This window comes from Indicator indicator, chromosome 38 (genome assembly GCF_027791375.1).
Source record: "Indicator indicator isolate 239-I01 chromosome 38, UM_Iind_1.1, whole genome shotgun sequence".
In the NCBI taxonomy this organism is placed as follows: domain Eukaryota; kingdom Metazoa; phylum Chordata; class Aves; order Piciformes; family Indicatoridae; genus Indicator; species Indicator indicator.
This window is the reverse complement of record NC_072047.1, coordinates 2,813,247-3,037,276: the sequence shown is the minus strand read 5'-3', so window position 1 is coordinate 3,037,276 and position 224,030 is coordinate 2,813,247. Positions and strand designations below refer to the sequence as shown.

Sequence of the window (224,030 nt, the reverse complement as noted above, 5' to 3'; positions counted from 1 at the left end):
CGTATGGCTTTCTCTTTGCTGTTCTCCCCCCCATCCACTTTCCCCACCCACAGTCTTTCCTCTTGGACCCACACCCTGCTCTAAGCTAACCATCAAGCCCTAGCTCCATGTTCCTCCCTTTGCATCTTTCGTCTCCTATATTGAGGAGGCTCCCAGAACCAGGACAAGACAGTAACTCCAGGTGAGGTCCTCACCTAGTGTCCACCCATAGCAAAGTGGATGGTCAGAATCCACGCTATATATCTCTAAGTGATCTGCTCTGCTTGGGCAGTGCATATTTTTGTTTTGTATTGAGAATTGATCCCCATTAGTACGTGCAGTACACACTCAGCAGTTTTTAGGGTGTGCTACACTTGAAGACTGCCAAACTGTAGTCCCCCTCTCCATCTCCGCTGACTTTCTTCAGTTCTCTTCAGCCCTGAGTGTCATCTAGGAATCCTGGATCGATAAATAGCGCTTCTGCGGAGTCGTCTGCTAGTGGCAAGTGTTGCCTTTTTTAAATTGACCAGATTTCTTTCTTTTCTCCCCAGCCCTTCCCTGGGGAATAACAAAAGCGAAGCAGAGCATGGAAGCTTGGTAGAGGCAGTTTGGGTGCCTTGACATGCAGAATGACAGAAAGAGGGGACTCCGTCTGCCGAGCGAGCAGAGAAAAAGCTGCTGATCGCGAGGTGTGACGGAAAAGCTGAGCGTGGAGATAGGGGGGAGGCCAATTGCTGGTCTCTGGTTCTCTTTCTGGGTCAGCAGCCACTAATGAACACTAACGCGCGACCAAAAAAGACCTTGCACTATTTTACAATATTTAACATGTTGCTATCTTGTGGGAAAAAATTAAGAGTAAAAATTTTGTCCATGTTCTGTCTCTGCCTCTGTGGGTTGATTAAGTTAAACCTGTGTGTAGTATCCAAGGAGTGTGGTGGAAGAGGGGGCTGTTCTTTCTCCCTACTTTCCCAGCTCTTTGAGCCCCTGCCTGTGGCTGGAAATTCCTGTGGTCCCCTGGTCTCTGGGCAGGGGCTTGGACTGGAAGGGCTCTATCTCAGAGGGTACGCTCTTCGCAAACGTCCCTACACAGTTCGCTGTGAGGCGGCGCTGTGATCGCCCCGTTGTCCCCAAAGTGGACAATCCTCTCTGGCTCCTCTCTGGCATCTCCCCACGCACCCCTGAGCCATGAAAGGTCAAAGGCGGCCCAGACGCCTTAAGCATTATTTATATATTAGTAGTTTTGGTTAGGGGTTCTTATTTAGCTATGGGAGGGCCTCCCAGGTCCGTGGAGCTTTTGCAGCCATTTGCAAGCCCCCCCTTCCCTGACCAATGGGGTTTTGGGTTGGCACGGTGTACCGGCCTACCCCGCTCAATCGGGCGCGCTTCTCCTCAACATCCATGGCTTGTATTGTGGCAAGGGTGACCCCCTCCGCCACGCGAGGCCCCAGGTTTGCTTGCCCATAGGGGCCGCTTCCAACGCAACCGCTTTGTGAAGGCTTTTTTTCCAGGGTTCAGGAAGTCCATACCAACAGCTTCTCATACTCAGAGCAAGGAGCGCTGCCTGCTGGGCCGGCCATTTGGCTGTGGGTGAGGTTTCAATTAGGGGGGGGGGGGGGGGGCTTTTTTTAATATGGGGAGCTTCTGGGGGTGAACTCTGTGGGGCCGGGCTGGGATGGGGGCTTCTGGGGGGCTGTGTTTTTTTTTCCCCCTCCCTCCCCTCTCCCCTGACCTACCCTGGTTGGGTTTTTGCCTCAAGGCCAGCTCAGGGAGAGCAAAGCTGGCACAGAAAATGGAATCAAATCCCTGATTTCTTCAGGTCTATGAATCTTTGAAATAAAAGGAAAAAGAGGGGGGGAATAAAAAAAAAAAAAACAGGAGAAGGCAAAGCTGCCAACTGTGAGTTACAGCTTCACCTTGGTTCTGCAATTAGAACTTCCCTGCTGGCAGAACCTGGTTGCCTGTGGCTATGAGCTTGGGCATCTCCAAATACAAGGTCCTGCAGCTGGGTCAGGGCAATCCCAAGCACTGCTATAGGCTGGGCAGGGACTGGCTGGAGAGCAGCCCTGAAGAAAAGGCCTTGGGGGTGCTGGGAGAGGAGAAGCTCAGCAGGAGCCAACAGTGAGCACTTGCAGCCTGGAAAGCAAATCACAGCCTGGGCTGCAGCAAGAGAAGTGTGGCCAGCAGGGCCAGGGAGGGGATTCTCCCCCTCTGCTCCACTCTGCTGAGACCACACCTGGAGTACTGCATCCAGTTCTGGAGCCTCTGTTCCAGGAAGGATCTGGAGGTGCTGGAAGGTGTCCAGAGAAGGGCCATGAGGATGAGCAGAGGGCTGGAGCTGCTCTGCTCTGGAGGCAGCCTGAGAGAGTTGGGGTTGTGCAGTCTGGAGAGGAGAAGGCTCAAGGCTTGGCCAGTCCCAACCCCCCTGCCATGGGCAGGGACACCTCACACCACAGCAGGTTGCTCACAGCCACCTCCAACCTGGCTGCAAAAACCTCCAGGGATGAGGCTTCCACCACCTCCCTGGGCAACCTCTGCCAGTCTCTCACCACCCTCATGGGGAACAATTTCTTCCTCACATCCAATCTGAATCTCCCCACTTCTAGTTTTGTTCCATTCACCCCAGTCCTGTCCCTCCCTGACACCCTCAAAAGTCCCTCCCCAGCTTTCTTGTAGCCCCCTTCAGATCCTGGAAGGCCACAAGAAGGTCTGCTGGGAGCCTTCTCCTCTCCAGCCTGCACAACCCCAACTCTCTCAGGCTGCCTCCAGAGCAGAGCAGCTCCAGCCCTCTGCTCATCCTCCTGGCCCTTCTCTGGACACCTTCCAGCCCCTCCAGATCCTTCCCGGAACAGAGGCTCCAGACCTGGACCCAGAGCTCCAGGTGTGGTCTCAGCAGAGTGGAGCAGAGGGACAGAATCCCCTCCCTGGCCCTGCTGGCCACACTTCTCCTGCTGCAGCCCAGGCTCTGCTTGGCTCTCTGGGCTGCAAGTGCTCACTGCTGGCTCCTGTTGAGCTTCTCCTCCCCCAGCACCTCCAAGGCTTTTTCTTCGGGGCTTCCAGACACCACAGCCTGGCACCTCCACTCCCCTCCCTTCCTTCTCCTGCTCCTGTAATCAGGAGTGGTTTACAAATCAGCAAACTGCCCAGGGACAGCCCTTTGGGTTTCTTCCTGCTCATCATCCCCCAGCCTTGCTTGCTTCTTACCCTAACTCCTTGGAGCAGTTTCTCCTCCTCCCACCCCCTCTGCTGCCCACTTTGCTCTCTGGGAACCAGCTTTGCCGAGGAGCAGCTGAGCATTCCCCACTTCCATCACTGCCTGGGGAGAGTAAAACCCAGGCCAAGCTGCCAGTCACGTTGGAAGCTCTTCCCCTTTGCTGCTGTGGTTAGGGGAGGGGTCGGTGCCCTCCAGCTGCTGCAGGAGCTGAGGGGAGCAGGCACGGTGGGACCTTAGAACATGGACTTGGTCTGCAGAACCTGGGGCTGGGTGGGATCATGGAGTGCCAGGTTGGAAGGATCCTCAAGGAAATGGATGGAAGCTTGAGAAAGGCAAATCGAGCTGGAGTCCTGGGGCTGGTTCTGGGCTCCTCAGTTCCAGAGAGGCAGATAACTGCTGGAGAAGAATCAAAGTCATCAGGAAGCTTGGGGAGGGCAGATTGAGGCTGGAGATGAGGAAGAAATTCTTCACAGTGAGGATCCAACTGGAATCTTGCTTAAGGATCTACCTGGATTCCTCCTAAAGGATCCAACTGAAATCCTGCTTAAGGCTCCAACTTAAATCCTGGCTTGAGGATCCAACTGGAATCCAGCTTAAGGATCCAACTGGAATCCTGCTTAAGGATCCAGTTGGAATCCTGCTTAAGGATCCAATTGGATTCCTCCTAAAGGATCCAATTGAAATCCTGCTTAAGGCTCCAACTGAAATCCTGGCTTGAGGATCGAACTGGAATCCTACTTAAGAATCCAGCTGAAATCCTGGGTTAAGGATGCAACTGAAATCCTGGCTTGAGGATCCAACTGGAATCCTCCTTAAGGATCCAACTGGAATCCATCTTAAGGATCCAACTGGAATCCTACTTAAGGATCCAACTGGAATCCTGGCTTAGGGATCCAACTGGAATACTGCTTAAGGATCCAACTGAAATCCTGCTTAAGGATCCAACTGAAATCCTGGCTTGAGGATCCAACTGGAATCCAGCTTAAGGATCCAACTGGAATCCTGCTTAAGGATTCAACTGGAATCCAGCTTAACGATCCAACTGGATTCCTCCTTAAGGATCCAACTGAAATCCTGCTTAAGGCTCCAACTGAAATCCTGGCTTGAGGATCCAACTGGAATCCTACTTAAGGATCCAACTGAAATCCTGGTTTAGGGATCCAACTGGAATCCTGCTTAAGGATCCAACTGAAATCCTGGGTTAAGGATCCAACTGAGATCCAACTTAAGGATCCAACTGGAGTCTTGCTTAAGGATCCAACTGAAATCCTGTTTAAGGATTCAACTGAAATCCTGCTTAAGGCTCCAACTGGAATCCTGGGTTAAGGATCCAACTGGAATCCTGCTTAAGGATCCAACTGGAATCTTGCTTAAGGATCCAACTGGAATCCTCCTTAAGGATCCAACTGGAGCCTTGCTTAAGGATCCAAGTGGATTCCTCCTTAAGGATCCAACTGAAATCCAGCTTAAGGATCCTACTGGAATCCTGCTTAAGGATCCAAATGAAATCCTGGCTTAGGGATCCAACTGGAATCCTGCTTAAGGATCCAACTGGAATCCTGGCTTAGGGATCCAACTGAAAACCTGCTTAAGGATCCAACTGGAATCCTGGTTTAAGGATCCAATTGGAATCCATCTTAAGGATCAAACTGGAATCCTGGGTTAAGTATTCAACTGGAATTCTGGCTTAGGGATACAACGGGAATACTGGGTTAAGGATCCAACTGAAATCCTGCTTAAGGATTCAACTGAAATCCTGTTTAAGGATCCAACTGGAATCCTGCTAAAGGCTCCAACTGCAATCCTGCTTAAGGATTCAGCTGGAATCCTACTTAAGGATCCAACTGAAATCCTGGCTTAAGGATCCAACTGAAATCCTGGCTTAAGGCTCCAACTGGAATCCTGCTTTCAGGATCCTCTCCATGCTCCTGAGGAGACAACATTCCAGCTGAAAGGCTCAAGCTGGCCAAGCCAAGCAGCAGTTTGGTGCCCAGCATCAGCCAGCCCTGCCAGGGACTTCCAGTTACTGTGCCAAGGAGCTTGACTCAGGGGAAGGAGCTGCAGCTTCCTGGCTGGCATTTGGCATTCCAGCTGCATGTGGAGCCAGCCCAGCCCCCACCCAGGGCACAGCCTGGCCCTTCACAGGGTGTCAGATCCTTCCCTGCAGCCTCAGCTTTTGGATTCCCTGGATGATTGTTAGGAAACTTTCTGCCTGTAGAGCCTGGGGGCAGGGGGGACTGAGGAAGAAGTTCTTCCCCATGGGAGAGGTGAGAGCCTGGAATGGGTTGTCCAGGGAGGAGGTTGAGGCTCCATCCCTGAGGTGTTTGCAGCCAGGCTGGATGAGGCTCTGGCCAGCCTAATCTGGTGTGAGGTGTCCCTGCCCATGGCAGGGGGGTTGGGACTGGCTGAGCCTTGTGGTCCCTTCCAACCCTGACTGATTCTATGATTCTAGGATTCTAGGATTTTAGGATTCTATGACTTGTGGGGTGGGAAGGGAATCATAGGATGATAGAATGGGTTGGATTGGAAGGGACCTCAAAGCTCATCCAGTTCCAACCCCCTGCCATGGGCAGGGACACCTCCCACCAGCCCAGCTTGCTCAAGGTCTCATCCAGCCTGGCCTTGAACACCTCCAGGGAGGGGACAGCCACAGTCTCCCTGGGCAACCTGTGCCAGTCTCTCCCCAGCCTCACTGCAAAGAATTTCTTTCCTATTTCCAGTCTCAGTCTCCTCTCTCCCAGCTCAAAGCCATTCTCCCTCATCCTGGCACTCCCAGCCCTTGTCCAAAGTCCCTCTCCAGCTCTCCTGGAGCCCTTCAGGTACTGCAAGGCTGCTCTGAGCTCTCCCTGGAGCCTTCTCTTCTCCAGCCTGAGCAGCCCCAACTCTCCAGCCTGTCCCATAGAGGTTCTCCAGCCCTCTGCTCATCTTGGTGGCTCCTCTGGACCCTCTCCAGCAGCTCCAGGTCCTTCTTGCCATGGTGGCTGCAGAGCTGGCCACAGTGCTCCTTGAGGCAGTGAAGAGAGAAGAGGCTCTGCAGGTGGAACATCTCCTTCCAGCAGCAGTTTCATCCCTCCAGACCCCCAGATGTTGGCCAGTGGTTGATGACCAATGGTTTGGAAGGGTCCCTTCTGGTGCTGAGTGCTGAGCACTGGCTGAGTCATTTCTTCCTGCAGTTAATGATTGCCTGGGCCTGAGGCTGCCAGGAGCAAAGTTGTGTTAATGATTAAATCACAGAGTCATGGAACTGTTAAGGTGGGAAAAGTTCTCCGAGATCAGCAACCCAACCTTCTCCCCAACACCTCCATGGCCACCAGACCACCTCCTGATATTCCACACCTGCTTGCTCCTGCAACACCTCCAGGGGCGGTGACTCCACCACTTCCTGGGCAGCCTGTTCCAACCCCTGACCACTCTCATTCTCCACACCCCACAACCTTCCCCCAGCTCCAGCACCACTGCCAGGGGGGGCTAGAGATGTGGGGAGGCACTGGAACAGGTTGTCCAGAGAAGCTGTGGATGCCTCAGCCCTGTAAGTGCTTAAGACCAGGCTGGATGAGGCTTTGTACAACCTGGGCTGGTGGGAGGGGTCCCTGCCCATGGCAGGGGGGTTGGAACTGGATGAGGAGGACATGGAACTGTTGAAGTGAGGCCAGAGGAGGTCACAAAGATGATCCAAGGGCTGGAGCAGCTCTGCTGTGAGCACAGGCTGAGGGAGCTGGGGGTGTGCAGCCTGGGGAGGAGAAGGCTCCAGGGGCACCTCAGAGCTGCCTGCCAGGACCTGAAGGGATCCTGCAGGAAGGCTGCAGAGAGACTTTAGCTGAGGGTGTCCAGAGCCAGGCCAAGGGGGAATGGTTTGAAGCTGAGGCAGAGCAGGGTTAGAGTGGAGCTGAGGAAGAAGTTGTTGAGAGTGAGGGTGGTGAGAGTGTGGCACAGGCTGCCCAGAGAGGCTTTGAGGTCCCTTCCAACCCAAACGCATTCTGTGATTCTATGAAAATGTACTCAGGTAAAATCCCTCCCAGTTCCCACCACCCTTCTGCATCCCAGGTAAAAGGTCTCTCAGTTCCCATCACCCTTCTGGATCCCAGGGAAAAGCTCTCCCAGTTCCTATCACCCTTCTAGATCCCAGGGAAAAGCTCTCCCAGTTCCCATCACCGTTCTGGATCCCAGGGAAAAGCTCTCCCAGTTCCTATCACCCTTCTGGATCCCAGGGAAAAGCTCTCCCAGTTCCTATCACCCTTCTGGATCCCAGGGAAAAGCCCTCCCAGTTCCCATCACCCTTCTGGATCCCAGGGAAAAGCTCTCCCAGTTCCTATCACCCTTCTGGATCCCAGGGAAAAGCCCTCCCAGTTCCCATCACCCTTCTGGATCCCAGGGAAAAGCTCTCCCAGTTCCCATCACCCTTGGAGCTGCCTCAGAGTGAGTTTGTGTGGCTGGAGGAGCACTGATCCCTCATCAGCTCAGTAGCAGAAGGGAAAGTTGGCTGTGGGGGAAAAAGCACAAACCACAAATAGTGAAGATCTTTGGAGATCTAGTGGAGGAAAAGAAGATTATGAGGAGCAGTCAGCATGGATCCAACCATGCTTGAGCAATCTGATGGCCTTCCATGGTGGTGGGACTGGTTGGGTAGATGAGGGGAGAGCAGTGGTGGCCACCTTGACTCCAGCCAGGCTTTGGGCACTGGCTGCCATGGCATCCTCACAGGGAATCACAGAGTCACAGCTCAGAGGATGTCAGGGGTTGGAAGGGACCTCTGGAGAGCTTCCATCCAAGCCCCTGCCAGAGCAGGACCACAGAATCCAGCACAGGGCACACAGGAACACATCCAGACAGGGCTGCAAAGGCTCCAGACAAGGAGACTCCACAACCTCTCTGGGCAGCCTGCTCCAGGCCTCTGGGAGCCTCCCAGTGCAGAAGTTCCTCCTGCTGCTGAGCTGCAACCTCCTGTGCTGCAGTTTCCATCCTTGGCCTAGCCCAGGGTGCAAGTGAGCAGAGCCTGGCCCCTGCCTCCTGCCACCCAGCCCTCAGCTCTTGAGAGACATTGAGCAGATCCCTCTCAGCCTTCTCCTCTCCACACTCACCACCCCAGGGCTCTCAGCCTCTCCTCCCCAGGCACTGCTCCAGGCCCTTCAGCATCCTTGGAGCCCTCCCTTGGACTCTCTCCAGCAGATCCCTGTCCTTCCTGAACTGGGGAGACCAGAGCTGGATGCAATATTCCAGCTGTGGCCTCAGCAGGGCAGAGCAGAAGCTCAGGCAGTGTGGGTTAGATGAGTGGACAGTGAGGGGGGTGGGGAACTGGCTGAGGGACAGAGCTCAGAGGGTTGTGGTCAGTGAGGGGTTGGAGTGGATGATCTCCAGAGCTCCCTTCCAGACCCCACCATGCTGGGGTTCTGTGTGGAGAAGTGGTTTGGGTGCTAAGCTGCTCTGGCTTTGCTTGCTGCTGGCCCTGAATTCCAATAGGAAGCTCCTGGCTCTGTCCCAACTCTCTCTGGTGTGATTTTGGGGGTGGGTTGTGGTTTTTCTGGCACACCAACCCCCATGATTCTGTGACTATCTGTCCTTCCTCTTGATAGATTTTGAGCTGCCTCATCACCCTGGGGGTGGCTGCAGGATTGCAAGGGACTCTTCCAGCATGGTGGCAAGGACAGGACCACCCCAGCTGCTGGTGGTGCAGCCATGGCCTGAGATTTGGATGGATTGGTGGAGCAACCAGACTTGTAGAGAGCTTTGCTGGTGCTCCTGGTGGCAGATCCAGATGGATTGGTGGAGTAAATCCACTTCAAGAGAACATTGCTGGTGCCCTTGCAACAGATCCAGATGGACTGTTGGAGCAGAGAACTTTGCTCGAGCCCCTGGCAGCACAACTGGATGGACTGTGGGAGTAACTCTACTTCAAGAGAGCTTTGCTGGTGCTCCTGGTAGCAGATCCAGATGGATTGGTGAAGCAATCCCACACAGAGAGAGCATTGCTGGTGCCCAGGCACCAGATCCAGATGACTTGGTGGAGCAACCACACTTAAAAGAGCTTTGCTGGTGCCCCTGGCAGCAGATCTGGGTGGACTGGGGGAGTAACTCTACTTCAAGAGAGCTTTGCTGGTGCTCCTGGTGGCAGATCCATATGGATTGGTGGAGCAAAGAGAGCCTTGCACATGCTCCTGGCAGGTGATCCAGATGGATTGGTGGAGCAGAGAGCTTTGCAGATGCTCCTGGCAGCAGATCCAGATGGATTGGTGGAGCAAAGAGAGCTTTACAGGTGCTCCTGGCAGCAGATCCAGATGGATTGCTAGAGCAAAGAGAGCTTTGCAGATGCTCCTGGCAGGAGATCCAGATGGATCGCTGGAGCAAAGAGAGCCTTGCAGATGCTCCTGGCAGGAGATCCAGATGGATTGGTGGAGCAAAGAGAGCCTTGCAGATGCTCCTGGCAGCAGATCCCAGGCACGACCTCAGCAAAGGGTTAAACCTCGGCCGCTCGCCGCCGCCTCCCCCTGCGCTGCTCTCTGCTCCTGCCAGCCGGAAGCTGGAGCCGGCAGCTGAAGTTCAAGGCTCCTCTGTTGTCTGCATGTGGAGGCTGTTTGGGCTCGCTGGAGGAGGGCAGAAGCTGGCTGGCGAGGGGAGGGTCCGGCAGGCCGCCCACAGCCCCCTCGCAGCACAGCTCCAGGGATGGCTGCGGGCTCCGAGTGCAGGAATTCCCTCCTCTATTACTACAGCATCAAATTCGCCCTGTCCGCCTACGCCACCCTCTTCTCGGTAGGTGCTCTCCTCGTTTTTCTGTCCTTCCCGGGGTCTTCCCTCCACCATCCCACCCCCCACACGCCGTGGGCTGGATTTCACTCGGCAGCGTTCACTTCTCCCCTTCCGAGCCGTCGAATTCTTGCAGCGAAGCCTCCTGGCGCTTGGGGCTCCCCAGGACCAAAATGGGCAATTTGGGGGTGAAACCAGGGGGGGTTTGGTGGCTTTGAGAGCAGCTCCCTTGGGGTTGTCCTTCGCTGGAGATGCTTTGCAAATCTTTCGGGGCTGCAGGTTGGGATTTGGGGAGTTTGGAGCCTCGAGGTGGAGTTAATGTTGTTTTGTTTTATCACCACAGCGCTGCCAGCTGAGTGCCCTCCACCCACCTGGGGCTGAAAGCAGACATTGAGTGGTGCGGATTGCAGCCAGGCTGCTCCTTAAAAGAGGTTAAAAAACAAAGAGAGAGAGAAAAATCTCCTTTTTAAGCAGTTTGGAATCGTTGAGCTACAAGTTGGATCGAGGCAGCCCTGGCAGTGGGGAGGGATGGAGCAGGGAAGGAGGGGAAGCAGGAAATTCCTCATCCCTTTGGGGTCTGTGTGCCCTCAGCTCTGTGTGGCCTGGGGGTAAGGCAGGAGATGGGAGGTTGGCACCTCCCTGGGGTTGGTCTTGCATAACCCTGGCAGGTATTTGCAGGTGTTTCCTCCTGAGGGGGCAGGAAGCCTCCTTGCCCCGTGGGCAGTGTGTGTCACCTCCTGGCTGTGCCATGGCAGAGACACCCAGGCTGGGGTGGGAGAGGGGAAGGAGGTGAGAAGCAGAGCCTGAAAAATGCTTTTCATGTCCTTATTTATTTGTTTGGGTTTTTTTTTATTTCATGCCTGAGCTCGTTGGCAGGACTCAGCTTGCCTTCACAGGCTGGGGACAGCAGGAGCTGTTGTCTCACTCTGCCAAACAAGTGCCCAGCCCAGGGCAGGAGGGAGAATGAGAAAACCAGGAGGCTTCTGGCTCATTATCTCTGATTTCCTCATGGTCTGCTGGGTAGGAAGCCTCTGGAGGGGAGAGGAGACTTTGAGCATCTCACAGAGTGCTTTTGGTTGGTAAAGACCTTTCAGGTCATCCACTCCAACCATTCTCTGACTCTGCCAAGGCTGGGGCTGAGCCATGGCCCTCAGCACCACAGCTCTGAAACACCTCCAGGGATGGGGATTCAACCACCTCCCTGGGCAACTTGTTCCAGTCTTTGAGAACCTTTCCAGTGAAGAATTTTCTTCTAATATCCAACCTAAAACTCCCCTGGTGACACCTGAGGCCATTGCCTCTTGTTCCTTGGCACAAGAGCCCAACCCCCACCTGGCTCCAGCCTCCTCTCAGGGAGCTGGACAGAGCCAGAAGGTCTCCCCTCAGCCTCCTCCTCCCCAGCTCCCTCAGCTGCTCCTCCCCAGACCTCTTCTCCAGATCCTTCCCTTTCTTGCCCTTCTCTGGCCCTGCTCCAGCCCTCAAGGTCCTTCTTGGAGCCAGGAGCCCAACCCTGCCCCCAGCACTCAAGCTGTGGCCTCCCCAGTGCCCAGCCCAGGGGCACAATCCCTGCCCTGCTCCTGCTGCCCACAGCATTGTTGCTCCAGGCCAGGCTGCTGGTGGCCTCTAAACATTTCCCACAGAGTGTCCAGGACCTTCCTGCTGCCAGTGAGACCAAAACAACCACCAAATCCAGATGTCTTAACCCATTTGTGGGGTTTGAAGGTTTGTGCAGTAGCTTTGCTTTTAAAATGAAGCTGCTGGAAGACCTTTCCCCAGGGGTTTGGTTTCTCTCAGGAGCTGAGTTCTGCTCAGTTTGAGGTTTCCCTCCCTCAAAAGTCTTGAGGCAGCTGCAGGGATGGGTGGAAGGAGGTTCAGGCTTTGCTCCTAATGAATCTGAATGTTTAGCAGAGGTAGATGAAGGCTGGGCTGAAGCAGAGGCAGATGAAGGCTGGGCTGAAGCAGAGGCAGAGGAAGGCTGGGCTGAAGCAGAGGCAGAGGAAGGCTGGGCTGAAGCAGAGGCAGAGGAAGGCTGGGCTGAAGCAGAGGCAGAGGAAGGCTGGGCTGAAGCAGAGGCAGAGGAAGGCTGGGCTGAAGCAGAGGCAGAGGAAGGCTGGGCTGAAGCAGAGGCAGAGGAAGGCTGGGCTGAAGCAGAGGAAGATGAAGGTTGGGCTGAAGCAGCACAACCACACTGCCAGGTGCTTGTGGATTCCTGGGGTCTTCTGAGGGCTCCTTGAAGCATCCTCCAGCAAGAAGAGTCCTAAGAATTTCCCAGTGAGTGGAAAGGAGCTGCAAAAGGGGGGAAATGAAAATAAACTAAGTAAAAGAGCCACTTTGCCTCCCTCTGAGCCAGCCTGCCTTCCCCCCTGGCTGGTCCTCACACAGCTCCATAGGGATTGCTCAGCTCCTGAGAGCTTCCCAGCTGCCTGACCTACTTCTGGCCTCATTTGCACATCGCCGCTGTGGGAATTCATCGGTGCTGAGGAGCCCTGCAAGGCCTCGGGAAGCAGAGGGAGGCTTTGGCTTTCCCCACGGCCAAATGCACTCAGTAAAGACCCCAACTGGGCAGGAGACCCCCAGGTGTGCAGGAGAAGACCCCCAACTGTGCAGGAGGAGACCCTCATTGTGCAGGAGGTAAACCCCCACTTGTGTAGGAGGAGACCCCCATTGTGCAGGAGATCTCCACTGGGCAGGAGACCCCCAGTTGTGCAGCAGGAGACCCCCAGTTGTGCAGGAGGAGACCCCCAAATGTGCAGGAGACCCCCAAATGTGCAGGAGACCCCCAAATGTGCAGGAGAAGACCCTCATTGTGCAGGAGACCCCCACTGGGCAGGAGGAGGCCCTCATTGTGCATGAGGTGAACCCCCAGTTGTGCAGGAGGAGACCCCAATTGTGCAGGAGAAGACCCTCCTTGTGCAGGAGGAGACCTTCCTTGTTCAGGAGACCCCCAAATCTGCAGGAGGAGACCCTCATTGTGCAGGAGGAGACCTTTCTTGTTCAGAAGACACCCAAATGTGCAGGAGGAGACTCTCATTGTGCAGGAGGTGAGCTCCCAGTTGTGCAGGAGGAGGCCCTCACTGTGCAGGACAAGGACACCATCCTTGTGCAGGAGGAGACCCCAGTTGTGCAGGAGAAGCCCCTCATTGTGCAGGAGACCCCCAGTTGTGCAGGAGAAGCCCCTCATTGTGCAGGAGACCCCCAGTTGTGCAGAAGGAGACCTCCAATTGTGCAAGAGGGGACCCTCCTTGTGCAGGAGACCCCCAACTGTGCAGGAGGAGACCCCCAGTTGTGCAAGAGGGGACCCTCCTTATGCAGAAGACACCCAGTTGTGCAGGAGGAGACCCTCCTTGTGCAGGAGCTTCTTGCTTGCATGGAAGGCTTTGGACATTTAACCTTCCCTGAGTGGGAATTCAGGAGATGAATCAGACAATGACAGAATGGTTGGGTTGGAAGAGACCTCAAAGCTCCTCCAGTCCCAACCCCCTGCCATGGGCAGGGACACCTCCCACCAGCCCAGCTTGCTCAAGGTCTCATCCACCCTGGTTTTAAGCACTTCCAGGGAGGAGGCAGCCACAGCCTCCCTGGGCAGCCTGTGCCAGTCTCTCCCCACCCTCACTGCAAAGAATTTCTTCCTCATCTCCAGTCTCAATCTCCCCTCTCCCAGCTCAAAGCCATTGTCCCTCATCCTGGCACTCCCAGCCCTTCTCCAAAGTCCCTTTCCAGCTCTCCTGGAGCCCCTTCAGGTACTGGAAGGTTGCTCTGAGGTCTCCCTGGAGCCTTCTCTTCCCCAGGCTGAACTCTCCTAGTGTCTCACCACATCTCTTGCCCCCTCTGAAGCTTTCCCATCATCATCATCATGGCACCAGCCCAGGTTGCTCAAGGCCTCATCCAGCCTGGTTTTAAGCACCTCCAAGGAGGAAGCATCCACAGCCTCCCTGGGTAACCTGTGCCAGTCTCTCCCCACCCTCACTCTAAAGGATTTCTTCCTAATCTTCAGCCTAAAGCTGCTTCTCCCCAGCCCTCTTCTCCAGACCCTTCCCCAGCTTTGTTACCCTTCTCTGGCCCTGCTCCAGCCCCCAGTGTCCTTCTTGGAGTGAGGAGCCCAACCCTGAGCCCAGCACTCAAGCTGTGCCCCCCCAGTGCCCAGTGCCTGCATACCACCAGCAGTTGTTATTTTGTGCTTTTTAACCACCCTGATTCTATCTTTTAATGACTGAAAGCTTCCAGCACTTTCCACAGCCCAGTTGCTCCCTTGCACCTTACAATGAACCCCCCTGAGCAGGAACAGGAACAGGAGAAGGAGAAGAAGGAGGAGCAGGAGAAAAAGGAGGAGCAGGAGCAGAAGGAGGAGCAGGAACAGGAGCCAGAGCAAGAACAGAAGCAGGGGAAGGAGGATGAGTAGGAGCAGGAGCAAGAGTAGGAGCAGGAGTAGGAGAAGGAGCAGGAATAGGACCAGGACCAGGAGCAGGAGAAGAAGGTGGAGCAGGAGAAAAAGAAGGAGAAGGAGAAGCAGGAACAGGAGCAGGGGAAGGAGGATGAGCAGGAGTAGGAGCAGGAACAGGAGCAAGAGTAGGAGCAGGAGTAGGAGAAGGAGCAGGAATAGGACCAGGAGCAAGAGCAGGAGGAGCAGGAGTGAGAGAAGGAACAGGAGTAGGAGTAGGGACAGGAGCAGGAATAGGATCAGGAGGAGGAACAAGAGCAGGAGCAAGAGTAGGAGCAGGAGAAGGAGCAGGAGGATGAGCAGGAGATGGAATGGGAGAAGGAGCAGAAGCAGGAACAGGAGAAGGAGCAGAAGCAGGAACAGGAGAAGGAGCAGAAGCAGGAGCAGGAGGATGAGCAGGAGAAGGAGAAGGAGCAGGAGCAGGAGGATGAGCAGGAGAAGGAATGGGAGCAGGAGAAGGAGAAGGAGCAGGAGGATGAGCAGGAGCAGGAGAAGGAGCAGGAGCAGGACGATGAGCAGGAGAAGGAATGGGAGCAGGAGCAGGAGGATGAGCAGGAGAAGGAGCAGGAGCAGGAACAGGAACAGGAGAAGGAGCAGAAGCAGGAGCAGGAGGATGTGCTGGTTTGAGGCCAGCCAGAACATCTCTTGCCCCGAAAGGGGCAAAAAAAGAGTGACACACAAACGGATTGGAGAGTGATGGAAAAGTTTAAATGGAAAAGCAATTGGTGAAGCTACAGAAAACCACAAACTACAAAGCATAGTGGAAAAGAACATCCTAAGGCATACAGAACCCCCTCACAGAATTCCCAAAAAGCTTCCCAATCCTCCCTCCCTCCCACCTGAGGGTCTACCCAACACCTCAGGGCTCTTTTTTCCCCCCCCACCCCTCCCACTGCTAGGCAAGTCTCAGGCTGGCCAGGTCTGAGACTGCCCCCCCCCTCCATTCTCCTCCTGGCATTAGGCCTAGCCAGGCCTAAGAGGCCTGAGATACCCCCCCAGCATTACCCGATAAGAGAGGACATCTCCCATGGGAGCAGAGGGAAGAAAGAGGAAGAGAATGACTCTGCAGATGGCTTTATAGGGTGCAGGATTTATGGGTAGAAATACGTCGTTTCCTGTGTCCACCCCTGTGGGTGGGCACCCAGGACACCAGAGGTGTATCTCATGCAGCAGTGGCAGGGGGCATCCAGCCTAAACTGCCACAGAGGATGAGCAGGAGAAGGAACAGGAGCAGGACCAGGAGGATGAGCAGGAACAGGAGAAGGAGCAGGAGCAGGAGGATGAGCAGGAACAGGAGAAGGACCAGGACCAGGAGAAGGAGCAGGAGCAGGAGCAGGACCATGACCAGGATCAGGAGGATGAGCAGAAAAGGAGCAGGGCCAGGAGGATGAGCAGGAGCAGGAGTGCCTCATGTGCTACTCCCAAGCCAGGCAGGCCATCAGGAGCTGAGCAGAACACTTCTGCTCTGAGCCAGAGCTATCAAACCCCAGAGGATTGCCTTTAGTTCTACACCACTGGTCAGTGTGGGTGGAGAAGGAGGTGATGCCCTTTCCTTCTGCTCCTCCCCACACCAGTGCTCTGCCACATCCCCCAGCTGCCAGGGGCTCTGTGGGCTTGAAGCCATCCTCAGGATGACTTTTGTGATGTTCCCAAATAAGGAGAGCTTGCAGCCTTGCCTTGGCTTGGCTGGGGTTGACTCATCCCTTTGGTGTCCTTCACCCTGGCAGGAGCCACATCTGCTGCTGGGCCCTTGGCAGCCTTCCAGGTCGTGCTGCTGTCCCCATGGATTTGTGGCACCACTCCTGGCACTGGGGTCCTGTGGGTCTGGAGTTGAGGTGATACCAGATCTATGATCCTGTGGATTGGGTTGGAAGGGACCTTGGAGGTCATCCAGTTCCAACCCTCCTGCCATGGGCAGGGACACTTCCTGCTAACCCAGGCTGCTCAAGGCCCATGGGGGATCATTGGGTCAAGGTTCAACACAGAGTCCTGCAGCTGGGCAGGAAGAATCAACTGCAGCAGGACAGCTTGGGAGGGGATCTGCTGGAGAGCAGCCCCAAGGAGAAGGAGCTGGCAGTGCTGGTGGGCAGCAAGTTCTGCATGGCACAGCAATGAGCCCTGGGGGCCAGGAAGGCCAAGGGGGTCCTGGGGGGCATTCAGCAGAGCCAGGGAGGTTCTCCTCCCCCTCTGCTCTGCCCTGCTGAGGCCACAGCTGGAATATTGCATCCAGCTCTGGTCTCCCCAGTTCAGGAAGGACAGGGATCTGCTGGAGAGAGTCCAAGGGAGGGCTCCAAGGATGCTGAAGGGCCTGGAGCAGTGCCTGTGGAGGAGAGGCTGAGAGCTCTGGGGGTGGTGAGTGTGGAGAGGAGAAGGCTGAGAGGGATCTGCTCAATGTCTCTCAAGAGCTGAGGGCTGGGGGGCAGGAGGCAGGGGCCAGGCTCTGCTCACTTGCACCCTGGGCTAGGCCAAGGGGCACTGGATGGAAACTGCAGCACAGGAGGTTGCAGCTCAGCAGGAGGAGGAACTTCTGCACTGGGAGGCTCCCAGAGGCCTGGAGCAGGCTGCCCAGAGAGGTTGTGGAGTCTCCTTGTCTGGAGCCTTTGCAGCCCTGTCTGGATGTGTTCCTGTGTGCCCTGTGCTGGATTCTCTGCTCCTGCTCTGGCAGAGGCTTGGACTGGAAGCTCTCCAGAGGTCCCTTCCAACCCCTGACATCCTCTGAGCTGTGATCTCTTTGGTGTTTAGTGGGGTTGGGGTTGATGGTTGGACTCAGAGGTCTCTTCCAACCAAAACAATTCCATGAGTCCATGGCTGGTTAGAGGTCAAGCAGAGGTTGGTTAGGCACAGATCAGTTAAGCACAGATTGGTTAGGCACAGATTGGTTAAGCACAGATTGGTTAGGCACAGATAAATTAAGCTCAGATCTGTTAAACACAGATCAGTTAAACACAGACTGGTTAAGCACAGCTTGGCTTCTCTGCAGAGCTCTTGCAGAGCAGTTGTGGTTGTTGTCTCTCTGGTGCTTGCACTGTTATTAAGATGATCACTGAGTAATTAATGAGTAAGTACAGAGGAGGCAGCAGCAACCTTCATTAGGAGGCTCCCCACAGCAGCAGGGGTGGGTGGTGGAAGGGCTGTGATGCAAGGAATCTGGAATATCTCTCTGGAATAGATCCAGATCCAGCTGCGTCAATTTAGAGGGTCAAAAAAAAAAGCCTTCCAGGAGTCCCCAGAGATGGAAACCCAAGCAGCTGGAGTGTGCAAGGGCTGGGCAAAGTTTTCCTCCTCATCCCTGCCCAAAGTGGGATGAGCTGAGCCAGTGTTGGATGGAGAAGTGCAAGCTCCTGCGGCTGGGTTGGGCCAACCCCAGGCACAGCTCCAGGCTGGGTGCAGAGTGTGTTGAGAGCAGCCCTGAAGAAAGAGCCTTGGGGGTGCTGGGTGCTGAGCAGCTCCCCAGGAGCCAGCAGTGCCCTCCTGCAGCCCAAAGGCAGCTGTGAGCTGGGCTGCAGCCAGAGGAGTGTGGGCAGCAGGGCAGGAGAGGAGATTCTGCCCCTGGGCTCTGCTCTGCTCAGACCTCAGCTCCAATCCTGCCTCCAGCTCTGCTGTCCCCAGCAGGAGAAGGACACAGAGCTGTGGAGTGAGGCCAGAGGAGGCCACAAAGATGATGCAAGGGCTGGAGCAGCTCTGCTGTGAGCACAGGCTGAGGGAGCTGGGGGTGTGCAGCCTGGAGAGGAGAAGGCTCCAGGGGCACCTCAGAGCTGCCTGCCAGGACCTGAAGGGATCCTGCAGGAAGGCTGCAGAGAGACTTTTGCTGAGGGTGTCCAGAGCCAGGCCAAGGGGGAATGGTTTGAAGCTGAGGCAGAGCAGGGTTAGAGTGGAGCTGAGGAAGAAGTTGTTGATTGTGAGGGTGGTGAGAGTCTGGCACAGGCTGCCCAGAGAGGCTGTGGCTGCCTCCTGCCTGGGGGTGTTCAAGGCCAGGCTGGATGAGGTTTGGGCAACCTGAGTCTGGCTGAGAGGTGTCCCTGCCCATGGTGGGGAGGTTGGGGGAGATGATCTCTGAGGTCCCTTCCAGCCTGAGCCATTCCTGGATTCTCTGAAATCTGTGGTTCTTCCCCCTTTGGTGGTGCTCCATAGGTCCTGGTTTGCTCCAAACCCACAAGCAGCACTTCTTAGGGCATGCTGAGCTCTCTGACCAACTCTTTTCCACTCACATCCCTCTTCCAGCATCACTCCTTGATTGTCCTTCCAAGACTCATTATCTCCCAGCAGGTCTTCCTTTGCAATCTGCCTTTGCTGGGAGATGTGCCAGGACCTCCCTCCCCTTCCTCGAGGTGTGTGATGTTTTCTTGTGCCTTCAGCTGCTTGGAATAGAAGAACAACTTGGGTGGAGCTGAGGTGCAGGGATGGGCTGGGGTCCAGCCTGAATCATAGAATGCTTTGGGCTGGAAGGGAACTTAAAGCTCATCCAGTCCCAACCCCTTGCCAGTGGCAGGGACAGCTCCCACCTGCCCAGCTTGCTCAAAATCCTTCCCCAGAGCTCCTGGCGCTCCTTCAGGTACTGCAAGGCCACCAGAAGGTCTCCCTGGAGCCTCCTCCAGGCTGACCAAGCCCAACTGTCCCAGCCTGACCTCACAGCAGAGCCCTTCCAGCCCTGCCAGCATTGCTGTGTCCTTCTCTGGCCCCTCTCCACCAGGTCCCTGTCTGTGCTGAGGGCTCCAGAGCTGCCCCAGCACTGCAGGGAGGTCTCAGCAGAGCACAGCAGAGGGGCAGAATCCCCTCCCTGCCCCTGCTGCCCACACTGCTGGGGATCAGCCCAGGCCAGGCTGGGGCTGTGCTGGCAGTGCTCAGTGCCAGCTCCTGTCCAGCTCTGCACCTCCAGCACCCCCAAGTCCTTCTCCTCAGGGCTGCCCTGCAGCCATTCCCCACCCAGCCTGGATCTGTGCCTGGCAGTGCCCTGAGCCAGCTGCAGGACCTTGGCAAAGCCTTAGCAGATCTCTTCACACTCACAGTTCCCTTTGCATTTCCATTTCCCCTTTGCATTTCCATTCCCTCTTTGCACTTCCATTTCCTTTTTGCACTTCCATTTCCTTTTTGCACTTCCATTTCCCCTTTGCACTTCCATTCCCTCTTTCCACTCTATTTCCCCTTTGCATTTCCATTCCCTCTTTGCACTTCCATTCCCTCTTTGCACTTCCATTTCCCCTTTGCATTTCCATTCCCTCTTTGCACTTCCATTTCCCCTTTGCATTTCCATTTCCCCTTTGCACTTCCATTTCCCCTTTGCACTTCCATTCCCTCTTTCCACTCCATTTCCCCTTTGCATTTCCATTTCCCCTTTGCACTTCCATTCCCTCTTTGTACTTCCATTTCCCCTTTGCACTTCCATTTCCCCTTTGCACTTCCATTCCCTCTTTGCACTTCCATTTCCCCTTTGCACTTCCACTCCCTCTTTGCACTTCCACTCCCTCTTTGCACTTCCACTCCCTCTTTGCACTTCCATTCCCCTTTGCACTTCCATTTCCCCTTTGCACTTCCATTTCCCCTTTGCACTTCCATTTCCCCTTTGCACTTCCATTTCCTCTTTGCACTTCCATTTCCTCTTTGCACTTCCATTTCCTCTTTGCACTTCCATTCCCTCTTTGCACTTCCATTCCCTCTTTGCACTTCCATTCTCTCTTTGCTCTTCCATTTCCCCTTTGCACTTCCATTTCCTCACCTCAGTCACATTTTCCCCATGCCAACTGCTGTGTTCCCCTCTCTAAACCCCTGCAAGGCACCACCTGGGCTCCTCCCTGCCCCATGGTGACACTGGGAGGAAGTTCTGAGCCTGCTCTGCAGCAGCCTCAGCCACACCACATCCTTTAAACTTCCCAGGGATACTTTTTCAGCCCTGGAAAAGTTGTTTTTTTTATCCTGAAGCTTATCAAGGATTCTTTTCAGCCCTGCAGAAAGCTGTTTGGAAGCAGCTCACGTGCCCATCCTGCCAACCCTCCTTGCTTTCTAGCAGCTGAAGCCCATCCCATGCATGCTGCCTCCTCAGCTCCTCCAGCATCCAGCCCTTGAACCCCCTCCTGGGTTTGCTCTCTGCACTCCCTGTGATCCCTTTCCTCACTCTCATCACAGATGGATTAGTTCAAAGGGGGGAGAGTGGCTCTGATTAGCCCAGGGAAGTGCATTAATGCCTGCCCCCCACCCTCACAGCCAAGTGACAATCCTGGGACCCCCTCTAAGAGATAAACATCAAATCAAACCTCATCCCCAGCACCAACCTGGGGCTCAGAACAAAGGGGAAAGATGAAACTGGGATTAAAAGGCTGTGAGCAGCAACTGGGCTGCATCTCTGCTTCCCTGTAACTGAAGTGCTGGAGCAGGGCCAGAGAAGGCCAAGAAAGGTGGGGAAGGGTCTGGAGAAGAGGGGCTGGGGAGGAGCAGCTGAGGGAGCTGGGGAGAAGGAGGCTGAGGGGAGACCTTCTGGCTCTGTCCAGCTCCCTGAGAGGAGGCTGGAGCCAGGTGGGGGTTGGTCTGTTCAGGTAACAAGTGACAGAACACTGCTTGAGAGCAGCCTGCAGGAGAAGGTCTTGGGGGTGTCAGGTGGTGACAAACTGCCCAGGAGCCAGCAATGGTCCCTGGCAGCCCAGAGCCAGCTGAGTGCTGAGCTGCATCCAGAGCAGGGAGAGCAGCAGCACAGGGAGGGGATTCTGCCCTCTGCTCTGCTCTGCTCAGACCCCACCTGCAGCACTGCCTCCAGCTCTGGGGCCCCCAGCACAAGAAGGCTCTGGAGCTGCTGGAGAGGGTCCAGAGGAGGCCACCAAGATGAGCAGAGGCTGCAGAACCTCCCCTGTGGGGCCAGGCTGGGAGAGTTGGGGCTGTTCAGGCTGGAGAAGAGAAGGCTCCAGGGAGACCTCAGAGCAGCCTTGCAGTACCTGAAGGGCTCCAGGAGAGCTGGGAAGAGACTTTGGACAAGGGCTGGGAGTGATAGGATGAGGAACAATGGCTTTGAGCTGGGAGAGGAGAGACTGAGAGTGGAGATGAGGAAGAAATTCTTTGCAGTGAGGCTGGGGAGAGACTGGCACAGGTTGCCCAGGGAGGCTGTGGCTGTCCCCTCCCTGGAGGTGTTCAAGGCCAGGCTGGATGAGGCCATGAGCAACCTGGGCTGGTGGGAGGTGTCCCTGCCCATGGCAGGGGGCTGGAACTGGATGAGCTTTGAGGTCCCTTCTAACCCAACCCATTCCATGACAAGAGGAAATGGCTTCAAGCTGCACCAAGGGAAGTTCAGGTGGATATGAGGAAGAATTTCTTCCCAGAAAGGGTTCTCAGGCCCTGGACAGGCTGCCCAGGGACAGGGTGGTGGAGTCCCCATCCCTGGAGGTGCTTAAGAGCTGTGTAGACATAGTGCTTGGGGACAAGATTTAATCAAGGACTGCTTGGTGTTAAGCTAATCATTGGCCTCAGTGCTCCTGAAGGTCTTTACCAAGGTTGGCAACTCTCTGGTCCTGTGAAGGAGTCCAAATTTCCCTGCCTGAGAGATTTCAGTGCCCTCAGAGATGGAAGCCTGGCAGCTGACAGTGACTGATGGACATGAACTGGCTACAAAAATGCACCAGAAATTGTGTCCAGAGAGGAGCAGAGAAGAAAACAATCAACCTCCTAAAAAAAAAAGCAAAGGCTGGGAGCAAAGCTTAAGAATTGAATCACAGAATGGGTTGGGTGGGAAGGGACCTCAAAGCTCATCCAGTTCCAACCCCTTGCCATGGGCAGGGACACCTCCCCGCAGCCCAGGTTGCTCAAGGATTCATCCAGCCTGGCCCTGAACACCTCCAGGGGGAGGACATCCACAGCCTCCCTGGGCAACCTGTGCCAGTGTCTCTTGTTTTTCCCAACCAGGCAGTTCTGTGAAGTAGCAGGAATCAGGGAATCATGGAGTGGTCTGGGTTGGAAAGGACCTCCAGAGGTCATCCAATCCAACTGCCAAGAAGAGCTTCCCCCAAGAAGAGTTTGAGTGAAGTCCTTAGGAGCAGTGAAGCCTCTTGGAAAAGTCCATGGGAGGGCTCCAAGGATGCTGAAGGGCCTGGAGCAGTGCCTGGGGAGGAGAGGCTGAGAGCCCTGGGGGTGGTGAGTGTGGAGAGGAGAAGGCTGAGAGGGATCTGCTCAATGTCTCTCAAGAGCTGAGGGCTGGGGGGCAGGAGGCAGGGGCCAGGCTCTGCTCACTTGCACCCTGGGCTAGGCCAAGGATGGAAACTGCAGCACAGGAGGTTGCAGCTCAGCAGCAGGAGGAACTTCTGCACTGGGAGGCTCCCAGAGGCCTGGAGCAGGCTGCCCAGAGAGGTTGTGGAGTCTCCTTGTCTGGAGCCTTTGCAGCCCTGTCTGGATGTGTTCCTGTGTGCCCTGTGCTGGATTCTGTGGTCCTGCTCTGGCAGGGGCTTGGATGGAAGCTCTCCAGAGGTCCCTTCCAACCCCTGACATCCTCTGAGCTGTGACTCTGTGATTCCCTGTGAGGATGCCATGGCAGCCAGTGCCCAAAGCCTGGCTGGAGTCAAGGTGGCCACCACTGCTCTCCCCTCATCTACCCAACCAGTCCCACCACCATGGAAGGCCATCAGATTGCTCAAGCATGGTTGGATCCATGCTGACTGCTCCTCATAATCTTCTTTTCCTCCACTAGACCTCTAGAGATCTTCATTATTTGTGTCTTTTACCTGGGATCCAGAAGGGTGATGGGAACTGGGAGGGCTTTTCCCTGGGATCCAGAAGGGTGATGGGAACTGGGAGGACTTTTACCTGGGATCCTCTGTGATCCTGTGAGCCTGCAAAAAGAGTGTCAAAAAGGCTTTTTCCTTCTCTTTGCAGCTGTAGGGTTTTGCATGCAGGTGCCTGCAGCCCAGGGCTTTCCCCCTGGAGCCTGCAGCTGTGATTTAGAATGGGGAAGGCTGCAAAAAGCAGCATGAAATGGCTCCAGCTGCTCCTCAGGTTCCTCTCTGACCTTTACAGGTGCCAGCTTGGCACCAGCCTAAGAAGCCTTTGGCTGTGCCACGGGGCCAGCAGCCACAGGGAGAATGAGACCCTTGGGAAGAAGCTTTGGGCTTTGATGTGGAAGGAGCTGCTGGATGCAACCAGCCCTTCTGGAAGCCCTGCTTTAGCCCAGAGGCCTCAGGCTCTCTGCTGCAGTTAGAGCTGTTCCCAGGGAGGGAGAAGGGAGGGGAGGAAGGTTGGCATCAATCCTTGGTGGCTTTTCATTCCTGGTGCTTTTTCATCCCAGGATCAAAAGTGGTTGTGGTGGTTTGAAACTGTCTTTTTAATTTTTCCTTGCAAAGTTCAAAACAGAGAAAGTGAAAGAATGTAAATAAGTCACTATTGGGTGTAAGAAAGCAAAATAACGATTGTTCTAAACACTTCCATTGGATAGATAGAAATGTTTAAGAACTATTACCCAAAACAAAGTAGGCATTCGGCACATTCTGCGTTCGGCAGTGGGGGCAGTTGCTGGGCTGTCTGGCTGCTGTTTCTTCTTCTCTTCTGGCTGAAGATAACACACTGACCTTGGCAGCTAAGTTTCTGCTTAACTAACTCTGCTTCTCTGTCCAGGGGGGTCTGGGGGGGAAGCTCCTGGGAGAGGGAGGCCCCTTTGGAAGGGTCCCCTTGGGGGGAAGCAAAGGGAGATCGGTTGTGCTTTTTCTGTTGATTGTATATATCTGTGAATGTTGTGAATTTTGTATATTTGTACATATTCATTGCATTTCATTGTAGATTTTTAGACTCTGCTTGTAAATACAGCTTTTCATTTGCTTCCAGACTGGGCTAGCCTGGTTATTGTCGGTGGGGGGGGAATTTCAGCTCACACCGACACACTTTTTATTTTTGGCGCTCCAACTCGGGGCTCGATTGCTTGTGATTTATTTCTGCTCAGATTAGGAAGCAAAATGAAGCTGTTTTGGATTTTGAGTAATTTTATTTCCTCTGTTATCAGTGTGATTGTTTACAGATGGGCTGTTTCCTGCATGATAGACAAGATTGTGAGATACGTGGCATATAAGTCGTTTCTTTGGGTTAAGAACAAGTTACTGAATGTTGGTGAATTCTGTTATGGTCTTATTGGGCTAAGAAGCTATGGTAACTCAACTATGGATCTGCTAGCAGACACATATGAGTTTGTTACTCCTCTTACAACTACAGAGGGTCTTTGGAACCAGTGGTACCTTAGGTATCTTGTACTAGCCTTAATCTTAATTTTGTTGCTTCTTGGAATAATCATATGGCTACTGATAGCACTGTATCAAGAAAGACATAAGGCTACTTGCTCTTCCAATTCTGCTGTGAATGTGAAAGCCAAGCCAGTAAATTTGGTGGCCACTGTAACCAGAAAGCGTAAAGGAGATGCAGATGCTGCAGGAGATGGTGCAGATGGAGATGAGGGTCCTTCTACTCAGGGTCCCTCTCTTAAGAAAGATCCTTCTGATGAGGAAGAGAGGGTTAGCCTTAAAACTCTGGTAGACCTCTTGAGACCCCACATGGATGATGGAAATGTAGGTCAGGATGTAGACCCTGGTAGATTAGCAACTGCTGGTAGTGCCTCTGAACTCAAAGAAATTCAACGGAGGATTAAAATAGGATTATGGGGACAGCGACCTCAGGAGGATGATGATGATGATGAGGATGAGGATGACATACAGTCAGCTAATGCACCCAGACAGGAAATTAGACATGTGAGAAAGGATTACATCAGAGGAGATAATGAGCCAGTCCTGTCTTGGCTAGCCAGGTGTTTTGATATGGGAGCCCCAGCATTGGTGGTAGGCCTCTCAGTTGGGGTTAGCCTGGGCTAGCCTGGTTATTGTCGGTGGGGGGGGAATTTCAGCTCACACCGACACAGTGGTTCAGGATGGGGCAGGGAGCTTCGGAACTCACTCTTGGAGCTGGTGTGTGGAGAGAGGGCAAGCAGCTTGCCATGGGGCTGGGTGCAAGTGGGGGCTCAAGCCCTGGAGTGAAATGAGTCATGCAGGAGGCCTGCAGTGATAGTACAAAGGGCAATGGTTCAAAGTCAGAGCAGAGCAGACTGAGATTGGATGTGAGGAACAAGTTCTGCACCATGAGGGTGGTGAAACACTGCAACAGGTTGCCCAGGAAGGTGGTTGAGGCTCCAGCCCTGGAGATATTCAAGGGAGAGACTGAACAGGGCTCTGGGCAACCTGATCTGGTTGGGGCTGTCCCTGCTGAGTGCAGAGGGCTTGGACTGGAGGAGCTTTGGAATCATAGAATGGTCCAGGCTGGAAGGGACTTCAATATCTTTCTTGATGATCTCTTCAGTATCTTTCTTGACGATATCTTCAATATTTTTCTTGATGATCTGGATGAGGGCAATGAGTCCATCATCAGTAGGTTTGCAGATGACACCAAGTTAGGAGCAGGAGTGGATCTGTTGGAGGGTAGGAGGGCCCTGCAGAGGGACCTGGACAGGCTCAATGGGTGGGCAGAGGCCAATGGGATGAAATTTAACAAGGCTCAGGGCAGGGTTCTACACTTTGGCCACACCAACCCCAGGCAGGGCTACAGGCTGGGGTCAGAGTGGCTGAGAGCAGCCAGGCAGAGAGGGACCTGGGGGTGCTGGTGGGCAGCAGCTGAACAGAGGCCAGCAGTGTGCCCAGGTGGCAAGGAAGGCCAATGGCATCCTGGCCTGGATCAGCAATAGTGTGGGCAGCAGGAGCAGGGAACTCATCCTGCCCTGTGCTCAGCACTGCTCAGGCCACACCTGGAGTGCTGTGTCCAGTTCTGGGCTCCTCAATTCAAGAGAGATGTTGAGGTGCTGGAAGGTGTCCAGAGAAGGGCAATGAGGTTGGGGAGGGGTCTGGAGCACAAGGCTGGGGAGGGGTCTGGAGCACAAGGCTGGAGAGGGGTCTGGAGCACAAGGCTGGGGAGGGGTCTGGAGCACAAGGCTGGGGAGGGGGCTGGAGCACAGGCCTGTGAGGAGAGGCTGAGGGAGCTGGGGGTGTTCAGCCTGGAGAGGAGGAGGCTCAGGCAGACCTCATTGCTCTCTACAACTACCTGAGGGGAGGCTGTAGCCAGGTGGGGGTTGGGCTCTTCTCCCAGGCACTCAGCAGCAGAAGAAGAGGACACAGCCTCAAGCTGTGCAGGGGAGGTCTAGGCTGGGTGTTAGGAGGAAGTTCTTCACAGAGAGAGAAATTTGCCTTTGGGATGTGCTGCCCAGGGAGGTGGTGGAGTCACCATCCCTGGAGATGTTCAGCCTGGATGAGGCTCTTGGTGCCATGGTCTGGTTGATTGGATGGGGCTGGGTGCTAGGTTGGAGTGGATGACCTTGGAGGTCTCTTCCAACCTGGTTGATTCTAGGATTCTATTCTATTCTATGACCTCCAAAGCTCAACCAGTCTGACCTCCCTGCAGACATCCTCAACTAGATCAGGTCCCTTCCAACCCAGGTGATTCTGTGGTCCTCTGATTCTCTGCTCCACTGAGGCTATGCTGCCTCAGGGCAGAGCTTGGGCTGGTGGTTAGAACCTCTCTGGCTCTGCCAAACCCAAGGCAGTCATGGAACCATCAAATGTTTGGGCTGGAAGAGACCTTAAGGATCATCTGGTGGGGTGGGCTTTGCTTGGCTGGATGGAACATCTTCCACCACCACCTCTCAGGTTCTTTTCCCTCTATTTCCCCTCCCTCAATGGTGCCTCAATCCCATCCTGTGCTTCCCTTGCAGATCCTGGGCCTCCTGATCCTCTGTGTTGGGATTTATGCTGAGGTGGAGAGGCAAAAGCACAAAACCTTGGAAGGGATCTTCCTGGCCCCAGCCATCCTCCTCCTCCTGCTGGGCTTCACCATGTTTGGAGTCTCCTTTGTGGGCATGGTTGGGAGCCTGAGGGACAACCGCACACTGCTGAAGATGGTAAGGGTGGTGCTGAGCTCTCCAGGCAGCCCCTGGGATCCTCTGGAGAGGATGGGGAGTCTCCTTCTCTGGAGACTTTCAAGCCCCATCTGGATGCATTCCTGTCTGCTGGATTCTATGGTCCTGCTCTGGCTGGGGGGGGGCAGGACTGGATGATCTCAGCTGGCTGGAGAGCAGCCCTGAAGGAAAGGTCTTGGGGGTGCTGGGAGAAGAGAAGCTCAGCAGGAGGGAGGCTGGAGGGGAGGGATGCATCCAGAGGGACCTGGACAGGCTGCAGAGCTGGGCCCAAGCCAACCTCAGGAGGTTCAACAAGACCAAGTGCAAGGTCCTGCAGCTGGGTCAGGGCAATCCCAAGCACAAATCCAGGCTGGGCAGGGACTGGCTGGAGAGCAGTCCTGAGGAGAGGGACTTGGGGATGCTGGGGGAGGAGAAGCTCAACAGGAGCCAGCAGTGAGCACTTGCAGCCCAGAGAGCCAAGCAGAGCCTGGGCTGCAGCAGGAGAAGTGTGGCCAGCAGGGCCAGGGAGGGGATTCTGCCCCTCTGCTCCACTCTGCTCAGACCACACCTGGAGCTCTGTGAACAGTTCTGGAGCCTCTGTTCCAGGAAGGATCTGGAGGGGCTGGAAGGTGTCCAGAGAAGGGCCAGAAGGATGAGCAGAGGGCTGGAGCTGCTCTGCTCTGGAGACAGCCTGAGAGAGTTGGGGTTGTGCAGGCTGGAGAGGAGAAGGCTCCCAGGAGACCTTCTTGTGGCCTTCCAGGATCTGGAGGGGGCTACAGGAAAGCTGGGGAGGGACTTTTGAAGGTGTCAGGGAGTGATAGGACTAAGAGGGATGGATCCAAGCTAGAGGAGGGTAGATTTAGATTAGACTTTAGGAAGAAATTGTTCCCCATGAGGGTGGTGAGAGACTGGCAGAGGTTGCCCAGGGAGGTGGTGGAAGCCAGGCTGGAGGTGGCTGTGAGCAACCTGCTGTGGTGTGAGGTGTCCCTGCCCATGGCAGGGGGGTTGGGACTGGCTGAGCCTTGAGGTCCCTTCCAACCCTAACAATTCTCTGATTCTACAATCTCTGGAGGTCCCTTCCAACCCCTCACATCCTCTGATCCTGTGGATGATCTCAAGGAGGAAAATTGATGTCTCAAGGAGTCACCTCCCACCAGCTCAGATGGCTCAAAGCTAGGTGGGAAGAGCAATTTCTGGGGGTCAAGAAGCAAACCTGAGCTTCTCTCAACCCCTTGGGGGTTGGAAGGGACCTTCAAGACCATCCAGTTCCAACCCCTGCCATGGGCAGGGACACCTCCCACCAGCTCAGGTTGCTCAAGGCCTCATCCAGCCTGGCCTTGAACACCTCCAGGCTTGGAGCCTCCACAACTGTTCCAGTCTCTCCCCAGCCTCACTCTAAAGAGTTTCTTCCTCCTCTCTAGTCTCAGTCTTCTCTCTCCCAGCTCCAAGCCATTGTCCCTGATCCTGGCACTCCCAGCCCTTGTCCCAGGTCCCTCCCCAGCTCTCCTGGAGCCCTTCTGCTACTGGAAGGTTGTTCTGAGGTCTCCCTGGAGCCTTCTCTTCTCCAGGCTGAACAGCCCCAACTCTCTCAGCCTTCCAACCCTTTAAGGAAGTTTTTTCTTCCCCCTAATATCTAACTTAAAACCTCCCCTGGTTCAATCCCAGGCCATCCTAAGCCATTGACTCCATTCAGATGGAGGTCAGAGCTCTTCCACCACCCTCATCCATGGGGAAGGTCCATCAAGGAGCTCTGTGACAGCTCTGTTGGCTCTCTGATGCTCCCTCAGTGAAGAAAGAGCTTTTGGATGAATAATCCCTGCTGGTCCACAGAGCTTTGCTGCCAGTCTGAGTTTGTGCCTTGCATGCAAAGGGTTTGCTTAGCACCTCCACCTCCCACTGCTCTGGGCTGATTGGTGTCTTAAAATCAACCACTCCAGCAGCCAGGGCTCACTGGAGATGCTTTGCTGGAAAAAAAAAAAAAATCAGCCAGCATTTGCATTGGCAGGAGAGGCAGAGCCCAGAGCAGCACAGCAGTGAGGTCCTGGCATCTGCAGGAGGTGGGAGAAATGCTCTCTGCCCCTCCACATCTCTGTGTGGGTACCACCTGACACAGGCTCACAGAATGGGTTGGGTTGGAAGGGGCCTCAAAGGTCATCCAGTCCCAACCCCCCCCCCCGCCAGAGAGGGAGACTCCACAGCCTCTCTGGGCAGCCTGCTCCAGGGTTGGGAAGGGAGATTCAAAGCTCAGCCAGCCCAACCCCCCTGCAGCCAGCAGGGACATCCCCAACCAGCACAGGCTGCTCACAGCCCCAAACAACCTGAGCTGGGGTGGTGCCAGGGATGGGGCAGCTCTCACCTCTCTGGGCAGCCTGGGCCAGGCTCTCAGCACCCTCACTGTCAAACATTTCTCCCTTCTCTCCACTCTCAACCTCCCTCTTTGAGTTCAAACCATCCCCCCTTGTCCTGTCCCCACAAGCCCTGCTCAGAAGTCTGTCCCCAGCTTTCTGTTCAGCCCTTGAAGCACTGCAAGGCCACCAGGAGGTCTCCCTGGAACCTGCTCTTCTCCAGGCTGACCAACCCCAACTCTCTCAGCCTGGCCTCACAGCAGAGCCCTTCCAGCCCTGCCAGCATTGCTGTGCCCTCCTCTGGCTCCTCTCCAGCAGGTCCCTGTCTGTTCTGAGGGCTCCAGAGCCTCACTGGCAGGCTGGGGACAGGACTTCACAGTCTCAGAGAACATCAGAGGCAGGAAGGCACCTCAAGAGATCATCAGCTCCAACCCCCCTGCCAGAGCAGGGTCACTCAGAGTAGTCTGCACAGGAATGCATCCAGGTGGGTTTGTAAAGCCTCCAGAGAAGGAGACTCCACAACCCCCCTGGGCAGCCTGTTCCAGTGCTCTGTCACCCTCACTGTAAGGAAGTTTCTCCTCATGTTGAGCTGAAATCTTCTGTGTTCACGTTTGAACCCATTGTTCCTTGTCTTATCACTGTGAACCACCAAAGAAAGAGCCTGGCCTCCTCCTCCTGCCCCCCACTCCTCAGCTATTGATAGACATTGATCAGATCATAGAATCATAGAATCATAGAATCATAGAATCATAGAATCATAGAATCAGTCAGGGTTGGAAGGGACCACAAGGCTCAGCCAGTTCCAACCCCCCTGCCATGCCCAGGGACACCTCACACTACAGCAGGCTGGCCAGAGCCTCATCCAGCCTGGCTGCAAACACCTCCAGGGATGGAGCCTCAACCACCTCCCTGGACAACCCATTCCAGGCTCTCACCACTCGCATGGGGAAGAACTTCTTCCTCACTTCCAGTCTGAATCTACCCACTTCCAGCTTTATTCCATTCCCCCCCAGTCCTGTCCCTCCCTGACACCCTCAAAAGTCCCTCCCCAGCTTTCTTGTAGCCCCCTCCAGATCCTGGAAGGCCACAAGAAGGTTTCCTGGGAGCCTTCTCCTCTCCAGCCTGCACAACCCCAACTCTCTCAGGCTGCCTCCAGAGCAGAGCAGCTCCAGCCCTCTGGTCATCCTCATGGCCCTTCTCTGGACACCTTCCAGCCCCTCCAGATCCTTCCTGGAACAGAGGCTCCAGCACTGGACACAGAGCTCCAGGAGTGGTCTCAGCAGAGTGGAGCAGAGGGGCAGAATCCCCTCCCTGGCCCTGCTGGCCACACTTCTCCTGCTGCAGCCCAGGCTCTGCTTGGCTCTCTGGGCTGCAAGTGCTCACTGCTGGCTCCTGTTGAGCTTCTCCTCCCCCAGCATCCCCAAGTCCCTCTCCTCAGGACTGCTCTCCAGCCAGTCCCTGCCCAGCCTGGATTTGTGCTTGGGATTGCCTCGACCCAGCTGCAGGACCTTGCACTTGGTTTTGTCCCTCTCAGATCCCTCTCAGCCTTCTCCAGACTAAAGAGCCGCAGGGCTCTCAGTCTCTCTGCACAGGGGAGATGCTCAAGTCCCCAAATCCTCCTCCTGGCTCTTCTTTGGACTTCTCTTGTCCATTGGCAGGATGGGGACAGCACTTCTCTTTCCCATCCCAGGCTCAGTATTTCTCTCCAATCTCAGCCTGGGGTTGTGCTGCTTCATCTTCTTCATCTCCTTCATCTCCTCTTCCCTTTGTCTGCTTTTCAAGCTCTGTTGATCCTCTCCAGCTTCACTCCAAAGAGGGAGAAGTGCTCCACATTTCTGAGAGCATTTCCCCTTTCTGTGCTCAGGCTCCTGGCTCACAGCTAATCCTCTGCTTCCATGTGGAAGTGTAAAATTGACACATCAGAGGGGAGGAAATCTCAGCCTCAGAGCAGCCCAAGGGCGACAGAGCTGTGGAGCTCATTAAGAGCATTGCACGAGGGCTGCCTGCCCAATCAGTGCTGCAAAGGGCATGAAACACAGACAATGCCCCTTTGGGTTGCCTCCTTCTCCCCAGGGACAGCAGCAGCTTCATGCCTGCCACATGCAATAAAGAAAAGAACATCTGAGGAAGTCATCCCCACAACGAGAGCCCCAAAGTGCTCGCAGCCAGGATGGGAGGGAGGGGAGGGTTTGAGTTGTGATCCTGGAGGTCTCTCCCCAGCAGGATTTATTGCTCCTCCTGTGACAGGAGGAGCAATTTCTTCCCCACAAGGGTTGTGCAGGCCTGGCCCAGGCTGCCCAGGGCAGTGGTGGTGTCCCCCATCCCTGGAGGAGTCTCAAAGCCATGGAGGTGTGGTGCTGAGGGCCATGGTTTGGTGGTGCCCAGGCAGTGCTGGGGTAAATTTGGACTTGAAGGGACCTTAAAGGTCTCTTCCACCCCCAAACCATTCTGTGATTCTGTGTGCTGAGATTTCATGGAATCACAGAATGGCTCAGGTTGGAAGGGACCTCAGAGATCATCTCCTCTGACTTCCTGCCATGGGCAGGGACAGCTCCCACCAGCCCAGGTTGCCCAAACCTCATCCAGCCTGGCCTTGAACACCCCCAGGCAGGAGGCAGCCACAGCCTCCCTGGGCAGCCTGTGCCAGACTCTCACCACCCTCACAATCAACAACTTCTTCCTCAGCTCCACTCTAACCCTGCTCTGCCTCAGCTTCAAACCATTCCCCCTTGGCCTGGCTCTGGACACCCTCAGCAAAAGTCTCTCTGCAGCCTTCCTGCAGGATCCCTTCAGGTCCTGGCAGGCAGCTCTGAGGTGCCCCTGGAGCCTTCTCCTCTCCAGGCTGCACACCCCCAGCTCCCTCAGCCTGTGCTCACAGCAGAGCTGCTCCAGCCCTTGCATCATCTTTGTGGCCTCCTCTGGCCTCACTCTACAGCTCTGTGTCCTTCTCCTGCTGGGGACAGCAGAGCTGGAGGCAGGATTGGAGGTGAGGTCTGAGTAGAGCAGAGCCAAATCCCAACAGCATCAGCAGCAAGATGTGAGGAGCAAACTCCCCTGAGCCACCACCACTGAGCCACCACCACCTTCCCCACTTCTTTTATTGCCCTGGTTTGTATTTCCACTCTCAAGACTGACCCAGGATGTGGCTTCCCAAGCTGGGTTTGAGATGTGCCTTCCCCTTCCCTCCCCAGCCCCTGACTGCAGGAGCAAACAGAGAGAGTAAAGGCTGCAACAAGGTGGAGAGGCTGGGCTTGGAGAGGAGCTGCTGGGGAGTGGTTGGCAATCACTGAGCTGTTGTGTGGATGGAGAATTGTCCTTCTCCTGGCAGGATAAATTCCTCCTCCTTGAAGGGACTCGGCTTACTGCAGTGGTTGGAAGGTTTGAGGGCCCTGAAGAAAAGCAATCAAACAAGACAGGAAGCATCAAAACAGGAGGAGGAACTTTGTTCATGTGAGGGTGGGAGCTCTGGAGCAAGCTGCCCAGAGGAGAGGTGGTGGAGTCTCCATCTCTGGAGACTTTCCAAACCCACCTGGGATGTGTTCCTGTGTGATCCCCTCTCCAGGGGATCCTGCTCTGGCAGGGGGGTTGGACCCCCAGAGATCCCTTCCAACCTCTACCATTCTGGGATTCTGGGATCCTGTGAAGGAGCATTTTGAGGTCTGAGCTGCTTCCAGCAGCTGGGGAGGAAAAAAAGGCAACAAATAATGTGGAAGCCTCTGTGACGATAGCTCAGGTGTCCCTCAGGCACTTCACCACTGAAGTCCTTACCCCAGGGCAGCTGCTAAAAATCAGTTTGAGGTCAGAGGAGCTGAAAGCTTCAGCAAGCAGCAGCTTCCCCTTAGATTTGTTCTGTGTTCAGAACCAAGGAGTTCAAAATTTCTCTTGCCCCCACAGCAGCTTGCCCAGGAGCACAATGCCCAGGGGGGGTTGGAAGCTCTCCACACAAGGACACTCCACAACCTCTCTGGGCAGCCTGCTCCAGCCCTCCAGCACCCTCACAACAAACAACTTTCTCCTCCTCTTCACATGGAACCTCCTGGGTGCCACTTTGTGCCCCTTGCCCCTTGTGCTGTCCCTGGGCACCAGTGAGCAGAGTCTGGCCCCAGCCTCTTGCCCCCCACAGCTCCTTTAGCTCTTGCTGAGCATTGCTCAGCTCCCCTCTGGGGCTGCTCTTCTGCAGGCTCTCAGCGCCAGGGCTCTCAGCCTTTGCTCCTCCCAGAGCTGCTCCAGGCCCCTCAGCAGCTTCCCAGCCTGCCCTGGACTCTCTCCAGCACTTCCCTGTCCCTCTGCAACTGGGGAGCCCACAACTGGATGCAGGGCTGCAGATGTGATCTCACCAGGGCAGAGCAGAGGGGCAGCAGAACCTCCCTTGCCCTGCTGCCCACACTCTTCTCCATGCCCCCAGGACACCATTGGGACTTTCTTGGCCCCCAGGGCACATTGCTGGCTCCTGGGCACCTTCTTGTCCCCCAGCACTCTCAGCTCCTTCTCCTTGGAGCTGCTCCCCAGCAGGTGCCCCCTCCGATGTGCTGCTGCAGGAGGTTGTTGCTCCCCAGGGGCAGGACCCTGCCCTTGCCCTGGTTGCCCTCCATGAGGTTCCTCTCCCCCAGCTCTGCACCTGCCCAGGGCTCCCTGCATGGCAGCACAGCCTGGGGGCTGTCACCACTCCTCCCAGTTAGATCCCACCAGAAAACTGGCTTTGATAAGCCTGGGTTGATGAGCAGGGGGGAGACCTTTCCATGCCCCCTAAGTAAATCAAATGGGTGAATACCAAAGGAGTGTCCTGGGCAGAGGATTTTTGCTGTAGAGCCAAACCTGAAGATGCTGTGCAAACAACAACAAAAGAATCTCTCTTCACCTGGGCTTTGCTGTCCTCGTTTTATCTGTGCAGGAGACAACTCCTGACAGGCTTTGGGTTGTTGTTTTTTGCTTCAAAGCAGCAGTGGAAGCTGTTTCCATGGGTGAATAAACCCTTTTTGTGTTGGTTTTTCAGAAGAAGGGCTTCATGTCTGCCTGTCAGCAGGCAGCCAAGCCTTGGAAAGGTCCCCAGTGAGGGGGAGAAAGCTCCAGAGGGTTGCTAGGAAGAGGTTGTTCCTTTAAAACCATCACTTAGAGTTTCAGGCTGGGGCAAACCCACCCTGGATTTGTGCTTCTGTGCTCACTTGAAGCCATGGAGCTTCTCCAAGGCTGCTCTTGAGGACAGGGGAGGTGGTGGATGCCTGCTCAGGGGATGATGATTTAGTGGCCTCACAGGTGGAGTGGGAGATCAATTCATCACCACCCACATGTTCCAGGTGGCTGCACCTTCAGGCTGGTTCCACTTACCAGGAAGGAACAAGTGGTTCCCTCTGCAGGTGTCCCAAAACTCTGTCCCCCTCTGATGGCACTAGGGAGGCCATACCTCAGTTACTGGGGGCAGAGTTGGGCTCCTGGCTGCAAGAAGGACATTGAGGGCTTGAGCAGGGCCAGAGAAGGGCAAGAAAGGTGGGGAAGGGTCTGGAGAAGACAGCTGGGGAGAAGGAGGCTGAGGGGAGACCTTCTGGCTCTGTCCAGCTCCTTGAGAGGAGGCTGGAGCCAGGTGGGGGTTGGGCTCTTGTGCCAAGGAACAAGAGACAGGACAAGAGGCAATGGCCTCACATTGTGCCAGGGGAAATTTAGGTTGGAGATTAGAAGAAACTTCTTCACTGAAAGGGTTCTCAAACAGTGGAGCTGAAGTTGCTCTATCAGGACATTGATTTTCAGCCTGAGTTTGTTGCCACAATCAATCCTGGCAGAGGCAGGAGCTGCTGCCTGTGCTCTGGAGATGGATGATCTCTGCTGGATGCCCAGCTTGGAAACATTGATGTTCAGCCATGTGCCAGCATCCCATCACAGAGGGATGCTGCAAGCCTTTAGCCACCCAGAGATCACATTTGCTCCCACTTCATCCATCTGCTTCCATTTCCCTTGCAGAACTGTTTAAATTCCCCTCCCCTTCCCTTCCCTCCCCGCCTTTCCCTTCCCCCCCCTTCCCTTCCCTCCCCTTCCCTCCCCTTCCCTTCCCTTCCTTTCCCTTCCCTTCCTTTCCCTTCCCTTCCCTTCCTTTCCCTTCCCTTCCCTTTCCTTTCCTTCCTTCTCTTCCTCTCCTTCCTTTCCCTTCCCCTTTACTCTCCTTCCCTTCCCTTCTCTTCCTCTCCTTCCTTCCCTTCCCTTCCTCTTTCCTCTCCTTCCTTCCCTTCCCTTCCCCTTTCCTCTCCTTCCTTCCCTTCCCTTCCCCCTTCCTCTCCTTCTTTCCCTTCCCCCTTCCTCTCCTTCTTTCCCTTCCCCCTTCCTCTCCTTCTTTCCCTTCCCCCTTCCTCTCCTTCTTTCCCTTCCCCCTTCCTCTCCTTCTTTCCCTTCCCCCTTCCTCTCCTTCTTTCCCTTCCCCCTTCCTCTCCTTCTTTCCCTTCCCCCTTCCTCTCCTTCTTTCCCTTCCCCCTTCCTCTCCTTCTTTCCCTTCCCCCTTCCTCTCCTTCTTTCCCTTCCCCCTTCCTCTCCTTCTTTCCCTTCCCCCTTCCTCTCCTTCTTTCCCTTCCCCCTTCCTCTCCTTCCCTTCCCTTCCTCTTTCTTCTCCTTCCCTTCCCTCCCCTCCTCACTTTCTCACTCCCTTTTAGGACTCAGTCCTTCAGAAGGGGTCTGCAGCTCCCTGGGGATTGGATTTCCACATGTTTGGGAACAGCTCCAGGTCTCCCTTGGTGAGGTTCTGCACTGAGTGAGGGCACAGCCTGGCTTGGGGCAGGGCTGATCCTTCCCTTTCTCTTTCCAGTTCTTCTGGGTCCTGCTGGTGATCTTCCTCACGGAGCTGCTGCTCCTCTTCATTGAGATCATCTTTGAGAGCAAGGTGAGTGCAAGCAGGAGGCCTTGGCTGGCTGCATGGTGACAAAGAGCAGCCACAGCTGTCAGCAGGGAGGGAAATCCTTCCACTGGTGTAGAAGTAGAGAAGCATTCAGGCTGCAAGAGACCTTTTGAGCTCATTGAGCCCAAGCCTTGACCTAGCACTGCCCCAGGGCACCACCAACCCCTGGCCCTCAGCACCACATCTCCACAGCTCTGAAACCCCTCCAAGGATGGAGGCTCCACCACTGCCCTGGGCAGCCTGGGCCAGGCCTGGACAAACCTTCAAGGGGAAGAAATTGTTCCTCATGGCCAACCTGATCCTGCCCTGGGGCAACCTGAGGCCATTGCCTCTTGTCCTGTCCCTTGTTCCTTGGCACAAGAGCCCAACCCCCACCTGGCTCCAGCCTCTTCTCAGGGAGCTGGAGAGAGCCAGAAGGTCTCCCCTCAGCCTCCTCCTCCCCAGCTCCCTCAGCTGCTCCTCCCCAGCCCTCTTCTCCAGACCCTTCCTCACCTTTCTTGCCCTTCTCTGGTCCTGCTCCAGCCCTCAATGTCCTTCTTGGAGCCAGGAGCCCAACCCTGCCCCCAGCACTCAAGCTGTGGCCTCCCCAGTGCCCAGCCCAGCACACTGCAGGCTCATATCCTGCCAGCTATCGACCTATACTCTGAGGACCTTCTCCTCTGGACCCTTTCCAGCCTGAAGGCTGAAGGTTTTTATTGCTTCTTGCTCTTCTGGGGCTGCCCATTGTGCTCCAGAGCTGTGATGGAGCTCCAGCACCACCCAGAGCTGCAGCTGCAGCTCCTTTTGCAGACTCTGAGCCAAAAACCTGGAGGATTTTTTTGATAGTTGTTTTTTTTTTTTTCTTGAGGACTCATTAAACTCCTCACCTCCATTAGGTCAACTCCTGGCTTGCATTTCCAAGGACAGGTTTGAGTTAGAGCTGAGCTGGCAAGGTGGTTAATGCCTCCAATAGATGTCCTTGCTGTCCACCCACCTTCTGCTTGAGGAACCCTGCCATGTTCAATTTAATCTTTCCCCTGCAGTTCCTCAAATGATTAAAGAGCTGAGCTCAAGCTCTGCAGGCTTGGGGAGTGTTCAAGTCAGGAGAAAAACCTCTGAGAGGCTCCAAAAATCAAATCTCCTTTGCACAAACAGCTTGGTGGCTGCAAACACATCATGGCCAGGGTTGAAGCTGGAGGTTGTGTGGTTGATGAGCCTCAAAAACAGGTTGGGGTTGGGAGTTGTTGGGTGATATGGGCTTGGAAAATCCCAAAGATAAGTTGAGGTTGGGAGTTGTGTGCTTGGGGAGCCCCAAAGACAGTTTGGGATAGGGGATTGTGTGCTTGGAGAGCCCCAAGGTTGGAGTTGGGAGTTGTGTGCTTGGAGAACACCAAAGTTGGGATTGGGAATTGTGTGCTTGGAGAGCACCAAGGTTGGGATTGGGGATTGTGTGCTTGGGGAGCACCAAGGTTGGAGTTGGGAATTGTGTGCTTGGGGAGCACCAAGGTTGGAGTTGGGAATTGTGTGCTTGGGGAGCACCAAGGTTGGGATTGGGGATTGTGTGCTTGGGGAGCACCAAGGTTGGAGTTGGGAGTTGTGTGCTTGGAGAGCACCAAGGTTGGGATTGGGGATTGTGTGCTTGGAGAGCACCAAGGTTGGGATTGGGAATTGTGTGCTTGGAGAGCACCAAGGTTGGGATTGGGGATTGTGTGCTTGGAGAGCACCAAGGTTGGGATTGGGGATTGTGTGCTTGCGGAGCCCCAAAGACAGGTTGGAGTTGGGAATTGTGTGCTTGGGGAGCCCCAAGGTTGGAGTTGGGAGTTGTGTGCTTGGAAGAGCACCAAAGAAAGGTTGGAGTTGGGAGTTGTGTGCTTGGAGAGCACCAAAGAAAGGTTGGAGTTGGGAGTTGTGTGCTTGTGAAGGTCCAAATGTTGAGGTTTGGAATTGTGTGCTTGGGCAGCCCAAAAGGTTAGAGTTGGGAGTGGTGCACCTGGAGAGCCCAAAGACAGGTTGGGATTGGGAGTTGTGTGCTTGGGGAAACCCAAAGAGAGGTTGGGGTTGGGAATTGTGTGCTTGGGGAGCCCCAAGGTTGGAGTTGGGAGTTGTGTGCTTGGGAAGGTCCAAAGGTTGAGGTTTGGAATTGTGTGCTTGGGGAGCCCAAAAGGTTAGAGTTGGGAGTGGTGCACTTGGAGAGCCCAAAGACAGGTTGGGATTGGGAGTTTTGTGCTTGGGGAACCCCAAAGGTTGGGGTTGGGAGTTGTGTGCCTGGGGAGCTCCAGAGTCGAATGGAGGCAATGGGGGAGGACATTGCCTTCAGGATGCTGCAGCCAACTCCATCCAGCAGCTTCCCAGAGCTCTCCAGACCTCCAGCCCCAAACTCTCTCATCCTGTTCCCATAGTGGAGATTCTTCAGCCCTCTGATCATCTTCTGTTGGCTTCACCTTTGAGCCTCCTCTGATCATCTTCTGTTGGCTTCACCTTTGAGCCTCCTCTGATCATCTTCTCTTGGCTCCACCTCTGAGCCTCCTCTGATCATCTTCTGCTTGGCTCCACCTTTGAGCTCAATGGTGGTCCTGAGGTGCTCAGCACCACCCTGTACTTGCAGGGATGGAGCAGGAAAGCTCTGGTGGCATGAAGGAGGAGGGATTGCAGCCTGGTGACTGAGCTGCTGGTTTGAGAGCTGCTGGCTTGAGCAGAAGCCATCAGTGCTTAAACTGGGGGCTTAATTTAAATTTAAGGAAGGGTTTATCCTAATTAAACATCAAACAATGAAGGGGAGAGAGAGAAGAGAGAGAGAGAGCCAAGGAGCAATAGATTGGCTTGGACCTGAAGCTGTTCAGAGGTTCAGAGCTGCCTGTGGAACAATGGTTGTTCATTAAAGTCATTAAAAACACATTTAATTGGATTGCAGATTAAATCAGCAGGGATGACAAAGGAGTTTAGAGGCCTGAGAGCTACAGGGGATTGGAACAGGCTCCATTGATTGGGAAATGGAAGGGGGTTGGGAGATTATCAGAGAGAATGGGGGTTGGGTTCTTGAGGGGAAGGGAGCTGCCAAAACCCCAGGAAGGCTCCAGGCTGGAAAGTGCCCAGAGGGAAATTCCTTGGAGGTGCTGGGTGGCAGCAGCTGGAGCTGAGCCAGGGGTAGCCCAGGTGGGCAAGAAGGGCAGCAGCAGCCTGGCCTGGAGCAGCAGTGGTGTGGGCAGCAGGAGCAGGGCAGGGATTGTGCCCCTGGGCTGGGCACTGGGGAGGCCACAGCTTGAGTGCTGGGGGCAGGGTTGGGCTCCTGGCTGCAAGAAGGACCTTGAGGGCTGGAGCAGGACCAGAGAAGGGCAAGAAAGGGAAGGATCTGGAGAAGAGGTCTGGGGAGGAGCAGCTGAGGGAGCTGGGGAGAAGGAGGCTGAAGGGAGACCTTCTGGCTCTGTCCAGCTCCCTGAGACGAGGCTGGAGCCAGGTGGGGGTTGGGCTCTTGTGCCAAGGAACAAGAGGAAAAGACAAGAGGCAATGACCTCAGGTTGCCCCAGGGCAGGTTTAGGTTGGAGATTAGAAGAAACTTCTTCCCTGAAAGGGTTCTCAAAGCTGAGGTTGAGAGGAGACCTCACCAAAGGAGGTCTGGAGCCAGGTGGGGGTTGGGCTCTTGTGCCAAGGAACAAGGGACAGGACAAGAGGAAAAGGCCTTAAGGTGCCCCAGGGCAGGTTTAGGTTGGACATGAGGAGAAACCTCTTAACTGGAAGGGTTCTCAAAGCCTGGCCCAGGCTGCCCAGGAGGTGTTTGAATCCCCATCCCTGGAGGGGTTTGAATCCCCATCCCTGGAGGGGTTTGAATCCCCATCCCTGGAGGTGTTTGAATCCCCATCCCTGGAGGTGTTCCAGAGCCACAGAGCTGTGGTGCTGAGGGCCATGGCTCAGCCCCAGCCTTGGCAGAGTCAGAGTTGGGAGTGGATGACCTGGAAGGGTTTCCCCAGCCCAAACCATTCTCTAAGGCTAAGAACCAGAACTTCACCATTTAACCCTGTGGCCTTTCTCTCCCACCTCAAACCCAGGGTTTCACTACAGAGGCTGCCTCCAGGCTGCCCTCGTCTCTGAGGGCAAGAGGGGAGAAGCAGCAGGCCAGGGTAGAACCTGGGCATTGCCTGCTGGGTTGGTGTCAGTGCTGGGTTGGTGTCAGTGCTGGGCAAACTGGGCAGCCAGGTTTCAGTAAACCTCCCCCAGGAAGAGTTTCCTGCAGGCAGCTTCAGATCTCCTCAGCCAGCCCCTGGCTGTCTGCAGGCTTTGTTTGTCACCCTGATGGATCTTCATTTCTCTTTTCTTTCACATTCTTCTCCCTGTTCCCTCCTGGTTCAACCTCTAATTTTCATGTCAGAATGAATTATGAAAAGCAGCATTTTCATCTCTCCCCCTTTCCCCCACCCCCCACCTCTCTTTTTCCCTGCTTCCAGCTCAGGAAAAAACAAAACACAACAAAAATTCCTTTTGCACAGAATAAGAGAGAAATGCTGGAGCAGCCTGTTCCAACCCCTGACCACTCTCATTCTCCATGCTCCACAACCTTCCCCCAGCTCCAGCACCATTGCCAGAGGGGGCAAGAGACGTGGTGAGACACTAGGAGGGTTCAGCCTGGGGAAGAGAAGGCTCCAGGGAGACCTCACAGCAGCCTTCCAGTACCTGAAGGGGCTCCAGGAGAGCTGGGGAGAGACTTTGGACAAGGGCTGGGAGTGCCAGGACAAGGGACAATGGCTTTGAGCTGGGAGAGGGGAGACTGAGAGTGGAGAGGAGGAAGAAATTGTTTGCAGTGAGGGTGGGGAGAGACTGGCACAGGTTGCCCAGGGAGGCTGTGGATGCCTCCTCTCTGGAAGTGCTTAAAACCAGGCTGGATGAGACCTTGAGCAAGCTGGGCTGGTGGGATGATGGTGATGGGAAAGCTCGTAGTGACCTCCCAGTGCTTACTGGGGACCTTCTAGGTGGAGGTGGAGGTGGAGAGGAACTCTAACTGGGGAGTGTAGTGATGGGATGAGGGGGAAGAGTTTCAAGCTGAATGAGAGGAGACTGAGGTTGGATACAGGGAGGAATTTCTACCCCAGAAGGATGATGAGACACTGGAACAGGTTGCTCAGGGAGGCTGTGGATGCCTCCTCCCTGGAAGTGCTTAAAACCAGGCTGGATGAGGCCTTGAGCAAGCTGGGCTGGTGGGAGAGGTCCCTGCCCATGGCAGGGGGTTGGAACTGGATGAGCTTTGAGGTCCCTTCCAACCCAAACCATTCCATGAATCCATGGGAAAGCTTATGGTGACCTCCCAGTGCTTAATTGGGACCTTCTAGGCAGAGGTGGAGAGGAACTCTAGTTAGGGAATGCAGTGATGGGATGAGCTGTCCCTGCCCATGGCAGGGGGTTGGAACTGGATGAGAAGGAGATGGAAATGTTGGAGCGAGGCCAGGGGAGGACAGAGCTGCTGCTTTGGGCCAGCCCCAGGCACAACCCCAGGCTGGGTGCAGAGTGTGTTGAGAGCAGCCCTGAAGAAAGAGCCTTGGGGGTGCTGGGTGCTGAGCAGCTCCCCAAGAGCCAGCAGTGCCCTCCTGCAGCCCAAAGGCAGCTGTGAGCTGGGCTGCAGCCAGAGGAGTGTGGGCAGAGGGCAGGAGAGGGGATTCTGCCCCTTGGCTCTGCTCTGCTCAGACCTCACCTCCAATCCTGCCTCCAGCTCTGCTGTCCCCAGCAGGAGAAGGACACAGAGCTGTGGAGTGAGGCCAGAGGAGGTCACAAAGATGCTCCAAGGGCTGGAGCAGCTCTGCTGTGAGCACAGGCTGAGGGAGCTGGGGGTGTGCAGCCTGGAGAGGAGAAGGCTCCAGGGGCACCTCAGAGCTGCCTGCCAGGACCTGAAGGGATCCTGCAGGAAGGCTGCAGAGAGACTTTTGCTGAGGGTATCCAGAGCCAGGCCAAGGGGGAATGGTTTGAAGCTGAGGCAGAGCAGGGTTAGAGTGGAGCTGAGGAAGAAGTTGTTGAGTGTGAGGATGGTGAGAGTCTGGCACAGGCTGCCCAGGGAGGCTGTGGCTGCCTCCTGCCTGGGGTGTTCAAGGCCAGGCTGGATGAGGTTTGGGCAAGCTGGGCTGGTGGGAGCTGTCCCTGCCCATTGTGCTCCTGGGCAGGCTGCTGTGGGTGCCCTGCTGGAGCAGCAGGGTTGGACTGGATGAGCTCCAGAGGTCATTTCCCATCCCCACCATGCTGGGATCCTGGGGTTCTCACTCAGGTGCCAGCTGTCTCCTGTTGCTTTGGACAATTCCATGCTTTGCAATATTTTCCTGCTGCCTTTTCCACATCTGAGCTGTGGGTTTGGTTTTTCTGTCCCCAGATGAATGCAGTCTTGCACTCCAACATCCAAGAGGGCATCAGACACTACTATGATGACCTTGACTTCAAGAACATCTTGGATTTTGTGCAGGAAAAGGTTTGGTTTTGGAGGGGGGGCGGTGGCATTGGGGAGGTCTTGTTGGGAAGTTCTTCGAGGGATGATGGACTCTGGGCCTCAGTTTTCCCTGGAGTTTTGTTCCCTCCCATCCCTAGGAAGCCTTCTTAAGGAATCTTGACCTTTCCTGGGGTGCATGACCCTTTTGGCAGAGTTTTGTGGTGTGCTGCTCTCCAAGGCCTCCCTGCTGGGCTTTATGTTGAGTTCTGCCATCTGTGTGCCCTGCAAAGAGCTTCTCCTGCTCCACACCACACCAGGAACCATTCCAGGACAGGCACATTTCCCAGTCCTGATGGCAAAGTGGTGCCCAAGAGCTTCTCCTGCCCCACACCATGCCATGGACTATACCCAATCTTGATGGCAAAGTGGTCCCCAAGAGCTTCTCCTGCCCCACACCATGCCATGGACCATACCAGGACACTCAGATTTCCCAATCTTGATGACAAATTGGTTCCAGACAGCTTCTGCTCCACACTGTGCCATGGACTATAGCCAATCTTGATGGCAAAGTGGTGTCCAAGAGCTTCTCCTGCTCAATACCATGCCATGAACCATTCCAGGACACTCACATTTCCCTGTCTTGATGTCCAACTGGTGCCCAAGAGCTTCTCCTGCCCCACACCATGCCATGGACTATTCCAGGACACTCACATTTCCCAATCTTTGTGGCAGGCTGGTACCAAAGAGCTTCTCCTGCTCCACTCCACACCATGAACCATTCCAGGACACTCACATTTCCCGGTCCTGATAGCAAATTGGTGCCAGACAGCTTCTGCTCCACACCATGCCATGGACTATACCCAATCTTGATGGCAAAGTGGTGCCCAAGAGCTTCTCCTGACCCACACCATGCCAGGAACCATTCCAGGACATTTCCCAACCTTGACATCCAATTGGTGCCTAAAGCCGGCAGGCTTTTTGATTTGACTCCAACCTGCCTAGGGGGAGAGCTGGAGGCCTACAGGACCCCTGTGCTAAAGCTGCTTGAAGGCTGCAGCAACCCTTAGATAGGGCTCCTTGGGGGAGTCTCTACTCAAGGTGTCAGCAGTAGGAGGCCAAGGCTAAGGGGAGATTGCAGAGAAGCTGTTTCCATGCAGTAGATGAAAGGAGAGGAGACCTCCAGCCTCTCCATGCTGCTGCTGGGAGTGGTGCCAGCTATGGCCAGTCCCAGCCCTGGGGCTTGGCTCTCTCTGCTGCACATCTTTGTTGTTTTTTTTTTAGGTGTTCTGCTGCCTCTTCTGCCTCATTTCCAATGCTTTGAGCCTGCCAGGGGGTGGTAGGATCCATTCCCATATCCTGGAGCCAAGCTGCAGGTCCATGAAAGCCTCCTCAGGACTCTGAGGAGCTTTTCAACCATGCCTTGGATGTGCTGCTGTGGTTGCTTTGACTTTTATGCAGCATGGAGCTGGCCTGAGGTGATAAAGATTTAATTAAGGATGAAATTCAAATGGCTTCTGAGTTCCTGCCATGGAGCCCTGCTTAGGAGAAGGTCAACAATTCCAACTCTCCTTGGGTGTTGAAATGATTGAAGGGATGAGGGGGAAGGAAAAAAAAATCCCAGGATTCAAGGGGTGGCCTCAGCAGTGCCCAGCCCAAGGGCACAATCCCTGTCCTGCTCCTGCTGCCCACAGCATTGCTGCTCCAGGCCAGGGATTTTGGAGGGTGTCAGGGAGTGATAGGAGTGGGGGGGATGGAGCAACACTAGAAGTGGGGAGATTCAGATTGGATGTGAGGAAGAAATTCTTGCCCATGAGGGTGGTGAGAGACTGGCAGAGGTTGCCCAGGGAGGTGGTGGAAGCCTCATCCCTGGAGGTTTTTACAGCCAGGCTGGAGGTGGCTGTGAGCAACCTGCTGTGGTGTGAGGTGTCCCTGCCCATGGCAGGGGGTTGGGACTGGCTGAGCCTTGAGCTCCCTTCCAGCCCTGACAGTTCTCTGATTCTAAGAGGAGGCTGAGGGGAGACCTCACTGCTCTCTACAGCTCTCTGAATGGAGGCTGGAGTGGGGTGGGGGTTGGGCTCTTCTCCCTAGGATCAGGTGATGGAACAGGAGGAAATGGCCTGAAATTGTGCCAGGGGAGGGTTAGGTTGGAGCCTGAGAAAGCTTAGAATCATAGAATCATAGAATCAACCAGGTTGGAAGAGACCTCCAAGATCATCCACTCCAACCTATCACCCAGCCCTATGCAATCAATCAGACCATGGCACCAAGGGCCTCATCCAGTCTCCTCTTGAACATCTCCAGGGATGGTGACTCCACCACCTCCCTGGGCAGCACATCCCAATGGCAATCACCCCCTCCTTGAAGAACTTCCTCCTCACATCCAGCCTATACCTCCCCTGGCACAGCTTGAGGCTGTGTCCTCTTTGTTCTGCTGCTGCTTGCCTGGGAGCAGAGCCCAACCCCCACCTGGCTACAACCTCCCCTCAGGTAGTTGTAGAGAGCAATGAGGTCTGCCCTGAGCCTCCTCTTCTCCAGGCTGAACACCCCCAGCTCCCTCATAGGGTTTGTGTTCCAGACCCCTCACCAGCTTTGTTGCCCTTCTCTTACCTGCTTCTTACCATCCAGCCTACATCTCCACACCAAGAGCCTTGAAAGTCCAACCCCCAGGCAGCTTGGAGTGCTTTGACCCTGCAATTCCTGCAGACAGAATAAAACATGGATGGGTGCCCATGGAGAAGGCTTTCCAGTGCCCAGGGTCCAAAACCAGGACTCCTTGGAGACCCCTGCCATGGCCCAGCAGCTCTGAAAGCAAGGGGCAGGGAATGCACCAGGTTGGAAAAGACTCCTGAAGGTCTTCTTGTCCAAGAAGGTCCATCTGAATGTGCTGGAATTGTACCAGGGGAAGGTTGGGTTGGAGAGGAGGAAAAATTTCTTTGCTGCAGGAGTGCTCAGGGATTGGCACAGGCTGCCCAGGGAGGTGGTGGAGTCCCTATCCCTGGAGGTGTTCCAGAACCCTGTGGCCATGGCACTTGGTGCCAGGGTTTGGTGGCCACTGGGATGTGCTGCCCAGGGAGGTGGTGGAGTCCCCATCCCTGGAGGTGTTCAAAACAGGATTGGAGGTGGCACTTGAAGCCATGGTTGAGTTAGTCATGAGGTGCTGGCTGATAGGTTGGACTTGATGATCTCTGAGGTCTTTTCCAACCTTGTTGATCCTAGGATTCTATGAAATCTTCTATGTTCCTGTGGCCATGGTTTGGTGGCCATGGTGGGGTTGGGTTGCTGGCTGGGCTGGATGAGCTCAGAGAGCTTCTCCAACCCAACTCACTCTAAGTTTTTAGGATGCCATGAAATGGCTTCAGAAAACCTCCTCTGGGAAGGGACAAGTTGGAGATGGCATCTCCTGAGGTCAGTAGCAACCTGCTGCAAGAGCAGCTGTGCATGGGCAAGGGAAAAGAGAAGGAGCCAGAGCAGGGCTGGTTGAGGATGGCCTCAGCATGGCCTCATTCCTTGTGGCAGCATCCATTTGTCACTCACCACTGAGAGCTTCTCCAACCCAACCAATTCCATACTTTCAAGCAGAGCCAGCTGCCTTTCACGCTTTGAAACCATCACCAGGCAGTACCAATAACCTTTAATTGTGGTCCAAAGGGGCAGGCATTGATGTTGATGCTGCAGCCTGGCCTGACAGTTGTGTCCAGGGAGGAGTTTGGTGATGCTTGGGGTGGATGAGTCACCTCTAAAGGTCTTTCCCAGGCAGGCAGTGCTGTGATGATCTTCTTCTGGGAAGTAATGTGGTTTTACCTGTCAGCACCTTCTGGCTCTGGCTGGCTGTGAGCAAGCAGAGATGGAAATAAATTGCCCTCAAGGAAATCAAAACAGATTTTGATCCCTTGCCCTTTGCAGGCCTGGCTGTTAGGCTGGAGATGATGATGATGAAGATGACTCAAAAGCCCAACACTGATGCAAGTCATTGAGGGCAGCTCTCCACTTGATGCTTTTTTAATGGTTTTCTGAGCACAGGTGGAAGAGGAAGGTTCAGACTACTTGGCTGAGCCCTGGGGTTGAATTTCAAAGAGCTGCTGGGGCTGTGGTGCTTGCTCAGAGCCAAGCAGCTCTGAACTCAAAGTCATTAAGAAACCTCTCAGGCTGTGCTTGCTAGCCATGGAGATCCAGACAGGCTGAGGGCTGGGCAGAGAGGAACCTCATGAAGTACAAGCAGGACAGGTGGAGGGTCCAACATCTGGGGAGGAAGAACAGCAGCACCAGGACAGGTCAGAGGCTGCCCTGCTGGAGGGCAGCTCCATGGAGAAAGACCTTGGAGTGCTGGTGGGCAGCAAGTCCTGCATGGGACAGCAAAGTGCCCTTGGGGCCAAGAGAGCCAATGGCAGCCTGGGGGGCAGCAAGAGAAGTGTGGGCAGCAGGGCTGGGGAGGTTCTGCTGCCCCTCTGCTCTGCCCTGCTGAGACCACAGCTGCAATCCTGTGTCCAGTGCTGGGCTTCCCAGTTCAAGAGAGACAGAGACCTGCTGGAGAGAGTCCAGGGGAGGCTGTGAGGATGATGAAGGGAGTGGAACATCTCTGCTGTGGAGAAAGGCTGAGAGCCTTGGGGCTGTTTAGTGTGGAGAAGAGAAGGCTGAGAGGGATCTGATCAATGTCTATCAATAGCTGAGATCTGATCAGTGTCCATCAGTAGCTAAGGGGTGGGTGGCAGGCTGAGGGTGCCAGGCTGAAGGTGCCAGGCTGAAGGTGCCAGGCTCCTTTGGGTGGTAACCTTCATTGTAAGGATTTTGTGGCAGTTTTCCATGGAATCACAGAACCATTTTTGGTTGGGAAAAAAGCTCTCAGGTGGACCCCACTCAGCTTGGTGTCATCTGCACACTTGCTGGTGGTGCCTGGATCCCTCTGGCTGTAGCACTGACAGAAACACTAAACAGCAGAGGTCCCAGCACAGGCCCCTGGGCATCTCCTCTCCTCCTGCTGACTTGGTGGCCAGATGGCAATAGGAACAGACACACAAAGTCTTGGGGTCCTCCTGTCCTCCTCTCATGCCAGCATTGGGTAGATATAGCCAGGAGCAGCCAACCCACAGATCCACAACTCTCCTTAGCTTCCTGCCTTTAATTCCTCCATGGCTTTTGGTCCAAGCTGTGTGGGGATGGAAAGCACCTTGGAAAAGTTTCCTAGGAAGAGGAGGAGAAAAGCTCCTGAAGGGATCTCAGCTATTGCTGCTCATAGGATATCCTCATCCCCCCCTCAAGTTGTTCCATTTGCTTTTATAACTGTGAAAAAATGCTACAGGAAGGACATTAAGAGGCTGGAGAAGGTGCAGGGAAGGGCAACAAAGCTGCACCTGATGGAGAAAGTGCAGGGAAGGGCAACAAAGCTGCACCTGATGGAGAAGGTCCAGAGAAGGGCAACAAAGCTGCACCTGATGGAGAAGGTCCAGAGAAGGGCAACAAAGCTGCACCTGATGGAGAAGGTCCAGAGGAAGGCCACAAAAATGATCAGGGGCTTGGAGCAGCTCTGCTACAGGACAGGCTGAGGGAGCTGAGGGAGAAGGCTCCAGGGAGACCTAATAGCAACCTTCCAGTACCTGAAGGGGCTCCAGGAAGGCTGCAGAGAGACTGTGTGCAAAGGCCTGCAGGGACAGCACCAGGGGCAATAGCTTCAAGCTGGAGAAGAGCAGATTGAGATTGGATGTGAGGAACAAGTTCTGCAGCAGGAGGGTGGTGGAACACTGCCACAGGTTGCCCAGGGAGGTGGTTGAGGCTCCATCCCTGGAGACATTCAAGGTGAGGCTCCACAGGGCTCTGGGCAACCTGCTCTGGCTGGGGATGTCCCTGCTGAGTGCAGAAGCCTTGGACTGGATGAGCTTTGGAGTCCCTTCCAGCCTGGCCCAGGCTATGGTTCTCTGCTCCTCACAGGCTCAGTGCTGGAAGCCACTGGGGAGCAGTGATTTTGTTTTCTTCTGCCTCATCAGGCACTCAGACCTCTCCTGCCCACCTCAGGCTTTTCTCTCCAGGAGAAAATGGAAAGGTTCCAGCTTGTTTACCAGGAAAAGGGATGGCTTGAGATGTAATAAACCTCCTTTGATTCTGTGCACAGCAGAAAATGACTTCCAATAAACTTCTTTTTCACCCTTTTTTTTTTTTCTATTTCTATTTCTTTTTTCATTGTGTGAAGACAAAAACAAAAAGAAGCTTTTTGGATTACAGTTTATTTGTTTGGTTTTTTTCCCCCTCTCTCCTCCTTTGTAGCTGCAGCATTTGATCTCTAATCTGTCTTGACAGGAAGAGAAATCCCTGGTAGACTGCAGAAGCTTATTAGCATTTTGTCAAATGGCACCAACTCACCCCAGCTACCTGCAACAGCAACCAAAGACATTCATTGGAGGTGCTGAAAGAGCCTTCCCCTGCCTGCCTGCCCTGGGAGGAGGAGAGATTAGTCACCTGTAATGAAATCAGAGCAACATGAATGAGCCTCAGCTTCCCTGCTCCTGAAAGCAAAGATGAATTCCAGTAGAGAATTCCTGAATCCCAGCATGCTGGGGGGTGGGAAGGGAGCTCTGGAGCTCATCCAGTCCAACCCTCTCTGCTCCAGCAGGGCACCCACAGCAGCTTGCCCAGCACCACAATGCCCAGGGGGGGTTGGAAGCTCTCCACACAAGGACACTCCACAACCTCTCTGGGCAGCCTGCTCCAGCCCTCCAGCACCCTCACACCAAACAACTTTCTCCTCCTCTTCAGCTGCAACCTCCTGGGTGCCACTTTGTGCCCCTTGTGCTGTCCCTGGGAACCAGTGAGCAGAGTCTGGCCCCAGCCTCTTGCCCCCCACAGCTCCTTTAGCTCTTGCTGAGCATTGCTCAGCTCCCCTCTGGGGCTGCTCTTCTGCAGGCTCTCAGCCCCAGGGCTCTCAGCCTTTGCTCCTCCCAGAGCTGCTCCAGGCCCCTCAGCAGCTTCCCAGCCTGCCCTGGACTCTCTCCAGCACTTCCCTGTCCCTCTGCAACTGGGGAGCCCACAACTGGATGCAGGACTGGACCCAGGACTCCAGATGTGGCCACACCAGGGCAGGGCAGAGGGGCAGCAGGACCTCCCTTGCCCTGCTGCCCACACTCTTCTCCATGCCCCCCAGGACACCCTTGAGGCCTTCTTGGCCCCCAGGGCACATTGCTGGCTCCTGGGCACCTTCTTGTCCCCCAGCACTCTCAGCTCCTTCTCCTTGGAGCTGCTTCCCAGCAGGTCCTCCCTCCCTGTCCTGCTGCAGGAGGTTGTTGCTCCCCAGGGCCATGCTGTGTGCACACATCTGTAGCAGCCACACCTCTCAAATGAGGCTAAAGAGTCAAATCCTCACTTTCCTCTTTTTTTTTTTTTTTTTTTTTTTCCCCACCCAGTATCTTCAGTTTCCTCTTTAGGTTCCTGGAAAGCAGAAAGGAATCAGGGCCAGCAGTGCTGCTGGTGCAAAGCAGTGTTGGTGATCACAGCTCAGAGGATGTCAGGGGGTGGAAGGGACCTCTGGAGAGCTTCCAGTCCAAGCCCCCTGCCAGAGCAGGAGCAGAGAATCCAGCACAGGGCACACAGGAACACATCCAGACAGGGCTGCAAAGGCTCCAGGCAAGGAGACTCCACAACCTCTCTGGGCAGCCTGCTCCAGGCCTCTGGGAGCCTCCCAGTGCAGAAGTTCCTCCTCCTGCTGAGCTGCAACCTCCTGTGCTGCAGTTTCCATCCTTGGCCTAGCCCAGGGTGCAAGTGAGCAGAGCCTGGCCCCTGCCTCCTGCCTCCCAGCCCTCAGGGGAGGTGCATGGCTGGGCTGGAGATGTCCAAGGGTTGTCCACATCTCATCCTCTCCTCTCCTTCTCTCCTGCAGTTCTCTTGCTGTGGTGGTGATGAGTACCGGGACTGGGAGGTGAATCAGTACCACTCCTGCAACGGCAGTGGACCCCTGGCCTGTGGGGTGCCCTACACCTGCTGTGTCAGGAAGGTAAGGAGGCAGCTGAGGCTTTCTTTTGCCCCATCTGGGTTTCAGCAAAACAGCCTCCACCACCTCCCCTGAGCATTGTCCAAACCTCCTGGAGCAGCTCTGTGAGGAGCAAAGGCTGAGAGCCCTGGGGCTGAGAGCCTGCAGAAGAGCAGCCCCAGAGGGGAGCTGAGCAATGCTCAGCAAGAGCTAAAGGAGCTGTGGGGGGCAAGAGGCTGAAAGCAGAGACAAAATTGGGTGAATAAAGAATAAAGCTAAAAATGCCAACAACGTGCTGCCAGCACTGCTGGACTCAGCACTGCTGTTGGGCAAGAAGCAGCTCCTGGTAGCAAAGGGAGGGTTGAGGGTAGCTGCTTGCCTTCTGCTGCATGGAATTGGTTGAGGCAGGCTGAAGTTGTGCTGGGTGTCAGCTTTTATCCTTAGGGTTTAAATATTTCCCCTTTGGCTTCCTCAGGGCTGACCCTGTTCAATGATTCTCTCTTCTCAGGTCCCTGGAGGAGTCATTAACACCTTGTGTGGGTACAGGACCATCAATAAAGAGGTAAGGAGGACTTCCTCCTTCATACAGATGAGATTTCATTCTCCTTCCCCAGCCCCCTCAAATGAACCAATTCCCTGCACACTTTCCCCCCCCTCCTCAGGATGGCTGTGACTGCAGCTGGGCTTGGATTCATTCTTCTCCATAAAGAATCCTCAAATCCCAGCGTGGTGAGGTGGGAAGGGAGCTCTGGAGCTCAGCCAGTCCAAGCCCCCTGCTCCAGCAGGGCACCCACAGCAGCTTGCCCAGCACCACAATGCCCAGGGGGGGTTGGAAGCTCTCCACACAAGGACACTCCACAACCTCTCTGGGCAGCCTGCTCCAGCCCTGCACCAAACAACTTTCTCCTCCTGCTCAGATGGAACCTCTTGGGTGCCAATTTGTGCCCCTTGCCTCTTGTGCTGTCCCTGGGCATCACTGAGCAGAGTCTGGCCCCAGCCTCTTGCCCCCCACAGCTCCTTTAGCTCTTGCTGAGCATTGCTCAGCTCCCCTCTGGGGCTGCTCTTCTGCAGGCTCTCAGCCCCAGGGCTCTCAGCCTTTGCTCCTCCCAGAGCTGCTCCAGGCCCCTCAGCAGCTTCCCAGCCTGCCCTGGACTCTCTCTGGCACTTCCCTGTCCCTCTGCAACTGGGGAGCACAGAACTGGATGCAGGACTCCAGCTGTGGCCTCACCAGGGCAGAGCAGAGGGGCAGCAGAACCTTCCTCACCCTACTGCCCACACTCTTCTCCATGCTCCCTGGACACCATTGGCTTCCTGGCAGTTTTCCTTGCTTTTCCCTGGTATCCCAGGCTGCTGCTCAGCCTCACAGAGCACAGCCAGGCTCATGACACATTTGGGTAGTCCCTTACAGGCTTTGGTGTTGCCTTTCTATATCTGCCTAAGGAAATGCTGGTCCTGAGTTGAGTTTTGAGGCTTGGTGGCAGGAGAGAAGCTGACTTGGAGGCCTTTAGGGATGGCCTGAGGGCTGTCTGGCAGCAGGAAGCTGCAGCATCTCCATGCAGATGGTCCCTAGCTGCCAGGGACAGGCTTCTGGCAAGAAAACCCAGGGTGCAGTCGAAGAAATCCAAACGCTCCTGGGGCCTGCAAGGAACAACAGCTCCAAACTCAACATCTTAGTGAGTCATAGACTCACAGAAAGGGTTGGGTTGGAAGGGACCTCAAAGCTCATCCAGTTCCAACCCCTGCCATGGGCAGGGACACCTCCCACCAGCCCAGCTTGCTCAAGGCCTCATCCAGCCTGGCTTTCAACACTGTAGCATTGCCAAGGGTCCTGCAGCCAGGCATGGAGAGGGAAGCCTGGAGGTGCCTGGAGGATGCACTGAAGGAGCTGAGGAGCTGCCTTGGTGTGGCTGCTTTGGTTTTCCAGAGGGAGCATCTGCTGCTGAAGGAAGATGCCACAACCCTCTGGAGACAGAGTGGGCTTCAGGGTTGTTTTTTTGTTGCTGTTGCCAGTTGAGCATCCTGTGCCTTTTGGATGCATTTCCACAGCTCCAATGGAGTGAAGCTCCCTGAGCAGAACTGGGGAACTGGCTGCAGCTTTGGTGAAGTTGGGTTCCCAGTGATGGAGATTCAGCAGCCTGACTCATGGATAATCATAGAGTCCTGGAAAGGGTTGGGGTGGAAGGGACCTGAAAGCTCATCCAGTTCCATCCCCTGCCATGGGCAGGGACACCTCCCACCAGCCCAGGCTGCTCAAGGCCTCATCCAGCCTGGCCTTGAGCACCTCCAGGGAAGGGACATCCACAGCCTTCCTGGACAACCTGTGCCAGCCTCTCCCCAGCCTCACTGTGAAGAATTTCCCCCTCATCTCCAGCCTCAATCTGCCCTCCTCAAGCTTCCTGCTGACTTTGGTTCTCCTCTCCGCTCTTCTTGCAGCGCTTGGAGCTCCTCGACGTCATCCACGTGCGAGGCTGCATCCACGCTGTCGGCCTCTGGCTGAAGGACAACTTCGAGGCCACTTTGGGCATTGTTTGCTCCCTGCTGCTTCCACAGGTGGGTGGTGGAACCCATGGGGTTCCATGGGGTGGTGGAACTCTTGGGAGGGTGGAACCCATGGGGTGGTGGAACTCATGGACTTTCATGGGGTGGTGGAACTCTTGGGGTTCCATGGGGTGGTGGAAATATTGGGAGAGTGGAACCCATGGGGTTGTGGATTCCATGGGGTTCCATGGAGTGGTGGAACTCATGGAGTTCTATGAGGTGGTGGAACCCATGGGGTTCCATAAGGTGGTGGAACTCTTGGGGTTCCATGAGGTGGTGGAACTCATGGGGTTCCATTGGATGGTGGAACTCATGGAGTTCCATGGAGTGGTGGAACTCATGGGGTTCCATGGAGTGGTGGAACTCATGGGGTTCCATGAGGTGGTGGAACTCATGGGGTTTCACTGGATGGTGGAACTCATGGAGTTCCATGGGGTGGTGGAACTCCTGGGGTGGTGGAGCTCACTCTTGGGATGGTGGAACTCTTGGGGTGATGGAGCTCACTCTTGGGGTGGTGGATCTCTTGGCTTCTTCCCCTGATCTTCTGGAGGAAAATCATTCATATCTAGTGGGGCTGTTTCCTCCACTCCATCTCCACTCCATCTGAGCTTTGTCTTGGGATTTCTAGAGCATCCTTTGCAAAACTGAGAGCTGCTGACTGTGGTGCTGGTGGTCTCCTAAGCCCTCCTCAGGTCTAAAGGTGGCTCAGGCAGCAGTCTGGCTTAGCACAGCAAAGCCTTTGAGGGTTGTGAGCAGAAATGTGAACCAAAAATCAACCAGAACTGTAAGTTCAGCAGCATTTGCCACACCTCAGAAATCCATTTCCCAGCCAAGCAACCTTCCAGACAGGTCCTAGGGATGGGGCAGCTCTCACCTCTCTGGGCAGCCTGGGCCAGGCTCTCAGCACCCTCACTGTCAAACATTTCTCCCTTCTCTCCAGTCTCAGTCTCCCTCTTTGACTCCAAACCATCACCTCTTGTCCTATCACTGGAGGCCCTGCTCAAAACTCTCTCCCTACTTTCTTCTTGGCCCCTTTAAGCCCTGCAAGGCCACCAGAAGGTTTCCCTGGAGCCTTCTCCTCTCCAGGCTGACCAACCCCAACTCTCTCAGCCTGGCCTCACAGCAGAGCCCTTCCAGCCCTGCCAGCATTCCTGTGGCCTCCTCTGGCCCCTCTCCACCAGGTCCCTGACTGTGCTGAGGACTCCAGAGCTGCCCCAGCACTGCAGGGAGGTCTCAGCAGAGCACAGCAGAGGGGCAGAATCCCCTCCCTGCCCCTGCTGCCCACACTGCTGGGGATCAGCCCAGGCCAGGCTGGGGCTGGGCTGGCAGTGCTCAGTGCCAGCTCCTGTCCAGCTCTGCACCTCCAGCACCCCCAAGTCCTTCTCCTCAGGGCTGCCCTGCAGCCATTCCCCACCCAGCCTGGATCTGTGCCTGGCAGTGCCCTGAGCCAGCTGCAGGACCTTGCTCTTGGCCTGGTTGAACTTCATGAGCTCCACACTGTTCCAACTTCTCCATCCTGCCCAGGTCCCTCTGGATGGATGCTGTCCTCAGGTGTGTCAGCAGCACCTGGGGATGCTCTGCAGAGATGTGGTTGTGCCTCACTGCAAGGGAGAGCAGTGGTTGGGCAAAGCAGAGGCTTTGGGGGAACACGTGGCAGGTTGAGTGAATTTTTCAGAGGATGGAATCTCCTCTAGGTCTCCTCACCTTGTCCAAGTGGAGAAGCAAGAGGGATGTTGTGCTTTAAGCTTTCCCAGAGCCCAAAAGCCCAAATGGAACAGATTTAGGTTGCTTCCCCTCTCCCTTTTTTAACCTGGTAGGGAAAAGCAAATTAAGCAGGAGGAGAAAAGAGAGGAAAAATGACAAAAGAAACAGCCTGGACTCGATTGGGAAGCAAAAAGGTTGAGTTTAACAAAATCTAAAAGGAAAAGGAAGGCTACAAAGGGTAAAGAAAAACCTCTACAAGCCCAGGCACAGCTGGCAAAGGATTTCCTGGCTGCAGCTGTGGATTCTCTTTAGGTGCAGTCCTTGGGGGTCTGGAGCAGCATGGATCAGGCCCCACCACATGGTCCCAGCAGCAGCAGGAGGAGCAAGAGGTCTGTCAGGAAGAAGAGGGCAGGAGAAGAGAGGGAGAGCCAGGAAATGGCTCCCCTGAAACAGGCTTTGTGGACAGGAAAGTGAGAGTGGAGTAGACTTTGACCCAGGGCCCCCTCCCCCTGGGGGTAGGGACCAAGTCTCTCTGCCCACCTGGGTCAGGTTGCTTTGTCCACCTGGGGGGGAGGAGGGGAGGGGTAGGTTCTTTTCAGCCTTCCTTCCCTCCTGGGCTGGCTGTAACCTGGCACAAGGAGGGAGAAGTTTGTGCCCAGGGCTGGCTGTGATGCTCAACCTTCCTGAAGTGCTTCCTCCACAAGCATGCAAATGAGCGAGGAGCTGCTGCTGCACCCCTGCTGGGAGATGCAAGTGGCCCAGAAGTGGGGTGAGAAGAGGCAATCCTGGGGGGTCACTGCTTCCATCTGCCTGGCAGGGGGTTGAGAGCCCATTCCAGGAGCCTCCTGTTGCCTTCCCCATTAAGATGCCAACGTGAGGCTCTTCAAGTGGGGAGGCAAAGCAGTGGTGCCAGGCAGGGCTGCTGCTGAATAGCAAGTGGCTCTTGGAGGACACCTGGGGAGCTTTCTGGCACTGCTGCTCACTGCTCCTCAGCTACATCAAGCTCCTTCTTCCCATCTGCTCCTCATTTCCAGGTTTTAAAGCTAAATCAGATTTGCTGCTGTCAAGTTTGTGAAGGGAATGAAGTTACAACATGGCCATCTGTGTTGTCAGGAGCTGTCAGCTCCAGGAGCAGCCTCAGCCCCACCCCCAGCAGCTGCCAGCAGAAAGCTGGAGTGAGAATCTTGTCCTCAAATTGCTGATCCAAAGGAGGGGGGAAAGGGTTGGTTGGCATTGGTGATGTGGGGAGGTGACAACGCCTTGAGCTTGGAGGAAAGGGGATGTGATGATATGTCCCAGCTTTGGACATCTCAGAATGGCTTAGGTTGGAAGGAACTTCAGAGGTCAGCCAGTTCCAACCCCCTGGTGTTCGCAGGGACACCTCCCACCAGCCCAGGCTGCTCAAGGCCTCATCCAGCCTGGCCTTGAACACAGGCAGGAGGCAGCCACAGCCTCCCTGGGCAGCCTGTGCCAGTCCTTCCCCACCCTCATACTGAAGATCTTCTTCCTAATCACAGAACCACAGAATCAATAAGGCTGGAAAAGACCTCAAGGATCATCAAAGTCCAACCTCTCACCCAAGACCTCATGACCACTAAACCATCTCACCAAGTGCCACCACCAACCCCCTCTTGAACACCTCCAGGGATGGTGAGATCCAGTCTCAACCTCCTAAGACCCACTCTTACCTTCCTAAGGTCCAGTCCTGTCCCATACATGATCTGTGCCTCTCCAGGGAGCTGCAGACCACATTGATGGAAAGCTGGGAGGGTGCTGGCTTGGGGTCATGATCCATGTCCTGTGATCCAGCACCTCAGTGTCTAGGGGCAGTGGTTTGAATCTGGAGCAGGGCAGGTTTAGGTTGGACATCAGGAGGGAGTTCTGCACCATGAGGGTGGTGAGACACTGGAACAGGCTGCCCAGGTTGAGATTGAGGCTCCATCCCTGGAGACATCCAAGATCAGCCTTGATGTGGCCCTGGACATCCTGATCCAGTTGGAAATGTCCCTGCTCAGTGCAGGGGGGGTGGACAAGAAACCCTTTGAGGGTCCCTTCCAACCCAGTGCAATCTGTGGCCCTGGGAATGTTCTCCTTGGAGTGAGGACCCCAAAACTGAACCCAGGATTCGAGGTGCAGCCTCAGCAGTGCCCAGCCCAGGGGCACAATCCCTGCCCTGCTCCTGCTGCCCACAGCACTGCTGCTCCAGGCCAGGCTGCTGAGTTTCTGCCATGGAGCCCTGCTTAGAAAAAGGTCCAAAATTCCAACTCTCCTTGGGTAGTGAAATGATTGAAGGGATGAGGAGGAAGGGAAAAATCCCAGGATTTAAGCTGTGGCCTCCCCAGTGCCCAGCCCAGGGGCACAATCCCTGCCCTGCTCCTGCTGCCCACACCATTGCTGCCCCAGGCCAGGCTGCTGGTGCCCTTCTTGCCCACCTGGGCACCCCCTGGTACATCTCCAGCTGCTGGCACCCAGCACCCCCAAGGCCTTTCCCAGCAGGCACTTTCCAGCCTGGAGCCTTCCTGGGGTGGTTGTGCCCCAAGGGCAGGAGCTGAGGGAAGAGCAGGGCAAGGTGAAGGTGTAGCCACTGCAAGAAGATGGAAATGAGTGCATCAAAGCAGCTATTCATCCTTTGTCCTCCATCCTAGAGCAGCAGAAAGAGGCCAATGGCCAATTAAAGAAGGAAAAGTTCTCTGAGAGGTCAGAGCCAAGAGTCAGCAACTATGGAGTCTGGGGGGAGTTGGTGCTGACTCCATCTGGCTTTGCTCTTTCATCAACCCCCAAAGCTCTGTGCTGGGAGCAGCTGCAGACTAATCAAGGATCTGTGTGGAGGTTGATGCTGCCTGCTGGGAGGAGGAGGATCAATGCTGGCAGCCCTCAGAATGCAGGCATTTGGGAGGCTGATTCCTTGGTGTGCTCCCCAGGGGTCAGGCCTCAGGCCAGTCTTGGGCAAAAATCTTCATCAATGACCTGGATGAGGGACAGAGAGGACCCTCAGGCAGTTTGCTGATGGGACCAAACTGGGAGGAGTGGCTGACACCCCCCAGGCTGTGCTGGCAGCCAGGGAGCCCTGGGCAGGTGCAGAGCTGGGGGAGAGCAACCTCATGGAGTGCAACCAGGGCAAGGGCAGGGTCCTGCCCCTGGGGAGCAACAACCTCCTGCAGCAGGACAGGGAGGGAGGACCTGCTGGGAAGCAGCTCCAAGGAGAAGGAGCTGAGAGTGCTGGGGGACAAGAAGGTGCCCAGGAGCCAGCAATGTGCCCTGGGGGCCAAGAAGACCTCAGTGGTGTCCTGAGGGGCATGGAGAAGAGTGTGGGCAGCAGGGCAAGGGAGGTTCTGCTGCCCCTCTGCTCTGCCCTGGTGAGATCACATCTGCAGCCCTGCATCCAGTTCTGGTCTCCCCAGTTCCAGAGGGACAGGGAAGTGCTGGAGAGAGTCCAGGGCAGGCTGGGAAGCTGCTGAGGGGCCTGGAGCAGCTCTGGGAGGAGCAAAGGCTGAGAGCCCTGGGGCTGAGAGCCTGCAGAAGAGCAGCCCCAGAGGGGAGCTGAGCAATGCTCAGCAAGAGCTAAAGGAGCTGTGGGGGGCAAGAGGCTGGGGCCAGACTCTGCTCACTGGTGCCCAGGGACAGCACAAGGGGCAAGGGGCACAAAGTGGCACCCAGGAGGTTCCATGTGAAGAGGAGGAGAAAATTGTTTGTTGTGAGGGTGCTGGAGGGCTGGAGCAGGCTGCCCAGAGAGGTTGTGGAGTGTCCTTGTGTGGAGAGCTTTCAACCCCCCTGGGCATTGTGGTGCTGGGCAAGCTGCTGTGGGTGCCCTGCTGGAGCAGGGGGCTTGGACTGGCTGAGCTCCAGAGCTCCCTTCCCCCCGTGCTGAGGTTCTGGGATTCTCTCATCTCTCAGTGACATCAGTCTTGAATGTTTCCTTCTGCAGAGGACTTTGCATTGCCCAAGCTCCTTCTTTTTTTTTTTTTCTTTGCAGATTAATTTGTTTCTTGTTTGCTTTTCAATATCTGAGCTGCTCCAGGGGCTCTGGGAATGTTCTCAAGTGGCTGAGGCGTGCTCAGTGTAGGAGGGAAAAAGAGAATTAAAGGAGATTCTTTCATCTGCAGTCCATGACCTCTCCATGAGCCTGCTCTATAGATATCAGTTTATGGAAGGCAAAAGCCCATGGAAGACAAAAGCTTCCCATTTACTTGATGAGCTCTGGAAGAGCTTGGAATGATTCAGCTCTCCTCTTCAGCAGGATCCAAGCCTTAACAGCCACCCAAGTGGGTGGCTCCAGAGCCAGGAGCAGCCTGGAGATGTTTGGATGGAAAATCACACAGAGTGCAGCAGGTTGGAAGGGACCCTCCAAGGGCATCTTGTCCAACCCCCTGCACTCAGCAGGGACATTTCCAACTGGATCAGGCTGCCCAGAGACACAGCCAGGCTGATCTTGAATGTCTCCAGGGATGGAGCCTCAACCACCTCTCTGGGCAGCCTGTCCCAGTGTCTCCCCAGCCTCACTGTGCACAACTCCTTCCTGATGTCCAATCTAACTCTGCCCTGCTCCAGTTTCAAACCATTGCCCCTGGGCCTATCCCCACAGCCCCTTCTGAGCAGTCCCTCCCCAGCCTGACTGCAGGTCCCCTGCAGATGTTGAAATGCAGCTCTGAGGTCTCCCTGGAGTCTTCTCCTCTCCAGGCTGAACAGCCTCAATCCTCCCAGCCTGTCCCCACAGCAGAGGTTCTCCAGCCCTCTGCTCATCTTTGTGGCCTCCTCTGGACCCTCTCCATCAGCTCCAGGTCCTTCTTGTGTTGGGGGTCCACAGCTGGCCCCAGCCCTGCAGGTGAGGTCTCCCCAGAGCAGAGCAGAGGGGCAGGATCCTCTCTCTCCAGCTCTGGCCACACTGCTTTGGATGCAGCCCAGGCTGCCCTTGGCCTCTGTGCTGCCAGTGCCCACTGCTGGCTCCTGGCCAGCTTCTCCCCCACCAAAAGAATGTTCTTGAGAAGGTTTTGCTTTCAGAACCCCCTCCTTGGGCTGAGGGATTCTTCTCTCCATGGCCAGAGATGATTGTGTTGCGATCATGATCCATCAGGATGTGTTTCTTCAGGCTGTCAGCCTTGCAAGGGCTCTTCAGCCTCATTCTGTTGCTTTTCTCTCTCCTTGATTTTTTTGTCCTTATCACAAAAGACCTAAACCTGAGCCTCACAGGTTTGATTGCCCAGGAAGGGAGCTCTGCAATGACCCAAACCACAACTTTCCCACCCCAAACTGTGCCACTGCTGCCATGCAGGTGCCCACATGAATATGCAAAGCCCAGGAGGAGAACATCTGTGCTTTCTGCAGGCCTTGTTCTGGTTGCATTATGCTGTGAAAAAAAAAATGAGTAGTTGAGTGGGAGAAGGCTTGGTTAACATCTTTGTGCCATGGACAGAGGCATTGAGTGCACCCTCAGCAGGTTTGCTGATGGCACCAAGCTGTGTGGTGCAGCAGACAGCTGGAGGGAAGGGATCCATCCAGAGGGACCTGGACAGGCTGCAGGGAAGGGATCCATCCAGAGGGACCTGGACAGGCTGGAGGGAAGGGATCCATCCAGAGGGACCTGGGCAGGCTGGAGGGAAGGGATCCATCCAGAGGGACCTGGACAGGCTGCAGAGCTGGGCCCAAGCCAACCTCATGAGGTTCAACAAGACCAAGTGCAAGGTCCTGCAGCTGGGTGGAGGCAATCCCAAGCACAAATCCAGGCTGGGCAGGGACTGGCTGGAGAGCAGGCCTGAGGAGAGGGACTTGGGGGTGCTGGGGGAGGAGAAGCTCAGCAGGAGCCAGCAGTGAGCACTTGCAGCCCAGAGAGCCAAGCAGAGCCTGGGCTGCAGCAGGAGAAGTGTGGCCAGCAGGGCCAGGGAGGGGATTCTGTCCCTCTGCTCCACTCTGCTCAGACCACACCTGGAGCTCTGTGTCCAGTTCTGGAGCCTCTGTTACAAGAGGGATCTGGAGGGGCTGGAAGGTGTCCAGAGAAGGGCCACCAGGATGAGCAGAGGGCTGGAGCTGCTCTGCTCTGGAGACAGCCTGAGAGAGTTGGGGTTGTGCAGGCTGGAGAGGAGAAGGCTCTGAGGAGACCTTCTTGTGGCCTTCCAGGATCTGGAGGGGACTACAAGAAAGCTGGGGAAGGACTTTTGAGGGTGTCAAGGAGTGATAGGACTGGGGGGGGGGTGGAAAAAAACAGAAAAAGGTAGATTCAGATTGGATGTGAGGAAGAAATTGTTCCCCATGAGGGTGGTGAGAGACTGGCAGAGGTTGCCCAGGGAGGTGGTGGAAGCCTCATCCCTGGAGGTTTTTGCAGCCAGGCTGGAGGTGGCTGTGAGCAACCTGCTGTGGTGTGAGGTGTCCCTGCCCATGGCAGGGGGGTTGGGACTGGATGAGCCTTGAGCTCCCTTCCAACCCTGACTGCTTCTATTCTATGATTCTATTCTGTTCCAGCCTCTTCCTTCTTTGCTTCCAAAAATGTTCTTCCCTCCAAGCCTGCAGATCAGCCAACAACCACCTCCCAGTGAGGAGAGCACTGCAGTGAGGTTGTGGAACCTGAGAGTCACAGATTCAGAGGTTGGAAAGGACCTTTCAGATCATCAGGTCCAGCCATAATCTGATCAGGCCTGGTGCTGAGCCATGGTAAATGGCTCCTGCTGGCACTAAACCAAGTCTGGGAGTCATAGAATCACAGAATGGGAGGGGGTTGGGAGGGAGCTCTGGAGCTCAGCCAGTCCAACCCCCCTGCTCCAGCAGGGCACCCACAGCAGCTTGCCCAGCAGCACAATGCCCAGGGGGGGTTGGAAGCTCTCCACACAAGGACACTCCACAACCTCTCTGGGCAGCCTGCTCCAGCCCTCCAGCACCCTCACAACAAACAACTTTCTCCTCCTCTTCAGCTGCAACCTCCTGGGTGCCAATTTGTGCCCCTTGCCCCTTGTGCTGTCCCTGGGCACCAGTGAGCAGAGTCTGGGCCCAGCCTCTTGCCCCCCACAGCTCCTTTAGCTCTTGCTGAGCATTGCTCAGCTCCCCTCTAGGGCTGCTCTTTCTTGCTCCCCTCTGGGGCTCTCATCCTTAACTCCATATCAGCCACTTTGAGACCCATTCCTAACATCCAACTTTAATCGCAAGGAACAAGTGACAGGACAAGAAGAAATGGCCTCAGGCTGCCCCAAGGCAGGTTCAGGTTGGCCATGAGGAACAATTTCTTCCCCTTGAAGGTTTGTCCAGGCCTGGCCCAGGCTGCCCAGGGCAGTGGTGGAGTCTCCATCCCTGGAGGGGTTTCAAAGCCTTGGAGCTGTGGTGCTGAGGGCCAGGGGTTGGTGCTGCCCTGGCACTGCTGGGTTAAGAGCTGAACTTGATGACCTCCAAAGTCTCCTCCAAGCAAAACCATTCCATGACTCCATGATCCAATGACTCTCTGTTGTCCCTTGCTGATGTCTCTGTGTGCCTCACTGATTCCCTTGAGAGCTGCAATTCCCTGGACTGGTTTTGTGCTCAGAGCTGGGCTCACTCTGTAGGATCAGCTCCTTCACCACCTCATCCCCACACACAACCCTGAAGGGCAAAGATCTGGGAAGCAGCAGGTCAGAGCCCTCCCAAGACAGCAGCAGCAGCAACTTCTGGTCCTCCTCTGAGCAGGAGGAGAAGGCAATTTGCTACCATTCAGCCCAGCTCAGGCAGTGACTGGCAGCAGCTCATTGGTGACTGGGGGCAGGGGAAGAGGAATCTGGGGGAGAGAAGCAGCATTTGAGATTTTCCAGCCTGAGATTTGGAGAGGTTTGCTGCCAGCAGCTTCCTTCCTCCAGAGCCCAGGACAATAAAAGTTGAAGGTCTCTTTACTCCTGGCAGCCACAGTGCCCTGGGTGCTGGGGAAATTGGATGCATCTGTAACAGCTGACAGCCTCTGCTGCTCTCATCAAGAGACTGAGGCTGGGAGGAGCAGAGCAGCACTGCAGAGGCGCTCCAGAACTCAGAGCAGGGAGGAGGCTGTGGGATGCAGGCTGCTGATGGGACCAAACTGGGAGGAGTGGCTGACACCCCCCAGGCTGTGCTGGCATCCAGGGAGCCCTGGGCAGGTGCAGAGCTGGGGAAGAGCAACCTCATGGAGTGCAACCAGGGCAAGGGCAGGGTCCTGCCCCTGGGGAGCAACAACCTCCTGCAGCAGGACATCTGAGGGGGCACCTGCTGGGAAGCAGCTCCAAGGAGAAGGAGCTGAGAGTGCTGGGGGACAAGAAGGTGCTCAGGAGCCAGCAATGTGCCCTGGGGGCCATGAAGACCTCAGTGGTGTCCTGAGGGGCATGGAGAAGAGTGTGGGCAGCAGGGCAAGGGAGGTTCTGCTGCCCCTCTGCTCTGCCCTGGTGAGATCACATCTGCAGCCCTGCATCCAGTTGTGGGCTCCCCAGTTGCAGAGCCTGGGAAGTGCTGGAGAGAGTCCAGGGCAGGCTGGGAAGCTGCTGAGGGGCCTGGAGCAGCTCTGGGAGGAGCAAAGGCTGAGAGCCCTGGCGCTGAGAGCCTGCAGAAGAGCAGCCCCAGAGGGGAGCTGAGCAATGCTCAGCAAGAGCTAAAGGAGCTGTGGGGGGCAAGAGGCTGGGGCCAGACTCTGCTCACTGATGCCCAGGGACAGCACAAGGGGCAAGGGGCACAAATTGGCACCCAGGAGGTTGCAGCTGAAGAGGAGGAGAAAGTTGTTTGTTGTGAGGGTGCTGGAGGGCTGGAGCAGGCTGCCCAGAGAGGTTGTGGAGTGTCCTTGTGTGGAGAGCTTCCAACCCCCCCTGGGCATTGTGGTGCTGGGCAAGCTGCTGTGGGTGCCCTGCTGGAGCAGAGGGGTTGGACTGGCTGAGCTCCAGAGCTCCCTTCCCACCTCTGTACCACGCTGGGGTTCTCTGATTTTATGGTTCTACGACTCTGTGATGCAGGACCTGAGGTCCTTCTCTTCCATTCAATCCATCCTGGGTTTTATGCACAGGATGTCTGGAGGAGAGGAGCAGGGAGGAGGGGCAGGGGAGATGGGGTTGGGCAGAACTGGATTCAGTTGCATTTAATTCATTGTAAACACAAATCCTGCCTGGATTACTGCTGGGTTAAGGGAGGGTGGAGACGGAAAAAATGTCACTTTTGCCTTAATATTTGTAATTTCAAAGGGTTTTCCTTGCTTGGCCCTTTCATGGTGTCAGCAGTGGGGTTGGAATCTGCCTGGGGGTGACAATGTTCAGAGGAGGAAATAATGCTGCAGCCTGACACCCATGGAAGGAGTGCTTGAGAAGTTCTGAAATCCTCAGCAGCTGCTGAATATGGATTAGCACAATCCCATTAGCCACATCTGCATGGCACTGATTGCTCTGGGCTCTCCTACAGCTCCTGGAGAGGTGGAGCCAGCTCCAAGGGTTGTCAGACAAGGGCTGGCCTCCTACAGCCCTGCCATGGAGCTGGGGAAGGGGCTGGGGAAGGGGCTGGAGAACGGGGCTGAGGAGCAGGGGTGGGGAAGGGGCTGGGGAGCAGAGCTGGGGAAGGGGCTGGGGAGCAGGGGTGGGGAAGGGGCTGAGGAGCAGGGGTGGGGAAGGGGCTGAGGAGCAGAGCTGGGGAAGGGGCTGGGGAGCAGGGGTGGGGAAGGGGCTGGGGAGCAGAGCTGGGGAAGGGGCTGGGGAGCAGAGCTGGGGAAGGGGCTGGGGAGCAGGGGTGGGGAAGGGGCTGGGGAGCAGAGCTGGGGAAGGGGCTGGGGAGCAGGGGTGGGGAAGGGGCTGGGGAGCAGAGCTGGGGAAGGGGCTGGGGAGCAGAGCTGGGGAAGGGGCTGGGGAGCAGGGGTGGGGAAGGGGCTGGGGAGCAGAGCTGGGGAAGGGGCTGGGGAGCAGGGCTGGGGAAGGGGCTGGGGAGCAGAGCTGGGGAAGGGGCTGGGGAGCAGGGGTGGGGAAGGGGCTGGGGAGCAGGGCTGGGGAAGGGGCTGAGGAGCAGGGGTGGGGAGGGGGCTGGGGAAGGGGCTGAGGAGCAGGGGTGGGGAAGGGGCTGGGGAGCAGGGCTGGGGAGCAGGGCTGGGGAAGGGGCTGGAGAACAGAGCTGGGGAGGGGGCTGAGGAGCAGGGGTGGGGAGCAGCAGCTGAGGGAGCTGGGGGTGTTCAGCCTGGAGAAAAGGAGGTTGAGGGAGATCTCATTGCTCTCTCCAGCTCCCTGAGAGGAGGCTGGAGCCAGGTGGAGCTTGAGCTCTTCTGCCAAGGAACAATGGAGAAATTGCCCCAAGATGCCCCAGGGGAGGTTCAGGTTGACCATGAGGAACAATTTCTTGGCTATGAGGAACAATTTCTTCCCCTTGAGGGTTGTCCAGGCCTGCCCTAGGCTGCCCATGGAGGTGGTGGAGTCCTCATCCCTGGAGGGGATTCAAAGCTGTGGTCCTGAGGGCCAGGGGCTGGTGGTGTCCTGGCAGTGCTGGGGTCAGGCTTGGCCTCAATGACCTTGAAGACCTCTCCCAGCCCAAGGCACCCTGAGGCTGTGTGGTTCCCTGTGTTGGGAGAGCAGCTCACAGGATGTGCTTCCCCACTTCTCCTGACCTGCTGAGGGCAGAGCTGTGGATCTGGGAGGTGTCCTGGGGGGGTAGAGGGGAGGAGGTTCCACCTCCAGCTGAGCTTGGGAAGGAGCAATAAAGATGGAGCTGCTTTGGGCTGGCTGCTGTGCAAGGCAGAAGCTGCTCACTGATGCTGAGGACACTTCTCTGGCTCTGACAGGCAGCTGACTGAACCCTGCTGGGGTTTGGCTTTGCCTCCTCCTTGGCACCTCCCTGGGCACACCTGATCTGCCTGGCGGTTTTGAGGTGGTTTTTTTTCCTCCCCTTTGGCCTTGCAGCTTCCACTTGTCCACAGCCTCCACTCCCTTCCCACCAGGGGTTAAAGTAGTCTCTAATTGAAGCCCTTTGTTCTTCTCCTCATTGATCTTCTTCCTCTTAATGTCCCCAGACCTATTTAAGGGATCGATGAGGACCCAGGGAAATGATTTATAGTGGTCTGAGGTTTGTTTTTTTTTTTCGTTCTTCAGCTCCAAACCTCAATGTTCCACAATGGTTGAGGAGATCCCAGCTGATGGATGGTAGGAGTGCAGCTGAATGATTTATGGACCCTTGGTTGCAAGGAGAATTATGCAGGGAAAATGTCACCAACCAGCCTTGGACAGAGGGGGAGAGGGAGGGGGGTTTGGAGGGGAAGGGAGGAGGAGGAGAAGAAGCAAAGTAAAGTGGGAGGAGGGTTTCCCTCACCCTGCTGGCCACAGTCTTCTCCATGCACCCCTGGGCACCAGTGAGCAGAGTCTGGCCCCAGCCTCTTGCCCCCCACAGCTCCTTTAGCTCTTGCTGAGCATTGCTCAGCTCCCCTCTGGGGCTGCTCTTCTGCAGGCTCTCAGCCCCAGGGCTCTCAGCCTTTGCTCCTCCCAGAGCTGCTCCAGGCCCCTCAGCAGCTTCCCAGCCTGCCCTGGACTCTCTCCAGCACTTCCCTGTCCCTCTGCAACTGGGGAGCCCAGAACTGGACCCAGGACTCCAGCTGTGGCCTCACCAGGGCAGAGTAGGGGAAGAGGAGAACCTTCCTCACCTCACCCTGCTGCCCACACTCTTCTCCATGCCCCTCAGGACACCCTTGAGGCCTTCTTGGCCCCCAGAGCACATTGCTGGCTCCTGACATCTTCTTGTCCCCCAGCACTCCCAGGTCCTTCTCCCTGGAGCTGCTTCCCAGCAGGTGCCCCCTCAGATGTGCTGCTGCAGGAGGTTGTTGCTCCCCAGGGGCACGACCCTGCCCTTGCCCTGGTTGCACTCCATGAGGTTGCTCTCCCCGAGCTCTCAGCCTGCCCAGGGCTCACTGGATGCCAGCACAGCCTGATGAGGGTCACCACTCCTCCCAGTTTGGTCCCACCAGCAAACTGCCTGAGGGTCCACAGTGTCCCTTCTTCCAGGCCACTGATGAAGATATTGACCCAGCCCTGACCCCTGAGAAGCACCACAAGCCCCAGGCCTCCTGTGCCACTGACCACAACCCCCTGACCCCTGTCCTCCAGCCAGTTCCCCACCCACCTCCCTGACCACTCATCTGATCCACACTTCCTGAGCTTCCCTATGAGGATGTCATGGGAGACAGTTTCCAAAGCCTGTCCAAAATCTTTCCTGCAGGAGCAGTCAGGGATTGGAACAGGCTGCCCAGGGAGGTAGTAGAGTTCCCCACCCCTGGAGGTGTTCCAGAAACCTGTGGCCATGGCACCTGGGGCCATGGTTTGGTGGCCATGGTGGGGTTGGGTTGATGTTGGACTGGGTGACCTTTGAGGGTTTTCTAACTCAAACAATTTTGTGTCTCTGGGATTGTGTGGTGCCACTTGTGCTGGAAGTGCTCCTGATTGCCTCCCTGCCCCTCATCAGTGCCTGGGCTGCAAACAGCTCCTCATCAGGGCATGCTGCTGGCATCTGCAGCCACAGAGAGACACAATCAGAGAATCAGAGACTCATAGAATCAGTCAGGGTTGGGAGGGACCACAAGCCTCAGCCAGTTCCAACCCCCCTGCCATGCCCAGGGACACCTCACACTGGATCAGGCTGGCCAGAGCCTCATCCAGCCTGGCTGCAAACACCTCCAGGGATGGAGCCTCAACCACCTCCCTGGACAACCCATTCCAGGCTCTCACCACTCTCATGGGGAAGAACTTCCTCCTCACATCCAGTCTGAATCTCCCCACTTCCAGCTTTATTCCATTCCCCCCAGTCCTATCACTCCCTGATAGCCTAAAAAGTCACAGAACACAGAAGCACAGAGTCCCAGAATCACAGAATAGGAATCACAGAATCAGTCCCAGAATCAGAGTCCCAGAGACACAGAATCAGAGACACAGAATCAGAGTCCCAGAATGGTTTGTGTTGGAAGTGACTTCAAAGCTCATCCAGTTCCAACCCCCTCCCATGGGCAGGGACCTTGAAGCTTCCCTTGAAGGTGTCCCATGGGCAGGGACACCTCCCACCAGCCCAGCTTGCTCAAGCCCTCATCCAGCCTGGCCTGGAGCACCTGCAGGGAGGAGGCAGCCACAGCCTCTCTGGGCAGCCTGTGCCAGCAGCATCTTAATCTTACCAAGAGCCTGGACCTCTCTTTGCAGTGCTCATGGTGATGGCCAACCCTCTGCCAGGGCTGCTGCAGGAGGTTGGGAGAGGGATGCAGTCTGAGGCTGGAGATGAGGAAGAAATTCTTGACAGTCAGGGTGGAACAGGCTGCCCAGGGAGGTTGTGGCTGCCCCCTGCCTGGAGGTGTCCAAGGCCAGGCTGGATGAGGCCTTGGGCAACCTGGGCTGGTGGGAGGTGTCCCTGCCCATGGGACACCTTCAAGGGAAGCTTCAAGGTCCCTGCCCATGGGACACCTTCCTGGGAAGCTTCAAGGTCCCTTCCAACCCAACCCCTTCTGTGAATCCATGACCACAAATGTTTCACCCCAAGCCTGTAGCTTTGGCAGAAGGTCTGAGTGGATCTTGTTCTCTCTTGGCCAGGTTGGGAAGCTCAGCTGAGAGCTTCTCTTGCAGGAGAAGACCTCCAGGAAAGGATTTGCATGGCCATAGTGATTTTGATGCTCATCTCTTGCAGGTGATTGGCCTGGTGATGGCTTGGCTCTATTGGCAGCAGCTGGATGAGATCTACTCCCAGCTGGATGCTGTTGACTTCAGGATCCTGGAGATGAGAGATTTCAGCTTTGGAGCAGTGGACCTGAGTGGTGCTGGCTGGTGCTGGTGCTTGCCCAAGGAAGGAGGCTACATCCCTGTCAATGCAGAGGAGCAGGAGGAGGAGGATGAGGAGGTCACCATCTGCCAGAGCAAAGTGTGAGAAGGAGGAGGAGGAGGACAGGAAGACAGCTTGGAGCCAAGCCCTGCAGGAGGTGGTGGATGGTGAATGAGGACAGGACAGGACTGGCCCTGGAGCAGGCTGCCAGGAGAGGTTGTGGAGTCTCCTCTGGAGCCTTTGCAGCCCTGTCTGGATGTGTTCCTGTGTGCCCTGTGCTGGATTCTCTGCTCCTGCTCTGGCAGGGGCTTGGACTGGAAGCTCTCCAGAGGTCCCTTCCAACATCCTGTGATCCTATGATCTTCTCAGGTTCAGGAGATGCCTTGTGGGACACATTGGACAGTTCAGTGCCCTGAGAGCTCCTGGGGTCCTTCTGCTGCCTTGGGGGTTTGAAGCATTTGGACATCTTCATATTTGGGGCTTTGGGGGTGGAATTTTTTTCTTTTTTACACAATAAATGTGAATTTGTGATGTTTTCTAAAGTCCCCTCCACTCACTGCACACTGCCTGGGTCATCAGGGACTGGGGTGACACCACTTCCATTGCATGAGGAGAGGCTGAGAGCCCTGGGGTGGTGAGTGTGGAGAGGAGAAGGCTGAGAGGGATCTGCTCAATGTCTCTCAAGAGCTGAGGGCTGGGGGCAGGAGGCAGGGGCCAGGCTCTGCTCACTTGCACCCTGGGCTAGGCCAAGGGGCACTGGATGGAAACTGCAGCACAGGAGGTTGCAGCTCAGCAGGAGGAGGAACTTCTGCACTGGGAGGCTCCCAGAGGCCTGGAGCAGGCTGCCCAGAGAGGTTGTGGAGTCTCCTTGTCTGGAGCCTTTGCAGCCCTGTCTGGATGTGTTCCTGTGTGCCCTGTGCTGGATTCTCTGCTCCTGCTCTGGCAGGGGGCTTGGACTGGAAGCTCTCCAGAGGTCCCTTCCAGCCCCTAACATCCTGAGAGCTGTGATCCTGTGATCCTTAGAGTTAGAGGTTTTGCCTATCCCCTGACAAATAGTGGCTTGAGGGTAGATCCCCACATGTGCACAGCACCCAGGTATGCCCAGGACCTAGGTGTGACCAGGCCAAAGGTATGACCAGGACCTAGCTGTGCCCAGGCACCAGAAAGGGCAAAGTGGAGCACCTTGCCCTGCAAAGCTTTCCCAAAGGGCATTCCCAGGCTTCAGATCCCCAAGGAGGCATAACCTGCTCCCCCTGGAGCAAGGCAGATGTTTGGGCAAGGCTTGCACAGGAGGAGAACCTCAGTATCTGAAGGTTTCCAGCTCTTCCCTATCCACTCTTCATGCCCCTGCCAGGAAAAGGAGAGCCCAGGAGGGCTTAAAGGACAGATTCCTTCATTGTGGCACTGTGATGCCCCTGGGATGGAGGCAACTCCCCTCTGCTGGAGACCAACATCTAATGAGCAGGTAGGGAACAACCTTCTGTGTGTTTTATAGCACAACTTGGTGACCAAGGCAGCAATTCCCTCCCACATCACTCAGGATATAGAAATTAATTAGTGTAGAGGAGAGGAACCTGAGGAAGTTCAAGCAGGGCAAGGGCAGGGTCCTGCCCCTGGGGAGCAACAACCTCCTGCAGCAGGGCTGGGGAGGGGGAACCTGCTGGGGAGCAGCTCCAAGGAGAAGGATATGGGAATGGTGGGGGACAAGAAGGTGCCCAGGAGCCAGCAATGTGCCCTGGGGGCCAAGAAGGCCTCAAGGGTGTCCTGAGGGGCAAGAGAGGTTCTTCTCCTCCTCTACTCTGCCCTAGTGAGGCCACATCTGGACTCCCGGGTCCAGTTGTGGGCTCCCCAGTTGTGGGCTCCCCAGTTGCAGAGCCTAGGAAGTGCTGGAGAGAGTCCAGGACAGGCTGGGAAGCTGCTGAGGGGCCTGGAGCAGCTCTGGGAGGAGCAAAGGCTGAGAGCCCTGGGGCTGAGAGCCTGCAGAAGAGCAGCCCCAGAGGGGAGCTGAGCAATGCTCAGCAAGAGCTAAAGGAGCTGTGGGGGGCAAGAGGCTGGGGCCAGGCTCTGCTCACTGGTGCCCAGGGACAGCACAAGGGGCAAGGGGCACAAATTGGCACCCAGGAGGTTCCACCTGAGCAGGAGGAAAAAGTTTTTTGTTGTGAGGGTGCTGGAGGGCTGGAGCAGGCTGCCCAGAGAGGTTGTGGAGTGTCCTTGTGTGGAGAGCTTCCAACCCCCCCTGGGCATTGTGGTGCTGGGCAAGCTGCTGTGGGTGCCCTGCTGGAGCAGAGGGGGTTGGACTGGACGAACTCCAGAGGTCTCTTTGGAATCCAGAGCCTGGGTGATCTATTTGTCTGCCCAAGAAGGGAGATGTGGCTCAGCCTTGCTGTGCTTCTGCTGGGCTCTGTCTCCCTCTTCTGACTGCTGCCAGCCCTGCAGTGGCAGTGGTGTCCCTCAGGGGTTTGTGCTGGGACCTGCACTGTTCAATGTTCTTATCAATGACACAGGCAGTGAGATTGAAGGCACCATCAGAAGTGTGCAGATGGCACCAAGCTGAGTGGTGCTGTCCATACAGCAGAGGGGCAGGATGGCATCCAGAGGCACCTTGACAGGTTGGGGAGGTGACCCCAGGTGAACCTCATGAGTTTCCACCAGAGCAAGTGCAGGGTCCTGCACCTGGGCTGAACAATCCTCCCTGTCAGTACAGACTGGGGGAGGAGGTGTTGGAAAGCAGCCCTGGGGAAAAGGCCTTGGGGGTGCTGGTGGTGAGAAGCTGGCCAGGAGCAGGCAGTGTGAGCCTGCAGCACAGGAGGCAAATCCCAGCCTGGGCTGCATCCAAAGCAGCACTGCCAGAGAGCCAGAGGTGATTCTGCCACTTGGCTCTGCTCTGGGGAGACCTCACCTGCAGTGCTGTGTGCAGGAATGGAGCCCTCAAGATAGGAAGGACATGGAGCTGATGGAGAAGGTCCAGAGGAGGGCCAGGAAAATGCTCAGGGGGGTGGAGGAGCTCTGCTACAGGACAGGCTGAGAGAGCTGGGGGTGTTCAGCATGGAGAGGAGAAGGCTCCAGGGAGACCTTAGAGCTGCCTTCCAGCACCTGAAAGGGGCTACAGGAAGGATGGAGAGAGACTGCTTGCAAAGGCCTGCAGGGACAGGACCAGGGGCAATAGCTTCAAACTAGAACAGAGAAGACTTGGATTGGATGTGAGGAACAAGTTCTGCACCAGGAGGCTGCTGGAACACTGCAACAGGTTGCCCAGGGAGGTGGTTGGGGCCCATCCCTGGAGATATTCAAGGTGAGGCTGGAGAGGGCTCTGGGCAACCTGCTCCAGTGGAGGATGTCCCTGCTGAGTACAGGGAGCTTGGACTGGATCAGCTTTGGAGCTCCCTTCCAACCCAGACCATTCTATGACTTTTTGAACTAAAACATCAATCCTGCAGCACAAGCCTGAAAAAAAAAAAACAACTCACTTTTGACTTCTTTCCCCCCTTCCTCCCCTCAAATCACATTGAAAATGGATCTGTGACCCACAAGAGCTGAGCAGTGGGAAAGGTGAAGCTTTTTAATGGCCAAAATCGTTGTGGCTCTTCCAAGAAGTGGAGAAGTTGAAACCTGCAGCCCAGGGGAACGAAGGGAGAATGATTGGCTGAGGAATTTCAGGGTGGCTGCCTCAACCTGCCCATCTTCTAGCTTGGACCTGATGGGCTCTGAGGTCTTTTCCAACCTGGTCGAATCAGTGATTCTGTGCTCTCAGGGGCTTCAGGGATGTTGCTTTTCCACCTTCTCCACCCTCTCCCCTGAAGGGCTTTAGTGAAACCTTGAAACAGAAGCTGAGAAATTCAACCTGCTCTTTGTATCTCCGTGGGTTTGGAGAGAGGGAAAGTTAATTTCTGTTATTTTTTTTCTTTATCTACAGGACAAGCAGCCAGCAGCATCTCCATCTGGCTGGGCAGAGCCTGGCTACAGGACCAGCAGCTACCAACAGCTTTATCTGTCTGGGCAGAGCCTGCTGATGCTGGGTACAGGACAGGCAGCCAGCAGCATCTTCTTATGTCTGGGCAGAGCTTGGGTACAGAACCAGCAGCCAGCAGCATCTTTATCTGTCTGGGCAGAACCTGCTGATGCAGGGTACAGGACCAGCAGCATTTCCATCTGGCTGGGCAGAGCTTGGGTACAGGACCAGCAGCTACCAACACCTTCTTGTGTCTGGGCAGAGATTGGGTACAGGACCAGCAGCCAGCAGCATCTTTATCTGTCTGGGCAGAGCCTGCTGATGCTGGGTACAGGACAAGCAGCCAGCAGCATTTCCATCTGGCTGGGCAGAGCTTGGGTACAGGACCAGCAGCCACCAACATCCTTATGTGGCTGGGCAGAGCCTGCTGATGCTGGGTACAGGATAAGCAGCCAGCAGCATTTCCATCTGGCTGGGCAGAGCCTGGGTACAGGACCAGCAGCCACCAACACCTTCATGTGGCTGAGCAGAGCTTGGGTACAGGACGAGCAGCCAGCAGCATCTCCATCTGGCTGGGCAGAGCCTGCTGATGCTGGTCCTTGGCACAGGCAGTGCTGGCAGGAGTGGATGCTGGCAGGTTTCATGCCTGGACTGATGCTGGTTTTCAGCAGCTGGTGAGTGATGGGAGATGGGGAGAAGTTGATTCCTGCATCAGCTTGGCCACCTGAGTCCCCTGCATCCCATAGGCCCATCTGGATGTGCTCTGTGTGACCTGCCCTAGGTGATCCTGGGCTGGCAGGGTTGGACTGGACTGGATGATCTCCAGAGGTCCCTTCCAACCCCTAACATTCTGTGATTCCCACTCAAACCACTACACAATTCCATGATTCCATATGAAGGGGAGAACTGAGCCCAGGCTGATCTCCAGAGGTCCCTTCCAATCCCTAACACTCTGTGATTCCATGATTCCACGATTGCATAAATGCACTTTGCAGAAGCTTTTCTCCTCCCTTAGAAACCTTAAATAAAGGAAATACCAAGAAAATTCCCTAATTCATCCTAAAATTTGGTTCTTCAAATAGCTGCTGCCTGGTTCCCAACCTGACCCTGATACAACTGGAAGAGCAAATCCAATGCAATGGAAGCTGGGCAATAAAATGGGAGCAGGGATAAAGTATCAAACAGGTTTTGCCTTGCTCCAGATTGTGCCAGGGAATCATATCACAGAATGGGAGGGGTTGGAAAAGACCTCTGGAGATCATCTTGTCCAAGCCCCCTGCCAGAGCAGGGACACCCAGTGCAGGGCACACAGGAATGCATCCGGATGGGGCTTGAACGTCTCCAGAGAAGAACACTCCACAACCTCTCTGGGCAGCCTGCTCCAGCCCTCCAGCACCCTCACAACAAACAACTTTCTCCTCCTCTTCAGATGGAACCTCTTGGGTGCTACTTTGTGCCCAGCACATGAGCAGAGTCTGGCCTCAGCCTCTTGCCCCCCACAGCTCCTTTAGCTCTTGCTGAGCATTGCTCATCTCCCCTCTGGGGCTGCTCTTCTGCAGGCTCTCAGCCCCAGGGCTCTTCAGCCTTTGCTCCTCACAGAGCTGCTACAGGCTCCTCAGCAGCTTCCCAGCCTCTCCAGCACTTCCCTGTCCCTCTACAACTGGGAAGCCCAGAACTGGACCCAGGACTCCAGCTGTGGCCTCACCAGGGCAGAGTAAGGGGAGAACCTTCCTCACTGGACCCAGGGCTCCAGATGTGTCCAACTTTCTCCTCATGCTGAGGTGGAACCTCCTGGGTTCCAGTTTGTGCCCGTTGCCCCTTCTCCTCTCACTGGGCACCACCCCAAAGATCCTGGCACCTTCACCCTGACACCCACCCCTCAGCTCTTGATAGCCACTGATCAGATCCCCTCTCAGCCTTCTCCTCTCCAACCAGCCCCAGGGCTCTCAGCCTTCCTCCATAGCAGAGCTGTTCCAAGCCCCTTCCTCAGCCTCGCAGCTCTCCGCTGGACTCTCTCCAGCAGCTCCCTGGCTCTCTTGAAGCAGGGAGCCCAAAAGTGGCTTCCTCTCCCCAGCGGCAAGAGAAAAGCCCCAATCTCAGGGGACCTTAAAGCAGGGAGTCTGCTCACCCAGCGCCGGGTGGTGGTGCCGAGGGGCCGGGCGCTGCGTCGATAAGGATCTATCGATGGCCCTGGTTAAAAGGCGAAGCAGAGGGGAAGCAGCCAGGCATGAAACAGGACCTGGCAGCTCAGGAAGGGCAGAGGCCACGCTCCTGTGACCAGAAGCTTGGCCTTCATGAAATCCAATTGACATGTTCTGCGTGGTCAGAGCAAAGCGTGGAGGGGACAGGGCTGTGTCGTCAGAGGTTCCACCTGAACACCAGGAGGAAGTTCTTCAACCGAAAGGTGCTGGAGCCCTGGAGCAGGCTGCCCAGAGAGGTGGTGGACTCTCCATCATGGAGGTCATTCCAAACCCACCTGGAGGGATTTCTGTGTCACCTTCTTTAGGTGAACTTAGCTTTGGCAGGGGGGGTTGGACTGGGGGATCTCCAGAGGTCCTTTCCAAGCCCTACCGTGCTGTGATTGTGGAAAGTCACAAAAGAATTCAATGCTCAACCTGCCTTCAAAACCCCCAAATGCTCTGCAGCTGATCCTCTCACCCCTCAAAGAGGTTAAGAGCTTTCTCCTTGGTGGTGATAACTTTGCCTCCCTGAAGAATTCCCTTCCACTCCTTAATCATGGAATCACAGAATCATGGAACTAGTGCGGTTGGAAGAGAGCTTTAAGATCAGGGAGTGTCTTGGCCTCACAATGCACCACTGCCCCTGAACCACAACCCTCAGCACCACATCCCTCAGCACCACATCCACACAGGTCCTGCAAGCTAGGGATGGACAAATTGAATTTTCCTACATCCTGGAGGTCTGATATCCAGAGTCCATCACTGCACAAGAGCAGATCTCCACTGCTACACTTCTCCATCCTCTCTGGACCTCTGATATCTTTAGATCATCACTGCATGAGACCAGATTTCCACTGCTACCATGTCCCATCCTCTCTGGAGGTCTCATATCTGGAGTCCATCACTGCACAGGACCAGCTCTCCACTCCTACACTGCTCCATCCTCTCTGCTGCTCTCATGTCTTTAGACCATCTCTGCTGAAGACCAGCTCTCCACTCCTACCATGCTCCATCCTCTCTGGTGCTCTCCTGTCTAGAGCCCATCACTGTGCAAGACCAAATCTCCACTGATACAGTCTGATATCTTTAGACCATCAATGCACAAGACCAGATCTCCACTGCTACACTGCTCCATCCTCCCTGGTGCTCTCATATCTAGAGCCCATCACTGTGCAAGACCAGATGTCCATTGCTCTGATGTCCCATCCTCTCTGGAGGTCTCATATCTAGAATCCATCACTGCATGAGACCAGATCTCCACTGGTATGGTCTGATATCCACAGACCATCACTGCACAGGACCTGATCTCCACTGCTACACTGCTCCATCCTCTCTGCTGCTTTGATATCTTTAGACCATCAATGCACAAGACCAGCTCTCCACTGCTACACTGCTCCATCCTCTCTGCTGCTTTGATATCTTTAGACCATCACTGCACAGGACCAGCTCTCCACTGCTACACTGCTCCATCCTCTCTGCTGCTCTCCTCTCTGGAGCCCACCACTGCACAGGACCAGCTCTCCATGCCCCATCCTCTCTGGAGTTCTGTTTGCATCCCATGATGCCTTTCTCCTCCCAAAGTCAATGAGCAGTGCCCAAAATACATTTTCCCCCTGGGAGCTGCAGAGGCATTTGGCAGAGGGCATCGATAGGATGGTTGCAAGAGGAGCTTTGTCTCAAGGCAATCTGGGCTCCCACACCCACTGGTGCTGTTGACTTTGCTCCACCTCCCCTTTCTGAGTGATTTTTGGGGAGTTCAAGGTGAGTTGGTTTGGAGGGGGGAAAAATGGGGGGATTGGGTTTGGTTTGGGGGTTTTTTGGGTGGAATTGGAAGTTGGTAGTGATCTGCTCCTGTCTCATGTGCTTGAAGTTGTGTTTTCTGACAGTTCTGGTCTGTGTCTGTTTGTGTGCAAGGATTTGGGGAGGGAAAAGTCTTTGTGTGTTAAAAACAGAAAAAAAATGAGAGGGTAGGGGAAAAAAAAATCCAAACAACCCCAGGTTGGGTGCTTCATAAATCAGCCAGCATCAAGCAGGACCTTTCATCCAGCAGTGGAGCTTTGTGGTGGCTTTATCAGATGTGGGTTTTGCTGCCCAGCAGAGCTGTCCTCACCAAGCTAAATACTTCTTAGGGTGTTAGGCAGTGATAGAACTAGGGGAAAAGGAGCAAAACTAGAAGTGGGGAGGTTCAGATTGGATGTTAGGAAGAAATTCTTGCCCATGAGGTGGGGGGGAGAGACTGGCACAGGTTGCCCAGGGAGGTGGTGGAAGCCTCATCCCTGGAGGTTTTTGCAGCCAGGCTGGAGGTGGCAGTGAGCAACCTGCTGTAGTGTGAGGTGTCCCTGCCCATGGCAGGGAGTTGGAACTGGATGAGAGCCTTGAGCTCCCTTCCAACCCTGACAATTCTCTGATTCTATGAAATGGTACCCAAAAAAATCTTATTTCATCCCAGCACAAACCCAGCTGAAAGGTTTTCTGCCTCCATCCATCATCTGGGGACCCTGAACTAGAGCTGGAAGCTCATGGGAGGGTTTCTGACCCTTCATCTGTTAGAAGCTTCTTTTAAGAGCAAAATTACTTCTGCCTGCAGCTGGGTGAGGATTTCTTGTCTCCTTCCTAAAATCCTCACAATTAACCCCAAAAGCTTATTCTCAGGAAGCCAAGGCTTTGTGATTCACAGAATTGTCAGGGTTGGAAGGGACCTCAAAGATCATCCAGTTCCAACCCTCCTGCCATGGGCAGGGACACCTCACACTAGAGCAGGATGATTGATGTTATCCCTTAATTGGCCCAGTTTGGAGGCACAATTGTCCAGCCAGAGATGTCTGCTGCTAAAATAAATCCATTCCTGAACCTGTACCAAAAGTCTCCAATTGGTGTGGTCCAAAAAGAAGGCCATATCTGTTAAACCAGGGAATGCCCTCAAGCACCAACTGGGTTAAGGCTGGAGCCCATATTGGGCTGGAGATGGTCAGTGTGAAGATAACATGGCCCTCAAAAGAATCCCAAATCAAGGAATGTCCTCAAGCAGCAACTGGGTTAAAGCTGGAGCCCACATTAGGCTGGAGAAGGTCAGTATGAAGATAATATGGCCCCCCAAAAGAATCCCAAATCTATTAAATCAAGAAGTGCCTTCAAACAGCAGCTGGCTTTAGGCTGCAGCCTGTATCAGGCTTGGCCCCGGGGGGTCAATAACTCAACTTCTCACCAGACCCAACCTGGCCAACCCTGATCCCTCCCAGCTCTTTAGGTACACATCCCTTGTTTGCTTGGGTTTTTGAACTTATTTGGCTTGAACTGTGAAGTTTTCAGCCCTAAAAGAGCTTCCTGGTGATGCTGCCAGCCATGGCAGCAGCTGGAATGGGGCCGTGGAGAGGCTGCCTCTCAAAGTGACTTTGGGAGGCATCGACCCAGCTGCCAGGGCTTGTAACCATTCTCCCCTCCCAGTCAAGTGTGAAAGGCAATCACTGGAGGTCAGATAATTAGGAGGTTAATTAACAGCCGTGGCAAAATCCAAAGGAGCTCCTATGGGGAGTAAAACAGCAGGTCTGGAGGAAGGTATCTGGATGAGGTCTGAAATCTGTGCTTAGGAGGTAGGGAAAACCAAACTGCTGCTGCAAACCCCCTTTGGTCTGTGCAGGCCCCCCCCAAATTGAAGGGGTGCTTATGTCCAGGGAGCAACCCCTGCTGGACTCCTGTCTGGAATGGTGCTGCAAAATCTCTGTCAGAATCTCTTATGCTTCACTGGTGCCTCCCTTTCAGCAGCAGAAATAGGAAAGCAAGGCTGGAACCCCGGGGGGGATTGATCCGAATTCTGTTAGAAGCGGGGAGAGGGGAGGGGGAGCATGGGCAGGGCTGAGAGCTAACTGGGGTCGGCGAGACACAAGAGGTGCTGGAAGGTCCATGGTGTATCCACGGGAAAGGTCCCAGCTCCCTGGAGCATCCAGAGGGAAGGTCCCAGCTCCCCGGCGTATCCACAGGGAAGGTCCCCCCTCCCTGGAGCTTCCAGAGGGAAGGTCCCCGCTCCCTGGAGCATCCACAGGCAAGGTCCCCGCTCCCTGGAGCATCCACAGGCAAGGTCCCAGCTCCCTGGACATCCACAGGGAAGGTCCCAGCTCCCTGGAGCGTCCACAGGGAAGGTCCCAGCTCCCTGGAGCATCCACGGGGAAGGTCCCAGCTCCCTGGTGCATCCTCACCCCAGGCAGGAAGGACTCACCAGGGCCACACGTGTAGGATTCCGGTAGCGGCGAGCACCCAGGGGGTGTGCACAGAGGCTGTTCCCCTGCCCAGCACCCTTTAAAAATCTCTCTCTCCTCCCTGCGGCTCAGCCCTCTCCAAACAGCGGGACCATGCTGGAGGATGACGATGGGATGAGCGAGAGGGGCCTCAGCAGCTCCAGGAGGAGATACGACGATGAGGAAGGTGAGCAAACCCTCAGAGGTGCCCCAAAGAGCAGTGAGGTCTTCCCTGGCGCTTGCTGCTCGGCACATCCCTCGGGGAAAAGAAAACCAAAACCTCCTGGTGGTGCTTTAAACCCGGTGGGAAGAGGTCGAATATCTCCCTCGCTTTTCTTTTACCCCCCCCCCCCAGGATCTCTCTAAATCTTTTTTTCCACCTGCCTCCCCCTCCCAGACTACCACTCCATCTACATCGGGGTGCCGGTGCCCCGGGGCTACCGGAGGAAACGGCGCCGGCGGAGATCAGCCTCCAGCCGGGACAGGAGCGAGAGCGAGAGGCAGTACGAGCGCCAGGAGCGCTCCGACACCGACGACGGCGGCCACGGCTGCTACGAGAGCGGCAACGACAACGCCAGCAGGACCAGTGAGTCGCCCTTGGGCTGCCCCGGAAAGCAGCAGGGGGTTCGCAGCCTCCTTTCATCCAGGAGTAAATCCGCCCCACCCCCACCCCCCACAGCTCCGTGCCCCCACCCCACCCCGAGCAGGTTGCTCGATCTGGTGTTTGGGTTTGCTGTTGGGTTTGGGCTTCCCAGGTTTCTTTTTCCCTGTGGATGTCTTGGAGAGCCAGGCAGAGGGTGTGGAATGGGGTTGGAGGCTGCTCAGGTGATGGGTGGGCTAAAAAGAGTTTCTTCTTGCTTGTTGTCCTTGCCCCTAAGAGGTGGCCCTTGCCTTTAGGAGGCGGTCCTGGCCCTTAGGAGATGACCATAGCCTTGGGAGGTAGCCCTTGCCCTTTGGAGGTGGTTCTTGCCCTTGGGTTGTGGCTCTTGGGAAGCTGCCTTTGCCCTTGGGAGGTGGCCCTTGCCTTTGGGAGGTGCTCCTTGCCCTTGGGAGGTGGTTCTTGCCCTCAGGAGGTTGTCTTTACCCTTTGGAAGCTGTCCTTGCCCTTGGGAGGTTGTCTTTATCCTTGGGAGCCTGCCCTTGCCCTTAGGAGGTGGCCCTTGGGAGGCTGCTAAGAAGGAGGTCAGGGTGCAGCAAGGGTGCAGCAGGGGCGCAACAGGGGCACAGCAAGGGCACAGCAGGGGCACAGCAGGGGTGCAGCAGGGGTGCAGCAGGGTCACACCTTGTTCCCGCCAGGCTTTTGCCCGAGGCTTTGCCTCCTCTGCTTAAATCTCCTTAGCAGAGATTAACATTTTACTCAGCAGAGGAGCTGGCCCTCTCTTGGGGTTTGGGGCTTGTTCCACCCCCACCTCACCGCCCCCCCCCCCCCCCCCCCCCCGATATTTGGCCTCAGCTTTATGTGGAGCAATACCACAGCACAGCTCAGCAGAGCTCCCAGGGGCTCAGCTTTGCTTTTCCCTGCAGCAGGAAAAGTTTCCCTCTCGTATTTTTCTTTTTGCCACAGGGGAGAGGTATTTTATGTGCTTCACTGCCAGCCCCTTCATGCCTCTGATGGTGGAGCAAGTGGGACCACATCCACACAGGCATCAAATGCCACCACTGGGCTGGATTTGGAGGGGGTAGGCAGATGCTGGGCTGCAGGCAGATGCTGGGCTGCAGGCAGATGCTGGGCTGCAGGCAGATGCTGGGCTGCAGGCTGATGCTGGGCTGCAGGTAGATGCTGGGCTGCAGACAGATTCTGAGCTGCAAATCATTTGCTGGGAAGGTGGGGAGGGGAAATCCACCCCAACTTCCTAGGAAACCTCTCTCATTTCACTGTGGGGTTTCTTTTTTCCCCCTCCCCACCTCCTAGCCAAATTTCTCTGCCCTCTGCTTGGAGGGAGGTTTCTCACCTCACTCTGGGCAGAAAATAAAAATAAAAAAAATAAAAAAAAAAACCAGAAACCTGCCTAAAATAACTTCTAAGCTTTGGAGCTTTGTCCTCCAAGCTGTTCCTTCCTCCCTCCCTCCTTCCCTCCTTCCTTGTCGTGGCTCACTCCTTGCCCCCCAAGGCGCTCACCTCTGCTAGGCTGCGTCCCGCTTGATTTGGTAACTTCCCGTCATGGGAGCCAAAGGGAGAGGAAAGTGCTTTCCATTCTCTATAATCTGCTCCTTAAGCCTCGGGAGTTTAACAAGCTGGAGTGGATAAAGGAGGAAGTTTCGGGGGTTTGCTGGTTTGGTGGCTTGGGGGTTTTGGTTTTGGTTGGAGTCAGGGGGGGGAAAAATGGAAACGGTTCCAGGTAAGGTCCTTTGCGTCGCTTCCCTTTTGTGGCAGGGAGGGAGGAGTGGGAAGGGAGGGAAGGGCTCCCTCTGAGTTTGGGGGTTTGCCTTTTTGGGTTGTTTTGGTCTTTGTTTTTTTTTCCTTGCCAAAACGACTTGGGAGGCTGTATGGGGTTGGAGGAGGGGAGTAGGCTCCAAAACTCACCCCAAAAGTTTAATGGAGAGGGGAGAGAGGGGGAAGGGGAATTTTGATATCTGAAGGGGATCTACAGGAAGGCTGGGGAGGGCCTGATCAGAAGGGCCTTTGGGGATAGGGTGAGGGGCAATGGTTTGAACGTCCAGGGAGAGCTTAGTGCTGCCTTCCAGTACCTGAAGGGGCTCCAGGAAAGCTGGGGAGGGACTTTGGGCTTGAAGTGACAGGACGAGGGGTGCTGGTTTGAAACTGGAACAGAGCAGGTTGGGGCTGGGCATCAAGAGGAAGTTCTGCACAGTCAGGGTGGTGAGACACTGGGACAGGTTGCCCAGGGAGGTGGTGGAGGCCCTGTGCCTGGAGACATTCAAGGTCAGACTTGCTGTAGCCCTGGGCTGCCTGTTGTAGGTGGAGGTGTCCCTGCTGACTGCAGGGGGCTTGGATGAGATGACCTTGGAGGGTCCCTTCCAAGCCAATGCCCCCTGTGAAATGTAGCAGCTTCTGCTGCTCCCCAGCAGTGGGGCAGCAGAAAAGGTGATATTTAGAAGGAGAAAAGTCTCCAGACCTCAGGGTGCATGGAACATCTCATCCCATGGGATAAGAACAAGAATTCAGGATCTCATCCCTTGGGATGGGCACCTCAGATTCCCCTATTTGGGGGGTGACAGAGACTCTTCTGAGCCATGAAATGCCAGGGAAAAGCTGTTCCAGATTCCAAAGGACCCCAGAAGCAGCTGGTTAATGTGCTGGAGCCTTAATTCAAGCTTCTGCCTGCTGCCCAGCCAGATTGGGAACCCTGGGCAGCATCATGTCCCCATGTCCCCTATTTTAGCACCTTGGCAATGGTGCCTGAAGCCAGAGCTGGGGATTTGGTTTGGAAAAGTGTCCCTGGGGAAGGTTTTACTGATGGCTCAAAGCTGGGGTGTGAAGGGCTTTGTGCACTTCAGATTAAAGGAAGTGTCAATGAGGTGGGACTGCTCCATCCTGTCCAGCCAGCCAGAGAAAGGTTGGTTCTTGCCTACCTGAAATGGTCCAATTCATCCCCAGAGATGGTGCTGAGCTAATTCCATGTCTGTTGGCTCCATTCAGATCCACCATAGATGGAATCAGTGGAGTGGTGTTGGGTGTGAAACAGGAATTGCAGCTGGGAGTCTTTCCCCATGGCAAAAAGTGGCTCAGGAAAGTCCAGACCTGCTCTGGGCACTGACTGAACTGTGTCCTCCAAGAAATAGCTGCAGTTTGGGAGTTTGGGGCCAGCAGCTTTACTCTTGCATTCCCCAGCAGTGCCAAGCCCTGTTCAATGCATCCTGCAAGTGAATCCTTGCTGCTTCCCAGCATTAATTTTTGGTCCTGGAGCAAAGTTCCAGGAGAATAAACCCAAAGCACTGAGAGATGAGCTGCAGGCAGACGCTGGGCTGCAGGCAGACGCTGGGCTGCAGGCAGACGCTGGGCTGCAGGCAGATGCTGAGCTGCAGGCAGATGCTGGGCTGCACACAGATTCTTAGCTGCAGGTAGATGCTGAGCTGCAGGCAGATGCAGAGCTGCACACAGAGGCTGGGGCTGCAGGCAGAGGCTGGGGCTGCAGGCAGAGGCTGGGCTGCAGGCAGAGGCTGGGCTGCAGGCAGAGGCTGAGCTGCAAGCTGATGCTGAGCTGCAGGCAGATGCTGGGCTACAGGCAGATGCTGAGCTGCAGGTAGACTCTGAGCTGCAGCCTGCTGCTCGCCTGGATGCTCTGCCTGGCACCAAGGGTCCTCCAGGAGGACAAACCTCCTGAGCTGAAGCTAAGTGGCCAAGTCCCAGCCTTGTTGATTTAGCTCCCAGTGCTTGGCTTGGGTCAGTGAGCAGCAAGAAGCCTCCAGCAAGAGCTCTTTCAGTGCAAGCTTTTGCAGTCTGCAGTGGCACAAACCTGGCACAGCCTCAGCACCCCAAGCTGGGGACAACCTTCTGCAGGTGGAACCCCAATTCTTGAGCAGCCAAGGGGGGAGTTGAGCAGAGCTGGGGGCAGCAAGCACCAAGCTGAGGTCATGCCAAGCTCTGCCCCATCCATCCCCATCCCACAAACAGTAAATCCCTCTCTCTTCCAGCAAATTCCAAACCCACCCACCCCCTATTTTTTTTATCCTGTTGTCCAGCTCATTGCATTTGCAGGAAAGTTGGGAATTTGCAGGGAATTTGGGGGAGTTTGCAGGGAATTTGGGGGACTTGCAGGAAATTTGGGAGAAGGCACAGGAAATTTAGGAGTGCTGGAAGAAATTTTGGGGGTTTTGTAGGGAATTGGGGGAGTGGCAGGAAATTTGGGGGAGTTTGCAGGAAATTTGGGGGTTTTGTAGGGAATTGGGGAAGTTTGCAGGAAATTTGGGGGCTTTGAAGGGAATTTGGAGGCTCTGCAAGAAACCTGGGGGACTGAAGGAGATTTGAGGGAGTTGAAGGAAATTTGGGGGGCAGTTGAAGGAAATTTGAAAGGATTTGTAGAAAATTTGGGGGGGGTAGAAGGAAATTTGGAGAGAGGTGAAGGAAATTTGGGGGGGAAGGAAATTTGAGGGAGTTGCAGGAAATTTGGGGGGGAGTGGAAGGAAATTTGGGAGGCGGTTGGAGGAAATTTGGGGAGTGAAGGAAATTTGGGGGGAGTGGAAGGAAATTTGGGGAGTGAAGGAAATTTTGGGGGAGTTGAAGGAAGTTTGAGGGAGTTGAAGGAAATTTGGGAGGGGTTGAAAGAAATTTGGGGAGGTTGAAGGAAATGTGGGGAAGCTGAAGAAAATTTGGGGGGAGTGGAAGGAAATTTGGGGGCAATTGAAGGAAATTTGGGGGGGAGTGGAAGGAAATTTGAAGGGGGTTGAAGGAAATTTGGGGGGAGTGGAAGGAAATTTGGAGGCAATTGAAGGAAATTTGGGGGGAGTGGAAGGAAATTTGAAGGGGGTTGAAGGAAATTTGGGGGGAGTGGAAGGAAATTTGGAGGGGGGTGAAGGAAATTTGGGGGGAGTTGAAGGAAATCTGGGGAACGAAGGAAATTTGGGAGGGTTGAAGGAAATTTGGGGGGAGTGGAAGGAAATGTGGAAGGGGGGGAGGGCTTTGCAGGAAATCTGGAAGCTGTGCGAGGGAAAACTTGCGCTTGAGAGCCAAGCAGGGAGCGGTTCAGCCAAGGGGGAGTTGCCGGCGGCGTCGCGGCCGTTTCATCCCCTCTTACGCGAACAGCACTTAGGCTTAAAGAGCCCCGAGGCCCTCCAGGCGCGGAGCCCAGCGCTAAAATTAACAGGAATATTAATAATCGTAATAATGAAGCTTATGGAGGTGGGAGGAGGACTTGACAACAGGGCTTTAGTGCTGCTGGTGAGGCTTAAAGGGCTTAGGCAGCTAAGCAGGCTCAGCCCTCAGGGCAAGGGACATCCTATTCTTCCCCGGCCGGCGCGGCTTGGGGGTTGTCTCCTTTTTTTTCGGGCCGTATTCCAAATTTTCCTTCTGCTTGCCCACAGACCTGGGGTTTTGCTACAACACAAGCCAGGAGCACCCTGTTAGCAGCATTTTGGGGCTGTTGTTGCCGTTTCCCCCTCCTAAGCCCCCAACCTGTGCACAGCTCAGCTGGCTCACAGCTGATTTTGCTCACTTCGTGCTCCTCAGGGGTTGACTTTTCTGTGAACCCTCTCTCAAGTGATCCTTTAAGTTGCAATTCTCCTTCTCTGGGTGCTCTGTTCCCTGATTTTCCTGATTCCCAGGTCTGGGAACAGAAAGGGGTTCTGCTCACAAGGGTATTTTGCAAGCTGAATTCACTACTGCTCTGTTTGGAGTTTGGTTTGGAGAAAAGGAGGCTGAGGGCAGACCTCACTGCTCTCTACAGCTCCCTGAAGGGAGGCTGGGGTGGGGGTTGGGCTCTTCTCCCTAGGATCAGGTGATGGAACAGGAGGAAATGGCCTGAAATTGTGCCAGAGGAGGGTTAGGTTGGAGATTAGGAAAAATTTCTTTGCTGCCAGAGAGGTCAGGGATTGGAACAGGCTGCCCAGGGAGGTGGTGGAGTCTCCATCCCTGGAGGTGTTCAAGCAACCTGTGGCCATGGCACTTGGGGCCACGGTTTGGTGGCCATGGTGGGGTTGGGTTGATGTTGGACTGGGTGACCTCAGAGAGCTTTTCCTACCCAAACAATTCTGTGATGCTCCTGGAAGGGAATTTGGTTGCATTCTATATAGGAGTTGTCACGTTCCTTGATTCCCATCTTGGGACTATGGATTCCTCTCCTGTGGTTTCCTCCATTCATCCTTCCCACCAGCATCCCACATCCCTTTGCACAGGGATTTTGGGACAGGCCTTCTTTTCTCCACCCCACAATGCCTCTCACCTTAAACCAAAAAAAAAATCATTAATCTCCTTTTATCACCCCAAGCTCCTAAATACCCCTTTCAGACCCTTCTTTAACCTCCTGGGGCTTTCCATAAGGGAATGGTGTGGGAATCATCTCACCTGCAGCCGATGGTTAACCTCCTGTTTGCCCCTCACCCCCCGGCAGTGTCCCCAGCTGCTGAACGTCTCCGCTACATCCTGGGGGAAGATGATGAACCTCCCAACCCCACACTCTTCACAGAGATGGACACACTGCAGCACGATGGGGAGGAGATGGAGTGGAAAGAGTCAGCCAGGTGAGGAGGTGGGGAGGGGGTTGAGACAAAAACCTGGTGGGTAGAAAGCGTGGGACTGTGGAGTGGTTTGGGTTGGAAGGGACTTGAAAACTTGAAGGAAATTTGGGGGGAGTGGAAGGAAATTTGGGGGGAGTGGAAGGAAATTTGGGGGGAGTGGAAGGAAATGTGGAGGGAGGGAGAGCTTTGCAGGAGATCTGGAAGTTGTGCAAGGGAAAACTTGGGGTTGAGAGCCAAGCAGGGAGCAGTGAAGCCAAGGGGGAGCTGCTGGTGGCAAGCTTGGAGTAGATCTCATCCAGCTGCTGCCAATAGAGCCAAGCCATCACCAGGCCAATCACCTGCAAGAGATGAGCATCAAAATCACTATGGCCATGCAAACCCCTTCCTGGAGGTCTTCTCCAGCAAGGGAAGCTGTCAGCCGAGCTTTCCAACCTGGCCAAGAGAGGACAAGACCCACTCAGACCTTCTGCCAAAGCAACAGGCTTGGGGTGAAACATTTGTGGCCATGGATTCACAGAAGGGGTTGGGTTGGAAGGGACCTTGAAGCTCAGACAGTTCCAATCCCCTGCCATGGGCAGGGACACCTCCCCCCAGCCCAGGCTGATCAAGGTCTCATCCAACCTGGCCTTGAACACTTCCAGAGAGGGGACATCCACCACCTCCCTGGGCATCCACAGCCTCCCTGGGCAGCCTGTGTTAACCAGTAGAGCTGGAGCATTTGGGAGGAGCTGTAGGTAGGGATTTGGGGATGCTGATGGCATCTCAAGCCCCTCTGTTGCAGTAGCACATCCAGAATTTTCAAATCTGAGAATGGGAAGAGAGCAGAATTGGGTCCTGCAGTTGTGTTCCCCAGGGGTCAGGACTGGGTCCACTCTTGGTCAGCATCTTCGTCGATGACCTGAATGAAGGGACAGAGAGGACCCTCAGGCAGTTTGCTGATGGGACCAAACTGGGAGGAGTGCCTGACACCCCCCAGGCTGTGCTGGCATCCAGGGAGCCCTGGGCAGGCTGAGAGCTGGGGGAGAGCAACCTCATGGAGTGCAACCAGGGCAAGGGCAGGGTCCTGCCCTTGGGGAGCAACAACCTCCTGCAGCAGGACAGGGAGGGAGGACCTGCTGGGAAGCAGCTCCAGGGAGAAGGAGCTGAGAGTGCTGGGGGACAAGAAGGTGCCCAGGAGCCAGCAATGTGCCCTGGGGGCCAAGAAGGCCTCAAGGGTGTCCTGGGGGCATGGAGAAGAGTGTGGGCAGCAGGGCAAGGGAGGTTTTGCTGCCCCTCTGCTCTGCCCTGATGGGATCACATCTGGAGCCCTGCATCCAGTTGTGGGCTCCCCAGTTGCAGAAGGACAGGGAAGTGCTGGAGAGAGTCCAGGGCAGGCTGGGAAGCTGCTGAGGGGCCTGGAGCAGCTCTGGGAGGAGTAAAGGCTGAGAGCCCTGGGGCTGAGAGCCTGCAGAAGAGCAGCCCCAGAAGGGAGCTGAGCAATGCTCAGCAAGAGCTAAAGGAGCTGTGGGGGGCAAGAGGCTGGGGCCAGACTCTGCTCACTGGTGCCCAGGGACAGCACAAGGGGCAAGGGGCACAAAGTGGCACCCAGGAGGTTGCATCTGAAGAGGAGGAGAAAGTTGATTGGTGTGAGGGTGCTGGAGGGCTGGAGCAGGCTGCCCAGAGAGGTTGTGGAGTGTCCTTGTGTGGAGAGCTTCAACCCCCCCTGGGCATTGTGCTCTGTGGCAGTTTAGGCTGGATGCCCCCTGCCACTGCTGCATGAGATACACCTCTGGTGTCCTGGGTGCCCACCCAGAGGGGTGGACACAAGAAACGGCGTATTTCTACCCATAACTCCTGCGCCCTATAAAGCCATCTGCAGAGTCATTCTCTTCCTCTTTCTTCCCTCTCTGCTCCCATGGGAGATGTCCTGTCTTATCGGGTAATGCTGGGGGGGTATCTCAGGCCTCTTAGGCCTGGCTAGGCCTAATGCCAGGAGGAGAATGGAGGGGGGGGGCAGTCTCAGACCTGGCCAGCCTGAGACTTGCCTAGCAGTGGGAGGGGTGGGGGGGGGGGGGGGGAAGGAAGAGCCCTGAGGGATTGGGTAGACCCTCAGGTGAGAGGAAGGGAGGACTGGGAAGCTTTTGGGAATTCTGTGAGGGGGTTCTGTATGCTTTAGGATGTTCTTTTCCACTATGCTTTGTAGTTGGTAGTTTCCTGTAGCTTCACCAATTCGTTTTTCCACTTAAACTTTCCATCACTCTCCAATCCGTTTGTGTGTCATTCTTTTGTCCCTTTCGGGGCAAGAGATGTTCTGGCTGGTCTCAAACCAGCACATGCTCCTGGGCAAGCTGCTGTGGGTTCCCCTGCTGGAGCAGGTTGGCTTGGACTGGCTGAGCTCCAGAGCTCCCTTCCCACCTGCACCGTGCTGGAATTTGGGCATTCTGTGACCATTCCGTGCAAGGAGCTGCACCTGCAAAGCTCTGCAGAACCTCCAAACTTAGAAAAAACCCAAAGCCAACAATGGTGGTGCCCATCACTGTCCAGGTGCCCATCACTGCCCAGGTGCCCATCCTTTTGCAGAACCTCTTTCTCCAGCCCTTCAAACAATGCTGCTTTCACCCGAGGGCAATTCAAGCTTCCCGCCGGAGGTGCCGCTAAGCTCCGCTGCTGCTCTCCCAAAGCTGCTTAAGTCGCTTTTCCTTTCTTTTTTTTTTTTTTTTTTCACCCCATTTTCCACCCAAAAGTGGGTTAGGACACACACAGGGCAGCAGCTTGGGACTGGAGGCACCTTTCCAGCAACCTCTTTGCCCCAGCACCAACCATCTCGTGATGCTTTCGTCAAGGCTCCAGCAAAGCCCTTCCCCCACCGCGCTCGGCTGCTTCGTTCCTGCTGCGGCTTCGTTCCTGCTGCGGCTTCGTTCCTGCTGCGGCTTCGTTCCTGCTGCGGCTTCGTTCCTGCTGCGGCTTCGTTCCTCCTGCTGCTTCGTTCCTCCTGCTGCTTCGTTCCTCCTGCTGCTTCGTTCCTCCTGCTGCTTCGTTCCTCCTGCTGCTTCGTTCCTCCTGCTGCTTCGTTCCTGCTGCTTTATCCCTGCTGCTTCTTTATTCCTGCTTCTTTATTCCTGCTTCTTTATTCCTGCTGCTTTATTCCTGCTGCTTTATTCCTGCTGCTTTATTCCTGCTGCTTTATTCCTGCTGCTTCGTAATTCCTGCTGCTCTTTCCCATTTATTTCCATTTATTGGGGATTTAGCCACAGGAAGCCTCACCAAGGAGCTGGTGAGAGGCTGAGCCTCTCCTTGCTGGAGAGTGGAAATCCCAGACGTGAGATATTTCCATCCTGCTCCAAGGGCCAGGCTGAGGGAGCTGGGGGTGTGCAGCCTGGAGAGGAGAAGACTCCAGGGGGACCTCAGAGCTGCCTGCCAGAACCTGAAGGGATCCTGCAGGAAGGCTGCAGAGAGACTTTAGCTGAGGGTGTCCAGAGCCAGGCCAAGGGGGAATGGTTTGAAGCTGAGGCAGAGCAGGGTTAGAGTGGAGCTGAGGAAGAAGTTGTTGAGTGTGAGGGTGGTGAGAGTCTGGCACAGGCTGCCCAGGGAGGCTGTGGCTGCCTCCTGCCTGGGGGTGTTCAAGGCCAGGCTGGATGGGGCCTTGAGCAGCTGAGTCTGGCTGAGAGGTGTCCCTGGGCATGGTGGGGAGGTTGCAGTAGATGATCTCTGAGGTCCCTTCCAGCCTGAACCACTGTAGGATTCTATGAATCATTCTAGGATTCTTATGAATCTTTAGCTCTTGCTGAGCATTGCTCAGATGCCCTCTGGGGCTGCTCTTCTCCAGGCTCTCAGCCCTAGGGCCCTCATCCTTTGCTCCTCACAGGTACTACAGAATCACAGAATGGTTTAGGTTGGAAGGGGCCTTAACAATCATCTGGTTCCAACCCCCCTGGGCAGGGACACCTCCTACTGGACCACCTTGCTCACAGCCTCACCCAGCCTGGCTTTGAGCACTTCCATGCTTGGAGCCTCCACAACCTCTCTGGGCAACCTGTTCCAGAGCTTCACCACCCACCTGGGGAAGAATTTTTTCCTAATGTCCACTCTCAGTCCAGCTTCTTCCTGTTCATGCTCCAGGCCTCTCAGCATCTTGGCAGCCTCCACTGGAGGCTCTCCAGGAGCTGCTGGTTCCAGAACTCCACCAAATACTCCGGATGTGGCTTTTTTAATAGAGCCACCTGGCACAGTCTCTGGGCAGCAGCATTTTAATGCCCACCCAAACACAGCTGATACAACTCCAGGCTCTCCTCATTCTTCTCCTGCAGCATTCAGGAGCCATCAGCTACTTCCAAACCCCTTCTCCTGCTACATCATAGAATCACAGAATGGGTTGGGTTGGAAGGGACCTTAAAGATCCTCCAGTTCCAACCCCATGCCATGGGCAGGGACACCTCCCACTCCTCAAGCCCAACCCTTAACCCAGCACTGCCAGGGCACCATCAAACCATGGCCCTCAGCACCACATCTCCAGGACTTTGAAACCCCTCCAGGGATGGAGGCTCCACCACTGCCCTGGGCAGCCTGGGCCAGGCCTTGACAGCCCTCAAAGGGAAGAAATTGTTCCTCATGGCCAACCTGAACCTCCCTAGGGGCAACCTGTCCTGTCCCTTGTTCCTCCAATCTCCTGTCAGGGAGCTGGAAGGGCTGATGAGGATTTCTCCATCCCCACCCTGAACTGACCTTTGCAGGTGGAATGAATCCAGACTTCAAAAGGGGAAATCACTGCAGGAACCTCAACTATTTTTCTTCTCTCCCTCTCCCCATGGCTGCTGCTCTCATTTCAGGTGGATCAAGTTTGAAGAAAAGGTGGAAGAAGGTGGAGAGAGGTGGAGCAAGCCCCACGTGTCCACACTGTCCCTGCACAGCCTGTTTGAGCTGCGGACATGTCTGCAGACGGGAACAGTGCTCCTGGACTTAGATGGTTACTCCTTGCCCCAGATTATAGGTAGGAGCCAACAAGCTGCTGGCTTCAGATGGGTTTCCCCCCTGCCCCCACCATGCCCTAAAGTGCTGGGGACAGATTGAAATGTTTTGACTTGCTACAGGTCGATAAAAAAACAACTTGCCACAGGAGAGGAGTTGAGAACCAACAGGGAACCAGCAGGAAAGGAATTGAGAACCAACAGGAGAGGGGTTGAGAACCAATAGGAGGGAGGATGAGAACCAACAGGGAACCAGCAGGAAAGGAATTGAGAACCAACAGGAGAGGGGTTGAGAACCAACAGGGCAGGAGTTGAGAACCAACAGGACGGAGGATGAGAACCAACAGGGGACCAGCAGAAAAGGAATTGAGATCCAACAGGAGAGGGGTTGAGAACCAACAGGATGGAGAATGAGAACCAACAGGACAGGGGATGAGAAACAACAGGAAACCAGCAGGAAATTATTTGAGATCCAACAGGAGAGGGGTTGAGATACAAAAGGAGAGGAGATGAGATCCAACAGGAAAGGGGTCGAGGACTGGCAAGATAGGGGATGAGAACCAACAGGACAGGGGTTGAGAAGCAACAGGATGGAGGATGAGAACCAACAGGGAATCAGCAGGAAAGGAATTGAGATCCAACAGGAGAGGGGTTGAGAACCAACAGGATGGAGGTTGAGAATCAACAACAAAGGGGATTAGAACTAACAGGATGGAGGCTGCGAAGCAACAGGACAGGTGATGAGAACCAAGAAGGAACCAGGAGGAAACGAATTGAGATCCAACAGGACAGAGTTTGAGGACCAACAGGAGAGGTTGAGATCCAACAGCACAGGGGGTGAGAAGCAACAGGACAGAGATTGAGGACCAACAGGAGAGGGGTTGAGATACAACAGGAGATCCAACAGGAAAGGGGTTGAGGACTGGCAAGATAGGGGAGGAGAACCAACAGCACAGGTTTGAAGACCAACAGGACAGGGGTTGTGAGCCATCAACTTGTTTTAATGACTCTTGTCTTGAACGTTCTGGGAGGGTTTGCAGTGACCAATCCCAGCAGCCCAGGGTTCATATTGGGAGGTGCCAACAAGCTCAGGTCTCACAATTTGTGTGTTTCCTGCTGGTGTTTTTCTGCTTGGGTAGATCTGAGCTTCACAGCAGTGACTCCATCTGACCTCATGAGGAGAAATGTGTCAGGCTGAGGTAGAAAATGCCTCCATATGTGGGAGCTGTAGCAGATGTAGCAGAGGGCTGGAGCACCTCCCCTATGGGGACAGGCAGGGAGAGTTGGGGCTGTTCAGCCTGGAGAAGAGAAGGCTCTAAGGAGACCTCAGAGAAGTCTTCCAGTACCTGAAGCAGGTACAGGAGAGCTGGGGAGGGACTTTGGACAAGGGCTGGGAGTGCCAGGATGAGGGACAATGGTTTTGAGCTGGGAGAGAGGAGACTGAGAGTGGAGATGAGGAAGAAATTCTTGAGAGTGAGGGTGAGGAGAGACTGGAACAGGTCACCTAGGAAGGCTGTGGATGTCTCCTCCCTGGAGGTGTTCAAGGCCAGGCTGGATGAGGCCTTGAGCAACCTGGGAGGTGTCCCTGCCCATGGCAGGGCGTGGGATCTGGATGATCTTCAAGATCCCTTCCAACCCAACCCATTCTGTGAATCCATGACCACAAATAAGTTTTACACCAAGCCTGTTGCTTTGGCAGAAGATCTGAGTGGATCTTGTCCTCTCTGAAGAGGAGAAGGGTCCCAGGAGACCTTCTTGTGGCCTTCCAGGATCTGGAAGAGGCTACAAGAAAGCTGGGGAGGGACTTTTGAGGGTGTCAGGGAGTGACAGGACTGGGGGGAATGGAACAAAACTAGAAGTGGGGAGATTGAGACTGGATGTGAGGATGAAGTTGTTCCCCAGGAGGGTGGTGAGAGACTGGCAGAGGTTGCCCAGGGAGGTGGTGGAAGCCTCATCCCTGGAGGTTTTTGCATCAAGGTTGGAGGTGGCTGTGAGGTGTCCCTGCCCATGGCAGGGGGGTTGGGCATGGCTGAGCCTTGAGGTCCCTTCCAACCCTGACAGTTCTGTGACTGGGTGCTTGCAGATGATGTCATTGAGAAGCAGATTGAGGATGGCCTGCTGAAGGCAGAGCTCCGGGAGAAGCTCAGCTACGTGCTGCTGCGGAAGCACCGGCACCAGACCAAGAAGCCAATCCACCGCTCCCTGGCCGACATCGGCAAGTCCGTCTCCTCCAGCACAGGTGAGCCTCCCCAGGCCACCCACCCCCAGCTGCACCACAAAGCCCTGGGGGAGCAAGCCTGAGGGCAGGAAGAGCTCAGGAGAAGGAAGGGGAGAAAGGGACCTGGGGGTGGTGGTTGGCAGCAGCTGAACAGGAGCCAGCAGTGTGCCCAAGGGGCCACGAAGGCCAATGGCATCCTGGCCTGGATCAGCAATAGTGTGGGCAGCAGGAGCAGGGAACTCATCCTGCCCTGTGCTCAGCACTGCTCAGGCCACACCTGGAGTGCTGTGCCCAGTTCTGGGCTCCTCAGGTTAAGAAGGACATTGAGACTCTTGTACATGTCCAGAGAAGAGCAATGAAGCTGGGGAGGGGTCTGGAGCACAATGCTGGGGAGGGGTCTGGAGCACAGGGGTGGGAGGGGTCTGGGGCACAAGGCTGGGGAGGGGTCTGGGGCACAAGGCTGGGGAGGGGGCTGGAGCACAGCCCTGTGAGGAGAGGCTGAGGGAGCTGGGAGTGTTCAGCCTGGAGAAGAGGAGGCTCAGGGCAGACCTCATTGCTCTCTACAACTACCTGAAGGGAGGTTGTAGCCAGGTGGGGGTTGGGCTCTGCTCACAGGCAGGGACAGAAGATGAGGACACAGCCTCAAGCTGTGCCAGGGGAGGTTTAGATTGGATGTGAGGAAGAAATTCTTCACATGAAGAGAGATTTGCCTTTGGAATGAGCTGCCCAGGGAGGTGGTGGAGTCACCATCCCTGGAAGTGTTTAAAAAGAGACCGGATGAGGCACTTGGTGCCATGGGTTAGTTGATGGGATGGTGTTGGGTGACAGGTTGGACTGGATGATCTCTGAGGTCTTTTCCAACCTGGTTAATTTTGTGATTCTGTGAAACCCAAGCCTTTGGGGCTCTGCTGGTTTGAGCTTTAACTGGGGTTTAAAAGCACAAATGATAACAGATTGAGATTCTTCCCCCTTCCCTTTTCCTAGTAAGGTAAATAAAACCCAAACCAAAACGAAACAAAACAAAGGGTAGGGAAGAGGAGAGGTAAAGTCATTAAAGAAATAGTCTGCAATCAGTTTGGAAGAGGAAGAGGTAAATTAAGGGCAATGAGGCTGGGGAGGGGTCTGGAGCACAGCCCTGTGAGGAGAGGCTGAGGGAGCTGGGGGTGTTTAGCCTGGAGAGGAGGAGGCTCAGGGCAGACCTCATTGCTCTCTACAACTACCTGAAGGGAGGTTGTAGCCAGGTGGGGGTTGGGCTCTGCTCCCACGCTACTAGTAGCAGAACAAGAGGACATAGCCTCAAGCTGTGCCAGGGGAAGTTTAGGCTCAAGGTGAGGAGAAAGTTCTTCCCAGAAAGAGTAATTGGCCCTTGGGATGTGCTGCCCAGGGAGGTGATGGAGTCCCCGTCCCTGGAGGTGTCCCAAAAAAGCTTGGATGTGGCACTTGGAGCCAGGGATGAGTTGTCAGGAGGAGTTGGGTGGTGATGAGTTGGGCTTGGGGGACCTCTGAGGTCTTGGGGACCTCTGAGGTCTTTCCCAGCCTGGTTGACTCTGTGATGATTCTGTGATGATTCTGTGATTCTTAACACAAATACATGCAGAGCAATAGCAGGGAGGGTTCTCAAAGGTAAGGGCTGAGGGTAAATAGGAAAATAGACAAACCCAAGCCTGATGGCTCTTGTGTTTCCCTGGATGTGAGTGGATTCAGTTCTTTAGGAAGTGTGGATGCAGCTTGGAAAAGAAATAAGCCCTGAGCTCATGGTCAGTGGGGGAAGCAGCAGCCAGAGCTGACCTCTCTCGAGCAGGTGAGGAAGAGGAAGTAGAAGAAGGTGCCTGCCCTTTTTATAGGCTTGCTGGACAGGAAGGGGGAGTGGAAAAGACCACCTGTGACCCAGGGGACCCCTCCTGGGAGGGCGGAAATCAAAGCCTCTCTCTCTGCCCACCTGGGTCAAGTTTCTTTTGTACCCCCAGGGGCTGAGTTCTCTCAGCCCCCATCCGGGATGGATGTAACCCAGCACAGGGGCACCACTGAGAAAGACCCCAAAGGCTCTCCTGCTGGTGGCTTTGAAGAGGAGGAGGTCATGGGGAGCCAGAAGTCAAGGAGATGTCTGCTGAGGTGGGGAATGGCATGGTGTGAGGGACAGTGGTGTGGTGTGAGGGACAATGACACCATTGTGAGGGACAATGACACCATTGTGAGGGACAATGTAGTTGTGTGAGGGACAGCAGTGTGGGGTTGATGACTGAGAGAGTTGGGGGGGGGGGGGGCAGTCTGGAGAGGAGAAGGCTCCCAGGAGACCTTCTTGTGGCCTTCCAGGATCTGGAGGGGGCTATAAGAAAGCTGGGGAGGGACTTTTGAGGGTGTCAGTAGTGATAGAGCTGGGGGGACGGAGCAAAATTAGAAGTGGGGAGATTCAGGCTGGATGTTAGGAAGAAGTTCTTCCCCATGAGGGTGGTGAGAGCCTGGCACAGGTTGCCCAGGGAGGTGGTGGAAGCCTCATCCCTGGAGGTTTTTGCAGCCAGGCTGGATGTGGCTGTGAGCAACCTGCTGTGGTGTGAGGTGTCCCTGCCCATGGCAGGGGGGTTGGGACTGGCTGAGCTTTGAGCTCCCTTCCAACCCTGACAATTCTCTGATTCTGACATGGTCTGAGGGACACTGGAACAGGCTGCCCAGGGGGGTTGTGGAGTCTCCCTCGCTGAAGATATTCAAGACCTGCCTGGATGAGTTCCTGTGTGACCTGCTCTAGGTGCTCCTGCTCTGGCAGGGGGGTTGGACTGGATGAGCTCTCAAGGTCCCTTCCAGGGTCCAGCATTCTGTGATTATTCTGTGGTTCTGTGATTATTCTGTGGTTCTGTGATTATTCTGTGGTTCTGTGATTATTCTGTGGTTCTGTGATTATTCTGTGGTTCTGTGATTCTGTTTGAGGGACAGTGACCTGGAGTCAGGGACAGTGACATGGAGTCAGGGACAGTGACATGGTGTGAGAGACAGGGTCATGGTGTGAGGGACAGTGACATGGTGTGAGGGACAGTGACATGGAGTCAGGGATAGGGTCATGGAGTGAGGGACAGTGACATGGAGTCAGGGACAGGGTCATGGTGTGAGGGACAGTGTCATGGAGTGAGGGACAGTGTCATGGAGTGAGGGACAGTGTCATGGAGTCAGGGACAGTAACATGGAGTCAGGGACAGTGACATGGAGTCAGGGACAGTGACATGGAGTCAGGGACAGTGTCATGGTGTGAGGGACAGGGTCATGGTGTGAGGGAGAGTGACATGGAGTGAGGGAGAGTGACATGGAGTGAGGGACAGTGTCATGAAGTGAGGGACAGTGACATGGTGTGAGGGACAGTGACATGGTGTGAGGGACAGGGTCATGGTGTGAGGGACAGTGACATGGTGTGAGGGACAGTGTCATGGAGTCAGGGACAGTGTCATGGTGTGAGGGACAGTGTCATGGAGTCAGGGACAGTGTCATGGTGTGAGGGACAGTGACATGGAGTGAGGGACAGGGTCATGGAGTGAGGGACAGTGACATGGTGTGAGGGACAGGGTCATGGAGTCAGGGACAGGGTCATGGTGTGAGGGACAGTGACATGGTGTGAGGGACAGTGTCATGGAGTCAGGGACAGTGTCATGGTGTGAGGGACAGTGACATGGAGTGAGGGACAGGGTCATGGAGTGAGGGACAGTGACATGGTGTGAGGGACAGTGTCATGGAGTCAGGGACAGTGACATGGAGTCAGGGACAGTGTCATGGTGTGAGGGACAGGGTCATGGTGTGAGGGACAGTGACGTGGAGTGAGGGACAGTGACGTGGAGTGAGGGACAGTGACGTGGAGTGAGGGACAGTGACATGGTGTGAGGGACAGTGACGTGGAGTCAGGGACAGTGACGTGGTGTGAGGGACAGTGACGTGGAGTGAGGGACAGTGACGTGGAGTGAGGGACAGTGACGTGGAGTGAGGGACAGTGACATGGTGTGAGGGACAGTGACATGGTGTGAGGGCCCCCAGCAGGGGTTAGGAGCAGTCTCCTCTCCCAGGGCACCATGGCACAGTGTGAAGGGCACCAGTGCTGGACAAGCTTGGCCAAGGGCTTCCTGGCAGAGAAGCCTACAGCCAAATCCAGTCTGGCCCAGGGCTGAGCCTGCCTCTTTGGGAGCCATTAACAAAGAAGATTTGTTTGCTTCCAGGCCTGATGATTATTTACTTAGCTTTAAGGAGAGGTCACTTGGTGGAGCCTGGGATTTGTTGGTGGCCTCAAGCTGCGACCCAGGGAGGCAGCAACAGCAGCGCCTGAGCTCCGAGTGCTCCAGGGAGAGGTCATCAGGACACAACATTCCCACCCTGTGGGCAATTCCCAGACTTCAAAGCAGCCATCAGCCAAGGTGGAAGACTAGAGGGTTGAGATGGTTGAGCAGCCATCAACCAGGTTAGAGGACTAGAGGGTTGAGCAGCAATCAACCATGATGGAGGACTAGGTGGTTGAGCAACCATCAGCTATGATGGAGGACTAGGTGGCTGAGTAGGCATCAACCATGATGGGGCACTATGTGGTTGAGCAGCCATCAGCTATGATGGTGGACTAGGTGGTTGAGCAGCCATCAGCTATGATGGAGCACTGGATGGCTGAGGAGTCATCAACCATGATGGAGGACTGGATGGTTGAGAAACCATCAGCTATGATGGAAGACTAGATGGTTGAGCAACCATCAGTTATGATGGAGGACTGGATGGTTGAGCAGCCATCAGCTATGATGGAGCACTGGATGGCTGAGGAGCCATCAACCATGATGGAGGACTGGATGGTTGAGAAACCATCAGCTATGATGGAAGACTAGATGATTGAGCAACCATCAGTTATGATGGAGGACTGGATGGTTGAGCAGCCAACAACCACAATGGAGGACTGGGTGGTTGACAAACATCAACCATGATGGAGGACTCAATGGTTGAGTAGCCATCAACCATGATGGGGGACCAGGTGGTTGAGTGCCCATCAACCATGATGGAGGATTAGATGGTTGAGTAGCCATCAACCACAATAGAGGACTAGGTGGTTGAGCAAACATCAACCATGATAGGGGACTAGGTGTTTGAGCAGCCATCAACCATGATGGAAGACTGGATGGCTGAGTAGCCTTCAACCATGATGGGGGACTAGGTGGTTGAGCAGCCATCAACCATGATGGAAGACTAGATGGTTGAGCAACAAGCAGTTATGATGGAGGACTGGATGGTTGAGCAACCATCAACCACGATGGAGGACCAGATGGTTGAGCTCACACTTGCTCAAAGCCTTCAAAACAGAGCATGATTTGGAAATGTTTGGGTTTAGTCCCTGCAGACAGGGGAAACTGGAGCATCTTCTGTGTTTCTAGTTCCCTGGGGAGATGATGGCAAAGCTTTGAGTTTGCGAAGAGGGCCACCAAGGAACAGATGGTGGTTGGCAGGAGCAGAGGGGGCCCTCCTGTTCCTTGTGCCAGCAGCGACTTCGTGACATAAGAAGGGCAAAGAGATGTTGGAGCAAGTCCAGAGGAGGTCACAAAGATAATCCCAGGGCTGGAGCAGCTCTGCTGTGAGCACAGGCTGAGGGAGCTGGGGGTGTGCAGCCTGGAGAGGAGAAGGCTCCAGGGGCACCTCAGAGCTGCCTGCCAGGACCTGAAGGGATCCTGCAGGAAGGCTGCAGAAAGACTTTTGCTGAGGTTGTCCAGAGCCAGACCAAGGGGGAATGGTTTGAAGCTGAGGCAGAGCAGGGTTAGAGTGGAGCTGAGGAAGAAGTTGTTGAGAGTGAGGGTGGTGAGAGTCTGGCACAGGCTGCCCAGGGAGGCTGTGGCTGCCTCCTGCCTGGGGGTGCTCAGGGCCAGGCTGGATGAGGCCTTGAGCAGCTGAGTCTGGCTGAGAGGTGTCCCTGGGCATGGTGGGGAGATTGGAGGAGATGAGCTCTGAGATCCCTTCCAGCCTGACCCATCCTGGGACTTTCACCTTCTCTCTTATCTCTGAGATTCTGTACTGGAATGCTGCTGGAGATAGAGTCATATTCAGTGGGAATTCCACTGTTATTTCAAGGCATTTACCACCGAAACCAAAAAGCAACAAAAAAGGATGGATGCTGTGCTTGCAGCTCGTGGTCTAGAGAGCTGCAGAGAAGCTCAGCAGGACTATTCCAGATGGATTTCCCCCCCAAAAAAAAACAAAAAAACCCAAAACAATAACAGAAAAAAAAAAAAAGAAGACAGTTTTTGTAATTCAGGCAGAATTTGGGGGATTCAGGAGGAATTTGGGGAAGTCAAGAGGAATTTGGGGAAGTCAAGAGGAATTTGAGGAATTCAGTAGGTATTTGGGGAATTCAGGAGGAATTTGGGGAATTCAGGAGGAATTTGGGGAATTCAGGAGGAATTTGGGGGATTCAGGAGGAATTTGGGGAATTCAAGAGGAATTTGGGGGATTCAGGAGGAATTAGGTGAATTCAAGAGGAATTTGGGGGATTCAAGAGGAATTTGGGGGATTCAAGAGGAATTTGGGGAATTCAAGAGGAATTTGGGGAATTCAGGAGGAATTGGGGGAATTAAAGAGGAATTGGGGGAATTCAAGAGGAATTGGGGGAATTCAGGAGGAATTTGGGGGATTCAAGAGGAGTTTGGGGAATTCGGGAGGAATTGGGGGATACAAAAGGAATTTGGGGGATTCAGGAGGAATGTGGTGAATTCCAGAAGTTTCCTGAGAAGGTGCTGGGTCTAACAGTGAAGATGCCTGGGGGAAAGGGAAATCTTTAGGGTGAAGTTGTTCAGTTTCAATACCTGGGGTGGCAAATGGGAGCTGTCACCAGCTCAGGAGGGAGAAAAGTTCCCATGGAACATGGTGGTGGTGGCCAAGACAAATATCCTGCAGCTTGGGGTCCACAGCAGACTTCAATTGTGGCTTTCTTTGAAGAATTAGGAGGTTAAAAAGGCCAAGGAATGGATTTGGTCTTGCTGAGGGCCAGGAATTGCACTTCTGAAGCTATTTATAGCCTCGAAGAGAGCATTGGTAGGGTGAGGGCTGGTGGAGGCTCCTTGCTTGGATCTTCTGCAGCAGGAAGAGATGGATTAGGGCAGGCTGCTCCTTGCCAGTGAGCAAAGGACAAGAAGTGGCCATAGGTGGAAGCTGAGGCATAGGAAGCTCCGTGGAAACGCGAGGAAAAACCTTTTCACTGGGAGGGTGATGGAACACCGGAGCAGGCAGCCCCGAGGGGCTCTGGAGTCTCCTCTGGAGATATTCAAAACCCACCTGGATGCGTTTCTGTGTGATCTGCTCTAGGTGATCCTGCTCTGGCAGGGGGGTTGGACTGGGTGAGCTTTCAAGGTCCCTTCCAGCGTTCTGTCATTCTGTGGTAAGTGGGAGCGAAGTGGGACGGAAAACCAAAGTGCCGGCGAATCAGCACCGGGAGGGTGATGCTCGTCGTGGGCAGCTGCTTTTCAGCTCAGCCTCTTTGTCTTCAGCACCACCAGAGGGTTCCTCGTGGTCGCTGCATCTCCTCTGACCCCTCCTTTCCCGCAGCCCGCAGCCCCGTCCGGAGCCCGGCCGCCGGCGCCGCCTTCCACCGCTCCACCGAGGACCTGCGGATGCGGCAGAGCGCCAGCTACGGTCGGCTGCGTGAGTGGGGAGCTGGGCATGGGCCTGAGGGAACCAGGAGCAAACAGAAAACGAGGTGCAATGAGAGTGTGTGGGGGGCTGGGGAGGTTGGACTTGTCAGGACACCCCACCACAGCCAAAAATGAGGTTAGGAAGAAATTCTTCTCCGTGCCGGTGGTGAGACACTGGAACAGGTTGCCCAGGGAGGTTGTGGATGTCCCTTCCCTGGAGGTGTTCAAGGCCAGGTTGGATGGGACTTGAGCAACCTGGGCTGGTGGGAGGTGTCCCTGCCCATGGCAGGGGGTTGGAACTGTGTAGTCTTTCAGGTCCTTTCCATCCCAACCCATTCTGTGAGTCTCTGTGGTTTGTGTGAGCACAGGGGGACACCAGAACAACTCAGACCCTTGAGCTTTTCATCTTACTGCATCTGGTTTGCAGGCACAGCTATAATAAATAATCCCCAAATCCCAACATGGTGAGGGCTGGAAGGGAGCTCTGGAGCTCAGCCAGTCCAACCCCCCTGCTCCAGCAGGGCACCCACAGCAGCTTGCCCAGCAGCACAATGCCCAGGGGGGGTTGGAAGCTCTCCACACAAGGACACTCCACAACCTCTCTGGGCAGCCTGCTCCAGCCCTCCAGCACCCTCACAACAAACAACTTTCTCCTCCTCTTCACATGGAACCTCCTGGGTGCCACTTTGTGCCCCTTGCCCCTTGTGCTGTCCCTGGGAACCAGTGAGCAGAGTCTGGCCCCAGCCTCTTGCCCCCCACAGCTCCTTTAGCTCTTGCTGAGCATTGCTCAGCTCCCCTCTGGGGCTGCTCTTCTGCAGGCTCTCAGCCCCAGGGCTCTCAGCCTTTGCTCCTCCTAGAGCTGCTCCAGGAACTTTTAACATCTTCCCAGCCTGTCCTGGACCCTGTCCAGCACTTCCCTGTCCCTCTGCAACTGGAGAGCCCAGCCCTGGTTATTCTTTTTCCACTGAAGTCCTCCCTCCACGTTTTCCCTTCGCACATGGGGCTGAAATTGAGCAGCTCATCACGGGGTGGTTGCCCATGGCAGGGAGGTTGGAGCAGATGACCTCTGGGGCCCCTTCCAACCTCAGCCATCCCTGGACTCTCATCTTCTCTCTTCCCTCCCCTAGGCCATGCACAGAGTCGGAGCATGAACGACATCTCGGACACACCGAGCACTGACCAGGTAAGCTCCCTGCCAGCCTTGGTGTGGCACTGTGTGGGGCATCTCCAGCATGCCCTGCTCTGGGGCAGGGCTTGGGTGGTTGGTCAGGTCCATGTGAGCCTTGCATGGCTTCGCTGGGTCAATCAGCTCACAGCTTCCTAATTAGGGACATGAATCAGGTATTGATCACTGCTGAGCCGTGGGGAAGCTGGCCCAGGGCAGTACCTGTGCCTGCAGGGAGGGAGGGACACACAAAGATGCTGATGGAGGAGGACATCCTTAGCATGGAGAAGGACATTCCTTCTTGGCAGGGTGCAGGGATCCTAAAAGAGCCTCTGCTGGGGTGGATGAGAGCACAGGGCAGTAGGTAAATCCCAGGCAAGCTCCTGGAGCTGCAAACGTGGATCCAGCTCGGAAGGTGATGGTCTGTAGGTGGAGCTGGGCTGTGATGGACTTGGGTTTCTTAATGCAAAGCTGAGCCAAGAGCCCATCAGGGGCTTTTCTCCCCTGCTGGCTTGCATGGGAGAGCTCTGGAAAGGAGGTCAGGCTGCTGGGGCAGAGTGTGGGCAGATCCCTGCTCAGTGCTGTGGTGGATCAGGAGGGGTCTGTGCCTTTTGCTTGCTGGATATCCAGCATCAAGACTATGGAGTCCTCAGCAGAGACAGGGACCTGGTGGAGAGGGGCCAGAGGTGGCTACAGCAATGCTGGCAGGGCTGGAAGGGCTCTGCTGTGAGGCCAGGCTGAGAGAGTTGGGGTTGGCCAGCCTGGAGAAGAGCAGGTTCCAGGGAGACCTTGTGGTGGCCTTGCAGTGCTCAAAGGGCTGTCAGAAAGCTGGGGACAGAGTTTGGAGTAGGCCCTGTGGGGACAGGACAAGGGAGGATGGTTTGAACTCAAAGAGGCAGATTCAGACTGGAGAGAAGGGAGAAATGTTTGACACTGAGGGTGCTGAGAGCCTGGCCCAGGCTGCCCAGAGAGGTGAGAGCTACCCCATCCCTGGCACCACCCCAAGTCAGGTTGTTTGGGGTTGCTCTGGTTGGGGATGTCCCTGCTGGCTGCAGGGGGTTGGAACTGGATGAGCTTTAAAGATCCTTTCCAACCCAAAGCATTCCATGATTCTCTTTAGCTGGGTCCTGTGGATGCACTCTCTGGGCTCTGCTCCACTCCTCTTTGTGAGTGATTTCAGCCTCAACCAAAGGGAACACCAAACACTGTGGGTTTGGGAGGGCTCACAGCTCACTTTTCCCCAGGGATGTCCCTGCTGGGCTTGCCTGGGGGGATGCAGTTTAGAGGAAAGGGAAGGATGGAAGTTCAGGTGTTGCTGGGAGCCATGGGGTGGAGATCACAGAGTTATAGAAAGGTTGGGGTTGGAAAAGCTCTCTGAGATCATTGAGTCCAAACATCAGCCTAAGACCACCAAACCCTTGCCCCAAGTGCCATGGCCACAGGTTGCTTGAACACCTCCAGGGATGGGGACTCCACCACCTCCCTGGGCAGCCTGTTCCAACCCCTGACCACTCTTGTTGTAAGGAAATTTGTCCTAAAATCCAACCTAAGCCTCTCCTGGCACAATTTCAGGCCATTTCCTCTTGTCCTATCACTTGTTACAAAGGAGAAGAGACCAACCCTGACCAGGTTGGCTACCATGGCCAAAAATGAGGTTAGGAAGAAATTCTTCCCAGTGAGGGTGGGGGAGACACTGGCACAGGCTGCCCAGGGAGGCTGTGGATGCCTCCTGCCTGGAGGTGTTCAAGGCCAGCTTGGATGAGGTCTTCAGCAACCTGGGCTGGTGGAAGATGTCTTTTCATGAGGGACTTTTCCTGAGGGACTTCTCCTGAGGGTGTCTGGAGCCTGGCCAAGGGGGTATGGTTTGGAGCTGAGGCAGAGCAGGGTTAGAGTGGAGCTGAGGAAGAAGCTGTTGAGTGTGAGGGTGGTGAGAATCTGGCACAGGCTGCCCAGGGAGGCTGTGGCTGCCTCCTGCCTGGGGGTGTTCAAGGCCAGGCTGGATGAGGTTTGAGCAACCTGGGCTGGTGGGAGGTGTCCCTGCCCATGGCAGGAGGTTAGAGCAGATGACCTTTAAGGTCCCTTCCAACCTGACCCACTCCATGAATCCATCAATCCACCAATCATCACTACAAAACCTCCTTCCAGCTACAGACCAAGGAGTCACCACCACAGCAGGCAGAGCAGAAGGTTTCTAGGGCCACCTTCCAACCTCAAAGCTGCATGAAGGAAGCCAGAAAGCAGAGCAGAAGGTTCCTAGGTCCACCTTCCAACCTCAAAGCTGCATGAAGGAAGCCAACTTCCCCTCTCCCCCACCCTCTAACCCCAACCATCACCCTCCAGCAGTGAGGTGTGGAGGGTTAATCCCAAAATATGCCAAGCATTTAGGTTTAATCACCCTATTAGACCCCACTACAAAGGGACTTTTTAAGTGTTACACGAAGCTTAGTGGCCACTGTTAACTCCTGCTCTTGCTCCCAGCTGCACTGGAGGAGTTTATTATTAGTATTTATTATTTTCTTTTTCCCTCATTTCTTTTTTTTTTTTTCTTTTTTTTTTTTTTCCATTTGGATTTAAAAGATTAGGAAGGGGAGAGCTCTCTGCCTGCTCACATGCCTCCCCTCATGCTGGCATATAGATTAGAATAACTCCCTGCCAGGCTTTGGTATTGAACCCTTTTAGACTAATCAGGAAAGAGCTGCAGGGGAGAAGAGACCCCCAGGAAGAAATCCATCAGCTGAGGTTTGTCATAGAACCATAGAATGGTCCAGGCAGGATGGGAGCTCCAAAGCTCATCCAGTCCAAGCCCTCTGCACTCAGCAGGGACATCCCCAACTGGATCAGTTGCCCAGAGCCCTGTGGAGCCTCACCTGGAATATCTCCATGGGTGGAGCCTCAACTACATACCTCGGCAACCTGTTCCAGTGTTCCACCACCCTCCTGGTGCAGAACTTGTTCCTCACATCCAGTCTCAATCTGCTCTTTTCCAGCCTAAAGCCATTGTCCCTGGTCTTGTCCCTGCAGGACCTTGCAAACAGTGTATCTGCAGCCTTCCTGTAGCCTCCTTCAGGTCCTGGCAGGCAGCTCTAAGGTCTCCCTGGAGCCTTCTCTTCCCCAGACTGAACACCCCCAGCTCCCTCAGCCTGTCCTCATAGCAGAGGTGTTCCAACCCCTTGATCATTTTCCTGGCCTTCCTCTGGACCCTCTCCATCAGCTCCATGTCCTTCCCAAATGGAGGGCTCCAGACCTGTACGCAGTCCTCCAGGAGCAGAGTACCATTTTTTGGTCCTGCTCCCAGGATGAGACCGGGGAGGAAAGAGCTGCAGAAACCTGCCCCCTGTGCATGGCTGTGGGGACAGGATGGGAGAGTTGGGGTTGTTCAGCCTGGAGGGAAAAAAAGGGTCCAGGGAGACCTTAGAGCATGTCCCCATGTGCCATGGTCACAGTGCTGGAAGGTGTCCAGAGAAGGGCCACCAGGACGAGCAGAGGGCTGGAGCTGCTCTGCTCTGGAGACAGCCTAAGAGAGTTGGGGTTGTGCAGTCTGGAGAGGAGAAGGCTCTGAGGAGACCTTCTGGTGGCCTTCCAGGATCTGAAGGGGGCTACAAGAAAGCTGGGGAGGGACTTTTTAAGGTGTCAGGGAGTGATAGGACTGAGGGGGATGGAACAAAACTAGAAGTGGGGAGAGATTAAGACTGGATGTTAGGAAAAGTTGTTCCCCTTGAGGGTGGTGAGAGACTGGCAGAGGTTGCCCAGGGAGGTGGTGGAAGCCTCATCCCTGGAGGTTTTTGCAGCCAGGCTGGAGGTGGCTGTGAGCAACCTGCTGTGGTGTGAGGTGTCCCTGCCCATGGCAGGGGGTTGGGACTGGCTGAGCCTTGAGGTCCCTTCCAACCTTGACAATTCTATGATTCTATGATCTTGAGTTTGGAGGGACAGGGAGGAGTGGAAAAGAGGCAGAAAAGTCACTTTTCAGCAACCACTCCCTTCCTCACCTTCCTCTTTCCAACAGCTGAAGAATAAGTTCATCAAGAAGATCCCCAAGGATGCAGAGGCCTCCAACGTGCTGGTGGGAGAAGTGGAGTTCCTTGAGAAGCCTTTTGTGGCTTTTGTGAGGCTCCTCCAGGCCACAATGCTGGGAGGGGTGACAGAGGTACCTGTGCCCACCAGGTGAGCTCAGTTCCTTCAGCTCCAAAACACCAAGCAGCCTCCCAGCCTGGATGCTGGTGAAGGAGCAGCTGAGGGAGCTGGGGGTGTTCAGCCTGAAGAAGAGGAGGCTCAGGGCAGACCTCATTGCTGTCTACAACTTCCTGAGGGGAGGTTGCAGCCAGGTGGGGGTTGGGCTCTGCTCACAGGCAAAAGTGACAGAAGATGAGGACACAGCCTCACGCTGTGCCAGGGGAGGTTTGGGAGCTGGATGTGAGGAAGAAATTCTTCACATGAAGAGAGATTTGCCATTGGGATGAGCTGCCCAGGGAGGTGGTGGAGTCACCATCCCTGGAAGTGTTTTAAAAAAGCCTGGATGAGGCACTTGGTGCCATGGGTTAGCTGATTGGATGGTGTTGGGTGACAGGTTGGACTGGATGATCTCTGAGGTCTTTTCCAACCTGGTTAATTCTATGATTCTGTGAGAGCTGCTGGCACACAGCAGCCTTTGAGGGACAGTTCAGCCCCTGGGAAACCAGAGCAGCTCTGCCAGCAGATGAATTGTGCCTCTGTTTGCAAAGAGACTGGAGAGGCACTCAGTGCCTTGGGTTTGCTGATTGGATGGTGGTGGATGACAGGTTGGACTTGATGATCTCTGAGGTCTTTTCCAACCATGGTTGATTGGGGAAGGACTTTTTAGGCTATCAGGTACTGTGGCCAGCAGGTCAAGGGAGGTGATTCTCCCCCTCTGCTCAGCTCTGCTGAGACCACACCTGGAGTACTGTGTCCAGTTCTGGAGCCTCTGTTACAAGAGGGATATGGACATGCTGGAAGGTGTCCAGAGAAGGGCCACCAGGATGAGCAGAGGGCTGGAGCTGCTCTGCTATGAGGAGAGACTGAAAGAGTTGGGGCTGTTCAGTCTGGAGAGGAGAAGGCTCCCAGGAGACCTTCTTGTGTCCTTCCAGAATCTGAAGGGGGCTACAAGAAAGCTGGGGATGGACTTTTTAGGCTATCAGGGAATGATAGGACTGGGGGGAATGGAGCAAAGCTGGAAGTGGGGAGATTCAGACTGGATGTGAGGAAGAAGTTCTTCCCCATGAGAGTGGTGAGAGCCTGGAATGGGTTGCCCAGGGAGGTGGTTGAGTCCCCATCCCTGGAGGTGTTTGCAGCCAGGCTGGATGAGGCTCTGGCCAGCCTGATCTGGTGTGAGGTGTCCCTGGGCATGGCAGGGGGGTTGGAACTGGATGATCCTTGTGGTCCCTTCCAACCCTGACTGATTCTATGATTCTATGGTTCTATGATTCTGTGGTTCTATGATTCTATGGTTCTATGGTTCTATGATTACTTCTGTGACTCCAAGGCCACCAACAGAGCACTTTCACTTCCCCAGGTTCCTCTTCATCCTCCTTGGTCCTGCAGGGAAAGCCAAATCCTACAATGAGATCGGCAGGGCCATCGCTACCCTCATGGTGGATGATGTGAGTAGCTGCAGCGCATGGCCCTCACCTGCAACCTCTCTGCTCAGAGCCAAGACAGCAACAGCACAAAAAAAAAAAAAAAGCATTTTCCATCCTGGGATGGTTTGAAACTACCTCTTTAAATTTTTCTTCTCAAAGTTCAAGCAGAGAGTGTGAATAAGTCACTCTTGGGTGTAAGAAAGCAAAATGAGGATTGTTCTGAACACTTCCATGGGAGAGAGAGAAATGGTTAAGAACCACCACTCAAAACAAAGTTGGGGCAGTGGGGGTCTGAGCTCTTGGCTTCCTTGCTGGGCTGTCTGGCTGCTTCTCCTTCTCTTCTGGCTGGAGATCCCACACTGCCCTTGGTGAGCTAAGCTGACAGCCTCTCTGCTTTTAACCAACTCTGCTTCCTTCCAGGGGAGCCTGGGGGGAGGAAGCCCCTGGGAGAGAGGCCCCTTGGGAAAGGGGGAAGCAAAGGGAGCTTGGTTGTGCTTTTCTGCTGATATTTGTAAATGTTGTGAGTTGTGTCTATTTGTACAGATTCATTGCATTTCATCACAGATTGTGGGTCTGCTTGTAAATACAGCTTGCATTTGCTTCCCAGACTGAGCCAGCCTTGGGTATGGGAGGAATTTCAAACCCATGGTGACACATGGGTTTGAGGGGTGGACCACGAGATGGATAAAGAACTGGCTTGATGCTGCACCCAAAGAGTGGCTGTCAATGGTCCATGCCCCAGTGGAGGCCAGGGACAAGCAGAGTCCCTCGGGGTCAGTCCTGGGACCAGGCTTGTTCAACATCTTTGTTGGTGCCATGGACAGAGGCATTGAGTGCACCCTCAGCAGGTTTGCTGTTGACACCAAGCTGTGTGGTGCAGCAGACAGCTGGAGGGAAGGAATCCATCCACAGGGACCTGGACAGGCTGCAGAGCTGGGCACAAACCAACCTCATGAGGTTCAACAAGACCAAGTGCAGGGTCCTGCAGCTGGGTCGAGGCAATCCCAAGCACTGGAAAATCCAGGCTGGGCAGGGACTGGCTGGAGACCAGCCCTGAGGAGAGGGACTTGGGGGTGCTGGGAGATGAGAAGCTCAAGAGGAGCTGTCAATGTGCACTTGCAGCCCAGAGAGCCAAGCAGAGCCTGGGCTGCAGCAGGAGAAGTGTGGCCAGCAGGGCCAGGGAGGGGATTCTCCCTCTCTACTCAGCTCTGGTGAGACCACACCTGGAGTACTGCATCCAGTTCTGGAGTCTCTGTTACAAGAGGGATCTGGAGGTGCTGGAAAGTGTCCAGAGAAGGGCCACCAGGATGAGCAGAGGGCTGAAGCTGCTGAGCAGCTGAACTGGCTGAGCCTTGTGGTCGCTTCCAACCCTGACTGATTCTATGATTCTGTGACTCAGCTCACACTGATACAAATCCTCTTGCCCCCAGGCACCAACTTCTAAACCCCAAAGCAACCTGCCCCCAGCTGCCTGCTGGCTGCTGTTCCCTTGCTGACTTCTCTCCTCTCTTGACCCCCAGCTCTTCAGCGACGTTGCCTACAAAGCCCGGGACAGAGAGGACCTCATTGCTGGCATAGATGAGTTCCTGGATGAAGTCATTGTCCTGCCCCCTGGCGAGTGGGACCCCAACATTAGGATTGAGCCACCCAAAAAAGTGCCCTCAGCTGAGAAGAGGTGAGTGGGAGAGAATGGAGCTGGCCCTGGGGCAATCACCATCTGCTGGGGGTTTTCAGTCTGGAGAGGAGGAGACTGAGAGGGGATTTAATAAATGTTTATAAATACCTGAGGGCTGGGGGTCCTCCCTCTCTGGTCTGCCCTGCTGAGGCCACAGCTGGAATACTGCATCCAGCTCTGGGCTCCCCAGTTCAGGAGGGACAGGGATCTGCTGGAGAGAGTCCAAGGGAGGGCTCCAAGGATGCTGAAGGGCCTGGAGCAGTGCCCTGGGAGGAGAGGCTGAGAGCCCTGGGGGTGGTTGGTGTGGAGAGGAGAAGGCTGAGAGGGATCTGCTCAATGTCTCTCAAGAGCTGAGGGCTGGGGGGCAGGAGGCAGGGGCCAGGCTCTGCTCACTTGCACCCTGGGCTAGGCCAAGGATGGAAACTGCAGCACAGGAGGTTGCAGCTCAGCAGGAGGAGGAACTTCTGCACTGGGAGGCTCCCAGAGGCCTGGAGCAGGCTGCCCAGGGAGGTTGTGGAGTCTCCTTGTCTGGAGCCTTTGCAGCCCTGTCTGGATGTGTTCCTGTGTGCCCTGTGCTGGATTCTCTGCTCCTGCTCTGACAGGGGCTTGGACTGGAAGCTCTCCAGAGGTCCCTTCCAACCCCTAACATCCTGTGAGCTGTAATCCTGTGATCTCAGTTGGTTTGGAGGTCCTGGAGCAGCTTTGCTTCCCTTCAGCTCTAGAAAAAGTCTCCCAAAATTCCTTCAGTGCTGGGATTTCAGAACTTTTTGGGCCCCCACCCCCAGATCAGCTCAGATCTGTTCCCGCTCTGGGCTGAGCAAATCCAACTGTTGATGTTTCCAAATTCACCTCAGAACCTTTCAGCCTTGAGAAGAGAAGACTCCAGGGGAGCCTTAGAGCTGAAGGGATCCTGCAGGAAGGCTGCAGAGAGACTTCTCCTGAGGATGTCTAGAGCCAGACCAAGGGGGAATGGTTTGAAGCTGAGGCAGAGCAGGGTTAGAGTGGAGCTGAGGAAGAAGTTGTTGAGTGTGAGGGTGCTGAGAGTCTGGAGTGGGTTTCCCAGGAAGTCTGTGGCTGCCTCCTGCTTGGAGGTGTTCAAGGCCAGGCTGGATGAGGCTCTGAGCAGCTGAGTCTAGCTGAGAGGTGTCCCTGCCCATGGCAGGAGGTTGGAGGAGATGAGCTCTGAGGTCCCTTCCAATCTGAGCCATGCTGTGATTTTTCAGAAGCCCAAACTCTAGGGCAGGAGGGAGTTGCACCATGGCCTTCGTCATGGTCCCTCCATGCAGCCCAGCTTGCTGGGGCAGGTGCCAGGAGCCACCCTGGTGTCTCCCTGCAGGAAATCAGTCTTCTCCCTGAACGAGGTGGGGCAGATGAATGGCACTGCTGGCGGGGCCGGCGCCAGTGGCGGCGGCGGAGGAGGAGGAGGCAGCGATGACGGAGAGATGCCTGAAGTCCACGAGATTGGGGAAGAGCTGGCATGGACTGGCAGGTGAGCAAGCACCCACCAGCCACTGAGCTCTGGAAGGTGCCAGCACCCATCAGCATCTCCTGTTGGTTCCCCACCACCATGACCTCCCGGGACACGCAGGGGTGAAATCCTTCTTGGGCTCAGGCACCGAATCCCTTCTGGTGGATCCATCTGGTCCTGTCTTGGTGCCTCCCCAGGTTTTGTGGTGGCCTCTATTTGGATATCAAGAGGAAGCTGCCCTGGTTCCCGAGTGACTTCTATGAAGGTTTCCATATCCAGTCCATCTCTGCCATCCTCTTCATCTACCTGGGCTGCATCACCAACGCCATCACCTTCGGGGGCTTGCTTGGGGATGCTACGGACAACTACCAGGTGGAGCCCCAAAAGAAGAGGACACCTTGGCTTGGGGAAAGCAAGCAGGGATGGGATGGGATGGGATGGGATGGGATGGGATGGGATGGGATGGGATGGGATGGGATGGGATGGAAATTCATTACCAAGTAGGACTGCTGGTCCCTGCAGGATGAGAAATCCATTCCAAAGGCAGTGCCAGGAGCAAGGGGACCTGATCCCAACCATCCTACATGGGTCCAAGCAGAGGTCCATATTTCCCATCTCCATCTGGGGTGTCCTTGGGGATGTAACATGGCACAGCACCACCATAACACTGGGTTTGCTCTGTCCCCAGGGTGTCATGGAGAGCTTCCTCGGCACGGCCATGGCAGGCTCCATGTTTTGCCTCTTCGCTGGACAGCCACTCATCATCCTCAGCAGCACTGGGCCCATCCTCATCTTCGAGAAGCTGCTCTTTGACTTCAGCAAGTAGGTGCTGGGTGATGCCAGAGCAAACTGGGAGCCATCTATACTGGGATGGGAATTGTCCTCCAGCCCACCATGTGCTCTCATTGGTCTGCTCTTGCCTTGTCCAACAACCCCAAGCAATGCTTCAGGCTTGGGGTAGAGTGGCTGGAAAGCAGCCCAGTGGAAAAGGATCTGGGGGTGCTGGTGGATGGCTGCTGAGCATCAGCCAGGGGGTGCCCAGGTGGCCATGAAGTCACCAGCATCCTGGCCTGGATCAGGGATAGTGTGGCCAGCAGGAGTATGGAAGTGATTGTTCTCCTGTACTGCACTCTGGTGGGGCCACAGCTGGAGTGCTGGGGTCAGTATTGGTGCCACAGAAAGACATTGAGGTCCTGGAGGGTGTCAAGAGAAGAGCAACAAGGCTGGGGAGGGCTTTGGAGGGCATCATAGGAGGAGCAGCTGAGGGAGCTGGTGGTCAGTCTGGAGAAAAGGAGGCTGAGAGGTGACCTCATTGCTCTCTATGGCTCCCTGGGAGGAGGTTGGAGTGAGGCCAGTGTTGGTCTCCCAAGTAAGCAGTGACAGGACAAGAGGAAACTGGTTGAAGTTGTGCCAGGGGAGGGTTAGGTTGGAGATTAGGAAAAATTTCTTTGCTGCCAGAGAGGTCAGGGATTGGAACAAGCTGCCCAGGAAGGTGGTGGAGTTCCCACCCCTGGAGGTGTTCCAGAAACCCGTGGCCATGGCACTTGGGGCCATGGTTTGGGGGCTATGGTGGTGCTGGGTTGATGTTGGACTGGAGGACCTCAGAGAGCTTTTCCTACCCAAACAATTCTGTGATTCTCTGATGCTCCTGGAAGGGAATTTGGTTACATTCTATACAGGAGTTGTCACATTCCTTGATTCTCGGCTTAGGACTATGGATTCCTCTCCTGTGGTTTCCTCCACTCATCCTTCCCATCAGCATCCCACATCCCTTTGCACAGGGATTTTGGGACAGGCCTTCCTTTCTCCACTCCACAATGCCTCTCACCTTAAAACAAAAAAACAAAACCCAAACCAAAAACCTCCTTTTGTCACCCCAAGCTCCTAACTACCCTTTACAGATTCCTTCCTGGAGGTGTTTCCCAACCTCAATGACCCTCTGGCTCTTTGCCTGTCCCCACTTCCAGAGGCAATGGCATTGACTATATGGAATTCCGTCTCTGGATCGGCCTCCACTCTGCCCTCCAGTGCCTTATCCTGGTGGCCACCGATGCCAGCTTCATTATAAAGTACATCACTCGCTTCACAGAGGAAGGCTTCTCCACCCTCATTAGCTTCATCTTCATCTATGATGCCATCAAGAAGATGATTGGAGCCTTTAAGTATTACCCCATCAACTCGGACTTCAAGCCAGACTACGTCACCATGTACAAGTGCGAGTGCCTCGCGCCCGACCCAGGTGAGTCCACAGCCTCCTCCCAGCTGCAGAGGGGGGACAGGAAGGAGGGTGGGAGTGTCCTGGTGAGGAGAAATCCCACGGGATCGCTGGCTGAGGAAGTGGAAGGAGGCAGCTCCCCCAGTGGAGAGACCTCAGCCTCTCCTCTGGGAGAGATTTTGGGCGTGGAAGCGAAGGAGGAGAAGCTCATCTGCCTTGGATGAGTGCAGCGCTGCTTGGCAGGATGTGGCCAATGGTGCTGGAGAGCTGAGGCCTCAGCCTGGAGCAGCCAGACCTGGATGGGGAAAAAAAAAAAAAAGGAATCTGGAAGAAAAAAGGCTTTTTTAGATGATTCATTCCAGTCTGCAGCTGATGGAAACATTCCCCAGGAAACGGAGAATTCATCTCCAGAGGTTTTCTCCTCTCTGGTGCCCAGGACACACCAGAATGTCTCAGCTGGGTGTGGAAACCTCCTTGGCCTATTTTTTTCCTCCTCTTTTTTCACTCCTTTGCAATAAGGAAAGGCCGCCAGGCTCTCACCAGACCACCTTCTGATGGCTCCTCTGGTCTGGCTCTTGGATAGACCTTGGGGGGGGATCCCAGACCTGAATCCTGCAGCTAAGATGCTCCTATGGCCACCTGGAAGGGAGTAGAGATCTTTGCTTTGGGCTGGTGGCAGCAGCCAGAGGAGCTGAATGCACTTAGAAAGTCTAAACACCAACAGTTTTGGGGAGCATCAGCTGGAGAGGTCAGAGATGGAGGAGGCAGAGAGGTAGGATGGGGAAGCTCTTCCCAGAAGTAACAGCATCCAGGCCTTGCCACTTGATGTGTTCCAAGGTCCCAGCAGGGAGAGCTCCTACCTCCTGCCATGGAAATTACCTTCCCTTTTGCTTGAGTTTTGTATTTTTTCCTCCATTTCTGTGGATCAGTCCCCACTGAGTTGGTCCTGTTGGGTTTTGGAAGGACCACAGGCAACAGAGAACACTGGGAGATGATGCAATCCTTTCTGAAGCTGTGTCAGTGTTGGGTTCTCCATTCCTTGGAGCAGTATCAGTGTTGGGTTCTCCATTCCTTGGAGCAGTGTCAGTGTTGGGTTCCCCATTCCTTGGAGCAGTGTCAGTGTTGGGTTCTCCGTTCCCTGGAGCTCTATCAGTGCTGAGTTCTCCCTTCCTCAGGGCAGTGTCATTGTTGACTTTTCCAATCCTTGGAGCAGTTTCAATGTTGAGTTTTCCATTCCTTGGAGCTCTATGTGTGTTGAGTTCTCCATTCCTTGGAGCAGTATCAGTCCTAAGTTCTCCATTCCTTGGAGCAGTGTCTGCATTGGGTTCTCCATTCCTTGCAGCAGTGACAGTGTTGAGTTCTCTCTTCCTTGGAGCAGATTCAGTATTGAGCTCTCCATTCTTTGGAGCAGTATCAATGTTGAATTCTCCGTTCCTTGGAGCAGTATCAATGTTGAATTCTCCGTTCCTTGGAGCAGTATCAATGTTGAATTCTCCATTCCTTGGAGCCGTATCAATGTTGAGTTCTCCATTCCTTGGAGCAGTACCAGTGCTGAGTTCTCCATTCATGGGAGCAGTGTCCACATTGATTTCTCCATTGCTTGCAGCAGTATCAGTGTTGGGTTTTGCATTCCTTGGAGCAATATCAGTGTTGGGTTCTCCATCCCTTTAGCTATTGAGATGTTTAACTCCCCTCTACATCCTTTTTTTTTTTTTTTTTTAATCATTATCATTTTTCTCTCTTTTTTTTTTCTCATCATCCATTCTGATTTTTGATTATTATAACTGATTTGTCCCATATTTGTCTCTGCTGCACACACCAATTTGGGCTGATTTCAATCTCAAGTGAGTATCACCTTCTAAATATTAAAACTATTTTAATATTTGATACTCTTTCCCCCCCACACACCCCTCTTGGGTTGGGGTTTGGTGCTTATTTTGATTTTGATTTTTTCCCCCCCCTCCCCTCCCATTTCTTTTACTTTTCTCTCTGCTCTGCTGGAAGGGTTTTGTGGAGCACCTCTAAGGGTCTCTCTCTCTTAATACCACCATGGTGTGGGACCCTTTAAAAGGGGTAGAAATCCCAAATCAGGTTGATGTCTGGAGAAAGAAAAGGTTATGGAGGGGATGTTATTAATAATAATGATCAATAATTGATAATTAATAATTAATGATGGTGATGATGATGCTTTTACTGCTGGCTCTGCCAGCACCCAGTGTTGGCAGCCCCCTCCCCCTCTCTCCTTCCCCAGCATTCACTTCTCCTTCATTAATCCTCTGCGCCGGGGATGGAGGCAGCAGGTTTGGGGCAGCCAAACTATTCCCACTTGGTGCTGGAAGAGGATGGACCAAAGGGAACAGGGTTGGGGGGGAGAGGGAAGGGGGAAGAAATATCCTGGACCCTTCACTTAGGGGCACCCCTAAAGATCCTTGGGGTGCTCCTGAAGCCAAGGAGCTGCGTCGCCTGAAGAGCTGAGCGGAGCTGCTTTTGGCGCTGCAGGAGAAGGTGCTGGGGGCTGGAAAGGATGGAGGTTGATGGATTTTTTTTTTTTTTTGCGGGGGGCGGTTCTTTGCAGTGAGACACCAAAACACCCCTAAAACACTTAAAAAAACCCAAAACACCTAAAAAAACCCACACTTTAAGAAGTCAAACCAACAGATGGGGCATGGCTGGATGCTGCCTCTCCAATCAGACCAAGCTGCTTTTTTCTTTCAGTCTTCTGCCCCCACGGGTGTTGGGATGCTCAACCCTGCTGCCTGTGGCTTCCATTGGGAAGCTCCAAAATAATTGAGCTCCTAAATATTTGAGGAGCTGGGAAGCTCCTAGAAATCCACACCCACACAGCCCTACCTCCTTGGAGGGAGAAGCCAGCGAAGGAGATGCTGAGTTCTCCGCCAGCGCATGGGATTAATCCGGGAGAAGTCACTGAGGGGTTAGAAATGAGGAGGGTGGGAGGGGGGGGTCACCCCAAATCCCAATTTCCCCAGCTCCTACAGTTTTTTCCAGGCTGAGCTGTGGTTCTCCAGAGGGAAGCCTGGCTGCTGTTGCCCCCCATCCCCCCCACCGAAACCCCTCTGTGACCCCCAAACCTCAGTAACAAACTCCTTTCCCGCAGCCAACGCGACCTTGTTCGATGCTTCAGCTCCACTGGCACCCAACACCACTAATGTCTCTCTGGTAAGAGGCTTTTGCTCATCCCACCAGGAATTCTGGGATGAGGGAGGGCAGATTTGGGGACAAGGGAGGAAGTGAGGTTGTTTAGCTTGGAGAGTAAGAGGCTGAGGGGAGACCTCATTGCTCTACAACTCCCTGAAAGGAGCCAGCTGGGGGTTGGGCTCTGCTCCCTAGGATCAGGTGAGAGAGGGAGAGGAAATGGCCTGGAATTGTGCCAGGGGAGGGTTAGGTTGGAGAGGAGGAAAAAATTTCTTTGCTGCAAGAGTGGGCAGGGATTGGAACAGGCTGCCCAGGGAGGTGGTGGAGTCCCCATCCCTGGAGGTGTTCAAGCAACCTGTGGCCATGGCACTTGGGGCCAGGGTTTGGTGTCCATGGTGGTCTTAAGTTGACTCAATGACCTCAGAGAGCTTTTCCAACCCAAAGAATTCTGTGATTCTATGAAATCCCAAGGATTCTGACATCCAGGGAGCAACAGGCAGCAGCTGGCAGCGAGGGAAAAGTGGGATTTGGGGTGGTTTGGGGTCCCACTTGGGATGGTGGCAGCAAATCCTGACTTTTCAGCCCAAATTAAGAGTGGCTCTGGGGCTGTCTGGTGGTTCTGAGGCTCCCACTGGCAGTGGCCCTGGGAAATTTCCTTTCCCTTGCAACCTGCAGTTCCTTAAAACACTGATTTGGGAAGTTTGGCCAGGAAATGGCCTTTGCCTTGATGTTAGCATTGCTAAAAATGTTAATTTTGGGGGGGTTGGGGGACTGAAAAATATCCCTGATGGTTGGAGGGAGGGGGAGGAGTTGGCTTGGTCAGGAAGTGCTCTTTCCTTCCACATAACAAATCCCAAAATGCTAATTTTGCCTTTTGGGGGCTGAAAAATATCCTTCTTCTTCCTTAAATATTAAGTTTTTGGCCAGGAAATGTCCTTTCCTTGCACATAACCTCTCCAAAAATTTTCCTTTTTTTTTTTTTTTTTTTTTTTTTTTTTTGTGGGAAAATTCTCCTTTTACTGCACCTTATAATTGCTTAAAATACTAATTCTGGAGGTTTGGGCCCAGAAATGTCATTTTCCCTGCATTTTATAGTCACTAAAAACACCAATTTAGGGGTTTTTTTAGGTGGAAAATGTCCCTTTTCTTGCACACTGAAATTCCTGCAGCTACTAATTTTGCTTTGTGTGGCCAATTCCTTGCACATTGTCATTGCTAAAAATATTAATTTTGCCTTTTTGTTGTTGTTGTTTTTAAGTGGGGAAATGCCCCTTTCTGGCACATTATAATTGCTAAAAAATACTAATTTTTCCCTTTTTTTGATGGAGAAATATCCCTTTTCTTGCACACCAGAATCCCTTCCATTATTCATTTTCCTTTCTATGGTCAGGAAATGTCCCTCCACTTGCATGTAATAATCACTGGATGCTAATTTTGCTTCTTTTTTTTTTTTTTTCCCTCCAGGAAATGCCTTTTCCCTTGCACTTTATAATTGCTAAAAATGTTCATTTTTGCTCTTTTCTTTTTTCATTTTGGCCAGGAAATGTCCTTTCCTTTGCAAGTTGCAATGGCTTTGAACATTCATTTTTGCATTTTGGCCAGGAACTGCTCCTTTCCTTCCACACTCTCATTGCTAAAAATGTTCATTTTGCTTCTCTTGGAGGGGAAATTTCCCCTTTTTTGCACACTGCAGTCCTTTAAAGCAGCACAGAATCACCACTTAGTCCCAGCCAGTGCCCAGATAAGCTTTGTCCTCTGGGTGGTGATGAGACCTTGCAATGTCCTCCTGGAAGAAAGAGAGAAAAAGAGTTTGGATATTCTGAGCTCATTGTGGATGCCCTCAAGGCCATGGTGAAGCCCTCACAGAATGGTCAGGGCTGGAAGGGACCTCAAGGCTCAGCCAGTCCCAACCCCCTGCCATGGGCAGGGACACCTCACACCACAGCAGGTTGCTCACAGCCACCTCCAGCCTGGCTGCAAAAACCTCCAGGGATGAGGCTTCCACCACCTCCCTGGGCAACCTGTGCCAGTCTCTCACCACCCTCCTGGGCAAGAATTTCTTCCTCACATCCAATCTCAATCTCCCCACTTCTACTTTTGCTCCATCCCCCCAGTCCCATCACTCCCTGACACCCTCAAAAGTCCCTCCCCAGCTTTCTTGGAGCCTCCTGCTTTGTGACATTCATTTCTGTGCCAAAAATCCACATCTTGGACTTTTTTGCTTTTCCCTCAGCATGAGCAGTGGATCTTCCTCAGGAGCAGGGATGGACAGGGAGGGGAAAATCCACCTGGAGAAGTTCCTACTCTCCAATTGGTGCTGTTGAACAGGCTCCCCAGGGGGGGTTGTGCAGTCTCCTTCTCTAGAGACTTTCAAAGCCCACCTGGATGCATTCCTGTGGTGATCCTGCTCTGGCAGGGGGCTTGGACCTGGTGATCTCTTGAGGTCCCTTCCAACCTCTGATATCCTGTGAGACTGTGAAGGAATATTGCTCCATCCCCCCAGTCCTATCACTCCCTGACACCCTCCAAAGTCCCTCCCCAGCTTTCTTGTAGCCCTCTTCAGACACTGGAAGGCCACAAGAAGGTCTCCTTGGAGTGTTTCTGGGGGGGGGGGGGGGGGGGGGGGTGGGAAATGTCCCTTTCCTTGCACATAATAGTTGCTAAAAACGTTTATTTTTGCCTTGTTTTATTTTTTGGTGGGGAAATGTCCCTTTGCTTGCCTCCTCCCACTCCTTCCAGTGCTAACATTGCCTTTCTGGGGGGTTTCTCCCCAGTACAATCCTATTAACCTCACAGCTCTGGATTGGACTCAGCTCAGCAAGAAGGAATGTCTCAAATATGGTGGGAGTTTGGTGGGCAAGTCCTGCAAATTCGTGCCTGACCTGGCCCTGATGTCTTTCATCCTCTTCTTTGGCACCTACTCCATGACCCTGACCCTGAAAAAGTTCAAGTTCAGTCGCTACTTCCCCACCAAGGTAAGGAAAGCTCCGGATTTGCCCCTCCCCTTTCCCACAAGGCAGGAAAACCTGGATGCAAAGAGCTCCAGGAGCATCAATCTGTGGTTCCAAGGGCTCCAGGAGCATCAATCCATGGTTCAAAGAGCTCCAGGAGCATCAAGCAGTGGTTCAAAGATATCCAGAAACACAAGTCCATGGTTCAAACAGCTCCAGAAACATCAGCCCTTGGTTCAAAGGGCTCCAGGAGCACAAACCCATGGTTCCAAGAGCTCCAGGAGCATCAATCCATGGATCAAAGAGCTTCAGGAGCATCAATCCATGATTCAAAGAGTTCCAGGAGCATCAATCCATGGCATGAAGAGCTCCAGCATCATCAATCCATGGCATGAAGAGCTCCAGGAGCATCAATCCATGGTTCAAAGAGCTCCAGGAGCATCAATCCATGGTTCAAAGAGCTCCAGGAGCATCAAGCAGTGGTTCAAAGATATCCAGAAGCACAAGTCCATGGTTCAAACAGCTCCAGAAACATCAGCCCTTGGTTCAAAGGGTTCCAGGAGCACAAATCCATGGTTCCAAGAGCTCCAGGAGCATCAATTCATAGTTCAAAGAGTTCCAGGAACATCAATCCATGGTTCCATGAGTTCCAGGAACATCAATCCATGGTTCCAGGAGTTCCAGGAACATCAATCCATGGTATGAAGAGCTCCAGGAGCATCAATCTGTAGTTCAAAGAGTTCCAGGATCATCAAGCAGTGGTTCAAAGGGCTCCAGGAGCACAAATCCACGGTTCCAAGAGCTCCAGGAGCACAAATCCGTGGTTCCAAGAGCTCCAGGAGCATCAAATCTTCATTCAAATGTCTCCAGGAGCACAAATCCATGGAGCTCCAAAAGCATCAACCCGCAGTTCAAAGAGCTTCACGAACATCAGCCCTTGGTTCAAAGAGATTCAGGAGCACCAATACATGGTTTCAAGAGCTCCAGGAGCATCAATCCATGGTAAAAAGAGTTCCAGGATCATCAATCCATGGTTCCAAGAGCTCCAGGAGCACCAATCCATTGTATAAAGAGCTCCAGGAGCATCAATCCATGGTTCAAAATGTTGCAAGAGCATTAATCCTTAATTCCAAGAGCTAGAGGAGCACCAATCCATGGTTTCAAGAGTTCCAGGAACATCAATCCATGGTTCCAAGAGCTCCAGGAGTACCAATCCATGGTATAAAGGGCTCCGGGAGCATCAATCCATGGTTCCAAGAGCACCAGGAGCACCAATTCATGGTCCCAGAGCTCCAGGAGCATCAATCCATTGTAAAAAGAACTCCAAGAGCACCAATCCATGGTTTAAAGTGCTCCAGGAGCATCAAGCAGTGGTTCAAAGAGCTCTGAAAGCATCAATCCATGGATCAAAGAGCTCCAGGAGCATCAATCCATGGTTCAAAGAGCTCCAAGAGCATCAATCCATAGTTCAAAGAGCTCCAGGAGCATCAATCCCTGGTTCAGAGAGCTCCAGGAGCATCAATCCCTGGTTCAGAGAGCTCCAGGAGCATCAATCCATGGAGCTCCAGGAGCATCAATCCATGGTTCAAAGAGCTCCAAGAGCACCAATCCATGGTTCCAAGAGCTCCAGGAGCATCAATCCCTGGTTCAGAGAGCTCCAGAAGCATCAATCCCTGGTTCAGAGAGCTCCAGGAGCATCAATCCATGGTTCAAAGAACTCCGGGAACTTAAATCCATAGTTCAGAAAGCTCCAGGAGCATCAATCCATGGTTCAGAGAGCTCCAGGAGCATCAATCCATGGTTCAGAGAGCTCCAGGAGCATCAATCCATGGTTCAGAGAGCTCCTGAAGCATCAATCCCTGGTTCAGAGAGCTCCAGGAGCATCAATCCCTGGTTCAGAGAGCTCCTGAAGCATCAATCCATGGTTCAGAGAGCTCCAGGAGCATCAATCCCTGGTTCAGAGAGCTCCAGAAGCATCAATCCCTGGTTCAGAGAGCTCCAGAAGCATCAATCCCTGGTTCAGAGAGCTCCAGGAGCATCAATCCATGGTTCAGAGAGTTCCAGGAGCATCAATCCATGGTTCAGAGAGTTCCAGGAGCATCAATCCCTGGTTCAGAGAGCTCCAGGAGCATCAATCCATGGTTCAGAGAGCTCCAGGAGCATCAATCCCTTGTTCAGAGATCTCCAGGAGCATCAATCCATGGTTCAGAGAGCTCCAGAAGCATCAATCCCTGGTTCAGAGAGCTCCAGAAGCATCAATCCCTGGTTCAGAGAGCTCCAGAAGCATCAATCCCTGGTTCAGAGAGCTCCAGAAGCATCAATCCCTGGTTCAGAGAGCTCCTGAAGCATCAATCCCTGGTTCAGAGAGCTCCTGAAGCATCAATCCCTGGTTCAGAGAGCTCCAGGAGCATCAATCCCTGGTTCAGAGAGGTCCAGGAGCATCAATCCCTGGTTCAGAGATCTCCAGGAGCATCAATCCCTGGTTCAGAGAGCTCCAGGAGCATCAATCCCTGGTTCAGAGAGTTCCAGGAGCATCAATCCATGGTTCAGAGAGTTCCAGGAGCATCAATCCCTGGTTCAGAGAGCTCCAGGAGCATCAATCCCTGGTTCAGAGAGCTCCAGGAGCATCAATCCCTGGTTCAGAGAGCTCCAGGAGCATCAATCCCTGGTTCAGAGAGCTCCAGGAGCATCAATCCCTGGTTCAGAGAGCTCCAGAAGCATCAATCCCTGGTTCAGAGATCTCCAGGAGCATCAATCCCTGGTTCAGAGATCTCCAGGAGCATCAATCCCTTGTTCAGAGATCTCCAGGAGCATCAATCCCTGGTTCAGAGAGCTCCTGAAGCATCAATCCCTGGTTCAGAGAGCTCCAGAAGCATCAATCCCTGGTTCAGAGAGCTCCAGAAGCATCAGTCCCTGGTTCAGAGAGCTCCAGGAGCATCAATCCATGGTTCAGAGAGGTCCAGGAGCATCAATCCATGGTTCCAAGAGCTCCAGGAGCATCAATCCATGGCTCACAGTGCTCCAGGAGCATCAACCCATGGTTCAGAGAGCTCCAGGAGCATCAATCCCTGGTTCAGAGAGCTCCAGGAGCATCAATCCATGGCTCACAGTGCTCCAGGAGCATCAATCCATGGTTCAGAGAGCTCCAGGAGCACCAATACATGGTTCAGAGAGATCTAGGGGCTGTTCCTAGCAGCTCCCATCACTGACCTTCTCCATCCCACCACTGCCCTCCCCATCCCATTAATCCCTTTTCCCACCCCCTTTTCCCCCTCTTCCCTCCAGGTCAGGGCTTTCATTGCTGACTTTTCCAACGTCTTCTCCATTCTGCTCTTCTGTGCCGTGGATGCCTGCTTTGGACTGGACACCCCCAAGCTCCACATCCCCAGCATCATCAAGGTTGGGCTGACCACAGGGGATCTCTTTCCCTCTCTTCCCACCACTTCACACTCTCTTTCCAGCTCCTCTCTGGTTCTTAGGCTCTAAACCACCTCTCCTGCAGCATCCAGGTCCTTCTTTAAAGCCTCTTTGTCATTTTTTTTTAGGGGGTTAAAATCTTCTAATTCTGTGACTTTTTTTTTTTCTTCCTTCCTTCCTTTGTTTTCTTTTTTCCTCCTCCCTTCCTCTCTCCTGCTCAGCTACGTAAACTCATTAGTGATTTCTCAATCTTTATGTCCATACTCATGTTTGTGGGGCTGGATGTGCTTTTTGGACTCAAACTACCCTATGTCCATCAGGGGGGTGAATCGCGGAGGTGGTTAGGTAGGGTGTAATAAAATTAAATACTTTTTTTTCATTATTTTAGATGTTGTTGTTGTATGAGTTAATTATTTCACTTATTAGACAGGTGTGGTGATTTGTAGGTGCATGACCCGGCAAATGTGATCAGGGAGAGTAGGAGGGGAGAGGGTCGAGCAGGAGAGCAAAGAGAGAGCGAGCGAAGAAGAGCAGGCGTGACGAGCGAGAGAGCAAAGGAGGAGCAGCCGAGAGGAAGAGAGAGAGAGCGAGAGCGAGGCGAGCGAGAGACAGAGAGCGAGAGAGCGAGCGAGAGAAGCGCGAAGCGAGACGTAGCAGACAAGCGAGAAGCGACAGAGAGCGGCAGCAGCGAGAGGAGAAGCAGGAGAGGCGCGCAGTCGAAGGAGCAGAGCAGAGAGAAGAACGAGCAGCGAGAGCGCGAGACGCACGAGCAGCGAGAGCCGACGTATGACGACGCGCGAAGCGCCTGGAGGCGCCGAGAGGAGCGAGCGAGAGCGAGCGGCGAGGCGAATGCCGAGCAGAAGAGCGAGAGAGAAGAGAGCAGCAGAGAGAGACGAGGCGAAGAGCGAAGAGAGCGAGCGAGGAAGAGCAGGAAGCAGCAAGGCGGCACGAGCGAAGAAGAGAGGCACAGAGCGGCAGAGAGAGAGAGCGAAGAGAAGCAGGTCGCGCGCGTAACGTCGGCGCGCGTCCCTGACCCTTCGCTCCCTTTGCCTCTTTGCCCCTTCCACATTCTTCCAACTAGTTCCCTTCCTTCCCTTCCCTTCCCTTCCTTCCCTTCCCTTTCCTTCCCTTCCCTTCCCTTTTCCCTTCCCTTCCCTTCCCTTCCGCTTCCTTCCCTTCCCTTCCCTTGCCCTTCCCTTCCCTTTCCCTTCCCTTCCCTTCCCTTCCCTTCCCTTTCCCTTCCCTTCCTTCCCTTCCTTCCCTTTCCCTTCCCTTCCCTTCCCTTCCTTCCCTGTCCCTTCCTTCCCTTTCCCTTCCCTTCCCTTCCCTTCCCTTCTCCTCTCCTCTAACACTTTTTTCCCATCCAAGGTACTGCTGCAGGTGCTAAATTGGGGTTTGAGGAGTGAGGATGCTGGGAGTGGGTTGGGTGTTGATGAGTTGTGGTGGGACTCAGGGATGGGTCATAGAATGGCCTGGTTGGAAAAGGTCTTCAGGTCATTGAGTCCAACCCTGACCCGACATCTCCTTACACACAGCTCTTAGAGCATGGCCCTGAGCTCCTCAGCCAAGTGGATTTGAAACCCCTCCAGGGATGGAGACTCCACCACTGCCTGGGCCAGTGCCTGACTACCCTTAGTTCCTCATGTTCAGCTTAAACCTCCCCTGGGGCAACCTGAGGCCATTTCCTCTCATCTTGTTCCTTGGAGAAGAACCCAACCCCCACCTGGCTCCAGCCTCCTCTCAGGGAGCTGGACAGAGCCAGAAGGTCTCCCCTCAGCCTCCTTCTCCCCAGCTCCCTCAGCTGCTCCTCCCCAGCCCTCTTCTCCAGACCCTTCCCCACCTTTCTTGCCCTTCCCTGGCCCTGCTCCAGCCCTCAAGGTCCTTCTTGCAGCCAGGAGCCCAACCCTGCCCCCAGCACTCAAGCTGTGGCCTCCCCAGTGCCCAGCCCAGGGGCACAATCCCTGCCCTGAATCTGTTCTGTGAAGATCTCTCCATAGATCCACAGAAAGCATCAGGTTGGAAGAGATCCTCAAAGGTCATCTTGTCCAACCCACCTGCAGTCAGCAGGGACACCTCCAACTACAGCAGGTTGCTGGGACTCCCAGCAAGTTTGTCCTTGAATGTCTCCAGGCTTGGAGCCTCCACAGCATCCCTGGGCAGCCTGTCCCAGTGTCTCACCACCCTCCCTGTGCAGAACCTCCTCCTGATGTCCAACCTAAACCTGCCCTGCACCAGTTTCAAATCACTCCAAAGTCCCTCCCCAGCTCTTCTGGAGCCCCTTCAGGTACTGGAAGGCTGCTCTGAGCTCCTCTGGAGCCTTCTCTCCTCCAAGCTGAACAACCCCAGCTTCCTCAGCCTGTTCCCACAGGGGATCTGCTCCAGCCCTGGGATCAAGGATGGGATGGAGGACAGGAAAATGCTCAGAGGCTTTAGGGCTTCCCAAAATGTTTGCTCTGTGGTGGTTTCCCCACCCCCATCCCCACCCCAGCTCCCCCTCCCCCATTTCTGAGTGTCCCAAGCCCCTCTCTGTCCCCTCTGCAGCCCACCCGTGTGGATCGAGGGTGGTTTGTGTTTCCCTTTGGCAAGAACCCCTGGTGGGTTTACCTGGCCAGCGCCCTGCCCGCCCTGCTGGTCACCATCCTCATCTTCATGGACCAGCAGATCACCGCGGTCATCGTCAACAGGAAGGAGCACAAGCTGCGGGTGAGCCCCTGCCAGTCCCCGCCTGGGGGCGCCAACAGGGCACAGCTGCCGGGGACAGGGCTGGGGACTTCAGCAGGGGCTCAGCCCTGCCCCTGCCAGCTGCAGGTCTGGGGTGACAAAGCCTTCCCCAGGGTGTTAGATTCACTCAGTGCCATCATGGGGTGCAGTGGGGTGATGTGGGGTGCAATGGCGTGATGTGGGGTGCAGCACTAGGGTGCAGCTGCCAGGCACAGGGCTGGGGACTTCATCAGGGGCTCAGATCTGCCCCTGCCAGCTGCAGGTCTGGGGTGACAAAGCCTTCCCCCCCGCCAGAGTGTTAGATTCACTCAGTGCCATCGTGGGGTGCAGTAGGGTGCAGCTGCCGGGCACAGGGTTGGGGGCTCAGAAGAGGCAGAGCAGAGGCTCAGCCCTGCCCCTTCTAGCTGCAGGTTTGGGGTGACAAAATCTTTCCTCCCCCCGGGTGTTAAATTCACTCAGTGCCATCGTGGGGGGTAAAGGGGTGCTGAGGGGTGACACAGGGTGCAGTGTGGTGTTGTGGGGTGCTGTGGGGTGACACAGGGTGCAGTGTGGCACTGTGGGATGCATTGGGGTGCTGAGGGGTGACACAGAGTGCAGTGTGGCGCTGTGGGGTGCATTGGGGTGATGCAAGGTGCAGTGTGGCACTGCGGGGTGCATTGGGGTGCATTGGGGTGCTGTGGGGTGACACAGGGTGCAGTGTGGCACTGTGGAGTGCATGAGGGGGCTGCAGGGTGGTGCTGAGTGCCCTAGCAGGGGGTGCCAGCAGGGTGTGGCAGGGGATCCCCCCTCCCCCCAAGCTTGCTGTGGGCTCTGGTCTGAGTGAAGGAACAGCTTCAGGAGCTGTGGTGCCTCCCAGCCAAGAGCCTGCTGGGTGCTGTGTTGCAGAAAGCTGCAGGCTACCACCTGGACCTGTTCTGGGTGGGCATCCTGATGGCTGTCTGCTCCTTCATGGGGCTGCCCTGGTACGTGGCAGCCACAGTCATCTCCATCGCCCACATCGACAGCCTGAAGATGGAGACCGAGACCAGCGCCCCGGGGGAGCAGCCCCAGTTCCTGGGAGTCAGGTGAGGAAGGGGCTCCAGGGGGGTTAGGAGGACGATCCAGGTCTGGCCAGGGTGGCCTCATCCTGCTCCTCTCTGCCTTGCAGGGAGCAGAGGGTGACTGGCATCATCGTCTTTGTGCTCACCGGCATCTCCGTCTTCCTGGCCCCCATCCTGAAGGTAAAATCCCAGTCGGGGGGGGAGGGAGTGGTGGAGTCTCCTCTGGAGCCTCTCCAGCCCCACCTGGATGTGGTCCTGTGGGACCTCTGCTGGGTGGTGCTGGGTGGTGGGTGGCAAATCCTCCCCCAGCGTGAAGCCAGGGGAGCAGCCCAGCTGGAAGGCAATGGAAGCTGCATTGACAAGGAGGAGTGCAAGGGATGAGTGCAACATACACAGCAGTTACACAATGAGAAGGGACAACACACACAGCAGTTACACAATGAGTAGGGACAACACACACAGCAGTTACACAATGAGTAGGGACAACACACAGCAGTTACACAGTGAGAAGGGACAACACACACAGCACTTACAATGCGTAGGGACAACACACAGCAGTTACACAATGAGAAGGGACAACACACACAGCAGTTACACAATGAGTAGGGACAACACACACAGCAGTTACACAATGAGTAGGGACAACACACAGCAGTTACACAGTGAGAAGGGACAACACACACAGCACTTACAATGCGTAGGGACAACACACAGCAGTTACACAATGAGAAGGGACAACACACACAGCAGTTACACAATGAGTAGGGACAACACACAGCAGTTACACAATGAGAAGGGACAACACACACAGCAGTTACACAATGAGAAGGGACAACACACACAGCACTTACAATGCGTAGGGACAACACACAGCAGTTACACAATGAGAAGGGACAACACACACAGCAGTTACACAATGAGTAGGGACAACACACAGCAGTTACACAATGAGAAGGACAACACACACAGCAGTTACACAATGAGAAGGGACAACACACACAGCAGTTACACAATGAGAAGGGACAACACACAGCAGTTACACAATGAGAAGGGACAACACACAGCAGTTACACAATGAGAAGGGACAACACACACAGCAGTTACACAATGAGAAGGGACAACACACAGCAGTTACACAATGAGAAGGGACAACACACACAGCACTTACACAATGCATAGGGACAACACACACAGCACTTACACAATGCATAGGGACAACACACACAGCAGTTACACAATGAGTAGGGACAACACACACACAGCAGTTACACAATGAGAAGGGACAACACACACACAGCAGTTATACAGTGCATAGGGACAACACACACAGCAGTTACACAGTGAGTAGGGACAACACACACAGCAGTTACACAGTGAGTAGGGACAACACACACAGCAGTTACACAATGAGAAGGGACAACACACACAGCAGTTACACAGTGAGTAGGGACAACACACACAGTAGTTACACAGTGAGTAGGGACAACACACACAGTAGTTACACAATGCATAGGGACAACACACACAGCAGTTACTATAGCTACAGGGGTTACAATTAATAAACAGCTCAAGGACCCCCCGTGGCTATAGACCAGGGGCAGCTAAGAGCTTCTCCCTCCCTGCCCCTCCTTACCTCCTTGTGCACAAAAGGGACAAGAGAAAGGAGGAGAGAGAGAGATTTTGTTAGACTTAGGCAAAACAATGGAGCCAAGGTCAAGCAGAATCATAGAACTGGAAGGGACCTCAAGGCTCATCCAGCCCCAGCCCCCCTGCCACGGGCAGGGACACCTCACACCACAGCAGGTTGCTCACAGCCACATCCAGCCTGGCTGCAAAAACCTCCAGGGATGAGGCTTCCACCACCTCCCTGGGCAACCTGTGCCAGTCTCTCACCACCCTCATGGGGAACAACTTCTTCCTCACATCCAATCTCACATCCAATCCCACCTCTAGTTTTGCTCCATCCCCCCACTCCTATTACTCCCTGACATCCTCAAAAGTCCCTCCCCAGCTTTCCTGTAGCCCCCTTCAGATCCTGGAAGGCCACAAGAAGTTCTCCTGGGAGCCTTCTCCTCTCCAGACTGCACAACCCCAGCTCTCTCAGGCTGTCCTCATAGTAGAGCAGCTCCAGCCCTCTGCTCATCCTCCTGGCCCTTCTCTGGATACCTTCCAGCACCTCCAGATCCTTCCTGGAACAGAGGCTCCAGAACTGTTCACAGAGCTCCAGGAGTGGTCTGAGCAGAGTGGAGCAGAGGGGGAGAATCCCCTCCCTGGCCCTGCTGGCCACACTTCTCCTGCTGCAGCCCAGGCTCTGCTTGGCTCTCTGGGCTGCAAGTGCTCACTGCTGGCTCCTGTTGAGCTTCTCCTCCCCCAGCATCCCCAAGTCCCTCTCCTCAGGGCTGCTCTCCAGCCGTCCCTGCCCAGCCTGGATTTGTGCTTGGGATTGCCCCAATCCAGCTGCAGGACCTTGCACTTGGTCTTGTTGAACCTCCTGAGGTTGGCTTGTGGCCAGCTCTGCAGCCTGTCCAGGTCCTTCTGGATGGATCCCTTCCCTCCAACCTGCCTGCAAGTTTCTCTCTCCCAGAGCAAAGAAACAAGAGAGAGAGAGGTTGCTGTGCACAACTGCTTTCAGTCCATTGCCTCTCCCATAGGATTGTTCACAACTATCATTATTTTCCTTTTCCTTTACATTCTACCACTTTCTGTTCAACATCTGTGGAAGACTTTTAAAGGCACAGCCTACAACTACCCCAGGAGGTCCTGCTCTGGCAGGGGGGGGGGTTGTGCTTGATGATCTCCAGAGGTCCCTTCCAGCCCCTAACATCCTCTGTCCTGTGAACCCCCTCCCTGTTCCCCCATCCCTGGAGGGGTTTGGAGACCTGGGATGGAACACCCTGGATTGCCCTGCCCCCAGCCATGGTGCCCATGGCTGTCACCCTCCTTTGGGGTACCCACTCTGGTCTCCCCTCTTGCAGTACATCCCCATGCCTGTGCTCTACGGAGTCTTCCTCTACATGGGCGTCGCCTCGCTGAATGGCATCCAGGTAAATGCTGCTCTTCCTCCTCCTCCTCTTCCTCCTTAATGGCCACAAAGGGGTCCTACACCAGAGCAAAAAGGAGGATTTTTAACCCCAAAATCTGCATGCATCAAATAGGGCCTGGAGCAGCAATGCTGTGGGCAGCAGGAGCAGGGCAGGGATTGTGCCCCTGGGCTGGGCACTGGGGAGGCCACAGCTTGAGTGCGGGGGGCAGGATTGGGCTCCTCACCCCAGAAAGGGCATTGAGGGCTGGAGCAGGGCCAGAGAAGGGCAAGAAAGGTGGGGAAGGGTCTGGAGAAGAGGGCTGGGGAGGAGCAGCTGAGGGAGCTGGGGAGAAGGAGGCTGAGGGGAGACCTTCTGCCTCTCAACAGCTTCCTGAGAGGAGGCTGGAGCCAGGTGGGGGTTGGGCTCTTCTGCCAAGGAACAAGGGACAGGACAAGGGGAAATGGCCTCCAGTTGTGCTAGGGGAGGTTTAGGTTGGACATTAGAAGAAAATTCTTCCCTGGAAGGGTTCTCAAAGCCTGGCCCAAGCTGCCCAGGGAGGTGGTTGAATCCCCATCCCTGGAGGTGTTTCAAAGCCATAAAACTGTGGTGCTGAGGGCCATGGCTTAGCCTCAGCCTTGGCAGTGTCAGAGAATGCTTGGAGTGGATGACCTGAAAACTCTTTTCCACCCCAAAAAATTCCATGCTTCCATGATTTCCGTCTGCATGGAGCAGCAGATACCCCAAACCCTTCGGGAAACACCCAAAAAGCCCCAAACTCCCCATTTTGGGGGACTCAAAAGGGGGCTTCTCTGGGCAGCCAGGGGCTGGGGGGGGCGAGGGCTAACAGCTGCCTTCCTCCCACCACAGTTCTGGGACCGCTGCAAGCTCTTCCTCATGCCAGCCAAGCACCAACCTGACTACGTCTTCCTCCGGCACGTGCCCCTGCGTCGCATCCACCTCTTCACCCTGGTGCAGATCATCTGCCTGGCTGTGCTCTGGATCCTCAAGTCCACCGTGGCTGCCATCATCTTCCCTGTCATGGTAGGACCTGGAGGTGTTTCAGAAAAGCCTGGATGAGGCAATTAGTGCCAATCCCTGCTTCACAGAATGTTAGAGGTTGGAAAGGACCTCCTGAGATCATCCAGTCCAACCCCCCCCCCCCTGCCAGGGCAGGGGCACCCAGGGGAGTCTGCAGAGGAACGCATCCAGGTCTCCAGAGAAGGAGACTCCAAAACCTCCCTGGGCATCTTGCTCCAGGGCTCCATCACCCCCACTGTGAAGAAGTTTTTCCTCATGCTGAGGTGGAATCTTCTATGTTCAGGTTTGAACCTGTTGTTGGTCCTTGTCTTATCACTGTGCACCACCAAAAAGAGTTTGGCCTCCTCCCCTTGACACACACCCCTCAGCTATTGATAGACATTGATCAGATCCCTCTCAGTCTCCTCTTCCCCACACTAAACAGCCCCAGGGCTCTCAGTCTCTCTTCACAGGGCAGATGCTCAAGTCCCCAAATCATCCTCATGGCTCTCCCCTGGACTCTCCCCAGCAGGTCTCTGTCTCTCTTGAACTGGGGAGCCCAAAACTGGACACAGGATTGCAGCTGTGGTCTCAGCAGGGCAGAGCAGAGGGGCAGCAGAACCTCCCCAGCCCTGCTGCCCACACTTCTCTTGCTGCCCCCCAGGCTGCCATTGGCTCTCTTGGCCCCACGGGCACTTTGCTGTCCCATGGAGAACTTGCTGCCCACCAGCACTCCAAGGTCTTTTTCCATGGAGCTGCTCTCCATCAGGGCAGCCTCTAACCTTTCCTGGTGCCTGCTGTTCTTCCTCCCCAGATGCAGGACCCTGCACTTGTCCTTACTGAACCTCCTGAGGTTTGCCTGCAGCCAGCCCTCAGCCTGCCTGGATCTCCTTGGCTGGCAGCACAGCCTGAGGGGCTGTGTTTGATTCCTTAGGGTTGGCTGATTGGTTGGACTTGATGATCTTGGAGGTCTCTGCCAAGCTGTTTGATGATTCTGTGACCATCCCTTGAGCTGCTCTTGCAGCCTCCTGTAGAAGAGGTTTTGTTGGAGTTTTCAGGATGTTTTGGCTTGGTCCTGTGGTGGTTCCCAGCTTTTGGGATGAGAAATGGTCCTGCAGCTCCTGCTGATCCATTTCTCCCCCTCTTAGATTTTAGCCCTGATCCTGGTGAGGAAGTTGCTGGATTTTGTCTTCTCCCAACATGACCTGGCCTGGATTGACAACATCATCCCTGAGAAAGAGAAGAAGAAGGAGGATGACAAAAAGAAGAAGAAAAAAGGCAACAAAGGAGACAGCAGCAGTGATGAGGAGGTGGGTGGGGTGAAAATGAAATCCTTAAGGAAAAGATAAAAAAGAGCCAAAATCCCCTGGCTGAGGGGGAAAATTAATTCCTCAGGGAAAAAAGGAGCCACAATCCCCTGGCTGAGGGGGAAAATGAAATTCTTAAGGGGAAAAAATAGACAATAGGCTGAGGGTGAAAATTAATTCCTCAGGGAAAAAAGGAGCCACAATCCCCTGCCTGAGGGTGCAGCTCCCACTGGATGGTGTTAAAGCATCCTCGACCCTGCAACCCCCCTGGGCTGAGGAGAGGAAGGGTTGAGGAGAGGAAGGCAAAGAGCCTCCTCCCCTTCCTTGTGCCCCCACCTCTGGAGGTTTTGGCTGTGTTTGGGTGCTCCAGGTGGTCTCAGAGCCCACCCAGGCGTTGCCTTCACCACATTCCCCCCTCCCCTTTCTTCCCCAGTTCCCACCTCCCTCAGTCATTAAGATCCCCATGGAGCCCCTGACAGCGCAGCCCCGAAACGGGGGCCCCCATTGCCTCAGCCGTAAGTAAAGAGCTCAGGAGCTGCTCCTCAGCTGCATTCCCAGCTCCTTGCATTCCCAGCTGCTTCCTAACCCACCCCCCTTCTCCCGTAGCACTAACGCCTCTGAGAGACACAGCCTGGATCCATCCCATCCCAGCAGGGAGGAGCAGGGGAGGCTGCTTCAAGCAGGCTGAAGGCTGCTGTTCCCTGCTGGGTGGCTGGAAGCCACCTGGGGGCTCCTCACCTTGAGCCAACACTGGTGGAGGTTGAGATCTATCAATATTTGGGCAGGTTTGGAGCCCTTTCCCCCCCCCCTTAAAAAAAAATTAAAACCAAATCATGGGGTGCAGAGGTTGTGCTTATCCCAGGAGCTGGTTGGCTTCTGTGCAAAACATCAGCTGTGAGCTGGTGCAGAGCCAGCCACAGGGCAAAGAAAAACCAAACCACAAGGCAGAAGAGCTTGGGGTGAGTTTCTTCCAGCTCAGCACCAGGTTGCATGGTGCCACCAGCAGGCTGGAACTCAGTAACTCATTGCCTCTGTCCTCAGGCTGCTGCTCCCAGGGGCTGCTGGAGCTTTTCTCTTTCTCTAACCACCCCCAAAAGCAGCTTTGCTTTTCCTCCCACCAGCAGGAGGATGCAGTGTTTGGAGTAAGGCTTGAGTGGGGTTTGGTTTGTTTTGGGTTTGGTTTGTTTTGGGTTTGGTTTGTTTTGGGTTTGGTTCTGTTTGGTTTTGGTTTGGTTTGGGTTTTTTTGGGGGTGGAGGGGAGTGGGCTCCTTTCTCCCTTGGGAAGTGTTTCACCTCCATGTCCCCCCAGGAAAGAGGTCCTCCACCTGGAGCTTTGCGTTCTGATTCCTCCCCGAATGGCTCAGACATGGATCGCAGGTAAAGGGCCCTGCAGTGGCCTCCCCATCCCCATCCTCATCCTCCCTCCCAGGGACACCCCATGGGAGACATTTGAGGGGTCCCTGATGGTTGCTCCCAGCACTTGTGGAGCCCATTGCCATCACCCTTGGGCATCTGTGGGGTATCTCTGAGCTCTTCCCCAGCAGCCCTCAGCCTTTTGGGTGCTTTCCTTTGCTGGCTGTGGGGTGTGGGATGGTGAGGTCCAAACCAGAGCAGCAAGGATGGTGCTGGGGAACAGCCACAGAGGGTGCAGGGCTGGGGTGCAGGTTGATGATGCACATTGATGGAAGCTCCAGTTGGAGGCCTGTGGCTCATGGTGGTCCCCAGGGGACACGACTGACTCCAGCCTTGGTCAACATCTTCATCAATGCCCTGGGGGAGGGTGAAGGTGAATCCTCCTCCAGTCTGCTGATGGTGCCAAGCTGGGAGGAGTGGCTGACACCCCCTAGGCTGTGCTGCAGTGAGACCTGGGCAGGCTGAGAGCTGGGAGAGAGGAACCTTATGGAGTGCAACAAGGGCAAGGGCAGGGTCCTGCCCCTGGGGAGCAACAACCTCCTGCAGCAGGACAGGGGAGGGAGGACCTGGGAGTTCTGGGGGACAACAAGGTGCCCAGGAGCCAGAAATGTGCCCTGGTAGACAAGGGGGGCATGGAGATAAGTGTGGCCAGCAGGGTGAGGGAGGTTCTCCTCCCCTTCTACTCCACCCTAGTGAGGCCACATCTGGAGTCCTGGGTCCAGTTCTGTGCTCCCCAGTTGCAGAGGGACAGGGAAGTGCTGGAGAGAGTCCAGGGCAGGCTGGGAAGGGGCCTGGAGCAGCTCTGGGAGGAGCAAAGGCTGAGAGCCCTGGGGCTGAGAGCCTGCAGAAGAGCAGCCCCAGAGGGGAGCTGAGCAATGCTCAGCAAGAGCTAAAGGAGCTGTGGGGGGCAAGAGGCTGGGGCCAGGCTCTGCTCACTGGTGCCCAGGGACAGCACAAGGCGCAAGGGGCACCCAGGAGGTTGCAGCTGAAGAGGAGGAGAAAGTTGTTTGGTGTGAGGGTGCTGGAGGGCTGGAGCAGGCTGCCCAGAGAGGTTGTGGAGTGTCCTTGTGTGGAGAGCTTCCAACCCCCCCTGGGCATTGTGCTCCTGGGCAAGCTGCTGTGGGTGCCCTGCTGGAGCAGGGGGCTTGGACTGGCTGAGCTCCAGAGCTCCCTTCCCATCCTCACAATGCTGGATCCTGGGGAACTTCTTTTTGTGCCTCCCCTGATACAATTCCAGGCCTTTTCTTCTTGTACTATCACCTGATACTAGGGAGAGGAGACCAACGCCCCCCTGGCTCCAGTCTCCTCTCAGAGAGCTGTAGAGAGACAGAAGGTCTCCCCTCAGCCTCATCTCCAGGCTGAACAACCTCAGTTCCCTCAACTGCTCCTCCCCAGCCCTGTTCTGCAGCCCCTTCCCCAGCTTGGTTGCTTTGAATGTGGGCACCCCATACCCTGAGGTTCTCTCCATACCCTGAGGTTCTCTCCATACCCTGAGGTTCTCTCCATGCCCCCAGAGTCTCTCCATGCCCTGAGGCTCTCTCCATAACCTCGAGGCTCTCTCCATGCCCCCAGGGTCTCTCAATGCCTTGAGGCTCTCTCCCTGCCCCGAGGCTCACCCCATGCCCTGACTCTCACCCCATGCCCTGACTCTCACCCCCTTCTCTCTCCCCCTCAGCATCACACTTCACCTAAAGATTTCCTGCCCATCCTCTCCTGCATTTAACTACTCCAGAAGCCCTCTTTGCGCCGTGCCCCAGGTGAAGATCGAGATGGAGTCGGACTATGAGGACACCGACACCGAGAAGCCCCCTCGGGACATGGGCAGTGAGACCACCCTCTAGCCCCTCTGCCCCCTGCCTCTTATATATATATGTTGATATTGCCATCTTCAGATGTATATAGAGAAATCAACTTGGGCTTCTTCTCCTTCTATCTGCTCCATGAGATGGAGGACACTTGGGTGGCCCCAGGGGGGACCTTGTTCTGGTAGTGGTTTGGGTTTTTTTTTTTTCTCTTGGCCCTGTGGAATTTTCTGCCTCCCTGCCTGGTGAAGGTGGTCACCACCAGTGGGTGAAAAACAGGGCTGAAAAGTTGCAATTTGGCCTCTTCTTGCCCCCCTGGAGCTGGAGAAGCTGGTTGGGATTGTGGGAGCAGCAAGGATGTGGTGATGGCGAAGGGGCTTGTCAGGCAGGGAGGGGTTTTGGGTGGGGAGGAGGAGGTTTGAGTGGCTGAGGAGGAAGGGGAAGAGCAGAACCCTGCTCCTCAACCCCTAACATCACAACGTGGCTCTGGGGGAAGGTTGGTTTTGTGAAGGGGATGCTGCATCAGGCTGCTAGGAGGAGGCCAGCCCAAGCTCACAGCAGTGGGGATCCCTCCTTGCAGCATCCCAGGCCTGGCATCAGGGATGCAGGAGGGACCAGCTGGCCATGGAGGGACCCCCAGATTGGCTCAGCCCGGGGTGGATATGTCCAAGGGGATGAGGAGGGATGGCCAGGCTGGAAAGGAGCTGGTGGCCTGGAGCCACAGGCCAGGAAGGGAAGGAGAACCAGCAGCTCTGGGTGGAAAGGAAGGGCACCAGCAGGACTATAGCAGGACAGCAGGGAAGGAGCTTTGGTTCCACAGGGAACTGGGAATGGTCCCAGCAGGCAGCAGGACACAGCTGCTAGCAGGGAACAAGAGCAGAGGCTGCAGCGAAGCCCTTTGGTCACCCAGCCCCACACCCTCACCACAGCTCTCCCAGGGCCACCTCCCCCCAGACAGGAGCAGGATGTGCCCAAGGTCTCCTCTCACTGGAGGGTCCTGCTGGGCCTGCCCAGCCCTGGCACGAGGTTGGCACTGGGGCTGGTACCAGCTCCAGTTCCTGGCTCTGGTTATTGGTGAGGGGAGAGCAGGACTGATGCCCACCCCCACCCCCTGCTTTGGGGCTTTCCAGCAGCTCCTGGCTTGGTCTCTGTTGGCATTGCAGCTCTCTGGGCATTTCAGACCAGCTCCTTTCTTCGTCTCTTGGCATTGAAGCTCTCCAGAGGTCCCTTCCCACCCACTGCTGCCCACTGGGAAGGGACAGAACAGGAGCAGGCTGGCAGCCAGTGTGGGCACTGTGCTGGGTCTGCCCCTGCCCAGCTCTTTTCTTTCCAGCAGCACCAGGGTGCTGAGAAGGCTTTCAAAGGTTTTTTTCTTTCCCCCCATGGGCCAAGCCCAGCTCTGGTTCAGAAACACTGGGCTGAAGGAACCTTCTCAAATCTGTTCCTTTGACTCCTTTTTGCTGGCTGGCTGATCCCCCAGGGATCAGTACTGGGCCCAGTTCTATTCCACATCCTTATGGATGACCTGGATTGAGGGGATTGAGGCAACCCTTAGTGAATTTGCAGATGACACCAAGCTGGGAGCCAGTGTGGACCTCCTGGAGGGTAGGAGGATGCTGCAGAGGGACCTGGGCCAGGCTGGGTGCATGGACTGGGGCCAATGGGATGAGATTCAACAAAGCCAAGGGCAGGGTCCTGCACTTCGGCCACAACAACCCCATGCAGGGGGTGAGGGGCTGGAGAGCAGCCTGGCAGAGAGGGACCTGGCAGTGCTGGACAGGAGCCAGCAGTGTGCCCAGGGGGCATGGAAGGCCAATGGCATCTTGGCTGGATCAGGAATAGTGTGGGCAGCAGGAGCAGGGATGGAATTCTGCCCTGGGGGGACCTGGGGGGGACCTCACCTCCAGCACTGAGTGCAGCTCTGGGACCCTCACTGCAGGAAGTATCTTGAGGGGCTGGAGCGGGTCCAGAGGGGAGCAACCAGACTGGGGAGGGGGCTGGAGGGGAAGTCTGATGAGGAGAGACTGAGGGAGCTGGGGGTGTGCAGCCTGGAGAAGAGGAGCCTCAGGGGGGACCTTAGCACTCTCTGCAGATACCTAAAAGGAAGTTGTAGTCAGGTGGGGGTCAGGTTCTGCCCCCTGGCAACTTGTGCCAGGACAAGAGGGCATGGCCTGAAGCTGTGCCAGGGGTGGCTTAGGGTGGATATCAGGAAGCAATTCCTGACAGAAAGGGTTTAGGTTGGATATTAGGAAGCGGTTCCTGACTGAAAGGGTTTAGGTTGGATATGAGGAAGCAGTTCCTGACTGAAAGGGTTTAGGCTGGATATGAGGCAGCACTTCCTCACAGAAAGGGGAATTAGGCACTGGGATGCACTGTCCAGGGGGGTGGTGGAGTCACCGTCCCTGGAGGTGTTTAAGGAAAGCTTGGATGTGGCACTTGGTGGCAGGGCTTAGCTGCTGTGGTGGCGTTAGGTCACAGGCTGGGACTTGATGATCTCAGAGGTCTTTCCCAGCCTCCCTGCTTCTGTGACTCTGTGATTCTCTGTGATGCTTCCCAGAGTCCCTTCCAACCCTTCCCTGGAACAGGAACAACCTTCTTGCTCTTTCTCCCAGCTGCATTGCTGGGGTGGGCTGTGGGAGAGCAGCTGAGCATTGCATCTGGTCTGAACCTTGGTGTGGGACAGATCCCAACCCTCTGTACATAGCTGAGCCTGCTGCAGCCTTGAAGGCAATTTCCTATTTATAGTGAACTCTTTTTTTTTCCTTCTGGTTCAGGTCCCCCTTCAAAGGGGTTTGGGGGGGAAAGATGGTGAGAGGAGCACCACAGGTTACCTACTCCCCTCACTGCTGTGAAGAACTTGGCAACTCCACTTCCTTTTGTAGCAGTTTTGTACCAACCTCCTGCGTGGTAGCTGAAGCCTGAATGATTTAACCCAACAGGTGAAGTTGTTTTTATCCACTGCATCAGCTCCACTCACTCCCCACCCCACCCCTCCACCCCATGCAAAGGCTTTGGGGACTCTTCTAGATGATTCCTGCCACTTTAGCATCCAGATGGGGTCTTGGGGGGGAGTTTTGTGGACTGAACTGGGTCCCCTTTTTTTTTTTTTTTTTTTTTTTTGCAAGGTTCACACAAGGTTTCTACTTTTTGTATCTGAAAACAGTGAAGAGCCTCAGACTTGCCCCCTCCCCATCCCAGTACCACCTCAGATCTTTTGTATTTATCAAGTGATAACCAAAAATAAACCTGGTTTCAATGACTTGCAGCTCTTCAGTGTCTTTCTGTGGTGGGGGTGGAGAATCCTCAAGCCTCAGCTTCCCTTCTTCTGGATTGAATGGGTTTGGGAGGACTCTTCCCCTCCAAGCCAGCCAGGAGCAAGTGGGAGCTCCTGGATTCATGGAATGGGTTGGAAGGGACCTTAAAGCTCATTCAGATCCAACCCCTCAGCCATGGGCAGGGACACCTCCCACCAGCCCAGGTGCTCAAGGCCTCATCCAGCCTGGCCTGGAACACCTCCAGCATCACAAGAAACCTTCCCTGTTCCCAGGGAGCTGGGAACAGCCTTCCCAGGGAATGGATGAAGAGGAGGGAGGCCAAGACCTGCCTTGCTGCCCATGGGGGAAGTTTTTCCATCCTCTGAGGCATTACAGCTCCAGGTAAGGTGAATGGTCAGAACAACAGAGAACTGCTTGGGTTGGAAGAGACCTTTAGGACCATCAGTGGATAATTAGAGCTTGCAAACACTCATTAGAGGATTAAGTATCTGAAGGGGGCTCCAAGAAAGCTGGGGAGGGACTTTTGAGGGTGTCAGGGAGTGATAGGACTGGGGGGGATGGAGCAAAACTAGAAGTGGGGAGATTGAAATTGGATGTTAGGAAAAAGTTTTACCCCATGAGGGTGGTGAGAGACTGGCAGAGGTTGCCCAGGGAGGTGGTGGAAGCCTCATCCCTGGAGGTTTTTGCAGCCAGGCTGGAGGTGGCTGTGAGCAACCTGCTGTGGTGTGAGGTGTCCCTGCCCATGGCAGGGGGGTTGGGACTGGCTGAGCCTTGAGCTCCCTTCCAACCCTGACAATTCTGTGGTTCTATGATTCAGTTCATTCTGATGGGTTGTAAGCAGGAGTCAGGGAGCTGAGGAGGTTTCTGTCCAGGCATGAAGAGTTCTGCTCACTTCCCAGCTGAGCTGGGGATGCTGTAGCCCCTGGGCCTTAGCTAAACTCAAGGAAAAAACCAGATCCAACCCTGCCCTGGAGGAGCTCACAGCACAAATGCTCTGAGGAAGTAGAGCTCCTTCTCTGGGGGACATGAAAAACCTGCTTGGGAAATAATTCTAGGACACAAGCAAAGCTTTTTTCCTCTCTTTATTTATCCTCCATTATTCCCTAAGTACTTCCAAGACTTTACCATACAGCCCAGGACCCCTCCTGTGTGTCCAGCATAGACAGCAGCAGCCCCCACCCCACTCTTCTTTGGTTAGTAAAAAAGGCTTAAAAAAAAACCAAAAAAAACCCAGAACACAAAAATCACCACCCAAATAACAAACCCAAAAAACAACCCCAAACCCCCCAAAACCCCAACTCAGCTGCACAGCAGAACAAGTCCCAACAGATCTGCTGTTGCCCAGAGGCCTGCACAGGCTGACAACAGAATTAAGGCTTTGTTTTCAAGTAAAAAAAAAAAAAAAAAAAAAAAAAAAAAAATCGAAGTTCTACAGGAGCTTAACTCAACCTAAGCACCCAGCATGGAGCAGAGGAGCCCCAGCATGGAGCAGAGCAGGCAGCAGCCTGTGAGAACAGAACAACTAAGGTGTTGCTACACCATGGAGCAGAGGACTCCAGCATCGAGCAGACAGGAGCAGCCTGTGAGACCAGAGGCACCAAGGTGTTGATGCTCCACCATGGAGTAAAGAGCATGAGGCAGGAGGAGTGTAGGTAGCCTATGGGAACAGGACCACCAAGGTGCTGATGCTACACCATGGAGCAGAGAACATCAGCACAGGTCAGACAGGAGCTGCCTGTGAGAACAGGACCAAGGTGTTGGTGTTACACCATAGAGTAAAGAAAGACTTCAGCATGAGGCAGGAGGAGTGTAGGTAGCCCATGAGAACAGAGCCACCAAGGTGTTGGTGTTACACCATGGAGTAAAGAAAGACTTCAGCATGAGGCAGGAGGAGTGTAGGTAGCCCATGAGAACAGAGCCACCAAGGTGTTGCTACACCACGGAGCAGAGAACTTCATTCAGCATGAGGCAGATAGGATCTGTGCAGGCAGCCTGTGAGACCAGAACCACCAAGGTGTTGCTACACCATGGAGCAGAGGACTTCAGCACAGGTCAGACAGGAGCTGCCTGTGAGAGCAGGACCAAGGTGTTGCTGTTACACCATGGAGTACAGGACTTCAGCACGAGGAGTGTAAGTAGCCCATGAGAACAGAGCCACCAAGGTGTTGGTGTTACACCATGGAGCAGAGGACTCCAGCATGAGGCAGAAGCAGCCTGTGAGACCAGAACCACCAAGGTGTTGCTACACCACAGAGGAGAGGACTCCAGCACAAGTCAGATAGGAGCTGCCTATGAGAGCAAAGCCAGCAAGGTGTTGGTGCTACACCATGGAGCAGAGGACTCCAGCACAGGTCAGACAGGAGCAGCCTGTGAGAACAGGACCACCAAGATGTTGATGCTACACCAAGGAGCAGTGCTGAGCTGCCCCTGGGATTGGTACCACCACCCCCAGCCCCCAGGGCAGCTGCACACATCCCAGGCTCCCACAGCTGCTGCCTCATCCCTCCAGGAGGAGCAGGGCAGGCATCTAGAGCTGGCTTCAAGAGCAAGCAGCTTGAGCAGGCCAGGAGTGGAGCTGCAGAGTCCTCAGCAGAGCTGCTGTGCTTATGCCTCTCTCAGCTGCTGCTCTTTCACCTCCAGAGGAGGCAATTCCACTGCCAATAAACACAAGGATTGCATTTTCCTCTGGGCCTGTGGAGGAGTCAGGTTGGAATCTGTGCTCAGTGCCACGGAGGGTCCCCAGGTTAAGCACTTAATGCCTCCAGCTCTTTGGGTTTCAGCAGCTTCTTGGTAGCAATGATTGTGTTCTTCATCAGCATGGCCACTGTCATGGGCCCAACCCCCCCAGGCACGGGGGTGATGAAGCTGGCTTTCTTCCTCACCCCTGCAGGGAGCAAAGGAGAGCTTAGGCATGCAGACAACAGCAGAGTGAAGCTAGAACCACTCCAACACTGCTCAGGGTCACAGAGTCACAGCTCAGAGGATGTCAGGGGTTGGAAGGGAGCTCTGGAGGGCTTCCAGTCCAAGCCCCTGCCAGAGCAGGACCACAGAATCCAGCACAGGTCACACAGGAACACATCCAGACAGGGCTGCAAAGGCTCCAGGCAAGGAGACTCCACAACCTCTCTGGGCAGCCTGCTCCAGGCCTCTGGGAGCCTCCCAGTGCAGAAGTTCCTCCTCCTGCTGAGCTGGAACCTCCTGTGCTGCAGTTTCCATCCAGTGCCCCTTGGCCTAGCCCAGGGTGCAAGTGAGCAGAGCCTGGCCCCTGCCTCCTGCCCCCCAGCCCTCAGCTCTTGAGAGACATTGAGCAGATCCCTCTCAGCCTTCTCCTCTCCACACTCACCACCCCCAGGGCTCTCAGCCTCTCCTCCCCAGGCACTGCTCCAGGCCCTTCAGCATCCTTGGAGCCCTCCCTTGGACTCTCTCCAGCAGATCCCTGTCCCTCCTGAACTGGGGAGCCCAGAGCTGGATGCAGTATTCCTTCAACAGCATCCATTGGAGAGTAGGAACTTCTCCAGGTGGACTTTCCCCTCCCTGTCCATCCCTGCTCCTGAGGAAGATCCACTGCTCATGCTGAGAGAAAAGCAAAAAAGTCCAAGATGTGGATTTTTGGCACAGAAATAAAAGTCACAAAGCAGGAGGCTCCAAGAAAGCTGAGGAGGGACTTTTGAGGGTGTCAGGGAGTGATGGGACTGGGGGGATGGAGCAAAACTAGAAGTGGGGAGATTGAGATTGGATGTTAGGAAGAAGTTGTTCCCCATGAGGGTGGTGAGAGACTGGCACAGGTTGCCCAGGGAGGTGGTGGAAGCCTCATCCCTGGAGGTTTTTGCAGCCAGGTTGGAGGTGGCTGTGAGCAACCTGCTGTGGTGTGAGGTGTCCCTGCCCATGGCAGGGGTTGGGACTGGCTGAGCCTTGAGCTCCCTTCCAACCCTGACCATTCTGTGAGGGCTTCACCATGGCCTTGAGGGCATCCACAACGAGCTCAGAACATCCAACCTCTCTCTCTTCCAGGAGGACACTCCAGGGTGCAACCAGCACCCAGAGGAGCAGGACTCTGATCACAAACACACATCTGGGCACTGCTATGACTAAGTGGTGAGGAAGGCCAAGAGAAGAGCAAGGCCAGAGGGTAGGTCCTGAATGGAAGCAGGAGGAAGAGCAGAAATTGGGGCAACAACTCAGGCTGAGTCTCCTGTGCCCCACAGGACACAACCTCCCCCAGAGGCAGGGCAGGGCAGCTGCACACCTGCACATTGGATGCACCTTGAAGGGCTGCATGCTCCATGCAGAAGGACCTTGGAGCCCTGGTGGACAATTAAGTCATTGTTACAATTAATTCTCCCTGGGGCAGCAAGGTGCCCTCATGGCCAAAGAGGCAATGGGCTCCTGGGCTGCATGAGGAAGAGTGTGGCCAGCAGGGCAAGGGAGGTTCTCCTCACCCTCTGTTCTGCCCTGCTGAGGCCACAGCTGGAGTCCTGGGCCCAGTTCTGGGCTCCCCACTTCAAGAGGGAGAAGGAACTGCTGGAGAGAGAGTCAAGAGGAGGCTATGAGGATGATGAAGGGACTTGGAACATCTGTGAGGAGCAAGGGCTGAGAGCCCTGGGGCTGTTGAGCCTGGAGGGGAGCAGCCCCAGAGGGGATCTGAGCAATGGTTGCCAATATCTGAAGGGTGGAGTCAAGAAGGTGCCAGGCCCTGCTCAGTGGTGCCCAGGGACAGCACAAGGGGCACAAGCTGGCACCCAGGAGGTTCCATCTGAAGAGAAGGAGAAAGTTGTTTGGTGTTGGAGGGTACTGGAGGCCTGGAGCAGGCTGCCCAGAGAGGTTGTGGAGTCTCCTCCTCTGGAGACTTTCAAGATCCATCTGGATGCATTCCTGTGTGCCCTGCCCTGGCAGGGGGAGCTTGAACTCCATCTCCAGAGGTCCCTTCCAGCACTTACCACTCCGTGATTCTGATTCTATTCACCTGCTCAGTCAGGCACATGAACCAAGGCTTTCTCCTCCCCTTCCCAGCACCCAGAATGTTTCATCCTCAGGGAACCACCTGCAGAACCTTTCCATACCTTCAAAATCCACATCCCCAACCAGCTTGGCTTTGGCAGTGATGGGATCCTGCACTCTGGTGATGCCCACATCAATAACTGCAGCTCCTTCTTTGATCATGTCAGCAGTGATCAGGTTGGGGATGCCTGTGGGAAGGGAACAGGGGCATGGGGGTGTTGTTTTGGACCACCAGGGGCTTCCTGCTTCGTGAAGTGGTTGGACTCCCTGGCCTCAAGCCTCTTTTCCAATCTCAGTGTTCAGAGGAGATGTAAACCAACCCCTAGTTGTCTAATCCAGGCCAACCCCTGAGCTGGGGACAGTTCTTTAACATCTTGATCAGTGATCTGGACAAGATTGAGGCTCCCTCAGCCACATGTGCAGCTGGCACCAAGCTGGGTGGTGGAGCTGAGCTGCTGGAAAGTTGGAGGCTCTGCAGAGGGAGCTGCCAGGCTGGGTGGATGTGCCAAGGCCAAGGGGATGAGGTTCAATAAGGCCAAGGGCTGGGTCCTGCCCTTGGGGCACAACAACCCCAGGAAGGCTCCAGGCTGGAAAGTGCCTGCTGGGAAAGGCCCTGGGGATGCTGGGTGGCAGCAGCTGGAGAGGAGCCAGGGGGTGCCCAGGTGGGCAAGAAGGACACCAGCAGCCTGGCCTGGAGCAGCAGTGGTGTGGGCAGCAGGAGCAGGGCAGGGATTGTGCCCCTGGGCTGGGCACTGGGGAGGCCACAGCTTGAGTGCTGGGGGCAGGGTTGGGCTCCTGGCTCCAAGCAGGACCTTGAGGGCTGGAGCAGGGCCAGGGAAGGGCAAGAAAGGTGGGGAAGGGTCTGGAGAAGAGGGCTGGGGAGGAGCAACTGAGGGAGCTGGGGAGAAGGAGGCTGAGGGGAGACCTTCTGGCTCTGTCCAGCTCCCTGAGAGGAGGCTGGAGCCAGGTGGGGGTTGGGCTCTTCTGCCAAGGAACAAGGGACAGGACAAGAGGAAAAGGCCTTAAGGTGCCCCAGGGCAGGTTTAGGTTGGAGATTAGAAGAAACTTCTTCCCTGAAAGAGTTGTCAGATACTGGCCCAGGCTGCCCAGGAGGTGGTAGAATCTTCATCCCTGGGGGCATTTCAAAGCCACAGAACTGTGGTGCTGAGGGCCATGGTTTGGATTCAATCTTTAAGGTCTTTTCCAACTAAAACCACTCCATGATCCTAACATGCAGGACAACCAGGTGGTTGTCTGCTAACCTCAGAGGGTGAAGAACTGGAATCCACCCCCAGAAAGCATTCAGCAAAGCAGCTGGGACCAAAGCAACCTCTCCACCTCCAAAGCTTCTCCCCGCCCCTTGCCCTGTGGCTGTGTTTGATCACAGCTCCAGCAACATTTCTGCACTGCCCTGAGGCAGCAGCAAGCTGGAGCAGCATCCAGGAGTACCACAGCCCAGCCTGGCAGAGCCACCAGCTCCACCCCAGGGCTGAAAAACCCCCAGTGATGGGGTGGGGAGCAGCTGCCTGGGGCTAAGCCATCCTCTGAGGCTGGGGTGTGTCTGTCTGCTTGGTGCCTGATACCACACTTGAGCTGCCTGCACTCATTCCCACCCTCTGCTGAATTAATTCCTTCAGCTGAGTCTTCTTCTGCTCTGCTGACCACCTCAGGGGGGCTCACAGACCCCAGCTGCCAGCAGCACTTCTGCCATTGTTCCATCCACTGCCACCTTCACCACCACCTCTAACCCTTCCAGCACTTTGTCTCTTCATGCCAACCCCATTTTTCTCTTAGAATCAGAGAATTGTCAGGGTTGGAAGGAACCTCAAGGCTCAGCCAGTCCCAGCCCCCCTGCCATGGGCAGGGACACCTCACACCACAGCAGGTTGCTCACAGCCACCTCCAGCCTGGCTGCAAAAACCTCCAGGGATGAGGCTTCCACCACCTCCCTGGGCAACCTCTGCCAGTCTCTCACCACCCTCCTGGGGAAGAGCTTCTTCCTAACATCCAATCTGAATCTCCCCACTTCTAGTTTTGTTCCATTCCCCCCAGTCCTATCACTCCCTGACACCCTCAAAAGTCCCTCCCCAGCTTTCTTGGAGCCCCCTTCAGATCCTGGAAGGCCACAAGAAGGTCTCCTGGGAGGCTTCTCCTCTCCAGCCTGCACAACCCCAACTCTCTCAGGCTGTCTCCAGAGCAGAGCAGCTCCAGCCCTCTGCTCATCCTTCTGGCCCTTCTCTGGACACCTTCCAGCCCCTCCAGATCCTTCCTGGAACAGAGGCTCCAGAACTGGACACAGAGCTCCAGGTGTGGTCTGAGCAGAGTGGAGCAGAGGGGCAGAATCCCCTCCCTGGACCTGCTGGCCTCCCTCAGGCTCACATCCAGCTTTTGCTGCCACATCCCAAATCACTTTGGCACCTCCATGCCAAGGGTACAGCCTGGAGAAGACACCTCCAGGTGGTTCCTTGCTGCTCTGCAGCTGCCACTGCAGCTGTGCCTCAGCTTTGATTGTCCTTGGGCAAGCAGATGCTCTCTTGGATGGGTTTTTCCTGCCCTCCCCCCACAAATACACATCTGCAGGTACAACAGAACCTCTGCAGCTGGTCTCCAGCTTGCTGCCACACCAAGCCCTCCTGCCAGCTGTTTATTTTACATTTCAACCAGCTCTGCTGCTGGAGAGAAGGCTCTCAGGAGACCTTCTTGTGGCCTTCCAGGATCTGGAGGGGGCTACAAGAAAGCTGGGGAGGGACTTTTGAAGGTGTCAAGGAGGTATAGGACTAGGGGGGATGGAACAAAACTAGAAGGGGGGAGGTTCAGAGTGGATGTTAGGAAGAAGCTTTCCACCATGAGGGTGGTGAGAGACTGGCAGAGGTTGCCCAGGGAGGTGGTGGAAGCCTCATCCCTGGAGGTTTTTGCAGCTAGGCTGGAGGTGGCTGTGAGCAACCTGCTGTGGTGTGAGGTGTCCCTGCCCATGGCAGGGGGGTTGGGACTGGCTGAGCCTTGAGGTCCCTTCCAGCCCTGACAATTCTGATTCCATGATCAAGCTCCTGGGCCACAGGCCACAGTGGCTACCTCAAGCAGCTCCTCACCTGCTCTTCTGGCCTTCAGCCAGCCACCTGCCTGGAGAGGCTGAACACCACCAGGATCATCCCCTGCACGTCAGGACCACCATAGAAGCTTCCCACCCCCCTCCCTGCCTCAGAGCTCTGCTGTCAGAGCCAGGCCTCACCTGCTGCTGCCACCACGATGTCAGCTCTGCTTGTGTGCTGCTTCAGCTGCTCCTTGGGAGTGTAGCGGTGGGAGATGGTCACTGTGGCATCTCCTGCAGGGGGGCTCATGGAACTTGAACCCACAACACCCAAACCCAGACCCTTCTCCTCCCACCTCCGCCTTCCCCTCTCCCCCCGCCTTCCCCTCTCCCCTTTCCTTCCTCCTCACCCCACCTCCACCTTCCCCTCTCCCCCTCCTCCCACCTCCACCCTCTCCCCTTTCCTTCCTCCCATGCATTTCTCAGGATCATTAAAGCTGGAGGATAAACCCCAGGGAAGAGCCTACAAAGGCAGAGGGAGGGATTGGGTAGGGAAGAGGGCAGGGACTCACTGAAGGAGTCTCCAAAGCATTACAGGAGTCCCAGGAGGGATTTAAAAGCCAGGGAGATGTGGTGCTGAGGGACATGGCTTGGCAGTGGACTTGCAAGCGTTGGGTTACTGGTTGGACTCTGTGGTCTTGGATGTCTTTCTCCAGACCAAATGATTCAGCCTTAACTGCTCAGCCTTGACCACAGCCCACACCAAATGGGCCATGAGAGGCCTTAAAACCCCTCCTGGGACTGGGTTTGGGAGCCTAGAGAGGACAATGTGCCAGGCTGAAGGGGTTTGCTGCCACACAGGCTCCAAGCCCCCTGGGCTCCTACCTCCGGGGCGCTCATGCCTGCCGTCGGTGTGCAGCAGCATGGCGATGGGCATGCCCACATTCTTCGACCTGCCAGCCACCACCACGTTCCTCCCCAGAGTGGGGATGCCTGCAGAGGACAAGGAGGAGGAAGTCTGAAACCACAACAGCTGAAGCAGTGCCCAGAATCAAAGAATTAGCGAGGCTGGAAAAGACCTCTGAGGTCATCGAGTCCCAGCCCGTGACCTAACACCACCACACAGCAGCAAAGCAATGCTCAGCTGCTCTCCCAGAGCCAACCCCAGCAATAAGAAGAGCAAGGAGGTTGTTTCTGCTCCAGGAAAGGGTTGGAAGGAGCTCTGGAAAGGGCTGGAAAGCATAGAATCACAGAATCAGGGAGGCTGGAAAAGACCTCTGAGATCATCGAGTCCCAGCCTGTGACCTAGCACCACCACAGCAGCTAAGCAATGCTCAGATGAAAATCATTCAGGCTTCAGCTACCACGCAGGAGGTTGGTACAAAACTGCTACAAAAGGAAGTGGAGTTGCCAAGTTCTTCACAGCAGTGAGGGGAGTAGGTAATCTGTGGTGCTTCTCTCACCACCTTTTTTTTTCCCCTCCCCTTAAGGGGGACCTGAACCAGAAGGAAAGAAAAAAAAAACCAGAATTCACTATAAATAGGAAATTGCCTTCAAGGCTGCAGCAGGCTCAGCTATGTACAGAGGGTTGGGATCTGTCCCACACCAAGGTTCAGACCAGATGCAATGTTCAGCTGCTCTCCCACAGCCCACCCCAGCAATGCAGCTGGGAGAAAGAGCAAGAAGGTTGTTCCTGTTCCAGGGAAGGGTTGGAAGGGGCTCTGGGAAGCATAGAATCACAGAGTCACGGAAGCAGGGAGGCTGGGAAAGACCTCTGAGATCATCAAGTCCCAGCCTGTGGCCCAACACCACCACAGCAGCTAAGCCCTGCCACCAAGTGCCACATCCAAGCTTTCCTTAAACACCTCCAGGGATGGTGACTCCACCACCCCCCTGGACAGTGCATCCCAGTGCCTAATTCCCCTTTCAGTCAGGAACTGCTGCCTCATATCCAGCCTAAACCCCCTTTCAGTCAGGAACTGCTGCCTCATATCCAGCCTAAACCCCCTTTCAGTCAGGAACTGCTGCCTCATATCCAGCCTAAACCCCCTTTCAGTCAGGAACTGCTGCCTCATATCCAGCCTAAACCCCCTTTCAGTCAGGAACTGCTGCCTCATATCCAGCCTAAACCCCCTTTCAGTCAGGAACTGCTGCCTCATATCCAGCCTAAACCCCCTTTCAGTCAGGAACTGCTGCCTCATATCCAGCCTAAACCCCCTTTCAGTCAGGAACTGCTGCCTCATATCCAGCCTAAACCCCCTTTCAGTCAGGAACTGCTGCCTCATATCCAGCCTAAACCCCCTTTCAGTCAGGAACTGCTGCCTCATATCCAGCCTAAACCCCCTTTCAGTCAGGAACTGCTGCCTCATATCCAGCCTAAACCCCCTTTCAGTCAGGAACTGCTGCCTCATATCCAGCCTAAACCCCCTTTCAGTCAGGAACTGCTGCCTCATATCCAGCCTAAACCCCCTTTCAGTCAGGAACTGCTGCCTCATATCCAGCCTAAACCCCCTTTCAGTCAGGAACTGCTTCCTCATATCCAGCCTAAACCCCCTTTCAGTCAGGAACTGCTTGCTGCCTCATATCCAGCCTAAACCCCCTTTCAGTCAGGAACTGCTTCCTCATATCCAGCCTAAACCCCCTTTCAGTCAGGAACTGCTTCCTCATATCCAGCCTAAACCCCCTTTCAGTCAGGAACTGCTGCCTCATATCCAGCCTAAACCCCCTTTCAGTCAGGAACTGCTGCCTCATATCCAGCCTAAACCCCCTTTCAGTCAGGAACTGCTGCCTCATATCCAGCCTAAACCCCCTTTCAGTCAGGAACTGCTGCCTCATATCCAGCCTAAACCCCCTTTCAGTCAGGAATTGCTGCCTCATATCCAGCCTAAACCCCCTTTCAGTCAGGAATTGCTGCCTCATATCCAGCCTAAACCCCCTTTCAGTCAGGAATTGCTGCCTCATATCCAGCCTAAACCCCCTTTCAGTCAGGAATTGCTTCCTCATATCCAGCCTAAACCCCCTTTCAGTCAGGAATTGCTTCCTCATATCCAGCCTAAACCCCCTTTCAGTCAGGAATTGCTTCCTCATATCCAGCCTAAACCCCCTTTCAGTCAGGAATTGCTTCCTCATATCCAGCCTAAACCCCCTTTCAGTCAGGAATTGCTTCCTCATATCCAGCCTAAACCCCCTTTCAGTCAGGAATTGCTTCCTCATATCCAGCCTAAACCCCCTTTCAGTCAGGAATTGCTTCCTCATATCCAGCCTAAACCCCCTTTCAGTCAGGAATTGCTTCCTCATATCCAGCCTAAACCCTTTCTGTTGCTTCTTAATACCCAACCTAAACCCTTTCAGTCAGGAAAGGCCTCCTAATATCCAGCCTAAACCCTTTCAAGTCAGGAATTGCTTCCTCATATCCACCCTAAGCCTCCCCTGGCACAGCTTCAGGCCATGCCCTCTTGTCCTGGCACAAGTTGCCAGGGAGCAGAGCCTGACTACAAGGATAGGACAAGGAGCAATGGATCTAAACTACAGCACAGGAGGTTCCACCTCAACATGAAGAGGAACTTCTGCACTGAGGGTCACAGAGCCCTGGAGCAGGCTGCCCAGAGAGGTTGTGGAGTCTCCTTGTCTGGAGCCTTTCCAGCCCTGTCTGGATGTGTTCCTGTGCTGGATTCTCTGCTTCTGCTCTGGCAGGGGGTTGGACTCAGCGACTTTCAGAGGTCCCTTCCAAACCCTAACACCCTGTGAGCTGTGATCCAGCCAGAAAAAAGGAGTCACAGGAGTGGATTTGAGAATATTCCTTCAGCCCAGTATTTCTGAACCACAGCAGGGCTTGGCCCACGGGGGAGAAAACTCCTTTGAAAGCCTCCTCAGCACCCTGGCGCTGCTGGAAAGAAAAGCTGCTGAGAGCTGGGCCAGAGGCAAATCCAGCACAGTGCCCAGGCCGGCTGCCACGTTCAGCCAGCTGGCAACCAGCAGGAGCAGACAAAAAAAAAAAAAAAGCTGGCAGCTCACCAGTTCTCTTGATGATCTCCCAGACCCCCCAGGGGGTGGCTGGCAGCATGGAGTCCTGGTCCAGGCACATTCTGCCCACGTTGATGACGTGGAAGCCGTCGACGTCCTTGTCCGGGCTGACGGCGTTGCAGATCCGGCGCTCCTCGATGTGTCCTGGGAGACAACCAAAACCTCTCACCCCAAAGACCCAGCCCAAAACCACTCTCACACAGCCCTGGGGCCTGATCAATCACAACCTTCAGGGTTTGGATGCTACCTGAGGCTTGCAGCAAGCTCAAGGCTAGCACAGAAGGGGACTAGAAGCAGCTGGGACTACAGTGTCAGCAGGGACGTTCCAGGAGCCAGCAATGTGCCCTCAGGGACAAGATGGCAAAGGGTCTCCTGGGGGGTATGAAGAAGAGTGTGGCCAGCAGGGCAAGGGAGGTTCTCCTCCCCCTCTGCTTTGCCCACATCTGGAGTCCTGGGCCCAGTTCTGGGCTCCCCAGTTCAAGAAACAGGGAACTGCTGGAGAGAGTCCAGCTCTGGAGATGCTGAAGAGCCTGGAGTAGCTCTGTGAGGAGGAAAGGCTGAGAGCCCTGGGGGTGGAAGAGAGACCTCCCACCAGCCCAGGTTCCCCACCCAACCTGGCCTTCAACACCTCCATGGAGGAGGCATCCACAGCCTCCCTGGGTAACCTGTTCCAGTGTCTCCCCACCCTTCTTTCTTCCTCATCTCCAGTCTCAAACCTTGCCACAGCCCAGTGCCACCTCTCCTGTCACAGCAGAGCCCCTGTGCTGCTTTTTGGGACATGGAAACCCCCAAAAAGCTTTGAGTAAGAAGGAAATGGATGGAGATGCAGCTACTCACCAGGCAGAGGAAGCTGTACCAGGAGGCCATCCACATCAGCATCGTTATTCAGTTTGCTGATCAGATCCAGCAGCTCCTCTTCAGTGATGGAAGCTGGCCTGAGGATGGTTTCACTGCTGATTCCTGCAGGTGACCAGCAAAAGAGCCAAGTGTGCACAAGGAGGAGAGGAACCTCCTTAAGCCATGTGGAGTTCAGCTGCCCTATTTCATTGCTCTACCAAATCCAACAAGGACACACTGAGGACTGTGTGTGGGCACAAAGAGCACCTTCAAGGCTGGAGACCTGCACAGGCCTCTGAGTTATGGTTTAGAATGGGTTGGATTGGAAGTGACCTCAAAGATCATCCAGTTCCAATGCCCTGCCATGGGCAGGGACACCTCCCACCAGCCCAGCTTGCCCAAGGCCTCATCCAGCCTGGCCTTGAGCACCTCCAGGGAGGAGGCAGCCACAACCTCCCTGGGAATCCTGTTCCAGTCTCTCCCCACCCTCACTGGAAAGAATTTCTTCCTCATCTCCAATCTCAATCTCCCCTCTCCCAGCTCAAAGCCATTGTCCCTCACCCTGGCACTCCAAGCCCTTATCAGGAATCCCTCCCCAGCTCCCCTGTAGTTGCTTCAGGTACTGGAAGGCTGCTTTAAGTTCTCCCTGGAGCCTTCTCTTCTCCAAAGAGCATTAATATCAGTTTAGTGACCTCAGAAAGACCTTCTGAGTACAGGAAGGGCTTGGAGAAACCCAACCTAAGTGTGCTAGAGTGAAGATACAACCACACAGCCCTGGAGGTGATCCAGAAACCTGTGGCCATGGCACTTGGGGCCAAGGTTTAATGGCCACAGCAGTGTTGGGTTGCTGGTTGGGCTCGATCTTGGAGGCCTTTCCTAACCAAGACAATTGCATGATTTGGAAACAGTCATTTACTCCATTTTTTTTTTTTTTTGGACCTACCAACATCAGCAGCTGCTCTGGTTTTGTTCAGCACATAGGAGTGGCTGGCTGGGTTCTCACCCACCAGGACGACGCTGAGGTGAGGTCTCTTGTTTCCGGCTGCAACCAACTGCTCCACCTCCTGCCTGACCTCCTGCCTGATCTGCCGAGCCAGCTTCCTCCCCGAGATCACCACTGCCTCATCTCTGTGACACAGAAAGTGTTACCAGAGCAGTCAGCCTTGGTGGGACATGCAAATCCGAGTTCTGACCAGCCAAAACAGCTCTAAGTCAGGGCAGAAACAGGATCACAGCCCAGAGGATGTTAGGGGTTGGAAGGGACCTCCCAAAGATCATCAAGGCCAAGCCCCCTGCCAGAGCAGGAGCACAGAATCCAGCACAGGTCACACAGGAACACATCCAGACAGGGTTGCAAAGGCTCCAGACAAGGAGACTCCACAACCTCTCTGGGCAGCCTGCTCCAGGCCTCTGGGAGCCTCCCAGTGCAGAAGTTCCTCCTCCTGCTGAGCTGCAACCTCCTGTGCTGCAGTTTCCATCCAGTGCCCCTTGGCCTAGCCCAGGGTGCAAGTGAGCAGAGCCTGGCCCCTGCCTCCTGCCCCCCAGCCCTCAGCTCTTGAGAGACATTGAGCAGATCCCTCTCAGCCTTCTCCTCTCCACACTCACCACCCCCAGGGCTCTCAACCTCTCCTCCCCAGGCACTGCTCCAGGCCCTTCAGCATCCTTGGAGCCCTCCCTTGGACTCTCTCCAGCAGATCCCTCTTCCTCCTGAACTGGGGAGACCAGAGCTGGATGCAATATTCCAGCTGTGGCCTCAGCAGGGCAGAGCAGAGGGGGAAGAGAACCTCCCTGGCTCTGCTGAATGCCCCCCAGGACCCCATTGGCCTTCTTGGCCCCCAGGGCTCATTGCTGTCCCATGCAGAACTTGTTGCCCACCAGGACCCTTTCAGTGGAGTTCCATGCAAGCCATTTGCAGCTTTACTGCAAACCGGGTTCAACAACAAAGCTCAGTCTTGGAAGAATCATTTTGGTTGGAAAAGACCTTCAAGATCATCCAGTCCAACCATTCTCTAACTCTACCAAGCCTGAGGTTAAGCCATCCCCCTCAGCAGCACATCTCTGCAGCTTTGAAACACCTCCAGGGATAGGGATTAAACCACCTCCCTGGGCTGCCTGGGCCAGTGTTGGGCTGCTTGGAAAGTTGGAGGCTACAGAGGGAGCTGTCAGGCTGGGTGGATGTGCCAAAGCCAAGGGGATGAGGTTCAACAAGACCAAGGGCTGGGTCCTGCCCTTGGGTCATAACAACCCTAGGAAGGCTCCAGGCTGGAAAGTGCCTGCTGGGAAAGGCCTTGGGAGTGCTGGGTGGCAGCAGCTGGAGCTGAGCCAGGGGGTGCCCAGGTGGGCAAGAAGGGCACCAGCAGCCTGGCCTGGAGCAGCAGTGGTGTGGGCAGCAGGAGCAGGGCAGGGATTGTGCCCCTGGGCTGGGCACTGGGGAGGCCACAGCTTGAGTGCTGGGGGCAGGGTTGGGCTCCTGGCTGCAAGAAGGACCTTGAGGGCTGGAGCAGGGCCAGGGAAGGGCAAGAAAGGTGGGGAAGGGTCTGGAGAACAGGGCTGAGGGACCTGGGGGTGTTGAGCCTGGAGAAGAAGAGACTGAGGTTGAGCCTGGAGAAGAAGAGACTGAGGTTGAGCCTGGAGAAGAAGAGACTGAGGGGAAACCTTCTGGCTCTCAACAACTCCCTGAAAGGAGACTAGAGCCAGGTGGGGGTTGGGCCTAGTACTAAGTAATAAGAAAAGAGGAAATGGCCCCAGGTTGCCCCAGGGGAGGCTTAGGTTGGGAGTAAGAAGAAAATTCTTCACTGAAAGGGTTCTCAAACAGTGGAAAAAGTTTCCTCAGAAAGGTGGTTGAATCCCCACCCCTGGAGGTGTTTCAGAGGTGCAGAGATGTGGTGCTGAGGGCCATGGTTCAGCCTCAGACTTGGCAGAGAATGGTTGAAGTGGATAATCTTAATGGTCTTTACCAACCAAAACCCTTCTGTGACTCTGTGATCTAGCTGGAGAAAGGACATTCATCTGTTTGAACCACGTCAGAACAGCTCCTCACAGACATTCCTGATCTAAACTGGGAACTGGAATATCCAGACAGGGCGAGATGCATTCCAGGGAACTGGACACCCTGCAGCATATGGAAAGGCTGCCTTGACCTACAGCCAGCTGGGAGGCCACAGCTGCCTGTCCCTGCTCAACAGGCTGTCCAAATTCTTCATGCTTGGCTTCTTCCTTTCAGGTTATCACCAGAATATTTATTTAAGATCATTCCCATTCATTACTCCCTTGGTGAGAGGATTCACCTGCACAAGCTCCCCTCCTAGGCTTCCCCACAGCATTGAAGTCTTGCCTTGACAAGCCCCTCACACCCCAGTGACCCCAATTTCTGAGCTGGAGCAGGCAAAGATGCTCCCCCCACAACATTCCCAGCATTTATGGTGCCTCCTGGAGTCACCAACCCTTTTCTGAAGCAATCACAACTCCAAAAGCTACCCGGCTTGCCACAGGGTTCCAGGAGACAACTGGATCCACAGGGAAAAGCCCCACAGCACCAAGGGCAGCTTCCACCTCTCCCTGCACCACCCTGAACTGTTGTGGTTTCTCCTCAAAAATCCATCAGCTGCCTGCTGTACAGACCTCCCCCTGCCAGGAGCCTGCATCAAGGCCAGCACTGCAGCTTTCTGACCTTCTTTATGTACAATCCTGATCCCAGAGCTCTGGGGAAGCTGCTATGGGGGATGAGTGTCACCACCTCCAGCCCCACACTCCCAGCCCAGGTAGGGAAAGCTTTTGTCCAGATTTTTAGAGAGGCAGAGGATCTTTTGTGCTTCCTTAATCCCTGCCCTACCCAAATATGTAATTTTCCCCCATTTACTGGGAATTAAACATTACTTCATCCCTAGTCACAATGGCCCCAGTCAAACCCATTTAGCAACAACCAGTACAAACCCACAGCAGACCAGCAGAGCACAGTGGCTCTCCAAGACTTATTTTAAATTTAGAGCTAAACCTGTCCTGAAGTACCAGATGTAAAAGGAACTGAGTGTCAAAAGTCGGGAGGCCGGGGGGGGCAAAAAAAAGAAAAAATCATTAAATCAGAGATCCCTCATGCCAAGAGCCCACCCAAATCTCCCCCTTGTATAAGCCTGAGGTCCTAGGGGATGGAGAGAAGCATCAGCCCCGCTGTGAGCTACAAGGAGGCCAAAACAAGAGCTGGGAGACCTGTTCAGAGCAGGTCCCAGAAGAGAAACCACAGCACTGGGGAAGCAGCAATTCCCCCCAGGGCTGCTGGGCTGCAGTGGGTGCTGCGGAAGCGGAAGGGGAAAGCCACGCTGGTGCCCGGGTGGGATGCTCGGGGGTCGCCGGTCCCTCTCATCCCCCTTAAAAGCGAGGGGAGCTCGGAGCTGGACCCCGAGAGGCTCCACTTTGGGGCGGGGGAACCAGGAGAGCCGGTGCCCGAGAACAGCCCAACACACACCATGCAAGGCGGGCGCGGGATTTCATCAGCCTGCACCGCCCGGGGCGGCCGCTGGGGGCCCGCCTCATTCATTCCCGGGACCGGTAAACGGGATTGCTACGCTGGACGGGCGGATGGATGGGAAGGGGGTGACAGGCGGGACCAGACCGACCCTCCTCCTCACCCCACCCCGTATGGGGACTGCGCGGAGGGCACAGGCGGACACCGACTCCCTCCTTCTATAACCTCCCCGCCCAGGCTGAGGTTCAGAGTGGAGCATGCTGGGCCGTACCTGGGCGAGCTGAGATGCAGGCGGCGGGCGCGGGGCCGCAGCGCGACGCAGCCCAAGGAGCGGAGCGAGCAGAGCGCGGTTGCCATGGCAGCGGCGGAGCAACGGTGGGCGACAAGGGACACACGACAGGAGACGGCAACGCTCCCCTCCGCCCGCTGCCTTATATAGAGCTGAGGAGTCGCCCCCCCCCCCCCCCCCCCCCCCCCCGTCCCTCCCCGCGGGCGGCAAAAGCCAATCAAAGTGGAGAGCGGCGCGGGGGGGAGAGGTGAATGGTCGTTGGGGTCGCCGGGGGCGGGACGGAGAGCAAATTCCTCGGCTGCGATTGGGGTAGAGGGAGAGAGGCGCTGGGGGAGGGCGGGGTGTGATTGGTGGAGGGGCGGGACTTTTCCGCCCTAATTGGGCACGGCGGCGCTCATTGGCTGGGCCCGGGATGAAAGGGACTGCAAGAGAGACTGAGGGTTGCGTGAGACGGAGGTGAGCTTCGGGTTAGGGCAGGGGGGTCGGGATTGGGAGTTTGGAACCGAGGGTGGTGTCAGGGATGGGGTCCCCTCCGGGACTCGGACTGGGGTCGGTGTTAGGGATGGGAGTCACAGCTGAGGGTCAGGTTTAGGAGTTGGGGTCAGAGTGGGGTTAGGGTTGAGAGGAAGAATGGGAATAGGGCTGGGATCAAGGTTAGGGCTGGGGTTGGAGCTGGGACTGGAGTCAGGATTAGGGATGGAAACAGGGATAAGGATTGAGGGTCAGGTTTAGAACTAGGGATTGTGGTTGGAGTTAGGGTGGGATTAGGGCAGGGAGGGAGACTAGGAATAGAGTTGGGATGGGAGTGACAGATGGGATTTGGGGTAGGGATGGGACTGGGGTTACGTCTGGAGATTGGCATTAGGGATGGAACTGGGAATTTGGATTTAGGGTTGGGACTGGGGCTGGGAATCAGGGTAGGGATGGGATTGAGGTTAGGGTTGGAGGCTGGGATTAGTGCTGGGAATTTGAGTTGGGTCTGGGATTTTAGGTTGAGGTTTAGTACTGGAGTTGGGGGCAAGGTTGGGTTTGGGGCCAGGGTAGGGGTTGGGGCTGGGGTTGATAGTAGGCCTGGGATTAGAGGTCGGGATTAGTCCTGGAAATTGGTGTTGGAGCTGGGCTCTGGAGGTCCCTTCCAACACCTAACTTCTATGATTCAGGTTGGTTTGAGGATTAAACTACACACAGCAGGTAGCTGAGCTGCTAAATAGGAAAGATTTTCACTGCAAAGAGGTCATGGCAGGTCCTAGGAGCTCCTCAGGCATAAAAACCTGGGGGCAAATTGTGTGCTCCAGCTCCAGGTGATCCCATCTCTATGCAGCAGGTTGGGAAGCCGGATCCCACAGGGAGCAGGATCCATCAACATGCATTGACACAGAGAGGGAGCTGTCACTGGTTGTGTTTTTCCACCACTTCTGGCCACCCTCTCCAAAAGTAGAAAAATTAAATGCTTATGTAGAAAACTTAAGTTTTCTACAGCACCATGTTAGGACATGATGGGTAGGGATGATGCTTCCTGGTACTGTGGAGAAGGAAGCAAAAAACCTGCATGGAAAAGAGGTGAAAGGAGAGTCTGTAAGTCCTTGGGAGCCTGTGCTGAGTGAGTTTGGTCACCTCTGTCTGTTCATTTACTTTATATTTACCATAGCATTACCCTCCACGCTCCTTGAGCACTGAAGGGCAGCCTTGAAGGTTTATCCCAAGGGCACTGAGCTGCTTTGTAAAGTCTGGGAAGGGTTTTGTGCCTCCCCAAGTGTCCAATAAGTACTGAGGCTCACCAACCACCATCACCATGCCACATCAAACTGCTTGTGAGAGCTGTAAGAGGTGGCCTGGCCATGAGCTAAAATAACCTCCTGGTGTTTTAGTTTTTAACCCCTTTAGAGTGGGCACAGTCATTCTTTGGTATCAAAAGTAAATTTTAATGTCAATAACAGCAGTTTATTACTAAAGCAAGGACTGGAGAAGTCACACAGCTGGAAAAAAAAAAAGGGGGGGGGGGTGAAACTTGCAGAAATTGGTCCTGGGAAAAAAGAGTTTGGCAAATTTCAGGGTGTTTGGAGGGAGATTCACCTTCTGAAGCTGGTCTGAGAGGCTGGATGGGGTGTAAGGGTCCAGCCTGGTGTGATGCTGAAATAAAATGGTGGTGGCTAGGGGGACAGGTTGGGGAGAGGTGGTGCAGGGAAGTGCCTGTGAGCTGGAGGAGAACCCAGGCAGAGGAAGGTCCATGGTGGGGGCCATCTAGGCCTGTGAGGAGGGAGCTTTGAGATTGCCCTGGCCAATAGGGGCTACCCAGATCAACAAGGAGAGGGTTTGGAATGTGCCTAGACCCACGGAGGGCTGCTCCCGAGGGGTCTTTTGGGGCGCCCAGCCCCATGTGGAAAGTTTTTGGGGGAGCCCAGGCACATGAGGAGGGGATGTTGAGAGTGCGTAGGTCCAGGGGGGAGGGGCTTTGAGAGTTCTCAGGCCCATCAGGGCTACCTAGACCCGCGGGGAAGGGGCTTTGGGCTTCCCAAGCCGCAGAGCCATGGCGGGGCGGAGGCCGGCACAGTCCCACAGCGAGCCGCAAACCAGGAGCCGCTGCCGTGGTGACGGCGCTGCGTGAGGCTCCGCCCCCTACCCACAGGCTCCGCCCCCTACCCACAGGCTCCGCCCCCTACCCACAGGCTCCGCCCCCTACCCACAGGCTCCGCCCCCTACCCACAGGCTCCGCCCCCACCTCCAATCCTCGCCCCCACAGTGGTTTACCCGGCCCTGACGCCCCGCCCCCCCGTCTCCGCTCTCGCGAGAGTTGGGGGCGGGGTGGGGCTCGGCGGGCGCTGCCCGCGGGGAGCTGTGGCCGCGCTGGAGGCAGCGGCGCCGCCCTGGCTCCCGTTCTCGCCTCAGCCCGGCCTGGCCCTGTCCTGCCCTGCCCGCCATGAGCTTCCTCTTGTGAGTGAAGAGAGGGGTGGTGCTGAGGGGGGGGAAGGTGGCCCTGAAGGGTTTGGGGAGGGAGAGAAAGGCCTACGTGTGAGGGGTGGAGGGGCTTAGGGTTTTGGGAGGGGGCAGTTGGTCTGTGAGAGGTGTTTGAGGGGGCCTTGAGGGCTGGGCCTGTGAGGGGATTTGGAGGGGGAGAAGGCCTCTGGGGAAGGGGTTGGGGAGGGTCGTGAGAGGATTTGGAGGGAAGCGTTTGGGGTTGGTCTGTGAGAGGCGTTTGGGGGGCTTTGAGGGCTGGGCCTGTAAGGGGATTTGGAGGGGTGAGAGGTCTCTGGGGAGGGGCTTCGGGAGGAGCTTTGGGAAGGTTGTGAGAGGATTTGGAGGGCAGCGATAGGGCTTGGTCTGTGAGAGGCGGTTGAGGGGGCCTTGAGGGCTGGGTCTGTGAGGGAATTTGGAGGGGGAGAAGGCCTCTGGGGAAGGGGTTGGGGAGGGTCGTGAGAGGATTTGGAGGGAAGCGTTTGGGGTTGGTCTGTGGGAGGTGGTGGGGAGGGGGAAGTGTTCTGGGGGGTTGTGGGAAGGAGGAAGAGCTTATGGGGAAGGGACTGGTGGGGGTAAGGCTTCGGGGGTTGGGAGTTATGAGAGGCTTTAGGAGGGTTATGAGAAGATTTTTGGAGAGGGAAGCTCACCCTTGGGCTTGGTCTCTGAGAGGTCGTAGGAGAGGAAAAGCATTTAGATGGGGACCTTGGGGATTGGGTCTGTGAGGGGCTTTGGGAAGAGGAACGCTTTTGGGGAGAGGCTGTGAGAAGCTGTGTCAGGGAAGGTTTCTAGGGAGGGCCTCTGAGAAGAACGACTTCGAGGGGTTGTGAGAGGATTTAGATGGGGGGACACTTGGCCTTGGTCTGTGAGACGTAGCAGGAAGGGGAAAGCATTTAAGGGGAGCCTTAAGGTCTGCAGTTTTGAGGGGCTTGAGCAGGAGGAAGGCTTTTAAGGGAGTTGTGGGGCAGGGGAGTGCTGAGGTGTTTGAGACCTTGAGGAAGGTGTTGTAGGGTGGGATCCTGAGGGAAGTCCTGGGCCTCAAGGAACGTTTTGGTTGGAGGTGGAGGCCCCAGCTGGGGAAGGCCTTGTGGTGAGGCACAGGAGGGGACCTCTGAAGGGATGTTTAAAGGGGAAGGTGTAAGTGGCTTTGAGCTGAGGTCCTGGGGGCTTAAGAGGAGTTTGAGGAGGCTGGGTTTGTGTGCGGGAGATCTAGCAGAAGGGTTGGATTGAATGATCTCCAGAGATCCCTTTCAAGTCCTACCATTCTGTGAAGGCTTTGAAAAGAGTCCCTGAGGATGTACAAGGAGGGGTTGAGGAAGACTTTTGGGAGGAGGCTCTGGGGGCACACGAGGAGTGTGATCCTGTGGAGGAGGATAGAGTGAGAGAGGGTCTGCCCCATCTCTGGAAGTGGGGTCTGAGGCCTGGCAGCAGAAGGAGGGTGTCCCTGGATGGGTAGGAAGGATTGGAGCAGTCTTAGAGGGGAGGCTCTGGTGAGGGATTTTCTTGGAGAGAATTTCAGGAGCTGGTTGGCAGGGGAATTGGGGGAGGCTTTGAAGGGGTGGGGTCTGCAGGCATGCTCTGCCTTACTGGGAGGCCCTGGGAGTTGGGAGGGAGCTTTGGAGGTGTGAGGTGAGGCAAAAGAGAGGAGACCCTTGTCCCTTGGATGTGGGGCTGCCACCTGGATGGGCCTCACCCTGCCATCTGTGGGCAAGTGCAGGTGGAGTACAAATAATGATGGCTTTTGGGTGCTGGTGGGGTTTGTGCAAGGGACTCTGTGGGGTGAGGCAGGCCTGACTGCAGGGGAAATGGTGACAATTTGGGCACCCTACAAGGACATGGTGTAAAAAATGGCATCTTTAAGGTGCTGCAGCAGGTGTGTTGTAGGCATGAAGGCTGGTAAAGTGAGAGGGCTTCTGGCTCCTGAGGCCTGGTGGGTGCTGTGGATGAGGGCTGGTGGTGTAAGAAGGGGTTGGGGGCCCTCTCCATGGGACTGGGGCTGCCTTTTGGGCCCCTCTGCCTAGGACCACTGATGTGCTGGGCTGGTATTTGGGCTGGAGCAGGAGGCAGCACCCTGGTTTAAGAGTCAGCTGCACCTAAAGCTCTTTTACTTCCGTGCCCAGCCTTGCACATAAGCCTTGAGGCAGTGCCAGGAAGCTGCTGTGAGGCATGTTCCAGCCAGGCTCTGAAAGTTAACATTTTCTGGTTGAGGGATATCAAAATTCAACCATTTTGGCAGCACTGGCTGTCTGGGGAGAGGCTGTAGTGGAGGGAGGCCCAGGGAGGGGGTTTGATGAGGAGCTGTGCAGTGGCTCTGCTGATTGTGGTGACAGTGACAACTTGCAGGGGCTGGAGATTGTGCAGTTGCTGTTTTTAGCTGTTTCCTCCAGTGGGTTTGAGCATTGAGGTTCTAGCATGTGGGTCTAACAGCTTGCCCAGGGATGTGGTTGAGGCCCCATCCCTGGAGACATTCAAGATCAGACTTGATGTGGCCCTGGTGCAGCCTGATCCAGTTGGAGGTGTCCCTGCTGCCTGCAGGGGGATTGGGTGAGATGACTTTTGAGGGTCCCTCCCAACCCAGTGCAATCTGTGAAGCTGTATCAGTGGAGCCAGGGACTCCCTCCCTGTCCCATTTGTCACTCTCCACTGATGACCCAGTGACAGGTGATTTTGTTCTGCAGCCGAGTCACCTGGGCTTTTCTTTCCGTGCTGGAAAGCTCAGTGAGGTTTTGTGGCCTTTGTACCCAATGTTTGTGACTTTTTAAAGGGCTGGAGAAAAAGAGGGAAGCCTGGGGGTGGCTGTTGTGTGACACTCGGGCTCACGCGTGGGGTCCGTCCACCCCAGCACTGAGGAAACGGGGAAAGGGTCAGAGATAGAAGTGCTGCAAAGAATACAGGAAGTGTTGGTGGGAAGGGGAGGCTGCTGCAGGACTCAGGGGGAATGTTTGCTCTGCTGTCAGTGGGAGTCGATCATCCAAAACGTTCAAACCCAAGAAGAACATTCCGGAAGGCTCCCATCAGTACGAGCTCCTCAAGCATGCGGAGGCCACACTGGGCAGCGGCAACCTCCGGCAAGCTGTTATGCTGCCCGAGGGGGAGGACCTGAACGAGTGGATTGCAGTCAACAGTAAGTCCTTAGGAAAGAGGGATCTGTGGAGGTGCAGTGTTAAAAACCCAAACCTGGGGGGTTTGTCCTTAAAAGAACAGAGGACTTCCCCAGAGGAAATTTTTATTCCAGGATGTGCTTTACTGGGGGAACTGAGTTGGGATAAAAGGAAAGAAGCAGTGTGACAAGCTGGTGGGTTCTGTGTTAAAAGGGATGAGGTGCTCTGGACAGGTGGGAAAAGTGAGAGGCAAACCCACACCATAGAATTGTTTTGGTTGGAAAAGAGGCCCAAGATGGAGTCCAACCATTCTCTGAGTCTGCCAAGGCTGGGGCGGAACCGTGGCCCTCAGCACCACAGCTCTGCAGGCTTTGAAATATCTCCAGGGATGGGGGTTCAACCACCTCCCTGGGCAGCCTAGGCCAGGCTTTGAGAACCCTTTCAGTCAAGAAATTTCTTCTAACATCTAAACTAAACCTCCTCTGGCACAACTTGAGGCCATTTCTTCTCCTGTCACTTGTTACTAGGGAGAAGAAACCAACCCCCACCTGGCCCCAACCTTTTTTCAGGGAGTGGGAGAGACCCAGAAGGTCTCCCCTCAGCCTCTTCCTCTTCAGACTCAACAACCCCAGCTCCCTCAGCTGCTCCTCCCCAGCCCTTTTCTCCAGACCCTTCCCCACCTTTCTTGCCCTTCTCTGGCACTGCTCCAGCCCTCAAGGTCCTTTTTGCAGTGAGGAGCCCAAAAGTGAACCCAGTACTTAAGCTGTGGCCTCACAGGGACAATCCCTGCCCTGCTCCTGCTGCCCACACCATTGCTGCTCCAGGCCAGGCTGCTGGTGACCTTCTTGGTCACCTGGGCACACACTGGCTCACTCTTGTTGTTTTGGAGTGGGTTCCTTTGAGCTCAGAGTTGGAAAGGCTGCAGAGGTTGGGAATGGTTATTTTTGTCCTGAGGAGCTGGCCTGGAGTGTTGATGTTTGGATTTGCAAAGTGCTTTTGGCAGCAGAAATGGCAACAGTGAGTAGCCTGGGAGAAAGCAGAACTGTGTTCTCCACTGAACCCCAAGTGTGTGCAGTTCCTTGTTGGGTTTCTATGAGTCACTGCCTGGATGGTCTAAGAAGGCAAATACTACCAATTTATTCTGCTCTCAGCTGCTGCTGTCTCCAGCCTTGACCTTTCTTTGGAGGTAAGAGAAGGAAAAAGTAGTTTTGAGCAATAGCAGGCAGTAAGTCAGGTTATAACTGTTCAACCAAAGGAAGACGTTTCTTGCATTACCCAAATTCATCAGGCCTTTGAGGTTCTTTCATTTTCTAAAGGGGCCTGGGACCTTAAGCAGTCCTTCCCAAGGTGTGAAAGGCTGAGTGGAGCTTCACAGCACACAAATCATAGAATGATAGAATAGCTTGAGTTGGAAGGGACCATGAAGTTCATCCAGTTCCAATCCCCTGCCATGGGCAGGGACACCTCCACTAGCATTCAATCTGGCCTTGAACACCTCCAGGGAGGGTACATCCACAGCCTCCCTGGGCAGCCTGTGCCACTCTCAAGAATATCTTCCTCATCTCCAGTCTCAATCTCCCCTCTTCCAGCTCAAAGCCATTGCCCCTCTTCCTGTCACACCCAACCCTTGTCAAAAGTCCCTCTCCAGCTCTCCTGGAGCCCCTTCAGGCACTGGAGTGCTGCTCTAAGGTCTCCCTGGAGCCTTCTCTTCCCCAGGCTGAGCAGCCCCAACTCTCCCTGTCTGTCCCCACAGGAGAGGTTCTCCAGCCCTCTGACCATTGTCGTGGCCTTCTCTGGACTGTCTCCATCAGGTCCATGACCTTGTGTTGGCAGCTCCAGAACTGGATGCAGTGCTCCAGGTGGGGTCTCTGCAGAGCAGAGGGGCAGAATCCCCTCCCTTTTCCTGCTGGTCACACTGATCTGGATGCCCCCCAGGGTATGGGTGGTTCTTTGGGTCTGCAGAGCTGCTTTCAAGCCACTCCTCACCCAGCCTGGATTTGTGCTTTTACCCTGACCCAGCTGCAGGCCCTTGCACTTGCAGTTGTTGAATTTCACCTCAGTTAGGAGCAGTAGCTGGAGGGTGAAAAATTCCCAAAGAATTCCCATTCCTAGATGTTTGATGTCTCAAAGCCATCAGCCATGGGATGTTTGTTTCCCTGAGAGCTTTGCAGCACATTCCCACCCCAACAGTGATCCCCAGAGGCTGTGTCAGCTGCATGCTGCAGGGCTGGGGGTGGTTGTGCTCTGAGTGACCTCGATGTGTTTCCTTTCCAGCTGTGGACTTCTTCAACCAGATCAACATGCTCTATGGGACCATCACAGAGTTCTGCACGGAGGCCAGCTGCCCAGTCATGTCTGCAGGACCAAGGTGAGATCTTCCCTGTGGTCACAGTTTAGGTGTGGTGTGTGCACAGGTGGCTTGAATGTGTGTAGAGAGAAGCTCAAAAGAGGATGGGATGTGTCCAGATCAGGCCAGGGTGCAGCACCTTGCTCTGTGGAATTGTAGAACTGGATTGCTTGGAAATGGCTTCTAAAGTCATTGAGTCCAACTGTCAGTAAAAGCTTTGTCAGTTCTCTTTAGTCTCTTCATCAGTGATCTGGGCAAGGGGATCCAGGCTCCCTCAGCCAGGCTGCAGAGAACACCAAGCTGGCTGGCAGTATGGATCTGCTTGGAAAGCTGGAGGCTCTACAGAGGGAGCTGCCAGGCTGGGTGGATGTGCCAAGGCCAAGGGGATGAGGTTCAACAAGGCTAAGGGCTGAGTCCTGCCCTTGGGTCACAACAACCCTAGGAAGGCTTCAGGCTGGGGGCAGAGTGGCTGGAAAGTGCCTGGTGAGAAAGGCCTTGGGTGTGCTGGGTGGCAGCAGCTGGAGAGGAGCCAGGGGGTGCCCAGGTGGGCAAGAAGGGCAGCAGCAGCCTGGTCTGGAGCAGCAATGCTGTGGGCAGCAGGAGCAGGGCAGGGATTGTGGCCCTGGACTGGGCACTGGGGAGGCCACAGCTTGAGTGCTGGGGGCAGGGTTGGGCTCCTCACCCCAGGAAGGACCTTGAGGGCTGGAGCAGGGCCAGAGAAGAGCAAGAAAGGTGGGGAAGGGTCTGGAGAAGAGGGCTGGGGAGGAGCATCTGAGGGAGCTGGGGAGAAGGAGGCTGAGGGGAGACCTTCTGGCTCTCTACAACTTGATGCCCTTTGAAGGTCCCTTGCAGCCCAAAGCAGTCTGGGATTCCATGGCTCTGTGGAGAGGAGGCTGCAGCAGGTGTGAGGTTGGTGAGGCTGCTGGAGGCTGTTTGTGGGGCAGCAGTGAGGGCTGCAGCCTGCAGGCACCGTTTTTGGGGTGCCATGTCACTTACTGCCCTGCTTTTCTACCCAGAGCTATCTGGGCTGCAAGTTCCTGTTTCTAAATTTAGGGACATTTCCTGTAACCATTTCCTGTGTAAATGGCCCTGTTTGGTTTCACTTGTCCTCAGCCAGGAGGTGACAGCCCAAACATGAGTGGTTTTATTTTCTCTGCTTTTGAAGGATTCTCCAAAAGCTCACAGAGAAAGGTGGGGGTGGGGTGGCATTAGAGTCAACATCTGCCCTAGTTGGGAGGAGCTGTGGCATTGGAAGTCATGTGTCTTGATCTGAGGTGGTGGCTCAAGCCAGTGTGAGACCTCACCTGCAGTGCTGTCTGTCCATCTATGGGGCCCCAAACACAGGAGAGACCTGGAGCTGCTGGAGAGGGTCCAGAGGAGGCCACAGAGATGATCAAGGGCTGAGGAACCTCTGCTGTGGGGACAGGCTGGGAGAGTTGGGACTGCTCAGCCTGGAGAAGGCTCTGGGGAGACTTTAAAGCTGCATTTCAATATCTGCAGGGGACCTGCAGGCAGGCTGGGGAGGGACTGTTCAGAAGGGGCTGTGGGGATAGGCTGAGGGACAATGGTTTGAAACTGGAGCAGGGCAGAGTTAGGTTGGACATCAGGAGGGAGTTGTGCACAGTGAGGGTGGTGAGACACTGGGACAGGCTGCCCAGGGAGGTGGTTGAGGCTCCATCCCTGGAGACATTCAAGCTCAAACTTGCTGTGTCCCTGGGCTGCCTGCTCTATTTGGAGGTGTCCCTGCTGAGAGCAAGGGGGTTGGACAAGATGCCCTTTGAGGGTCCCTTCCAGCCTGATGCAATCTGTGTGCCTCCCCAGGATGGTCTCTTGGGGAAGTCATCTTGTGTGAGAGCAACAACAGCACCAAAATCCCAGAGAGGCCCCAGAATGCCATTTGTTTTCCTGAGAGAGTTTCTTTTCCTTCCCTGTGCCCACAGGTACGAGTACCACTGGGCAGATGGCACCAACATCAAGAAGCCCATCAAGTGCTCAGCTCCCAAGTACATTGACTACTTGATGACATGGGTGCAGGACCAGCTGGATGATGAAACACTCTTCCCCTCCAAGATAGGTCAGCAGGGCCACATGCTACAGCACAGCCTCCTCACCAGCACCAAGACACTGCCAGCACATCTGGCTTGGGGCCTTCTGACCCAGCCAGAGGGCTCACTCCTCACTCCTGTGCATTTGGTGTGTTCCAGGTGTCCCATTTCCCAAGAACTTCATGTCTGTGGCCAAGACCATCCTGAAGAGGCTGTTCCGAGTCTATGCCCACATCTACCACCAGCACTTTGACTCTGTCATGCGGCTGCAGGAGGAGGCTCACCTCAACACCTCCTTCAAGCACTTCATCTTCTTTGTGCAGGTGAGCTGGGACACAGCAGCTGCTCACCTGCCTCTGCAGGTTCTTAGAATCAAAGAATGGTTTGGGTTGGAAGAGGCCTCTCAGATCATCCAGCCCAACCAGCAACCCAGCACCACCATGGCCCCAAGTGCCATGGCCACACAGTTCTGGAACACCTCCACGGATGGTGACTCCACCACCTCCCTGGGCAGCCTGTTCCAATCCCTGACCACTCTTGCAGCAAAATGTTATCCTCTTCTCCAACCTAACCCTCCCCTGGCACAGTTTCAGGCCATTTCCTCTCCTATCACCTGAGACTAGGGAGAAGAGCTCAACCCCCACCTGGCTCCAGCCTCCTTTCAGGGAGTTGTAGAGAGCCAGAAGGTCTCCCCTCAGCCTCCTCTATTCCAAACACCACAACCTCAGCTGCTCCTCACCAAACCTGTTCTCCAGACCCTTCACCAGCTTTGTTGCCCTTCTCTGGGCATGCTGCAGCCCCTTGGTTTAGTTTTGGAGGAGGTGCTCAGGATCCACCTCCTTTTCTCTTTGAAGACCTCCAGCTGTGGTGGGTGGTAGGAGATGGGCTCAGCTCTCACCCTCTGTACTCTGTGGGTCCTGCAGCTGTGGGTTTGTGCTGCAGGAAGCGTGGCTGTGTTGCTTGAATTTCCCTCTTGGGTTGTAGCTGCTGGCCTGCAGCAAAAGAAACCACACTTGGAGGAGAGCCTTGGGGTTTGTAGCTCAAGGATTGAGTTGGAAGCAGCAGCAGGACCTTTTTTACTCCAGCCTGTTGTCACCATGGATGTGACCAGGGCAGGGCTTTTCCTGTGCCCTGTCAGGAAAGGTTTTGTGGCCTTGCAGCACCTGAATTTCCCCAGAGAGCAACAGGAGTGGTGGCTGCTGCAGGTGGTGGCACAGGTGGACCTGGTGACCTCCCAGCACACAGAGGGGGGGCAGATGGTCTCCAGCAGCTCTTGGAGAGGTTCCTTCAGGTTTTGTGGTGATTTGATGGTTTGGTTTTTCTTTCTCCCTGCCAGGAATTCAACTTGATCGACAGGAGGGAGTTGGCTCCCCTGCAGGAGCTGATTGAGAAGCTGGGCTCCAAGGACAGATAGAGCTTCCCTGGAGGACCTTCTGCTCCTCTCTGCTTTGTCCTCCAGCCACCTCTCTGCTTCGCCTGCAGCGACCCAAGCCCCGAGAGGCCTCAGCCTCAGAGGCTGAGCATCGCTTCTGCCCTGCAGCAGCTGCTGCAGCCTGCCTGGTTCCCAAGGGGTTGGCTGTGCTGTGGGGACTTCTCCACTTGGCTATGTGCTCGAGGCTGGTGGGAGCCACAGTCTGGTTGAAGGTGGGACTTGTACTCAGAGCAGGATCTCACAGGCGTGGGGTGAAGCTCAAGTGCTGCACTGCTGCTTTCTCCTTCCAGAGGCAAAGTTTCTCCTCTGGACTCATGGACACAGCACTGGGAGCAGCCCCCCTGGGTGCCAGCAGCAGCTCAGCTCCTTCCTGCAGCACTGGGTTTGAGTGAGGTGCACTCAGAGCCTTAAGTTCCCCTTGGCAGCAGCAGTGCTGTGGGGGGATGGAATAAAAAGTGCCTGGCCCTGGGCTGGAAGAGCAGCTCCTTGGTGTCCACAGAAGTAGGGGACTGAGGGAAGGACCCTACCATGTGGCAAGGCAATAATAAAGTTTCTCCTTTCTGCTCTTCTTTCAGGTGAGGTCTTTGCTTCTTTCCCCCCCTCTGCCCTTGCAGCCCCCACCCCACAGAGGTGCTTTGACAGAGCACTTTGGACAGGTTAGATGGAGCTAGGCTGGGGGGGAGTGACCTCAAGCACCAAAACAGAGCTGTGTGAAGTTCTTTATTGACGAGGCTCAGGGTTTGGGGGTGGAGGTGAAGATGCGCAGTCCATGCATGCTCTTGATCTCCTCACTCAGTGCCTGCAACAGACAAGCACCAGAATCATGGAACCACTGAAGTGTTTGGGATGGAAGAGCTCTGAGAGCATCCAGTCCAACATCAACACACCACCACCAGGGCCACCAAACCATGGCCCCACGTGCCATGGCCACAGCTATCTGGAACACCTCCAGGGATAAGGACTCTACCACCTCCCTGGGCAGCCTGTTCCAATCCCTGAGACCACTTGCAGCAAAGAAACTTTCCCCATTTCCAACCTAGCCCTCTCCTGGCACAATTCCAGGCTGTTTCCTCTTTGTTCTGTCCCCTGATCCTAGGGAGCAGAGCCCAACCCCTACCTGGCTCCAGCCCCCTGTCAGGGAGGTGTAGAGAGCCAGAAGCTCTCCCCTCAGCCTCCTTTTCTCCAAGCTCAACACCCCCAGCTCCCTCAGCTGCTCCTCCCCAGCCCTCTTCTCCACACCCTTCCCCACCTTTCTTGCCCTTCTCTGGTCCTGCTCCAGCCCTCAAGGTCCTTCCTGGGGTGAGGAGCCCAACCCTGCCCCCAGCACTCAAGTTGTGTCCTCCCCAGTGCCCAGCCCAGGGGCACAATCTCTGCCCTGCTCCTGCTGCCCACACCATTGCTCCTCCAGGCCAGGCTGCTGCTGCCCTTCTTGCCCACCTGGGCACTCCCTGGCTCCTCTCCAGCTGCTGCCACCCAGCACACCCCCCCTGAGGCCTTTTCCACCAGGCAGCTCCATCCTGGAGCCTTCCTGGGGTGGTTGTGATCCCAGGACAGGACCCAGCCCTTGGTTTTCACAGACCCAGGTTGTGGCAGGCAGCTCTCAGTGTCTCTGCTCTTGGTGCTGCACCGAGTGGTGGCTGCATGGTGCCTGCACACAGCAGGTCCTGGCTGAAATCACTAAGAGCACTTTGGTGTGCACAGAAGTGCTGCATGGACACAGCTAAGACACTGTGCTGCACACCACCAGGAGCACAACTGTGCTGCACACCACCAGGAGCACAACTGTGCTGCACACCACCAGGAGCACAACTGTGCTGCACACCACCAGGAGCACAACTGTGCTGCACACCACCAGGAGCACAACTGTGCTGCACACCACCAGGAGCACAACTGTGCTGCACACCACCAGGAGCACAACTGTGCTGCACACCACCAGGAGCACAACTGTGCTGCACACCACCAGGAGCACAACTGTGCTGCACACCACCAGGAGCACAACTGTGCTGCACACCACCAGGAGCACAACTGTGCTGCACACCACCAGGAGCACAACTGTGCTGCACACACAGCTCCCTGCGACAGCTCTCCTACTGCTGTGACAGCTTCACCCAGCACAGAGCAGCACTCCCTGCCCCTCCCAAGATCTACACTCATCAGGTGCTGAGCCAAGATAATCACCCCCTGAGGATCCAGCTCCCAGAGCTGTGGACACACAGCCCCTGTCCCACCAGCACGCTGCAAGCTAAGTGCCCAGCTGAACACCACACCCAGAGCTGGATTTTATCTGTTGGAGAGCAAACATCAGAACCCTTGTTTTACACCCCACAGGGACAGTGTGGCCCTAAACCACTGACTCTGTGTGTACAGCACTCGTGGTGAGCACACAGCCCAGAGTGGGCACAGAACCAAGGAGCTGTTGAGGCTGGAAGAGACCTCTCAGACGATCTAGTCTCAACTGCTCCCCTAGAGCTCAATCCAACCACTGCTGCTGAGCCACTGCCACCAAGCCATGGCCCCAGGTGCCATGGCCACACAGTTCTGGAATACCTCCAGGGATGGGAACTCCACCACCTCCCTGGGCAGCCTGTTCCAATCCCTGACCACTCCTGCAGCAAAGACATTTTTTCTTCTCTCCAACCTAACCCTCCCCGGCACAATTTCAGGTCATTTCCTCTCATTCCATCACCTGACACTGGGGAGAAGAGACCAACCTCAACCTCACTGCAGCCTCAGCCTGGAGCTGAGCACACTGCTGCCTGCAACACTTCCCAGTCAGGCACTCTGCATTATCACACAGTCATTGAGGCTGGAAAAGACCTCTGAGATCTGGAGTGAAGCTGGAAGAGGGGAGACTGAGACTGGAGATGAGGAAGAAATTCTTGAGAGTGAGGCTGGGGAGAGACTGGCACAGGCTGCCCAGGGAGGCTGTGGCTGCCTCCTCCCTGGAGGTGTTCCAAGGCCAGGCTGGATGAGGCCTTGAGCAAGCAAGGGGAATGGAACTGGATGAGCTTTGAGATCCCTTCCAACCCAACCCATTCTGTGACTCCATGAAGTGCTGCACCAAGCCAAACCACAGCCCCCTGAGCCCCCCTCACCTGGTTAACCATTTGGTGCTGCTGCACCGTTCGCTTCTCTCTGAACTCCTCTGACTCGATGTGGATCTCGTACATGGCACCACAGCCTCCTAGAGACATCAAACCAGCAGCAAGGCTTGAGCAAAGATCAGGCTCCTCTCTGCCCCCCAGTCATGGCCCAGTTCTGGGGTCCCCACAGCGAGCTGGGGCTGGGAACAGACTCAGCAGTGCTCCTTCCAGGGTCATGATTGCTTCCCTACTCCTGCTGGTCATTGTCTGGGAGCGGAAGGAGCTGAGGCCACACCTCAAGTGCTGGGGTCAGGTTTGGGCCTCTCACTGTCAGAAGGACATTGAGGGCTAGAGCAGGGCCAGAGAAAGGCAACAAAGGTGGGGAAGGGTCTGGAGAGCAGCTGAGGGAGCTGGGGCTGTTCAGCCTGGAGAAAAGGAGGCTGAGGGGAGACCTTCTGGCTCTCTACAAGTCCCTGACAGGAGGCTGGAGCCAGGTGGTGGTTTGGCTCTTCTCCCCAGGATCAGGTGATAGAAGGAGAAGAAATGGCCTGGAATTGTGCCAGGGGAGGGTTAGGTTTGATAGGAGAAAATATTTTTTTGCTGCAGGAATGGTCAGGGATTAGGAACAGGCTGCCTAGGGAGGTGATGGAGTCCCCATCCCTGGAGGTGTTCCAGAAACCTGTGGCCATGGCACTTGGGGCCATGGTGGTGCTGGGTTGATGTTGGACTGGATGACCTCAGAGGGCCTTTCCCACCCAAACAATTCCATAGTTCTGTGGTTTGAGGGGATGGGGAGGACCATGCAGAGCTCCTGGTGTACCTGAGATATCCACCACTCTGATGGAGGAAGCCCGGGGGAACTTCTCCCGCAGGACCCGGCTCACCCGCGCCTCCCCCTCCGACTGCGAGGTGAAGCCTCGCCAGGTGCTGCGGCGCAGGAAGAGCTGCGGGGGCACAAAACCAGCACTAAGAAACACTTCGAGGGGAGAGAAACTGTCCACACCCACACGAGCTGGGGGCACGAAAAGACTGGAGGGGGCACCGGGACGGGGGGAGGTGCTTCCACCGGCACCGGGAGGGGACACCAGGATGGGGGAAAGCGGCTTCACCAACAAGCGGGGCGGGAAAGAGGGCGTGACAGCGGAGCCGGGGTAGAGGAGAAGGTCACCTTCAGCGGCACCAGGGAAGGGAGGGTGAGCACTGGCCTCGGGGCAGCGGGGAAGCCGGGAGAGGGCTGCCGGCACCGGTGGGAGGACACTGGAGGGGCTGAGTTGTGATTGCCTTTACCGACAGCGGGGAGGGGGACACTTGCCAGCAAGGTGGCGGAGGACACCTCCCTCGTTACCGATGACACTTACCGGAGGCAGGCGCCGGCCGCACTTACCCGGGACCGAGACGGGGGGGGAAGGAGGGAGACACAGGGGGGGACACGGAGGGGGACACGGAGGGAGCGGAACCCAACTGTGGGACGGGGACCTCGGACAACGGCCAGAGCGCCCCCGCCCCTACCCCTGGGACCGGGAGGGGATGGCACAGACAGAGGGGAAGGTCGCACGGACAGACAGAAGGACACAGAGAACACTCACCGGCCCCCGGCCCAGCAGCCCTGCCGCCGCCATACTGGGCGGACGCCGGAGCCGCGCGCCAGGGGGGTCAACCATAGCCCAGCCAATCGCCGCGCGTTTCGCTGCAAGGGGCGGGACCTGGAGCTGCCACTGCTTCCGCTGCTGCGCCCCCTGGCGGCTCAGAGGACCTTGTCCGGGACTGCGCCGAGCGCTCCCCTGCAGGTGCTCTGATAGCCCTGCGGGGGGGGAACTCGACGACGCCCCCCGCAGGCAGGGATCCAACCTGACCCCCGAGGGGGCCTCATCCTCCTCCCCTAAGCCCCAGCTGGGCCTCACCCTGCCCTCCCTCCCAGAGCCAGGACCCCTTCCTGTCCCCCACCACAATTCCCACCCCCAGGACCCCATCCTGCCCCCCACCACAATTCCCACTCCCAGGACCCCATCCTGCTCCCCACCACAATTCCCACCCCTCGGAGTCCATCCTGCCCCCCACCACAATTCCCACCCCTGGGACCCCATCCTGCCCCCTACCACAATTCCCACCCCTGGGAGTCCATCCTGCCCCCCACCCCAATTCCCACCCCTGGGAGTCCATCCTGCCCCCCACCACAATTCCCACCCCCAGGGCCCCATCTGGGCACCCCCCATTCCCCATCCTGTCATTCCCCTCCCAGCCCCCTCCTTGTTTCCAATTCCCCAACAGCAAACAAAGAGACTTGAGGGGGGGGAGGCCAAGTATTGAGTGCAAAAAATAAATATAAAATTTATTAAAACACCCACAATATTTTAGAGATATCAGGAGAATACATTGGGCAGCCTGGGCAGGCCGCACGTAACTCAGAATAAAATACAAATTAACAACAGAAATAATCCAATAAAATAAACCCAGCACGAAACGGAACGAAAAGGAATCAAACAAACAAACAAAACAACAACCCAAACAAAGCCAAAGCCTGGAAAGGGCAGGAAAGGAAGAAGGAGAGGAAGAGGGAAAGGGGGGGAAAAGGAAAGGAAGAGGGAAAGGGAGGAAAGGAAGAGGGAAAGGAAGACAGAAAGGGGAGAAGAGGGAAGGAAGGGGGAAAGAGGGGAAAAGAAGAGGGAAAGGAAGAAGGAAAGGAAGAGGGAAAGGGAGAGAAAGGAAAAGGGAAAGGGAGGGAAAAGAAGAGGGAAAGGGAGGGAAAGGAAGAAGAAAAGGGAGGGAAAGGAAAAGGGAAAGAGAGGGAAAAGAAGAGGGAAAGGGAGGGAAAGGACGAAGGAAAGGGAGGGAAAGGAAGAGGGAAAAAGAGGGAAAGGGGGGAAAGGAAGAGGGAAAGGGGGGGAAGGGAAGAGGGAAAGGGAGAGGAAGGGGGGAAAGGCAGAGGGAAAGGGGGGAAGGCAGAGGAAAAGGGGGGAAAGGAAGAAGAGGGAAAAGGGGGGGAAAGGGAGGAAAGGAAAGGGAAAGGGGGGAAAGGAAGAAGGGAGAAAAAAAGGGGGGAAAGGAAGAGGAAAAGGGAGGGAAAAAGGGAGAGGGGAAAGGAGGGAGGAAGGGAGGGGAAAGGAAGAGGTAAACAAGAAGGAAAGGGGAAAAAGGAAGAATGCGGCCCTCCGGAGAGACTGAACCTGCCCGCGCTGTCCACGGTGCACATATTCCCACCCGGCCGACACTAACTCCTCCGTGGCACGGCCCGCAGTGAGCTGCCCGGCCCCAGTTACCGCTTGTGGTGGGCCCCTGTCCCGCCCTCGTCCTCCGAGTGGGCCCCTGCCCGGTCCCCCGAACAGTGCCCCCTTCGTGTTGCCCCCTCGTTCCGACTGGCCCTTCTTGTACCATATTACACCCTGCTGCTGGCCCTGGGGGCTGGCACTGTTTCTTGCCCATTGTCCTACCATCTCTGCTCGCCCGGCGCTGGGCCCGGCCCTCGTGCTTCCCATGAATCTTGTTCCTCATGCCTCCGTGTCCCCTTGCGTCGCCCCAACTGCCAGCTTTCCCACTCTTTGCGTCCCTTCCGACAACTTCTTTTGGTCCTTTCTCTACGGTGTCCCGGTCTTTCCCCCACGTTCTCTTTTCTACACCACTTTCCCCGACTTTCCCTCGGTCGCGTGCTCCCTGAGCGACCGCGCTGTCCCTCTTCTGCCTCGGCCTTCTTTCTGCCCATGCTTTACTACCTGGTGCCCCCCTCAAACTTAAACCGCTTTCCCCTCCGATGTGGGCACCTTGGCTACATACCTCCCCTCAGAACGTATTGCCCGACTCATGCGTCCCTTTTGCACCCCTTTCACATCTTCGCCCGCTTTATCCCTTTCCGCCTGGCCCTGTACGTGCATCCTTACGGTCCTTTATGGCTCTGTTCCTCGTGCCCTCGTTGCCCTGCCTCTATGCCCATTTTGCCCCCCTCCTCCTTCCTACCGTGTCCTTCTATTTATACCATTCCTCCGATTCCTCCTCCCGACGCTTTCTTCCCTAGGATCTCTTTCCCTTGTCGTCCCGTAGCTATGTGCCCGGCGGCCCGTTCCCTCGTGCCCTACGGCCACTCAGCTGGCCCCCGGGGCCCCACCGTGTCCCCGTGTCCCCTTCCTCTTCCCCTTCGCGCCCCCTCGAGTGGAGCCCTGGCGGTCCCTTGTCTCCCTACTGTCCCCTTGATTGTCCCGTCGCTGTCCCGTCGTCCCCCTGTATTTCCTCTTCCTCTCTTCTCCACGTGTCCCGTCCGCTTTGCCCGGTGTGCCCTGGATCTTGGCCCTTCCCCGCACAGGCCCCTGCACCCCCCCCAAGGAGCAAAAAAAAACGTCCACCTCCCCCAATACCTAAAACCCCCACCCAACCAATGAGGCCGGGGCACTAACCACGCGAGAGACCGGGTCTGGGAGGGTTATTTGGCTGATGGGGCCCACTTTCCCCCCACCGCCAGTGCGGACGCCCTCCCCCCCCCCCCCAGTGGGTTACCTCGCGAGTCCCAACTCCCAACATACCCATACTCCTCCACAAATCAACACCTGTCCTCTCCTCTCACCCCGTATTCCGAACCCCCATCTACCTCATGCGCCTTGCACACCCTGGAGGGCGGGGAGCCGAGTGGCGGTACCGGGCAGCGGGTCGGGTAACATGTGGCCAGTGTGGACCCAACACCCCCCCACCCCCCACCCCACTACAAACTTCACCCGTCCGTTCGAATCTGCCCCCGGCGTATAACACCACACCAACACAACAACACAAACTTCATTTTCCAGTCACCCAGTCCCGAGCCGACCAAATCTTCAAGTGTGACATTTCGGAGCCGCCGGGAAGCCCCCCGCGGTGTCCCCTCCCCAGCAGTGCTCTCCTCCCCTGCAGTGCTCTCCTCCTCCCCTCCAGCGTTTCCCGTCCCCTGCAATGTTCTACTTCTCTCCTGCAGCGTTCCCCCCTCCCCTGCACTGTTTCCCTCTGCCATGCAGTTTCCCCCTCCCTTGTAGCGTTTCCCTCTCCCCTGCACTGTTTCCCTCTCCCCTGCAGCGCTTCCCCCTCCCCTGCAGGATTTCCTCTTCCTCTGCAGCATTCCCCCCCTCCCCTGCACTGTTTCCCTCTTCCATGCAGTTTCCCCCTCCCTTGCAGCATTTCCCTCTCCCCTGCACTGTTTCCCTCTCCCCTGCACTGTTTCCCATTCCTCTGCGTTTCCCTCTCCCCTGCAGCGTTTCCCCTTCCCCTGCAGCATTTCCCCTTCAGTGTTTCCCCCTCCCCTGCACTGTTTCCCTCTCCCCTGCATTTCCCCTTCCCCTGCAGCATTCCCCTCCTCCCCTGCACTGTTTCCCTCTCCCATGCAGTTTCCCCTTCCCCTGCAGCATTTCCCCCTCCCCTGCGTTTTCTCCTCCCCTTCAGCACTTCCCCTCCCCTTCAGCGTTTCCCCCTCCCCTGCAGCATTCCCCCCTCCCCTTCAGTGTTTCTGCTCCTCCCCTGCAGTTTCCCCCTCCCCTTCAGCGATTCCCCTCCTCCCCTTCAGCGATTCCCCTCCTCCCCTTCAGCGATTCCCCTCCTCCCCTTCAGCATTTCCCCTTCTCCCCCGCAACGCTTCCTCCTCCCCTTCAGCATTTCCCCCTCCCCTTCAGCTTTTCCCCCTGCCCTGCAGCGTTTCCCCTTTCCCCTGCAATCCTCCTACCACCATCCTACCTTCCCCCACTTCAATCAATCAGGCCCCCCCCAAAAAAACCCCTAACAAAACCCCCTCCCCCCCCCCCTTTATCCCCTCCTCCAAATTCCCAAACCCGAGGAGAAACGGAGCCTTTTTTTTTGTTTTGTTTTAATGTCTTAATTTGAGAGTTCGCTGCCTCCTTCCCTCCCTCCCCAAAGAAAATATCAACAAAATCCAAACCCACTGAATTAATTTTTTTTTTCTTTTTCTTTTTTTCTTTTACTCCCGGAGTTTAAAAAAAAAAAAAAAAAAAAAAAAAGTTTGAGGCTGAAATTCCGGTGGTTTGGTAAAATCCCTGAAGGATGTGGAGGGGGAAGGGAGGAGAAGGGGGGGAATAAAAAAAAAAGAAATGAGGGGGGAAAAGGGATAAAAAGGAGGGCCCCAAATCAAACCAAAGCTGAGCGGTGAGGAAGGATCCCTGATTTTGGCTAAATTCACCCCGGATTTGCGTCGCCTTCGCTGCCGCAGCGCTGCTGGGGGAGGGGGGTTGGGGGAGGAGGCTTCGGGGCGGGGGGGAAGTTGAGGTATTTGCCTTGGTTTGGGGGAGCTGAGGGCAAGCGGAAGGGGAAGAAAATAGCACCAATAAAACCCCAAAACACGGAAAGAAAAAAAAAAAGGAAAAAGAAAAAAAAGGAGAAAGGAAAAAAAAGGAGAAAGAAAAAAAAGGAGAAAGAAAAAAAAGGAGAAAGAAAAAAAAGGAGAAAGGAAAAAAGAAGAAAGAAAAAAAGAAGAAAAAAGAGAAAGAAAAAAAGAAGAAAACAAAACGGAGGAAGAAAAAAAAGGAGAAAGAAAAAAAAGAGAAAGAAAAAAAAAGGAGAAAAAACAAAACGGAGAAAGAAAAAAAAAGGAGAAAGAAAAAAAGGGGGAAAGAAAAAAAAAGGGGGAAAGAAAAAAACCCCACAAAACAACAAAGAAAGAAAAGAGAAAAGCAAAAGGGAGGGAGGGAGGAAGGGGCAGGAGCAGGGGGCCCGGCTGAGCCCTTCCCCCGGCGGACCCCCCGCGGCGGTCTGGGGAGGGGAGGGAGCCTGAGGGATCGGTTGAGGAGGGGCAGGGGGCATGGTGCTGAGCGTGGTGCTGGGTGGGCACCGGGCAGTGGTGGGAGAGGATGCTGGGAGGGTGGCCCTGCAGCGCGGGCGTGCGGCGGGCACGGGGCGGGGCGGGGCGGGCAGTCGGCTGGGGGTCTGTGTGCCGGGGGGTGGGGGGCGTCCGTGCACCGTGCCCGAGCGCCAGGGGGGTGCGTGGTGTCTGGGCACCGTGTCTGTGCCAGGGCGCCGTGCCCAAGTGCTGTGTCTGTGCATGGTGGGTGAGCAGCACGTCCCAGCACGGTGCCCATGGGTTGTGCCCACGCAGGGTGGCCGAACACAGTCCCCAGGTGCCATCTCCACACCATGCCCAGGCACCATGTGCCCAAGCACCATGGCCATGATGTGTGGCAGGGCACAGTGCCCAAGCACCATCTCCATGCATGGTGGGTGAACACCATGCCCAAGCACCATGCCCAAGCACCGTGCCCATGCACCCTGTTCAGGCACCATCCCCCAGCACCATGTCCTAGCACCAGTCACCCACAGTGCCTGAGCACCATACCCACAGACCACGCCCTGGCACCGTGCATGCACAGCACCCCATGCACAGGGCTGGGCACCACCTTCACACTCCCCTGGCTGAGCACCATGCTCCACACCCTGTGTCCAAGCACCATGGCCCAGCACCATGCCCACACAGCCTGGATGAGCACCATGTCCACACACTGAGGCTGAGCACCATGCCCACACAGCCTGGATGAGCACCATGTACACACACTGAGCTGAGCACCATGCCCACACAGCCTGGATGAGCACCATACCCACACACCGAGGCTGAGCACCATGCCCACACACTGAGGCTGAGCACCATGCCCACACAGCCTGGATGAGCACCATGTTCACACACCATGGCTGAGCACCATGCCCACACAGCCTGGATGAGCACCATGTTCACACACCATGGCTGGGCACCACGTCTATGGTGCGTGGCCAAGCACCATGCCCCAGCACCATGCCCACACACCACATCCACGCACCACAGCTGAGCACCATACCCACAAATCACATCCAACCACCACGGCTGAGGACCCTGGCTGGCCACCTTGGCTACACATCATGTCTGAGCACCATGCCCCAGCACCATGGCCATGGTGCATGGCTCAGCACCATGCCCGAGCACCACGGCCACGCACCATGGCCACATTCTGTGCCCAAGAGCCATGTCCATGCTGTGTGGCCAAGCACTGTGCCCAACCATCACACCCTGGCACCACACAAAGCACCTCAGCAGAGCACCACAGCCACACACCGTGGCCAAGCACTGTGGTCCAATGCTGCAGCCAAGCACCACGGCCAAGCACCACATCCAAGCACTGTGCCCCAGCACCACGTCCATGATGTGTGGCTGAGCACCGTGCCCCAGCACCATGCCCACACACCATGTCCATGATGCGTGGCTGAGCACCATGCCCCAGCACCATGCCCCAGCACCATGTCCATGATGTGTGGCTGAGCACCATGCCCCAGCACCATGCCCACACACCATGTCCATGATGTGTGGCTGAGCACCATGCCCCAGCACCATGTCCACACACCATGTCCATGATGCGTGGCTGAGCACCATGCCCCAGCACCATGCCCCAGCACCATGTCCATGATGTGTGGCTGAGCACCATGCCCCAGCACCATGCCCACACACCATGTCCATGATGTGTGGCTGAGCACCATGCCCCAGCACCATGTCCACACACCATGTCCATGATGTGTGGCTGAGCACCGTGCCCCAGCACCATGTCCACACACCATGTCCATGATGTGTGGCTGAGCACCGTGCCCCAGCACCATGCCCACACACCATGTCCATGATGTGTGGCTGAGCACCGTGCCCCAGCACCATGCCCACACACCATGTCCATGATGTGTGGCTGAGCACCGTGCCCCAGCACCATGCCCACACACCATGTCCATGATGTGTGGCTGAGCACCATGCCCCAGTACCATGTCCACACACCATGTCCATGATGTGTGGCTGAGCACCGTGCCCCAGCACCATGCCCACACACCATGTCCAAGCACTGTGGCTGAGCACTGTGCCCACACACCAAGTTCACACACCCTGGCTGAGCACCATCTCCATGATCTGTGGCTGAGCACCATGGTCAGGCACCATCTATATGCACCTGGTCCAAGCACTGTGGTGGAGCCCTGTGCCCAAGTCTCACGTCCACAAACCAGATCCAAGCACCATGGCTGAGCACCATTCCCAAGCACCACATCCATGATTTGTGGCCTAGAACCATGCCTGAACACCATGTTCATTACCCCCTGGTCCAGCACCATGGCTGAGCACCACGGCTGAGCACTACATCCATGATTTGTGGCCAAGAATTATGCCTGAACATCACTTTCACACACCCCTGCGGTGCCCACACACCACATCTGAGCACCACATCCATGATGTGTGGCTGAGCACCACAGCTGAGCACCTCACCCAAGCACCACATCCATGATGTGTGGCTGAGCACCACAGCTGAGCACTTCACCCAAGCACCACATCCATGATCTGTGGCTGAGCACCACAGCTGAGCACCTCACCCAAGCACCACATCCATGACCTGTGGCTGAGCACCACACCCAAGCACCACGTCGGTGCACAGCACCCTAGCCCGGAGGGGAACGGCTCCATCATCAACCCAGCTGAGGGGACGCCGGCGCCGCGGCCCCGATCTCAGTTTGCATAAACCCCAGCGGCATCCGGGAGGCTTCCAAACTGTCGCTCCGGTAAAAATCCCAACCCCCACCCTGCCTTCTGCGGTTGCACCTTGGGTCCCTGGTCTCTTACACCCAGCGAGCAGCACCTCGGCGAGGTGGAGCCGGGCAGAAGCGGGGGGACAGTTCGTTAAAACACCGTTAGCACCGTTTGTAGTAGAAGATTTCACGTGATAAAAATACACCTTAGAGAGCCCACAAAGCAACACTCCGTATTAAAAGGAAAAAAAAATAATAATAAATCAGCAACTTTGAGGCACCTCAGGGATTCTGCTTTCCTCCTCCTTTCCCCGTGCCTCATCCCGAGACGATCTCAGGATAGGGAGGGGGAAACCCAAAACGTTTCTCCCCCTGTTCCCCACCTGAGGCGAAGCATCGCGGCCGGCAAACCGAAGCGGGGTGGCAGGAGCCTGCTGGGGCTCCCCGCGCCGAGCTCTCAACCGCGGGCGTTGTTCTAGCACCATTGTGGCCACGACCTGCTGCAAAGTGAGGTCCCCCCCGTCCTACCCCGAAGCGATTAAAAACATCTCCCCCCCACCCCGCAACCCGAACCCCCAACACACACAAACAAGTCGCCCCCTGAACGCCGCGACCCCTCCCCTGGCTTCGGCACGGGTGGGACGAGCGCGGCCGCCGGGAAAGGGTGAAAGGGAAAAGGTTTCGCTTGAGGAAGAGCCTCAGCAGCAAGGGGTAAAAGAGCTGTGCATAGATTTCGAGTTTTCGTAGAAGTCTGAAGCGTGCTAATTTGTCATGACTGAGATTTGAGGTAGGTTAGAACGTTCATGTAGTGTAAAAAAGTAAGAGACCGCAGCAGTTCTGGCTCCTCGACCCCGCCGCGGCGGCAGCACCGGCGGCTCCCCACTTGCCCCCGGCTCGAACCCGCCGCAACCAGACAGAACCTCCCCCCTCCCCGCCCCCCAGCTCTCTCCCTGCACCAAAATCAACTCCTCCGAGGAAGCAGGACTCAGACAGGTTACACAGACCCTCGCCTCCTCCAAACCTTCTCCCTTGGTCCTCCAATTTTAAACCCACCCAGGCGAAGCTCGCAAGGCAACCCCCACTCCGCCCCCTGCCACCACAGCCAGCCAAGAGGGGTGCCTGGGAGACGCAAAGCGGAGCCGGCACCCGAATCCGGCCCAGCAGGGATCAGCCAGGTCCCTTTTGTCACCCTCAGAACCACGTCACCAACAATCAGGTCCTCAAGCTGGCACCGGCATCACCCGCGGGCACCCCCTCCCTTTACTCTTCCAATCCCGATACGCTCTTGGGTGGGAGCAAAGCGGTTTAAGAGCTCCGTTGAGTTTCCTTGTCCGATGTGGGTGAATTTACAGATTACAGTGGAAAAAAAACAACAACAAACCAAAACAACCAACAAACCAAAAAAACAACCAAAAGGGGGGGAGGGAAGGGGGGCGGGGAGGTGGAGAGAGAGAGAGAGAGGAAAGGGGAGGACAACAAAAAAAATTAATCCTGAAGGACGGACGAAGCATGTTAAATATTCTGCCAGTATTTACAGTTCTCCCACGATAATCTTGTTTAAAACATAACTGCTTTCAAGTCGGCGGGGAGGATAAAAAGGGAGTTTTGAGGGGAGAGGAGGAGAGAAGAAAGGGGGGGGAGTTGGTTTTTTAAGTTTTGTTTTTCTTTTTTTTCTTCTCTTTTTTCCTCTCTTTTTTTCCTCTTTTTTTCTCTTTTTTTTTCTCTTCTTTTTTCTTTTTTTCTTTTTTTTTTTTTGTTTAAATCTATGTGAAAGTGCTTTTAAAAAAAAAAATCTTTCCCTATTTACAGGTTTAAAATCAAGCCCCACGGCAATGTTCCGGCTCTTTGATCCTTGCTTGATCCGTGCCAGTGCGCAAAGGAAGGTTTGGGGGGGACGGAGGGGAGGGGAAGGGGAGGGGGGAGTGACAGTAAACACCAGGTGATTTCTGCACGCTTTAACGGCGTCGCCTCTGCCTCGCTGGCTCTCCAAAAGGCACCTCAAAGTGCAATAAACAACCACCCCCGGGGACGCCGGCACCCCGGATTCGGCCACGCCACCCTTCCCGATGAACCGTGGCGGCGGCGGCGGCAGCAGCTCCTTGCCGGCTGCCTGCCTGCCTGCCCGCCCGCCGCGGGAAGTCTCGAGTGAGATAAGTTCAAAAAAGCACCACGCAGTTGTTTGTCGGCGTCGTGATTCTGGGTTGGGTTGGGGGTTGGTGGTGGTGGGGGGTTGGTGGTTTTTGTCTTGCGGGAAGAACGGCGATCCGGAGGATGGCACCCGGGGAAAAAGGGGTAAGAAAAAGCACCGAGCCCCGGCGGCGCTCACCACCGCGCCGGCACACCGGCAACGGACGGGGAGCGCGAACCGGCAGCAGGGGGGTGGGGAGGTGTGTTTGGCCAGCCAAGTCTTGGGGTTCGCTCTTCCCAGAGCCGATCGCGTGAAGAAATCAATCCCCCGGAGACGGAAAGCACCAGACTTTAGCAACAGTGATGTACAGAGAGCAACACCAGTGAGTTATTCACAGTTTGGGGTTCGGTTGGGTGGTGGTGGTGTTTTTTTCCTGGTTTTGTAGGGTTTTTTTCCTGTTTTGGTGGTGGGGTTTTTTTTCCTGTTTTTTGTGGGTTTGTTGTTTGTTGTTTTTTTTTTTTTTTTCCTGTCCCGTCGGCTCCTTTAGAGATGCTGCCGCCACCGCCGCTGCCGCCGCTGCTCTCCCCTGGGGCCATCAGCAAAGGAGCCTTCTCCAAGTCTGAGCACCCCCCAGCAGCAGCAGCCCCCAGTTGCAGCCCCCAGCCTGGACATGTCCTGAGGTCTCCGGCGCCGGGAAAGACGCCGGCTCGCTGCGACCCGGCGGAGCCGATCCCGCCAGACGAGCCGTCCTGGGATGTCCTGCTGACAACCAGCAGGTCTCCCATCGCTGTAAGGAAGGACTCCTCGAGTTATAAAATTGTTGTTTTTAGGTCCTTGGGGGGAAAAAAGTTAAAAATGGGTCGGTTGTTCATCGTGTTGGGATGATGGGAAAACCACGATCCCTCCAGGAGTCACCTCTTGCCTTGACGCTGGTTTGGTGTTTCAGGTTGGTTTTTATTTGTCTTTAGGGTTGGATTGTTTTGTTTTCTTTCTCTCATCGATTAGATTTCATCGTAGGCTCCTTTCTCAGCTTCATTGTTGCCATGAGACAACAACAACAAAAAAAAAAAAAAGGGAAGGGAATAAAATCCAATAAATTAGGCATTTTGCAGTGGAATTAAAAACCTCTCCTTTGTGAAAGGACTCTTACAAACCTCTCTCCCTTTCTGCTCACGAGGCTTGGATTAAAAAAATAAACAACCCCATGGAGATATAAATATCGGAGATTCCCCCCCAAAAAAAAAGCCTCCAACAGCATCTCTCCTCTTGGCTTGCTTTTTGTCGTTTGTCTCTGTTTTCAGCAAGTTTTCCTTTGTTGGCCAACTCCTCACCAGGCACCGCTCTCCGGCGGCATGCGCCCGCGCCGGCTTCGCCGTTTCCTTGTGTGCGTCTTGGGATCGCTTCCTGTGGCTTGGGTTTTGTGGGTTTTTTGGTGGTGGTGGTGGTGTTGGGTTTGCTTCATTTTTTTTTTTCTCTGTTTTCTTGTGGGTTGTTTCGTTTCGTTTCATAGCGTTTTGTTTTGTTTGTTTGTTTTTCTTCTCCCTCCCACCACGCCCGAGGAGAAAGCACCAGGAAGCAGCACCGGGTTCCGGCGCTGCCGTAGAGGTCTGAGGTAAGCTGGGGCCGCGGCGATTGACCTCCGGGTCTCAGATCCAGCGGCTGTAGGGCCCTGTCACCTTGGTGTAGGCATAGGAGGACACAGTGATGGCAGAGTTGGTGGGGATAGCCACCGCCTGCCGCGTGGGGACCGAGTCCCTCCTCTCCTTGCTGGGCGCCTCAGTGGCCAAGGCGCCACCCCACTTGCGCTTCTTGGCGAAGGCTTTGGCGTCTGGCGGCAGACCTAGGCGCGCCGCCTCCTCCTGCCGCGCCCGGGCCCGCTCTGCCAGCTGCTTCACCTTGGCCTCCCACAGCGCCAGGCCGTGGTTGGGCTGGTTCAAGTTCTTGTGTTGGTAGAAGACCAGGGAGATGCGGGTGGGGTGGCAGCGGTTGGGTTTCTTCAGCGGGGTGGTGGCGTGGAGCTCGCGGCGGGCACACTCGATGAGGATGGAGCCGTGCGCGGGCGCCACGGCCACCCCCCCGATGTTCTCGTCCAGGAAGTTGTGCTCGCTGTCCGACCACTCCTCCTCTTCTTCTTCCTCCTCCGCCTCATCCTCCTCTTCCTCCTCTTTCACCGCCTTCTCCGGCAGATCTTCCTCCAGGCTGAAAGGGTCCCACGGCTTGTCCCGGTGGGGTCCCGCAGCCCCCTTCTCGCCCACTGCTGCCTCCCATGGCTTCTCCAGCAGCCCCGGGCTGGGCGCCGGCGTCCTGCACTCCTCTGCCTTCACTGAGCCCCAGGGCTCCTCTGCAAAGCCAGGCAGTCCTGGCAAGGCCGAGCTGAAACCCAGCTGCCCCAGCAGGCTTGGGGTGCCCGTGCCGGCCAGCACCGTCTCCCCCAGTTTGCAGGGGCTCCATGGTTTCGGCAGCAAGCCTGAGCCGCGCGCCTCTGCCTCTCCTGCCATGACGTTTGGCCACTGCTTCTCTGGCGGCGGCAACTGCGCGGCGGCATCGAAGGCGCTCGGCTTCTCCCTCCCGCCTGAACCCGGCACCAGGGCACTCCACGAGCCCTCCGCCGCATTAGTCCTCTCCGGAGAAGCTTTGAAGGGGCTCCACCGCTGCTCCGCCCCAACGCCGCGCGCCGGGACAGCCGGCAAGGCTAAACTGGTGGCGGGCACGGCCGCCGCGCCGGGAAGGGGCTCGACGGCAGCGGGAGGGTCTGGAGGCTCCTGCTTGATGGGCCGGTTGGAGAAACAGTTCTGTGCAAACGGCGCCGCCTGCTCCGAGGCCGAGCTAGTCCTGTGCGCCGTGGCTGCCGCCGCTTTCTGCTGGCTAGCACAGCGGTTGGCCCGCTCGTAGGTGCGCTGGTGATGGTTTTTGCTGCGGGCACCGTGTGGGGCGGGCTGGGGGAAGTCGGCATTGCTGTAGGCGTGGTTGAGGTCCTCCTGCAGGGCCGAGACGTCAGGTTTCTTCTCGTAGCCGTTGCTCACCCAGCCGCCCCCGCTCCTGTCGGGCGCTCCGTAATTGAGGAACTGGGAGGGGAAGACGTGGTGGTTGCTGGAGAAGCCGTAATAGCCGAAGGAGGGGAGCGTGAACTTGGAGTGGAACCCGTTCACGGAAGGCAGATTGGGCTGTGCATAGTAGGAATGGTAAGAGTAAACACTGTTCATGCTGTAGGGGTCGGAGGGCCGGCAGCTGCCCAGCACCGAGTAGCTCTCCACCACCGCGTTGCCGTTGTACTTGAAGGTGTTGAAATGGCTCTGAGGCTCCACCTTGATGGAAGGTTTCAGTGGCTGCGGGGGCAGCCCGCTCTTCAATGCCATCCCTGTGGGCACAGCACACACACGGCCCCCCGTCACCTGCCGTCCGAGGAAGCTGCTGGCGTGGAGCCAGGACCCCAAAAAACTCAGCCAGGCTCAAAGACCCCACGGTGCTGGGCAGAGCTCAGCATCGCCTGGCAGCGCCTGGAGTGCTGGCACTGATTCACAGCCATGGTCTGGGCTGTGGTGACAGCTCCACACTGCACCAGTGTGGAACACCCCTGGCAACCCAGAAGTGCCATTCTGTACCAGTACAGGGGAACACCCCCAGGCACCCCACAAGTGCCATTCTGCAGCAGCATAGGGGAACACCCCCAGGCACCTCAGCAGTGTCATCCTGCACCAGCACAGGGGAGCATCCCCAGGCACGTCAGAAGTGCCATCCTGCACCAGCACAGGGGAGTGTCCCCAGGCACGTCAGAAGTGCCATCCTGCACCAGCACAGGGGAACACCCCAGAAACCCCATAGATGCCATCCTGCACCAGTATAGGGGAACATCCCAGGCACCCCAGAAGTGCCATTCTGCGTCAGTACAGGGAACACGCAAGGTACTCCAAAAGCACCATTCTGTACCATTACAGAGAACACCCCAGGCACCCCAAAAGTGCCACCCTGCACCCCAACATGCTGAGCACTCAACACCACCACCCCAAGAAGGCCCCCAGCCACATGCCCATCCCCTCCTCACGTGCGTTTTGGATGGCTCGGGGTGGCAGGACCTCGGCTCTGCCCCCCGTTACCTGCGTTTTGCTGGAGCATGGGGAGCTCCAGAGCTTCCTGCTTGATCTTCTCTGGTGTCAGCAGCTTCTCTTTCTGCAGCTTCTTCCTCTCAGCAGCAGCTTTCCTGGCTTCCAGCTGCCTCTGCCGGCAGGACTTGGCAGGCTCGGGCAGTTTGCGGACCTCACGGGGGAAGGAGGTGAGCACCTGGATGGCTCCGCTGCCCACCTTGGCGTTTTGGTTTTCCTCACTGCCAAACTCATCCGTGCTGGACATCTTGTAGAGGGGGAGGACGTGCAGCTGCTCATCTTCTGGGATCTTCCCCACCACACGGTTGTCTTCCTTGGTCAGAGTGCAGACCTGAGGAGCACAGCCTGCCATCAGCGGGGCACTGATGGAGGTGGGGCAGGGAGCAAAACGTCCTCCTCATGCCACTTGTGGATGTGCAACCACCTCGGGCTGGCAGCCCCCAGCCTGCACCAGTCCAGAGCTGGCATTTGGAAACCTCCCACAGGGTTTAGGTCAGACAAATAATGACCCCAGTGACCAGGGAGGAATAAGGCCATGGACCTGGGAGGAGTAAGTTCATGGACCAGGGAGGAATAACTCTGCAGACCAGGGAGGAATAAGCCCATGGACCAGGGAGGAACAAAACCATGGACCAGAGAGGAATAAGCCCATGGACCAGGGAGGAATAACTCTACAGACCAGGGAGGAGTAAGCCCATGGACCAGGGAGGAACAAAACCATGGACCAGGGAGGAACAAAACCATGGACCAGGGAGGAATAACTCTGCAGACCAGGGAGGAATAAGCCCATGGACCAGGGAGGAATAACTTTGCAGACCAGGGAGGAATAGCCCCAGGGACCAGGGAGGAGTAAGTCTGCAGACCAGGGAGGAATAAGTGCAGGGATCAGGGAGGAATAAGCCCATGGATGAGGGAGGGGTAACTCTACAGACCACGGAGGAATAAGCCCATGGAGCAGTACAGGCGAGGGGTGAGCTGGGGGGAAGCAGACATTTCTCAGCAGCTGTGGCTGCCTGGGCTGGACCCAGCAGAGTGGAAGTTGGCCAAGGTGATATCCATCTACAGGAAGGGCTGGAAGGAGGATCTGGGAACCTACAGACCTGTCAGTCTGACTTCAGTGCCAGGGAAGCTGATGGAGCAGATCATCCTGAGTACCATCCCAGCACATACAGAACAACCAGATGATCAGGCCCAGCCAGCATGGGTTTATGACAGGCAGGTCCTGCTTGACCAACCTGATCTCCTTGTGCAAGAAGGTGACCCACTCAGAGATGGAGGCCAAGCCATGGCTGTTGTTCCTCTGGTCTTTAGTAAATCCCTTGACAAGGTTTCCCACAGCATCCTCCTGGGGATGCTCATGGCTTGGATGGGTGGACTCAAAAACTGGCTGATGGCCAAGCCCCAAAGAGTGGTGGGGAATGGAGATAAATCCACTTGGCAGCTGGTCACCAGTGGTGGTCACCAGTGGTGTTCCCCAGGGCTCAGTGGTGGAGCCAGTTCTGCTTAACATCATCAGTGATCTGAGGAGGGGATCCAGGCTCCCTCAGCCAGGCTGCAGACAACACCAAGCTGGGTGGCAGTGATGATCTGCTGGAGGGTTGGAGGCTCTGCAGAGGGATCTGGTCAGGCTTGACTGATGCCAAGAACAATCACAGAAGCTTTGATAAGGCCAAGGGCTGGGTCCTGCACTTGGGCCACAACAACCCCCAGCAGCACTCCAGGCTTGGGGCAGAGTGGCCAGAAAGCTGCTCAGCAGAAAAGGGCCTGGGGGATGCTGGTGGACAGAAGCTGCAGATGAGCCAGGGTGTGCCCAGGTGGCCAAGACGACCACCACCAGTCTGGTTTGGGTCAACAATGGTGTGGCCAGAAGCACCACCAGGGAAGTGACTGTCCCTCTGGACTGGCCACTGGTTCAGGCTGCACCTTGAGGGCTGGGGTCAGTTTTGATCCCCTGGCAGAGGGGTCGGAACTGGATGATCTTTAAGGCCCCTTCCAACCCAAGCCATTCTATAAATGTTTGGATCCCACCAAGCCCTGCCAGCTGCCTGCTTACCACTGTGCAGCCATTGTAGAGGTTGTGCTGGTCCTTGTGGGCATGGGCACAGAAGTCCATGCAGGCTGTCACGCCCGAGAACGGCCTCCCCTCCTTCAGGCCCAGCCGGCAGTCGATGGCTACGTCCTCATTGGTAACCTGGCAGCAGGAGCAGAGTGCTCTGGCTCAGATGAAAGCTCCTGCCTGGCATCACCCTGCTGCCCTGGCCCAAAAGGGCACAAGAGGGTTGGGCAGTACCTGGTTTTGGTAGGCTTGTGGTGCCAGCCTCTTGTAGAGCGGAGCAACCTCGGTGGCCAAGTCCTGAAAGCTTTTCCGGAGCAGCTCTTCCTGTACCAGGGACAAGAGGAAGATGTCACCCAGGGGTTGGCAACAGGGATGGAACTGTGCACAGCAGGGGGCATCAGACCCTTCCCACAATGTCCTCCAGCACCTAAAGCAGGTGGCATAAATTCCTGGTGAGGTTTTGGCCACTCAGACTCCAGCCTGTTGTGCTTTTTTTTGTCTGACCCACGAGTCCCCTGGCATCAAGAGGGACAGGGATACACCAGAGAGTGGCCAGCAGAGGCTATGAGGATGCTGAAGGGACTGGAACATAGGTGTGGTGATGAAAGGCTGAGAGCCCTGGGGCTGGTTAGCCTGGAGAGGAGCAGCCTGAGAGGGAATCTGATCAATATCTGAGGGGTAGGTGTCAAGGAGAAGGAGCCAGGCTCTTCTCAGTGTGTCCTGTGATAGCACAAGGAGAATGGACACAAACTGGAACCCAGGAAGTTGCACCTCAACATGCAGAGGAGCATTTTTGGTGTGAGGGTGCTGGAGGCCTGGAGCAGGCTGCCCAGAGAGATTGGGGAGTCTCCTTCTCTGGAGACTTTGAAGACCCATCTGGATGTGTTCCTGTGTGACCTGCCCTAGGTGACCCTGCTCTGGCAGGGGTTTGGACTCAATGATCTCCAGAGGTCCCTTCCCATTCTATGATTCCCTGGGGTTTCTAGACACATCCCACTGGAATCACTCCCTACCAGCACTTGCTGTCACACCACAAGTCCTGGCTGTGGGACACCAAGGTGAACCTGCCTGCTCTCACCAGGTCACCTTTCTTCCCTCCCTCATCTTCCTAATTCATAGCACCACAGTATCACAGTACCACTATCAGAGGCTGGAAGGGATCTCCAGAGATCATCCAGTCCAATCCCCTTGCTAGAACAGGATCACCCAGGAATGGTGTGGAATGCATCCAGGTGGGTTTGGAAAGTCTCCAGAGAAGGAGACTCCACAACCTCTCTGGGCAGCCTGCTCCAGGCCTCCAGCACCCTCACACCAAACAGATTTCTCCTCATGTTGAGGTGAAACCTTCTCTGTCAAGTTTGTATCCATTGGTTCTTGTCTTATCACTGTGCACCACCACAAAGAGTTTGGCCTCCTCCCCTTGACACACACCCCTCAGATATTGATAGACATTGATCAGATCCCTCTCAGTCTCCTCTTCCCCACACTAAACAGCCCCAGGGCTCTCAGTCTCTCTTCACAGGGGAGATGCTCAAGTCCCCAAATCATCCTCATGGCTCTCCCTTGGACTCTCACCAGCAGGTCTCTGTCTCTCTTGAACTGGGGAGCCCAAAACTGGACACAGGATTGCAGCTGTGGTCTCAGCAGGGCAGAGCAGAGGGGCAGCAGAACCTCCCCAGCCCTGCTGCTCACACTTCTCTTGCTGCCCCCCAGGCTGCCATTGGCTCTCTTGGCCCCACGGGCACTTTGCTGTCCCATGCAGAACTTGCTGCCCACCAGCACTCCAAGGTCTTTCTCCATGGAGCTGCTTTCCAGCAGGGCAGGTCCTAACCTGTCCTGGTGCCTGCTGTTCTTCCTCTCCAGATGCAGGACTTGTCCTTATTGAACTTCATGAGGTTCACTTTCCCCCAGCTCTCAGCCTGTCCAGCACAGCCTGAGAAGTGTCAGCCACCCTCCCAGTTCTGCATCATCAGCAAACTTGCTGAGGGTACTCTCAATCCCCTCAGCTAGGTTGCTGATAAAGATATTGAACAAAACCTCATCCAGTACAGTACCATTCATCAAAAATCCCACCAGAAATCCTATTTTCAGGCTTCCCCTCTCTGCCAAACATGGAGCTGGGGTGGGATAAATCACAGAAACACAGAATCACAGAATCAGCCAGGTTGGAAGAAACCTCCAAGATGATCAAGTCCAACTGCTCACCCAAGCCTAACTAATCAACCAGACCATGGCACTAAGTGCCTCATCCAGGCTTTTCTCAAAGACCTCCAGGAACGTCAACCCCACCCCCTCCCTGGGCAGCCCATCCCAAAGGGCAGTCTCTGTGTCTGGAAAGAACTTCTTTCTAAGATCAAGCCTAAACTTCCCCCTGCACAGCTTGAGACTGTGTCCTCTTGTTCTGTTGCTGGTTGTGAGGGAGATGTGGTGGGTTGAATTTCCCCCCTCCCCAACATTAACTTTGCCAGACCAGCTCAGTTGGAAGCAAATGGAGCTGTATTTACAAACAGAACTACAATCTGGAATGGAATGCAATGGATATGTACAACACACACAGCATTTGCAAACATTTACAGTTGATAAACAGCACAAAGACCACCCCCCAGGCCAAAGACCAGGGGAGCTGCAACAGCTTCTCCCTGCTCCTCTCCCTACCCCCTGTACACAAAGGGACAAGAGAAAAGAAGAGCAGAGCAGTTGTTGTTAATACCAATCACAACAAAGCAGTGCAGCCAAGGGCAGCAAAGCCAGGAGAAGCATCAGCCAGAGCCAAAGAAGCAAAAAGAGAGAAAGTTTGTTTTCCAAACTAAATCTTATAGAATCATAGAATCAACCAGGTTGGAAGAGACCTCCAAGATCATCCAGCCCAACACCTGTCCAATGGGATTGCTTAGAACCATCATCATTTTCCTTTTCACACACAGGGGTGATTTATTTACATTCTACTACTTTCTGCTCGAGATCTGTGGAATGTTTTGAAAGGCACAGCCCAAAACTACCACGGGAGAAGAGACCAACCCCCAGCTGGCTACAACCTCCCTTCAGGTAGTTGTAGGGGGCAATAAGGTCTCCTCTGGTCAGGAGCTACATCTCCTGGGGTCACTCACCTCTTTGGGGTTGTCCCCCACCAGCCTGAACTTGCGGGGGGTCTTGCTGCGGGCGTACTTGCAGCCGTTGAAGTACATGCTCCAGGAGCAGCCGAAGGAGAAGGAGGCTCCACAGGTGTTGGGGTCCTTGCCCTGGCAAGCACAGGTCCGGCTGGGGGAGGGACACCAGGGGAGGAAGGTCAGGGGATAGCAGCTGGCAAAGCCCCTTCCCCACCCCCTCCCCACTCTGGTGGGTTGAAAATTCCACCCCCCACCCCTGCCAACGTGAACTTTGCCAGAGCAGCTCAGCTGGAAGCAACTGGAAGCTGTATTTACAAGCAAGGCTACAAGCTGCTGTGGACTGCAATGGAGGTGTCCAGCACACACAGCAGTTACAATATTTACAGGGATTTACAGTTGGTAAACAGCACAAAGACACTCCCTGGCCAAAGACCAGGGGAAGCTAAGAGATTCTCTCTCCCTGCCTCCCCCTTACTCCCCTGTACAAGAGGGACAAGAGAAAGAAGCAGAGAGATATTTTGTTAGACTTAGCCAAAACAACACAGCCAAGGTCAAGCAGAAGCCAGCAGCAGCACAAAGTTAGCACCTCCCAGCCCCAGGAAGCCAGAAGAGAGAGAGATTGCTTGGGGAACTAAACCTTATGGCAGATATCTCTCCAATGGGATTGGTTAGAATCATCTTTATTTTCCTTTTTACACCCAAGACTGATTTAGTCACATTTTTACCACTTTCTGTTCAAGCCCTGTGGAAGGTTTTAAAGGCAGAGCCTAAGGCCAGCACAGCCACTCACTCGTCGTTGAGGCCGCAGCGGCGGCTGGTGGGGTTGCCGTACTTGGTGAGGGTGTCAGTGAGCTCCTGGTAGAGAGTGTCCCCCAGGGTGCGGGGGATGCCCTCCCAGGCCAGGATCAGGATGATGATGACAGCGTTCTGGCAGTGGTGGCCAGCCCGGTGCCGCACCAGGCACAGCAGCTTCTCCTCTTGGTTGTGTCTCCGGATCACCTGGGGAATGGAGGAGCCCAACCATAGAACCAGAGAGTGGGGGCTGGGGTGGGGTGGAGTGGGGGGCGGGGGGAGTGGGTTGGGCTGGGCTGGGTTGGATTGGGTTGGGTTGAGTTGGGTTAGGTTGAGTTGGATTGGGTGGGGTTTAGTTGCGTTGGGTTTGGCTGAGTTGGGTTGGGTTGGGCTGGGTTGGGTTGAGTTGGGCTGGGTTGAGTTGGGTTGGATTGGGTTGGATTGGATTGGGTTGGGTTAGGTTGGGTTGGATTGGGTTGGGTGGGTTGGATTGGGTTGGGTTGGGTTTAGTTGGGTTGGGGTGGGGTGGATTGGGTTGGGTTGGGTTGGGTTTAGTTGGGTTGGGGTGGGGTGGGGTAGGTTGGGTTGAGTGGAGTTGAGTTGGGTTGGGTTGGGTAAGGTTGGGTTGGATTGGGTTGGGTTGGGTTGGGTTGGGTTGGATTGGATTGGGTTGGGTTGGGTTGGATTGGGTTGGGTTGGGTTTAGTTGGGTTGGGGTGGGGTGGGGTAGGTTGGGTTGAGTTGAGTTGGGTTGAGTTGAGTTGGGTTGGGTTGGGCAGGGTTGGGTTGGATTGGGTTGGGTTGGATTGGGTTGGGTTGGGTTGGGTTGGATTGGATTGGGTTGGATTGGGTTGGGTTGGGTTGGGTTTAGTTGGGTTGGGGTGGGGTAGGTTGGGTTGGATTGGGTTGAGTTGGATTGGTTTGGGTTGGGTTGCATTGGGTTGGGCTGGGGTGGGTTGGGTTGGATTGGGTTGGGTTGGGTTGGGTTGAGTTGGGTTGGATTGGGTTGGGTTGGGTTGAGTTGGGTTGGGTTGAGTTGGGTTGGGGTGGATTGGGTTGGATTGGGTTGGGTTGGGTTAGGTTGAGTTGGGTTGGGTTGGGTTGAGTTGGGTTGGGGTGGATTGGGTTGAGTTGGATTGGGTTGGATTGGGTTGGATTGGGTTGGGTTGGGTTAGGTTGAGTTGGGTTGGGTTGGGTTGAGTTGGGTTGGGGTGGATTGGGTTGGGTTGGGGTGAGTTGGGTTGGGGTTGAGTTGTATTCTCCCCCATGGGCTTTGGGTCTCTGGGGTGGGGCACATTCATAGATTCACAGAATGGGTTGGGTTGGAAGGGACCTTCAGGATCATCCAGTTCCGAACCCCCTGCCATGGGCAGGGACACCTCCCACCAGCCCAGCTTGCTCAAGGCCTCATTCAGCCTGGCCTTGAACACCTCCAAGGAGGGGGAATCCACAGCCTCCCTGGGCAACCTGTTCCAGTCTCTCCCCACCCTCACTCTCAAGAATTTCTTCGTCAGCTCCAGGCTCAATCTCCATTCTCCCAACACAAAGCCATTGTCCCTCATCCTGGCACTCTAAGCCCTTGCCAAAAGTCCCTCCCCAGCTCTCCTGGAGCCCCTTCAGCTACAGAAGACTGCTCTAAGCTCTCCCCAGAGCCTTCTCCTCTCCTTGCTGAACAGCCCCAGCTGTGGCCCAGGGGCTGCAGGCAGGGATGTGTCCTTCAGCAACTGCTGGGAGGACCCAGGGAGTTTCCCCAGGGGTGGCCTCCACTCTCACTTTGTCCTTGCCAGCTGCAGAGTGAGGATCCTGCCCCTGCCTGCTGTGGCCACCACTGGCTGGGGGAACCTCCTCATCCCCAGGCAGGGAGGGGCTGGGCAGGAGGACTTTGGGATGGGAGGAGAGCTGTCCCAGGCACTCACCCACTTGGCGATGGGGCAGCCCCGGGAGCTCTTCCCCTCCTTCCCTGTGTAGATGACCTTCTCGATGCGGATGGCCTTGCCCTTCTCACCATACCTGCCAGGGGAGGGGCATCAGGAGCCCCTGGTCACCTTCACATGCCCCAACTCCCCCTCACAGGACACCATTCACCCTCATGTTGCCCCCAGCCCACCCTCACAGGGTCCTACACACCTTCAATTATCCTCACAGGTACCCATAGGTCCCCCACAGGTCCCCCACTTGCCCTTATGTCCTCACTCATCCTCACAGCACCCACTCGCTCTCACAAACCCCCACTCGACCTCATGGGACCCCACTTGCCCTCATGGACCTCCCCCCACTCACCCTTACAGGACCCATTCAAGCTCAGGGTCCACCAACTCACCCTGCAGGCCCCCCACTCATCCTCATGGGTCCACACAGACCCCCTGCTGATGCCCCACTCACCCTCATGGGTCCACACAGACCCCCCACTGAACCCCCACCGAACCCCCACCGACCCTGATGGGTCTACACAGACCCCCTGCCGACTACCCACTCACCCTCATGGGTCCACACAGACCCCCTGCTGAACCCCCACTCACCCTCATGGGTCCACACAGACCCCCCACTGATACCCCCCTCTCACCCTCATGGGTCCACACAGACCCCCTGCTGATGCCCCACTCACCCTCATGGGTCCACACAGACCCCCTGCCGACCCCCCACTCACCCTCATGGGTCCACACAGGCCCTCACTGACTCCCCACTCACCCTGATGGGTCCACACAGGCCCCCCACTGAACCCCCACTCACCCTGATGGGTCCACACAGGCCCTCCACTGATCCCCCACTCACCCTCATGGGTCCACACAGACCTCCCACTGACCCCCCACTCACCCTCATGGGTCCACACAGACCCCTTGCTGATCCCCCACTCACCCTGATGGGTCCTCACAGGCCCCCACAGGCCCTTTCTCACCCTCCCAGCCCCCTGGATGGGTCAGGACAGGGGCAGGGTCCTTACCTCTCCTCCATGAGCTCGCGGATGGAGGCCACGGTGGGCCCTGAGCCCAGGTGTGTGTAGTAGGGCCCCTCGTCCTTCTCCACAATTTGCTCTGCACAGGCAGGAGAGAGGACAGGCATTTGGGGGCTTGCACCTTTGGCAGCTGCCCCAGAGGACACCAGCCCCCCAGATGGAGCACTTTTGCACCAGAACTCAGAGGTTGCTCAGTGGTGTCTCCCCCCAAGAGAAGCTGCAGGCAGGGGGTTGTTACTCTTCATTTTCTGCTCTGGAAGATGCTGCCAGCACTAAAATGAGGCTGGGGAACAAGGGGATAGGTGCTCAGACCCACACTCATTAGCACCCATCCCCTTTGGGGACTCCAAAACCACTGCAGCCACTGCTGCAGCCCCTCCAAGCATCCTGGCAGCAACTGGGGCTCCATCCTGGCACGGGGGACTGGCACCAGCATGGTGCACATTGATGAGCTCCACCAAGAAGTGATTGGCAGTGGTGGGCACAGCACAGAAGCCCGCTCCTCATTCCCTGCTCCCCACCAGTTCCCACCTGGGCACCTCTTTGGCCCTTCTCACTGGGGCCAGCTCCATCATGGGGTGATTTTGGGGATGAAATCTCCATCTGCCTGCTCTAGGGATTGGGAATGCTCATGGGATGTCCTGAGCTGGCTGGGCAAGGAAGGAGCTGCTGTGTGGGAGAGAGGCTGAAGGATGCTGGGGCAAGAGGAGAAGGATGCTGAGGCTATAGAAGGATGTTTGGGCTACTGGAGAAGGATGCTGGGGCTGCTGGAAAAAGATGTTTGGGCTACTGAATAAGGATGTTGGGGTACTGGAGAAGAAGGCTGGGGCTACTGGAAAAGGATATTGGGCTATGGGACAAGGATGCTGGGGCTACAAGAGCACACTGGGGCTATAGGAGGATGCTGGGGCTGCTAGAGAAGGATGTTTGGGCTACTGGTGAAGGATGTTGGGGCTACAAGAGATCGATACTGGGGCAAAGGGAGACAAATGCTGTGGCTACAGGAGAAGGATGCTGAGGCTACAGGAGAAGGATGCTGAGGCTACACAAGAAGGATGCTGAGGCTACACAAGAAGGATGCTGAGGCTACAGCTGAAGGATGCTGAGGCTACACAAGAAGGATGCTGAGGCTACAGCTGAAGGATGCTGAGGCTACAGGAGAAGGATGCTGAGGCTACAGGAGAAGGATGCTGAGGCTACAGGAGAAGGATGCTGAGGCTACAGAAGAAGGATGCTGAGGCTACAGGAGAAGGATGCTGAGGCTACAGGTGAAGGATGCTGAGGCTACAGGAGAAGGATGCTGAGGCTACACAAGAAGGATGCTGAGGCTAAACAAGAAGGATGCTGAGGCTACACAAGAAGGATGCTGAGGCTACAGGAGATGGATGCTGAGGCTACACAAGAAGGATGCTGAGGCTACAGGAGAAGGATGCTGAGGCTATATGAGAAGTATACTCAAGATCCAGGAGAAGAATGCTTGAGATGGGTGAGAAGGATGCAGGAGCCAAGTAAGGATGCTGAAGATCCAGGAGAAGGCTATAGGAGGATGCTTAAGGCATGGGATAAGGACTCTGGACCTACAGCCCTGCCAACACCACCTCCTGCACCTGCCCAGCAGCAATCCCCTCAGGAACTTCTGGGGGACAAAGGTGCCAGGTCAGGAAGCAAAGGTTGCTTGAGGCAGCCCCAGGGAGCCTGGGGTCGATGCCCAAGGCAGGGAGCTGCTGGAACACTGCTGGCTGGGAGGCTCTGATGGCTCTCCCCATCCCTCTGCTCTCAGCAGGCTGATTTTCATTCCCGTCATGTCCAGCTGGCTGGGAGCCAGGGCGAGGAGAAAGCCAGGCTCAGCTGGGCTGCAGCTGTCCAGACACAGATCAATACAGGCCAGGCAGCCAGGGCTGCTCTCATTACAGGCACCTCATAAAGCACCCAGCCCTGGCTCCTGCTTCACTGCTTTCTCACCAGCTTTGCCTGGAGAAAATGGAGAGAGAGGGCAGGAGGAGGAATCCCCCCCCACACACACCCCCCTCTCCCAGCCCTCCCCCCACAAACCATGCTGCCAAAGAAAAAAACAACTTGAATCTTTGCCTGGCACCATGAAGCAAAATAAACCTCCAAGATCAATTTGAGCAGCTCCAGAAAAGCTTTTTGCTCGCTCAGTACTGTTTGGGCTAATTACTGCTGCTATTAACGAGCAAATAAATAAGTAATCATAAGCCCTGCTACTAAAGTGCAGCCTGAGCACAGCCTGAGGCCATCCCTCCCAGCAGTGTGGGGCTTGTTTTTTCCGGCTGGATGCCCCAAATCCTCACCCTGCTCCTCCCAGGGGAGAGGGAAGATCCACCTGCTCATGCTCACATGGAGGTGGATGGTGTTCCCCAGGGGCCAGGATTGGGGCCAGTCTTGGTCAACAGCTTCACCAATGACCTGGGTGAGGGTAAAAGTGAACCCTCAGGCAGTTTGCTGATGGGACCAAACTGGGAGGAGTAGCTGACACCCCCCAGGCTGTGCTGCCAATCACAGACCTGGGCAGGCTGAGAGCTGGGGGAGAGGAACCTCATGGAGTGCAACCAGGGCAAGGGCAGGGTCCTGCCCCTGGGCAGCAACAACCTCCTGCAGCAGCACATCTGAGGGGGCACCTGCTGGGAAGCAGCTCTAGGAGAAGGACCTGGGAGTGCTGGGGGACAAGAAGATGCTCAGGAGCCAGCAATGTGCCCTGATTGCCCCAATGGTGTCCTGGGGGTCATGGTGTGGGCAGCAGGGTGAGGGAGGTTCTCTTCCTGCTCTGCTCTGCCTTTGGGAGGCCACATTTGGAGTCCTTGCTCCAGTTCTGGGCTCCCCAGTTGAGGAGAGACAGGAAACTGCTGGAGAGAGTCCAGGGCAGGCTGGGAAGCTGCTGAGGGGCCTGGAGCAGCTCTGGGAGGAGCAAAGGCTGAGAGCCCTGGGGCTGAGAGCCTGCAGAAGAGCAGCCCCAGAGGGCAGCTGAGCAATGCTCAGCAAGAGCTAAAGGAGCTGTGGGGGGCAAGAGGCTGGGGCCAGGCTCTGCTCACTGGTGCCCAGGGACAGGACAAGGGGCAAGGGACACAGACTGGCAGCCAGGAGGTGCCACCTGAGCAGGAGGAGAAAGTTGTTTGGTGGAGGCCTGGAGCAGGCTGCCCAGAGAGGTTGTGGAGTGTCTTTGTGTGGAGAGCTTCCAACCCCCCCTGGGCATTGTGCTCCTGGGCAAGCTGCTGTGGGTGCCCTGCTGGAGAAGGGGGGTTGGGCTGGCTGAGCTCCAGAGCTCCCCTCCCACCTCCACCATGCTGGGATTCTGGAATTCTATGACTGCAAGGACTGGGTGAGAGATCTCAAGCACTTGCTGCAAAGCCTAGGACATGCCAATACAAACTGAAAAAAGGAAAAAAAAAAAAAAAAAAAAAAAAAAAGAAAAAACCCAAACAAACCCCAAATCCACAAAAATAAAAGAAATCCAAGAGTTTGGTGCTTTTTCAACACAACTGCTGGGGCTGACCACCCACCAAGCCAGCATCCTGGCAGCAAACACAGCTCTAGGCACAAGCACAGACACTGAGCCAAATCTGAGGTTATTTTGAGTAACCCAAAGCAGTGAATTTGGCTGCAAGCAGCAGGACACTCAGGGGAGCCTGGGTTACAGCAAAGCTGCAGCACTGGGGAACCATGGGCCCAGGCCATGGGACTGAGCCAAGTGCTCAGCCGAGGCAAAAACCCAGCAGCACTTTGGGTTTTGTAGCTCTTCCAATCCATCCTGGTCCATGTCCTGTCATTCCCTGCCCCATGGAGGAGAGAGGAGGAAAGAGAAGGAGAGAGAAGGAGAGGAGAAAAAGAGGAAAGGAGAGGAGAGGAGAGGAGAGGAGAGGAGAGGAGAGGAGAGGAGAGGAGAGGAGAGGAGAGGAGAGGAGAGGAGAGGAGAGGAGAGGAGAGGAGAGGAGAGGAGAGGAGAGGAGAGGAGAGGAGAGGAGAGGAGAGGAGAGGAGAGGAGAGGAGAGGAGAGGAGAGGAGAGGAGAGGAGAGGAGAGGAGAGGAGAGGAGAGGAGAGGAGAGGAGAGGAGAGGAGAGGAGAGGAGAGGAGAGGAGAGGAGAGGAGAGGAGAGGAGAGGAGAGGAGAGGAGAGGAGAGAGGAGAGGAGAGGAGAGAGGAGAGGAGAGGAGAGGAGAGGAAATGCCTCCTGGAAATGCCACCTCTGGGGCCCAGGTAGCACCCCACCACCCCACCCTCCAGCACCCCACAGTGCCCCTGGCACGGCCTCTGGCTCACCAACACAGTCGCAGGTGGGGAACTCGGCCTGTGCCCGCTTGGCAGGGGTGTCCAGCAGGCTCTTGGTGGGCGTGTCCAGGTACTTCAGCGGCGACTCCAGGAAGCCGCTCAGGGTGGGCGTCAGCGGCACCTCGTCCTTGGTGGGTGTCCCTTCGGCGTCCTCCGCCTCCGGGTTTTGGCTCTCCTCAGAGTAAAAGCACGTGGTGGACACCACGGTGATAGCACCAGAAGACTCGATTTTGATCTGTTTGGGGGAGCGGGCGGTGAAGGGGGGCTCTGCAAGCGGACCCTTCCCTGGGGTGAACGAAAAGCTTTTGAGTCCGGCTTGGGGAGCGCTGCTCGGAGCCGGAGCGTCGGTGGTGGCGGCGGCGCCGGTGGCGGCGGTGGGTTGCACTTGTGGGGCTGGTGCTGGCCCCCCCGGCAGCTCGGTGGTCCCGGGGGCGAGCGGAGCGGGGGTCTTGGGGGGCTGCAGGTTGAAATTCTCCCCAAATTCGGCTTCAAACTGGCGGATGAGCTCTTCCAGCTTGTCATCCACCACCAGGGGGGTCGGGGCGGCCGGCGGCGGGGCGGCCGCCGCATCCTCTGAGCCGGTGGAGCCCGCCGGCGCCGGGTGAATTTGGGGCCCCCCCCCGGGGGCACCCCTTTCCTGAGATTCGGGAGCCGGGGGGCCGCCGTCGAGGGAGTTCGGCGGCGGGGGCTGAGCGGCGGGCAGGGGTAGTGCAAGAGGCTGGAGCGGGAAGGCAGAGGCCGGCGGCGGCGGCGGCGACGGCGGTTCGGTTTGCATCTCCTCAGCAGGGGGCTCGGCGGGCGTCCGAAAGCCCTCCAGGCTGATCTGCCAGAGGGGCAGGAAGAGCGGCTGCGAATCCTTCTGCTTGGCCTTCTTGATCTGCACCTGCTTACGGAGTGGCTTGGCCGGCGGAGGCTTCTCGGGCGGCGGTTTCTTCTTCTTCTCTTTGGGCTGTTTTTCGAAGGGCTTGGGGGGCACGGCCGGGGCACCAGGAGCCCACCAACTACCTGGCCGGTCAGGGGGGGGCGCCGCCGCCGCTGCCAGGCTTTGCTCGAGGAAGAGGCTGCGCTTGTGGTGGAGATGCTGCTGCAGGACCAGCTGCGTCTTCTTGTGCAGGTTGGGCTCCGGCGGTGCCGGCGCCACACGGGGGCCGCCCGGCGCTTCCTTGCTGGGTGCTCGTTCGGGGGGCTCTGGTTTAGGCGTCACCGCTTCGCCGGCCGTCGGTTCGGGTCTCTTGAAGGCTGCCTTGATGTAGTCATCAGCGTTACCCAGCAACTGCTCCAGTTCTGCCATGGGGTCTCCAGCCCCCGCCGCCCCCTCGGCCTCCAGCCCCCATGTTGCTGTGAAGCCCCCCGGGGGAGGTGCCGCACCAAAAAATGGCTCGGGTGCAGCTCTCGGCTCCGGCGGATAACGTGGCTCATCCCCTCGCTGCCAGGCGGCCTCCGGCGGGACGAGGGGGCCGGGGCCAAAGGGGGTGGCGGGGGGCGGCGGTGGGGGCGGTGGCGGGGGCTGGCCGTCGCCGGCGGGCTGGGGGAGAGCGGCCGAGAGCTGGGTCAGGGCCTCGATGGCTATGGCGGTCTGCAGGCTGATGTTCTTCTCCTTGGCGATGGTCAGCGCGCTCTGGGAAAAGGGGAGGCCGTCGGGTGGGCAGGGCTCGGCGGCCTCAGGCACCGGCTGGGGGTCAATAGCACCTTCCGGGGGGATGGGCGGGGGGTTGGGGGCGGCGCGGGGCCGCGGCGGTGCCGGCTCTTCGCCCAGAGCCGTCTTGATCTTCTGCTCCAACCATTCCAGGTAGTCGGGGCACTCGGGGCCGTCGCAGTTGCAGTTGGGGGGCTTGACGCCGTGCTTGGCCAAAGCCAGGGCAGCTTTGAGGGCTTGCAGGTCCTCCCCTCGCGGCCCGCTGTCCGCTGTGCCCAGCCCCCCCCGGCTCAGCTCCGAGTCGAACTTCTCGTAGAGCAGCGACGGCGAACCCGGCGGCGGCAGCCGGTAGGAGGAAACGGCTTCGGCCACCGCCGAGAAGGCCACCAGGTTCCTGACGTCTTCCAAGTGGGCTTTGGCGGCGCTGGGCAGCTGGCCCTGGGCCCAGCCGCTCGGCTCCATCAGTGCGGTGCCCCCCGCCTCCGGCCGGCCCCCATTGGCCAGGCTGAGCCCTCTGCCCTCCTTCAGCCGCCTTTCTTCCACATAATTAATTGGCCCTTCTTCCATTTGGCTTCTGCTGGGTCCATCAACCGGGTCGCCCACTGAACCTGTCTGCCAGGAGAGGGAGAGGAGCGGCGTGAGCAACCCCCACCAGGACACCCGCCCCCTGCCCCCGATTTCATAAATTCATGGAATTTATGATCGAAGAGACCTTCAGGATCGAAGAGACCTTCAGGATCATCCGGTTCCAACCCCCCTGCTATGGGCAGGGACCCCTCCCACCAGCCCAGATTGCTCAAGGCCTCATCCAGCCTCGCCTTGAACACCTCCAAGGAGGAGACATCCACAACCTCCCTGTTCCAGTCTCCCCCCACCCTCTTCCTCATCTCCAGTCTCAATCTCCCCTCTCCTAGCTCAAATCCACTGCCCCTTGTCCTGGCACTCCCAGCCCTTGTCAGAAGTCCCTCCCCATCTCTCCTGGAGCCCCTTCAGGTACCAGAAGGCTGCTCTAAGGTCTCCCTTCAAAGGAGCCTTCTCTTCTCCAGGTTGAACAGCCCCAAATCCTCCCTGTCTCTCTTTATTCCTTCTTTCCCCATCTCTTTTCTCACCCAGGTGATGAAGACACAGCTGATCCATGTGAAAAGTGACCTCCAGCAGCAAGACCAGGAGGGTTTTTTTTTTTGCCTGGCTGCGTGAGGAGCAGCTCAGCTCAAAATGCAGCTGGTTTGCACCACGCCAGCCTCCTGCCACCCACATACCCACCACACCCCACCACCTGCTTTCGAAATTGCTCATGGGACAGTTTGGGATTTCCATCGAGATGGGATGGGGTGGGACGTGGTGGCACAGGGAGGGCGTCACTGGCTCCGGTGACACAGATTCACAGATAGCATCGGGTTGGAAAGGACCCTCAAAGGTCATCTTGCACTCAGCAGGGGCACCTCCAGCCAGATCAGGCTGCTCAGGGCTGCATCGAGTCTGGCCTTGAATGTCTCCAGGGGTGGGGCCTCAACCACATCCCTCGGCAACCTGTTCCAGCGTTTCAGCACCACGGTTTGCCCCGGTGAAGGAAGTGGCACAGGGAGAGCAGAGCGGGAGGGCGGGGGAGGGGGAGTTTGGAGCAGTGCCCGAAGCAAACATCCTGGCCGGGAGCAGCCATCCTTCGTCGGGGGCCGGGGCACGGCAGGAAGCCGCCGAGTTGGCTAGGCCGGTGCCAGGGGCGTCGGAGGGATGCTTTCACCTCAGATAACCCAGCCTCTGGATCAGCACGGCCGGCCGGGGCCCCCCGGCAACGCCGAGCTACGGCACCGTCGGCCAGAAAACCGGCGGCGTGCCAAGGAGAGACCACAACCCACCGGAGCTGCCCACGGCGGCACTCATGGAGCACATTACCCTAATTAAGACCCTCCAAAGGGTTTTGCTAGGGATTGGGGGTGGGGGGATGGTGTCTTTCTGTGCTGTGGCTCTCCCCCTGGCTTGGCAGTGAGGATTTTGGTGCCACGGCAGCCGGGGTGCTGCATGAGCAGTTTGCTGATAACCAGAGAGGAGCTTCCTGCCAGCTAAAAATACAGCAAAATTTGCTGGGGAGAAAAAAAAAAAAAAAAAAAAAAAAAGGCACGAGGGAGCTGTGGGCAGAGCTTCCTGATCCCAACCGTGCCAGCACTGGTGGCTTGGGAACCATCCATGGCCCAGGCTCACTGGGAGACCCCCACTGCGGCTCTGGAGACCCCTGTTACAGCACCAGAGATCGCCATTACAGCATCAGAGACCCCTGTTACAGCTCCAGAGACCCCCATTATGGCTCCAGAGACCCCTGTTATGACTGCAGAGATCCCTGTGCAGCTCCAGAGACCTCTGTTAAAGCTCCAGAGACCCCCGTTTCAGTTCCAGAGACTCCCATTTCAGTTCCAGAGATCCCTGTTACTGATCCTGAGACCCCTGTTACTGCTCTAGAGACCCCCATTGCAGTTCCAGATGTCCCCATTATAGCTCTGGAAACACCCATTATGGCTTTGGGAGACCCCTGTTATGGCTCCAGAGACTCCTGTTATAGCTCCAGAGACCCCTGTTACAGTTCCCAAGAGTCCTATCACTGCTCCAGAGACCCTCATTACTCCTCTCAAGACCCCTGTTATAGCTCCAGAGACCCCCATTATGGCTCCAGAGACCCCCATTACTCCTCCCAAGACCCTCGTTACTGCTCCAGAGACCCCCATCATGGCTTTGGCCTCAAGCAAGCTGTGGGTGTGTGGCTGTTGGTGCTGGAGCCACCTCGAAGTGCTCAGCCCCCAGCCCCACGGCTCTGGCACGGGAGTCCTTCGGGGCGTGGGGCTGAGCAAAGCCACCTGCTGGAGTGGGGCTGGGTTCTACACCGGAGATCAGCACTGCTGCTGACTGCAGCGAAAACCGGAGGCAACCTCGGTGAAACCCCGGTGAAACCGGGCAGGAACCGCTCCCAGCACCATCACGTCCCCAAAACGTTCCCCTTCCCCAGGGGTAAAAACTCTCCTGGTGCCAATCACCACAGCCCCGCTCCGGCGCAGGGCTCACCCCGATGCTGCTGCAGCTTTATAGGGGCGGTTCCAGCTTCGATCCCTCCGTGGCATTCCCAGAGCCAAGCCACGGAGCCGGGAGGGACGAGACCGGTCCAGCAGGTCTGGGGAGTGAGTGCTCCGGTGCCGGTCTGTGCCCTTCACCGGCCAAACGGGAGCCTGGGCAGGGCGGGGACAACGCACCACCCCCGCTCCCCTTTGCAAACCAAGGCAGAAACAGCCTCACCCGTCACCTTCATCCTCCTCCTCCTCCCCAGCCAAAAGGGTTTTTCCCAAGCGCCAGGGAGAAAAACGCCCCAAGCACCCTCCAAGACCTCCTGGGGGGGATGCTCCTGCCCCGAAGCATCCCCATGGCATTGCAGCGGTGACGCCAACCCCGAGGAACGACAACAAACCTGTTTGGCTCTGGGTGGGGAGCAGACGGCAGCCCCAGGGGTCTGCCTGGGACAGGAACGGTAGGGGGAGGAAATCTGCTGGGTAAGGATAAGGAAAATCCCAAAAAACCCAGCTGCCAGGCCAGGGTGGCACTTGGGGGCTGCTCCATTCCATAAACCAGGTGATGGACTTGGGCTGGGGGTGCAGGAAAATCGTTCCTCCGGCAAACACCTCCCCCCCTGCAGCTGCTAAAGGGTTAATCCAAACGCTACAAACCTTCCCCAAATCAGTGAGGGGGAGGGGCATAAAAATATAGACATTAAAAATAGGATTATTTCCCCCTGGCTCTCTCCTCCAGCTCCTTTTGTTCCTGGCCCCATGGGCTGGGAGATGGAAAACCCTCGTGGCTTCTCCCCCCGAATCAATCTCCATCCCGCCTCGCTCCGGCAACGTCCGCAGAAACCCCTCCATCCCCGCCCTGGCTGCTTATCCCTCCACATCCCGGTTTGCTTTTCCCGGAAAAAAAACATTCCCTGCCCAAACCTCCTTCCGTTCACCCGGAAAAGAACAAAAACTAGGGAAGAGGAGGGAGGGGGGCGGGTAGGAAAAGAAATGGAAATAAAGAGAACCCCCCAAACGCTTCGTTTGGGATTTGCTCCAAGATGCCTTCTGCATCCTCCCGGTGCCATAAACAAGGAAAAATCCACCCCGAGGAGGAAAAAAAATATTTAATAGTTTTTCCTCTTTTCTTTTTGTTTTTATTCTTTTCCCTGTTTTAAAAGCCTTAAACAGAAGGAGGGAGAGAAAGGGAAAGGAGGAAACAAACCAAACCCAACCCAACCGCACGGGCAGAGCCCAGCTTGGATCTTTTCCAGCCTGGGCTCGGCTCCCTGGGAATCGACGGGAGCCGTTGGAAACCCGGGCAAGTTCCCGGGATGGGAGTGGGGTGGGGGGGTCACGGTGTCGGGCTGGGGTCAGACTCTGAACGGGCAGCACTTACGTGTTTGGGGGGTGGGGGGAGAGGAACGGGAGGCGAAGCCGGAGGCGACAGCGGGGACCCGTCCCGGGAAAAGAGAAGCCGAAAGGAGCCACTGGAGCCTCCGCTACCCTCCGCCACCCCCGGCCCTCCCCGCCCCCAGCACCACCAGCTGCCGGAGCCATTAGCCCCAGCGCTGCGCGCACGTACGGACGGACACACGGACACCCCAGCCCCCGAGGGGGCCCCGGAGCCCCCCGGAACTCGACGGACACCCGGGCCCTTCAAGGGGCCCCGCAGCCCCCCGGAGCTGGAGAGACACACGGACACTCGGGGCCTCCCCTCCCCCCGTCCCCTCCCCAGCCCCCCGGAGCTGGAGAGACACACGGACACTCGGGGCCCCGTCTCCCCCTGTTTCTACCCCCAGCTTCCCGGAGCTGGACGGACGCACGGACACCCCAGGTTCCCCCGCAGGCCCCCAGAGCTGGACAGACACACGGACAGCCCTTGCCCCTCCGTAGCCCCCCGGAGCTGGACGGGCCCCGAAAGGGCCTTGATATGCTGGGAGGGAACATGGAGTGGGACATCGTCCCCGTGGGCAGGAGGGGAGCAGTGGTCGGGCACGGTGGGGAATGGAAGCCCCGGGGTGGGGAGGGGTGTCCTATAGGTCCTGCTGTGTCCTGCTGCCCTGTGGACCCTGCTTCCCTATGGATCCTACTTCTCTATTGATCTTTCTCCCCCATGGATCCTGCTGCCCTGTGGATCCTGCTGCCATATGGATCCTTCTCCCCTATGGATTCTGCTGCCCTCTGGATCCTGCTGCCCTATGGATCCTTCTCCCCTATGGATCCTGCTGCCCTGTGGATCCTGCTGCCATATGGATCCTTCTCCCCTATGGATCCTGCTGCCCTATGGATCCTGCTGCCCCGTGGATCCTGCTGCCATATGCATCCTTCTCCCCTATGGATCCTGCTGCCCTATGGATCCTGCTGCCCTGTGGATCCTGCTGCCATATGGATCCTTCTCCCCTATGGATCCTGCTGCCCTATGGATCCTGCTGCCCCGTGGATCCTGCTGCCATATGCATCCTTCTCCCCTATGGATCCTGCTGCCCTATGGATCCTGTTGCCCTGTGGATCCTGCTGCCATATGGATCCTTCTCCCCTATGGATCCTGCTGCCCTATGGATCCTGCTGCCCCGTGGATCCTGCTGCCATATGCATCCTTCTCCCCTATGGATCCTGCTGCCCTATGGATCCTGCTGCCCTGTGGATCCTGCTGCCATATGCATCCTTCTTCCCTATGGATCCTGCTGCCCTATGGATCCTGCTGTCCCATAGATCCTGCTGCCCTATGGATCCCATTGCTCTATGGATTCCACTGCCCTATGGATCCTGCTGCCCTGTGGATCCAGTGACCACATATCCAGCAACCTGCATATGCAGCACTCTTATCTCACAGCCCTACCTGTGCAGCAGCCCTGCACACCCAGCAATCCTTCACAGCCAGCAACTCATTGTACCCAGGCACTTAGATACTCCACAGTTCCATACAGTCATCAGACTTAGATTTCCAGCAATCCTAAACACCTGAGTCCTGCATTTCCAGCAACCTTCTACAGCCAGTGACCCACACAGCACAGAATCACAGAATGGTAAAGGTTGGAAGGATCACCTCTGGTGATCATCCAGTCCAAGCCCCCTGCCAGAGCAGGGTCACCCAGGGCAGGGCACACAGGAATGCATCCAGATGGGGCTTGAAAGTCTCCAGGGAAAGAGACTCCACAACCTCTCTGGGCAGCCTGCTCCAGGCCACCAGAACCCTCACACCAAACTTTGTTCTCACATAAGGTGGTTCCAGCTTGTACCCATTATTTCTTGTCCTATCCCTGGGCATCACCACAAAGATCCTGGCACCTTCATCTGACACTCACTCCTCAGATATTGATCAGATCCACTCTCAGCCTTCTCTTCTCCAGACCAAACAGCCCCAGGGCTCTCAGCCTTTCTTCACAGCAGAGATGTTCCAGTCCCCTCATCATCCTCACAGCCTCCCCTGGACTCTCTCCAGCAGGTCTCTGTCTCTCTTGAACTGGGAAGCCCCAAACTGGACACAGGATTGCAGCTGTGGTCTCAGCAGGGCAGAGCAGAGGGGGAGGAGAACCTCCCCAGCCCTGCTGGCCACACTTTCCTTGATGCACCCCAGGATGCCATTGGCCCAACAACATCCAAAAAACCTATAGGGGGCCAGCAGTCTATAGATCCAGCAACCCTGTAGAATCAGAAGTGCTAAACAGCAGCAGCCTGCCCACCCAGTACCCCACAGAGCCAGCAGTTTGGCTATCCCACAACCCTACATAGCCAGCAGCCCTGTGCACCCAGTAACCCTGAAGCTCACAGAATGGCTTAGGTTGGGAGGGACCTCGGAGTCCATCTACTCCAACCTTCCTGCCTTGAGGGGTTGTAGCTTCTCAACCAGACTCAGCTACTCAAGGCCTCATCCAACCTAGCCTTGAACACCTGGAGGCAGAAGGCATCCACAACCTCCCTGGGCAGCCTGTGCCAGACTCTCACCACCCTCACACTCAACAACTTCTTCCTCAGTTCCAGTCTCTAACCCTGCTCTGCCTCAGCTTCAAACCATTCCCCTTGGCCTGGCTCTGGACACCCTCAGGAAAAGTCTCTGCAGCCTTCCTGCAGGATCCCTTCAGGTACTGGAAGGCAGCTCTAAGATCCCCTTGGAGCCTTCTCCTCTCCAGGCTGCACACCCCCAGCTCCCTCAGCCTGTGCTCACAGCAGAACTGCTCCAGCCCTTGCATCATCTTTGTGACCTCCTCTGGGCTCCCTCCAACAGCTCTGTGTCCTTTTTGTGCTGGGGACAGCAGAGCTGGAGGCAGGATTGGAGGTGAGGTCTGAGCAGAGCAGAGCCCAGGGGCAGAATCCCCTCTCCTGCCCTGCTGCCCACACTCCTCTGGCTGCAGCCCAGCAGGAAGCTTTGTGCTGGGTACTGCAGGTTCATATCCAGCAGCCTGACCCCCAGCAGCCCTACACATCCTGCAGTCTCTACATTTCCAATTACTACTCCCAACCTGGAGCAGGTTTTACATCCTCCAACCCCCCGCCCCCCTTTCCAAAAAAGAAAAAGAAATTCTGGGGGGTTCACTAAATCCTTTGGCAAGCCCCAAAGAACGGCACAACTCAGTGCACACCACACACCCTCAAAGCACCGCTCGGTGTCACCCTGCTGCTAACCACCGCTGGGGCTGATCAAAAGTGACAAATCTGGGAAGAGGAGGAGGAAGCGAGTGGAGGACAAAAACTACAGCACAGGAGGTTCCACCTCAACATGAGGAGGAACTTCCGCACTGTGAGGGTCACAGAGCACTGGAGCAGGCTGCCCATGGATGCTGTGGAGTCTCCTTCTCTGGAGCCATTCCAGCCCTGTCTGGATGTGTTCCTGCGTGACCTGTGCTGGATTCTGTGGTCCTGCTCTGGCAGGGGGCTTGGCCTTGATGATCTTCGGAGGTCCCTTCCAACCCCTAACATCCTCTGAGCCTGTAAAGATTGGGGACACCAAACCCTTCATGGTGCTGGCAGTGGAGTGGGGCACACGGGGACAGCCCATGCTGTGTGGCAGGGCTGTGGTGAGGGCACGGGAGGGCGGCCAGGAGGTCACTGGGTGCCGCTGCCAGCCGGCGGCACAGGGCGGCCAAGAGGCAGCTTGGCTGGAGGCCCCACGCCGGTGGAGCCTGGCCAGCCCCCGGCACTCAGTTTGTGGTTTCCCTCCTTTGGCAACGGCCCCGGGGATCCTCCGCCAGGATCCTCCGCCAGGATCCTCCGCTGGGATCCTCTGCTGGGTTGCTGGCTTGGGAGGGCACCGCTGTGGGGGTCTCCCGCAGCGTGGCAGACCCTACAGCAACACACCAGCTGGCCTCAGGCCACCAAAGGGCTCCAGTGGGGAAGAAATGCTGCCAAAAGCACCCCCACACACACCAGACAGGATTGAAGCTCCTGGGGGGCACTGCTTGGTCTCACCAGACCCCAAAACCCCTTCCCGGTCCCACACCACCATCACCACCCTTGGGTACTGGCATGGGGAGGGGGAGGGGGAATGCCAGAGAGACACCGAAAGGCACTGATGCCCTAAATCGACTATCAGCATCGCTAAAAATGGAAAAGAAAAGACCATGTGGGAAGCTGAAGCACCGAGCTGCACCCACAGCAGCCCCTTGACTCCCCTCGCCCAGGCTGGGGTAGCCACCCGGCCAGCTCCCAGTCCCGCTGGCTGCCGGCACCGCGGGCGCCTCTGCCGCCTTGTTTTCCAAGCTGTTTCCATGGCCCCAGCTGACCCCGGCGCTGGGTCTAAGCCGCTCGCTCCTGTCCTCATTTAGCCTGGAGCAAAGCCGGGGCGTCGGCGGTGCCGCGGGAGCTGAGCCGATTTACGCCGCAGAAAGCTCAGCTCTGCTCTGCACCAGCAATCGGCAGCGCTGCTGGGGACCCCCCGGAGTCGTCACCCCCACTTTGGATGCTGCTGGGGGTGGAGCATTGCAGCCCAGAGAGCCAAGCAGAGCCTGGGCTGCAGCAGGAGAAGTGTGGCCAGCAGGGCCAGGGAGGGGATTCTGCCCCTCTGCTCCACTCTACTCAGACCCCACCTGGAGCTCTGTGTCCAGTTCTGGAGCCTCTGTTCCAGGAAGGATCTGGAGGGGCTGGAAGGTGTCCAGAGAAGGGCCACAAGGATGAGCAGAGGGCTGGAGCTGCTCTGCTCTGGAGACAGCCTGAGAGAGTTGGGGTTGTGCAGTCTGGAGAGGAGAAGGCTCCCAGGGGACCTTCTGGTGGCCTTCCAGGATCTGCTCTGGAGACAGCCTGAGAGAGTTGGGGTTGTGCAGTCTGGAGAGGAGAAGGCTCCCAGGGGACCTTCTGGTGGCCTTCCAGGATCTGAAAGGGGGCTACAGGAAAGCTGGGGAGGGACTTTTTAGGTTTTCAGGGAGTGATAGGACTGGGGGGAAAGAACAAAACTAGAAGTGGGGAGATTGAGATTGGATGTAAGGAAGAAGTTGTTTCCCATGAGGGTGGTGAGAGCCTGGCAGAGGTTGCCCAGGGAGGTGGTGGAAGCCTCATCCCTGGAGGTTTTTGCAGCCAGGCTGGAGGTGGCTGTGAGCAACCTGCTGTGGTGTGAGGTGTCCCTGCCCATGGCAGGGGGGCTGGGGCTGGATGAGCCTTGAGGTCCCTTCCAACCCTGACAATTCTGTGATTCTATGATTATTTCACCCCCTTCTTGTTCCCAAACAGGCAGTTGAAGCCAACCTAATCCCCATTCCAGCTCCAGCACCAACATCCTACTGGCAGCTTCCAAGGGATTTTTTTTTTCCCAGGTGGAAAAAAAAAAAATTGTTCCCATTTCCATCTTCTTTATTTCCTCCCCAAAAAGGATTTTGTCTTTTGGAGGGTCTGCAGCAGGGTTGTTTGGGATGGGACTGCTCAGGATCAGGATGCTCAGGGAGGGAATGCTTGGGATGGGTTTGCTTTGACTGGGGTAGTTCAGGATGGGGATGCTCAGGATCAGGATGGTCATGGAAGAGAAGGATCAGGATTGGGATGTTTGGACTGGGGATGCTCAGGATCAGGATGCTCAGGATTAGAATGCTCAGGATCAGGACACTCATAGCCAGGGAATGATTGGGATCAGGATGGTCAAGAAGGGAATGCTTGGGATCAGGATGCTTGGGGTAGGGATGTTTGGAGTGGGGATGCTCAGGGAAGGGGTGCTCAGGATTAAGATGCTTAGAGCAGGGATGATTGAGGTGGGAATGCTTGGGGATGCTCAGGGAAGACATCATATGGGTAGGAATGCTCAGTGAAGGAAAATTTAGAGCAAGGATGCTCAAGGCAGGGATGTTTGGGGTTGGGATGATTTGGACTGGGATGGTTGGGATGGGGATGCTCATGGAAATGATGCCTGGGGCAAGAAGGCTCAGGAAGAGGATGCTCAGAGCAGGTATGGTTGGGAAAGGGACACTTAAGAGGAGGAATGTTGGCAGCAGAGATGTTCTGGTAAAGATGTTTGAGATCAGGATGCTCAGGGAAGGAACACCTGGGAAAGGGATGTTTGTAACAGGAATGCTTGGAGCAGGGATGTTTGGGTACAGATGTTTGAATCATAGGAACCCAGAGCTGTCTGGGTTGGAAAAGCTCTCTGAGATCATCCAGTCCAACATCAACCCAGCACCACCATGGACACCAAACCACAGCCCCAGGTGCCATGGCCACACATTTTTGAACACCTCCAGAGATGGGGACTCCACCACTTCCCTGGGCAGCCTGTTCCAATCCCTGACCACTCCTGCAGCAAAGAAGTGTTTCATCATCTCCAACCTAACCCTCCCCTGGCACACTTTCAGGCCATTTCCTCTCCTTCTATCACCTGAGGCTAGGGAGCAGAGCCCAACCCCCACCTGGTTCCAACCTCCTTTCAGGGAGCTGTAGAGAGCCAGAAGGCCTCCCCTCAGCCTCCTCTTCCCCAGGCTAAACACCCCCAGGTCTCTCAGCTGCTCCTCACCAGACCTCTTGTTGGGAACTTGTTCTTGGGATGCTCAAGGAAGGGATGCTTGGACCAGGGATGTTTGGAGCATGGATGCTCAGCACTGGGGCTGAGCGAGCGGTATCCCAATGGATACTCCTATGGGAACAGCTTTTGGGAAGCAAGCTGCCACAGCCAAGCCATGGAGTGTGTGCCTACCCACCACGCCATGTGTGCCTCCCCACTGGGCCAGGAGCCGCCAGTTGGCATGGGCAGAGGGAAAGGCTTGGCACAGTGTGGAGCCGCATCAGGCTGCTGGCTCCGGCTGGGCAGGGAGGGAACAGAGCAGCTTGGAAGGGAAAAAGAGGAGGAAAGGAAAAAAAAGCTGCAGTGCTATTTTTGTTTCTTGGAGCACTCTTCCCTCCAGCACAGCTCTCCTACCAGCACTCAGCTACCAGATTGGCTCCAGGGCTGGCTGGGCACAGCCAAATTGCCAGTTGGTAGGGAATGGGGCCTGCTCTGGCCATGGGGAAGGGAGGAAGGGATGGGAAGGAAGGGGGAAGAGGAAAGGGAAGGGGAAGAAGGTGAAGAAGAAAGGAAATAGAATGGAGATTAGGAAGAAGGAACATTAAGGGGAAGAAGAGAAAGAAGAGAAGGAAGATAAAGAAAAGAAGAGAAAGAAGAGAAGGAAGAGAAAGAAGAGAAATAAGAGAAAGAAGAGCAGGAAGAGAAAGAAAAGAGAAAGAAGAGAAGGAAGAGAAAGAAGAGAAAGAAGAGAAAGAAGAGAAGGAAGAGAAAGAAGAGAAGGAAGGGGAGGAAGGGGAAGGAAGGGGAAGGAAGAGGAAGGAAGGGGAAGGAAGGGGAAGGAAAGGTAAGGAAGGGGAAGGAAGGGGAAGGAAGGGAAAGGAAGGGAAAGGAAGGGGAAGGAAGGGGAAGGAAAGGGAAGGAAAGGGAAGGAAGGGGAAGGAAGGGGAAGGAAGGGGAAGGAAGGGGAAGGAAAGGGGAAGAAAGGGGAAGGAAAGGGAAGGAAGGGGAAGGAAGAGAAGGAAGGGGAAGGAAAAAGAACACAGGTGGGAAGGGAGAAGGAAGCAGAGGCACGTGGGCTGCAGGAGAAAGGCCTGAGGCCTTGCCCAGCCCTGCAGTGTTTGCTGTCCCACCCCAGCCACCCCCACAGGGCTGGGCCTGATTTCGTAGCCCCACTGCTGGTTGTCCTCCCATGGGATTGGGCTCAGGCCTCTCACAGCCCCTCCAGCCCTGCAGCACCCCTAGTGGGGACATTTCCACCCTGTCCATTCCTTTGCACAGCAGATCAGAGGGGGAAAGCTGGGGTTTGGGGGGCAGGGAGGAAAGTTGCCCTGCACCCATGCACCAACCAAACTGCACCCCCATTTTCAAAGCTTTGCCCTCCCAGGGGCAGGAAGAGAGTTCCCTGCACCCTCCTGGCTTCTGGGTGCAAATCAGAGATGTGCCACCAGCAACCATGGGTGCTTGGTTTCCCTCCAGCCCATCCCTGTCTTGCCATACCTGGGGGATGCTGCAGTGTCCCCCCCACCCCGGGATGTGGGTGCTCCTCACACCACCGGCACCGAACCGCACAGCCTGAGCTCTCAGCAGAGGAAGAGGAGGAGGAGGAGGAGAAGGAGGAGAAGAACCCTGCACGACACCACCCTCCCGCCTGACAAGCGCGGGCAAGTCGAGGGCGCGATGGCCGCGGGCAGGAGCCAGGAGATGAGTGGGAGCCAGGCCCTGCCCTGTCTGGGAGCAGGGAAGACGCCGGCCCTGCCAAACCTGGAGCCGGTTTCACCACCACAAGCCTTCAAGCCCCATGGGGAAAAGCATCTCGTGGCAGGTGGGAGCTGAGACCCCGCTGGATAAAATCCCTTTGCCAAAGCCAGAGGAAGGTGCACGGGGCGGAGAATGTGTGCCGGCAGTGTGGACGCTGGCTCAGAGCCAGCAAAACCATTTGGCAACATGCTGTACCCAAAACCATCCCTGTTCTACCCCGAGATTCAAAGCTCCCTCTCTATCCCAGCTGCCTCCCTGGGGTCTGGTGCTGCTGAGTCAGCACCAGCGCTGCTGAGTCACCGCAGCCACCTCAGCCCTGACGCCAACCAGCTCCGGCGATGAGCTCAGCCGTGGGGGCTTCGGCACCTCCACGCTCACCAGTGCTGCCAGGCCCCGGGAAGCCACAGGGCCAGGCTTGTTGCCAGCCCCTCTGCCTATAGCTTGGGGTCTCACCAGTTATTCCCCCCCACCAAGATCTCCCCCATCCCCAAAACCACACTGAGCAGCATTGCCTTGAATCCAAGGCTACCAAAACCTGGCCCCCAACTGGGCAAGGAAGCCAGCAGCCCACCCTCCAACTGCTGCCACGGTCCTCTCCACAAACACCCCACCATGGACCACCCATGAGCCATGGCCACCGTCCCCATCCTCCCCATCTCGCTCGCCAGAAGAAGAATGAGGACGATGAAAAAAGGGAAAAAAAGAAACCTATTTCTGCCTTTTTTTTTTCTTTTCTTCCCCTTGCTGATGTCATCAGCTCTGAGGGGGATGAGCCACCGCCTCCGGCTTCCCCGGCCCGGTGACGGGGTGGATGATGACTCACGGGGAAGGAGGAGGGGGCATAGTGTTTGTAAACCTAAAATAAGCCATGTGCGGGCAGGCAGCGTGCTCCGGCCAGCAGCGCCACGGCCGTGCCGCGCAGGCAGAGCCAGGCGAGGGCCGGGTGAGGGCCAGGAGAGGGTCAGGCAGCTGCTGCCTCTGCAGCCGTCAGGGCTGGGCGAGGAGACTCTGCCCTGCTGCAAGGACTGGGGTGCCTGGGGTGGCTTCTGGTGGTGAGGAGTCGTCGGTTCGTAGAATGGTTTGGGTTGGAAGGGACCTTCAAGATCACCCAGTTCCACCTCCCCTGCCATGGGCAGGGATACCTCCCACCAGCCCAGGTTGCTCAAGGCCTCATCCAGCCTGGCCTTCAACACTTCCAGGCTTGAAGCCTCCACAACTTCTCTGGCCAACCTGTTCCAGAGCCTCACCACCCTCCTGGGGAAGAATTTCCTCCTAATGATCAATCTCAATCCAGCTTCTTCCAGTCTGAAGCCACCACTCCTGGTCCTATCACTCCAGGCCTTTGTCCAAAGTCCCTCCCCAGTTCTCCTGGAGCTCCTTCAGGTACTGGAAGGCTGCTCTAAGGTCTCCTGGGAGCCTTCTCTTCTCCAGGCTGAATAACTCCAACTCTCTCAGCCTGGCCTCCTCCTGTGTGAGGAGACACCAACACTGCTGCAAGGACTGGGGTGCCTGGGGTGGCTTCTGGTGGTGAGGAGTCATAGGTTCATAGAATGGTTTGGGTTGAAAGGGACCTTCAAGATCATCCAGTTCCATCTCCCCTGCCATGGGCAGGGACACCTCCCACCGGCCCAGGCTGCTCAAGGCCTCATTCAGCCTGGCCTTGAACACCTCCACGGAGGAGGCAGCCACAGCCTCCCTGGGAAACCTGTTCCAGTGTCTTCCCACCCTCACTGTCAAGAATTTCTTCCTCATCTCCAGTCTACATCTTCCCTTTTCCAGCTTCAATCCATTCCCTCTTGCCCTATCACAACAACTCAAGTGTGAGGGCTTTCATGGCGATGTCTTTAGAATCACAGAACTGTCAGGGTTGGCAGGGACCTCAAGGATCATCCAATTCCAACCTCCCTGTCATGGGGAGGGACACCTCACACTAGAGCAGGTTGCTCAGGGCCACATCCAACCTGGCCTTAAAAACCTCCAGGGATGAGGCTTCCACCACCTCCCTGGGCAAGCTGTGCCAGTGTCTCACCACTCTCATGGTCATTGGTCATGGTCATGGTCTCATTGGTGCAGTGTGAAGCGTGCTGGCTGTAAATGCAGCGGTGTTAGATGCAACAGTGCTAAGAGCAATGGTGTTAAATGCAGTGGTCTTAAATGCAACAGCATGAAGTGCAAGGACTCTTAAGGGCAATAGTGTTAAGGGCAACAGCATGTAGTGCAACAGGGTTAAGTGCAATGGCTTGCAGTGCAAGGGCATTTAGATACAACAGCTTTAAGTGCAAGAGCATCAGATGCAACAGATTTAAGTGCAACAACATAAATGCAACAGCTTTAAGTGCAACCAATTTAACTGCAACAGCATTGCCTGCACTGACATTAAATGCATCAGTGTTAAGTGCAACAGCATTACCTGCACTGACATTAAATGCATCAGTGTTAAGTGCAGCAGCGTTGCATGCACTGACCTTAAGTGCAACAGTGTTAAGTGCAACAGGGTGAAGTGCAATGGTTTTAAGTACAACAATGTTATGCATGATGCAAAACACAACAGTTTTAGCTGCAACAGAGTTAGATGCAACAACCAAGTGCAGCATCATGATCTACAACAGCCTTAAGTGCGTCAGTGGGAAGGGCAGCAGGGTTAGATGCAACAGTGTTGAGGGCAAGGGCTGTAAATGTAACAGCAGTAGACAGACAGCTTTAAGTGTAACAGCATCAGATACAATGGCACTAAGTGCAACAATGGAAATGCAGCAGCTTTAAGTGGAGGGCTTTAAGTGCAATGGTGTTAAGTATGACATATAATGTAACAACTTTAAGTGCAGCAGTGTTAGATGCAACAACTAAGTGCGGCAGTGGTAGATGCAACAACTAAAGTACAAGAAGCATTAGATGCAACAACTAAGTGCGGCAGTGTTAGATGCAACAACTAAGTGCAGCAGTGTTAAATGCAACAACTAAGTGCAGCAACCTCTCTGGGCAGCCTGCTCCAGGCCTCCAGCAGCCTCACACCAAACAACTTTCTCCTCATGTAGAGGTGGAACCTCCTGGGTTCCAGCTTGTACCTATTGCTCCTTGTTCTATCACTGGACACCACCACAAAGAGCCTGGCACCTTCATCTTGACACCCACCCCTCAGATATTGATAGACATTGATCAGATCCCCTCTCAGCCTTCTCTTCTCCAGACCAAACAGCCCCAGGGCTCTCAGCCTTTCTCCACAGCAGAGATGTTCCACTCCCTTCATCATCCTCACAGCCTCCCCTGGACTCTCTCCAGCAGCTCTCTGTCTCTCTTGAACTGGGGAGCCCCAGACTGGACACAGTATTGCAGCTGTGGTCTCAGCAGGGCAGAGTAGAGGTGGGAGAGAACCTCCCTAGCCCTGCTGGCCACACTCTTCTTGATGCACCCCAGAAGACAATTGTGGCCACAAGAGTAGAATGCACACAGGACATTAAATGCAGCACCATTAAGTGTGACAGTGTTACATGCAAGGTGTTTGATGCAACACCATTAAATGCAACGACTTCAAGTGCAACAGTGTCAGATGCAAAGGTGTTAAGTGCAACAGCTTACATGCAATGGTGTTACATGCAACACTTCAGTGCAGCGTTAGATGCCACAGCTTTAAGTGCAGTGGTGTCACCTGCAACGCTTAAGTGCAACAGCTTCAATGCGACAGCGTTAAGTGCAGTGGCTTTAAATGCAACAGCTCTAAAGTGCAAGGGCTCTAAGTGCAACAGCCTCAGACAAGAGGTCTCCAAGTGCAACACTGTTCAATGCCACAGCTCTAAGTGCAATGCTGCCAAGTTTAATGGTGTTAAGTGCTGTGGCTTTAATTGCGACACCAGTTGGGGTTTCTAAGAGGTTCAGGGTCTTGACAGACCCTTACAATCATAGAATGGTTGGGGTTGGATGAGATCTCCAGACATCATCCAGTCCAACCCCCCCTGCTCCAGCAGGGCACCCACAGCAGCTTGCCCAGGAGCACAATGCCCAGGGGGGGTTGGAAGCTCTCCACACAAGGACACTCCACAACCTCTCTGGGTCCCCGCTCCAGCCCTCCAGCACCCTCACACCAAACAACTTTCTCTTCATACTGAGGTGGAACCTTCTGGATTCCAATTGTGACCATTTCCCTTGTCCTATCCCAGAGCACCACTGAAAAGAGCCTGGGCCCTTCTTCTTGCCCCCCACCCTTCAGATATTTGTAACCATTGATCAGATTCCCATTCAGCCTTCTCTGTTCCAAGCCTCAGGGCTCTCATTATCAGACAGGTGTCCAAGTCCCTTCCTTCATCATCCTCATAGCCTCCATTGGATGCTTTCCAGTAGTTTTCTGTCCCTTTTGAACTGGGGAGCCCAGAACTGAACAGAATAGTCCAGATGTGGTCTCACCAGGACAGAGCAGAGGAGGAGGAGAACTTCCCTTGACCCAGTGTTGCTGCTCACCCCTCTCCTGCACCCCCATCCCCTTCCAGCACCATGTTTACAAGAGGCTGCAGCTCCTGGGATGCTCCTGAACCCATTTCAGCCCAGCTGGAAAGTGGAGGAGCTGCAGTGGCCCAAAGCCATGCCACCAGCTCTGAGGTAAGGAACCTTCCAATCGTTCTGCAGCATCCCCCAGCCTCTGCACTGATGACTGCAACAATTACAACCTGCTCCAACCCATGATTATTTTTCTTGTTGACAGAGCTCTGGGTGCTTCAGGAGGGGGTTCTCTGGGTTGGTTTGGGTTTGGTTTTTTCCCTTCCCTCATTTGGCTGGGGTGGAAATTGCCAGCTGGAGAACTGGCAGTCCCCAGCTCCTCCGTTCGACAGCAAAATTTCCTTCAATCAAAGGATGCAGTGACTGGATGTGCAGAAGCACTTCTCTTCCTTTTTTTTTAAATTCCCTTCTTTCCCCTTTAAGAACTGCCATTTTAGCTGTAGCAAACAAACACACTGCATTGTCCCTGCCACACGACTCCCACCAAGCCAGCACAATCCTCCCTCGCAAATCCTGACTGCCCTGCGCGCTGCCAGCCCTGTGCCACTGACACAGCCTGGCTGCTGGCAGGGAGGGGGAAACCAACAAAAAAAAGGGCATTTTGGACCCAGGAAAGAGAAGAAAATCAAGGCTGAGCTGAGTTTGAGGGGCTGGCAGTGGTGTGGTGGGCAGATGTGGAGAAGGGATGGAGCAGATCGCAGCTGTTTCACCTCCAGCCTCTTCCCGTTTCATTTCATCTCCCCTTGGATGCCGGCCCGGGGAGGTGGGGGGATAAATAAAAAAGCTCTTTCATCCTCAAAAATGGTCTGGCACACTCCTCACTGAGCTCAAAGCAGCGAGATTAAAGAGTTGGCAGAGGAGGAGAGAGAGGGGATGGGTCCCCAGAAGGGCTGGGGTGCGTTGCTCTCATCCCGAGCCACAGAGGGACAGTGAGGGGACAAGGGATGGTGGCTTCGGTGTCCCATCAGAAAGGTTCTTTGTGCCCACGTGGAGCGAGGGACACAGGGACCCCAGCATGCGTGGGCAGGGAATGGGGACCCCACTGCCATAAGACTGGGCACCTGGGAGCCCAGCACATGCAGGCAGGGGATGAAGAACCCAAATGTTACAAGGACAGAGACAAGGGAGCCTAGCACATGCAGGCAGAGGACTGAGAACCCAAATGGCATAGGGAAGGGACCAGGGACCCCAGCATGCATGGGCATGGGACAAGGGACACCACTTCTCACACTAGCAGGAGACCAAGGAACCTAATGCCACAGGGACAGGGACACACAATGCCACAGGGACAGGGAACCATGGTACAGACAGGCAGGGGTCAGAGGACCCCAGCACCACAGGGATGGGGACCAAAGACCCCAGCACACACAGGCAGGGGACCAGGGACCTTCCTGCTGTGGGGATGGGAGCTGGGCACGTGCAGGCAGGAATCCAAACATCCCAGTGCCATGGAGACAGGAAGCAGGGACACCAGCACATGCACCATGCCATAGGGATGGGGACCAAGGACATCAGCAAATGCACAGTGCCACAGGGATGAAGAGCAGGGACACCATCACACATGGGGAGGTGAGCAGAGACTGATGCCATGGAGACAGGCACTAGGAACAGCACAAGATGCAGGCAGGGGACTGGGGACCCCAAATCTGCAGGGACCCTGATGCTGCAGGGACCCTGATTCTACAGTGACAAGGACCAAGATGCAGGCAGTGGACTGAGGACCTTGATGCCGTGGGGACAGGGATCAAAGACCTCAACACATACAAGCAATGTACCTGGGATCCTGATGCCTGGGGACAGGGACTGGGGACCCCAACACATGCAGGCAGGGGACTAAGGACCTTGATATCATGGGGACAGTGACCAGGGACCCCAGCACACACAGTCAGGGAAATAGGGACCCCAATGCCCTAAAGACAAGGACTACAGACACCAACACATGCAGAGAGGGGACCACAGACCCCAGTGCCATGCGGACACTCACTCTCAGTGTGCCAGCACTGGAGACACTCCAGGAAAAGCTTTTTGGCACACAAACTCACAGCACAACCATGCGTCCCACACACCACCAAGCCACCACTTCACTGTTCTCATCCCCCAGGGGATCAACACAGTCCCACCAAGAAAAGGCAAAGCTGGAGGAGGGGGACACATTTTGCTCTCCCAAAGCCCCACCAGCTGCTCCTCCAAGCCACCTCTCCCCTTAATTACCTGCGATAAGGAGTCCAGGTCGGCAATCGGCAGAGCAAACCTGCTCGCAGCTAATGAGGTGCCAAAGGCCAACAGCGGTGCTCGTTTATGGGGCCACCACCGGAACAGCCCCTGAGGACTCTGCTCTGTCGCTGCCCAGCCCTCCCCAGCATGATGCAACCTCGGGGCCACACTGGTGCTGACTGCATCCCAGCACCCCATGGTACCCAGTTAACCCCAGAACTGGTGCTTGCTGCATCCCAGCACCCCACAGTACCCAGCAGCCCAGCGCTGATGCTCACCCCACATCCCAGCACCCCGTGGCACCCAGCCCCCTAGAACTGGTGCTCACTGCATCCTGGCACCCCACAGTACCCAGCACCAGTGCTTACTGCATCCAGACACCCCATGGTATCCAGCCCCCTAGAACTGGTGCTTGCTGCACCCTGGCACCCCACAATACCCAGCACCCCCGCACCAGTGCTTCTTGCATCCAGACACCCCATGGTACCCAAGCATCCCAGCAATGGTGCTTACCATATCCCGGCTGGTACACAGCACCCTGGTGCTTGCTGCCTCTTGGCACCCTGCAGTACACAGCAGCCCAGAACCGGTGCTTGTCACATCCTGGCACCCCATGGTACCCAGCACCCCAGCACTGGAGCTTGTTGCATGCTGGTACCTCGTGGTACCCAGCACTGGCCCTCTCCACATCCCAGCAGTCTGGCATTGGTGCTCACTGAACCCTGGCACCCCACATCTGGTGGCACTGGTGCTTGCCACATCTCAGCATCCCACGGTACCAGAACCCCAGAACTGGGGCTCACCACATCCTGGCACCCCACCATACCCATCAAGCACCAGTGCTTCCTGCATCCCAGATCCCAGTGGTACCCAGCACCAGCACCAGCTGCATCCCAGCACCCCTCAGTACCCAGCACCCTGGCACTGGTGTTCACTGCACCTCAGCAGCACCCTGCAGTACCCAATACCAGCACCCACCGCACCCTGGCACCGACGCTCTCCACACCCTGGCACACCACAGTAACCCAGCACCAGTGCTTTTCCACATGTTGGCACCCAGGGACACCCTGTAGCACCCTGGCACCTGCCACAGGGTCGGGCAAGGCGTGGATGGCTCCGGCGTTGGTGGCACACGTGCCGGCACCTTCGCGGCGTGCGGCATCCCCATGCCTCGGCCGCACGTGGTGCCAGAGCCTCTCACCAAACTTCGGGCAGGCCGCTCACGCCAACAGGCTCTCCATCACCCCGGCGATGTCCCTCCTGGGTGCCACCAGCATCCGCAGCTCCTCGGATCCCTCCCTTCCCCCCAGCACCATCACCAAACCAACAGCAGCTCTGGCACTGGGATGGAGTGGAGTGAGACTTCCCCGACCCACCCCAGGCAGCACCAGCTCTGCCCTTTTCTGCCCACCTCCATCCTAGCTGATGAAACACCAGGGGAGGGAAGGTGGAGGGGGGGGGAGTGGTGACACCACCACCGGACCCTGTGTCCTCGTTAGGGTGAGGGATGACAGCTGCCAGCGGCTGGGTGACGTCACGGTGACGTCACGCCAGAGGAGCCTCATCGCCCTCGTTACAGCATCACCCTCTGAGCTCAGCACATTTAGGGGGTGGCTGGCGGGGGTGGGGGTGAGGGGGCGAGGCGGTTTGTTAAGAAATAGCATCAGAATTGAAGGGAAAAAAGGCTGAGAAGCAATGAGGGAATAAACGGGGAAAGGGTGGGGGGGGCAGGGGGTTAGGGCTCCCCCCCACCCGCCCCCAATTCCCATCCCCCCCCACCCCCCAGCTTCAAGCTGCTGGAGAAAAAGAAAAGGGATAAAAATTACAAAATAACCCCAAATCACCCCAAAGGGGAGGGGGCAGAACCGGGGCAGCGGCGGGGGGGAGGCTGTGTGTCTGTGTCTGTGCCGCCCCCCCCCTCGCACGACTCCAGCCCTGGCCTCGCCGCTTTGTCCTCCCGGCCCCGACGCTCCGCGGAGGCACCGACCGCACAAACACCGCGGGGGGGAGGGATGGGGAGGGGGACACACGGACAGAGACACGGACACGGACAGAGACACGGACACGGACAGAGACACGGCCACGACATCTCCTCCCCCGTCTCCCCAACCTCCACCAGCCCGGACACGGTGTGTGGCTGGTGGGGGGGGGGGGGGTTACACGGGATGGGGAATACACAGGATAGCGGCGTGGGGGGCAAGGGGAACAGAGTGGGAGATGAAGGGGAGGGTGTCGGGGGATTTTTTTTCGGGGTTTGGGGAGGTTGCTTACCTCGCCGCTCCCCCCGCCGCTGCCCCCTCGCAGCCCCCGCCGGGCCCGGCGCGGCTCCGGCCCTCAGGAGGAAGCCATCTTGTCTCCCTCTCCTCCTCCTCCTCCGCGCTCCCTCACCGCCGCCCTGCTGCAGCCCGGGGGGGGCCGGACCGGCGCATCTCCTTCCCCCCTTCTCCTCTCCTCCTCCTCCTTCTCCTTCTCTTCTCCTTCTCCTCCTCCTTCTCCTTCTCCTCCTCCTCCTCCTTCCCCCTCCACGCAACTCGCCCCCCTCCCCACGACAAATATGTTCCCCCCAAACACACACTACCCCACGCAGCGCGACACCGCCCGCCCGCTCCCCCCCCGCCCCCCGCCCCGCCGGGGCCGCTGCGCAGGAGCTGGGGACGGGGGAGACGCCGACACACACAAGGGGACACGGACGCGGGCACGGACACGGGCATGCAGGGGAGGTGTCGCCTCCCCCACGCTGCCACCACGCACCCCCACACACACACACACTCCGGTGCTGCTCCTGCATAGACACCCCAAAAAAATAGGCAACGGGACCCCCAAGCACCGGTCCTGTGGGTGTCCTGTGTCGTGTCCCCCCGACTCCCCGGTAAAACTGAGGCAGCAGCCTACGGTGGGGAGGGGGAACAGCAACATTGTGGGGCTGGACTGTAGCAGCCGGGAGAACCCCAAAACCATGCTTTGCCCCCCACCCCGAACAATGTTCTGCCTCACCAAAACTCACACTTTGCTCAGCCCCAAACGATGCTTAGCCTCTCCCCAAAACTATGCTTAAGCCACCCCACAAAACACTTTCCCCCCCCGCTATATTCTCCCCCCACGAAACTAGTCTTTGCCCCCCAAATCATGCTTAGCCTCCCCCCAAACTACTCTTTGCCTCCCCAGATTGTGTTCTGCCCCCTCAAAACCATTCTGTGCCATTCCACACCCATGCTCTGCCTCCCAGACAATCA

At 55.8% G+C, this 224,030-nt stretch overlaps 6 protein-coding genes across 6 annotated transcripts; 3 read left to right on the top strand and 3 right to left on the bottom strand.

Annotated features, from left to right (window-relative positions):
• Window positions 1-9,847: 9,847 nt before the first annotated feature.
• LOC128978698 (tetraspanin-15-like) lies at window positions 9,848-68,858 on the top strand. Its single transcript, XM_054396655.1, has 8 exons — window positions 9,848-9,934; window positions 27,067-27,252; window positions 36,379-36,453; window positions 42,791-42,886; window positions 50,706-50,819; window positions 51,304-51,357; window positions 53,229-53,345; window positions 68,622-68,858. Exons 1-8 carry the CDS (start codon window positions 9,848-9,850, stop codon window positions 68,856-68,858), a joined length of 966 nt encoding a protein of 321 aa, XP_054252630.1.
• Window positions 68,859-79,228: 10,370 nt separating this feature from the next.
• On the top strand, window positions 79,229-135,028 carry SLC4A5 (solute carrier family 4 member 5). The gene is made up of 25 exons (XM_054396637.1): window positions 79,229-79,301; window positions 79,512-79,700; window positions 86,119-86,248; window positions 91,051-91,211; window positions 93,272-93,427; window positions 100,943-101,038; window positions 102,156-102,211; window positions 106,197-106,354; window positions 107,721-107,808; window positions 109,308-109,462; window positions 110,799-110,951; window positions 111,128-111,302; window positions 111,619-111,752; window positions 112,898-113,169; window positions 116,261-116,322; window positions 119,073-119,273; window positions 122,535-122,648; window positions 125,208-125,369; window positions 126,273-126,451; window positions 126,535-126,607; window positions 129,403-129,471; window positions 130,318-130,491; window positions 131,616-131,777; window positions 133,084-133,151; window positions 134,863-135,028. The coding sequence occupies exons 1-25, from the start codon at window positions 79,229-79,231 to the stop codon at window positions 135,026-135,028; spliced, it is 3,426 nt and encodes a 1,141-aa protein (XP_054252612.1).
• Window positions 135,029-141,008: 5,980 nt separating this feature from the next.
• Window positions 141,009-155,969, bottom strand: MTHFD2 (methylenetetrahydrofolate dehydrogenase (NADP+ dependent) 2, methenyltetrahydrofolate cyclohydrolase). Its single transcript, XM_054396654.1, has 8 exons — window positions 155,884-155,969; window positions 152,094-152,278; window positions 151,151-151,273; window positions 150,305-150,457; window positions 147,176-147,283; window positions 146,492-146,584; window positions 143,325-143,450; window positions 141,009-141,148 (listed from the first exon to the last, which is right to left on the bottom strand). Exons 1-8 carry the CDS (start codon window positions 155,967-155,969, stop codon window positions 141,009-141,011), a joined length of 1,014 nt encoding a protein of 337 aa, XP_054252629.1.
• A 2,798-nt stretch (window positions 155,970-158,767) lies between these two features.
• Window positions 158,768-168,312, top strand: MOB1A (MOB kinase activator 1A). The gene is made up of 6 exons (XM_054396661.1): window positions 158,768-158,832; window positions 161,811-161,977; window positions 164,229-164,322; window positions 166,242-166,375; window positions 166,506-166,669; window positions 167,683-168,312. The coding sequence occupies exons 1-6, from the start codon at window positions 158,819-158,821 to the stop codon at window positions 167,758-167,760; spliced, it is 651 nt and encodes a 216-aa protein (XP_054252636.1). The 5' UTR covers window positions 158,768-158,818; the 3' UTR covers window positions 167,761-168,312.
• Window positions 168,313-168,491: 179 nt separating this feature from the next.
• Window positions 168,492-172,481, bottom strand: BOLA3 (bolA family member 3). Its single transcript, XM_054396668.1, has 4 exons — window positions 172,448-172,481; window positions 171,682-171,805; window positions 170,874-170,962; window positions 168,492-168,577 (listed from the first exon to the last, which is right to left on the bottom strand). The coding sequence occupies exons 1-4, from the start codon at window positions 172,478-172,480 to the stop codon at window positions 168,512-168,514; spliced, it is 312 nt and encodes a 103-aa protein (XP_054252643.1). The 5' UTR covers window position 172,481; the 3' UTR covers window positions 168,492-168,511.
• Window positions 172,482-184,109: 11,628 nt separating this feature from the next.
• On the bottom strand, window positions 184,110-214,283 carry TET3 (tet methylcytosine dioxygenase 3). Its single transcript, XM_054396597.1, is given in 11 exon segments — window positions 184,110-185,821; window positions 186,558-186,894; window positions 188,617-188,754; window positions 188,854-188,943; window positions 191,727-191,877; window positions 192,517-192,725; window positions 194,434-194,527; window positions 195,459-195,549; window positions 199,746-202,002; window positions 213,835-214,022; window positions 214,025-214,283. Coding segments are annotated over 11 exon segments (5,526 nt in total).
• Window positions 214,284-224,030: the final 9,747 nt, after the last annotated feature.

Coding starts and splice junctions, on each gene's coding strand:
- LOC128978698 (XM_054396655.1), top strand. CDS start 9,848: ATGGCTGCGGGCTCCGAGTGCAGGAATTCCCTCCTCTATTACTACAGC. Junction 36,454..42,790: donor AGATCATCTTTGAGAGCAAG/GTGAGTGCAAGC, acceptor TTCTGTCCCCAG/ATGAATGCAGTCTTGCACTC. Junction 42,887..50,705: donor TGGATTTTGTGCAGGAAAAG/GTTTGGTTTTGG, acceptor TCTCTCCTGCAG/TTCTCTTGCTGTGGTGGTGA.
- SLC4A5 (XM_054396637.1), top strand. CDS start 79,229: ATGCTGGAGGATGACGATGGGATGAGCGAGAGGGGCCTCAGCAGCTCC. Junction 106,355..107,720: donor GAGGTACCTGTGCCCACCAG/GTGAGCTCAGTT, acceptor TCACTTCCCCAG/GTTCCTCTTCATCCTCCTTG. Junction 113,170..116,260: donor GTGCCTCGCGCCCGACCCAG/GTGAGTCCACAG, acceptor CCTTTCCCGCAG/CCAACGCGACCTTGTTCGAT.
- MTHFD2 (XM_054396654.1), bottom strand. CDS start 155,969: ATGGCAACCGCGCTCTGCTCGCTCCGCTCCTTGGGCTGCGTCGCGCTG. Junction 143,451..146,491: donor CATCGTGGTGGCAGCAGCAG/GTGAGGCCTGGC, acceptor CCCTTCCCACAG/GCATCCCCAACCTGATCACT. Junction 141,149..143,324: donor TGGGGATGTGGATTTTGAAG/GTATGGAAAGGT, acceptor TGCTCCCTGCAG/GGGTGAGGAAGAAAGCCAGC.
- MOB1A (XM_054396661.1), top strand. Junction 161,978..164,228: donor CGAGTGGATTGCAGTCAACA/GTAAGTCCTTAG, acceptor TTTCCTTTCCAG/CTGTGGACTTCTTCAACCAG. Junction 164,323..166,241: donor GTCATGTCTGCAGGACCAAG/GTGAGATCTTCC, acceptor CTGTGCCCACAG/GTACGAGTACCACTGGGCAG.
- BOLA3 (XM_054396668.1), bottom strand. CDS start 172,480: ATGGCGGCGGCAGGGCTGCTGGGCCGGGGGCCG. Junction 171,806..172,447: donor GGCTGCTGGGCCGGGGGCCG/GTGAGTGTTCTC, acceptor GTGCCCCCGCAG/CTCTTCCTGCGCCGCAGCAC. Junction 170,963..171,681: donor CAGAGTGGTGGATATCTCAG/GTACACCAGGAG, acceptor TGATGTCTCTAG/GAGGCTGTGGTGCCATGTAC.